The sequence below is a fragment of the Sminthopsis crassicaudata genome, chromosome 4 (genome assembly GCF_048593235.1).
Source record: "Sminthopsis crassicaudata isolate SCR6 chromosome 4, ASM4859323v1, whole genome shotgun sequence".
Taxonomy (NCBI): Eukaryota; Metazoa; Chordata; class Mammalia; order Dasyuromorphia; family Dasyuridae; genus Sminthopsis; species Sminthopsis crassicaudata.
In genome coordinates this window covers 34,682,308-34,964,017 of record NC_133620.1, presented here as the reverse complement: position 1 = coordinate 34,964,017, position 281,710 = coordinate 34,682,308, and the positions used below count along the sequence as shown (strand labels likewise).

At 37.2% G+C, this 281,710-nt stretch overlaps 6 protein-coding genes across 9 annotated transcripts; all 6 read right to left on the bottom strand.

The window, feature by feature from the left end:
- Positions 1 to 13,625: 13,625 nt before the first annotated feature.
- LOC141541805 (guanylate-binding protein 3-like) lies at positions 13,626 to 36,308 on the bottom strand. Of its 2 annotated transcripts, XM_074266294.1 has the most exons (11): positions 36,170 to 36,308; positions 33,509 to 33,704; positions 28,922 to 29,049; positions 25,755 to 25,864; positions 24,709 to 24,905; positions 22,275 to 22,520; positions 20,578 to 20,858; positions 18,835 to 19,047; positions 18,197 to 18,299; positions 17,141 to 17,334; positions 13,626 to 14,843 (listed from the first exon to the last, which is right to left on the bottom strand). In XM_074266294.1, exons 2-11 carry the CDS (start codon positions 33,696 to 33,698, stop codon positions 14,622 to 14,624), a joined length of 1,884 nt encoding a protein of 627 aa, XP_074122395.1. In that variant the 5' UTR covers positions 33,699 to 33,704; positions 36,170 to 36,308; the 3' UTR covers positions 13,626 to 14,621. The 2 variants fall into 2 exon arrangements, with proteins under 2 accessions (XP_074122395.1, XP_074122396.1); XM_074266295.1 differs by lacking the exons at positions 33,509 to 33,704; positions 36,170 to 36,308 and adding an exon at positions 29,187 to 29,403.
- Positions 36,309 to 78,880: 42,572 nt separating this feature from the next.
- On the bottom strand, positions 78,881 to 204,306 carry LOC141541804 (guanylate-binding protein 1-like). Of its 2 annotated transcripts, none has more exons than XM_074266292.1 (11): positions 204,173 to 204,306; positions 196,019 to 196,227; positions 191,282 to 191,409; positions 190,989 to 191,098; positions 190,015 to 190,211; positions 189,459 to 189,683; positions 188,843 to 189,123; positions 187,226 to 187,438; positions 186,918 to 187,020; positions 186,170 to 186,363; positions 78,881 to 79,116 (listed from the first exon to the last, which is right to left on the bottom strand). In XM_074266292.1, the coding sequence occupies exons 2-11, from the start codon at positions 196,206 to 196,208 to the stop codon at positions 78,997 to 78,999; spliced, it is 1,761 nt and encodes a 586-aa protein (XP_074122393.1). In that variant the 5' UTR covers positions 196,209 to 196,227; positions 204,173 to 204,306; the 3' UTR covers positions 78,881 to 78,996. The 2 variants fall into 2 exon arrangements, with proteins under 2 accessions (XP_074122393.1, XP_074122392.1); XM_074266291.1 differs by lacking the exon at positions 78,881 to 79,116 and adding an exon at positions 183,375 to 185,181.
- LOC141566555 (guanylate-binding protein 2-like) lies at positions 84,414 to 95,665 on the bottom strand. Its single transcript, XM_074311245.1, has 4 exons — positions 95,524 to 95,665; positions 89,995 to 90,203; positions 84,640 to 84,766; positions 84,414 to 84,462 (listed from the first exon to the last, which is right to left on the bottom strand). Exons 2-4 carry the CDS (start codon positions 90,182 to 90,184, stop codon positions 84,414 to 84,416), a joined length of 366 nt encoding a protein of 121 aa, XP_074167346.1. The 5' UTR covers positions 90,185 to 90,203; positions 95,524 to 95,665.
- Positions 116,575 to 138,783, bottom strand: LOC141541803 (guanylate-binding protein 7-like). Its single transcript, XM_074266290.1, has 11 exons — positions 138,658 to 138,783; positions 135,743 to 135,932; positions 129,994 to 130,121; positions 129,773 to 129,882; positions 127,036 to 127,232; positions 125,335 to 125,580; positions 123,750 to 124,030; positions 122,735 to 122,947; positions 122,150 to 122,252; positions 120,331 to 120,524; positions 116,575 to 118,397 (listed from the first exon to the last, which is right to left on the bottom strand). The coding sequence occupies exons 2-11, from the start codon at positions 135,924 to 135,926 to the stop codon at positions 118,173 to 118,175; spliced, it is 1,881 nt and encodes a 626-aa protein (XP_074122391.1). The 5' UTR covers positions 135,927 to 135,932; positions 138,658 to 138,783; the 3' UTR covers positions 116,575 to 118,172.
- LOC141541802 (guanylate-binding protein 7-like) lies at positions 147,174 to 164,756 on the bottom strand. Its single transcript, XM_074266289.1, has 11 exons — positions 164,608 to 164,756; positions 163,536 to 163,731; positions 159,372 to 159,499; positions 159,151 to 159,260; positions 157,649 to 157,842; positions 156,155 to 156,400; positions 154,433 to 154,713; positions 153,386 to 153,598; positions 152,776 to 152,878; positions 150,224 to 150,417; positions 147,174 to 148,360 (listed from the first exon to the last, which is right to left on the bottom strand). The coding sequence occupies exons 1-11, from the start codon at positions 164,659 to 164,661 to the stop codon at positions 148,139 to 148,141; spliced, it is 1,941 nt and encodes a 646-aa protein (XP_074122390.1). The 5' UTR covers positions 164,662 to 164,756; the 3' UTR covers positions 147,174 to 148,138.
- A 13,277-nt stretch (positions 204,307 to 217,583) lies between the features above and the next one.
- LOC141541801 (guanylate-binding protein 7-like) lies at positions 217,584 to 239,198 on the bottom strand. 2 transcript variants are annotated; one of them, XM_074266287.1, is made up of 10 exons: positions 238,942 to 239,120; positions 236,076 to 236,271; positions 232,841 to 232,968; positions 232,625 to 232,734; positions 230,260 to 230,453; positions 228,548 to 228,793; positions 227,078 to 227,358; positions 226,058 to 226,270; positions 225,449 to 225,551; positions 217,585 to 222,908 (listed from the first exon to the last, which is right to left on the bottom strand). In XM_074266287.1, exons 1-10 carry the CDS (start codon positions 238,993 to 238,995, stop codon positions 222,871 to 222,873), a joined length of 1,563 nt encoding a protein of 520 aa, XP_074122388.1. In that variant the 5' UTR covers positions 238,996 to 239,120; the 3' UTR covers positions 217,585 to 222,870. The 2 variants fall into 2 exon arrangements, with proteins under 2 accessions (XP_074122389.1, XP_074122388.1); XM_074266288.1 differs by lacking the exon at positions 236,076 to 236,271 and having other exon boundaries at positions 217,584 to 222,908; positions 238,942 to 239,198.
- Positions 239,199 to 281,710: the final 42,512 nt, after the last annotated feature.

Here is a 281,710-nt window from a genome sequence, read left to right as displayed (position 1 = left end):
CATATATAACCCAATCCACTCTCATAGTACATATGAGGAAAATGAGTCCCAGTGAAGCTCACTGATTTATTTAAGGTCATAAAGGTTGTTAGTAATATGGAAGCATATCTATTAAGAATTACTATTTTTTAAAAAGACGAGGAAATAACATTAGGATAGTATCCTGCCTAAATTCCTTAGTCTCATGTGGATAGAAACCCAACTCTATATTTGATCAAATTCTAAGGAGATGAAGTCCTGAGCTGAAATCTTTTTGCTTCATGGCCTGACCTGTTTCTCAAAGAAGGGGCTTGAGTGACTCAAGGAGAAGTCCAGCGTGCCTAAAAGTAATAAGGACACTAATCAAACTCAGAGGAAGAATGTACTGATTAAACTCATGAACAGCAATATCCTTTTTTGTTCACTTTTAACCAGAATGATCTATTTTAGGGAAATGGCTGTTGTTACTGTTATTCTGTTTAAGATTATAGACTCAGAGTAATGCTTTAAAATGCATAAAATAAAACACATAGAATTACAAAGAAAAAACATATTACAATAGAGCATTCAAAATATTAAACAAAAGTGTGGACCCCAGGTAAAGGACTTCTGCTCTAGCAGTTCTGAGAGTACAGCACTAAGAGGTTCCCTTATTATCTCTCATCACCATCCTCTCTAATAGTTAATGAAAATAATTAAGGACACACAATAGGGCCCTTACAGGGAGTTGGTGGGAAAAGATTTACTTTGCATATTGATTTTGCCTTAGTTCTTTCTTTCCTTCATTTTTTCATTCAACAAGTGGCTGGCTGTTACACATGTAATAATGATTGAATTGCTCTGGGAGAAAAAGGATGCCTAAGAAAAAGGGCTGCCTTCTCATTATTAATATCAAAGCACAAAGAGAGATATGTGCTCATTAAAGAATGAGCCTTTATTTAGCCCAGAGTCTAAATCAAGCATTCCTACCTGGGGTCTATGGCCTCCCAAGAGCCTATGAACCTGCATGGGAAAATTATTTCAATAACTATCTCATATAAAAATTGCCTTTTTTTTTTGTAAAAATGTATGTTTATATATTTAAAAACATGAGCTAAGGCTTCATCAGATTGTTACTGAGTCCAGTATGCATAAAAGTGAATCCCTGTTCTCAATGGAAGAAGGATTCCCTGCAGAAGATGAGATCTACCAGACAACCCCTATAGCACTGGAGAGCCGCTCCTACAACTCCTACAGCACAAAAGAGATTGCAGATAAACAGCCAAGAAGGAATAACCAAGTAGACTGGTAGACTAGAGAGTACCTTGAAAGGATGCTCTCCATGATATTGAGATGACTCAGAAATGAACACAAAAAGGAGAACAGTCTGTAATGCTTTAGGGTAGAGGAACTTTTTTCTCCCAAGGGCCATTTGGCTATTTATAATGTCATTTCCCCACTATATAAAATAATAACAAAATAACACTTATAGAACAGCTACTATGTGTCATGCATTGTGCTAAGAATTTGATAAATCTCATTTGTTTTTTGTAGTATCCCTGAAAAAGAAGTAAGAAAGACCTGAGTTCAAATGCAGCTCACATACTTAGTTAACCTGGGCAAGTTGTTTCATCTGTTTGCCTTAGTTGTCCCATCTGTAGAAATGGGGAGAATTAATAGCAGCTACCGCTTAAGAGTTTTTGTAAGGTGTTTTATGAACCCTAAAGTGCCATAATCACTCTAGTTATTTTACAGACATGCTAGTTATTATTCCCCAAAAAAAGTGAACATTCAATTTAAAATGTTCTCACTGCAGTAATCTAAAGCAGCTTTAACATGAGAGAACTGCCGTGGATTTTGGCCACATTTTGTTGCAACATCTTCTCTACTCTCCCCTTCCACCCCTACCAATCTGCTGACACCTTTTCACTGTTTAAAGGTCTTTTTGTGTTTTTGCTCCTTAGCACAGTGCCTGGCATCCAATAGCCCTTAATAGGTAAATTTATTGACTGAGAGAATGGGAGTTCTTAGCCTTTTTTGTGTCATGGACTCCTTGGACAATCTGGGGAAAGCCTACGGAGCCCTTCACATAATGTTTTCTAGTGTGCAAAACAAAATTGAATTTTAAAGGAAACCAATTCTACTGAAATGAAAATTGTTTCCCCATCCAAGATCACAGTACCCCTAAAAGATCCCAGGTTAAGAATCTCTCTTAAGACCCTCTAAGATCCAAGCCTATCCAATAAAGACTTAATTAGGTGAGCAAGAAAATCAGAAGGAAGGAAACAGCTCCTAAATCACTAAAGTTGTAACAAGTCAGGGGATGCGATGGTCCAGTCTAGCTCCTCTGAAGGGCTCAGAATAAGTCCTTAAATGCGAAGGTCCAGGCTAGCTCCTCTGAAGGGCTCAGAATAAGTCCTTGTCAGGATAAGCAAAAGTCCTTGCCCCACGCTGTGGACACCAATATGTAATGTGCTGTTATCTCCAGAAACTGCCAATCCTTCTCTGGTCTAGAGGAGAGACTTCTTCCTCCAGAGAGCCACCTCAAGCCTGGTCCAAACAAGACTCTATCTTTCCAGTGCCGCCCTCTTTTATCCTCCCAGAGAATGGGCTTGGGATAATGCAAGGGCTTCTGGGAAAAATTACTTCAACCAATGAACTTGCTCCTCCTAAGCATGTAAGCTCCTCCCCAGGAATTCAAAGGGGTTGAACTAGTAAAGACCAAAACTAGAGAATTGTTAAGTACCAATTTAGCACTTAGTAAGAACCTAATATCTCATTATCTCATTAGCATTTAGTAAGAACCTAACAAGGGGAGATGAGGGAAGATTATAAAAAGTCCACAAAATATTGGGATCAGACACCTGCAGCAGGCATTTGATACTATCTACCGCCTCCCTTCAAGATGTACACTTGGCTGATCTCTATCATTCTGGATTAGATAATTTTAACTTGGGGCTGGTCATTTATCAACCAACCAACAAGCATCAATTAAGTGCCAACTACCCGGCTAAGAGCGAGGGATCCAGACAGAAGCGAAGACGGCCGGTCCTTAAACATCTGGCCGTTTAGCCGGGATTTACAGCACAGAGGATAAAACCCCAAAGGCGATTTAGGACATAGGCAGTGGCCACTAGGAGAAAAGTACCGGCATGCCGGAGCCCGTGACCCTCGAGCATTAGGGTATCCTCCGCTAGCTGGACGAGAGCGAGGACGCTCTTGCTGCGGAGCCGAGCAGGGCAAAGAAGCTGAGGGGACCCACCGAGCAGCGGAGGAGCCCCGTGCGCCACGGGATCCGGGGAAATCGGCGGAGCCCCGTGCGCCACGGAACCGGGGGTCTGGAACCCCCGTGCGCCGCGGAACACTGGCGAGCGCCACTACAATTGTAAAAGAGCATCCCGGATAAATCCTTACCAGTTCCCGCTTACCTAAGCAGAGAAACTTCGGTTTTCTGGGCTCTCGTTTTCCTCTTCTCCTTCTAGACTGTTGGTTTTTATCCCGATGTCTCTGCTTCGGAGCTTTGGGGATTTCTGAAATTTCACTCTACATCCAAAGCCTAAAAAAGAAAGCTACGCCCCAAACGAAAGCAGAAAAAGAAATGAAACTGAAAGAAAACTAGATTTCCCATAAAATCCTACTTCTGAGAAGTAAAGGGAGTGATAGACTGGTGCAGGGGGAGGGAGGGTGAAGGAGGAGAGTGGCGGCCTTTCTGGGGTCGGACTTTTTACGACTCGCGAAGTTGAAGACTAGTGTAAAAATAAATTCACATGTAGCTTGGAAGGTATTGTATTTCCAAGATTTGTGTTCTGGGGGATTCATTTCCAACACAAGACAACACAAAGGATTGATGGAACCATCTGGATTCCTTGTGGCCGTGCTCGTTTCTGGGACCCTAGTGTCCACTGAGTTGCCATATCTTAGATCTCATAGGGATTTTTATTTTATTTATTTTTGACAGGGATTGTTTTCTAGTACTTTTAATCAGGGTAACTAGGCCGTGATAATATAGGAGTTCAGAGCTGAGGAGAGGGGCAGGGTCACTGCTGAGAGAGGAAAGCTTAGTCCGCGTGATAGGTTGAAGAAGGAGAGGAGATGCCTGGAGAGAGGTTGCCTGCCTCGGTTGAAGATGAGTTTAAGGTGTGACGGGAGGAGAGGGATTTAGATTGAGGGCTCAGTCTAAATCCGGAAGATGTATAACTCGCTTAGGGGGAGCGGAGCACCGGGACTTGAGCCTTGTTAGAGTGGGCCAAGGAAAGGGCAGAATGGACTGCTGGGAAATGTGTCCTAGGGTGGATGGTATAAAAGGAAAAGTGTAAGACTCTCCAAAAAGGAAGAGCTAAAAGGGGCGGGAGAATCAGTCTGATCAAAATTTAAAAGGATCTCAGGAGAACTGAGGCAGATGAGTGGCTCAGTGGATAAAACTCTGGGCTTAGAGTCAAGACATGGGTTCAAATCCAAGCTTGATGCTTACTGGTTGTGTGATCCTGGACAAATCCCATAACCTTGTTTGCCTTAACAACAGAAAAAAATGGATACTCTATTATCTTTGCCAAGAAAACACCATGCAGCATGGTTTCCAGGGTCATGAAGTGTAGGATGTGATTGAACAACAAGAAGGCTAACTAGTCAGTCTCTAATATGATAAAACTCCTCCCCTTCTCCAGCATACTTACAAACCTAGCCTTTGGGGAGAACTTACCAGCTCTGCTAGAAGCAGCTAACTCCACTCTGGGGCCTTCTAAACATTAACATGATTTTTCTTACCTCAGTCCAGAATTTTAGCAACTTCCACACATTTTGTTTTTGCAATTTCACTATCTTCAATCAAGTAGAAAAGATAGATTCCCAAAGATGGGGAGATCAGCCAGAAAACAATTAATCATGTCTCTCCAGTAGCAAATTTGAGCTTACTTCCCAGAGAATCTGGTCAGCATTAGATCCCCAGGAGCCACTAGCAGGTGAGTCCCATAACACCCAGCCCCCCACTAGCAGGTGGCTCCCACAACGTGTATGTACACAAAAAAGTAAGTCCCTGACCTCAAGGAGTTTACATTCTTTTTTATAAAAAATTATTTTTGTTTTAACATTATTATAGTTTCCTTCAGTATTTCTTCTTCTCCTCTTAGAGAATTGCCCATATAAAATTGTATATTTTAATTCCTCCAAAAGAAATAGCATAATTGATTAATATACATTGAAAAAGCTGAACACAACCTGTGACCCTCCCTCTCTGGAGCTTCTGGGAGAACATAGGAAATAGAAGGGAGATGAATGGAAGCAAATTTCACAATCATCACTTGGATGACTATGACTGGCATAGGAACTTTCTCAAAAGGAATATGAGGATGGAATTTCCTGGAGAGTACTAAAGAAGATGGTACTCCTGAAGTGAAAGGAGCCCTGAGGACAAAGCTCCAGAAGGTGGAGCTATAGAATGACAAGTAGGTGACCACAATGCTCTTGAGATGTTTGCCTTAACTGTGTTGGGCAGACACGTTTGGGAACTTTGGGAAAGTGCTAAGGGTCAGATGTTCTATATCTATACTTTAGTCAATACCACAGAGATTAATACTTCAAGTTTCATTAAATTTAAAGTATTTAAATAGATTTGTGATCTCAGTTTTTGGAGAATTTCTCCCAGCCATAAAGATATAGGAGTCCTGTCTAATGAGAGATTGCAACCTCTCAATGTTTACTCATCCTGAGTGATTCTCATTGGTTGTGAGGATAAAATGAGATACTCTTTGTAAAGTGCTTTGCAGAGCTTAAAGCAATATATACAGGCTACTATTATTGTTGTGGTCCTGATGAAGAGCTGGCCAATCAAACTGAAAAAAAGTGGTCAGATAGGTAAGAGGTAAATCAGGAGAGAGCAGTGTCACAAAAACCTAAAGAGAGGATCAAATTAAAGAGGGTACTCTGTAGCTGAAGAAGCCACAAACCCGAAGGAAGAGACAAGACGCCGTATAGATTCAGGGAAGGCAAATCAACCCATTACCCCACTCCCCCATCCCATCTGTCCTCAGACTTCTATGGAACAGGTCCTGACCTGAACCCAGGAGCTTGGTGAATAGCATTTTATCTCAAACCTCCAAAACTGCTTCAGTCTAGGAGCTCTGTCAGCACTAACAGAAGTCATTGTGAAGACAGAGAACTCACCTTCCTCATGAAACAGCAGCAACAACTGCTACCTTGATGCTACCAAGAGTCAGCTTATGATGGGAACACCAGCTATTATTGCATTTAGCTCAGCTCTCATGGCCACCAGGCTAGTTCCTTATGGCAGGGTCCTTTTTTTCTTGTTTGTGTATTCTTCTAGTCTCCTTCCCAAAGGTAAACCTAGCCTCTGTTATCCTTTTAGATGATGGTCTAGGGTGGTCCTGTTGCTTTTGAGTATTGACTATGTATTATTTTAGGCTCTCAGGGACTGGCTGAGAGCTTGCAAGCTTCTAGTGTTCTCAAAGTGATTTGATTCAGAGCTAAGTCTGCTACCTGCTTCCCTGTCTGTTATCTTCCCCAGCCCACCTTTTCCCTCTTGAGATATTTTTCATTTCCAGACCTGTTTATCTGGGTTTATGTCTGTGAAAGAGAAGACTTCTGATGGATTCTGGCTCTTTTAGCCACTGAAAAACTGTTGGTTCAAAGTGGCAGAACTGTAGATTCTCATTTGGGCTAGGACTCCTGCCTTGGTTATTTTTCAGCAGGCGAGGCTAGATGCTGTAAGTGAGACTAAACTTGGAGTCTGAGCCACACCTGAGCTGCTGTGGGCTTCTGACCTTGTTCTCTTTCTATAAAGAGCTCAGTGCTATTCTATGTGGGAATACCATGTCTTCATAGTTCCCTTTCTCAGTCCCCATAAATCTGGGACCCAGAACTTCTTAGCAGATGGCAAAGCTGCCATTTTGTGCCTTGTCCTATTAGAGTTTCCTGGTATGGGTGTGGTGGTACCCTCTGTGCAGCTCAGACCCTTCTTGCCCTGGAACACACTCTTTCCCTGGGTGCTGCAGTGCCCCCATTCCCAATATAGACTAACTCTCTCTCTCCTTATGTTGAGCTAGGCTGGTCAAATGACTGACTCACTGTGACTTTTTTATTCTAAATTTTTTCTTAAGAATTAGGTCTGAACTACACACCTTTCAGATTGGCTAAGATGACAGGAACAAATAATGATGAATGTTGGAGGGGATGTGGGAAAACTGGGACACTGATGCATTGTTGGTAGAGTTATGAAAGAATCTGGCCATTTTGTAAAGCAATCTGGAACTATGCCCAAAAAGTTTTCAAATTGTGCATACACTTTGACCCAGCAGTGCTACTACTAGGCTTATATCCCAAAGAAATACTAAAGAGGGGAAAGGGACCTGTATGTGCCAAAATGTTTGTGGCAGCTCTTCGTAGTGGCCAGAAACTGGAAGTTGAATGGATGTCCATCAATTGCAGAATGGTTGGGTAAATTATGGTATATGAATGTTATGGAATATTATTGCTCTGTAAGAAATGACCAGCAGGATGAATTCAGAAAGGTTTGGAGAGACTTGCATGAACTGATGCTGAGTGAAATGAGCAGAACCAGAAGATCTCTGTACACTTCAATGTTATATGAAGATGTATTCTGATGGAAGTGGGTATCTTCAACATAGAGAAGATCCAACTCATTTCCAGTTGATCAATGATGGACAGAAACAACTACACCCAGAGAAGGAACACTGGGAAGTGAATGTAAATTGTTAGCACTACTGTCTATCTACCCAGGTTACTTATACCTTCAGAATCCAATACTTAACATGCAACAAGAAAATTGGATTTACACGCATGTATTATATCTAGGTTATACTGTAACACATGTAAAATGTATGGGATTGCCTGTCATCTAGGGGAGGGAGTAGAGGGAGGGAGGGGAAATCTGGAAAAATGAATACAAAGGATAATGTTATAAATTTTTTTTAAAATTTTATTTATAATATTTTGACAGTATATATGCATGAGTAATTTTTTTATAACATTATCCCTTGTATTCATTTTTTCCAAATTATCCCCTCCCTCCCTGTACTCCCTCCCCTTGATGGCAGGCAATCCCATACATTTTACATGTGTTACAATATAACCTAGATACGATATATACGTGTAAATACCATTTTCTTGTTGCACATTAAGTATTAGATTCTGAAGATATAAGTAACCTGGGTAGATAGACAGCAGTGCTAATATTTTACATTCACTTCCCAGTGTTCCTTCTCTGGATGTAGTTGTTTCTGTCCATCATTGATCAACTGGAAATGAGTTGGATCTTCTTTATGTTGAAGATATCCACTTCCATCAGAATACATCTTCATACAGCATTGAAGTGTACAGTGATCTTCTGGTTCTATTCATTTCACTCAGCTTCAGTTGATGTAAGTCTCTCCAAGCCTCTCTGTATTCCTCCTGCTGGTTATTTCTTACAGAACAATAATATTCCATAACATTCATATACCATAATTTACCCAACCATTCTCCAACTGATGGACATCCATTCATCTTCCAGTTTCTAGCCACTATGAAAAGAGCTGCCACAAACATTTTGGCACATACACAGGTCCCTTTCCCCTCCTTAGTATTTCTTTGGGATATAATCCCAATAACAGCAATGCTGGGTCAAAGGGTATGCACAGTTTGATAACTTTTTGGGCATAGTTCCAAATTGCTCTCCAGAATGGCTGGATTCTTTCACAACTCCACCAACAATGTATTAGTGTCCCAGTTTTCCCACATCCCCTCCAATATTCATCATTGTTATAAAAAATTACTCATGCATATATACTGTCAAAAATGTATAATTATAAAATTAATTAAAAAAAGAATTAGGTCTGGTACTTTCTTTAGATCTGTTTGGAGGAATCTCACCTCACTGCTTTCTATTGTTCTACCATCTTGGCTATCCCTCTGAATAAGGGAGTTTTTCGTCTTTTTTTGCAGCTAAAATGTTCTACACATATTGTTTCCCCTATTAGTCTATAAGCTCTTTAAGATCAGGAATTGTCTTGGTTTTCTATTTGCATCCCCAATGCTTAGCACATAGCAGACACTTAATAAATGCATTTTTCATTCAAAGACTACACAGAGGACTACATTGTTGAGACCTGACAAAAGGCCGTTTGATTTGTTGATTGAGAGATCTTTGACAACTTTAGAGAGAACAGTTTTATTGAATGAGGAGGCCAGAAGCTAGAATATAGTTAAGAAGAGAATGAAAGGAAAGGAAGTAGAGGCTCTGCTAGTAGAAGGCCTCAGATCTTTTGCAGCACAGAATGGGGCTATCTGTCTATTTTCAGGCCCCAGGAAGCTTCTGTAACTTTGAATTCTGCCTAGTATTTGGCTGAGCAAAGCTCCATAGTCTGGAGCCAGGATCTGCATGGCACTGGAAAGAGGAAAGGAGAATGGGGTGTTGGCTTGTATTTTGTGGTAAGACCCTATGTGGGCTCCTGGAGTCGGCTAGTGCAGTCTCCCTGTTGGCAGCACATCGGGCCATGGGGAGGGGGCTGAGTGAGCTCAGAGTAGGTGTCAGTTCATGAATTTTCCTCTTTACATCTGGATCCCTTTCAACCTCCTCTTCCCCCTTTTATGCTTTAACATCCTCTCCAGAATGGCCCTCTGTACCTCCCCTCCATTTCTTCCTAAAGAAAGACTTGGTGAGTTTTTGAGTTTATATAACTAATTGAACTTCCTGTCAACTCTGAGTCAGATGGTAACTGAAACTGCTTTCTTTGTGGGAAATCAGTCTATATCTGTGCTTTCTTTGCATGCAAGAATGTGTGTGTGTATTTGCCAAAGCTGTGAGGTCCATAATAAAAAAAATTGAGAACCATTCTCTACTAACCATTAAACTTTAAAAGAGTCACTTGAATTGAATTTTAGAATATAATTGTAAAGAAATTGCTTTGAATCTGGAAATACCCCTCTGTCATGGAGTAGGCTCCTTCCCATTGCTGTGTTATTTCTAGAGGCGCCCCCATTTTGGAGATGTCCCTAGAACCCTGCTTTATTCCTCTTTTTGAGGAACTTATTCTCTCTCTTTCTTCCTACTTCCCTGTTTTTTACTGCTCTTTAATGTCTTGTCATCTTCCATGGGAAGGTAAGCTCCTTGAGGGCAGAGACAGTATTCTCAGCACCAAGGAGAGTACCAGGCACATAGAAAGTGCTTAATTATATCCTAATTCTGTTTTAATCCTATATCCTGTTTTCAGATTGAAAATAGCAAGATCTTACATCCTTGTATCACACTCATGGCTTCAACTCACCATTTTCTGTGATTATAAAAATTTGTATGAGAGGAAAAATCAGAGATGTGATTATAATAGTATCAAAACATGTCTTTCAATTTTCAGCCTGAGAGCACATTTATGAGAAGATAAAACATCCTTAGTATTATTTGATTTTAGGTCATAATCACAGTTGGCCACCAATCATGCTGTATAATAATTCCACCTCATAGCCAGACTTAGGAATGATCAGCTGGGAAACAAATAAAGGAACACACCTGGAAAACTGAGTCAGAAGGATCTGACCTTGAGAAGAAGCCAAGGTTGAACTCCCAGCTCTTGCCCAGATAAAATGTCTACCTGTGACAGTTTAGGAAGGCATCCCTCTGAATAACTTATGGAATTTCTCTCAAATGGTAGGTTACTGACTTAATGATTCATCAGACAATCATACCCAAATTCAATACTCAAAAGGATATCAATTGCAGTCCCAAGAGATTTTAATCTCAAGTGGAAATTTCTACTAATTACAATTTAGGACTAGATACATTATTTTTACTCTCATGAAGTTGCAAGAAGCAATAAAAGTTTAGCAGGATGCATACACATAGGAAATTTTCTTTAAGATCTTTTACATATTTTTCTTTTCTTGTTATTGTGTTTAAATTCATTCTCATGCAAGTACCAATCATTAGAAATCATTTCTATATAATAAACAAGCTTATAGATTTTTAGTAAACACATTCCTTGTTTGGGAACTATACATCCCAAACAAACTCATTTTTCAGGGCTGATAACTTGCCTACTCACACTAATAGTTTAAAGAAAACTCACAAGCTTACAAATGAAAGAAATTGACTGAGACCCCAGAGAAAGGACTAAGCTTGCTGTTCCTACCTGCCCATCCCAACTATCGGTTTCTGTGGGCTGTACTGTTTGATACTTCCCCTAGTTGTGTGATGGGTCAAAGGATGCTGCACACCCTCATGAAGTAGAATTAATAAGTCTTTTACCTCATTCATCTTTTTTTTTCAATACAGTAATTATCAGTTGTAGGTTTTTACATAATGACAACCCCAAATAATTAGTTAACAATCTTAGAATTTTCATAAGTAATAACCAAATAATTTTAGCTATAATTTTCTCTTAATTTTTTTAGCATAGGTGAAAATACCTACCCCTAAATTTCATTTACAAATATTATAAATCAGAAGTTAGCAAGCTTGAAGAGATATAGTTTCCATCTTCTTTTAGTTGTTCATTTTATTCTGTCCTCAAGTTGTTGCGGCTTTGGAAGTTCTTAGGGAGGGTCCCACCTTTCCCCTTCCTTTAAATAAATGTCCCTTTTATTTTAGGGAAAAAACAAGACAAGTAATAAAATTCAGATAGAACAGAATCTACCAAAAAATGAATAGAGGTCTCAAAAATGAATAGGAGTCTCATGTAAATTAACATGGTATTTCCAATTTTAGAAATCACATCACTTACAAAAGTTATTTTAAAATTGACTTCATTTTGGTGTATGAGATTCCCTAAATTTTAATTAAATATTCTAATCAAAATGAATTACCACTTGGTTATTTTCCAATTCATACAAACTTTTTCTCTTTTGTGAGCCAGGAAAGGGTTAAGTGTCAATTTTTACTGAGAGGACCCCCAGAAAACTGACCCCCCATAATGCAAAAAAAGACTGCTGCCAGAATTTTAAAAGTAGCATTCAACTGTTTTTATGTTTTCCTAAAGTTCTCCAACTCTTAAATCTTCTGTTAACATTGTCAGTGTGAATAGATCACAATTTATATATTCCTTTAAGAGTTTTTGATTAAAGCTCCTTTAAAACTGCCTTTACTATCATATCTCAAATAACAAATTTCACTGAACTGAATATATTTTTTCTCTTTCTCTCATCACTTCATTCATGTATCCCTGCTTCATTCAAGAAAGGAAAGAAGGGGAAAGAAAAAGAAAGAGACACTCTTTCCACTATGCACTATCCTCCTAGTCCTGGGAAGAATAGGCTGGTGATTTTAATTTAGTTGAATTTGCTTCCAAATTACTTTACACACACACACACACACACACACACACACACACTCACAAATAAAAATCATTTATCTCAACATTGGCATTGTATACTGGTCACATCTAAAACCTACATTAAGTTAACAAATATGAAGTAACTGTATTCAATAAAATAATTATAGGATTAGGACTTTTTTATATAAATAAAACAATTATAGGATTAGGACAGATTTTTATTGACAAAATATACGCATAGGTAATTTTTCAACACTGACCCCTGAAAAACCTTCTGTTCCAACTTTTCCTCTCCTCCTCCCCCCCTCCCCTAGATGGCAGGTAGTTCCATACATGTTAGATATGTTAAAGTATATGTTAAATACAACATAGGTTTACATATTGATACAGTTATCTTGCTGCACAAGAAAAATCGGATTTAGAAAGAAAGTAAAAATAACCTGAGAAGAAAAACAAAAATGTAAGGAAACAATAACAAAAAGAGTGGAAATGTTATGTTGTGGTCCACACTCATTTCCCAGTGTTCTTTCACTGGGTGTAGCTGGTTCTGTTCATTACAGATCAATTGGAACTGATTTGGATTCATTGTTGAAGAGAGCCACTTCCATCAGAATTGATCCTCATATAGTATTATTGTTGAAGTGTATAATTATCTCCTGGTTCTGCTCACTTCACTCAGCATCAGTTCATGTAAGACTATCCAAGCCTCTCTGTATTCATCTTGCTGGTCATTTCTTATAAAACAATAATATTCCATAACATTCATATACCACAATTTATTAAGCCATTTTCCAATTGATGGGCATCCATTCAATTTTCACTTTCTATCCACTATGAAAAGGGCTGCCACAAACATTTTTACACATATGGGTCCTTTTCCCTTCTTTAGTATCTATTTGGCATATAAACCCAGTAGTAACTAGATCAAAGGGTATGCACAGTTTGATAACTTTTTGAGTATAGTTCCAAATTGTTCTCCAGAATGGTTGGATCTGTTCATAGCTCCACCAACAATGCACCAGTTTCCCAGTTTGCCCCCATCCCTTCCAACATTCATCATTATCTTTTCCTATCATCTTAGCCAATCTGAAAGGTGTCTTAATTTGCATTTCTCTGATCAATAATGATTTGGAACACCTTGTCATATGAGTAGAAATAGTTTCAATTTTTTCATCCGAAAATTGTCTGTTCATATCCTTTGACCATTTATCAATTGGAAAATGGCTTGATTTCTTATAAATTAGAGTCAATTCTCTATATATTTTAGAAGTGAGGCTTTTTGGATTAGGAAATGTTGAACATCTTCTGGACAACGGTAGAGAGAGGATTCTGAGACCCCCTAATATTTACCAAAAAGCAATAGGATTTAGAATTGGAAGAGACTTGAGACCATTTAGTTCAGCACGTTTATTTCACAGAGAAGGAAACTGAGGCTGGTTAAATGCTTTATTCTATATCATACAGGTAGTAAGGCATTTGAGTTCAGGTCTTCTGACCATAGAGTGAAAACATATAACATATGATAACACAGAAATATTTCTATTTCAAAATATAATTGGGGGTTTCAAAATAAAACGCTATTCTACTTGCACTTTAAAAAATCTTAAGAAGCATAAGGGACAAATTTTTGTCATCTCTGAAGAGAAGTTGAGACCTGCTTCCATGATTGCCAGATCATGTTTGGAGACAAGAAACCTCAGTACAAGTTCCATCTTATGTGTGACTTTGGAAAAATCACTGTATTTCTGTGCCCTGGAGTTTCATAATATTAAGAGCTAGCATTTACATAGCACTTTGAGTCTTCAAAGTGTTATACTCATTTTATCCTCATGTCAAGTTTGTGAAATAGGTGCTATGATTTTTCCTCATTTTGGGGATGAGGAAGCTAAGGCACAGAGAGGTTTAGTTTTCTTAGGGTCCTCCAGCTTATATACAGCCCTTGCCTGCTGTTAGATTTCAACTCATTCCTCTCCACCTATCGCACCAACAAGAAGCCACAAGTAAAATGAGGAAGTTAGATTTCATGCTTTTCCAGGCTCCTTCTAGCTCTGAAACCTCTGAGCTATTGAACAGAAGGGGAGAAACTGAAGCTTCCTGTCTTCCAGACCATTTACCTAAAGAATAAAAGTCTTTCATTTAGTTGGTTGATGTCTCATCTCACTTACACTGAGGACATGGATGCTTTTAGTATGAATTGACTCCTTTGTCTTTTTATCTTATATAGTGAGCATCTGCTTTATTTTTTAATACTTACACGAATTAAAAGCAGGGAACATAAACCCATTCATATATTAACACACATATTATAAGGTATCAGTGCCATGTTTCATTCATTAGGTGGAACAAATATTTTCTTTAACTTTTTTTGAGAAACTGAAATTCATTTGGTCATTTAAAACATCTGCTCAATGCATTTAACCCCAATCCAATGAGTTTTCCTGCACCCGGTAAGATGATCATCAATCCAGTGCTAAAAGCATCTAAAGCTGTGGCCCACCAGGAGGACTTTTTACTCTCAGCCTCCCTCATCTTTTCTTGTAGATTCTCCATCTGTCTGTTCATCTCTTCAGCTTTCTCATGAAATCCTTCCTCCAACAGCCTTTTTTGTTCCTAAGGGAAGACAATAGGATATCAGCATTGCACTTTGGGTCTCTACGTATTTCTACTGCATGAAGTGTGAGCCCTAAATAGATTAGAAGAAGGGGGAAAGGCAGTAGGGATGTCTCCTCAGGAGACATTCCTGGGTGGTGAGAAAAACCAGCTAGAAGTTAGTTCTTCTCTGTAATGACTTGATACTTCCCCACTACTGGAGACTAGAGTGGAATCTCAATGCTCAAATCTGTAACAGCTGAATAGTGGGCCACTTGTATTGGAATCATGGTCCTAAGTGGAGAGGAGCTTGATGGCACAATGCTGGACTTGGAATGAGGAATATCTGAGTATGAATCCTATCTTTGATCCTTCCTAGCTGTGACTGGAGTCATGTTCTTTAACCTATAATAGCCCCAACTCCCCAGTTTGTTGTGAGATATTTGCTTTTTAAACCTTAGTGACATATAAAAATGCTAGCTCTCATCTTCAGCATTATTCTCAATTGCTATTCAAATGGCCCACATGTTTAAAAAAAAAAAGAGGCACAAAATGCTATCTAGAGAGTGACTCAGTATGGCTTCAGGTCAATTTCAAAGAAGCTTGGCCCTCTGATCAACAATAATGTGTTGAATGTGGATCAATATCTGCTTTATAAGCCTGGCTAGTTATTCCATGTGTTTAGACAGGGCCTCTTCTATCCTGTGGTTCTTTGGGTAGGTCCGCTATTGCATATGTTCTTCCTCCAGGACTCAGCAGTTTGGGTCTCAGGTAGGAAGGTACAATTGACTCAGTCAGTCTGAGATACTTGACGTCATTCTAGCAGCCTAAACTCAGGGTCCTCGGCAATCAGCTTGCATTGTCCATGAAGTCACACACAGTTTGGATTTTTTTTAGGATCTTTTTTGAGGACAGAGAGCCTTTGGTGGGAATCTAAGGGATTCAGTCAGAAGCAGGTAAAGTGTGAAAATCTAATCCAGTTCCCTTTGAGATGTCCCTCTCTGTGTTATGGGCTTAAAAGTCCTTATCACTGGACCATAAAGGTTCATGACGCTTGGTGGTTTTCAAGTCTTTTTTTTTAAATGTTATGGAAACTTTTTGCTATCACAATTATATACAAAATAGTAGGAATATAGTTGTTTGCAGAATAAATGGTCTTGTCCCCTGAGTTTACATTTGCCATTGTACCTTTCTTAGCACTCAGTTGTAAAAAGCAGAGTGACATTGTTAGAGCTTTAGAATCAGGAAGACCTGAATTAAAGTTCTGATATATCATATCCCATCTATGTGGCTGAGGACAAGTCATTTAACCTTTCCATTATCCCCAGGGTTTCTCTGAGCCTGTAGAGTAATGCTGATTGTACTAGTAGACACTAATTAGTAAGTGTCGCTCCAGTTACTTATAGCAGTGAGGTTACTGGACCAGCTCACTCTCTTACATTTGCAGGAAAGAGCCAAAGACACATTATGGGGGGCCTTGAACTTAGCCCTCTACAGTTTTCAGAAAGGTATCCCTTAGCAGATTCTATCTGGGACAAGTTCAGCAATGGAAGTTAAGCCAGGACTTTTTGACTTCAAGACAGAGAGGAACTTGGCAGAGATATTACTGTAGAGTGCTGATCAGGAATAGAATAAGGAATAAATAGAACAAATAAAATAATAAATAATTATTTAAGCCTGAATGCACAAAGTAGTTAGGATGGCCCTGGACCTTTGTCTCAGAGAGTTTGGTCTTTAGGTTCTGGAGTCTTCTACTGAGGGGAAAAGGTCCATTCCAATTAAAGCTCAAAGCTCAGAGGTGATTCATGGGTCTCCTATGGGAGAAAAAGCTCTAAGGGATGTTCTCTGGACTGATGACTGTGTGCTAAGTTGTCAGCCTTGTATAAATGGGAGGCAACAGAAAAGCTTCTGGTGTCTTCTGGTTGACTAGAAAAACATAGGCTTTGGTAGGGCCTTGACAACTTTGAATTTTATGGGATAAGGAGGTGAAGATTTACTTGAGCTTAATTTAAACTTGCCTGGGAGAATTGGGGTTGCTCTATGAGTGACACAAAATTTATTGGATCTGTACAACAATAATGTACACTCAGTAAGGCATATATTAGTGATCCTATATTACAGGTGAGAAAATTAAGGATGGGGAGGAGAAAAGGGCTTAGACCTAGAGCTTCTGACGAAAAGTCCAGGGTCCTTTGCTCTCCATCATGCTGATACACAAGTAGGAAAATTTGCCTTCTCTGTTTATTTGCCCAACTATTTCCAGTCATGGTAGTGTGTTAACCTCCCAAGTATAGCCATTAATCCCAATCTCTCCATACCTTTAGTTTAGCATCCAGGATCCTATTCTGTTCTTCCAGGATCTTATTCCTTTCTTCCTCCATCTTCCTTTTCAATTGGATGATGTTTTCTTCATAACTTTTCTGCTGAGCTTCCATATTTTTCTGCATTTCAATTTGTTGCTGTTTCAACAACAACTTTTCCTTTTCAGCTGCTTCTTTTTTGAACTGTTCAGCTTTTTGATGGGATGGGAAACATTAGAAATTTAAATCAGATATGACTAAATTTCATTTATCAGTCAGCAAGTATTTTTAAGTGCTTCCTAGGGGCCAGGTACTGTGTCAAACATGTAAAATAATTTTTGCTAATGGAGTAACAACAACTCCTATAATAGGGAAGAAAGAGTATCCGAATAATTATTCAGATGAAAGACAGAAAGAGAGATAATGGGAGAAAATATGAATAAAGAATTTGGCTTTAAAAACTGGAGGGATGAGAAAAGGCCTTTTGAAGAAGGTAGAAGGTTAGCTGTGGTATGAGGCAGAGCATTAATTGCATAGGGATAGTTAGTGGAAAGGCCTAGAGATCAGAGATGTATTCCTATGATGGAGGAACTTCAAGTAAGTTGGTGCTGCTGAAAAATGTCATACATGGAGGGCAATAACTTTTCAGAAGCAATAAAGATAAGAACAGGCTAACTTTTGAAGATTCTTAAATATTAGAGAGGAGTTTATATCTGATTCTGGAGTTACCTCCAAGTAGTAGGGACTCATTGAAGGTCACTGAGCAGAAAAGTGGCACATGGATTTTCTCCTGAACTTAGAACCCAAACTGATTATGAAAAATTCCTAAATTCTTTTTTCTATATTAGATTGAGAAAAGTAGAGCTCAGAAAGTCTGAGGGAGCAGCCTCTCTGACCTGCTGATCATAGTCCCAGTTGCTGTTTACAAATCCCACAGAGAATGGAAAAGATAAAAAGAAATCCCAAGTATTTTGGGAAAATGTTCATGTCATAATGAGGCCATTATGCAGAATTTCGTTCCAAACCTCCCCAATCCCCTGCATGACTAGATCATCAAAGCCCTTATCTGTTTACCTTGCAAGGCCTTCTCTTGTTCAGTGAGAGCTTGATCTGTCTGCAGGATGGACTCTTCTGTCACTGCCAATGACTGTAGAAACCTTTGGAGGACCTCATCTGCCTGAACAACCATAAAAGACAGACATACATAATTATCCCCAGATTAAGTCGGATGTTGATAAGAGTAGGAATGATATCTGCTATATAGGTTGGATTCTTCTTCTTCTTCTTTCTTTTGTTTTTAAAAAGATATTGAAAACATCTTTGGAACATGATTATCTCAGGAGAATAAACATAGAAACCTCTGATGTGACCTATTGGTCAGTGAATACCAAAAAGCCAGGCCACAAGGAGGTCCAGCTGTGGATGTCACATTTCATTGCAAGCTTGAACTTGAGGTACTAGGCCAGCCTGCATTGGGCCTGGCCTCTTAGGACCCTCTTATAGCCTAGCTTCCTAAATTGCACAGTTTATTCTCTAGGCAGGAAGAAGAGATTTCTGTCAAGAACTTCTAGTTGAGATGTGAACTAAAAAATCTAAGATGGTCTAGATTTTCTCCTCCTGAGTGTTATTGGTAGAAGACAGTCACTGCTCCAATACCCAGTGGAAACAATGGAATCCTTTTTGTAACTCCTGGCCTCCAGGTTTTTCCTTACCTTTAGCCCTTTCCTTGGCACTTGAAGATAATTGTTTATTATTTCTTCCTTTTCTTTCTTGAAGAGATTGTAACCCCCTGGCACAGAGAAGGTGCCTTTAGAAATGGCTTCTCTCAGGGACTGTGAGAGGTACTCAAGCTGAGTTTGACAACATTTGGTTGATATTTCTTCATTTTGACGTATAAAACCATCCTTCTTGGTTTCTAAGATTTGCTGCCAATGAAGCAGAAAAAAAAAAAACAGAGAAAAGGATGAGATGTTAACAGTAGTAACAATAAGAGAAGATATTGACATGACGCCTCAAAAGTTTTTTTATTCCCTATTTTATTGGGAAGGGAGTGATATTCTCAAGAAACTGTCAAGAAAAGGTCTATCTGCTTTTCTTTTTTGGAAAGCTGTATAGTGAAGGAGAATAAAATTTCAAATTCTGACTCCAGGGAACTAAGATACTTTGGCTCCGGTTTTAAATCTGCTCCTCTTTATCCAGGTCACTATCCTCTTTGGAGCCCAAAGTTCTTAACCTCCAAGTGAGGTGATTACATCCAACATGTCCCTGCTGGTCTTGTATGTTCATAAGAATTGATTTTGCCTTGGGCTAAAGCAAGGGAGAGCTACCAGGCTGAGTAAGACTGAGCAGGTATTTGGACTGGCAAGAGAAGTTCCTGAAAAGAATCTCAGGTTGCTAGGCACGGGGAGGTGTATGTATAGAGATGAGTAAGTCTGTGAATTCAAGAAAAACTCCACTGAGCTTTGAGAGAGCTCTAATGCCATCTATTTAACAAATATATGAGTGGGTGATGTTTTGTTTCCTAAGAATTAATCGATTTCAATGTATCACAAGAGGTAGTATCTTTTCATGGCAAGTGAGATTTGGGCTTTCATGTCTCTAGCTCTTTGGAGAGAACATATTCTTCTGTAATGGACTGGGAATACAGATTAAAAAAAGTGGAAAGTGTCTGATCAGTTTCAGAAAAGCGAAGTAAATTGGGCTTATATCCCAAAGAGATTTTAAAGAAGAGAAAGGGACTATGTTTGTGGCAGCCCTCTTTGTAGTGGCCAGAAACTGGAAACAGAGTGGATGCCCATCAATTGGAGAATGACTGAATAAATTGTGGTATATTAATGTTATGGAATATTATTGTTCTGTAAGAAATTACCAACAGGATGATTTCAGAAAGGCCTGGAGAGATTTCCATGAACTGATTCTGAGTGACATGAACATGACCAGGAGGTCATTATATACTTCAACAACAATACTACATAATGATCAATTCTGATGGACGTGGCCCTCTTCAACAATGAGATCAACCAAATCAGTGCCAATAGAGCAGTAATGAACCAAACCAGCTACACCCAGATACAAAACTCTGGGAGATGACCATGAACCACTACATAGAATTCCCAATCCCTCTATTTTTGTCTGCTTGCATTTTGGATTTCCTTCACAGGCTAATTGGACACTATTTCAAAGTCTGATTCTTTTTGTACAGCAAAATAACTGTTTGGACATGTATACATATATTATATTTAACTTATACTTTTATCATATTTAACATATTTTGGTCAACCTGTCATTTGGGGGAGAGATGGGGAAGGAGGGGAAAAGTTGGAACAAAAAGTTTTGCAATTGTCAATGCCGAAAAAGGATCTATGCATATATCTTGTAAATAAAAAGTTATAATAATAAAAAAAAATTTAAAAAGCGAAGTAAAAGGGGAAGTATAAATAAATGAGAGAACACACCACCAATTCCTTCTGAAACTTCTGGTTCTCATCCTTGAAAGAATGCTTCATGAAAATTGAGATGGCTTCCTTCTCACACTCTGTATGGACGCTTAGCAGGTCCTGGAGGGTTTCTGTGGGGAAGTCCACTTTCAGGGCCATCTGCTCCACATAATGCTTTGCAGCTTTTTGCACAGCAGCTGAATTCTCAATCTGAGCCAAAGACAACACTGCATTCTCCAGGCAGGGAACGTCACCACTAGAGATTGTCCTCACATAGGTCTCTAGCAGCTTTCCCAAACCTGTTATACAAGATGAGGCAAAGAGCAACCTTCATTCAATTTTATCAAAGTGTTACTTAACTAGTAGAACCTATATCTGGGCAAGGATCTCTTTGATAATATTCTTAGCCAGTGGCTTCCAAGAACAATTAATCTTGACTAAAAAGGAGAGCAGGATAACTCAATGTAGCCTCTTCTATTTTTTTAAACAAATAAAATGATTAGGAAATCTCAATTTTTTTTCACACCTAAATATGCCTGTTGGCAAACTCTATGCATTTCTCCTAATTTTGACTTCTGGAATCAAGCAATTGATTGTAAGCCTTCTTCCAAGGGCTTGTTCAGTTCTTTCACTGATTTTAGGTACCTCCTTGAACTGTTTTGGAAATATGTCTTTCCTAAAGCGAGGTACTTAGGACTGATCACAGAATTCCAGATGTGGCCTGACTGGATTTGAATACTTCATTCATTCTTGACAGTGAAGACTTGAATAACTTTGTATTTGAGACTATTGACTGATAGTGAGTAATCAGTGCAATTTTTTTAGATCTTTCCTCCAAGAACTGTTTTCTATCTCTATCTCCCCTATTCTCTAGTTAAAGCAAATGGAAAACTTTGCACTTCTCAATAGGTTTCATCATTCATTTGGAGTCACTATGTGATTCTACCAGGATAACATTGAATCTTGTTTTATTCATTGATTGTATCAGTTATTCTTCTGCACCATCTGCACATTATATTATGATTCTATTGGCATTTTTTATAATTCTGTCAATATTATTGAGGATGTTTTAAAACCTTGAGGGATGGCATTATAGAATTCTCTTTAATTTGACCTCAAGTTATTAAGGGCTGTTTTGAAGAGCTGTTCATTTAATATATTCTGAATCTGCCTAAGAGTATGGCCGTCTATTTTGTATCACTCTCATTATCATAGCACGATACATTGTTATGTATTGCAATCTCACTATCCTAAATTGACACTATTTCTTATGATCTACATCAATCCAGTTACAGTGTCAAACAAGGAAATTTGCTTAATCTGCTGGATTTTAGTGAGCACTGTTTCCTATAATGAGCTCTACAATAGTCTCAAAAATAGAAGTCCAAGTCACTGGTTTATACTCTACTAAATCCATTCACTTTACCTTTGGAGAATTAAAGCAATTACCTTTCTTTCTACTTGTGGCACCTCTCTAATTTAGTTTAATCTAGTTTAATCTCCACCAGATATCATTAGTGTTGTCTCAGAGTACATATTCTTAGGGATTTTAAAACTAAAATTCAGGGAAATAAAAAGGAGATGAAAACAAATATCTTACAGTACCTGTGCACATAGAAAGAAACAAAGAACACATATCCAATCCCCAATAAGTATTCAGTGGAGCAAAAAAAAAAAAAACCCAAAACAAAACCAAAACAAAAAACCCAACTCACGATTCCCATTAACCATGATGCCCCCACTGAGGATCTTGGGTTTTGCATTGGAAAAGATGTATGAGCAGAAGTTGTTTGTTTGACTCTTGAATGCAGGCTCCAGCTGGCTTTCTTGGACATTTTGAAGACAGGTTAAGAGTTTCTTATCATATATTGGACAGTCAAATATAAAACACTTCCGTTTTGGAAAGAATTTTCTGATGCACTCTCGTGGAAGGTTGGCCCTTTGAATTTTGGGATGATTGCCTGAAGGACAGGAAAATAGAAATTATGTAAGGCATAGGCCTGGGATAAGGGAGTGATGAACATGCTTAAGCCTGGCAATTACTATATCCAAGTCTTCATTTATCCAATCCTAAGGCAGAATAGTAGGCACAGAATTTTTAAAACTAGAAGTGATTTAGGGATAGATTATTAGAAATCAAAAACTTTGTATTGACTGATAGTGAGTTGTGTAATTCTTTAGAGCTTTCCCCCAAGAACTTTTTTCTATCTCTGTCTTCCCTATTATCTAGTTAAGGCAGATGGAAAACTTTGCACTTCTCAATAGGTTTCATCATTCATTTGGAGTCAGGATAATAAAGTATTTTGTTATTCAGAGGAGATACCTAAAAACATGGAGAGAAAATAGATTTGCCCCAAATCTGAATGGAATCTCTCCAGATTCATAGTTGAGCTAAGATTAGGAAGAACTTGGCAAATTATTAGACTAATTATAGATAATGTAAAAAGAGAATTGTGGCTTCTTAATATGAACAAGATGCAAAACTTGAAGAGACGCTTTTTGTTTGAAGGTAATAATTCTATCATTATAAACAGAATTAGTCATTGAGATGCAACTCTCTCAGAAGTCATTCTCTACACTTCCTTTCCCTCTCTATATCCAGTGACTTGCTCATTCTACCCTTATAATATCTCTTGCCAATCTGATACTTTAGATGGACAAGTCTGATTATGACATTGTATGGCTCCAGAAGCTAGCCGTAGTGCTCCCTTAGTGCCTCTGAAACCAAATGTAAACATGACTCTTTGCTATTACAATCTAGTTCTAATCCTTCTAGATTGAATTCATATTATTCTCCTTTCATCCTCTAATTCAGTCACACTGGCCTTCCTATTCTCTCTATATGACATTCCATTACTCATTTGCATATTTATGGCCAGGGAGTTTATATGTCTAGACTTTTCTCCCCATCACCTCTTCCCTTGGAACCCACAATTTTCTGTAGCCCTCTGTTTTGACAGTATCTCTTATAGAAGCCTTTGATGATCCCTGTGGTCCTTTAGTCCTTTTTGTCTCCCTAGTTTCCCACATCCATTCTATATATGCTTTTTACCTACTTATTTTTTAACCTTCTAGCATATAATCTTTTTGAGGGTAGGCATTTTTGTCCTAATATGCTGAACACCTAGCCCAATCCCTTGTATAGAGTCGATATTTAACTAATGATTTTTGATGGTAATTGAAGGAGTTTATTGTCAAGCATGATTTAAAGACATTTCCAGTGAGATTAGCATCCCCACCTAAGAGTATATAATTAGAACTTTGTACATTTAGATGTATAACCTATTATAAAATATATTAGAAAAAGAAAAGTTATTAGGCAATGGCAGAGCTGAATTAGACCATCTGTGGTCGGTCAGAAATCTTTAGATAAGTAAGATATATTTGAGAGAAATAAAGCCAGTATTTCTCTAGAATTCTCAAGGGGAACTCCCTCATCCTAATTAGACTGTTTTTGCTTTTATATTCTTAATTATTTATTGTTAATTTTTTTTAAGATCTTGGAGTCCTAATTATTCATTTTGTAGATTAAGAAACTGAGGGTCAGAAGTATGAGGTGACTTGCCCAAAGTCTCCCAGGCAGTCACCAAAGGTATAACTTGAATTCAGGGCTTCTGACTTCAAATGTCATTCTTATTTTGATGTACAACAGGCCTTCTCAAGGACATAACTATCTATTTTTGTTTATGAACAAGATCTATTCTGTTAGTAGAGAGGATGAATTCCTTAAGCTGTGCCCCAGACTAAATAAAATAATCTTTGAAATTCTGTCATTCCCTTTTATGAAATTCCATGTTCACCAACCAACTGCAGGGAATATACAAACATTTTCCTTCTTTTGTAAGTTCATAGGATACCAATCCATCAAGAAGTTGGCAAGAGTTAGTTATGTCAGGGTCTATTCTACCAGAGAAAGGTCATTAGATTATGGAAATTCTGGAACTACAAAAAAAGAGATAAATTGACTCTCAACAAAGCTTGGAGAACTTTTATAGCTTTAAGCCTCCCTTCCAATAATCCTTGAGAATCAAAAAAATAAGCTCTAGGAATCAGCATCTAACCTCCAAAGAAAATGAAACCATTTTGTGTCAGTTATCCTGTACTGCCCAGGGCCACTTATGTGCCCAATCTTGCTTTCTAATAAAATACCTTTGATGAGTTTCAAGCCATTTTCCAGGTACTCATCTGGGGTTATGGGACATCCATTTATCTTAAGCTCCAGGGTGAAATCCCGAACTGCCCACACAAAGTCTGGGAAGAAGCCCACAAACTCTGCTGAGTCTTCTTCTCTAACAGCTTGAGGTGAGGATTTAATCTTGATTAGTTCTGTCAGCTCTGTTACATATCTAAGATTATCAATAAGGAAAAGGACCATTAGTTCTCAGCTCTAATTATGGGATCTTCTCTTACCTCCACCAAATCTTAGAAATTCTCTCCCTCTTCTGACCTTCTGTACTTATGTGAATTCAATCACAAATCAGGTAAGTAAGCTTTTTTGGGAAGTCTCTGATCAATTTGATGCTTCTTTAATTACCTTGGTGAGATCCCAAGTCTCAATTTATTTTCTGTTTGCTATAATAATAGAACATAAAGTCTTGTAATGAACCAGACAATCATGAAGCATTTATTAAATGTTTAGTATGCATCAGAAAGATGTTTAAGTGACAGATATAAAAATTAAGATTAAAAACATGTCTCTGCTTTCAAGGAGCTCATATTCTAATGGAAGAGTTAATATACAAACTATTATACTATATACATGCATAGAGGTCTCTCTCTATATACACATATATATGTGTGTATTTCTATCTATGTTGATAGGTTTGTGAAGATATATGAGTAATGTGAGATGAGGAAGAGTAGAGAAGAAGCTTGGCAATGATGCAGCAGAAGGAAAGATAAAATGATCAGGGCGTTTCACAATTCTTCCATGTGAAAGTGGAAAACTTAAGTATTATTACAAACTTAACTGAGGCCCATCCAAGATTTCAGTTATGAGCTTACTGTCAGACTAGCATCCAAGGATCAGTCATTCTAGTTTGGGGAAATTGGCCAAAGAAAGTTGACTACCTAATGACGATATTTCTGGGCAAATTAACTCATGATGACAGCCCCTAAAGTGTGGGTAGTTTATCATCTATCCTGATGAGAGAGAATTAGGATTGAAAATAGTCAAAGATGTTCTGAAAGGATACTGCATCTGTTCCAAGGCCTGGTGGTTGATGGTGTTCATGCTGTTGTACACAAAAGTGCTGCTGAGCAGGACGGCCAGGGCGAAGATCCATGAGTCATTCGTGGAGTCACCCTACAAAACAGTGAGTCCATTATTGAATCCTTCTGAGTGTGTGTGTGTTTGTGTGTGTGTGTGTGTGTGTGTGTGTGTGTGTGTGTTTGTGCACATGTGCATGTGTCTGTATGTATAAGAGATTGTAGCTCTCAGATGGACAATGTAAAGTCAGTAAAGACTGACTGGCAGCACTTGAGGTGTGTACCCAGTACCAATTAGGGTCTATCTGATTTCTCTTTTTGTATGGGAAAATCTCATGCCTGTTTCTTATTTGTAATGTTCATCCCTCTCTCCCTTTCCCCTCTCTGTAGAGGGTCATTATAAAGTTCTATTGTCTCTCAATTATAATCCTTCTCTGGGATTTTTCTTTTATGTTTATCCTTTTCTCTGTGAACAGGTTTCTTGGGAGGCTTCTGGAGCCTCCAGCCAGAATGAAGATAGAATCTCGAATCCTCTTCTTCCTGAATCCTGCTCTGAATCTCCTTGGGCTTCCCTGAAGTTCTCTTGGGAAGTCATGTCCTTCCCCAATACAGACTGCTTCCTTCCAGACTGCCTTCCAAACTCAATGTCCCGGGAGGCAGCTTTGGTGGCTCCTTATATCCTCCCAGAGAATGGGCTTGTGAGTACTCCCAGGTGCTTATGGGAACTCCTTACTGACCAATGAGCAAGCTCCTTTTCCGAAGTCTAAAGTTGTAAACTCCTTTTACAGGTTTGAACTAAAGGTGTGAACTATGAGCTAGAGAATTGTTTAGACAACCTGAGTTAGCATCTAATAATCTAACAGATCACAGTCAGTGGGGGAACTTCAGCCCAGAAGGAACTTGCTAACAATGTTTTGTTCAGTTCCCCTTCTCTCCTAAGGGCTCTTGCCCTTCCTGAGAAGTCAAGAGGCAGTGAAAACCTGTGTGGAGATTGAAGCAGAGTGACAGCAGGTAGAAGATTGATACCAGGTGGCAAACTACATACAATAGCAAGTTGTTTATGTGCTCCTCTGTGCATGGTGTTGTTTTTGTTACATTACATAAAGGGGAAAGTCCTTGAAATAAAGGGATTCTATTTTCCCACCATCCTTGGGAGCCCTGCCTCATCACTTTTTTCACTAGGAAGGTATATTTTAATCACCCTGGCATGGGGGCTCTAGAAAGCAGGACACAAAACCTCTCCATTTCCATGTACTCTAAAAGCCATGGTAGGCAAGATGAGATAATAGATGTAAGGAAGGATCTCATGATTCCATCTGTCCTTAGGACATGGATTCTGTTAGTTAAAGAACTTTGAGTGGTACCAAAGAACACTTTACTGAGTTATTGTTGAACTTTGGAAACGTGGAGAAATCTTGTAGGCTATGGGTGTGAGGAGAAAGAGTGAAGGTCAAAAAATTGCCATGGGCAACCAGCATGAGAGCTATCTTAGGGTTCTGAGGAGATTTCTTAAATCTTCTAAAGAGCTGTTTTTTCATTGCTAAGGGAAAGGATGTTGACAATAAATCTCTCCATTTTATGCCAGAGGTTTGGACCCCAGGGATTACCATGCTTCCCCCAAAGAAGCTGATCAACTGAAATTTCATCACCATGCTGGTTGACTGAATTTGTGATTCTCCACACTTTCTCAACTGCCTCAGTTGCCTCTCCCCTCTGACTGGAGGACAGTAGTAAGCTCTTCCAAAGCTTTCTTTTAGAGGGACTTAGATTGAAACTATCCAGGGAACTATTCATTTTCTATCAGCAGGTCTACAGGTCAACAGGTTTTGATTCCATGCAATATTCCTGCACAGGAGCTCCCCTTTCCTTCTCTCTTATTTCAGCTTCCTTTTATCTTCCTCCATTAGTTTGTAATATTCTTTTTCTTATTTGTATCCTTAGCACTTGGCATAGTGTATTTGGCACATAGTAGTTGCTTAATAATTTTTTATTGAATTGACTTGGCATTGTCATAATCCTCTTGAGAAGGACCCTAGGACTTTTGCTCATAAGAGATTTTGCCCATGAATATGGACCTTGGTAGGGAGAAGGGAAAATTGGCAAGGAATCAAATGCTAAGGAGTTTGGGGCCTCAGCATGTATAGCTAACTGAGCCACCCATAGAGATGGTTCCATTCATATCCCATACTCTAGCCAACAATTTCAGCTCTTGTAACCTCAGAGGAAGGGTGGAACCCTTTGTACCCTCAGAGGAAGGGTGGAACCCTTGCAAAAACCCATAAAAACAAAAATATACACATAAAATAAAGCAACCAGATGTTATAGAATGCTTATAGAATTCTCAAATAGAATTTGAGATGATCACTTTCCCTGGCTTTTTATACACCCAGCCAATAGCTCACATCTGTTCATTGCTTTGCATTTGTATATTACCTTTGCAAAAGTTTATTTGAGCCTGACAATGACCAAAGAATGTAGGTACTATTATTATCCCCATTTAAAAAATAAGGAAACTGAGTTGCAGAGGGGTCAAGTGACTTTTTCAGGGTCACACAGCACCTGAATATTTGAAGCAGAATTAAACTCAGATCTTTCTGACGCCAAGTCCAGCACTCTAGCCACTAGATCTGCTGGCTGCTTCTTGAATCTGGGGACTGTGTGACTTTAGTATTTTTGTCCTCTGAGCCTAGTAGGAAGTAGATTCTTAGCAAGTACTTGCTATTTGATGGATTGATCTTTTTTATTCACTGGTGAATTTATAGCTTGTAGGAAGAGATTCAGAAGGGGGGTTTCAGAAGCTTAAAAAAGGGAAACCTCCTGCAGAAAATGGGGTTCCCAGACAACCAGTCTAAGCTGAGGTTCAGTGTCAACTTCATTTTGGGATTTTTGGCCAACTTCTTTTGGCCTATTTCTGCAGTTGGAAAAAAAGTTTGGGAAGTCCTCGATATGATGAGAGTGGCAGATCCCTGGGATAGGTCATATATGTTTACATAACATGACTTCTTGCTCAGAGTTTCTCAGCCTCAACCCAGGACCCATCTGGCTCAATCACCCCACAGATACCTTGCACAAGCATTCTTGTGACAACCCATGTAAGAAGTCATTCCTTTTTAGGACACACAGAATTGAGTGCGCAGAATGTCACTGTTTTTACCTTTTCCACATCTCCAAGGCCCTCGGTATCAAGCAGAACTAAGACATGGTCAAGTTTTCTGGGGTGAGGGAGACACCACATCCAGATGCCCTTTGTCTCAGACTGCACAGTAGCGCCCAGGGCGAAACCTGCAACGGAAGGGGAGACATGAGGGCCCAGTGGAGGCAGAAAGTCCAGAGACTGCAACAAACAAACTCTTAAAAGAAACCTTTAAAGAGAGCTCAGGGAAACCTCCTCAATGAGGAAAGAAGAAGAAGAATCATACCTAGCATTTATGTAGCACATTCCATGTGTGTTCTCTCATTCCATCTTCACAGTAATCCTGGGACCTGTGTGTTTCTTTTATCTCCATTTCACAGAGGAAGAAATGGAGACTAAGGGAGGAGGGAGGTTGTAAAATTTGTAGCCCAGGGTGACACAGCCGGGAAGCAGCTTTCACACTCAGGTCTTCCTGCTTCCCAGTCCTGCATTACCCAGTATCAGCAGCTGGGGCCAGAGGACTGCCTGCATTCAGTTCACCCAGAGCTGGGAGATTAGACTTGTGGGGTAAGACTTATGGCAAAATTGGTAAACAAGATCAGTGGCAGCTTCTGCTGTGCAGAGAAACACCATCTTCCTTAACAATATCAGCCACACCCAAGGCTGCAAAAAGTTTAGACCAACTCCGCAAAGCTAAGTATAAAAAATAGAGTAGGTGAGAGAGGCTGTTAGCAAAGAACAAGGAAACAATTGCTTCTAATGGACAAAGGATGCAGGACAGCTGTGGCAGGCTAGGAAGGTCATTGAATTTCTGTGTGCCCTTCCCCCACCCAGCCCTAGGAAACTTTCTAAGCCCTGAAGTGACAGGGGATAGCTTATCTACATGGGAAGTCAAAGCCTCTACCCTGCTGGGAGCACAGGCCAGTTACACCCTCCCCTGCCTCTCAGCACACACACAACCCAGAAATGAGAAGACTTCCCAGAATCCAGCCAGTTTCACTTTCATTCTGAGTTGTTCCTAAAGCTGCCCTGACATGAACCAGCTTTCTCTAAATGGGAGACAGAAGTAGAAGCAGAAGGCATTTATGAAACACCTACAATGTACCAGGCACTGTGCAAAGCAATTCACAAATATTATCTGATTTGATTCTGATTGACAGCTGTGTAACATAAATGCTCTTATTGCATCCATTTTATATTTGGGGAAAAGGAGGCAAACTTAGCATGAGTAACTTGCCCAGAAACACCTGGTGAGTCAATTCCACAGTACAACTTGGGTTCTGACTCTGGATTCAGCATGCTATCTCCTTTGAAGGCTTGCACAATATGCCCTTAAACCGCAAGTTTGCAGAAAGGTGGTACTTCTCCTTAATTCCCTGATAATCCCAAATGCTTTCCTCTTGAGCAAAATATTATTTTCACTATTTTCTGTCATTTAGATTTTGGAATGTATTGGTTTATAGATATTTATTTATCGTATTATTTGTACTATTTTAAATATTGTTGTTATTTGAGTACTATACTTTCTTCAGTCATTAAAAGACCAACTTGAACCTGACCTTTGCCAGTAGCAAAGCAGGATTATTTGTTAGATTTGAGGGTGAGCACTAGAGATACCCAGCTCTTGTAAGTTTGAATCCCTAGAAAAAATGCTGTTGTGGGAACCCTGCTCACTATGTGGAGGCACGACTGAAAGGTCTTTACACACATTTTAGAGGAATGTGAGGGCTTCCTGATAGCAGAGTACCTTGCCAGTTTCCAGAGAGAAATCCAGAAAGGGGAAAGTAGGATGATAAGCCATGATAACATGCTAAAATTTGACGGGACTGTATTTTTATTTGGGGGGGACATCAGTGGTGGCCGCTTATAAAAAGTTAATTCCAGAAAAGTCTGGCAATGATTATCTTCTTGTTTACCTAGGTTGATGAAGAGAGAGATAGAGGACATTTTGGCACTGAAAACATTCAGTGCTAAATAAAATCAAATGATATTTTGTGCATGCTCCTGGCCAGTGGTGTAATTCCCATGAGATGGAAACTTGTTTAAATGTCTTGCAACCCTGAGTGTTTTCTCTTTTTTGTAGGGAGCCTTGGTAGAAAAGGAGTCTCATCAGAGAGGGATACTAATTTTGTGAGAAATGGAGACATATTACAGCATATTATATACCATACATCAATAATTTAAAGTTTTAAATGTTGCATTATAAAAGAGTTAATATGGATGAAAGGTTATATTTTCACAGCTGTTGACAGAAGAAAAGTTCTTTACCAACCATATACAAAATTATGAGACAAAATATAGAAATAATTAAATAAAAATGAAAAGTAATTCCACCCAAGTCAATGAAAATAATTAATGAGATTTTGTAGGGTTCAGAAATACTTGATTTAAACCCAGAATTGCAGTCCCAAATCAAGAATCTTATACACATATATGTGTGTAGCTGTGTATATATACATATATGTATATACAAACATACATATAAGATGAAATGAGCTATTGTCCTAGTTACCACTATCACAACTGCTAACCCTCTGTCACATTAGGGTAAGTAAGCCTGGGAGACTTGTGAACAGCAGTGCACCAGACAATTATCCCTCTTGACAGTCTGGCCCACCAATGCAAATGTGGATTGTAGAGGAATGAAACTCTCATCTTGTGGAAAAGAAGCCTCCAGGTGGGTCAAATTTCTAGCTCCATATTATCATCACCTCTAAGCAGACTTTAAGAGGTAGCTCAAATCCTTTCTCCCAAAACCAGGAGGAAGAGTAAAATTCTTACCCTCTAATCCTAAATCTGATCATTGTTGCCATTATTGTGGGGATTAAATCCTTGGAAATAGGGGTAAACCATCCCTACCACCATTGCCAGCAGCTGACTCACAGCCACTTATTGGTATCACCTATTAGCAGCCGGTAAGTCTTAGAGCCCTGGAAACAACAGCATCCTCTTCCTCCTGGACACCAGTGCTAAATCCAGCCCATCCCAGGCAGCCATGGTCCAGAAGAACAAACCATTAGATCCAACTACTGACTCTGCAGGTGCTGTGGTTTCTATTTCTTCAGTAGGCACATTAGCAATTGAAGACCCCCCAAAACAATCCTTGGTATTGACAAAGAGTTTTCATAAAGGTGGATTTAATCATTAAAGAGACAATAAACAAGATGCAATACCATCTGATTTTCTGCTGATCCCCTAGTTAATGGATGTTTCTGTGACTTCAAGGTGAAACCTTGTGCTTATAATTATAGTATGTGCTTTATTAGAATATTAAGCTCAATTATAATATGCTCTTGAGAACAGGGATTGTTTTGATTTCATATTGTTATCAGCTCTTAGCACAGTACTTGACGTGTGTTGCTTAATAAATATTCATTTATTAACAGGAAGAAAGGGAGAATGAGAAGATTCTAAAAGTAAGCTTGTAGATGTTTTTCAGAGCTCACTTTGAATATAGAAACAAACTAAGTCAATTCCAAAAATATTTTAGAACACAACCCCCAGTGTAGTATAGAGCAGAAAGCCCTCACAGGAGACTAATAGGGTCTGGGTTCAAATCTTGCCTATGTTGTTCCCTACTTATGTGATTCTGGGCAAATATCACTGTGCCTCCCTGGCGTTGAGTTTCTTCAGTTATAAAAAGAGAGGGAAGGTAAGGGTAGCTAGGTGGCACAGTGAATAGAACAACAGCTCTGAAGTCAGGAGGACCTGAGTTCAAGTCTGGTCTTAGACACTTAACACGTCTTTACTGTGTGACCCTGGGCAAGTCACTTAACCCCAATTGTCTCAGCAAAAAAAAATAGAGGGGGGGAGTTAATTAAATGTCCCCTATGGTCTCTTCTCAGCTCCCAGTTGGTGATTCTATGAAAGCAATCAATATGCTGAGAATGCTTCTCCCTTGTGATTTGGCTGCTCTGATTAATAGCAGGAATAACTAACAACCACCTTGTGAGACCAACATAATGCAGAGCAGAAGCCATAACCCTGAGCAGACACAGGGCTGGCAGTAAGTAAGACAGGCAGTTTCTAAGAGAAAAGTCAGCAGGGGACTGCTACAGGGACACTTCTCAGTGTTTTAAGAAATACAGACATTTTCAGTGCCTGAGCAGACTGGTCTCCATGTGTAGTTCTTCTGGGGTAATTTCACAATGAATGAAAAAATGAAAAAAGCATGGTCTAGCTTTTTGGAGGACATTCCACCACCTGGCTCCTTGTCTCCTACCCTGAATATTCCCCCTTTTCCTCACTGCCTTTTGGTTTCCCTGTTTTCCTTCAATTCTGAGCTACAATTAAGTGAGAAGCTTTTCTGGATCCTTTCATGCTAGCACTTTTCCTCTAAGGATTATCTCCTGTGTATCTTGTATAGATTCCATCTGTACTCATTTGTTTGCGAGCTTCTTTGAGAGCAGGGATTAAAATTTCATTTCTTTGTATTCTTGGCACTAGCATAATTTCTAGAACATAGTAGGCACTTAATAAATGCTTGTTGACTGACTGGAAGGCAACAGAGAATGGTACTTACCTTCATTAGGTCTCAGACATGCCTCGTAGCAACTCTAACCCTATGGTATAATATCCTGCAAATACAGACTTCCAGTCTCCACTTACCTGCATTTTTTCCTGCCAGCCTGTTCATCAGGTAGGATTTCCCAGTACGGTACAACCCAACAATAGCTACTACCACCACTGGCTTGGTGATGGAAGTTAGAATTTGGAGGGCTTTGGGGTTTACTGTTAGTTTTCGATCTCGGTTTTCTACCAGACATATGGGGGCCTCCATAGGTACTACTGATGCCATGGTCACCTGTAAATGCAGAGAAACCCCTTAGACAGCAATCAAAATCCAGAATTTACATAATCCTTATCTGAGACAGCCTAGTTAAGTTATAAATTAGCAACAGCAGAAGAGAGACTGTCTTGTATTTGTGAAATTTTATTTTTAGGCATACAGATCTGGTGGTGACAGATAATGATGATATTAATATTGGTGATGATTATAATAATAACCTTTGTGTAGTGCTTTAAGAGATATAAAGCTCTTTATAAATGTAATTTTATCCTTATAACAAGCCTGGGAGATAAGTTCAATGAATATGTCCATTCTTAACCTGAGGAAACTGAGGCAGATCCTTTCTGGGGTTAGACACAGGTCTTCCTGGCTCTTAGCCCAGAACTCTATCCCCTGCACCACTGAACTGCCTTGACCAGTCTTTATTCTTCATCCCTAGAACATTCTTAACACCTAGAGAAAATATTTCCAATCTGAAAGTCCCATGCTAGAAGTTTGTCCGTGGTTGAACAATCATATCCTTTTGCATTATGTTGGCCCCTGTCCACAGTGGCCATGGCCATGAGGTGGTGTGAGGTAGGGAATAATGTAGGACAGTGTTTGGGGCAACTGCTTTGAGATAGTTTTTTATTAGTGCCTGGTGCTAGTCTCTTCTTAGTGTTGCCTGAGTGACTCTGAGGTGATTTCTGTCCATACCTCCCTTCTCCCACCCCACTAGAGAGATCCGATTCAATTTCTATTTTCTGACTCCTGTTTTGTCCTGTGAATTTATGGACACCACAGAGCTCCTTGGTTTGACTGTGGCGTGGATTTGATCACTGGCGTCCTGGAAGAGTGGATAGAATTGGGTTGGGAATCAAAAAGAAATACTTTCTGACAAAAAATTCTGACATAGCCTGGCTATCTAACTATAGATGTCATATAACCTGCCAATGGCCCATGGCTCTTTCTAAGATTGATTACAAATTGCAGAACAGTTGTGGGCCTACATTGGTGGAAGGAGTTTCATCCCTATGAGATAATTATACCCAAGAAACCTTAGCTCCAAACCAAAAAAATCAACAGTGGAAGTTTCCCCTTTTTAAATAGGGAACAAGGACCTAAAATTCTGACCTTAGCACAGGAATGTAGAACCAGTCTCTCAGTGGCTGTTCCAATAAGACCCTAAGTTCCTCCATGTAAGGGAGGCTCTAGGTCCAGAGCCCAGAGTTGAAGCCAGCCTTTACACAAGTTGTCAGATCTGTAAAGCACTTTACTGTCATTTCTGGACACCATGAGTCACTTTCCCTGTCTGTCTCCCAGGATTTCCAGAGATTCCATCTGCCTGGATTGTTGATGTTTCCTCTGAGTTTCTGGTCCAATGTAGATGGTCTGTAAATATTTACTCTTGGGAATATCCCAGAAGTTGGAGCATGGCATCCTCCACTTTATCAAACATAGAGGACAGACTCTCCTCTATATCAATCTTGAACTCATCGTATAATATCGTTCTCATTAGATATTGTGATAAAGTGCAAGAAGACTTTGCTTATTTCTCATGAATTTAAAATGGCCAACACCAGGATATTTTGGGTCAGGAAAAGACAAGGAAAAATGACAAGATGTGTCATCCCCTAACATGGAGCATATCAAGGACATATGGCAAGGTGGATATAGCGCTGGACCTAGAATCAGGAGAAACTAAAACTTATATCCTGTCAGCTACACAGCCCTGTGGGTAACCACAGACCTAATGTTTCTGCACCTCAGGTTCCTCATCTGTGCACTGGGCACAATAGCAAAGTGCTGACTTCACTTAAATAAGATAATTTTTCAGCTGATGTCAACTTAGGTGTCTTTGCAAACTTTGTAGATTCTGTCTTTTTCCAATAAGAATAAATTACCCTGCCAATAAGATTGCCTTGGTGACAGAGAACCAGGCTCTACAGGCTTGAAAAATACAGTTCCAGTGTAGTTTCCACTCCACAAGGCTGAGAATTGATCCCACATCTATAAGAGAGCCCACGAAATGATATGGTCCCATCCCATGCTTGTACTATCATTTCATCTCTACTTTTTCTGATGAGAAAACCATGGCTCCTAGAAGTTAAAAAATTTATCCCGAATCATACAACTAAAGGAGACAGGACTAGGACCAGAAGCCAAGTTTCCCCTCTCTGTCATCTGTCCTTTTTCCTTTAAGCATTTCCCCCCCTCTGTCATCTGAGAAATGGCTGTGGAACAGACTGGTCAACCTCAGCCCTTCGAACTGTTTTTAGAGGAATGAATTTCAGAATGAATCTCTAGAACAAAAATCCAGGCGCCAATGTTAGACTTTTGAATAAGTAGCTAAGGCCAGAGGATACTGTTTACAAAAATCATTATCAAGCAAATATATTTTATTATATTCTCACTGGGTTTGAATCCTTAGACAAACTCAGAAAATCATTCAAGAGAAAAGATGTAAACAAGGTAAGACAAAACTTGGAAGTAACTCATACCTGTTTCCCAGGGCTTCAAGCCAAACTGTTCACGGATGCTTTCCCAAGTTTCTTTTTTCTCTCAGATCCTCTTTTATGTGCTGTTTCTCCTCCTCTCCTCTCTTCTATCTGTTGCTTTTCAAAAAGCTTCTCTCATTTATAGTAAGGAAGGAAAGAGTGGGAAGGACAAGAGAAATTGAAAGCAAAAGCAAATCTTGCTGTCCCTCACTCCCTCAGCCTAGAATAGGGACTAAAGTGGAAGTATCAGTATAGTGTCTGGAAATGCAACTGGAGAAGTAATGTCACACCACCCAAACTGTCTTTATCAAGAAAACCCCTAATTGGATCCAAATGAACTGATTGAACATCAACAACAATACCAGTACAAGTCAATGGATAGAGATTTCTCATTTGAGAAAAACATGGAGATGAGCTAGTGAAGAGGAAAACGTCAGGATTAGATGATATTTTAGGCAATTGATCATTTCAGGAATCTGTTCAGGGTTGCTCAGGAGAGCCTAGTGTACCAGAAAGAATATTTCTCTCCTCTTGAAGGTGAACTTTTCTTTTAATCTCTCTTTGTAGAGTGTGGAAATGACCAGTAATATTTCATTGAGGGTTAAGTACTTATCTGTTGTTTGTCTAGCTGTAGATCCCTTTACATCTCATTGAGTATAAATGCTTATTTCTGCCAGGGGATATCAGAGGCCTCCTTTATATTATTACTTAGATGATTATTTGGAATTTACTAATCATTTACTATGTGCCAGGCACCCATTAAGAAGGATAGAAAGTCTTCTATGCAGATTTGGACAGTCAGAGAAATGGAAGTACACAGAAATGGGAAGAGATTTAGTCTATATCAAAAACTAATACTTCATTCTACAATAAACTAAAAATGTATATGATTAAGAAAAAAAATTGGAAGTCAACCATGAGGGAAACCTTTCACTGCCATATCTACAGAAAACAGTTTTAGCCAAAGAAGGGACACAGTGATTATAAAGGATGAAATACATATTTTTGTCTGAAACTAAAAAGCATTTGCACATTAAAAAAATCAGTGTAACTGATATAATAAGTGAAACAGTTCATTGAGGGAGAAGAAATACTTGCTTCAAATATCTCTGATAAAGTCCTTATATCTAAGATATGTAAGGAACTAAGTAATAGATAAAATTAAGAGATTTTTCCTAATGAATAGTTGTTTATTATCTATAGACAAAAATTATGAATGGTTCTCTTTTAAAAATATTTTAAACATTCAGTTTTTTATATTTTGGGTTCTAAATTCTTTTTCTTTGTAGCTCTTTTTCGCCCATTAAGAAGGCATGCAAAATGATATAAATTATAAACATGAATCATGTAAAACATATTTCCATATTAGCCATATTACCAAAAAAAAGCAAGAAAAAAGTATGCTTCTATCTGCACTTAGATTTCATCAATTCTCTCTTTGTAGATGGATAGCAGTCCTGCTGCTGGTCCTTTAGAATTATCTTGGTTCATTGTCTTGATCAAAGTAGCCAAATCTTTCATGTTTGATCATCATTATAATATTATTATCAATCTATACAATTTTCTTCTGATTCTGCCCACTTCACTTTGGATCAGTTTGTGAAAATATTCCCAGCTTTTTCTTGAAACTATTCTCCTTTTTACTTTTCATAGCACAATAATATTCTATCACATTCATAACTTGTTTAGAACTTCCAACTTTGTTTGACATCTCTTTAATTTCTAATTCTTTATACAATCCATTCTCCAATTGATAAATGGTCAAAGAATATGAATAGACAATTTTCAGATGAAGAAACTGAAACCATTTCTAGTCATATGAAAAATGCTCTAAATTATGATTGATTAGAGAAATGCAAATTAAGACTACTCTGAGATATCCCTACACACCTCTCAGTTTGGCTAAGATGACAGGAAAAGATAATGATGAATGTTGAAGGAGATGTGGCAAAATTGGGACACTACTACATTGTTGGTGGAGTTGTGAATTGATCCAAGCATTCTGGAGAATAATATGGAACTATGCCCAAAGGGCTATCAGACTGTGTATACTCTTTGATCCAGCAGTGTTTCTAATGGACTTGTATCTCAAAGAGATCATAAAAAAGGGCAAATGATATGCAAAAATGTTTGTAGCAGCCCTTTTTGTAGTGGTAAGAAACTGGAAACTGTTAGTGAGTGGATACTCACAACTCAAGAATGACTAAATAAGTTATGGTATATCTATAAGAAATGATCATTAGGAGGATTATAGAGAGATCTGGAGATCTCTCTATTACATGAACTGATACTAAAGTGAGTAGAACCAGAACAGTATAAAGAGCAATAGCAAGATTATATGATGATCAGTTGTGATAGACGTGGCTATTTTCAACAGGGAGACAATTCAGATCTGTTAGGATTACTAAGTGAGAACTGAGGTTTTCTGGACAATTACAAGGTGAGAACTCAGGTTGACTTGATAGAGGGGGCAAGCTCATTGGCTGGGGTGGTTCTTCCCAGAAGCCCTTGCATTATCCCACGCCCATTCTCTGGGAGGATAAAAAGAGACAGCACTGGGCGCAGAGAGCAGATCGGCCTGGAGAAGGATAAGAGCTGGAGGAGATTCAGAGCCAGGATTGAAGAAGAAAGACTCTGCATTGCATCAGGCTTGACGGGGCTCTCTGCAGGAAGGGAAGTCACTTCTAAGGACAAGAGTTAACAGCAACTGCCTGGAGACAACGGTTCACTACAGGAAGAAGAATCGGAGAGATTTGAATAGACACAGCAGATCTCTTCCCAGAGAGCGATCCAGCAGCTTCTGGAGACGACAGCTCGTTACAATTGGCGTCCACACGTGGGGCAAGGACTTTTGCTTATCCTGACAAGAGGAGCTAGACCAGACATTCGCAATTTGGCGCCCGAACAGGGACAGACACGGTCCTGATTCCAGTGGAAAAACCTCCCATCCAGATCTCAGTCTCTCTGACCCAGAACTGTGAGTAACGAGGAAACTTTGTTAAAGATTAAGTGAGTGTTCTAATAGATAAATAAGGAACTTAACTTGTTAAGGGCTAAACCAGGAATCTCTTATAGTGAAATGGGGCAAACACCTTCTGTTCAAGGAAAATGTTTGGAGAGCATCATCAAGGTTATGAAAAGCCAAGGATTGATTATAATTTTAGAGGAGATTACTGAACTTTTAAGAACTGTGAAGGTTATATGTCCTTCTTTTTCTCTGGAAAAAGAATTGGATCCAGATGAGTGGAAATTAGTAGGAGAGCAATTAGGTGAACACTACAATTGCCTTTGTGACATTTTGCCCTTTGGTTCCAGACCAAACTCAGTTTCCAAAGATACAATTCATACCTACAATTTAATCCAAATGGCTTTAAAAAATGTTATTCTAAAGGAAGAGATGAAGGAGCAAAATGGGGAAGTGTCAACTAAACTAGGTGAAAAGGATGAATCAGATAACAATGAAGTTAAGTACAATTCTGAGCAACAGCAACAGGAGCACCTCCCATCTCCTCCCTCAATTAACCCTTCAGGGGTGGAGCAAGAAGGAGGAGAGGAAGAGGCAGAAACACAAACAGAATTGTCTGTTAAGCAGCCTATGACAAGATTAGAAAAAGCATTGGTTAAAGCTAAGAGAGAAGGACAGGATATAAGTGATTTTATACATGCATATCCTGTGATTGAAAATACTGACTCTGTAGGTAAAAAAAGGAGAAGATATGCACCTTTAGATTTGAATACAATTAAGGATTTGAAAAAAGGTTGTACCCTTTATGGGGCTACATCAGCTTATGTCAAAATGTTACTAGATGGTTTGTATTATGAAGTCCTAACCCCGAATGATTGGAAATCCATAGCAAGGACATGTCTGGAACCTGGAGAAAATTTATTATGGCTTGCGGAATTTCATGAATTATGTAAAATTCAAGTCAGATGCAATTTGGAAATAGGAGTTAACACACAATTCACTTTTGAGCACTTAGCTGGTGAAGGTTGGTATGGAGAGAATTCAGAACAGATTAATTATACCATAACAATATATGAACAAATTGCTAAGGCTGCAATAAAAGCTTGGGGTGTCCTTCCTGGACAGAAAGATCGTGGAGAGGCTTTCACTAAAATACAGCAAGGTCCCAATGAACCTTTTGCAGATTTTGTGGGACGTTTGCAAACTGCAGTCAAAAGAACTATTGGAGAAAATTCAGCTACAGAAATAATGACCAGACATCTGGCTAAGGAAAATGCCAATGAGATTTGCAAAAGAATTATATGGGGATTAGACAAAGATGCTCCTTTAGAGGAGATCATAAGACGCTGTGCTACAGTGGGAACAAATGCTTTTTACACCCGGACAATGATGAATGTGGAAAGACAGGGTCCCTCCTGGCAAGGGCCTTCTAGAGAAACTCGGCGATGTTTTCAATGTGGAAAAATTGGACATCTAAGAGCTCAGTGTAGATATGGAGATACAGTGAGAAGACAGAATGAGAGAAGACCTAAAACTCCATGTCCAAAATGTCACAAGGGCCTCCACTGGGCCTCCGAATGTAGATTGACCCAGGGAAATGACAGGTGGGGCCCAGCTTCAGCCCCCCAAGTGGGGCATGATGGCAGCCGAGGTTACATCCAGAGAATTTTAAGACATGATCAATCAGCCAAAAGGCAATCAGATGGAAGAAAGGGATTGAAATTAGGAAAAATAGAGTTGTGTGCAGTAGAGACTACCGAGATACTCCCTGGAGAAGTGAAATCTGTTCCTGTTGAGCCTATGGATCCTTTGCCTCCAGGCACAGTAGGCTTGACCATTTCACCTTCTGAGAGTGCCTACAAAACAGTGTCCATCCATACACTGATGTGGGAGACTGGAGAACGTGTATCTAATATCCCAGTCACTAACACAGGCAGACAACGTGTGATTTATCAACCAGGAGAAGTAGTAGCATCAGGCTTATTGTTACGGACCCCTAATAAGCAACCTAGTGATAGTCGCCTAGATTTTGACTCCAATGAACAAAATCCAGGAATATATTGGACAGCAGCTGTGACAGCTGACCGACCTATGCTTACTATTTATATAAACGGAATACCATTTGAAGGATTGGTAGACACGGGTGCAGATCGTACAGTTATTAGAGGTGTCAATTGGCCCGTTCACTGGCCAAAGATTAAAGCAGACACCTATATGTCTGGGGTGGGAGGATCAATAGCAGCAGAAGTTAGTGCTAGGCCTTTGAGATGGGTATTTGAAGGAGAAACAGGAGCTTTTACTCCTTTTGTGGTTGAAAAAATCCCCATCAATCTGTGGGGAAGAGACATTTTACAGCAGATAGGATTACAAATAAGCACTTCGGCTTTTTAGGCAGGGCTGCTGTTGAAGGCCTACCTGCACTTTCACCAGTTCCTATTCAGTGGAAGACTGATTCACCAGTGTGGGTAGAACAGTGGCCCTTAAGAAGTGATAAAATTCAGGCCTTGTTAGACATAGTGCAAGAACAACTTGACCAAGGACACTTGCGGCCTTCTCTAAGTCCTTGGAATTCCCCAGTATTTGTGGTGAAAAAGAAATCTGGAAAATGGAGGATGATAACTGATCTAAGAAGAGTAAATGAACAGATGGAAACTATGGGAACCCTTCAGCCTGGACTTCCATCTCCTACTCAGTTGCCAAGAGAATGGCCTCTATGGGTTATAGACATTAAGGATTGTTTCTATTCTATTCCTCTAGATAAGGAGGATATGAAAAGATTTGCTTTTTCAGTGCCTAGTGTTAATTTGGCTGAGCCTTATAAAAGATATGAATGGACAGTTTTGCCACAGGGAATGAAAAACAGCCCTACTATGTGCCAAATGTATGTTGCAGCTGCTCTTGCTCCAGTAAGAAAAGCCTTTCCAAAAGTAATATTGTTACATTATATGGATGATATTTTGGGATGTGCACCTGAGGAACAAATGTTAGAGGCATGTCTACAAAGGACCATGGAAACATTAAAGTACTACAAACTGCATATAGCTACAGAAAAAATTCAAAGACATGCTCCTTTTCAATATTTAGGATATGAAGTATATCCTAAGACACTCACAGTACAAAAGCTTTCTTTAAGAACAGAGAAGTTGAACACCTTAAATGACTTTCAAAAATTAATAGGAGATATCCAATGGATGCGTCCAGTGTTAGGCTTAACTACCAATCAACTACAACCACTATATGACATTTTAAGGGGAGACAGTGCTTTAAATTCACCACGCCAGCTTACAAAAGAAGCACAAAAGGCTTTGAGAGAAGTTGAACTGGCTTTATCCAATGTGGTTGAAAGAGTCACTCAAAAACCCTTGGAAATATCAGTTTTTGCTACAAAAGAGGCATCCACAGCAGTCCTTCACCAAGGAGACAGAGTGATTGAGTGGGTGAACCTCCCAGCACAACCAGAACAAAGCCTTACACCTTACCCAGTGCTTGTGGCTAGGATTTTATTAAAGGCTATTAAGAGAGTAACACAATTATCTGGGATAAGTCCTGAAAAAATATACACATTCTATACTAACGCACAGATTAATGTATGCTGTGAGACCATCCCAGAATGGCAAATTTTATTAGCCACCGCTCCAAATTTTGCACATGGATCTCCATTAAAGATTACCCGGCTACTACATAATTGGCGATGGATTTTTGAAGAAAAGGTTTCTAAGGTTCCTCTTAAAGGACCAACAATCTTTACAGATGCCTCCAAAGAAAATATTTGTGCCATATACTCTCATGATTTAACCATAAAGAGAGTAATCAGGACTCCTTTTCAATCCACTCAACAGAATGAATTATTTGCTATCATGCTAGCTCTCACTTATTACCCAGGAGACGTAAATATAATTACTGATTCAGCCTATTCAGTAGGTGTAGTACAAAGAATTGCCACAGCCCAAATAAAATTTGCAGCCTCCAATATTTATCAGCTCTTTAAGGAACTTCAAGAGCAAGTGAGAAAACATCCAGGCAAGATTTATATCTTGCATGTCCACTCACATAGTGGACTTCCAGGTCCCATTTTTGATGGAAATTCAAAGGCAGATAGCCTTCTAACCATGTTAGCCAGTAGTCCTTTATTTCAGGAAGCACAAGAATCTCATTCTAAATATCATCAGGCTGCTCGAGCTTTACGTTTACAATTTGGAATCACAAGAGAGGAAGCTAGGAGCATAGTAAAAAGCTGTACAGCTTGTCTTCCTTTCCACGCTCCTACACTCCCTCCAGGGAAGAATCCTCGTGGTTTGAGACCCAATGAAATCTGGCAAATGGATGTGACCCATTATAAATCTTTTGGTCGTCTATCTTTTATTCATGTTGTGGTAGACACCTTTTCAGGATTCACATTTGCAATGCCAGCAGCAAAAGAGACAGCCCGAGTGGTCACTGAATTCCTTATACAGGCTTTTGCAATTATGGGTGTGCCACAAGCAATAAAAACAGACAATGGACCTGCATATACGTCCAAACATTTTACACACTTTTGTGCACAGTATAAGATTTTACATACCACGGGCATACCCTTTAATCCTCAAGGGCAGGCAATAGTAGAGAGAAGAAACAGAGATATTAAGACACTCCTCTAAAAACAAAAGAAAGGGGGAGCCACAGGTAGCCCTAGGGAACTTCTAAATTTAGTTCTCTATACTATTAATTTTCTAATTTTTGACAAAGATGCACTGGCTCCAGCAGACAGGTTTTATAACCCACCAGAAGGGCAGTGTCCAGTGAGAGCATCTCCACTGTCCTTAGATAATCGCCAGGTGATGTGGAGAGATCCAGAAAGTGGTGAATGGAAGGGACCAGATAGGTTAACTGCCTGGGGGAGAGGGTTTGCTTGTATTTCTTCAGCAGGAGAAGGAATCAGATGGGTGCCAACGAGTCATATTCGCCTTGTCCATCAGAGAGAGACAGAAAAAGAGAAAGGCCTCAAAATAAAGGAGAAGATCTAAGAAACATCTGACACTGAAAGAGCATGGATAATAAGAAGACTGTTAAAGAACTTTAAAAACCAGCAGGAATCATTGGACTTCCTCACACAAGATGAGACTAATGGACAATGGACTTATGGACATTTATAAATTTTCAATTTATGATTATGTTATATACTTCTAGCATGTGTTACGTTACTATGTTACTATGTGCTTATGTAATTTATGTAATTATCTGTAATACTTCCCATATTGATGGATTTATGTTTCAAGGTCATGACTGTCCTATGTTCTAAATCAAAAGAAAGGGGGAGATGTTAGGATTACTAAGTGAGAACTGAGGTTTTCTGGACAATTACAAGGTGAGAACTCAGGTTGACTTGATAGAGGGGGCAAGCTCATTGGCTGGGGTGGTTCTTCCCAGAAGCCCTTGCATTATCCCACGCCCATTCTCTGGGAGGATAAAAAGAGACAGCACTGGGCGCAGAGAGCAGATCGGCCTGGAGAAGGATAAGAGCTGGAGGAGATTCAGAGCCAGGATTGAAGAAGAAAGACTCTGCATTGCATCAGGCTTGACGGGGCTCTCTGCAGGAAGGGAAGTCACTTCTAAGGACAAGAGTTAACAGCAACTGCCTGGAGACAACGGTTCACTACAGGAAGAAGAATCGGAGAGATTTGAGTAGACACAGCAGATCTCTTCCCAGAGAGCGATCCAGCAGCTTCTGGAGACGACAGCTCGTTACACAGATCAATTCCAACGGTTTTGTCATTTGCATCCAAAAAGAGGACTGTGGAGACTGAATGTGAATTACAACATAGTATTCTCATTTTTTGGTTGATATTTGCTTGCATTTTGTTTTCTTTCTCATTTTTTCCCTTTTTGAGATGATTTTTCTTGTGCAGCATGATATTTGTGGAAATATGTAAGGAAGAATCACACATGTTTAACATATATTGGATTATTTGCCATCTGGGGGGGTGGAGTGTAAGGGAGAGAGAAAAAATTGGAACACAAGGTTTTGCAAGGATGAATGTTGAAAATTATCTAAGCATATATTTTGAAAATAAAAAAGCTTTAACCAAAAAAAATTCTAATTCTTTGCCACTACAAAACAGACACTTTATAAATATTTTTCTATATATAAAATTTTTCTTTGATCTCTTAACTATATAGTCTCAGTATTGGTATTGCTGAGTCAAAGTTTACATACTGTTTAAAAAAAGACAAAAGGACCCACATATAAAAATATTTGTAGTAGTCCTTTTTGTAGTGGCAAGGAACTGGAAACTGAGTGGATTCAATTATTTGGAGAGTAGTTGAATAAGTTATGGTATATAGATGTTATGGAATATTTTACTTCTATAAGAAAGGATGAGCAGGATGATTTTGGGCACAGTTCCAAATTGTTCTCCTGAATGATTAGAACAGCACACAACTATACCACCAATGCATGGGTGTAGCTATTTTTTCTCACATTCCTTTCATTTTTCCTTTTTAAAAATAGTTTTCCTTTTCTGTCATATTAGTCAATTTGATAAGTTTAAGATGGTACCTATAAGTTGATTTAATGAATAGTTCTCTAATAGTACAATAGAGAAATTTTAAAAAGTAACTTGGTAGTTTTGATTTCTTCTCAAAAGTTTGTACATTACTTGACACTTATTTTTATAAATTTGATTCAGATCTATACTATTTTTGAGAAATAAGGCCATTGCCAGAGAACTTGTAACAATTTTTTCCTCCAATTTCCTACTTTCTTCTAATTTTGACTGCATTACTTTTATTTGTGCAAACCTTTTAAAATTTCATATAATCAACCTTATACATTTTATTTCCTGTGATCCACTTTATCTCTTGTTTAGTTTCAAACTTTTCATTTATCCATATATCTGACAGGTAAATGTTTCCATGCTCCACTAATTTCTTCTTGATATTACCCTTTATGTAATTTAAGCCTAAGAAAGGCTTCATTTATTATTATGCTTTCTAGCATTTTTAATAGGAAATGGGTGTTACATTTTGTCAAAAGCTTTTTAAAAATTCTATCTCCCTCCAGAAAAAGAACTGGTAAAAATTTGAGTGCAGATTGAAACATCCTTATCTTCCTTTATTTTTGTTGTTTTTGCAAGTATATATTTTCTTTTACAAAATGACTAATATGGGAATATGTTTTTCATGAGTTTACATATCTAATGAATATCATATTGCTTGCTTTCTTAAGGAAGGAGAAAATTTGGAACTCAAAAATTTAAAAATGAATGTCAAAATATTTACATATAATTGTTAAATTAAATAAATAAATAACAAAAGAAATAAAAATATATTAAATTTAAAAATGGAGCCCAGCCACAGCATCAGTCCTTAGAGAAATTATGGGAGAATCTGTAGTGATAAGACTTAGTTCTAGATACAGGATGGGAATGGAGAAGACTGGTGATTTTCTATAGTGTCTCTTTTGGGTCCTCTTTTCACTCTACCCCGACTCTTACTTCCAATATCAGGACTTTCTAAAGGGAAGAAGAATCTCTGCCAGAATCTTTCCACCATGTCCCACAGAGAGGACAAAAACAGGTGAACAACATGCTTGATAAAGGAAGGTGTATTTCCTGATTAGTGACAAGTCCCTGGATAGTGGGTGACTTTTAGAGAGACAAAGAGTGCTTTGACTATGTCAATCTCTTGGGGAGAAGAGAATGGGCTAAATGCCTTGCATATGGTAGATGCCTAAGAAATATTTGGTTGCATTTAATACATTTATTTATTTATAACATTCATTTTGAAAAAATTGAGTTCCAAATTCTCTCCCTCCTTTGTGCTTATCCTATGTGAGTTGAGACTTAATAAGCAGGTAAATAGTTCAATAGCAATTATTTATGGGAAATATTGCAAAATAGATTTCTATATTAATCCTATTGCAAAAAAAGCAAGAAACATAAAGTAAAAATTACAATTATTATTCAATCTTCACCCAAAGTTTAATAGTTCTCTTTCTAGAGGTGGATGGTACTTTTCATCATGGATCCTTTGGGATTGCCTTTGATCATTGTATTAACTAGAGTAGCTAAGTCTTTCACACTTACCCAACCTACCTTTCTAACATTATTACATGTAAATTTCTTCCCCACCCTCTTTAGGGCAGCCAACCTTATCTTCTTGCTTTTCTTTCTTCTCAGTATTTCATCTCCCATCTTCCTGCATTTGCAATGACTATTCCTCCAGTCTTGAAATGCTTTTTTATCTGACTTCTGCTTTGTAGAATCCTTTGTTTCCTTCAAAATATTGCTCAGGTAATGCCTTGGATGTGAAAACTTTTCTTTTCCCCTACCAGCTGATAGTTGCGCTCTCCAAATTTGCCTTATGTTAATTTTGTAAGTAATTATGTATGTGTTATTTCATAGATGGATGGTAGATTCCTTGATGGCAGGAATAGTTTGTAATACCAGAACCTAGTATTGTTCCTGGAAAAAAATAGTTACTTCATGTATGCCTGTGCATTGACTGTAGTGGAAAAAGTCGTAGTGTAAAAGTAGAAAGGCAAGGCCTTCAATCTGGACTCTGGTCTTTCTGAATTAGGTGACTTTGTGCAAATGATTTTATCTCTTCAGCTCTCACTTTTCCCAAACCTAAAATGGGGACATCTACTTTTTCCTTTTGGCAGAACATTTTTGTGAACCAAGGAACTAAAATCTATGGAAATATGCTACAAAAATATAAAATAAGAATATCAATACTTTGTTAGTTTTGATGATTGTTGATATTTTTTTACATGGTCTCATTTTTTTTTGTAGTTTCTTTTTCTTGCTGAGACAATTGGGGTTAAGTGATTTGCCCAGGGTCACACAGCTAGGAAGTGTTAAGTGTCTGAGACCAGAATTAAACTCAGGTCCTCCTAATTTCAGGACTGGCGCTCTAACCACTGCACAACCTAGCTGCCCCTTGTCCTTTCAATATTAGTGTAAGAAGCTTTGGGCTTATTGGACTTGGATATTTTATATTTAATATTTATGAACTTGGGTAGTTTATTTCTTGGATAAGTTTTCTTGACTATAGACATTCTTACCTCTTTCCTGGTTTTCAGAAAATGTAAGCTTCTTGAGGACAGAAACTCTTGTTTTATCTCTATATAAAATTTGGCATTGTACCTGGTCATAGTAGGTGCCTAATAAATGTTAAATGAATGAATGCTATCCTTGCTTGTCTATTTTCTTAAATCCCACTTTATCTAGAATCTTCCTTGATGGAAATTTCCATCTTCTTTTCTTGACACACTAATCAGATGCAATATCCTGCCTTTCCTTATAAAACACATGGCTTCTTCTGCTTTACATTGATATATGGGGTAATACACACCGAACTAGAGGGATATGGAAATGGAGAATAGATAGATGAGTAAGAACTTGACACAATCTGGGGTATAATTTTTTCCCTTTATGTCAAAGTTAATTTTTTTTAGTGAACAAAAATCTGTTTTCCCTTACTCTCATCTTAGGCAGTTAGGTAGCAGTGGTTAGAGCACTGTGCCTAGAATCAGGAAGCCCTGAGCTCAAATCTGGTCACAGACACTTAATAGCTATAAGGTACTGGCCAAATCACTGAAGTTCTGCTTGCTTCAGTTTCTTCCTCTCTAAAGTAATACTAATTTCCCAGGTTGTTTTGAGGACCAAATGAGATAATATTTGTGCTTATCACAGTGCTTGGCACATTGTAGGCACTTAACAAGTGCTTATTTATTTTCTTACCCTACCAGGAAAAAAAAGCAAAACAAATCTATTATAAAAAATGTATATAGTAAAACAAGACAATTCCCACATTAGCCCCATCCAAAATGGTCTACAGTTCTGGAGGGCACCTTTTGTGTTCTCTCTTGCTTCCTCCTTGTCTGGAGTCAAGATAATCTCAAGCATGACATACTGTTCTGCTTGCTGGGAGCAGGAAGGGTGTCTGGAACTGGGGGGGGGGTCAGAAGGCCAGGAACTAATCTACCAGAACCAGTTCTTGTTGGGGGTACAGTGGGGTGTAGATTTTCGTCCTGCCTGGTGGTGATTCCTTAAGAGGAGAGAGATAATATTTTAAAGAAAGAGTCTCAGCCCCTGCCTATAGGAGGCCAATATGTATCTTGTGAATACAGGCCTTGGTTCTTTGCTTTTGTGTGTGTGCTTTTGTCTCAGGTGAAAGAGACTGTAGCTTATGATGTGGTGAATTTCAAAAGGGCAGGAGACTGAGCCACCAGCATATCCAAGTACAGAGCCTATCCTGGGCTTGGAGCCAACTTGTCTAAGCTTCGAGACTCCTAGGAGTGAGGAATGATCTCTAGGACACAGTCCAGAAGTAGCTGAAAGCAGGGTTTATTTGGTAGCCAGGCCATATTTGGACACAAACATGGAAGAACCAATGCTATGTAGAAACTGTTTGAAGGGTGAGCCCACTCTCCAATGACTGGGTTTGTGTAGGGGAAATTGTGGACCTGAAATGTTGGGAGTGAGTGGGAAATGTATTTTGATGTAAATGTCTCCTTGTCAAAGCGAATTTTTAAAATGGTTAGGTGGAATTGGACTGCTGTTCAGTGGTGGCTAGCAGTGGAGGCTACTCCTAGGCTATCCACACCCCCCTAGAATCCTGAGGGGGAGATGCAAGTGGCTTTGTTGTAAGAGGGTGAGGCTATATATTTTTTAAAAGGTTTAAAAAAAGAAGGAAAAATGCAAATCCACAAAACTGATCATTAGAAGGACTGTATCTGACAGCAAGTAAAACATTCTTCACATAGCTAATCTCTCTCCCATCACTTCTCCTGCCTTCTGCAGAGCCAAGCTTGGCTCTCACCCACCTTTTCCTTCCTTCTAATCTATGGGTCTAAACAAAGAGGAGAATCTCTGAACAGAAAGAAGAGAAGAAATGGTTTTGAAAGAGCAAACACAGAAAAGTTCTTACCAGTTCTTCAAAGTGAATGCTTCCAGGTTCCTAATAATTTGGTTTTTGATATGCTTCCTTAATTACTTTACTGCTCAATCAGCTCTGATATTTCTGGCTCTGTTCTTAAGATCTGGACTTTCCCAGAGATCTGATGATTAAAAAAAAACCCCAAACAAAAAACCCAGTCATCAAATGTAAATCAAACAACTTTGTCAAGGAAGTAGGGAAAACCAGAAGTAGAGGAAATTCTTTATTGCATAACTCAGTGATTCACTGAGATATCACTCATAGTGACAACTCAGAAAAATCATAAAAGGAATTGTCTAATGGTAACACTGACAGAATTACTTGGGGGAGAACATTAAGCTGATTCTCAATAATTTGCAATAATGGAGGGGAGCTGATGCCTTGAATCATCCAGAAAATTCTTGGTCCTTCCCATCTTGCATTAAAGAAGAATGTTTCTAGAGAATTTAAAGCTTTTATATACATATACAATATAAACCTTCTCTATTTTAGTTAAGTTATGTATCCACTAGTTATATTTATATTTAGTTAAATATGTATCCACTAACCTGAGTTAATGATTTGAGTGTGGTGAAAAGAAATAATGTCCCCTGTTTGCAGTTTCTGGAAACTAACTCACTAATGATGGCCAGTTAGCCTGCTTGATTCTCTGTGACCTTTGAGAAACCTTAAAGATCTTCCACTCCTTAATACAATGTCCAATGTGTATGCTATACTATAGCACAGAGCACTTAAAGGTAGCTTTCATAATCATAATGTCACATATTTAAAATCGAAAGAGAAATTTGGGGCCATCTTATCCAGGCCCCTTCTTCCCTTCTTCCTTCCTTATGTAAGCTTATGCAGTTATTAAATGGCAGAGATGGGATTGGAATCCAGGCCCTCTATAATTACAAATCTAGCATTCTTTCAACTTTTCTTCTGCTGTCAGGATTTATAAGAGATCTATAAAAGATTGTGGGATTTTCCTTATTATTATTGCTTCTTCATTTTGTTATTTTATGCTATTTATTTTTGAGAGTTTCTTTTGTGCCCTGCAACTCTGTTTAAGTTATTCATTGTCTCAATTAGTATTTTTGTAGATTCTCTTGGCTTTTCCATGCCATCATGTTATCAATAAATGAGATAGTTATATCTTCTTTTCACCTGTCTTTATGTTTTTATTAATTTTTCTTGTCTTATTGCTTTTATTCTCATTTTTAGAATTCTATCAAATTAAAAAAAAAACCACCCACAGTATTTTTTCTTTGGTCATTCATTCATAATTCATTCAATTTCTTTTCCTGAGATTGAGTTAATTAAGATCTTTTTGTTCTTCTGATAGTTTGATTATTTTATTTTTGAAGGTATTCTTTTTATTTTGTATACTCATGTTTGCTGGGATATAACTATACATAATAGGTTCTGATTCTCCTTTTAATTTCTTCTTGTTTTCTTGTGATTTACTATTTTATTGATTTGGCTTTCCACTATTTTTTAAATCAGATTAGTTAAAGACTAGTCTTTTTTTTTTTTTTTTTTTTTTTACTAGTCTTTTCAAAGAATCGGCTTCTGTTTTTCTTTATTATTAATATGTTTTTTCTAATTTGTTTATTTCTTCTATACTTTTAAAATGTCTATTTATTTGTTCTTTATATTATGTTTGTTTATTTGTTGACTTTCTGGTTTTTAAAATGTGGATTCAATTTATTAATAATTTATTTTTAATTTTTTGATGCACATTTAGGAGGAAAGTTTTTTCTTCTAAAGAATATGCTGATTGTTTTTCCAAAATGTTGGTATATTGCTTCTTCATCATCACTTTCTTTCACATAATTATTGTTTGTATGATTTACTCTTTGATACATCCATTATTTAGGATCTCATGGTTGAATCTCCATATAAATCTTTTTGTTTGTTTGTTTATACCCTCTAAATCAATGACAATATTCTTTGCATTATATCCTGTAAAACATGTATTTACTATTTCTGTCATTTTATATTTGTTTGCAATATCCTTAAAACATAGTTATTTTTGCTTAAAGTTCCACATTGTGCTGAGATTGTTTATTTTTTTGTATACCCTGTAGAAGATGCCATAAAAATTTTAATATTAGTTTATTCACAAATTTATTCATTTCCATATTTTCCATATCTTAAATATAGAGAGGAACATTGAAGTCTCTTGTCACTATTGTGTTATTATGTCTTCTTCTAGTTCAGTTCATCTTTACTATTTGAATGTGGATGCTAAGGGTTTTGGAATATATAAATTTATTACTTCTATTAATTTGTTTTTTATGGTTCCTTTCAGCATAATGTTTTATCCATTTTCATTTTTGAAATGTTTGTTTTTGTCTTGTCATGATTGCAATTCTTGCTTTTGGGGATTCACTTGATACACGGTAATTTCTTTGCCTATTCTGTCATTTTTTATTTTATGTATATCTTTATTTTTAAAATATTCAATAAATTACAGGGTTTGTTTTTCTTATCTAATCTGTAATTTCCCCCAATCTTATTGGATTGTTCATGTCTAAAATTATGAGTTAGGTTTATATTTTCATTTTTTTGTCTCCAACATTTAAAAAAATTATTGTTTTCCCCTTTTCTTTTGTAAACAGTACTATTTCTCTTCAATTACTTCAACTTAAACTTTTTCCAGGTGGTCTTATTCCTAATGGCTTTCTTCTATTTCTTTTTGATCCCCCTTCTCTTTGGAATCTTGATCATTCCTTTTCCTTACCTGATTTTATCTGGTTATTTAATTTTCCTCTCTTCTCTCTCTCTCAGTCAAATAGATTCCTCCTTTTCATTCCCTTTAAGTTTGTTATTCAGTCATTTTTCATTTGTGTTCAATTCTTCATGACCCTACTTTTGTTTTTTCAAAGATCCTGGAGTATTTTGCCATTTTCTCCTTCAGCTCATTTTACAGATGAGGAAACTGAGGCAGACAGGGATAAGTGACGAGCCCAGAGTCATATAGCTAATGTGCCACATTTTAACCTGGGAAGATGAGTCTTCTTGTTTCTAGGCCTAGTACTCTTATCCACTGTGCCATCTAGTTGCCCCTTCATTTAAACATGTTCATTAGTTTTAAATTTTTTTCTGTCTTATTTTTGTGCCCCTTTCAGAGACAATTTCTTTCATTCACTGCCTTCATTATCCATCCTTTTTTCTATCTATTCTAGACTCACTTTTCCTGATTCATAACTCTCATATTTTTCTAGTATCTCTTAATATCCTGCATTCCTCATGGAGTCAAAACTTTTGTGTTATCAACTATGGGTTCTTCTCTCTGAACAGTTTCTGCCATTGTCTTATAGAGCCTGCATTGTAAATTCCCTTTACCTGTATCCATTTGCTCCTGGAGCTCCATCACAGACCAATAGGAACATTCATCAGTGGAACTTCTTCCCATCACCACAACAAAATTTTCCTTTTTTATTACCTAATTTCAATCCTTTTCTCCTCTTCTCATTCACTCTTTTATGAATGAGTCTCTTCTTTCTCAGAGACCAGAGGGATCACCTTCCTCCTATTGTTAGCTCTTCTTTTGACTCAGTATCTCCTCTTCTCCTTTCTTTCAAGTGCTATCCCATTCTGTAAGGTAGCCAGTCACATAAAAACATTTATTTATCTCTAGCTGGAAAGTTGCCATGTTCTGTTGATAATGCCAAGACTTATTTTTCCACCATTAAGTCTATCTTCACCCTTGACTTTAGCTATGTAGACTCTTTGTACAGACTTCAATTATCTCTCACTGGTTTCTCTTGTTGCTGTCAATGTCCCTGTCTTTTGTTTTGCTGCATTCATTTTTCCCTCTTGCATTTCAGTCATCTGGATATAGCTGAGGTATTCAAGAGGCAAATAATCTCTTCAGGTCTAATTTTCCTAGAACAATATTAAAAATTATTTTCATTGAATGTCCAACTTTTTGCATTTGTGTTTAAATTCACTTTTTCAAAGTAGGTCATCCTGGGCTAAAACCTGAGTTCCATCTTCAGAACAATACTACTATTCTTTAGAAAAATTCAATCCCTTCTGAATTTTCTGATGGGTATAGAATAGTTTCATGTTATCTGAAATTTCCCTTTTGTTTGTGAAGATCTTTCTCCTGCTCCCTTGCAGAATATATCGTTTCTGATTGGAACTTTAACATTTTACCACCATATGTCTTGGAGTTTACAGCCTTGACCTTTTTTTTCCCCTGGAGTTGATGTATTCATTATTTATTTTTTCTTTTCTGTGCTGACATGTTCTGGGTAATTTCTTTCTATTACTTTTTTCAATTTAGAGTTCAGTTTTATTGTCTTATGTTCTTCTAGAAGCCCTAAAACCCTTCTGTCTTCAAGATCAATATGTTTGGCTTGAAAATTTTCATTTAATGTTAATGCTTTTTGCTTTTCTTTTCTATTTTTCTTGATTTCTGAATGTTTATACTTCAAGCCAATTATTCTTTATTTGTTTCTTTGATGATCCTTGCCACTGATTGAATTTTCTAATCTGCCAATTATTTTTTTGCTATACAGGCTATGGATTCTGCTCCCATCATTCTCATTTCTCTTCTCTGTTCTCAGGAACAGTGTATTGTGTTTCCATGTTCTCTCCAAATTCAACAGGGCCTTCTGTCTTATCAAGCATTGCCATTTTTGCAGATGCCAGAACTTATTTATTTGTTCTGGACAGAACATTCCATTCTGCTCACACTGTTTTCCCTGTTGATTTATCTGCTCATACTTGAGGTCTTTGATTTAGCTTTCTCCTGATATAGTTGGTAATTTAAGTCTTCTTCCTCCCCTTACTTTCTCTAATTGCTTGTTTCTGGCCTTCTCCTCTCACATGGTGGTTTTCCTTGGACTAGATCCCAAAGTCTCCATCTCCTCTCATCTTGGGCAGTTCATGGTTCACCAGCCTAAATTTCTGGTCCAACTGACTTTTATTTCTGGACAGAGTGGGACAGAATTTGCCTAAACTCTTTCCTTTAGTCTACAAATACTATAAATAGTGCTGCCCAATCCACTTTTTAATTACCTCCTAGTGTCCTTTCCCATTCCTTTTGTTCCTCAGTATTCTGGCCCTCTTGTTCAAAGTGCTGCTGTGTTGGTACTGTTGTAGCCCAGTGGAGTTGATTTCTCTCTAGTGGAGTTTGAATCTTTAAGATTCTTGGAGGAGGGAGAGGAGTTGAGATGTGCTTTGAACTTTATTTATTAACTTTATTATCCTCATATAAGTGCCACCTTATTCCATCTGTTCCTTTACTATCTTCTCCTTTCCCTAGAATTTTTTCCGGCATAGAGGCCCAGCAGATTACCATGGCCTGGAGTCTGGATTTCCTTGGAAAAAGAGATGTGGGGACTTTGTTGAATTTGTTACAATTCTGGGGATCGGATCAGCTATTGTATCCTAGGTAAAAGCAAGATGGTGGTCAGTGGAGAACACATGCTGAGTGAACTCAAGGTAGGTGTTAATTCATGGAAGTTTTTGAAAGCCTTTAAAAAAATTCCTGGTTTCCAAGATCTAGGAGACATTTGAAGTTGCTTTATTTTGGCGCATAATTTCTATTTTGGAGAGTTTTTGAGAAGTTATGAGGATTAGAGAAAATGCCTGATACCATATTCATCATGTGACCACAAAAGCAGTTTTTAGGGACAAGTTTCTACCTTTAAATATTTTTATCAGTATAAGAGAGAAAATAAATCAATGAACTGGCACAAAACTAATAACAAACAACCCCACCCCCACCCACAAACTTGAACAAGAACATTTGAAAATGTCTAATTCAACATCAAAACAGAATATTAGAAAATTATAGAAAAAACAGTGAAATTGAAAGAAAAAAATTAATAAAATTTTGTTTGTTGTTCATTTGCTTTGTAATCACTGATTCATTGTGTCCTCATTTGGAATTTACTTGGCAGAGGTACTGGAGTTTGCCATTTTCTTCTCCAGTTCACTTTTCAGATGGGAAAATGAGACAAATAAGGTTAAATGACTTGCCCCGGGTCCCACAACTAGTAAGTGTCTAAGGCTAGCTAGCTTTGAACTCAGGAAGATGAGTCTTCCTGTATCCAGACTAGTACTCTATCTGCTGTAATGTTCTTTTCTCTAAATTGTAATCATTCTCTGGGAGCAGGTTTCTTGGGGAGCTTCTGGAAACAGCCTTCATTTCAGTTCACTTAAATAATCCCAAAAATATCCAGGAGTCCAAATCCTTTACTATCTCTTTCCAAATTTTATCTCCTTCACTTGGGGCTCAGCTAGTTTTCTGGAGGCCTTCTGGATCTTGGTTTCAGTGTTCTCCACAGGATAGCCTGCCACCACTTCTCTGTCTTTCTGAATCCAAAGGTTTGTCCTTCAACCTCCAGCCAGCTTCAGCCTCTTGTCCTCCCAATGGCTCCAGACAGCACAAAGGTAGAAGTTGGAATGACTCTTGACTCCTCCTCCCAGAGAGTGGGCTTCTGGCTTCTCCCTGGGCTTGTGGGAGCTCCTTAAAAGTATGCTCTCTTAAAAGTGTGAATCTTGTGGAATTCTAGTAAGTACATTATTGAACTAGAAAACATTAAGTGCCATTCTAAATTAGATAATTATTGTCTCTATCCATTCCAGTGACGTAGCACCTTGTAAGAATCCTAACAATCCACTACATCACTTAGCTGTCCAAATAAAATTATAATCTGGTTTACAAAAAACAAACTAATGAAATATACACTATTGGCTAATCTGAGAATCAAATTATTTGTATGAAGTAAATAGAAATTGTAAGCAACAATTTTGCCAGTTATATCTAACAAAGCAGAAAAATTAGAAAGAATGAATGCTTAACAAAAATATAAAATATAATGATTAAAAAAGGAAGAAGAAGAGTATTTATATAACCCAAGATTAGAAGAAGTAATTCTCAGAGAAATAAAAATCCAGCCTGCATTTTGGATTTCCTTCACAGGCTAATTGTATACTATTTCAAAGTCCGATTCTTTTTGTACAGCAAAACAACTATTGGGTCATGTATACATACATTGTATTTAATTTATACTCTAGCATATTTGACATATATTGGTCAACCTGCCATCTGGGGGGAGGGAGAAAGGGAAAAATTGGAACAAGGGATTTGGAAATTGTCAATGTTGTAAAATTACCCATGCATATATCTGGTAAATAAAAACTATTGATTTAAAAAAAGAAATAAAAACCCAGGATCAAAATGATTTATAAATGAATTCTATTTTTTATTCAAAGAGCACTTAATTCCAATGCTACACATACTGTTTTAAAAAATAAAAAATAAGAAAGAGAAAATTATCTCTAATCTCTTTATATGACAGATATTATCTTGACACTTAAATTAGGGAGAGACAAAGGAGAGAAAGAAAACTACAAACCATTATCATCAACAAATATGGACACTCACATTTTATTATTTTTAAAAATTTACTTATTTAAATCGTGAGGCATTTGGGATTAAGTGACTTATCTAAAGTCACACAGAAAATTAAGTGTCTAAGACTAGATTTAACTGAGGTCCTCCTGAACTTCAGGGCTGGCACTCTATCCACTGTACCATCTAGCTGCTCCCAATGCAAACATTTTAAATATAATATTATTAAGTAGGTTGCAGTGAGAGATTAGAAATACATTGTATTTGTAACTAAAATATCATCATGAGGAAGATTAACATGATAAATCATGTTGATAATATAAATGCCAAACTATGTGATTATTGGTTTTGAAACCAATATTTATCTGGTTTGACAGAACCAAGCAACTATTTTTATTAAGACCTCTAGAAATTACAGTAGTAAGTGAATCTTTCTTTAATAGAGTAAATACTCTAAAATGAAATCCTAGTACAAACAGATTATTCTTAGAGACCTTCCTAGTAAGATCAGGGGTCAAGCACGTGTTCCCAGTACCTTAACTACTCTTCTTTGACAAGAGCAATAGCTGTAAGACCAAAAAAAGAAGAGAATAAGTGTAGGCAAATAGGTACCAAATGATTACTTTCTACAGATTATATAATGATTTTTCAAACAGAAGATGAATTTAGCTAGGATACAGAGAACAATTATATACTGTATAGACTATAGATGCATATCTGAAGAATGTAACACACTTGAGTCATCTATATTTATAATGACAAAGTTCCATTTAGAGTAACGAATATGTGAAGTGTCCCAATGGATTTTAAATGCATGTAACTTCAATAAGTTTATTAAATAACAAAAGGAAATTCCTTTGGCAGTGATTCTGGATTAGAGTAAGGAATGCTTTGAGGATTCAGAATCTATTAGGGAGTTAATGGAGAATGGAGAATTGTACTAGTGATTCCAAAAAGCACTTTGGAACTATGCCCCCTAAATCATTCAGTCCTGCATATGTTTTCAGCCAGTTATAATTCTACTAGGTTTATGTCCCAAAGAGATCACAGAAAGAGGAAACAGATCCATATGTACAAAAATATTTATAGCAGCTCTTTTTTGTGTGTGTGCTAGTTAAGAATTAGAAACTTAGGAGGATGGCCATCAATTGGGGAATAGCTGACCAAATTATTGTTTGTGAATAAAATTCAATGTTATTCTGCTCTAAGAAATGACAGGAAGAAAGAATACAGAAAAACCTGGGATGATTAGTATAAACTAATACATAGTGAATTGAGCAGAAGTAGGGGGAAATTTATACAATAATAGCAATGTAGAGACAGTTTTGAAATTCTTTTCTTTCTTTCTTTTTTTATTTAAAAAAACAGGATTAGAAAAAAGAAAAACAGAAAAGGAATAGAAAACAAAATAAAACAATACAAAAGAGAATATGCCCAGAATATGTGCCCAGCAGAACATCAGGGAGGATTCAAAACATATTACAACGAATTACTGGTTTAAGAAAGTATGTGTGTGTGTATGTGTGTGTGTATACACACACACACACACACACACACACACACACATATATATATATATATATATATATATATAGTTTTTGTTGAAATTTATCTTTGATGTTGGGCCTTATATGTTAAATTTTCTATAAACTAAAGGTTTGGTTAATAGAAAGCCCTGAAAAGCTGCAAGTTGAATGCCCTTTTTTTCTCATTCAATGTTATGGATAATTTTGCTGGATATGATATTTTGGGCCAAAGGCCTAGTTCTTTTGATTGTTGGTTGATATGATTCCAGGACCCGTGGTCTTTTATTGTGGCTGCTGCTAAGTCCTGTTCAATTCTAATTGTAGTTCCAGCATATTTGAATTGTTTTTTCTAGCTTCTTGTAATTTTTTCTCTTTGATCTGGGGTTTTTGAAATTTGATAGTAATATTTCTATATGTGTGTTTTTTTCAAATGATCTCATTGAAATGGTAATCGGTAGATTTTTTCTATTTCTACTTTACCCTCATGTTCTATCACTCCAGAACAATTTTTTTTTGGATTATTTCTTGCATTATTGTATCAAGGTTCTTTTTTTGGTCACAACTTTAAGGCAATCCAATTAGTCTTATATTTTATCTTCTTCATCTGTTTTCCTGATCTATTGCATTTCTTATAAGATATTTCATATTCTGTTTTGTTTTTTCATTCTTTATACTCTTTGTATTTCTTGATTTCTCATATTTTCACTGGCTTCCCCTTACCCAATTCTAATTTTTAAAGAGTTATTTTCATCTTTGAGACTCTGTGTCTCTTTTCCTAGTTAGTTGTCTTTTTTTCCTAATCTTGTTTTTGTTGGATTTTTAAAAAAAATTTTTTTTCTCAATGTTTCTCACTTGATTTTAAATACTTTTTTTGACTTGGTGTACTTTCTTTACTGATTCATTTTTTAAAAATAAAAGGTATTGTAAGCAATGCTAATGGAAGCCTCAAGCTTCCCTTCAGTTCTCTCCTCTGACCTGGAAACCCAAACAAAAAGCTCCATCCTTCAGTAAGTGCCAATAGCATCCCTGCCCCTCTGCCTTTGCACTCCTGGTGTGCTAGTTCTTTCTCACCCAGGGTCATATCCCTGAAGTACAACTGGGCCTGGTGTTCCTAACCAGCCAAGGTTCCCTCAGTGTTCCTGAACTCAGATCCTGACTCCTCAAGCAGTCCAGGAGGTGAAAGTTTCTGTGGTTCTAGCTGAAGCTCCAGCCAAACCCAGCTTGCTCCAGGGCTCCCCACTTGGTGTTTCTAGGGAACCAGCCCTGTTTGCACTTCATTTTGGGTTAATGCCTGGCCTGGTATCTGTTTTCAGGTCATCTTGGGTTGTACCAGGAGGACCCCTGTTCTGCTCCAAATCTTCTTGAGTTTTTACCAGTGTTCACCCTGAGGTGCAAATTTGTTCTACTTGTGGGGGGAATCTGGAGAGCTTAAATTTACCAACCTTTTCTGCCTTCTTCCCAGAATCCTCCCCCTGAAGTCCTGAAGAACAGAAAAGGGAGAAATATTTAGGAATTCAGATCATTGCGGTCATGAACCAGGATTCAGAGGACTAATTTTGAACCAAGCATCTCACCCTCTGAAAGAGAGGTGATGAACTCAAGGTGTAGCACTAGAAAAAATATTTTTGGATCTATCCAATGTGGGAAATTTTTTTGCATATTAGTTTCATGGGTTTAGCTTTTCTTTCTTTCTTTCTTTCTTTCTTTTTTTTTTTTCAAATGGTGGTAGATGGGAGGGAGAGAAAATAATAATGATAACAATAATCATAATAGTTAACATTTATAGAATACTTGAAAGGTTGTAAAGTTCTTTATAAGTATTATTTCATTTGTCCTTACAATAATGGAAAATAAGTGCTATTATTATACTCACTTATTAATTGAAAAGAAAGAAAATATATAAAAAAAGGATTATTCATTGTTTTCTACTTAGGAAACCAGAAAAAAAAAGCCTGAAATTCCCTTGCTCTGAATAGTCCTTTTGTATTTAGATAAAATCTAAATTCTTTTCCTTCCCTGCTTCCTCTGCTTCCTGAACAGAGCACCACTACTCAGTTCCCCATCTTCTTTAGGAAAATATTTTTGACGTGGAAACTGAAACTAAAACTGATTTTAATTCTAGGAAATCAGCCCATTACTTGCTTGTTTGTGAATGTGTTCCATAACCTCTGGAGATTAAGGAATATGACATGGTCAGATCTGTATTTGAAAAGATCACTTTGATTGCTGGATGTAGGATGGACTGGAGTAAAGAGAGAGATGAGGTCAATAGTGCAGGGATGAGGAGAAGAGGCCATACCACAGGGTAGTATTAATGCCAGAGGAGATACCGTAAATGAGAGATGTTGTAAAATAGAATAAATAGGATTTGGCAATGGTTTGGAAATGGGGAATAAGAGAGAGTGAGGAATTGATGATGACTGTTTTTTTCCTGCTCTGTAATGGGGGAAAGGGTGTTGCACACCTAATGAAGTAGAACTGATAAGGCTTTTACCTCATTCCTCTTGTTTCACATATAGTAATTACTAATTTTAGGTTTTAACATAATGACAATAATTCTAAAATAATTCATTAACACCCTTAGAATTTTCAGATGTAATAGCCAAATAATTTTACTTGTAATTTCTTCTTAATTTTCTAAAGTTAGAAATAGTTAATTAAATTGCATTTAAAAACATTATGAAACAGAGTTAGCAAGGCCAATGAAATAAACTTTCCATCTTCTTTTAGTTGTTTATTTTATCCTGTCCCCAAGCTGTTGCAATTTTGAAAGTCTTCAGACAGGGTTCTGCTTTTCTCCTTCCTTTAAATAAGTATCCTTTTTACTTTAGGGAGAAAACAAGACAATTCATAAAATTCAGATGGCATAGAATCTATTGCAAAAATTGAACAGGAATCTCATATAATTTATAGTCATGTTTCCTATTTTAACATTCATACCACTTAAAGTTACTTTACAATTGACTTTAATTTTAGTTTGTGAGATTTTCTAAATTCTAATGAAATGTTCTAATCAAACTGAACAGCTTTTTGGTTATTTTTCCAATTCACACAAACATTTTCTCTTGTGAATCAGGAAAGGTTAAGTGGTAGTTTTTAATGACAGGACCCCCAGAAGTCCTGAGTCCCCATAATGCAAAACCATGCTGTTTGCTCCCAGGGTTTTTAAAGTAGTAGCCAACTGCTTTTATATTTTCCTAACATTCTCTAATTTTTAAATTTTCTGTTAATAATGTCAGTGCATATACATTATAACTTACATGTTCCTTTAGGGTGCTTTGATTAAAGCTCCTTTAAAATTGCTTTTACTGTTATATCTCAAATAACAAATTTCACTGAACTGAGTATTTTTTCTTTCTCTCTCTCTCTCTCATACTCCTTCATCCATGTATCCCTGCTACAGTCAAGAAAGGAGGGAAGGGGGAGGAAAGAGAAAGAAACTTTCTTTGCACTATGGGCTATCCACCTAGTCCTGGGGAGCCCAGGCTGGTGATCTTAATTTAGTTGAGTTTGCTTCCAAATTACTTTACACACACACACACACACACACACACACACACACACACACACACACACACAATCATTTATCTCAACATTGACACTGTATGTTGGCCGCATCTAAAAACCCATATTAAGTTATCAAATATGAAGGAATTGTATCCATTAAAAGAATTCTGAGGGACACCCATGGTGAGAGGGTGTGATCTGGATGAGAATCTAGAAAAGGAAACAAAAAATAATGATAAGTAATTCAGAGAGTGAATTCTCAGGGAGAACTACTTATTGTTAGGGAGAAGAGAAGAGGTCCTGGGACTTGCAGGAAACCAGGAGTCAGAGATGAAGAAAGAACATATTCTGGGAATGGGAGGAAATCAAAGAAAATGCCCCAAATTGGGAAATGCCATACCTTCTTCGAGGAAGAACAAGGAGTCTACTAATGTCTCTGACCTTAAGATTATGTGCAGGGGAAAAATGATTAAGAAGCCTGGAAAGATGGGGAATAAGACAATGAAGGAATTATTAAATACCTACTGTGTGCCAGACATTGTGACTTACAAATATTCTTGCCACCTCATGCCTGAAATCCTGCAATATATTTTTTATTAGATACTCACAATAACCCTGTGAGGTATGTGCTGTTATATCCCATTTTACAGTTGAAGAAACTGAGGTACACAGAGATTATGATTCGTCCAGGCTCACACAACTAGTATCTAATATTGGATTTGAACTCAGATCTTCTGCATTGTTCTGCCTGAGAACCACTCTTTGACTATTTATCTCACCATTGTTTTTTGTCTCCTTCTCCGGATTCTTCTCCAGATCACAGCCTCTCACCATGGGTGTCCCTCAGAATTCTTTCCCAGGACCTCTTCTCTTCTCCCTAACCCTTCCCATCTCTGACCTTCCCTTTGATTGTAGGTCTTGGAGGACAGACCCTCAAGTTCCCTACCTAGAAATGATCCTGGAGCCCTGTCTCGCCTTCAATGCTAAGAACTGTCCCTTTTACCTTTGCAACATTTCCTGAATATGTCTTCTTCTGACACTCTAGTGCAAGTTCTTGCCACCTCATGCCTGAAATCCTGCAATAGTCTATTTATGGGTCTACTTGCTTCAATCCAATCTATCTTCCATTCAGCCACTGAAATGTACACAGTCTGATCCTGTCATCTCCTACTCAGTAAACACCAGTGGCTCCCTATTGCCTTCAGGAACCAAATACAAAATTCTGTTTAGCCCTTCCTCCCTTTCCAGTCTTTTTATACCATACTTCCTGACATGTACTCTTCCATTCAGTGACAATGGCCTCTTTGCCATTCCATATGCACAATACTCCATCTCTCAGCTGCAGGTATTTCTCCTGACTTAGAATATTATCCTTCTTCCTCTCTGCCTCTAGACTTTTCTAGTTTCCTTTAAATCCCAGCTAATGGCCCTTCTTTTGCTGCAAGTCTTCTCCAACACCTCTTAATTCCATTGCTTTCCCTTTCTTAATTACTTCCCATTAGTCTTGTATATTGCTTGCTTTGTATATCTTTGTTTGCATGTTGTCATCCTCCCAACTCCCATTAGATTGCAAGTTCCTTGCAGGCAAGGACTGTTTTTTGCCTCCCACTTAGCACTGTGCCTGGTACAAAGACGATGCTTAATCAATGTTTACTAATTGATTTGATTGATTGTCTCCAAGCCCAGCTTTTTATTCACTTTCTACCCACTTAGTTGTCTCTACGTAGGCAGGATTTTGCCTACCTAGACATGAAGAACTTTGCCCCCAAAGAGAGGATTTTGGATTTGATCCTCAAGTTGTAGGGAAACATTGGAATTTATTAAGTGAGTGACCTGATCAGACTTGCACTACTTTAGGAAAATCATTGTGACAGATAAATAGAGGATAGAGTGGAGTGGGTGGAGGGGAGGAGACTTGCAGCAGGCACATCCCCTTGCAGGCCACTGCCATGATCAATGCATGAAGTAATGAGGGCCTGAATGAAGGCTTGGGGAAGCGTCAGAAAAGAGAAGGATATGATGGGAGTGGTTACAAAGGCATGTGATACTGAGAACTTTCTAAGTACTTTTAAAGTTCCATTTCTCAGGAAAGTGCTCGTGAACATTTGGAATATTCAACTGCCTCAGAAAACTCTCGCCAGACATTATTTACATTGTTTAGGATGACAACTTCAACCTTAGTGTTTATGAGCTGTGATCTCCAGATTTAGTGATTACAAAGGCAAAGCTATGCCCTACAGTGTCTTGTCACTCATAAGCCAACCCATCCAAATGATTCTTATTAGATGGAGGCTCTCCTACTTATGATTTAGGAGGTTGTCTTTTCTCCATTCTGGGTACTTATGCCCCTCACCCTAGTACTCTGGGAAAATGTATCTATGATTTAAGACCGACATCTCTCGTGTATAATCCATAGTTTGCCATTCTGGTCCAGGAAAACTCAATATCCTAGAAGCATTTAGAGAAACTGAGCAGCTTTTACCTAGATTACATAGAACATATGAATTAAGGAGAATGTTGGTGAGAAGAAGGCTGTGAGAAGATATCAGTAGATGAATAGGAAACATGCAGGAGATGGATTAGAGTGAGAGTGATAGACATGTTAACTTCTCCTGTTCAGTCCCCTGTGCTCTGATCCTTTCCATCAGAACCAACATGCAGATTGTTGTTAGAGATGATGGAAAACAAGAAATTCAGCAATGAACTGGAGGTTGTCAAGTGAGACTACACTGCTGGACTCATTGCTTCTTCCCTCTGCTTCTTAGAGGAATTTTACTCAAAGCCCAGATGAAATATGGGACAATTACTTCCTGATTCCTTTTGTCCAAAGGAGGGGAGGAGAAAAGAAAGGTAAAGAGACAAACTTTTGTTTCTCATGGATTGCTACACTGGTCATTATCTACACTTTGCCATCTTAGTACTTCCCCCTTAAATTAATTTTTCTTTTGATTCTTCTGCTATAAAAGTATCTCTTGAAATCCACTTTTATTAAAGTATTTTGTTTTCTGACTTGAATTGATGGTGAAACAACAGAAAGATTTTCCTTTTGGAGACGTAGGAAACACTGAACCCACTTATCAGAAGGTAAGGTCTGGGGGTGGGAGGGAACCAGAAAAAACATCTGGGAATGATCTTTATTCCTTAGTGTTATGGGCCAGAACTTGAAACAAGGTGGTAAGTAAGTGGAATTAAGGAGACAAATGGTTAAATCTAGTTTAACATCGATTTAATCCTACAACAAATAATGGTTTCCTAGTGAGATAATGATTGATGTATACTCAGTGTGGGGCATGTAAGGATGAGTTGTTAAGGCCAGAAAGGACAAGCACACTAGATGCTTTCTGAGGCTGAGACAGATTTATTCCATCTTCAACCTTTGTTGTGGCTAGAGGCTGAAGTACAAATCTTTGGATTTGGAGACATTCGGAGGGAGCTAGAGGCAGAAGCTGGAAGAGGCAAAGGACTAATGGCAGGAGCTCTTGGAACAAGGAGAGAGAAGGGCCTGTAAGAAAGCTAACCGGGCCCCAGGAAAAGAGACAAGACTTTGAAGGAGACAATAAAGGATTTGGACTTTAATACCTGGCTGCATTTGGGGTGAAATGAAACCTGCTCCCAGAGAACATTATATTTTAGAAAAGAATATTACATCTTAGGTCTAATAAATCCATAGAGGATCCAGAGAGATAAAAGCCCAGGTGAAGTGAAACCTAAGGAACTTAATATTAAGATGGTTGACACTTTTCTGCTGGTTTACTTTTAAGGTCCTGGTACTACAGGGCACTGAGATTGTGGGGCTTTGGGATGATTATGGGGAGTGAGGGGGAGTGTGGTACTTTCAGCTTTTTCCTGGTATCTGAAGGGTTTCTGTCATCAAACCCTATTCCCTGTTTTACCTGGGAAGTAAGGCTTCACCCAGGACCATCATCATCAGTTTACATGAGTTATCCTTTTATACATATGAGCAAATAAGAGGAGGAAAGCATCAATCAAATCATGTTGGAAATATGAATATTCTTTCACTGGAATTTAGATTTAATTAGTACAAGGATCATCAGTATAATGAAATTCCCTTTACAAATGTGGGCCAGTACTTTCTCTGTAATTTATGCTAATAAAGGATTGTTTTTAGGACACTGAGAAGTGAAATGGTCTGCCCAGGGTCACAGTGCTGGTATGGGTAAGACTTGAACTCAGATGTTCTTGGTTCCAAAGCAAGCCCTTTATAATCCATGACACCATGCATGTTCACACTTTTGTCTCTTCAAATACACATGAGAACTCATGTTGATATTTTATGCTTTTTAATTTTGTATTTTATGTTTCTTACATGTTTGAGATATAAAACATGAGAGCTCTATATCTGACTTAGATAAAGACACAGTTCACAATATTACAGGAGGAAGTTTTATTTTGATAAGGAGAAAAATAAAAGAGACCTTGGAATATACAGCCTTTAGTCTGAAATATATAATGAAGGAAATAAGGATGGTTTAGTCTGGATGAGAGGAGCTTCAAGGGGACATTATAGGTGTCTCCAATTGGCTGTAGGGTGTTATGCTGAAAGAGGATTAGATCTTTTCCCATTGGTCCTAGAAGTTGGAATTGGAGGTGATCCTCAAATTATATGTCAAGGTCCTCCAGGGAGCTACAGAGAATTCACAGGGACATTATGTGATGTTTTAACTTTAGGGAACACAGGGCTACTCAGGATCTATTGGACCCCAGATGAACTGCTGCCAAGAGACAGCTCACTGATTCAACATTAGATCATGCTACATTCCTTTCCTTGACATGTTTGAATTTTTGAAATGAGTCTGTTCACTTGTGCTTTTGGTTACCATAGTAAATTTTCATTTATGTTATGATGACTTTGCAAAGCTGGATTTGGGGCAGTTATTGAGTTAGAAAGCCTAAAAGGCACATACATTCCATTAGTAATTGCGGCTATTTAAGAATGAAATAAAAAATATATTTCCTTTCTGTTTATGTATATTAATTTTTTAAATGCTTGTTAAGTTACTAGGACATAAGTCCTTGTTACAGTGTTTAATAAACAAGACTCTTAGTTATTTCTTTTGTGTTTGGGATGCTATGAAAAAACATAGAGTCACTTAGAGTTCTGTGAACAGAGAAAGTTTGGGAACCTCTGAGTTAGAAGTTGCAAAGAGTCATATTTAGGCTGGTCATGAAGTATATACACACTTCACTTATTATTTAAGAGAGAGCTCTCATGATATTTGTGGAAGTATGTGTAGAAGAATTGTACATGTTGAGCATATATTGGATCACTTGCTGTCTAGGAGAAGGGATGGAGGAAAGGGAGGGAAAATTAGAACACAAAGTTTTTTAAGGATGAATGTTAAAAATTATCCATGTATATATTTTGAAAATAAAAAAAATAATTAAAAAAGAAGAGAGAGAGAGACAGAGAGAGAGAGAGAGAGAGAGAGAGAGAGAGAGAGAGAGAGAGAGAGAGAGAGACAGAGAGAGACAGAGAGAGAGAGAGAGAGAGAGAGAATTCTCTTTGCTTGAAGATTCTAAGGACCCAACTTGCAAAATCAGTTTATAGGAGTAAGAAACTCAATATGTTGAACATGTTCTGGACAATAGTAGAGAGAAGATTCTGAGACTCCTAATATTTACCAAAAAGAAATAGGATTTAGAACTGGAACCCAAAAGACCTTTTAGTTCAGTCTGCTTATTTTATAGAGAAGGAAACAGGCTTATGAAGATTAAGTGCTTTATTCTACATTCATACAGGCAGTAAGACTTTTGAGCTCAGGGCTTCTGACTACAGACTGGAAACATAAAACATAAATATTTCTACTTCAGAATATAATTAGGGATTTCAAAATCAAAAACTAATCCATTTGAACTTTTAAAAAGTTTAAGAAACATAAAGACAAATTTATGTTTTCTCATCTCTGAAGAGAAGTTAAGGAAAGAAGTTAAGGAACTTGTCCTCTATGGTTGCTAGAACATTAGGAATCAAGAAGCCTCAGTTTAAGTTCGATCTTCTGTGTGACTTTGGAAAAATCACTGTATTTCTGTGCCCTGGACTTTCATAATATTAATAGCTAGCATTTACATAGCACTTTGAGTCTCTAAAGAATTTTACTCATTTCATCTTCATACCAAGTTTGTGAAACAGGGTGCTATGATCTTCCCCATTTTGGGGATGAGGAAACTAAGGCACAGATAAGTTTGGTTTTCTTAAGGTCCTACAGCTTGTAAATATCTGCTGCCAGACTTAGGTCTTCCAGTCCTCTCCACCTATTGCACTACCAAGGAGCCACAAGTAAAATGAGAGAATTAGATTCCATGATTTTCTAGGCTTCTTCTAGCTCTGAATCCTCTGAGCCATTGAGCAGAAAGGGAGAAACTGAAGCTTCCTGCCTTCCAGACCATTTACCTAAAGAATAAAAATCTTACATTTAGTTGAATGATGTCTCATCTCACTATCACTGAGGAAATGGATGTTTTTAGTGTGAATTTTCTCCCTGGTCCTTTATGTTATAGAGTAAGCATCTGCTTTAGTTTTTAATACTTACACAGATTAAAATACAGGAACACACACCCATTCATACATTAACACACTTTTTTGAGAAACTGAAATTCATTTGGTCATTAAAACAATCTGCTCAATGCATTTAATCCCAAGCCAATGAGGTTCCCTGTCTCAGGTAACAAGATCACCAATCCAGTGCTAAAAACATCTAAAGCTGAGGACCACCAAGAAGACTTTTTACTCTCAGCCTCCCTCATCTTTTCTTGTAGATTCTCCGTTTGTCTGTTTATCTTTTCAGCTTTCTCATGAAATCCTTCCTCCAACAGCTTCTTTTGTTCCTAAGAGAAGAGAATAGGACATTAGCATTGCACTTTGGGTCTCTATGTATTTCTACTGCATAAGGGGTGAGCCCTAAGTAGGTTAGAAGAAGGGAATAAGGCCTTAGGGATTTCTCCTTAGGAAACATTCCTGGGCCATGAGAAAAACCAGCTAGAGATTAGTTCTTCTCTGCAATGACTTGATACTTCCCCACTACTGGAGACTAGAGCTGAATCTCAATGCTTTAAGTCTATAACAGCTGACCACCAGGCCACTTGTATTGGAATCATGGTCCTAAATGGGGAGGGAGCTTGGTACAGTGATAGACTTAGAGTGAGGAATACCTTGAATATGAGTCCTGTCTTTGATCCTTATTAGCTGTGACTAGAGTTTTCAAATGAGCCCTTTCACAGTCTATCATTTTGTGATTCTGTGAAACTTTCAGGAAATTTTTTGATATGGGTACAAGAAGTGTCTAAAATGATAGTAATGAGAAGCATTGCATAGGAACTTGTAAAGTTCTTTTGGCAATTAATAATAACAATAGCCTGTATGTAGTGCTTTAAGTTTTGCAAAGCATTCTACATATCTTATTTGATCTTCAAAATAATACGGTGGTGTAGGTGCTGTTATCCCCATTTTATGTGAGAAAGCTGAAAATTTAAGTGACTTGCTTATTGTCACCCAGGTAATAAGTGTTTATGACAGAATTTGAACTCAGATCTTCTTGACTCCAAGTCCAGTGCTTTTATCCATTGTGCCAGCCAAATACCCAGTTTTTGATAAATGTGACACATGGTTGGTCTAATACCAATAAGAATATGTTGGGTATCAGTGACTACCTTCAATGTGCTTCTTTTTTATACCTCCTCTTCTTTTCCTTTAAAAATAGCAGAAGCAAAGTCCTGTAAGGACAAATAATAAAGAGAAAGTACTCACAGGGCCCAGTGATTGTGATACCTCCTTGGACAGTTTTCACTTTGGAATGTTGGAAGATATAGGAGCGGAAGTTTTCAGTTTGTTCAACAAAGGCAGCCTCTAGTTCACTGTCATGAAGTTTCTCAAGCTGGGCAAACTTCTTCCCATGGGTAGGTTGTTCAAAGATAAAGCATTTCATTTTGGGAAAGAATTGGTGGATACACTGTCGGGGTAGATTGAGCATGCATCTTCATCACTGGTACCTGAAGGAAGGGAAGAGTTAGCACATTGAAGTCCAATTTCAAGTAGTTCCCTGACATTTTGTCCCTTCTCAATTCTTTTACTCAGTACATTCTTAGTAAAGTTATGGATAGTTAAACAAAGAAAGAGACTAAGGAGAAAAACTTATTCTAGGGCTGGATAATCATGTAGCTTCCAACTAAGCACTGAATGACACACCATTGTCTAAATAGCTAACTAGATAACTAATTAACTAGATAAATAAAAATTCAGAACAGAAAATCATTGTTCTACAAAAGGTGGCCCTGTCCTCTTGTCCCCAGATATTAGTCAGCCCTCAATTTCTGAGACCTTCTTTGAGTTTTAGTTCTTTCCCCAGGTACTTAGCAGATGGGGTGTCCATTGATTTTGAGCTCAAAGGTGAAATCATGCACAGTCCACATAAAATTCTGGAAAGAAGTTTACAGAATTAGTTGTGTCTTCCTCCTCCGTTGTTCCAAGGGAGGATTTGATTCTGATTAGCCCTGTCAGCTCTGCCACATAGCTGGATTATGAATTACAGAAAAGTAGTAAGAAAGGAGAAGGAGCTCACCTTCTTTACTTCATTTATTTTCCTCAAATAATTTATTTCCCACCTCGTCCTGAAGCACTATGTGTCAAGTTTTAACTTGGCCCCAAAGTGATCTACCCAGGTACAAAATCTTAGAGAGTTGCTCAAAAACAGATTTTTTTTTATGTCCCTGGAAATTTCATTATTGGAATCACTTTATTCCCAAAGGAGCTTCATTTCTCTACAAGCATTCAGGAAAACAGATTTTTTGAACCTAACATAAATGCAAAAGACTCATACCTAAGTCCCAAACAGTCAAGAAAGTTGAGATCCATTCTTTTCCATCACTTTGGGCAAAGAACTTAGCTTGGCCAGAGAGCTGATTTCCTATTCTGTCCTTTGTAGTTTAGGGATGTAGTTTAATAGTTATCTTCTCCTGTTGGGACCATTTTACTAACAGTGAAAAAGTCACTGGGAAATCAACCTTATCAGCCCAGCCCTTGCATAGTTTGTATTCTTATGCTACTAGGAAAGAGGAAGAAATTCAAATCATCTTTTGAGGGACTATGATTCTCTGTTACACTTAACCTTATCCTCAGTTTCCTAATTAATAGCATCTACCTTGCAGGGCTGTTGTGAAGATTAAAAGAATAAGTATTTGTAAAGTCCTTATTTAGCACAAATGCTTGGTTTAGACTAGACACAATAATAGGTGCTTGTTCCCTTCTTTTCCCTTAGCATAGACAAAATCTATGAGTTGGCATTTTATTGTCATGAATTTGTGCCTTTTCATCACTTCTCAACACAAATGATTTCTGAATTTCCCTCTTTGGGTCAGGGGAAGGTTTGTGCTTCGATAGCCATTTTGGGTTTCTATTTGAGTCAGGCATCTTAATGCATGGGACACTCTGGAGTAGCTTTGTGGATGTTCAAGTCTCTTTTCCAATTTAGCACCCCTTTCAGTGTCTTTCTTCTCTGTCTCCTTTAAAGACAAAGTTCAGGGGCTATAATAATTCCTTAGGAGTCAACTCTTTTTTCCAAATCTTGTTCCATGAATAAGATCCTTTATCTCTACTGGAGGCATTTTTCCTGGCTGTCCCCCAGGTTTGAAATGCTTCCCCTCCTTAACTCCCCTTGCTGACTTTCCTGGCTTCCATTAAGCCCTATCTTCTTCAGAAAGGTTTTCTTAACCCTTCTTAATTCTAGTGTCTTCTTTTTGTTAATTATTTCCTATTTTATTCTGCATATTGTTTGTTCTTATGGATTTGCCTGTTTGCCGGGTTTTTCTCCATTGGATTATGAACTCCTTGAAGGCAGGGATTGTCTTTTACCTCTTTGTATTCACACCACTTAGCACAGTGACTGTTTGTTATATAGTAGGTGCATAATTTTTATTATTTAATATCAATGAATTGATTGGTACTCTCTAATCCTGCTTAACTTGGAAACCATGAACTTGAACTAGTACCTTCCCACTGGGACCAGGAGACTCCAGGACAAGGAAAATTAATACTTTGTCCTGGAACTAGCAGAGAGGGAGGGGAAATTATTCTTCCTGACCATATCTTGGTATGTCTGTAGCTCTCTTTTCTTAATAGCTTGTGAGTTTTTTCTGATACTTTTTTTTTGGTCTCTCACTCTTGCCCTTAATTCCATAGGACATAGATTTTAGAGAGCAATGTCAGTAGAGTTGTCCCCTTTGGACTTGGTTCTTGCTCTGGATCGGAGAAAGGATACTGCAGCAATCCATGGATTGCTGTTTGATGATTCCCATGATGTTGTAGACAAAGGTGCTGCTCAGTAGGCACGGCCAAGGCAAAGATCTACCCACCATTCTTATTGTCACCCTAGAAATCAGAACATACTTCCTAGCTTTGGTTCTTGATACCTTTCTACTTCCAAGATAGCTCTTGAATTAGCATACTTATGTACCAGATGAAAATCCAGCTCCTGGGTTTTTGCAGACCTAAGACCTATAATAATACTAATTCGTTCTCTTTCATTTTCAGTCATGAACAGTGTCTTCCCTTCTTACCTTCTCTATATCACCCAGCCCCTCTTTGTCCAGGAGAATGAGAGTGTGATTTGGCTTCTTGGGATGAGGAAAATGCCACATCCAGATGCCCTTGGCATAAGACTGCATTGTGGACTGTACAAGGGTGTGGAGAGATAAGCATGGAGCAATCTGGGAAATCTCATGTGAATTGATATAGCTGTGTAATTTTTTTAAGGTGTCTTGTAGGTAGGATTTCTATTTATTGTAAATAGTAGTTTATTTTTTCCAATTACACACAAAGATAGTTTACAACATTTATTTTTAAATGAGATTTTGAAAATTTCAAAGTATTCTCTCTTCTCTCTCTCCTTCCCCCTCTCCAAGGCAGTGAGCAATATGATAGAGATTATACATGTATAGTCACATTTCCAAACTAGTTTTGTTGTAGAGAATTTTAAAAAGCTATCTGGTCCAAATCATTTATTTGATCAGTGAGGAGAAAACAGAAGAAAAGGGGAAAACCATAAGAACCCTCCAAAACAAAACAGCTTCCACCCCTTTAAAACCCTAATCCAATCTTGAAGAGAAAGCAATGATAGCACATTTTTCTCTGTGTGACTCTGAATTATTCGGCTCATAAATTTAATTTTAAATCCTCCCTCCCCATTTAACAAGAATTTTCCTTCCCTTTCCTGTCCACCAACTGACAAAAAAACACCATCAAGCAAAACAAATTCTCATATTGCCTGTGTCCCAGAATGTGTCTCATTATACATATTTAGTTCATCACTTATTTGGCAGATTACACATATTACATGATTCTAGAATCAAGGCTAATTTTCTTCAGTCTTTTCAAGTTTTTCCTTTTTATAGTTCACTACTTCTTTGTCAGATATGTGTAGCATTCTTCATTACCAGTCTTCTAGAATCAAGGCTAATCATTGTGTTAATCATAGTTCTTAAGTCTTTTCAAGTTTTTCCTTTTTATAATTTTGTTCTTATAAATTGAACTCCTGATTTCCCTTACATCTCCCTGAATCAGTTTATAAAAGACTCTGAAATTATTCATCATTTCTTACGCCACTATAGTATTTCAGTATATTCTTAGATCATAATAAATTCTTCAGCTATCCCCATTGTTGGGCACTCCCTTAAGTTTCCAGTTCTTGGTTGTTGCAAAAAGAATGGCTACAAACATTTTTGTACATATGGATCCTTTCCCTCTTTCTTTGATTTCTTTGGGGTTTAGATGTAGTGGTAGTATTGCCTGAATCAAAGGGTATGGTTTAGTAACTTTTTTGGGCATACTTGCAAATTGCTTTCCAGAATGACTGGACTGATTCACAGATTCACTAACAGTGGATATGCCTATTTTTCTGTAGTCTCTCTAACCTTTGTCATTTTCCTATTTCATCAGCTTTTCCAATCTGATATTTTTGAGGCAGAACCTAAGAATTGCTTTAGTTTACATCTCTCTAATTGTTAATGACTTGAAACATTTTTTCATGTGATTGCTGGGTAGCTTGGATTTCATCCCTTGAGAATTTTGTCCATATCCTGAGCATTTGTCAGTTGGAAGGTGGTTCTTATTCTTATAAATTTGAATCATTTTCTTATATGTCTTGGAATTGAGGTTTTTATTACAGAAACTTGACATGGGGACACTGAGCTCCCTAAGGAGAATAAACTGGCAAATCGGTCAGGTTAAAATTTCTGACCTGCTCTACAGGAGAAATCAGCGTGTGAACGACCAATTCACTTCCAGCCTAGGCAAGAAAGAGACACCCAGGCTCAAAAAAGCAAATTAAAGCAAGCAAACAAACAAAAATGGAAAAGAAAAAAACATTTCTTTGCACTAATCTGAGGATACCTTCTCTGCTATGGAGGAGGAAAAGACTGGTCATTCATAAATGAGAAGAGATCACTGAAGAAATGCACCAGGCTTCTCTATATAGACTATAGCGAGAATTTTTATAGCTGTAACATATAACTGTAACATTGGGCAGTTGCAGTTAGTTTAACTATTCCTCAGTTAAAGAGTGTCTACTTTGTTTCCACTTCTTAACAATAGCACAACTTATTAGAAACTTAAAATTTATAAATTGCTCAATATGTTACTTTGCTTGACCTACAATTCCCACTCCCCCAAAAGGTATTAAAATATTATTATCTGTATTTTCCAAGCAAGAGTTTGCAGGAATCATAGTATCAGCCATGAAAAGCTTTCCTAGTACAACAGACAAATTGAAGACCTCAAAGGAGGAGGAACATTACATATCTCCATGAAGCCTATTTTCTCTTTGGATTCCTGATATCCAGTCAGAATTTTTCTTCTTGTAACTTGTGTTCAGTAATTGTAATTGTGTCTTTTGGGGCAAACTGAAGAAATCTTATCTGTTTCTCACATGGGCACCTTCTCAGGCTATTGAAGACATCCATAAGGAGCTTCCATCATCTAGGAATGGCTTGTGATACTTGTTGAATTTTTCTTGTGAGCATTTATAATTCACAATTAGGGCTAAATTTATTGTTTTGTTGGTAGTCTAGACTTAAGAAAGTAATAAAGAAAATGATAATAATGTACATTAACCTTAAAAATGTGTGGTGCATACGCCTTTTCACCCTGAATATCCAGTTATTAAACATTTACCAACATTACTATTGAAACAGTTATCATGTCTATCTTAAGTCTTAATTTCCTCAACTTAAACACCCTCATTTCCTTCAAGTAGTCCTTATATGATATGGCCTCCAACTTTCTAGTTTCCCTCCTCTTCCTTTCCCTATGTTAAATTCTTGAAAAATATTTATTTATTTTTTAAAGTAAAACTTTTTAATTTTATAAAGATATGCATGGATAATTTTTCAACATTAACCCTTGCAAAACTTTGTGTTTCAATTTTCACCACCTTTCTCACCACTCCCTCTCCTAGATAGCAAGTAATCCAACATATGTTAAACATGGTAAAAATACATGTTAAATCCAATATATGCATACTATTTATACAATTATCTTGCTGCACAAGAAAAATCAAAAAGAGAAAAATAAGAAGGAAAATAAAATGCAAGCAAACAACAACAAAAAGACTGAAAATGTTATGTTATGAACCACACTCAGTTCCCACAGTCCTCTCTTTGGGTGTAAATCACTCTCTTCATCACAAGAACTGGTCTGAATCATCTCATTGTTGAGAAGAGCCACATCCATCAGAATTGATCATCACAATCTTATTGCTGCATACAATGTTCTCTTGGTACTACTCACTTCACTTAGTTCATGTAATTCTCTCCAGACCTCTCTGAAATCACCCTGCTGATTGTTTCTTACAGAACAATACAGAACAATAATATGTCATAACATTCATATATCATATATCATTTATCATAACTTATTCAGCCATTCTCCAACTGATGGGCATCCATTAATTTTCCAGTTTCTTAACACTACAAAAAGGGCTGCCACAAACATTTTTGTACATGTGGGTCTCTTTCCCACCTTTAAGATCTCTTTGGAATATAAGTCCAATAGAAACACTGCTGTATCAAAGTTTGATAGCCCTTTGGACATAATTCCAAGATGGTCTCCAGAATGGTTGGATCAGTTCACAATTCCACCAACAATGTATTAGTGTTCCAGTTTTCCCACATCTCCTCCAACATTCATCATTATCTTTTCCTGTCATCTCATCCAATCTGAGAGGTGTGGTGGTATATCAGAGTTGTCTTAAATTGCATTTCTGTGATCAATAGTGATTTAGAATACCTTTTCATATGACTAGAATTGGTTTCAGTTTCTCCATCTGAAAATTGTTCATATCCTTTGACCATTTATCAATTGAAGAATGGATTGAACTATTATAAATATGAATTAATTCTCTTTATATTTTGGAAATGAGGCCTTATCAGAACCTTTGAATGTAAAAACATTTTTCCAGTTCATTGCCTTCCTTCTAATCCTGTGTGCATTAGTTTTGGGTGTATAAAAACTATTTAACTTTATATAATCAAAATTACCTATTTTTGTAATCAATAATGATCTCTAGTTTTTTTTTTTTTTGGTCACAAATTCTTTCCTCCTCCACAGATCTGAGAGGTAAACTATCCTATCTATTTCAAATTTATTTATAATCTCATTCTTTCATCATGAACCCATTTTGACCTTATCCTGGTATACAGTGTTAAGTGTGGGTCAATACCTCATTTCTGCCATACTACTTTCCAATTTTCCTAGCAGTTTTTGTCAAATGGTGAGTTTTTATTCCCAAAGCAGGGATCTTTGGGTTTGTCAAACACTAGATTGTTATAGTTATTGATTATTTTGTCCTGTGAATCTAACCTATTCCACTGATCAACTAGTCTATTTCTTAGACAGTACCAAATGGTTTTGATGATTGATGCTTTATAATATAGTTTTCCTTTGAAATTCTTGACCTTTTGTTCTTCCAGATGAATTTTGTTGTTATTTTTTTCTAGATCAGTAAAATAGTTTCTTAGGAGTTTGACTGGTATAGCAGTAAATAAATAGATTAGTTTAGGGAGTATTGTCATCTTTATTATATTTGCTCAACCTGTCCAAGAGCACTTAAGAGCGCTTAATATTTTTCCAATTGTTTAGATCTGACTTTATTTGAGTGGAAAGTGTTTTTTAGTTTTGCTCATATAGTTCCTGATTTTCCCTTGGCAGATAGGTTCCCAAATATTTTATATTATTGACAATTATTCCGTGGAATTGGAATTTCTCTTTGTATCTCTTGCTGTTGGATTTTGTTAGTGATGTATAAAAATGTTAATGATTTATGTGGATTTATTTTGTATCCTGCAACTTTGCTAAACTTGTGGATTATTTCTAATAGCTTTTTAGTAGAGTCTTTGGAGATTAATCTTCTCTGCTATTCATTCATTGTCAAAGTCAGTTCATTGACTTTTAATTTTAAATTTAGTTTTCTTAGTGTAATGTAAAGGGCAAGAACTGAGCAGATGTATTTAATCTAGATGCAAGGTAACCTAGCACTTAGGGCTAATCACCAATTGGACAATTCTCTATTAACATGTTTGGAGGATGACTCTACTCAACTCTATGCTGGCTTGATCTGTGGATGTTGTGAGAAAAGGGAGGAGAGATCATCCGGTGGAGTAGGAGTAGGAGGATCATTCTTTTGGTGGTAGAGAGAGAGGAAGGAGGTGTGGAGATTGCTAGATCCCCTGACAGTGACCCCAAAAGACCAAGAATAAAGACTTTTGCTTATCCTGACTCTGGCTGATTCTAAGATATCCAGGGTCACAACAGTGTAAGTGTTAGTTTTAGTGATCCAACTAATGGGGATAGTTGAAGTTATTTTATTTCTAATGAAAAATTCCTAATTTGGAGAAATTTGAAAAGTTAGGGGGATTGGAGGCAATAACTAGTCTTCCACCCTATGGGTCACATGACATAGAATATGTTTCATTGATATTTTTGAACACCCAGTTAAATCTTCTACAGTAAACTTTCCTTGATACCTCTTCATGCTAATAATTTCTCTCTGTGAGTTAACTCTGATTTTCCTTACTATAAAAAAAGCAACCAAATGTCTCCTTTCTCCTCTTTTTCTTGTTGTCTTTTACATTTTCCTTTTCAAAATGATTGTCTTCAAATGGGAAGGATTGGACAAGATGAGATCATTCACGGGAAGCAGAGTTGGGTATCATTTGTAGGGAAAACTGCCCTGCTAAGGAAAAACCTCTGAACAAAGAGAGCTGACCAAAAGTGGACCAAGATACTTTACCTAAAAAGATAGTGAAGTCTCCATCTTTGGGGAACTTTGAGCAGAGGCTGAAGGACCACTTACTATTCAGGAATATTGTTTGGTTTTTTTTTAAAGGCATATCCTTTGGATCAGGGTTTAACCAATGCTTTCTGAGATACTTCGGTCATTCAGTTATCCAACTTTATTATTATTTCAGCAAGCTGAGTCTCCAGTGAATTATCAACATTTCTCTTGGAAATGACTCTATATCTGTGGATGAGATGATGAAGCTCATATCTTTACGATATCGTACATTCACGTGATCTATGTCTGTGACATTGGTGCTGCAATGCTTGGAGCAGTTGTAACTGTTCAGCTATTGCCCTATTATGCTCTTCCTGGATTTTTCGTGCTTCTTCCTGAGGAGAAATGAGAACAAAAAGGCATCCAACAGGTGAAGCACCTCTCTTAGGTTTAGCAATGCAATTTGAGCCAAGTAAGCTTTGCCATTAGGTCCTAAGTGGTGGGAGACACTGCCAAGGCAAAAGACAAACTACAGTAAGAGCCTCTGGCTTCAGGGAGGTTACATTTTACTGGGTTTCTTGCTGATTGGCAGCCTTGAGTTCTAGCTGCTTATGGACTTTCTTCATTGAACAGATGAGTATACAAGCTCTGTGAAGGATACCAAAAATATATAATACCATCCTTAACTTGGGAGAGTTAGGAACATAAAGAAAACTCACAATACAGGGCAATAGTGTTGAAGGAGTAATGTAGAGGCACTCTGGAAAATCAGAAAAATAAAATAACTCCATAAATTCTCTGAATTTTTCCTTCTTTTCCCTCCTTCCATCCTTCTCTATCTCCTTCTCTCCTTCTTTCCTCCCTTCCTTCCTTCCTCCCTTCCTTCCTTCCTTCCTTCCTTCCTTCCTTCCTTCCTTCCTTCCTTCCTTCCTTCCTTCCTTCCTTCCTTCCTTCCTTCCTATCTATCTATCTCTCCCCACCCAATCTTTCAAGACGACACAATGACTCTACATTGCAGGTGCTTAATAAATGTTTGCAACATGGATTAATAAAAAAAAGAGATGTTGTCCTGAACTATATTAATGTTTTCCTTTAGGGCCAACATTTTTACTCTTCAAGTGTTGTAGCTGAGTAATCTCCATTTAAAGATAAGTGTTGAATTGGGGCAATGTAATACCTCTAGTTTCCTAGTCCTCTCTCTCTCTTGCTCTTCCAACAATCTTCTCTTCTCGGCTTCCATACGTTCCAACATTTGTCTTTGTTCTTCTTGTTGTCTCCTTTGGATTTCCCGGTTGATCTGCTCCTGTCTCCTTAGCTCCATTTCCATCCTTCTTGCAGCCTCTGCTGCAGCTTGTGCTTGCCTCTCTTGCTCTGACAAGGAAGAAGAATTTAAAATTTTAACTGGAAGAAGATAGGACAATCAGGTGGTATAATAAATAGAGTGCCAAGCCTGGAGTCAGAAAGACATGAGTTCAAATCTGGCTACATACACTTACAGATGGGTGACCATGGGCAAATTGCTTATAATCCTATTTGCCTCAATTTCCTCATTTGTAGAATGAAATGGAGAAAGAATTGGAAAACCACTCCAGTATCTTTGCCAAGAGAACCCCAAATGGGGTGCAACAAAGAGCTGGACACAGCTAAAAAGACTAAACAAAAATAAACTCCCCAATCTTTTGTCCCTGTTCTCTATAATAGGAAAAAACAAAAACCAAAAACCAAAAAACTTATTAGCGCTCTTCACTAGAGTACCCAGCGCTTGTTTAGGGACAGTTAAAGATTTAGGAAGCAAAAAAGGAGTCTTTGTGGAATTCAAATGCTCTCAAGGACATCAAGACAGCTTAAATAACATTTCTGAAGGCAGAGGCCACACACAATTCCATGGATTATGCAGGGGAGAGTCTCCTGCATGGATTTCTCACCTCTCCTCTGGTTTTCTTTTTCAGTAAGCCTTTGATCTGCCTGCTTAATTGCATCAGCTACAGTTTCCCTCGACTTTAAGTATTCTTCCAGAGTTTTGTTTGCCTGTAGGATAGGAGGACAATGAATTTGAAATAAGAAATAGTGATGGAAGGGGAAAGCCAAGGCCTGTTCATTCTTGTGAGCAGAGCTGAAGTGTGGATCATTCCAACTGACAGTACTATTTACTATTTATCCTGAGGCTTGGAAAAGACTGAACATTTCTTGGCTTCCCTCACTTTGCAACCCTGAGCCCAAAGGGAAGGTTTACCGGGATCCCCTTCTTAGGCTGCTGGTTGTACTTCTCTTGGAGCTCTCGTCTCTGCTGCAGGTAGATGTTATAGCCCCCTGGTTTGGAGAAGGCACTCTGCTTCACTGCTTCCTCCAGAGGCCTGAAAATATCCTGAAGCAAAGCTGTGCAGCGATCTCGGGACTCTCTTTCATTTTGTTTACAGAACTCATCTAGCTTGGCTTTTAGCCGATTCTTTAGAGTAAATAAAGAGCAAAGAAGAAAACATAAGGACTGCAAAATAACACTTGATTTCAGAATTCAACAGGACCTCAGTAGTCATTAAATCTCACCCATGCTCTGTGCCACCCACCCAACTTGAAGAGTTCTTATGAAGGAGAACCTACGACCTCTCCCTTTTAAGTTATTCCATTTGTTTAGTATATTTTCCTTCAGAAGGTTTTCCTTAAGAAAATGTTAGTTTTGTTGTGTATGATTGTGATACACACTACTCTGCTATAAGAAATGAGGAGCTCAATGATTTTAGAAAAATATTGAAAGACTTACATGTAATAATCAAGAGCAAAATGAGCAGAACCAAGAAAATATTGTAGACAAAAGCAGCAATATTGTTTTAAAAACAACTCTGAGCAAATAAGTCATTTTTTCTTTTATAAATATACACATTAACAATTAGGGACATATGAAGAAATATACTATCTGTATCCAGAGAAAGAACTGATAAATTGAAGTATATTTTGAATCATTTTATGTATCTTTCTTATTTGTGTCTAATGGTAGTTATTTCTAGAGATGGAAGGAGAGGAAAGAAAATAAAGAAAAGAATAATAAATTTACACAATAACAATATATTTAAAAGAAATAAGAAGTTAAATGTAATAGATTTTCAGATTCATGTGCAGTTATCTTTTTTTTTAATCTTCCTATGTTATGGAATGCTTGTGTTATTCCCTAAATTAAAAAAAATAAATAAATGTTTAAAAAGACAATGTTATTCATCTTGCCTATACATTCTTATAAAACCAAAATCTGTTGTTTCTATGCACTTTTAGAGGTAGTCAAAGGAAACTAAATCTCATCTCTGATACATTAACCTGAGGTCAACTCCTATTGGATCCTTATATATGAAGAATACAATATTCTTGACCTGAAATTTCCAGAAAGTCCTTCCTATATCTGTCTTTGCTTTGTACTATGCTATGTAACCTGCATTGCAGACCAACAGTCTCAAGTGGAGCTTTCATGTATAATATTTTACCTTCTCAAGACTTTAAATTAGTTGATCATATTATAGCTATACAAGTATGCAAGAGTCATGGGTCTTTTGGTTACTGGTAATATTGAAAATTGGGTGTCAGGTTACAATACTGAGGGATGAGGTTTTCAAATTTAGTAAGAGAAGTCATTCATAGGCAAAGTCCTAAAACAGGAAAGGTACCTCTAGTTCTTTTTGGAATTTCTGATCCACATCCTTGAAAGAGTCCTTGATGAAGACATTAATGGCTTCCTTCTCACAGCTGTCATGTAAACACAGCAGTTCTTGAATGGTTTCTGTGGGGAAATGGATCCCCTGTTTCATCATCTTTTCATACAGTGTAAAGGCCTTTTGAACTGCAGCTGAATTCTCTAGCTCAGCCAGAGCCAAGACTGCATTCTCCATACAGGGAATATCTCCACTGGTGATGGCCTCCACATAGTTCACGACCAGGTTTCCTAGGCCTATAGAGGGAAGACAAATGGATTGCTTGGAAGAATGGCTAGAGCTACCCTATTTAGGAAGGTATCTTTGTTCTTTGCCAGGGTGGAGAGTGGGGGTTTCATTTTGTTTCTCAGAAAATGAGCTTTCTGAAAGAATAAAGAAGAATAAAAAATACTTAGGAAAAAAGAAAGATGTTTCAGGTAACCAAAGCTTTGATGAATATGGTACATAGAACTGGCCTCGTAGAAGAAGCCAATCATTCTCTTTGTCTATGATTACTCTAGGAAGAAAACTCCTCTCTGTCTCATGCTAGTGTTCCCTACAGTCATAGGAAGTGCTGGAAAAGGAGAGACTCACGAGGTCCATTGACCATGGCACCTCCGGGGAGAGTCTTGGTCTTCGCTTCATTGTAGATATGATTGCTGAAGTTTTCAGCACTTTCCACAAAGTCAGCATCAAGTTCATTATCATGAAGTTGCTCAATTTCCAGGAGCTTCTTTCTAGAAGCAGGTGGGGCAAAGATGATGCATTTCCTGTTTTGAAAGAACTTCTGGATACACATTCCAGCTTCTTCCCTGGTACCTAAAGAAAGGGAAGGAAGAACGATATGGTAAAGAGTGAAAGTTGCCTGGAGGTTGGTCCCCTCAAATCATATCCTGTTAAGAATATCTAATTCACTCCTAACCCTGAAGTCTATAGGCATGAGGTTGGTTAAAGAAAGAAAAAAGGAAAAGGACAAAGAACTTGTTGCATGAATATAATTATTAGTTGAACCTAAACTACTTCTCAGACTTGTAACTCATTTCCTTATTTTCTAAGGAGTCTGGAGACTTTGACTATACTACAGTAAACTGGAGACAAAGAAGAGCAGTATCTGGGATTAACCCCCCACTGCCCAACCCTTAACCAATCAGACCTTTCTTTGGTTTCAGGGCATTCTCCAGGTACTGATCAGGGGTGACGGGCTGTCCATCGATTTCTAGCTCCAAGATAAAATCACGAACAGTCCACACAAAGTCTGGAAAGAGGCTCACAAGTTCCACGGAGTCATCCATCTGCTCAGTTCTGGAGGAGGACTTTGCCTTGATTTTATCTGTCAGTTCTGTTACATAACTGGGGTTTTAATTAAGGAAAAGTGGCAGAAAAAAAGAGTCCAGCAGCCATCATTCCTTAATTTTCCCTATTTCTTAAAGTTCTTTACTTCTCCTTTCTTTGGGTTAACTACATAAGAGATTTTCCTGACAATTAAATTATTGTGTATGTGTGTGTGTGTGTGTGTGTGTGTGTGTGTGTGTGTGTGTGTGTTCAACCAGATCCTTATTTTCATCACTTTCCATCATTCCTAGTGGGGAATTTCCCTTTAACACTTAGTGGTATTTAGAATTGCTAGATTCTAACTGCATTCAATGGTTTGCCCTGTCAAAAGGAGAATTACAACCTAGATCTTCCTGACAGCAATGGGGGTTTGAGGGGTGGGGGGGTAAGGATGAGCTTCTCTATCTCTATGTTGTTATTATTGTTTATATTTTGTTCTCAAAGAGGATCATGGTTTCAGGAGGGAATGCTACGGCTGGGCAAATTACCCAATTTATTTCTTAGGGAGGAGGAAGAGCTGTCTCAGCTGTTCTTCCTTTGAGCAGTAATATCTAGCATTGGGACAGAAATTTGAAATTTGTAAAGTGCTTCCTCAATGTCACCTTATTTTGTACAGAAAGGATACTAAATGTCTTCCAAGGCCTGCTGGTTGATGGTGCCCATGCTGTTGTAGACAAAGGTGCTGCTCAATAGCACAGCCAGGGCAAAGATCCACGTGTCGTTCTTGTTGTCTCCCTAGAAGTCAGATTGGGGATTGAAGCTGTGACTTTTGGCCACTTCTGGGAGATGTCCTAGATTACCATGATTATGCAGTGGGGGAAACCAACTCATTGGCTGTTTGTTATAATCGAAGCCTAGAACAACAATGCTTAGTAACATTTGATTCAGCATGGTGACATCATTCTCCCTTACCTTCTCCACATCGCCCAGGCCCTCGGTGTCCAGGAGAACGAGGGTGTGATTCGGCTTCGTGGGTGAGGTACACACCACATCCAGATGCCCTTGGTGTGAGACTGCACAGTGGAGCCAAGGGAGAAGCCTGCACAAGAGTGTGGAGGGATGAGCCCAGATAGTGGCAAAGTGGGAGTTGTGACATTTGGGCACGTGAAGCACATATCAATCAGGGCCATAGAGGAAAGAGTGCTGGGTGTAGATTGAGAAAGCTGGGTGCAGATCCTATCTCAAACACTTGCCAAGGCAATTGATTTTACCTCTGTCCATGATCCTATCCCTACTAGACTTCTTTGTGATGGAAATAAGAAGAGCAAATAGTCCCATCCTCCCCAATTATTTGACAATCATTATTTAAGTATGAAACTCCCTTTTTAAATGTTTCTCTGTTAAGGGACAGGTCAATTCTCTGAGAGTCTCCACAGCTGTGGATCATAATATCTGAAGGAGTTGCAGGGTGGCCTTTGCTGACACAAGTGTTGTGGACTGGGAATGAGATAAATTGGAGGCAGAGGGAAGAGGAGACAGATCAGACAAAGCAACGCTGTCTCAGTCAGAGAAGTCAGAGAACAGCACCTGCCTCTCAGTCTCCTTGTTATCATCTTCTCACAAGAGGAAAACCATTCTGGGTTGGATCTCCAGCAGCCACTGTCAGGTGGCACCCTATATTCCGACAGTTCTCCTGTGTATTCCACATTTCTCTATTTAGAAATGCTTAAAATGTGATGAAATTTGTATTCTATCCTTATTATTTTGTGAATCAATTATGTCCAGTTACCAATGTTTTCTTAATTTTCATATCCAATAGTCCTTTTTTCAGTCTTCATCCTTCTCTCTGCAACATTCAAAACCTTTAAACATTCTCTGCTACAATACTCATTATTCTTTGCATTTTCATGACTAGACTCTTAATTTTCCTCTTAGATTTCTGACTATTCCTCAATTTCCTTTGCTGTATCAGCACCCCTTTTCTTTCCCATGATTGTGGCTATAACCCAAAGTCCTCTCTTAATACCTTGTACTGATTTTCTGGTGACAGCAGTTTCCCAAAGTTTAAATTATTTGTATGCAGTTTATTTCATGTCTGTCTATTCATTTGTCAGTCAAATTTAAATATAAATGTAATGTACATATATACACATATATTCACTCTCATATATATATACATATATATATGTATATATAGATGTACACATCTATATCTATGTACATAGAAATAGTAGCCCTTTCTGTTTACCTTCTCCTCCAGCCCCTTCATTCCCAATAAGTCACTTGAAAATTGGTATCTTGTAGATACCTAATATGTCTAAAGCAGTGTTCATTAGCTTTCTCTTCACATCTAACCCTCTTCTTAACTTCTTTTCCTTGATTTATTTTAATAAATAACTTTTTGAGGCAGTTGAGGTTAAATGACTTGTCCAGGGTCACACATCCTATAAGAGTTAAGTGTCTGATGCTGGATTCAAACTCAAGGCCTGATATCAGGGTTGGTGCTCTCTATCCACTGCACCATCTAGCTGCCCCTTTTTCTTGATTTCCTCTTTAAGACACCATTATCTGACTCATCGCTTAGCTGTACAATTCATTCACCTTCACCACTCATATATTTTCAATTCCTTAGCCTATTGTTTCATTAGATATTATTGAAAACTTTTGCATCATTGTAAATGATATTTGTCTATAATTCATTGTTTCTTCCTTTTCCTTTACTAATTTATGTATTAGGACAATAATTTTGTCATAAAAGACATTTGGCAATGTTTTTTACTTTCTTAATTTTTGAGAATAATTTTTGTAACACAGGTACTAATTAATTACTCTTTTGATTTGTTAGAAATCTATCTGAACTGGAAAATTTTTTATTTAGTAGCTTTTTAATCATTTGTTATGTTGGAAATGACTATAACTGTGAAGTCCTTTCAGATTTCTTAGTCTCCATTTTGTGAACTTGAGTCCATCTTATGAACTGACTTGTGAGAGAGTTTTAATTTTCTGTGGGAATTTACTATTTAGCTTATTAAACATTCCCTAACTTCCTCCATATCTTGGTCTTTCCTAATTTTGTGTCCTGGTAAGTAGCTATCTCCTTCCCTGTTTCTAATCAAAAAGCCATCATTGACAAGATGGGCCAAAGTCAGAATATTAGGTGAGCCTTTGTTTTTATTCCAAAGGACCATTGTATTGGGAGAGAGGAGAAGAAGAGAAAAAAATCCTTAAAAGAAAATTATAAAATAGTTATAGTTCTAATAGTTATTGAAAACTATAAACCCTGTTTAAATTCCTATATAGCAGAACAATTACTATGAATCATGACTGCTTCCCACACTCAAATTATATCCAAGAATCTTTTCCTCAGATATTATTACTTAGTTCCTTGAGAAGACGCTTCCCCAAACTTCCCCAAATTCTTCTTCTCTCTTGTTTTTGTGGCACTAGCCATTGGATCTTGCTTAGATCCCCTATCCTCTACTAGTCGGAAGAGTCTTGGAATCACCTCCTCCTGACAGAATCTAACCAAAACAGATAGTTGGTAATAAACCAAGTCTGACTCATTGATATCTACCTTCACCTTATAATCAATCCACTGACCAAATCTAAGACTAAATTTCCTGACAGTTGCACTTGCATGGATGGATTGATGGATAGATAGCTTCATTGCCATTATCTTCTTTAGAAAAAGTAGGGTCTGGATCACTAAACCTCATGCTGAAGTGAAAGGGAATTCTTTCTCTCTCAGAGCTATGAATTGCTGACTAATGTTGGGCAGCTAGGTGACCCAATGGATAGAATACTAGACTTAGAGTTAGGAGGTTTTATTTTCATGAGTTTAAATCTGCTCCCAGATTCCTATTATGTGAGACTGAGCAAGTCACTTAACCTTGTTGCTTCAATTTTCTCAACTGTAAAATGAGCTGGAACAGGAAATGGCCAACTATTCCCGTATCTTAGCCAAGAAAATCCCAGATGGGGACAAAAATCAAATATAATTGAATGACCAAGGCATTTTCTATGGTTATATTTTTAAAAATTGTGTAGATCGTTTATGATAATTTCCATCTTTGTATATTTATATATTTTAGATAATTCTTAGCAACCCCAATTTTCCTTGTATATAACTATGTTTGAGTCATTATAATAATTTCTTTTATTTAATTGTTCTTTTTCATCTATATATTTTTAACAAAGATAATTTTTTCTTACATCTTTAAAAAAATAAATATTTCTAAGGTTTCCATGATTTTGCTAGTCTTTAAAACCAACTTAAAAAAATAATTACTACTTTTTTTTTGTTTGTTTTTTATTTTTTGTTTATTTTTTTCATTACATCTGTTTTATTATCTAGACATATCCTAATTTGTGATCATGCAGTGTTGGCTTGTTTGGTTATTGTCTAGATTTTTTAAAATTGCTAACTCAATGTCTTTATTGTTAATATATATATTTAAAGATATATCAATATACACATATATACTTTCCTCTCTGAGGACTATTTGAATCTCAGAAATTTTGATATATTTCTCATTATTAATTTCTTTCATATAGTTATTAAGTATTACTGTTATATATTTTTGATCTGTTCATTATTAAAAATATTGTTATTGAGGGGCGATATTATTATTGAGAGGCAACTAGATGGCGAAGTGGATAGAGCACCAGCCCTCAAGTCAGGAGGACCTGACTTCATATCTGATCTCAGATACTTAACACTTACTAGCTGTGTGGCCCTGGTTAAGTCACTTAAGCCCAGTTATTTCAGAAAAACAAGAGATATTATTATTGAGTCTTCAGCTATGTATTTATCATTTTGAAGTGATCTATAATGATTATTTTAATTACATCATAGCCTGTAAAGAAGTTCTTTTAGAATGCATTTTTCTAAAATTAAAAAAGTCATTTTATGTGCTTTAGACCATAACCTATTTTCGTAAAATTACCATATTGTATTGACAAATATGCATATTCTTTAATGTTCATAGTCACAAGAATTTGTATGTCTTTATAATTTAATTTTCTCCATTATTAAATTCCATATTTAAAACATATTTTTCTTTTAGATGTATCTAGTTTTGAGAAGGGAACATTAAAGTCACCTACAATTTTTATGTTGTTATTATCTATATTTTGTTTTTTTTCTAATTCAGTTAACATTTAAAAAAGAAACATGTTACACCATTTGGTCAATATGTAGTTTGTTTTTTTTTTTAAATCATATGGTCATTTCCCATGTATCTCTTCTTATAATACAAATTTTTATTTTTTTGTTTTGTTTTGTTTTGTATCATCATTCAGCTTCTACTCTTATGGAATCACTCTCAAGCATAATAAATTTAGCTCCTACTATTTTCATTTTAGATGAAAATAGAGTTTTTACTTGTGTTCCTTGCATTGTTGGATTCTGGTTTCTCATCCACTCTGCTACTTTATTTCATTTCATTGGATTATGAACCCAATCCATGTTTGGAATCTGCTACTCTCCTTTTATTTATTTTTTATAGTATTTCTTTCAATCAGTACATGGTACATAAGTTTTTTTCTTTTTCTTTTCTTTTCTTTTCTTTTTTTTTTTTTTTTTTTTGCTAGTATAGCTGACTGCATCAATCCTTATATGTAGCTTATATTGTGTAATCTCCATTCTACTTGGTACCAATGTGTTTTTCTTATTCATTTCTATTCTGGGTGCTAAGAAAATCATGTTTGATATTTCCTTATTAAAGTTATAATGTCTCCCATTAACAAATGAATTAACTCTATGCTTCATCTCACTTTATATATTTCTTATTTAACTAACTGGAGAGACTTTTTTTTTTTCTGCATAAGCATGAATTCACTTCTCTCTCCATAGGAATCCTCCTCTCCAATCCCTAATCCTTCACTTTATAGGCTGAAACACTAAGGTTATAGACCATATTATATGTTATCTTTGTAATCAACAAAGAAACAAAGATATGATTGAATATTTGTAACACATCATCTAAGAAAAAGTCATAACCAAAGTAATTTTCAATGACTGACCACTATGAACTCTGTTTTAGAAATCTAATCCCACCATTCATTTTAGGGTTCCACCCTTATTTTATCTTTTTTGGTGTCTTTTGTGTCCCTTAGGAAAGAAAAACTTGTATAATATCATATTCTAATTCACTTCTCTATTCTCTTTTTTTAAATGACTGTATTTTAAAGGAATGAAGAGAACTAAGGAAGAAACCTTGCCTCCAAAGATCTGTTTATTTATTCTTAGCACTAAAATCCTAATCTGATCCAAATGGATAATATTCTGTATGTGTATACAGAGTGATGACCCATATCCTCACTTACCAGTTCTCTGCCCTGCCAGCTTGTTCATCAGGTAGGATTTTCCAGTGCGATAGAGTCCCACAATGGCCACCACCACTAAAGGCTGGGTAAATGTCCTAAGCACTTGCAGTGCTTCCTGGTTCACCACAAATTGCCCATTACTGTTTTCAATCAGGCAGATTGGGGCTAGCATCAAATGATCATCGGCCATATTGGAGGTAGAGTGTTACCTGCAAATGCAAAGGCAGCTCAAATAGGACCTGGGAAACACCAGTCATTTCTAAATCCTGAGCTAGGAAACCACTTTCTCATAGCCATACTCCTTCTACCACTTGCAACCTTTCCCATTTACCTTGTTTCCAGGCAGAACCAGAGGCCTTCTTGACTCTTTCCCCATTAATTCCCTTACAATTAGATCCTTATTGGATCAAATATTGAATCCCGGGAAGTGATTACATCTCTTTGAATGCCATTATTCAAAGTTAAAATCTGGTCATTGATGTTAGACCAATGGAAATTTGTAGTATGAATCCTAATAATGCAAACATGTCTGGAAATTCATTCTTTGCATTCATTGGAACCTAAATATAATTGCTTATAGGTAGCCTCTATCTCTTCAAATGTAATTTACAATATAAAGTAGTGACAACTACCTCTTCCCTTGTTTTTTTCATTTCAGATAGCAAAATGAAGTGACCTTATAGATCTTCTAAACCAGTTGAAAGGACCTAAAGTATGGAAAGCTTAAGTGACTTCTCAATGTCACACAGCCAGTAAAGAGCGGAAATTGATTTCAAACTCAGGTCTCAATTTTAGAGCTCTTCCAGCCCAGGATCTTAGATTTAAAACTAGGAGGGACCTTAGCTATCTTCTTGTTCAATGATAAAAAACCTGAGGCTTAGAGAGGTTAAGCAATGAGATTTGAAATCAAGTTGTTTGACTGTAAAATTCAGTAGCATAATACACCAATACCATATCTCAGAAATGTGTGATTTTTAGGGGGATTCTTATATTCTTTCCTGTGTGGCATCAGGGGACTGCTAGCTAGCTTTCTCCCAGCTTTCTAATGATTGGCATTTATGTATGCTCATTAAAAGTATGATACGTCAATATTTCAAGGATTCTTCACTCTTATATGAATTGTATGAGATATATGAAATATATATATATATATATATATATATATTATACACACACACACACACACACACACACACACACACACACATATGTGTGTGAGACCTTCTTCATCTCCTGCCTGGACTATTGCAAATCCCCCAATTGGTTTCCCTGTCTTTAATCTCTTTTCCTTCCAAATAATTCTCTTTAAACCTCACAAAAGGAGTTTTCCTAAAATTCTGGTCAGGCCATGCCACTCCCTCATCCCAAATTCCTGTAGCTCTTTATTACAGAATCACCAAAGCATGAAGTTTAAAAGCTAGAAATCCAACCCTTTCCCCAAATCAGCCCATATAAATGACCCCCTATCCATAGAATCTTACATCTCTTTCCTCTGAACTCTTTGAAATGTGTTTTAAAAAAACTGAGGATACAGAATTCCTGTAATTTCTCTTCTCTAACTCTCTAACTTTCAGAGGGAAAAGTCACTTCCTCCCAAGATTCTCATCATTTCTTCCATAGAAGTTAGTTTCTTCCTTTTATTGAGAATCCTTCCGTAATAAAACTCCCTATGAAGGTTGTTGATCCTCCAACTTGACAACTAAAATTATGAGAAATGTATTTATTAGCTAGTCTTTTTGGCAGGGAATTGTCTCCAATGAATATCTGGGAATTCCCCATTATCACCCGGGTTTGTAGTTTATTTCCTATACTCCTTATCCAGTTTCTCTTTCTGTCTGGGTCTACTACCATGATAAATAAGTACTTTTTATTCTTCTTTTGAAAGGAGTGATGCTAAATGGCCCCTTAACAGCTCTTCTGGGAAAATCCTTCTGGGTAGATTTTCTCTGTGTGACTAAGTCAGTAGGCACATGGGGTATTGCACTCTAGGAATGGGTACAGGCTGATGTATCTTTTCCCTCTTTGTGGTTTCCTCTGAGTTTTCTTCAAATTCCTCTTTTTCATTCTCCTCCTAACTGCCTGCTTCTACTCAGTCTCCTTTGCTAGATCTTCATCCAAGCCAGGCTTCCTAAGCATGGGTTTCTTTCAGGCCCTGTCCTGGGGCCTCCTTCCATTTTTTTTGTCTCTCATTCCTGAAATTCTCTCCCTCCCATTCTCTTCCTCCTGGCTTCTCTGGTTTCCTTCAAGTCCTAGTTAAAATTCCCTTTGTATAAGAAACCTTTCCTATGCCCCTTAATGCTAGCAAATTATCTTCTGTCTATCTATTATCTCCAGTTAATCCTACATAAAGGTTATTGCATTTTGAACATAGTTATTTGCATTTTGTCTTCCTCATTAGATTCTGGGCTCCTTATGGACAGGGATTTTTTGGATTCCCAGCACTCAGCACAGTGCTTGGCACATACTAAGTGCTTAATCAATGCTTATTACTTGACTGATTAAGAGAATGGCTCCTTTGTGGGTTCTCAAAAGACTTTGTGTCTCTAGGTAGTAGGATCATAATCTAGAGCTTGAGAGGCCATTTCTTTCAACCTTATTGTTGTACAGATAGGGAAACTGAGGCAAAAAGGTTAAAGGACTTGCCTGAAGACTTGTTCTCAAATAGAAAGTATCAGAGAGAGGACCTGATCTCAAGTCTTCTGACTCTGGAGTTCTTTTCTCTCTTCTAACTTATCTTCATGTGAGTCTGTCACTGAGTATTTAATAAGGGTCTACTATGTACCAAGCATTTTGCAAGTCACTGAGGATACAGACATAGTCCTTCAAGGAGTTTACATTCTCTCCAAGAATCAACATTTCCATGTAGAATTACACAGAAGACATATACAAAATGAGCACAAAACAAATTCAGAAATGAGTCACCAGCAGCAAGAATGATCAAGAAAGGATTCATGTAGAAGCTCATATATGAGCTGAACCTTGAATAAACCTAGGGATTCTTAGGGGAACAAAGACTATTCCAGGCATTGGGTTCAGCTTGTGCAAAAATTCAGAGATTGGAAATGCGTGTCAGAGCAGGAAGGCCTATTTGGCCAGGTTGAATTAATATGATATAAGACCAGAATGATAATTTGAGTTAGGTTGTTAATGACTTTAAATCCTGGTGACAAGTTAGAATAGCTTTCAGGTTTGCAAATCCCTTCATATGCACCATCCAATTTGATTCCAGATTGATTGGTTGAACAAATCTCCACAGGGTTCCTACTATGGAAGCAGATGTGAGAATGAGATTCACTTGCACTAGCACAAAGTACCCAAGTTTAATTTCTAGTGCTTGACCCTTTAAGTTGCTCCATCTGAGTCCCTTCCAAGGAGAAACCATTGCTGAAGACATCATGTCTAGTTGGGCACACACAAGATAGAGAGTTGATTTACACTCTACTTACTTATTACAACTATTTGTATGTAGATGTATATAGATCAGCTACTTAGAATTCAGTAAGGTTAGAGTTTTCTGACTGCTGGACCATCCTTAGGTACAGATAGGACCCCCCACCTGTTCAAGCCTCTGCCAATTTTTTATATCTGGTTAATAAGACCTGGATAGTAGACTAGGTGGACCCATTTCCCTGGATTCTGTGGACTAGCTCTATAGAGATTGCTGGAACCCTTAAGATTAAGAATCAGAAATTGTCAAACTTTGCTTGGTTCCATCAGTATCTGATGAGCCATTTTTGCTCTATACTTTCTATAAATGATCCATCTCAACGTTTCTTAAACCTCCCTTTGGGTTTTAGACACAAAGTTTTAGTTTCAGCTTTTGTTCTTGTACAGCTTTCCCAGATTCTAGCCATGGCCTGGTAGGACCATAGGATCATGTATTTAGTGCTAGAATGGATATTAGAGATCATCTTGATTCAGGACTTCTTAACCTTGTCTCTTAAAACCTGGTGGAGCCTATGAACTCATACTCAGAATAAGATTTATAAAACTTTCCTTTTCCTTGGAGTAAGTGAAAGCTTGCATTCGTCATGGAATCATCCCCTGCTTTTTGTGGATTTCTAGATTTGCCAAAACATTTTCCCCTTAAAAGAATTTTTCTTGCATTGTTCTAATCTCTCCAAATAATAATGTAAGGAATTTGTACCAGCCCTATGCTTTCCTTTTCTCCTGACAGCCCAGGTATATGAGGAAGCTAGAACACTGGGGGGACCTGTGTCAGAAGGTCTCATTCATTCTGCCTTCAGTCACTTATTACTGTGTGACTGTGTTATTTCCTAGTGTTTAGTACCTGGTACCTTGAAGGCACTAATAAAAGCCTGTTGACCTGACTTCTCCCACCTGATTTATCAATTGCTAAATTAAACAGAAAAGTGAATGATTTTACTATTTTAAAAAAAATTAAATTAATTTAATTTCCAATTTATCTAGGTGCCTAGGTGTCCAGACATCCAGAAAACCTTAACTAGTCTTTAGATACTCCCCATACGCAGGAGTTCCAGGAAAAATATAATTCCAGGGCTAAGATCCCAATCTTCCTCTCAGGCATGTCCAGTAGGAGCCAGCAAACATCTCTGGCTATTTTCTCCCTCATAACCTCCCAGAAGGGATATATCTAGTTGGGGAAAATCTGGATCCAATTCACTGATGGTTCCTCTGGCTACTGGTTGCTCAAATTGTGGCTCATCAATGGAATGAGAGGCCCTCTCATAAGAGCCACTATACCCTCTGTGCTATCTGTTTCGTTCTCTGTAGCTGCAGATTCATGCAAAGTCACCTCAGTGATCTGGAGCTGTGTCCCTGCTTGCTCGATCACCCTTTCATTCACAATACTTTCTGCCTTGATTAAATATTTCCTATTTCAATGCTGTGCTTGGCTTTAGTCCATTAGCATTTTTATTACTTGAAAACCTAGGCTTGAGTTCATTTTGAAAGTGAAGTAAAGAATACATAAGCCAAGAGAGGTAAATTGCCATAGAATGAGTACATTATTTGAAACCGAGATGAAGGATCCAGAGGTGACAGTCCCACAATGCCTAATTCTAATCAATAGGCCAACTGGCTGTATGGGATGGAATTCTGGGAAGAGGATTTGGTAACACCAGTGGACTGTAGATTCCTACTTGGGATGTTTCCTATTTCTTTTCTTCTCCTCAACTAAACCTTTAGATTTCCAACATACGATATGGACAGTTTTAGAAATTTGTATCACAGATAATCATAAGATAGTTCAGCTTCCCAGAAGCTTTCTCTCTCAAACAGTTCCCTCTTCCATGCTCCCAGCCCCTCGAGGAATGGTACTCCACATGAAGTGGGCTTGACCAATGTGAAGTGAGCCCTGAGCAGATGAAGATTTAAACTTTGCTGATGTCTGAGGCAGCTGAGGACTAACAATGTACTATTTAAGGGGAAATGACTGGTCCATCCACAACCCCCCCTCAAACTCCAAGCAAAGACTATAAAACAGAAAGTTGCTTTCCTATTTCTGAGGACTCCGTTTGGAGAAAAAAAATACAGAAAAACTCTTACCTCTTTTCCACCTCACAATTTCCAGATCTTTGGTGTTTCATAGGGTTGGGGACCTCCTTGATTCCCCCCTCTCTCTTCCCCACATTAATCCCTCTATTCTAACTTTCTTCTTGTCAGTTTGTTTGTCCAAAGCTCTCTGATCACTGTGCTGTGATGACTTTCACTTTATAAAAGAATTCTGAGAAACAGGAAAAAATGGAAATAAAGTAGAAGAAAGGGAAACTAAAAATAATAGCAAACACTTTATGGGCGTAGCTGAATGAGGAGACAAAAAGAGGAAATACCCAATAAGCATGCTGAGGAACACTGGATGGGGATTTTTCGAGGTGATGTCAGGATGCACTGAATTCCACTGGTGGAAGACAGGCTTTGAGCCATTTAAAATAGAAAATCATCTCTGATTTTTCTTGTGCAGTATGATGACTGTGGAAATATATTTGGAAGAATTGTATATGTTTAATCTCTATTGGATTGCTCTCTGTCTTAGGGAGGAAGGTGGAGGGGAAAGAGTGAGAAAATTTTGGAACACAAAATGTTGCAAAGGTGAAAGTTGAAAACTATCTTTGCATGTGTTTGGAAAAAGAAAATACTATTTAAAAAAGAAAAAGAAATGAAATAGAAGGTCACCCAAAATTTATGACCCTTGCAAGGTTGATTACAATTTTTTTGGATCGATATGTTATTTATTCTGAAAATCAACTTATAAAAAGAGCTGAGATTTCTGTCTCCTGAACCTTTGCTCTACTGATTCCTTTCATTTCTCTCATTTGGGAGTCCCTAGCATCTCACTGAGTAGGGTAAACCCGAAAATCTGAGTTGTCTTCCTTTAACTCTACAACACTGAGATATTTTGGTTTTAAGCAGTCATAAGCTGGCAGATTCAGAGAGCAGACAATTAAGGATACTAAGCTGGTAGATTTAGAGCTGTCAGGAATCTCAGGGATCTTGTATTCCCAAATCTTTTTGTGGATGGAGATACTGTGGCCCCATGTACCATGATATAATAGCAGAGAATGGATTTATATTGAGATCCTTTTTCTAGTGCTTTCAAATAATTATATATTGAGATACAGAGAAGGCAGATTGTCAGTAAGACAGAGATTGAAGGCAGTAGATCCTGTCATTGCATATGCAGCTAGCTTTATTTTTCAATGATTCCTGGTAATAGATTTTGTTGCCAAAAGGAATTGAAAAACTATTGTTAAGAATTACCAAGACCTGAAAGAGAAATTACAGATCTTAGAATCACATGTAGTTCTCTTCACTGCTTCTAATTCAAATCAGGAAGAGATTTAATTATGATAATAATAGCAATAAGAAACAGTTTTGTAATACTTCAAGCATTGCTACAGGTTATACTTTTGCTTCAGCTCTTGGCCTTTAAAGTTTTTTTTTGTTAAATTTTAAGTTACAAACTGTCTCTTTTTCTCCCTCCCCACCCCTCACTAGTAAAGGTTGCCATTTGACAGAGCTATTGATAGATATAGACATATATATCTAAATAAACACACACACACACATATATATGCATACATACACATGTATATAGATATATATATACATTCATATACATGTGTGGAAACACATATATACATATGCATGTGTGTTTGTATGTATATATACATATATATGTATATCTATATAAACACTATATTAAATAGACTTTCTTTTATCTTTTCTTTCTCTGGAGATGTATAGCACTTTTCTTTATGGGTCCCTTGTGGTTGACTTCAGTATAATACTCAGAATAAGTTCTTTGAACAATATTGCTGATACTGTTCAATTTTACCTCTCCCTACCCAATCTTACTTTTCCCCATCATAATCAATTCAATCCCAAATCTTCTTTCTATATATATGCTTTCAAACTAACCATGTAATGATAACATTATTTTCATTTTTCCCTAATTATATGTAAAGCCAATTTTCAACATTCATTTTTGGAAAGATTTCGAGTTTCAGATTTTTCTTCCACCTTTCCCTAAAATGGCCAGGAATCTGATATAGATTATGCATGTGCAAATTGATAGCATTCATTTTTTAAAATAGTTTTTATTTACCAGATGTATGCATGGGTAATTTTACAACATTGACAATTGCCAAACCTTTTGTTCTAATTTTTCCCCTCCTTTCCCCCCCCTCCAGATGGCAGGTTGGCCAATACATGTTAAATATGTTAGCATATAAATTAAATAAAATATATGTATACATGTCCAAACAGTTGTTTTGCTGTACAAAAAGAATTGGACTTTGAAATAGTGTACAATTAGCTTGTGAAGGAAATCAAAATGCAGGCGGACTAAAATAGAGGGATTGGGAATTCTATGTAGTGGTTCATAGTCATCTCCCAGAGTTTTTTTGCTGGGTTTAGCTGGTTCAGTTCATTACTGCTCTACTGGAACTGATCTGGTTCATCTCATTGTTGAAAATGGCCACGTCCATCAGAATTTATCATCATATAGTATTGTTGTTGAAGTATACAATGATCTCTTGGTCCTATTCATTTCACTCAGCATCAGTTGATGTAAGTCTCTCTAGGCCTTTGTGAAAAAAAATAATAGCAGTCTTAAGAGTTACAGATAACATTTACCCATATAAGAAGGAAACAATTTAATCTCATTAAATCCTTTATAATTTGTCTTTAATGTTCACCTTCTTATTTTTCTCCTTACTCTTAAATGTCAAATTTTCTGTTTAGTTTTAGTCATTTCCTCATGAATATTTGAAAGTCCTTTCATTAATTAAATATCCATTTTTCCCTCATAAAGGATTGCACTCAGCTTTGTGGGATATATTATTTTTTGTTGCAAACTCAGCTGTTTTGCTTTTCAGAATTTAATGTTTCATGCTACTCAGTCTTTTATTGTAGAAGCTGCTAAAATTTATGATGTCTTGACCATTGCTCAACAATATTTAATTCCCTACCCCTGTAAGGTGTAAACTCCTTTAGAGGTTTTAACTCCTTTAAAGGTGTGAACCAAGTGCATTACCTTGTCTCAAGTTCTGGCCCATAACATCTGTAAGAATCCTAACACCTAGTTACTTGTAGTTTTTCCTCCATGACTTAGAATCTTCAAAACAGCTATAATTTGCTGTATTTTCTTCTTGGAATTTTTTTAGTTGGTGATCAATGGATTTTTTTTTCAATTTTGAGTTTCCTTTATAATTCTCAAAATTTATGGCAATTTTCCTTAATAGGTTCTTGAAGCATAATATCTAGATCTCTTATGTGATCATTTCTTTCAAGTAGTCCAACAATTCTGTAGTATTATGTTTCAAGACTTTTAATTCTTTAATGTGGAAGCTGCTAAATATTGTGTGATTTGGATTGCGGCTCCATAATATTTAAAATACTTCTTTCTGGTTGCTTGAAATATTTTCTTCTGTTCTGGGAACTCTGAAATTTGAGTGTAATACTCCTTGGAGTTTTCATTTTGTGAATTTTTTCATAAAGTGATTGTTGCACTTTTATTTTGTCCTTTGGTATTAGGATATGTGGCAAGTTTTCCTTGATAAATTTTTTTTGAAAAATGAAATCCAGGCTCTTTTTAAAAAAAAAAATCTTTCAGCTAGCTCAGTACTTCTTATATTGTCTCTTATTATCTCTTTTCCAGGTCAGTTGTTTTTCTTTTGAAATATTTCATATTTTCTTCTATTTTTTCATTCTTTTGATCTTGTTTTGTTTTTTCCTATGCTGTGCTATATTTCTCTCCCTCTCTCTTTCTATCTCTTCTTTGTCTCTCTCTCTCTCTGTGTCTCTGTTTCATAGCAATGGTTTTATCTTGGAAATAGGAAAACTCAAGTTGAAATCCTGCTTCAGACACTTAAACATTCTTCTGGGTTCCTATTGAATCTCTATGGTAAGCTTCTGAAGCCAATCTAGATTTTCTATAACATTTTATTGCTCCTCACTGAGGCCTGTTGTTGTTACCTCACCTGAGACTGGGTTGCTACCAGGGATTTGGTCTTTTGCTGGAGTCCATTCACCTTATCACATTCATATGCATCTATATCCTTGTTTTTCTTCTGTTTTTCTAAAGAAGGATAACATAATCTTCCATAAGTCCAATGTTTTCTATATTTTTCTAAATTCATCAACTCACCATTTTCTACACCACAGCAATGATCTAGCTTTGTATGTCTGGTCATTTTACATAGTTTAAACAAATATTGATATAAAAATGATTGATATATAATATAGTTTCCCTATTTTTTTCTCTTTTGATTAAATCTATTTTAGCTTTCATTTTACCCCTTTACTGGAGATGATTTGAAACTGTGAATTCATTTCAGAGGACCCTTCCTTCATGACCTGGAGATCATCATGACTTGGATCTCATCAAATGTATATGTGTATCTATATGTGTATAGTTATAGATACCTATGCTCAAGTATGTTTATGAATGTGTGAACTTTACTTAATTGTAGGCCTGTAGTGGGAAGTGAGGGGAAGGGGATGGAAAAAAATAAAGTGAAAAATGCACAACAAAGAATGAAGGAAAACCTACAAGGAAGCAAAGAATAGACAACTTTGAACACAATGTATAGTATTTATTATATAGTTTTTGGAAATGGAAATTTATTGTTTCATATTTTGAATCTTCTTGATAGGCCATAGTCTAGAGTCTACTATAAATTGCATGGCTAGCTGATGAATTCAGAGCAATAAAACTACATATTTAGCTAAGTAATGTGGAGGAATTAAAGCATCTTATCTATTACTCCTTATTTGCTCCCTGTAAAACCCCCATCCTAACATATATCTTTCTGTAAACATTCTTACTTGCCTTCCTAAATCATGATCTTTCTTATTTCTTTTTTTTTTCAATTTACAAACATGTAGGCTATTATCTTGTTAATTAGGTATGAACTTTCAGTATTTAAAGCCTAAATTTTCTCTAATTTGCTAGATTTTTAGAAACTAGCTCATTATTTTTGGTGTAATAAAAGTCTTTAGTGACTACAAGAAAATTTCCTTGAATTCTTTCAATCCAAATATGATCTTTGACCCTCATACTTCATTCTCATGTTCTGCTCTGTAGATGGCAATGTTTTCCTTTTATATTTAAATTTCAAATAAATTTAAAACATAAGGATAACTCAGAATATTTGTTTTTCTAAACAAAATCCAATCTTCTAAATGAAATCAGGGATAAAGCTTTATTGAGCACCTATTGTGTAGATAGAATTACGACATCCAATATAGTCATTGCTTACAATTAGCTTGCAACTTATTAGTTATGTGACCCAAGATCTTGTCAGAAAGAATCTGACTGAAAGTCAAGTAACAAAGGAATTTTATCAAGAAAATTGAGAGGAATTGGACATTTCTGGGCAGAAGTGGACTCTCCCCTTCTAATGGAAGAGGGAGTCCTAAATACAAAAAGCAGAGAGGCTTTGTGCTGTTAGTTTGTCTCAGTTCCCTCCCCACAAAGAATGGATTGGTTAGTCCCCCTTAAAGGTACATCATTTCTTATATGTTACTCCTGAAATGTTCCCCCTCCCTCATCATACATCCTATGTTCTGTTAATGACATTCTAATTCTAGGTGGGGCATATCAGTTTATATGAATGAGGCTTATTAAACAAGAACAATACAGGTCCTTGAACCTGGCCAGTTTAAACCAATTCCTAGCCTTGACATCTTTATGAAAAGATTGGTGCCAAGTGAGTTCTTCTGAAAGCTCATTGGTCAGAGATATTCATTACCTTACTTTACATTGAGGCTTACAACATTCTCTAGTAACTTATCTGCTCAAGGTTTTGGAGGAATTAAAATTTATTAGTTCTGTGGAAACAACTTTAGATTGTCTCTCTCATAGTCTGTCATTTGGCCTCCCTCAATCTTACTTTCCTCATCTTTTAAACTGGAATAATAAGAACACCTTGTTCACAGGGATGTTATGAGGGTCAAATAAGACGATCTATAAAAAATGCTTTGCAAATGCATATGAATGTTAGCTATGATGAAGATGAAAACATATATTTGAGATCCAGAGGTGCCCTTTTTCTTCTTTATTTCATAGGGCCAGATTTTGTTTATTCTCAGGGCACCTGACATCTTGTTGATACTGTCTCCAGCAGTGAGCGTTTGGCAGATCTCTTTGTCTGAGTGCTAACAGTTTAGGGTCACCCATAGCCATCTTGTTAGAAAAGCAGGCAAAGTGCTTGAAATCCTTCTTTTGTTCTGTTGAGTCCCTTTGGATCTAGATCCCTTCCAAATTCTCCTTCTACCCTTTGTATTCTCACTGCCAATAAATTGCCCCTTCTCCTCTCTTGTCTAGAGAAATTCTTCTTGAATTTAAGTAAGGGCAATTTTAAAATAACTAAGCTTCCTGCCAACTCTGAGTCAGATAGAAATTGAAAGTCATTCGATTCTAGGAAATCAGCCCATTGCTGTGCTGTGCTATGTTCTCATTCTGTCTCTTTCAAAATCTTTCTTCCTTTTTCTGTGTGTGTGTATGTGTGTGTGTGTGTGTGTGTGTGTGTGTGTGTGTGTGTGTGTGTGTTTGTGTGTATTGTGACAGGATAATGTGTTCAAATAGTAGGAGAATGGGATATGGAAAGAGGGGAAGGGTGATAAAAGAGAGGGCACATTGAGGGAGATAGTGGTCATTAGCTACACTTTTGAGGAGGGTGAAAGGAAAGAGAGAATGAATGGGAGGAAATACAACTAGCAATAGTAAATGTAAAAAAAATTCAAAGCAAGTTTCTCTAATGGAATATTATTTTTTCTCTGGGAAATGATGAACAGAATGCTCTCAGGAAAACAAAACAAAACAAAAAACCCTGCAAAGTCTTCCATGAGCAAAGTGAAGTATATTGTATACAAAGAAACAGCAATGTTCTGCATTGACCAGCTGTAAATGACCTTGTTATTCTCAATAATACAATCACCCACACCTACTCTGGACTTATGATGAAAAATCCTATCTATACCCAGAGAAGGAACTGGTTGTGTCTAAATACATATTGAAGCATTCTCTATTTCTCTATCTCTCTCTTTATTTTTAACTTATGTTTTCTTGAGGGTTTTTTATTTTCATTAAGGTGGGAGATCTATGTTTTCTTTCAAAATTTGACTTTTATGGAATTTTTTTTGTAAAGCTTCACATGTGGTTTTTTAAATTATAGATAGGGATAATGGAGAGAACCTAGAATTAAAAAAATTTTAAAGTCAAATGTAAAAAATTAGTTTTGAATGTAACTGGGAAAATATTAAATAATTAAATAAAAATCTTAAAGAAAAAAAAAAAACTAAAAACTAAAAACATTATTTTTTCCTAGTTATAAAACATTTTAACATCCAAATAAGTTTTTTTGTGTTCCAAATTCTCTTCCTTTTTTCTTCCCATTGACCATCCTTGAGAAGCCAATTTGAAAAAAAAAAATATATATATATATACACACACAGAGAGAGCGAGCAAGCGCTAGCGAAAACATTTTCACATTATCCATGTTTTAAAAGAAATTATAGACTAAATAAACAAAAATAAAAAAGTAAATTTAAAAATTTAGTCTTCATTTATATTCCACCAGTTCATTCTCTAGAAGTGGAGAGTATTTTTTCAAAATAAATCCTTCAAAAATGTCTTGGAGCAATGTATTTCCAGGAATAACTAAATTATTACAGTTGATCAATATAAAGTTATGACTATGTGCACTATTCTCCTGGTTCTTCTTATTTTGCTTTACATCAGTTCATTTAAAGTTTCCCCCCCCCCCAGGTTTAACTGAGAGCACTCTACTCACCATTTCTTATAGTACAGTAGGATTCCAATCCCAATCTTATTCAACTTGCCATTCAACAGTTGATGCGCATTCCCACAATTTTCAATTTTTTGCCACTACTAAAAGAGCTGTCATATTTATGTACAAGATGTAAAGATCTTGTAAAAGATCCCTTTCCTTTTTCTTTGACCTCTTTGTGCTATAGACCTAATAGTGGTACTGCTAGATCAAAGAGTATACACAGTTTTATAACACTTTGAACATAGTTTGAAATTGCACTCCAGAATGTGAATCAGTTTACAACTCTACCAATTTTTCCACATCCTCATCGATATGTTATTTTTCTTTTCTGTTATACTAGTCAGAGTTCTTTTAATTTGCATTTCTCTAATCAATAGTGATTTATAGCACTTTTCATATGAATATAGATAGCTGTGATTTTTTCATGTGAAAATTGCCATTCATATTCTTTTGTTGATTTTTAGAAAGAGCCCCCAAAAGTTTAGGGGTCACAGACCAGTGTTGCGAGGTATCTCAAAAGGCTTGAATGCATATCCAAGTCAAGGAGCAAAGCTTATTGTAATTGTCATATCAGTTGAAGAAGGCTAAATTCCAAAAGAATTTAGCAAAGAACCAAGAGAAAGAAGATAGATTTATAAGACAAAGTTAGACCAAAGCTTCATGTTACCTATTTACTAATTTTATAAGTTACAAGTAGGTTTGAAGGGTAGTCTTTTCACTATTATTTCAGGAACTTGGTTATCACTGACCAACAGATTAAGTATTTGACAGTCAGTTATGCTTGTAGGACTATTCTAAGTCCAGAAGACTTTAGAATCATTGACAGATTGTTAGAACAGAAGCATTCTAAGATCAAGAGACCTTTTCACTGCTATTTTTCTCCTAGAAGCTATAGTCCATCACTTTGACCACTTAAAAACTGGAGAATGACTTATTATAAATTAGGCTCTGTGCTCTACATATTTGAGAGGGCTTTATTAGAAAAAAAACATGCTGTAAAATTTTTTCTCCTAATTTTAGCTACATTGGTTTTGTTTGTGCAAAAATGTTTTAATTTAGTAGTATTGAAATGATTCATGCCCAAATCCTCTCTACCTCTTATTTCCTCATAAACTCTTCTCCATTAAAATCCAATAGGCAAATATTCCATGTTCTCCTATTTTGCTTATGATACCAAAGTTTAATTCTAAATTAGGTACCCATTCTGACCTTATATCAGAATATGGTGTGAGATGTTAGTCTATACTAGTTTCTGTCAAATTGTTTTCTAGTTTTCCCAGAAATTTTGATCATATGATGATTTCTTACTCCAAAATCTTCAATCTTTTGTATTTGTCAAACATTATATTACTATGGTAATTTCCTAGTGTAGACTGTATACTTAAGCTACTCAACTAATCCATTGTTCCATTATTTAGCAAGTACCAGATTGTTTGGATGATTATTATTGCTTTGAAATACACTTAGATAAGTACAGTTAGGTGGGACACTGGATAGAGCACCAAACCTGAAGTCAGGAGAACTTGAGTTCAAATCTGGTCTCAGACACTTAACATTTCCTAAATGTGTGACTGTGAGCAAGTCACTTAACCCCAATTGCCTCTTGACTTTTTGTACTTCCAGCGCTTCTAGATGAACTTTATTACCACTTTTCTAGCTCTATAGAATTATTTTTGGTAGCTTTTCAGAATGACATTGAATAAGTAAAATAATTTAGACAGGTTGTCATTTTTGTTACATTTGTTCTGCCTATCTACCTACAATTAATATTTTTCTAATCATTAACATGTTAATTTATTTTATGAAAAATATTTTGTAATTATGTGTATAGATTGCTTAGGTTTTCCTTGACAGCTAGATTCCCAAGTATTTTATATCATCTGCAATTACTTTATTTTTTTAATATTTTCCCCCAGTAACATTCAAAAGAAAAAAATTACATTTGTTTCTAAAATTTATGTTTTGGGTTCTTTCCCTTATCTCTATCCACAATTAAGAAAACACTTGTAGAGTTATACAAAACACTTCCATAAAAGTCAAATTCTGGGGGAAAATTATTGATTTCTCACCCTAATGAAAATATAAACCCTTAAGAAAAATTAGGTTAAAGAAAAGTAAGAGAGGGGGAATGAGAGAGAGAGGGAGGGGAATGAGAGAGAGAAAAAGAGAGAGAGAGAGAGAGAGAGAGAGAGAGAGAGAGAGAGAGAGAGAGAGAGAGAGAGAGAGAAGAGAGAGAGAGAGAGAGAGAGAGAGAGAGAGAGAGAGAGAGAGAGAGAGAGAGAGAGAGAGAGAGAGAGAATGCTTCAGTCTATATTCAGACATAATCAGTTCCTGGGTATGAATTGGATTTTTCATCTTAAATCCTTCAGAATAGTAATAGTCATCCTAGAACATCACTATTACTTTATATATAATACATTTCTCTTTTTTTGAGTTCAGTGAGGACTGCTACTGAACATAATTTTTGTATATATAAGTTATTTTCTTTTTTTCCCCCCAGAATCTCTTTTGGTATTCAGGCCAAGTAGTGGTATTGTTGGGTCCAAGGATTTGCATGAATTTATGGCCCTTTGGATACAGATAATATGTTTTGATCATTTATCAATTAGAGCATGACTCTTATTTTTTACAAATTTGACTCAGTTTTCTCTATGTTTGAGAAATGAGGCTTTATCACAGAAACTTGCTCCACAATTCCTTTAACAATTATTATGGCTAATTCTATTTGCTCCCCTATTTATTCTCTCCTTTCACCCTGACCCTACTCAAAAGTGTTTTCTACTGATTATTCCCTCCCCCAATGTCCTCTCTTTTTTCACCCTCTCTTTATCCCCCCCAACTCACACCCCCTTCCCACATCCCATTCCCCTCCTATTTTCTTACAAGGTAAAATAGATTTTTATATCCCTATTGAGTATGTATGTTACTTCCTCTTTGAGTCAATTCTGATGAGAATAAGGTTTACTTTCTCCCCCTCTTCTTCCCCTATTTGCTTCCACTGTAAGTAACATCTTTTTCTTGCCCTTTTTATGGCAGATAATTTCTACAATATTTTTAATTGAAATTTCCCTAGCAATTTCTGCTTAATTTTGTTGGCTATACATATATGTGTAGCCAACAAAATTAAGCATATATATATATGCTAATGACATATGGGGGGGTTTATTTTATATGCTGCAACTGCTGAAGTTCTTAATTTTTCAATTAGTTTTTAGTTCATTCTCTAGAATTCTATAAATAAGTGATCTTATCATTTGAAAAGATTGATGAGGTTTTTTTCTCATTACCTGTTGTACATTCTTTTTGTACTTGTAAATTCCCTTTGTTTTCTAATTGTTAAAGCTCCCATTTTTAGAACAATATGGAATAATAGTGTGATAATAGATGTCCTTGCTTTACCTTTCATCTTATTGTAATTATTCTACCTTATCTCCATTTCAGATAATGCTTGCTGAAAGTTTTAGATACATATTTAATTATTATCTCAAAGAAAGTTCCACTATTTCTGTGTTTTTTAGTGTTTTTAAATGTGTCATGTTGTGTGTGTGTGTGTTTTTTTTTTTTTTTTTTTTTGCTTCTATTGAGGACATTATAAGATTTCTGTTGGATTTGCTATTGAAATAATTAATTATATTGATAGTTTTTCCTAATACTGAATGACTCCAGCATTCTTATGTATAAATCTTACCTATGCATAGTATATAACATTTTTAATATTATTTCATTACTAGTATTTTATTTCATTTTATATTAATATTCATTAGGGAAGCTGGTCAGTCTATACTTTTCTTTGTTTTTGTTCTTCCTGGTTTAGGTATCAGTGGCATATATGTGGCATAATAGCTATTTGGTAGGCCTAATTTCTTGATTCCTCCTAATCCCCAGCCCCAGTAGTTTATATAGGTTTGGAATTGATTGGTTTTGTTGTTGTTTTTGGTTGGTAGGATTTACTTACGAATCCATCTGGTTTTAAGGATTTTTTCCTTAGTGAATTCATCAATGGTTTCTTCAATTTTTTCTAAGATAAAACCATTTTAGTGTACAATTTCTTCCTCTGTTCATCTGAGCAATTCATTCATTCATCCATTCATTCATATATTTGTTTATTTATTGGTTTATTTATTTATTTGTTGAGGCAATTGGGGTTAAGTGACTTGCCCAGGGTCACATAGCTAGGAAGTGTTAAGTGTCTGAGACCAGATTTGAACTCAGGTCCTCCTGACTTTAGGACTGGTCCTCTATCCACTGTACCACCTAGCTGTCTTGGGCAATTTATTTTTAAAAACATTCATATATTTTTTCTTAGACTTTCAAATTTATGGGTATTTAATTGGGGAAAAGAGTACTAATAATTGCTTTGATTTCCTCTTCATTGGTGAGGAAGTTAACCTTTTCATTGTTGATAATGGTAATTTTCTTTCTTTTTTCAAAAATAAAATTAAGTAATGGTTTATATCTATATTTATATAGGTATTTAAATAATAAAATCATCTCCTTTTTAATTTCTTAGTTCAATGGTTTACTTACTTTTGCTTTTATAAAATGTTACATTTAATTTTTAGGATGTTCACTTTGATCTTCACTTGGAGATTTTAAATTTTTCTTCTAGCTTTTAAATTTGTTTAATCAAGCCATTGATTTGCTCTTTCTCTACTTTATTGATGCAAGCATTTAGGGCTATAAAATTTCACCTATGTACTGCTCTGTTGCTATCCCATAAATTTTAGTGTATTACCTCATTGTGTCATTTTTTAACTGAAATGAAATTATCGATTGTTTCTATAATGTGTTCTTTGAACCACTCATTATTTAGAATTAGATTACCTAATTTTCACTAAGTTTTAATCTGTATTTTGACAGCACTTAGTTGAATATAATTTCATTATGGTCTTGAAATAATGCATTTAAAATGTCTGCTTTCCTAAATTTAATTGCTTCTGATATTTTTATGCCTCAATAAATGTTCAGTTTTTGTGAAGCTGCCATATACATTTATAAACTATGTGTATTTTCTATTCCCATTTAATTCTCTCTAGAGGGCTTACAGGAAATCTAAATTTCCAAAAGTTTTATTCATTTCCTTAATTTTCTTGTCAACTTTTTGGCTTACATTGATCTAATTCTGAGAAGATTAAGTTTAGTCCCCCCACTAGTATAATTCTACTGTCTTTTTCTTCCTGTAACTCATTTAATTTTTCCTTTAAGACTTTTTATGCTATAATATTTAGTTTATAAATGTTTAGTATTGATATTACTCCATTTTCTATGGTGTCTTTCAAGCAAAATATAATTTCCTTGATTATCTCTTTTAATTAGCCCTAATTTTGCTTTTGCTTTGAGATCATGATTGATATCCCTGTTTTATTTTTTACTTCAGTGGAAACATAATAGATTCTGTTCCAGCCCTTATGTTTACTCTCTATGTCCCTCTGTTTCTAGTGCAGTTCTTGTAAACAACATATTGTTAAAATCTTGATTTTAATACATTCTGCTATACACTTCCATTTTATAGGCAGGTTCATCACAGTTATAGTTATTAACTGTTTCTCTCCATCCTATTTCCCCCCCATTCATCCTTCTCCCTCTTTTTATCTTAAAGCTTTTCAAAAGTGTTTTATTTCTGATTATCAGATTCTGCCTTCCCTTTTATCAGTTCCATTTTCCTCCTCTTATCATTCCCTCCTCCTACTTCCCTATAGGGTAGGATAGATATATTTACCTGAGTGTATATATTATTGTTTCTTTGGGCTGATTCCAAAGAGAGAAAGGCTCATGTGTTGCTTGCCATCCCCATCTTTCCTTCCATTGTAAGATCTCTTCCTTTTATGGCTCTGTTATGTCTCCATTCTTCCTCTCCCCTCCTTCATCTCTTATGCTTTCTCACTTCTTAATTTATTATTTTCATCCCATCATAGCCATTTCCCATCTCCCACCCATTCTCTGTATCTATATATATGCTTTCTACCTGCTCTAATAATGAAGTTTTAAAAGTGAAAATGATTCCAGGTAGGAATATAAACATTTTAACCTTATCAATCCCCTTATGAGTTCTCTTCCATGTTTACCTTCTTATGCTTCTCGAGTCTTGTATTTGAATGTCAAAATTTCCATTTAACTTTGGAATGAAAAATACTTGAAAGTTCTCTCAGATATCATTCTTTCTCTAAAGAATTATACTTGTTATGGCTGTTCTTTATTATTCTTTCTTTCAATTCTGGGTCCTTTTCCTTCCAGACTATTATAATCCTAGTCCTCTGATTCTTTGGAGTAATTACTTCTGAATCTTGTGTGTCCTGACTGTGGTTCCATGATATTTGAATAATTTCTTTCTGGATGTTTATAGTGTTTTTTCATTGGCCTGGGAGATCTGGAATTTGGCTATAATATTTCCTGGAGTTTTCATTTTGGAATTACTTTCAGGAGGTGATTAGTGTATTCTTTCAATTTTCATGTTACTTTCTGATTCTAGGATATCACAGCAGTTTTCCTTGATAATTTCTTGAAAGATAATGTGTAGGCTCTTTTTTCTCATGACTTTCGGAAGTCTAATATTTCTTAAATTCTTTCTCCTAGAGCTATTTCCAGGTCTGTTGTTTTTATTTTTTTATATGTTTCTTTTTTTTAATTATTATAGCTTTTTATGGACAAAACATATGCATGGGAAAATTTTTCAACATTGACCTTTGCAGAAACTTTTGTTCCAACTTTTCCCTTGGTCCACCCTCATTTCCCAATGTTCTTTCACTGTATAGTTGATTCTGTTCATTAGTAATTCATTGAAACTGATTTGGATCCTCTCATTGTTGAAGACAGCCACTTCCATCAGAATTGATCCTCATGTAGTATTGTTGAAGTGTATAATGATTTCCTAGTTCTGTTCATTTTACTTGGCATAAGTTCATGTGAGTCTCTCCAGGCCTTTCTGAAATCCTCCTGCTGGTCATTTCTTACAGAACAATAATTTTCTCAATTTCCACATTCATATACCACAATTTACTCAGCCATTCTCCAATTGATGGTTATCCATTCAATTTTCAGTTTCTAGCCTCTACTAAAAGGGCTGCCACAAACATTTTTGCACATACAGATTGATTTTCCTCCGTTAATCTGGGCAACCTATATTTTTGAAGGTATTTCTCCATTTCATTTAAGTTATCAAATTTATTGGCATAAAGTTGGCTAAAGTAACTCCTAATTATTGCTTTAATTTCTTCTTCATTAGTGGAAAGTTTTATTTTTAAGACTAACAATTTGATTTTCCTTTTTCTAAGCAAATTTAGCAAGGGTTTATCTATTTTGTTGGTTTTTTCATAGAGCCAACTCTTAGTTTTATTTCTTAATTCAATAGTTTTTGTACTTTCAATTTTATTAATCTCTCCTTTTATTATTAGAATTTCAAGTTTAGTGTTTCATTGAGGGTTTTTAATTTGCTCTTTTTTTGAGTTTTTTTTAGTTGCAAGACTAATTTATTGATTTTCTCTTTCTCTGTTTTATGCAAGTAGGCCTCTAGAGATATAAAATTTCCTCTTATTACCTCCTTGGCTTCATCCCACACATTTTGGTATGATGTCTCATTATTGTCATTCTCTTGGGTGAAATTATTAATTGCATTTATGATTTGCTGTTTCACCCATTCTTTATAATGAGATTATTTAGTTTCCAATTATTTTAAATCTATTTTCCCCTGGTTTTTTATTGAATGTAATTTTTATTGCATTTACTATTTCTGCCTTTCTGCATTTGAATTTGAGGTCTTTATGTCCTAATATATGGTCAATTTTTATATAGGTTCCATGAACTATTGAGAAGAAAGTGTACTCCTTTATGTCTCCATTAAGTGTTCTCCAAAGATCTATCATACCTAACTTTTCCAGTGTTCTATTTACCTCTTTAACTTCTTTCTGATTTATTTTGTGGTTTGATTTATCTAGTTCTTAGAGTACAAGGTTGAGATCTCCCACTATTATAATTTTGCTGTCTATTTCTTCTTGCAGCTCTCTTAACTTCTTTAGGAATTTAGATACCAAACCACTTGGTGCATATATGCCTAGTATTGATATTTCTTCATTATCTATGCTGCCCTTTAGCAAGATATAGTGTCCTTCCTTATCTCTTTTAATTAGATCAATTTTTGCTTTTGTTTGATCTGATATCAGGATGGCTACTGCTGCTTTTTTGACTTCACCTGGAAGCATAGTAAATGCTACTCCAGCCTTTTACCTTTACTTTGTATGTATCGCCCTGCTTCAAGTATGTTTCGTGTAAACAACATATTGTAGGATCCAGTCTGCTATCTGCCTCTGCTTTATGGCAGAGTTTACCCCATTCACATTTATGGTTAAAGTGACTAATTGTGCATTTCCTGCCATCTTATTAACCCCAGATTATGCTTTTCTCTTTCCTTTTAACCTTTCCTTCCTCCCCAATATTAAACTTAAGAGCATCACTTGCTTCATGCAGCCTTCCCTCTTGGATCTGTCTCTCCCCCTTAGAGTCCCTTCCCTTTTCTTAAACCTTTCTCTTTCAATTTCTGTATTCCCTTCTATTTCTCCCACCCCTTCCCTTTTTACTTTTCCCTTCCTACTTTTCAATGAGGCGGAAGAAGTTTCTCTGTAAATCGAATATGTCTAATATTTTCTTTTTGAGCCAATTCTGATGAGAGTAAGATGCACACTATCTTCATCCACCTCCCTTCTTTTCTTCAGATCTAATGGGTTTCCTTTGCCTCTTCATGAGATGTAGTACTTCCACTTTTCCCTTTTTCTGGTACAATTTCTTTTCAACCTTTAGATCCTTTTTTATATTATAACAGTAAATCAAATTGTACATGTACTCTTTATGTATATGCATAACAGGAATACAGTTCTCAAAATTTTTCTTTTACCTTTTTAGGCTTCTCTTAAATCCTATATTTGGAGGTCAAACTTTTGTTATAGCTGTTTTTTTTCATCAGAAATAAATAGAATTCACCTATTTCATTGAATATCCATCTTCTTCCCTGGAAGAAAATGCTCAGTTTGGCTGGGTAAGTTATTCTTGGCTCCATACCAAGTTCCTTTGCCTTTCGGAATATCAGACTGTAGGCCCCTTGATCTTTTAATGTGGAAGCTGCTAGATCCTGAGTGATCCTTATTGTGGCTCCCTGGTATTTGAATTTTTTTCTGGCTGCTTGTAGTATTTTTTTCCTTGGTCTGATAGTTCTGGAATTTAGCCACAATATTTCTTGGAGTTTTAATTTTGCAATCTCTTTCTGTAGGTGATCAATGACTTCTTTCAATGTCTATTTTTAACCTTCTGTTTCTATGAGATCTGGGCAGTTCTCTTTTATGATTTCCTCTTTTTTTCATCATGTATTTCAAGGAGTCCAATAATTTTTAGTTTGTCTCTCCTAGATCTATTTTCTAGGTTGGTTGTTTTCCCCAATAGGCATTTTACATTTTTTTCATTTTTTTAGTTTTGTTTGACTGATTCTTGATGCCTTATTGAGTTATTTGTTTCCATTTGTTCAATTCTGAAATTTAGTGTGTTTTCTTCATTTACTTTTTTACTTCTTTTTGTATTTGACCATTGAATTTTTGAATGAGTCATTTTGTTCTATGAAATTTTTTCCATTTCAAAAATTCTGTTTTTTAAGGAGTAATTTGTTTTTCCATTTCACAAATTTTGTTTTTTAAGAAGTTATTTTCTTTTTCTGTTTAACAAATTCTGTTTTTCTGGGAGTTGCTTTCTTTTTCCAGTGCATCAAATCTATTTTTTAATGAGTTATATGCTTTTTCCATTTTACTATGTCTGTTTTGTGTTGCCTTTTCCAAATGCTCTTGTAAGGCTTTCCTTTCCTTTCCCCATTTTTCTTCTAGCTCTCTTTTAAGAACCTTTTAAAGTTCTTCTAGGGAGCCTTGTATGATGGGGACCAGGCTATTTTGCCTTTTGGAGGTTCATCTGAAGACAATCTGCCTTTAGCCTCTTCAGGGTTTGAAATCTGTTCTTCTCTTAGCCATAGAAGCTGTCAATTGTTAAAGTCCTCTTTACTTTTTTACTCATTTTTAAGAAATTAAGGTCTGCCTTTAGGGTGGGAGAGGTTTTCCAAGCAACTGCAGCTGCCCTGGGTCAGTGCTAATTCACTCCTGGTGCTGGGTCTGCCATGTGAAGTCATCAGCAATGCCCTGAATTCTGTGCTGACAGCCTTGGTGTTTGTGGTCAGAGTCTGATCTGCCATCCTGAGGCTGTACTGATCTGGGACACTGACATGTCTGTTCTGGTCAGCTGCACAGGCCTTGCTGTCTCTCTCCCACTTCCAATTGAAACAGATCTTCTCTGTTCCACTTCCTCCTGCAAACTCTCTGCCCCATAGAGGTCACACTGCCATACTGAGACTGCCCTGCCATGGGGCTCTGCTCAGTCTGTGCTGGTGTTTGTAGTCAGCTGTTTGTATTTTGCTGTTTCTCTCTCATTTCTGATTGAAACAGATCTTTTCTGGTCTGTTTCCTCCCATAAATTCTCTACCCTGGGGCTCTGAGCTATCCGCACTGGTGTTTGTACTAGTTGCCCTGGCTGCTTCCCACATTTCCAATTGAAACAGACCTTTTTAGGTCAATCTTTGAAATTATCTTCTGCTGTTAATTTGTTTGCACTCCCAATATTTGTGGGTTGCCCATCCAGAGCTAATTCAGAGGCTGGATTTCATAATTATTGTGAGGTTTGTAAAGAAGATCAGAGAGAAATATGTGTCATCTCTGTCATCTTGGCTCTACCTCCCAATTCTCATGGTCTGTTGTTTTTCATCACTTGTCATGAAATTATTTAATTCTAATTTTAAGGAATTCTTTTATTGAGCATTTCTACCTCTATCCTATCTTCCATATTATTTTAAGGTACTACTTTAATGTCTAAAGACAGAAAGAACAGCAAAATACATTGCTTTCTTTTGAGGAAGAGGTATTGATCTCATTCCTCACTCCTCACATCTCCTAATGGGAATGGGGGAAACATGCAAATAAATAAGCATGAAGAAAGTATGCAAAATAAATAGGAACTAATTATCAGAGGACAGACACCAGAAATAAGAGGGATCAGGGAAGGCTTCCTCTAGAAAGAACTGAAACTTAAAGGAAGCCAGGAGTTAGAGATGAAAAATGAGAACATTCCAGCAATGGGGAAAAATCAAAGAAATAGTCCAGAATCAGGAAATATTATGATTTTGAGGAAGATAAAAGAGGCTAGAGTCTCTAAAATAAAGAGTATATGGAGGAGAAAATAATATTAAGAAGATTTAAAAAAGTGGGGATAAGAGAATAAAGCAAGTTATTAAGCACCTACTATGTGTTAGGCATTATGCTAATTGATGTACCAATACTGTTTCATTGGTTCTTCCCAATATGTTTGTGAGTTATCTTGACAAAATTCTATAATCTCTTTCATATATAATTTTGTATCCCAAAGTCAAATTTGGCTGTTATTCCAATTATTTTTTGGTCTCCTGCTTTGGTCTCCCCATCATGACTGAAACATCTTTGGTGTTATTTCTAGAAAACTTTGTAGATCTTTATTGAACTGAACAACTTTGGCCTCTTTGACATCAGTAGTTGAAGCATAAATTTGTTTTACTGTGATGTTAAATGATTTGCCAGATGTCATTCTGATATTTTTGAGATTATACCCCAGTTCTGCTTCTCTTGACCCTTTTATTGACAATGAGGGCAACATCATATCTCCTAAGGGGTTTTGGCCCAGAGTAGCATATCATAGTAATAATGATTAAATTAAATTTGCCCATTCTCATCCATTTAAGTTCACTGACAATGTTTAATCTTTCTATCTCCTATTTTTACATCTCTCTTAGCTTGTGTCATAGCCAGATTCCTAAGCAATATTGATCTTTACAGCAACAGGTTTTTCCTTCATCACCAGACATATCCATCCGCAGCTGAGTTTTCCTTTTAGCTTTAGCCCTAGCTTCTCCATTCTTGCTGGAACTACTTGTAATCTACTTCTAGTTTTTCTTTGTAATGTTTTGGGCACCTTCCAAGCTGAGGGGTTTATCTTCAGATGACATATCTTTTAATACTGATCATGAGGTTGTATTGGCAAAGATAGTGCAATCACTTGCCATTTCCTTCTTCAGTGGATCGCCTTTAATCAAAATTCTCCATTATGAGCTGCCCATATATGGATAACCTTATATGGTATAGTTCATAGTTTCTACACAAGTCCCTTCACTCCAACAAGAAAAGGATTAAGACCAGATGTCTCTTTCAATGGATATTTATCTTGAAGACACAGCAAGATTGGAAATTCAAATATTTTCCCACAGCAGAAAGGTCACACTTTATCACCTCTTTTTCTGGCAAGAATGGGTTAAAACTTAAAGCAGGTTCTACATAGAATTTGTCCCCCTCCCACAAGTGTGCTTCTGAATTCACCATATCACTGGTTAATTCACTGTGGCTCCCTATTGTATATCTTTATGCTACTCTGAGCCAAACAGGTTGCTCAGGATTTGAGTCCTTGCTGTGGACTCTTTGACTTAACTACAGGATATAATAAATGCAATGAGATAGAAGCTGGATTGTCAAGTAAGGCTATGCTGTTGGTGTGATTGCTTCTTCATCTTCCTCTGAGAGAACTTAACTCAGAGTAAATATATGGGACAATTACTTACCAATTCCTTTTGTCCAAGGGATAGGGAAAGGAAAGATAGAGAGACAGACTTTTGTTTGTCATGGGTTGGAAGACTAACCAAGACCTGTACTTGGTTACCTTATTATTTCCCCTTTATTTTGTCTCGTCATCCTTCTGAAATAAAAGTGCCCCTTGAAATCCAATTTGATTAAAGTATTTTATTTTCTTGCTCAAATTGATAGTGAGAGAACAAAGAGGTTTTCCCTGGTAGGAGAGGGCCCTGAATCCATTTTGACCAGAGAAAAAGTCTGGGGATAATCTTTATCACTTAGGTCTAATAAGTCTATCTATCTATATCTATATCTATCTATATCTATATCTATATCTATATCTATATCTATATCTATATCTATATCTATATCTATATCTATATCTATATCTATCTATATATCTAAATCTGTAAATCTATAGAGATAAACATCCAGATGAAATGAAGCCTATGGAACTTAATATTGAAATACTTGCAACTTTCTGCTAGTTTACATTTGTAGTCCTGGTGCCCCAGAAAGTTTGGAAACTTCTGAGTTAGAAGTTAGTTGATTAGAAGTTGCAAATATTCAATTTCTTTACCAGGCATTTGCCCATATAAACTTCATTTATTAGTCAAGAAAGTTCTCTTTGCTTGGAGATATTAAGGGCACAACTTGCAAAGTCAGTTTATTGATTAGGAAACTTAATATATTGAACATCTTCTGGGTAACAGTAGAGACAGGATTCCTGAGATACCTATCTAATATCAACCAAAAAGAAATAAGATTTCCAGCCAGAAGGGTCACAAGAGATCATCTAGCTCAGCCTCCTTATTTCACAGAGGAGGAAACTGAGCTTGGGGAAAGTTAAGGGATATATCCAAGATCAGTCACCTAGGAAGGAAATATCAGGGTTGTTATTTGATCTCTGATCTTGTGACTACAAACTGTAAGAAAAAAAACTAAGAAGTTTTTTAGCCTTTAAAAGACACAAAGGTAGAATCTAGAGTCTACCCAGAATGGTCTGAGACCCTGATATACAAGAGTCACAATTATTTATAGTTCTCTTGATTTATATAAACTGCCATCTGATTAGTTATATCATATATATTCAGTGTGCTGTTTAATGAAGCAGGATTTTGGCTCACACAGGACCCTTTTCCATCATAAGCGCAAGAGCTCATTACATTTTATTATAAAGATGATTGATATGGTTATATACTTAATAACAGTGGTCCTCAAACTTTTGAAATAGGGGGCCAATTCACTGTCTCTCAGACTGTGGGAGGGCCGGACTAGAGTAAAAACAAAAGCTCACATTCTGTCTCCGCCCCTCATCCCATTTGCCATAACCCGGCGGGTCACATAAACGTCCTCAGCAGCCACATCTGGCTCACAGGCCATAGTTTGAGAACCCCTGCTTTATAATAATTAGAGTTATACTTCTTATGTCCACTAACACAGCAATATGCCTGGGACTACCTCATACTTTGATTACACACAGATTTTCAATGGGTCTATATTCTTCCATTAATCTCACAGAGTTATTTTTTATACAATTAAGATAACTGACAGCTGATAAATGACTATAAAGCAAGGTATTGATTAATTATCTTCCTTATTTCATAACCCAAAACACTTTCTATTGATAACTTCAAAGTATAAGTAGGGGTTTTGAAATCAGGAACTACTCCACTGGACTTTTAAAAATGTTAAGTATCACAGGGAAAATTTATATGTTTTTTCTAAAGAGGGGGATCAAGAGAGTGGTCAGAACATATTTACAATCAAAAGTTCTTGGGGTAAGTCCCTTCTTCAGTGTGAGTTTGGGCAGATCTCTAAAGTAAAGCATTTCCTACTATTAATAGTTAACATTTTTATAGCATATTAAGGTTTCAAAATAACTTTACTCTTCATCCTCACAAAACCTATTAATATATTGTTACCACCATTTTATGATGAGAAATCAAAAACACAGAGTTTCAGTGACTTTCATGGGTCCTAGAAGTAGGCCTATAATTGGCTGATGCCAGATTTAAACTCAGGTCTTCCTGACCTTAAGTACTGTTAGGGACAATGAGGCATTGCTCTTCCTGAGATGTCACATAGCCTATATGTTAAAGGCCACAACTAAGTATGAAGGAGCTGGATGATTCTCCAAAAGCCTCACATTCATACACAAGGAGATCTTAACTTCATTTTTTAAGGTGGTATAGCATTACTGGATAATTTTCTTTTGAGAAACTGAAACTTATTCGGACAAAGAACTGGCTAATGCCTTTAACTGTATTCCAACAAATTTTCCTGCACCAGGTAATGTGTGTATCATTACATTGCCAATTGTATCTAAAGTTTTGGGCAACCAACTAAACTTGTTGTTCTCAGCATCCTCAATCTTTGCTTGTAGGCCTTCAATTGTTTTGTTCATCTCTTCAGCTTTCTTTTGAAAGCCTTCCTCCATCAGCTTCTCTTGTTCCTAAGACAAGACAAAACACCAACATATCAGCATTACACTTCTGGTCATCCCCATTTTATCAAGAATTAATCACCTCATGTATTTCTGCTAGATAAGATGTGAGACTTAAATAGATTAGAGGAAGGGGAAAATGCAGTGAGGATTTCTCCTCAAGGGATGCTCCTGGGCAATGGAAAAAACCATTCAGAATTTTAGGACTTCTCTGCTGTGACTCAGCACTTCCCAACTACCAGAGATAAAAAGCTGGACCTTAGGGCCAATGCTCAAGTCTGTAGCAGCTGAGTACCAGGCCATTTGTGTTAGAATCATGCTCCTAAAGAGTGGGGAGGAGCTCAATAGTACAGTGCTGGACTTGGTGTAAGCATGGCCTGAATTTGAATCCTGCCTCTGACCCTTACTAGCTGTGACTGGACTTATGTTCCCCAATCTATAATAGCCCCCAGCTACTTAGCTTATTGTGAGATAATGTTTACTTTGTAAGCCTTACCTTGATATTTAAATGCTAGCTCTCATCTTCAACATTATTTTCAATTTCTAATCAAGTGGCCCAGATGTTAGAAAAAAAGAGGCATAAAATATTTTCTAGAGTGACTCAGGATGGGCTCAAGTCAACTTCAAAGGGATTTGACCTTTTGCTCAACAGTGAAAGTAATGTGGATGGACATCTAACCTCTCTTGCTGGCCTAGGCTAGTTTCCATGAATTTAGGCAGGGCCTGTTCTAATCCACAGCACTTTAGGTAGGCCCTTATTGATAATGGTTCGAAGGGAACCTGATCAGTCACTGGATATGTTCTTGTTCCATGACCCAGCAGTTTGGGGCTCAGGTAGGAGTCTGGGATACTTGGCTTCATTGTAGCAGCCCCAAACCTCAGGGGGCTCTGGAGGAAACTTGCACTGGCCATGGTCCTTAGTATGGAAATTTTCTTCTCACTGCTACGGGGTTAGAAGTCCTAATCACAGGACCTGAAAAATTCATGTCACTTTTTGAACTCTCAGCCATTTCCGGCAGGGTGGTGCTGATTGTACTGGTAGAAGAAATGTCACTGTAGTCACCTCCATCCTTGAGGCCATAGGGCTAGCTCACTCATTCTTACATTCTTAGAAAAGAGCAAAGGATTTGGGGATTGCCACACTAGGGTGGCAGAGGGACCTGAACTTAGGGCTCTATAGTTTGCATAAGAGATGCAGACTGAGATAACTTTAACAAGGAAAGTTGACAGGACTTTCTGCCTTCAAGACAAAATAAATCCTGATAGGTGTAATGGGGTGATTGTTGGTAAACTTCAAAAATAGTTTTAAAGGGGAATGCATAAAGTAATTGGGATGGCCCTGGATCTTTGTTCCAGAGAGTTTGGTTCCTGGGTTCCAGAATCTCCTACTGGGGAGGAAAGCCCATTCCAATTAAGGCTCACTGAGGGATGTTTTCTGGACTACTGTCTGTGTGCTGAGTTGTCAGTCTTGTATAAAAAGGATGAAGCAGAAAAGCTTCTGGGCATTAGTTCTTAGCTTTGAACTAACTGTGTCTTCTGGGTAACTAGAAAAGCACAGACTTTGGTGGGGGCTTGTGAACTTTGACTTTCAGAGAGTGAAGACTTGAAGAATGACTTGAGCTTGGTAAAGACTTGCTTGGGCAGCTCATTGGGAGAGTTGGAGATGCTTTTTGAGTGACACAAAATCACTGGATCTGTACTACAACAATAATTTGTGAGGTAGATGTTAGTAACACTAAATTACAGGTGATAAAACTGAGGATGAGGAGGAGAAAAGGGGTCAAGCCTAGAACTTCTGATTAAAAGTCCAGGGTCCTTACTCTTCCCTATGCTGAGTCACATGAAGACAACTTTTCCTTCCCTGTTTGTCTGCCCATCCCTTTCCTGCCATGTTAGTGGTGTTACATCCCAAGAATAGCCATTGATCCTACTTTCCCTATACCTTCAGTTTAGAGTCCAGAATCATTTTCTGTTCTTGCAGGATCTTGTGTCTCTCTTCCACCATCTTCCTTTCCAATTGATTTATGTTTTCTTTATAACTTCTCTCCTGAGTTTCCATCTTTTGCTGCATTTCAACTTGCTGCTGTTGCAACAACTTCTTCTCTTTCTCAGCTGCTTCTCTTTTGCTCTGTTCAACTTTTGGAGGGAGTAGAAAGCATGAGATTAAATAAGTAAAATAAGCATTCATCTCCTGTCAGTTAGTGAACAGTCCTTTTTAATAAGTGCTTCCTAGGCCCTGTGCTAACCACTTGCCAGACAAAAAGAAGTAAAAATATTTTTTGCATGGAAGATAATATTCTAATGGAAGAATCCACTTTGAAATCATTATGTAGATTCAAGAACTATAATAATGAAGAGGAGGCAATATGAATGGGGGAGGTGGAAAATTACATTAACAGCTGAAGGGATGAGGAAAGGTTTTTTGAAGGAAGTGGAATTTAACTGATTTCATTGAGGGAGTTAAGATTAGCTAAGAAGCAGTGTTTTTCAGAGCATTAATGACTAGTGGAAAGGCCTGGAGAAGAGAAATGGCTTGGTGTGTCTGGGCACTGCAAGAATAGGAGGTAAGTGGTGCTAAAACAGTAGGCAAAGAGAAGAATGGACTATAAGATAACAAGAGGTAGCAAGGGGTCAATTTGTGTTGGACTTTATATGTGGAGGAATTCATAGATGATCTTAGAGGTAATGGAAAGTCATTGGAAATCCTTGAAAGTCAAGGAAACCGAGGGACTTAGGAGCACAAGGGCTTGGGTGTGGGAATTGAGTGAACCTCACTAACTTGATACTGTGCCCCAGTGCTGGAACCAACTCAGTTAAATTTCTATTCTATTATGGTTCTAGTCCAAATTCTGCCTTGTGAGAAAACTTTATTCATTTGTTGGAATTACTGTATTACTGTCAGTTGCCTGACTATAAAACTGGATCACTTCAAGCTGCAATTTAGAGACATTTAAACAAAGTCATAGTTTCTGCTGACCAGAAACTCCATGAGATCCTAAGACTGATGCAAGGAATTTTCTTACAGTTGTGCATCTCAAGAATCTCAGGATTATTTTTAAAGGTATTTTTTCCACGTTGCTTTGATTGTTCAGAGACATTTAAAGAGTAGTAAGATGTTTTGTTTTCTGATTTCTGGGAATTTCATTGGAAAAATGCCTAATATTTTAAATAATTTGAAACCAGATTACATAATATTGTATTGTTTCCATTTAATTAATTGGTATTATTTGATTATTTTTAATTTTAAAATTTAATTTTAATGTATAGAAGTCTGTCTCTCCTGTATTTTGGATCCAGTGCCAAAGCTGAAGAAGGACCTGATCCCAATGTAGGGGACAGTTGGCGCGCATTGCTTAATATACATCCATTTGTTCAAATGTTTGAATCTTTGTTTCCTTAGTCATTTTGTCTCTCACTTGCCACAAGATCATTGAGCAGAAGGGTGACAGATGTATTTTCTCCTGAACTCAGATTGTAAACTGACTATGAGATAGGGATGGCAATTTTTAAAATTAGTCTTTTTCTTGATTAGACCCAGAGAACAAGAGCTGACAGTGTCTGGGAGAGTAGAATTCTATAACCTGCTGCATTTTACAATCACGATCACAGTTGCTATTAAAAATGGATCTGGAACTGAGAAAGTAGAAAAGAAAGAATCCTGTTTCACAAAAGTCTTCCTGTCCCATTGAAGCCATTGGGGAGGGCCAAACCCATCATAATCTCTACATGATTAGATCATCACACACCACAGCTCCTTATACCTTGCAAGGCCTTCTCTTGTTCAGTGAGAGCTTGATCTGTCTGCAGGATGGAATCTTCTGTCACTGCCAATGACTGTAGAAACTTTTGGAGGACCGCATCTGCCTGGACAAGCATGTAAGCAGAGACACATAATTTTCCTGAGACCACATCAGTTCCTGGGAAGGATATACTTTTTGGGGCAGGAGCAGTGTCTGCTCTTGAGGTTAGAGTATTCTTTTTATTCAAAAAGTATTGAAAACATTTGATTACATGATCTCAAGAGTAACAAAAAGCCAGGCCACAAGGAGGTCCAGCTGTGGACATCACAGTTCATTCTAAGCTGGAACCTGGGCTTCCAGGCCAGTCTGCATTAGGCCTGGCCTCTTAAGACCTCTTATGGCTCAGCTTCCTAAATAGCTTATTCTCTAGGTAGGAAGAAGGGATTTCTATCAAGAATTTCCAGCTGAGATGTGAACTAAAATTCACCAGGGTTCTAGACTTTCTCCTCCTGAAAGTCATTGCTAGGCGACAGTCACTGCTCTAATACCCAGTGCAAACAATGGAACCCTCCTTGTAATGTCATCCTCACCTTGGTCTTTCCTCACCTTTAATCCTTTCCTGGGCATTTGATGATAATTGTTTATTATGTCTTCTTTTTCTTTCCTGAAAAGATTGTAACCCCCTGACACAGAGAAGGTGCCTTTAGAAATGGCTTCTCTCAGGGACTGTGAGAGGTACTCAAGCTGAGCTTGACAGTATTCGGTTGATACTTCTTCATTTTGACATATGAAACCATCCTTCTTGGTTTCTAAGATTTGCTGCCAGTGAAACATGAAGAGAAGCAGAGAAAAGGATGAGATGTTAACAATAGTAATAATAACAAAAAATGATTGACATGATATCTCAAAGGTTAATAAAGTATTTTAAATGCTCTATTTCATTGTGAAGTGCGTGAGACACTAAAGAAACCATTGCGATGTCTACCTGTTCACTTTTTCCAGCAAAATGGGATAGAACAAAAACCAAACCCTGGCCTGGAAGTCTGGAGACCTGGAATCTGGTTTTACTTCTGCTACTCTATAGCTTGGTCACAGTGGACAAGTCACTTGTCTTGTCTGGAATCCAGACCTCATTCTCCACAAGAAGTGATTCCATCAAATGATCCTCCATGTCCCTGCCAGTCCTGAAAGCCTATGCTAATGGTTCTCTCTTTGGATTGGTCCAAATAAGTGCTGCAAACTTAAGTAAGACAGAGCAGACATGTGGGCTGACAGGAGATACTGCTAGAAGGAAGCTGAGGATGATAGGATCGGGAAGGTGTATGGAGATGAGTGAGTCTGCTCTTGAGAAAAACTCTAGTGTGCTCTAAGAGCTCTCTGATGCCAGCTACTCAGCAAATGTGAGAGCGGGGTGGGGGGATTTTACCTTTTAAGAACCTATTTCAGTGAGTCACAAGGAAGGAGCATTTTTTCATAGTGAGCTTTAGGCTGGAGAGAGCAGGCTCTTTTCTCATGATCAAAGGAGACAGGCCCCAAGGTAAAATAATTGGAAAGAGGCTGATTAATTTCTGTGTTTACACAGAAAAGAGAAAAGAAAGGATAAATGATGGAGAGAACGTACCATCAGTTCCTTCTGAAACTTCTGGTTCTCATCCTTGAAAGAATGCTTCATGAAAATTGAGAGGGCTTCCTTCTCACACTCTGTATGGATGCTTAGCAGGTCCTGGAGGGTTTCTGTGGGGAAGTCCACCTTCAGGGCCATCTGCTCCACATAATGCTTTGCCGCTTTTTGCACAGCATCTGGGTTCTCAGTCTGAGCCAAAGACAACACTGCATTCTCCAGGCAGGGAACGTCACCACTAGAGATTGTCCTTACATAGGTCTCCAGCAGCTTTCCCAACCCTGTTATACAAGAAGAAGTAGAAGATGATGGGAAAAGAACCATGATTCAATATGGTGGTAGGAGTACTCATGTCTAGCCAATGATCTCTCTAAACAATCTTAGCAAGTAGGTTTTCATCACAACTAGATCATTTTGCCTAAAGGGGAGAGCATGACAACTCAATTCAGCCTCTTCTAATGTTTTTTAATGATTAAAAAGGTTTGGAAGTATCAATTATTTATCAAGCCTATATATGCCATTTGGCCAATTCTCATTTCTCCTAATTTTGACCTTTGATCAAGGGGAATGGATCCAAGCGTTCTTCCTGGGTTTATTCTTCTGGGAATTTCCATCCTTTCACAGATTCTAGCTCTCTTGCTCTGGCAATGTTTGACCTTGCCTATATGTTTTCTAAAATGTTCTGGGCAGAAATGAATACCAAATACCAGCTGTTGTGTACATGGAGCTAGGTAACATCAGGGGGAGAATTATTTCCTCTATTCTCAACAATAAATTCTTGAATAATTTTGCATTTCAGACTATGTAATTATAATGAACTCATAATTGATGGAATTATCCAGATCTTTTCCCCAAGAACTGTTGTCTATCCATGTCTTTTCTATCTTCTACTTACGGCGGTTTTTATAGCCAAATGGAAACTTTGCACTTCTTTTGGAAGGATTCATTATGCAATAAGCATTATTAGCCTTCTCAGATAGAGTTGATTTCATTTAATGTATTAGTTATTTCTTGGGATCTCCATATGGGATTATTATTCCGTTTGCTTCTTCTATAACTTTGACACTTAGAGAAAGGCCTAAAGCCCTAAACCTTGGCAATATAATCTTCACTTCAATTTGACTTCTCTTAAGGATCATTCAATATATTCTAAATCTACCTCATGGTATCATCATCTGTTATATCTTAATGTTGTTCATATTCATAGCATGACCTATGTTAAATAGTCTCTTGAAATCTAACTATGCTAAATTGGCTCTATTCTTAAGATCTATATCAAACCTGTTACACTTGCAAAGAAATTTGCTTAATCTGATTCCTTTTCTTTGTTCTCACAAACCATCTTTTTAAAAATACACTGTAAAATTTGGTCAGAATTTGGTCTCTCCATCAGAGAACACAGACATAGTCTCAGAGTGCATATTTCTAGAGATTTTTAAACTGGAAAATGAATTAAAAAGAAGAAAGAAACTCATGCTTATATGAGGATTAATACACAAAATTTACAATATTTACACATGAATAAAGAGACAAGGAACCCATATCAAATTTCAATCAGGAATGCAGTGAGGCTAAGGAAACTTACGTCTTCCATTGATCATGATACCCCCACTGAGGGTCTTGGGTTTTGCACTGGAAAAGATGTAAGAACAAAAGCTGTCTGTCTGAGTCCTGAATGAAGGCTCCAGTTCTCGGTCTGGGACATCTTCAAGACAGGCTAAGAGTGACTTATCATTTGTTGGACGATCAAAAGTAAAACACTTCCTTTTTGGAAAGAATTTTCTGATACACTCTCGTGGAAGGTTGGCCACTTCAACTCTGGGGTTCTTGCCTGAGAAATAGGAAAACAATGATCAAGGGAAATGGTGCATGCCTAGGACAAAGAGCTGAAGAACATGTTTAAGCCTGGGAATTGTTTTATTAAAATTTGTATTAATCCATGACACTTCTGGCCTTTTCTTCCTGAAACCCTTAGCTCTCTGCGAACATTTGGTATTAGAGTGCTTATAAGAAAAGGCCTTGCAAATCCCTACAGCTTTTTAAACCATGATCCCACAGTTATTTTATTGGTTTATTTACCTATCTTTTACATGTTTTCTCCCTCTAGCATATAATCTTTTTGAGAGGAACTATTGTATTTTTATCCCTTATGTCCAGCAACTAACATAGTCAGGTAGAATAGATATTTAATCAGTGCTTGTTCAATGGAATAGAAGGAACTCATTGTCAAACATGATTTCAAGATATTTCAGTGGCATTAGTGTCCCTGCCAGTATTCCATCAGGAAGTTATTTCCCAGTCTACAATGAAGATAGGGCACAATAAGAGATTTGTACCTTAAGGGATACAAGGCTTTATGAAGCATGTTAAAGAGAGAGAGGTTACCAGAGTGATCATAGACATTCATGGGAATGTGTGATGGTCAGTCAGAAGTCTTTAGGACAAGTAAGATATGTTTGAGAGAGATATAGCCAATCTTCTTCTAAATATCAAGGTGAGAAACTAGCTTACTACCTAATGGATGCATACTTGGGCTTTTTTTTTTTTTTTTTTTTTTTTGCTGAGGCAACTGGGGTTAAGTGACTTTTCCAGGGTCACACAGCTAGGAAGTAACTTGGGGCATTTTTTAAAAGAGATTTTGGAGTCCAAACTCTTAATTTTATAGATGAGGAATTTGAGACTGGGAGACATTGGCCAAAATTCACCCGGGCAGTAAGAAGCCAGAGCTGAAATTTAGAGCCAGGGCTTTTGATCCCAAATGCCCATTTCCTTTTGGTTACACAATACAGCCTCTGAAGTACATGTCTTTTTCTTTTTATCCAAACGATCTATATTTTTAGTAGAGAGGAAGAATTTCTCAGGCTATGCTTTGAATTGAAGGAAATAATCATTAAAATCAAATCATTCCCTTTTACTGAAATTCCATGCTCACCAACAACTATAGGGCATTCAGAAGCATCACCGTCATTTTAAAAATAGACAAAATACAAAGCCCTAATAAAAGTGGGGAAAGTCAGCTACCTCAGCGAATACTCCTACCCTGAATAAGTCTGTAGAGTACCAAACTCTGGAGCTACAAAAATCATATTAACTGACCCTCACCAAAAATCTTAACAACCTTTATAAGTTAAATCCTTCTTTTCCTTTGTTCATGGGATTCAAAAGATTAAGCCTAAGGAAAAAGCATTTCAGCTTAAAAAGAGGGGGGGGGGGACATTTTGGTGTCAGTTCCCCCTATACTGACCAGGGCAATCCATGTGTTCAATTTTGATTTCTGGGAAATTACCTTTACTGAGCTTCAAGGCATTTTCCAGGTACTGATCTGAGGTAATGGGGCATCCATCTATCTTCAATTCCAGGGTGAAATCGCGCACGGTCCACACAAAGTCTGGGAAGAAGCCCACAAACTCTTCAGACTCCTCTTCTCCAGCAGCATTAGGTGAGGATTTGATCTTGATTAGCTTGGTCAGTTCTGTTACATATCTAAGGTCATGGATAAGGGTTAGCAACCTCTCTCTGCATCATCATTTTTCAGTCCTACTTCTACTTTTACTCTGTTCTTGTCTCTCCACTGAATCTTATAAACATTCTCTCCCCCTCCAGAGGGGCTTCTCTAGTAATGGATTTTAAACATTGATATAAAAGCAGAAAGGAAGAGCTTTTCAGTGAAGTCCCTGAACAACTGGATGCATTCTTCAGACAGTGTGTGAGACATTAGATCTCATCTTGTTTCCTGAATACAAGCTCTTATCCAGAACTGGTCAGTCAAGAAGCAAGTGCTTACTGTGTATAAGGTATTTTTCTAAGTGCTGGGCAGAGAAATAAAATGAAAGATGGTAGCAGGAATAGAGCATCGGACTTGAAATCAGGAAGGTTCATCTTCCTGAGTTCAAATCTGCATCAGAGTCTGAGGTGATACCTGTCCAAACCACTTAATCCTGTTTATATCAGTTTCATCCTTTGCCAAATGATCTAAAGAAGGAAATGGGAAAACCATTCTAGTAATTCTTCCAAGAAAAACCCAACTGGGGTCAAAAATAGTTGGACATGATTGAACACTTGAATGACAGAATATATTCCCTCTACTCAGGGTGGTCACATCCTAATTAATATAATAAGTATAATATAAATATAATCATAAACACTTATTAATACTATGTGCACATTCAGGATTTATGGCTATTTCTGTGTGTATATCATTGTTGGTAGCAACATAAATCCTTAATGTAAAGGTCCGGTAATCCCTGAGGGAAGGCAGGAATATAAGGAAACTTTGTTGAAGGTGAGATTTGAATGAGATTTGGAAGAAAGAAAGGAATAGGAAGTAGGAGGAGGAAGGGAATTCCAGGCATGTAGGACAGTAGGGACAAAGGCACTGAATGAGATGCTACTATCAAGTGAGAAGAACAGCAAGAAGACCAGTGTCCTTTGATGATTGTGTATCAGGAGAATGTAATGTGTAAGTAAGTTTGACAGAAAATTTGATAGTTGGTTCTAAGATAATAGGATTTACTGGTGGCTCTGAAATTGATGATGGGGTAACATTGTCAAATCAGTGCATTATGAAATGTGCTTTTGTAAAAGAATGGACGATGGAGTGGGGTGACAAGAGATTTTGGACAAGACCAATCAGTAGTCTATTGCAATAATCCAGGTATGGGGTGAAGAGGACCTGAATGGGAACACAACTGACGAAAGAAGGGGGTGCAAAGGAGAAATCTTATTAATGTAGCAATGAAAACTCATGATAATTGTTTGGATGTAGATAATGAAAGGCACTGAAGAGCTGAGCATGGCAGCTCGATTGAGAGGTGGGAGACCTGGGGGATGGTTGTGTTCATGACATGAAGTTGTGAAGACAGAAGGGTTTCTCAGAGAAGAAAATGAATTCTGTTTTGGTCAGGTTGCATTTGAAATGTCTATAGGGGGTTTAGTATGAGATGTCTAACAGACAAATTAAACTGAGAAACTGGAGCTCAGCAGAGGGGTTGGGGTTGGATAAATATATGAGAATGTCATCAGTGTAAAAATGATTGGTGATTGAGTCCTTTGGAGCCAATGGGATTTTCAAGCTAGAAATTTCGTAAAATGGGAGAAAACCCTACAAGACATCAAAGATCAGTTGCTGTGACTTGAACATAGATCTAGCATAAGAGAAGAGGAAAGGTCCAGATTAGCAGGAAGAAAAAGAGGAGAAATTGTGTCATGAAGGCAAGAGGGTGAGGTTATCTTGGAGAAGAGTTTGCTCCACAATGGCAAAGACTGCTGACAAGTGAAGAAGGGTGAGGTTTAAAAAAGGACCTGTTGCTATGGTAGTTCAGAAATTATTGGTCACTTGGAAGAGAAGAGGTTCAGTTGTATGAGGAGGTCAGAATGCATGCTGCAGAGGGTTTAGAAGCTTCTTACAGTGTTTCACTGAATGAACAGAGAGAATTGAAGCTTTTGGAGAAATTTCATGGCACCAAGGGAAGATTTTTAAAGCATGTGCAAACATGGCTGATCATTCAGGTGATAAGGAAGCACTAAGAGATAGGGAGGCCTGAAGATTAGTGAAAGAGGAAGGATGAGAGAAAGGATAATTTGTTAGAAAAGATAGGATGACATGGAATCAAGGGTGTAAGAGGTTTGCTTTGGCAAGGGGAAGGGCCATTTTTCCATAGAAGAGAGAATGGGATGTAAAGGAAGACCTATGTGATAAAGAAGAGTAGAGAAGGAGCTTGTCAATGTTAAGGCAGAGGGAATGATGTAATGACCAAAGCATTTCAGAGCTCTTCATTATGGGAATGGAATACTTATGTATAATGGCGATCTGAACTTGTCCCACCCAAGTCTAAGTTTAGTGCCAAACTATCATCCAAGGATCAGCCAATCAGGCTTGGGAACACTGAGCCCCAGAAGGTTGAGCACCCAATGATAGGCAGAGTAACTCATGAGGACAGCTTTTCAACTCTGCAGAGCTTGTCCTGGTGAAGGAGCATCTGCATTAAGGAGGTCATGGATGTTCTGAAGTTCTGAAAGGATACTGCATCTGTTCCAAGGCCTGGTGGTTGATGGTGTTCATGCTGTTGTACACAAAAGTGCTGCTGAGCAGGACGGCCAGGGCGAAGATCCACGAGTCATTCTTGGGGTCACCCTATAAAAAAGATTATGTGAGTGGGGCTCCCGGGGGGGAGGGAAGCTCACTCCTTCTTAGGTCGCAGAGCTAGGGAGGGGAATTGAGGGAGCAGAATGTCACTATTTTTACCTTTTCCACATCTCCAAGGCCCTCAGTGTCAAGCAGAACCAAGATATGGTCCTGTTTGCTGCGATGGGGGACGCACCACATCCATATGCCCTTTGTCTCAGACTGCACAGTAGAGCCCAGGGAGAAGCCTGCAAGGGAAAGGTGAGACATGAAGGCCCAGTGGAGGCAGGAAAGTTTAGAGACTTTAGTAGCCCAACTCCTGGGATCATTTATGTGCATTTATATAGCACAATCCATGTGTGTTCTGTCTTTCTGTCTTCACAATAATCCTGTAAAGTCTGCATTTTTAAAGATTATCAGAATTTTAAAAAAATATTTTAATGGTATATCATTTCCCCAAATATATGCAAAATAGTTTTTCACATTCACTTTTGCAAAACCTTGTATTTCAAAGTTTTCTTCTTCTCTCAGCCCTCCTCCTACCCAAATGGAGCAAGCAATCTGATATATATTAAACGTGTGCAGTTCTTTTAACATATTTTCATTTTCATCACATTTGACAGATTAATAGGGAAAATGGGTGAAAGGAAATAAATGAAGGAAATAAACAACAATAGAAACAAAAAGGTGAAAATGTTATGCTTTTGTCTACAGTCAGTCTTCATAGTTCTCTCTCTGGATGTGGATGGCACTTTGCATCACTAGTCTATTGGAATTTCCTTGAATCACCTTCTTACTGAAAAGAGCCAAGCCCATGGAGCTATGTATTTCTTCTATCTCTGTAATGTCCAGGCTAGTTTTCTGGAGGTCCTCTGGACAGGCCTTGGTCTCAGCAGGATAGTCACCACAGGGATAGTCAAGAACAGAATCTCAAGTCTTTATCGTCACAGCCTCTCTCCTTCACAGTCTGTGTCTGTCACAGTCTGACCCAGTCTTGATCTTAGTGGAGAAGTGCAGGAGGCAGGAGAGCCACCAGGAGGATAGTCAAATATGGAATGTCTCATTTCCAGTCCTCTCAGTTCTTAAATACCCTATTACAGTTACATCATTACGACATACTGAATATGTGTGAACTAGAGAACCATTACATCAATATGCTCAGTACTAAGTAGTAAATGTATGTCAACCAGAAAACCATCATGTCATCAATCACATTAAGTTAACACCCTGCTGTAAGTATCTTTGGTTCAAGAATACTTTTCCAGAGTCCTGGCCCTCTACATATCTCCTCTTGACAGAGGAGGAAACTGAGATTGGAGGGGGAGTGTATAAATTAAAAGCCCAGGGTGACACAGCCAGGAAGCAGCTTTCACACTCAGGTCTTCCTGCTTCCCAGTCCCACATTACCTAGTACCAGCAGCTGGAGCCAGAGGAGTTCTTGCATTCAGCGCACCCAGAGCTTGGAAGTTAGACTTTTGTGGGTTTTTATAATAATATAATATAATATAATATAATATAATATAATATAATATGATATGATATGATATGATATGATATGATATGATATAATATAATACTTTTTATATATTAGAAGTTAGACTTGTGGGTTTTTATAATAATATAATATAATATAATATAATATAATATAATATAATATAATATAATATAATATAATATAATATAATATAATATAATATATTATAATATGATATGATATGATATGATATGATATGATATGATATGATATAATATAATATAATATAATACTATTTATATATGAGAAGTTAGACTTGTGGGTTTTTATAATAATATAATATAATATAATATAATATAATATAATATAATATAATATAATATAATATAATATAATATAATATAATATAATATAATATAATATAATATGATATGATATGATATGATATGATATGATATGATATGATATGATATGATATAATATAATACTTTTTATATATTAGAAGTTAGACTTGTGGGTTTTTATAATAATATAATATAATATAATATATTATAATATAATATAATATGATATGATATGATATGATATGATATGATATGATATAATATAATATAATACTATTTATATATGAGAAGTTAGACTTGTGGGTTTTTATAATAATATATTATAATATAATATAATATAATATGATATGATATGATATGATATGATATGATATGATATAATATAATACTTTTTATATATTAGAAGTTAGACTTGTGGGTTTTTATAATAATATAATATAATATAATATAATATAATATAATATAATATAATATAATATAATATAATATAATATAATATAATATGATATGATATGATATGATATGATATGATATAATATAATACTTTTTATATATTAGAAGTTAGACTTGTGGGTTTTTATTATAATATAATATAATATAATATAATATAATATAATATAATATAATATAATATGATATGATATGATATGATATGATATGATATGATATGATATAATATAATATAATATAATATAATACTATTTATATATGAGAAGTTAGACTTGTGGGTTTTTATAATAATATATTATAATATAATATAATATAATTATAATATAATATAATAATATAATATTATTTATAATAAAACTGGTATACAAAATCAATGAGAGTTTCTGATGTGCATCTTTTTCTTAACAGTATTAGGCACACTGAAAGATGCAAAACTTTTAGACCAACTCCAGAAAGCTGAGTATAGAGAATAAAGTAGTTGAGAGGAAAGCATCATGGGAGTGTTAGCAGAGAACAAGGAAGCAATTGCTCCTAATGGACAAATAGATGCAGGATAGTTATGGAATGCTGGGCAAGTCATTGACTTTCTGTAGGCTCCTCCCCCACCTAGCCCCTAGGAAAATTTCTAAGCCCTGAAGTGACAGGAGATAGCTGATCTACATGGGAAGTCAAAGTCTTTATCTTTCAGGAAGCACAGGCCAATTTCACCCCCCCCCCCTTCTTAGAATACACACAACACCCAGAAATGAGAAGAGTTCCTAGAATTAAGCCAGCTTAAGTTTCATTCTGAGTCAGAAAGTTGGTCCCTTACACCAAGTCTTCCTAATAGGGAGGTGGAAACAAAGGAAATGGGCTGTTATCAAATATTTGGCAGTGCTAAGCTCTTCAAAATAACTTCTCATTTAATCCTCAAAACAAACAGCCTCAGAGCTCCTAATATTAAATCCACATTTCAATTGAGGAAAAGGTGGCAAATCAAGATTAGGTGACTTGCCTAGAATCCCACTGTGAATCAGACTATGAGTCCACATTTGAATTTGGGCTTTGCTGACTGCAAGTTCACTAGTCTAACCCCTTTGATGGCTTGCCTAGAATGCCCCTGGACCAAACATCTATACAAAGTGCTTACTTTTACTTGATTCCCTTATAAGCCAAAATATTTTCTCCTTAAGAAAACTTATCTTTCTTTTCCCTATTTTCTGTCATTTAGATTTTGGTAGGTATTTTTTTGTCAACATTTATTTTGTTATTATTGTTTGCATTCTTTTAAAGTATCCTTGTTATTTGAGTTCTATAATTTCTGTACTCAGTAGTTTGCCAGATTTACCTTATTTTTGCCTATAGCAAAGCACGGGTGACCCTATAGGAGCCTTAGACAATTATTTGCTAGATTTGGGTATGAGCATCAGAGATACCCAGCTCTTGTAGGTTTGAACCTTTACCAAGAATGCTGCTGTGGGAATGCTGGCTCCTATGTAGACACGTGACTGAAAGGTCTTTACAAACAGTTTAGAGGAATGTAACATTCTGGGAGTTTCCTAGAAACAAAACATTTTAGGTGGGGCTCCATGAGAGCTTCCTGACAGCAGAGAACTTTTCCAGATTCCCAGAGAGAAATTTAGGAAGGGGAAAGCAGGCTGGCGTGACCAAGGACATCCTGTTATGATTTCCTGCAAGTTAATTTAGGGGTGGATGGTGGAAGCTTGTAGAGGATTTGTCCAGAAGGAGCCTGGTAATGACTAACTTTGTTACCCAGGGTTGGTGAAGAGCTCCCCGGATAGGCCTGCTTGACCATTAATGCTACTGACAAAATTATTGACCAACTGGCCCTCAACAGACTGGAAATTCGACCTCAGTGAATCCATTAGGCATCCCGAGCTAGGTCCAGATATGCCAGGAGAATCAAAGCACCACCTTGATCTTGGTCATCACCTCCCATCAGACCTTGTAAGAGTAACTCAAAACCTTTTTCCCAAATCCACTAGAATAGGAGCATCCTTGATCTGCAACTCTGAAAGTTAACTTGTTGATGTTGCTCAGGGCTCACTTTGCATAGAGCATTCAATTAATTAGACTATAAATAAATTTTAGAATGCAAGTTCCAATGTGAGATCTTGCAGAAAGCCCTGACCCAGAAGTAGCAGGGTCTGGGTTCAAATATTAAATCTGTTGTTTACTCCCTGGGTAACTCTGGGCAATATCACTATGCTTCTTTGGGACTGTGTTTCTTCAGTTATAAAAAGAGAGGACATGAATTAAGTGTACCCTGTGGTCTCTTCTCACTCCCAGTGGATGAGCCTATCAGAACTATCAATATGCTGAGAATGCTTCTCTCTTGTGATATGCCTGCTCTGATTAGACAGGAGTGGCTGAGAAGCATCTTATGAGACCAACATAATGCAGAGCAGAAGCCATAACCCTGAGCAGACACAGGGCTGGCAGTGGATAAGAGAGGCAGTTTCTAGGAGACAAGCTGCCAGGAGACAGCAACAGGGACACTTGCCAGTTTTTTAAAAATGCAGACATTTTCAGTGCATTTATTCTGGGGAAATTTTATTCACAAATGTCACAGTGCGTGGTCTAGCTCTTTGGTGGACCCTCCACTCCACCACCTGGCCCCTTCTCTCCTGCCTGCAATGCCTCCCTTTTCCTCTGTGCCTTTTAGTTTCTCTATTTTTCTTCAGTTCTCAGCTACAATTAAACTACAATTAAGTGAGAAGCTTTTCTAGATCCTTTCATGCTAGCTCCTTTCCTTTCAGGATTTTTCTCCCAATTACTTTATATGGATCCCATTCATACCTAGTAGTTTGCGTGTTATCTCCCCCATTAGAGTGTCAGCTCTTGGAGGGCAGGGATTGGATTTCCCTTTCTCCATATCCAGGGCTCTTAGCATAGTTTCTAGCATACAAGAGGCATTTACCAAATTCTTGTGGACTAACAGGAAGGCAACAATAAATGAGGGGCCAATTTTTAAGCCTTCATCAAGTCTCAGACTGGCCTCATAGCAACTCTAACCCTGTGGCATACTGGCCTGCCAAAAGTGACTTCCAAGAGCAGGATGATTTCAGAACAGCCTGGGATGACTTAGGTGAACTGAGGCTGAGTGAAGTGGGAAGAAGCAGGGGCCGATTGTGTAGAGTAACAAGATGTTAGATCTACAAGATGTGTGCTGATGATCTGTGATGGACTTGGCTCTTCTCAGCAATGAGTTGATTGAAGACAGTTCTAATACTCTTGAGATGGAAAATGTCAACCACATCCAGAGGGACAACTATGGAGACTAAATGTGAATGAAAGCATACTTCACCATACTTTTTTGGTTGCTTGTTTACCTTTTTGCTCATGGTTTTCCCTTTTGCGCTGATTTTTCTTTCACAACATAACTAATGTGGAAGGAAATAGGTTTAAAATCATTATACATGTATACCCTCTATGAGGCAGCTCTTGATGGGGGAGAAGGTAAGAGAGGGAGGGGAAAATTGGAATTCAAAATCTTACAGAAATGAATGGCAAAAGCTATCTGTATATGAAATTGGAAAAATAAAATACTAGCGAAAAATGATACAAAAATAGATTCTCATAGCCAAGACACTCCACTTACCTGAGTTCGATCCTGCCAGCCGGTTCATCAAATAGGATTTCCCAGTACGGTACAGTCCAGCAATAGCTACCACCACCACTGGCTTGGTGATTGAAGTTAGAATCTGTAGGGCTTTGGGGTTTAACTTCAGCTCTCCATCAATGTTTTCTACCAGACATATGGGGGCTTCCATGAACAATGCCATGGTCACCTGTAATTGCAAAGGAGCAACTTAGACAGCAATCATGTTTCAGAATTTATTTAAAACTCAACTGAGACAGCTTAGATGAGTTAAAGATTAATAACAGCAGAACAGAGGCTGCTGTGTACTTGTGAAATTTTACTTTTAGGAACATAGAGCTGGTAATGACAAATAATAATGATGATAAGGACAATAATGGCAATCATAATAATTTTTCTGTATTGTTTTGAGAGATATAAAGCTCTTTATAAATGTTATTTTATCCCCATGACAAGCCTGGAAGATAAGTACAATGAGTATATCCATTCTCATAGGTGAGGAAACTGAGGCAGAATCTTTCTGGGTTTAAACACGTGTCTTCCTGATTGTTGGCCAGGCACTCTAACCCCTGCACCACTGGGCTGTCTTGACCAAGTCTTTATTCTTGATCCCTAGAGCATTCTTATGCACCTAGAGAAACTATTTCTAACATTTGAAAGTCCTGTGCTGGAAGTTTCCACTTGATGGATCTCTTTGAGTTATGTCAATCCAAGTCCACAATGTCCACGTCCATGAGTTGGAGTCAGACATAGATGTTTGGGGCACTACTTTGAGATAAAGAGCTTTTTATTAGTGCTTGGTGCTACTATCTCCTTAGGGTTGCCTTTGGGGTGATTTTGATCCATCCTTTCCTTCTTCCGCTCCACCATGAGTTGTGTGATTACTCCTTCAATTTCTATTTCCTGACTCCTATTTTGTTTTCTGAATTTATGGACACCACAGAGCTCCTTGGTTTGATGATAGCATGGTCTTGATCACTAGGATCATGGTAGAGTGGATAGAATTGGTTTGGGAATTGAGAAGTCCTAGATTAATGGTATCTCTGACATGGCCTGGCTGTCTAACTCTAGGTATGTCACATAACCTGCCAATGACCCACAGATCTTTGTAAGACTGACTATAAATTGCAGAACTGTGGTAGGCTGCAGTGGTAGTGAGCATTTCATCCCTAGGATATTCTTACACCAAGGAAACTTTAGCTTCATATTACAGAAAGTCATTGGTGGAGGTCGCTTCTTTTCTATATAGTGAACAAGAACCCCAAATTCTAACTTGATTAAAGGAATCTAGAACCAGCCCCTCAGTAACTGCTTAGTTAATGAGTGAGATAATGGCTATTCTCAGTCCCTCAAGGTAAGGGAGGCCCTAGTGCCAGAGGCCCAGTTGAACCCAACCCTTACACAAGTTGTAGATCGGTAAAGCACTTTCTTGTCATTTCCTGGAGTCAAGATATAAAGCCAGGAGTAGGAACAGTCACTTTCCCTGTCTGACTTCTAGGCAAGATTCCTTTTGTCTGGTTTGTCAATGTTTCCCCTGGATTTCTTGTCCAATGTAGACAGTTTATGGATCTTTACTCTTGGGAACTTCCCAGAGCTTGGACCATGGCTTCCTTTATCATGTCAACCATAGAGGGCAGGTGGTCTCTGTATCTACTCTGAGCTCACGTAATATGTTTCCCACTAGATAATGTAGGATAATGCACGGAGACTTTTCTCATTTCTCTTCAGTATGAAATGGCCAACACCTGAACGTTCTGGATCAGGAAAGCACAAGGAAAAGGGACAGGATGGGCCATCCCCTAACATGGAGCTTATTGAGGCCATAAGGCAAGATGATAATAGGGTTAGGTCTGCAATCAGGAGCAGCTGGACTTGTATCCTGTCAGCTACACATCCCTGGGAGTAACCACAGACCTAATGTTTCTGCATATCAGGTTCCTCATCTGTGCACTGGGCAGAACAGCAAAGGGCCGGCTTTACTGGGTTCTTGTGTGGCTTAAATAAGGTAATACTTCTTTAAAGGTAATTTAGATGCATTCTAGTGTTATTTCTCTTTCTGCTTTCTATGCTCATATTTAAAAAGATTTAGTTTGGACTGCCCCTACCGAATTTGCTCAATCTGTTCTTTGCTTCCTGGATCACTGTCTTGTACTGGTGAGCACAGGCTGACAATAGATTATCATTTGGACAAGCAAATGACAGATTACTATAGTGTCTTTGCTAGGAAAACTCTATGGATGCGGGCCCATGGGATCATGAAGAATCAGACATGCATGAACAATTGAAAACAGCTCCTGCTAACAATTTCCCCATGTGAAGTCCAGTCTTTTGTTAGGAACCAATCCCTGGCAATCATCCCAGCATTCTCCCAGCAGCCTGCTGAACAGCAGCGAGCCCACTGAGCTCAAGGAGACCCAGCAGAAGGGCTATTCCTGCTGTCCATACTGCAACCACCACCTAGGAAGGAGCAGGGTCCTCCTGCGAGTCACTCACACAGAATTGGGAGTGAGGATATACTAGAGCTTCATCTACATTTATCTCCTGGCTGTCAGCTACATCCCACCTGGAGTATTCTAGGAATTCGCCCTCCCCTGCTTGTGAGCAGTTCCCTTCCCAGCTGATGTAGACTCTGGGATGCTGGCAAACTTTACAGATTCTTCCTTCTCCCAGCAAGAACAAAGGCCATTGTCCCTAAGATTGACTAGGTGATAGAAGACCAGGCTCAGCAAGCTTGAAATCCAGTTCTAGTGTGGTTTCCCCTTCACGAGCCTGAGAATCATTGATTCTACACTTCTAAGTCACTCAAGAAATCCGGTCGTCCCATTCCCTGTCTGCTCACACATCATTTGATCAATATTTTTACCAATGAAAAAAGATGCATAAATGGTAATAGAAATCTTATTAATTATGCTTACCTGTGTCACGAGGCTCCAAGCCAACTTCTCCCAAAGTTTCCTCTTTCTTTCTCTCAGCTCCTCTCTTCTTTTCTCAACTCTCCTCTCTTCTTTCTGTTGTTTTTCAAAAAGTTTCTCTCATTTATAGTAAGGAAGGAAAGGGTAGGAGGGAAAAGAGAAATTGAAACCAATCTTGCTTTTTCTAATTTCCTCTGCCCAAAACAAAAGACTGTTTTTTTTAGCAGATCTATGGGTGCGGACTTTAAGAAATGAGTTAAATGCCCAAGTACTCCCCAGATAAGAGGACTTGTATAGGAATATTTTGTAATGCCAATCTCAAAGAAATTCTTTCCAGCTTTGTAGCTTCCAGGAGAAAAGAAAAAATATAGCAAATGTAGATCCTCCAGGTCAGTCCTCCAGGTAGATGGAACTTCTCCAGTATTATTTACTCACCAAAGTGAGTAATCCAAAAGTAGATTTCTAGTCTTGCATTCATCAGTTACGGCCCTTGATTTAATTCTTCCTGATTCACTATTTCTTTCTTCATCAAATGTCAGGGCAAAAGGGATCAGTGCACAGGTAACCACTCAGTTCCCAGGCAAAGCAGGTTTGAGAGGGCCGCCTCCCCAGCATCTCCCAAGGTTTGTTTGGGGAATGCGAATCCCTGAGGAATTGGCATAACTACTCTCAGCACATTCCAGGAAATTCCTAGATTTTAGAAGTTTTCATCCTGCTACGAGAGAGAAACTCATTGATCTCTAAAGCTAAAAGAGTACTATAGCTTGGTATAATATTTCCCCCATGAAAGGGATAGCTAGAGGGAAGCACTGCTGTTTTCCCAGGATGGTTATTTTAGGAACTGTACAAATTAACTCTCCTATTTTTTTCTATACTCAAAGGAACGTTCCTATCTGGGAGTGGGGCAATCCACAGTGCAAAAATAGAAATTGCCTTTTATTCAGACTCTTACAGAGGACTTTACCACTTCTAGCCAGGCATTGGTGTCTATTGCTTGCCCGAAGTCCTTGACTTGATTCCAAATCTTCCTGAGAGATCTATCTAAATGTCCCTTGCACTAAACCAAATCTTATTCCAAATAGGCAAGTAGTTCCACAAAATTCCTTCTTTTATCAGTACACAAATCCCTACTGTAACTACTTTTCTGTGTTTAGTCAAACCTCTACATTCAATAATTTGATAAGCATGAACCTGAATTGTTTATGGGGTATTCTTTTTCAATGATATTAACCCAAATCTTTGCCTGATATCCCCAGCCCAAGTCCCACATATTATTGAAGCAAGAGAATAGCATTCATCCTATAAAAACTTCCCTCTTCCCAAGCTGATGGGCTTCTTACAGAGAACTCACTCAGACACTGGGTACTTTAGCGTCCATTTACCAAGCAGTTCAATTTCCTTCCCAAATAAATGGGGCCCAAGTCTTTTGGAATGTGGGGTAACAAGGTCATCTTCTGAAATTATTTCCTGCCAAGAATGGGAGTTGAGCAGGGTCATCCTACAGGGTCCATTTGGAGGGACTTGAGCTGATGGAAGATCCAGTAGAGTTGAGTCAGATCTGTGAAGCTGCTCATTTGAATTTGTATTCCTCAAAGCCTAGAGGAAAAGCAACCTAAGAGAAGTAGAGGGAGATGGTGAGAGAGCACTCAGAGCAGGAGTCTCATTCTTGGGAGATGTGCTTATTCCTTCTCTGAGGATTCTATAGTTAGCTATCATCTCTTTGTAGAGATTACATTCTACCCCCAAAGCAATTTTCAGAAAGGGGGAATCTCAGCAGAATAACAGAGACATTCACAAAATCTCTGTCAAAAACTGTATAGTGAGATAGAGATTAACCAGACTTTTGCAGACTTTATATATATATGTAGTCCCTCTGTCTGTATCTTTTAAAAAAAACATTTTCCCTCTTTTGCAAGGGTTTGTGGTAGATGGATTGTAAAGGCCATTATAGATTGGCCACCTGCTTTTCAATAGAAATTATTAAAAAGAAAAGATGTTTGTGTCACAGGATACACTATACAAATGTTATTCCTAAATTAGTAACAAACTTAAATAAAAGTAACTTTTCCATTGATGTAACAAACTATTCCATAACTTACATCCCTCTAGAAGGAAACTTGAACACACTAAAATCCTCTTCTTTAAACCATAGGAAAGATAGTTCTGCATTAGTTTCAATAATCAATAAAATAACAGGTCCACAGTTGTAATAATTGTTTTTATATATGTATTTAAGGTCTTTTAAGGACCTTATTTCATACAAAAATATACATCTAGCAAGAGCCAGATAACTAGGCCAAACTACTCATTTACCTCGTTGTGAGATATGTGTTTTCAGATTGAAATCAGAAAGATATTACATACTTAAACTGTGCTTATGACTTCTATTGACTGCTTACTCTGATTATGGAAATTTGCTATAAGAAGAAAAAGCAGGGATCTGATTATAGTATTTAAAAATACCACCTTATTGCCAACTCAGAAATCCATTTGAGTAACTTAATTCTATTTCTCTCAAAGGGTGAGTTACTAACTTAAATCATTCTAAAATTCAAAACTCAAAACAGTATCAGTTATCACACCAAGAGATTTCATCTCCACACCAGCTTTCACTAATCAGAGTCTTTAGATCCTAAACTATATATCCCTTGTGTCTACAGATCACAGCCAAAGCTAGATGCAGGCCTGGCAGGTTGAAATCCTACTCTAGGGACTTCAAGAAAACTTAGAGATCCCAGTTGCTCTCATATTCATTAAACAATGAAACATGATGCACTTAATAAATATTAGGTAATTTGCTGAATGGGTTTTGAAATCCATTCTCTTTCAAAAAATTTGCAGTTACCCAGAAATCTAGAAAACTTCTCTGGGAAGTTTCTTGCATTGCTATGTGGCAGAACCTTTGATACAGCATCACAAATAATTTTGCCTTAAAACGACCACAAACTTGAGAAATTAAGCCAAATATTCAGTTATTAATAACATGTAAATAAAAGCTATTCCTTCAAATAATAGACACAATTAATGCTAAAGGAATTTTATTTAAATAGCTGTGGGGGTGAATGGGTTTGTTCTTTTACTTCTAAGGAACAGCCACAGGAAGACTGGACTAATTCCTCATCTTCTCAAGCCAGCAGATCGTGCAAATAACTAGTATGTAGTTTTCATTCCTAAATTTTCAATTAAGTACTAGAAATCTCATTCAAAAATCTCCAGAAACCTAGAGGTTAAAAAGATTGGAATTCTTCACCCAGAATCAGGCTTTTCCAAACCTGGCAAATTCACAAATCAGGGGAATGAACCTCAGAGAAGGGGTTGAGTCCACTGTCTCAGCCTATTCAGGCAGAGAATCAGTTTAGCTCCAAGGTCCCATCACTCTGGGCAGGTGGTCCAGTCTGAGATCCAAGTTATGTCAAACTCCTGAGACCCACAATTTCCCCTTACCATGGTCTGCCAGAAATCTCAGTCATGTCCCTGAGATTAAATTTGCCTATAAAATCTATTTATGGAGCATCCCATGGTTACTGCCTTCTTTTGGTCAGACCAAGAGTGTTAAAGCACTCTGCCTTCTGATGTCTTTCCCTTTCCCCTTCTCCTTTCCTTTCTCCTATGCCACATGGTATCTCTCCCAACTCCACTTTGATTCCCCACCCCACATTGGGGTGCTAAGTGCCTTTCAGGATTTAGCCTGCCAGTTAATGGCATGACCACTTCATAGGGTGTTTCTTTTCTCTTGGCAATGCAAGTTCCACTAAGGAAGGAACTTTCCCTGTCATCATTAATTATCAAAAACCCCTTTCTATGCTCTCCTACTCTATTTCATATATAACACCCCTAGTTTCTGTTGCGTCCCTCCATTTTGTCTGCAACCTCTTCCCTAAAGAAATCTACTTTTTACAAAAGAGAATGGCCAAGGTGAATTCTTCACGCAATTGAGTCCTACTTTTTGGTACCTATCATCTTCTAATATTTACATAACCCACATCTTTTTGGGGAACTCAGCCCATTGCATTTGGTGCCAGCCCAACATCCTGATCATCTCTGTGTTCGTGCCCACCATCCCACTCCTTTTTTTAGCCTGACATAATAATCCAAAACAATAGTACTTATCAAGTTTAGGTTTCCATATTATGACAATAACTCCAGATAACTTAATTAGCAATTTCACAATTTTCAGAAGTGATAGCTAAACAGACACAACCTGGCCTATCACAAAAATGGACAGGAATCTGGTGTAATTTACAATCAGCTTTCCAAATGTAATATATAGACCAACCGGAAAAAAAGTCATTTTATAAATCAATACTTTAGCTTGTGAGATTCTAACCAGATGTTCCATTCAAACTATCAAGTGCTTTTGCAAATCAATTATTCTCATTGCTTGTTTTTAAAACCTACTTTTTTAAACTTTAAGATTCACAATGTAGGTACTATCTAAGTAACTTTGAACCTCGGTAGAGCTGACAAAATTTTAGAAAATGGATTGTTTTCACAAATTTCCCAATATATACTTAGAAAGCAACATATTTCATCTAATAAGGAGGTGCAACCAAAAAAGTGATACCTCTTTTAGGTAAGTTACTAGAAAATTTTGTTTTAATAACCATTTTTTAACTTAAAAGTAAATACAGATTTAAAGTTCTAGTAGCAATAATTCAATATCAATGCATACATATTTCTAACATCTTATTCCCAGATGCATTAATTGAAAGTAATTCTATCTTACACAATTTAATTTTTAAAAAATTTATTTATTTTTAATATATATTGCTTTATAAATAATGTTTAAAGACAATAATCAGAGCAAAAGGGAAAATCCATGAGAGAGAGAGAAAAAAAACATAAAAAAGAAGTAAGCATAGCATGTGTTGATTTACATTCAATCTCCATAGTTCTTTTTAGGTTGAAGATAGTATTTTCTGTCCAAAGTCTTTTGGGATTGCTTCAGATCACTCAATCGCTGAAAATAACCAAGTCTTTTCTAGTTCTATAAATAATTTTTGATAGTTTGATGGTTTGATTGGCACTGAACAAATAGACCAATTTAGGCAGAATTGCCATTTTTATTATATTAATTTAGTCTATCCGTGAGTTATTGACATTTTCCAAATTGTTTTGCTCTGACTATATTTGTGTGAGAAGTGTTTTGTAATTGTGTTCATATAGTTCTTGGATTTGTACTGGCAGGTAGACAGACACCCAAATAATTTATGTTGTCTACAGTTGTTTTAAATAGAATTTCTCTTTCTATCTCTTCCTGATGGGTTTTGTCAGTAACAGAGAAATACTGAAGATTTGTGGGGGTTTGTTTTATATCCAGCAACTTTAATAAAGCTGCTAATTTTTTGAGTAGGTTTTTTGATTTTTCTAGTTCTCTATGTATATCATCGTATCATTTACAAAGAGAGATAGTTTTATTTCCTTATTTCCCATTCTAATTCCTTTAATTTTTTTTCTTTTCTTATACCTAAGCCAACATTTCTATTACAATGTTGAATAATAGTGGTGATGATGGCCTTCCTTGTTTCACCTCTGATCTTATTGGACTTCAACATTCCCCTCTCAGAATCAGGCAAATCTAACCACAAATAAGCAAGAGAGAACCTAGAGTTATTAATAGAATCCTAGAAAACCTAGATATATTAGACCTCTGGAGTAAATTGAATAGAGACAGAAAAGAATATACCTTTTTCGTGGTAGTACATGGCACCTACACAAAAATTGACCATTTATTAGATATAAAAACCTTACAATCAAGTGCAGAAATAGCAAATGCTTCCTTTTCAGACCATAATGCAATAAAATTATATTCAATAAAAGAGCAGGGAAAGATAGACTAAAAGCCAATTGGAAATTAAATAATCTAATTTTTAAAAATAAGTGGATCAAGCAACAAATGACAGATATAATTTAAATTTAAACACCCAGTAATTTAGGTTACATTTTTGAGAGAAAATTCTTCTTCCACCTTAAAAACTCCATTCTCCTAGACTGCCCAAAAACTTTGAAATGGCCTTAAACTAATTGAAACCTGATATGGAGACACAGGCCCTGGGAGCAAAATGGCAATTGCTCCTACCTCTCCCTCCAAGATGACTGAGAGAAACATAGAAATCAAAACACAGACTCACACTCACTCACAAACACAAATTGTTTTTAAATTCCTTTTCTTTCTGTCTAGTACAGAGTTATTTCTTCACTGCTTCCTGGAGAAGAACCTCTTCTCTTTTAGGAACCCACTTTTTTACTTCTTCCCTATAATTTCTTATAACTTTCTGTTGTGCAAATCTTTCCTGCACTCCAGAATGGAGATCTCCTTACCCCAGAGATCCCAGATTTACTCAACTCCAGATTTCCCAGCATCCCCTCTCTTCCAGGACTTTATGAGAATTATGTCCCTAGATGTGTTCCCATACCATAGTGATGCTGTTTGAGTGGTCTAGATTCCTGGTGGTCTAGAAATTAGTGGCTATAAAAGAGTTATTAAGAATCCCCTTTAAATTGGCCTCAGATTTTAGGAGTGAAAGAACTCACTCATTCCCAAATATTAGTTGCAAAATGAAAGTTTATTGTTAGATAGAAATCAGTTTACCAAGAGACTGACTTCTACAGTGGCAGATCTATGGATAATGGAGTTTTGCATTGAGAATGCAACTAGAGAGTTGTCTAGGATGTCAAGAAGTGAAATAATTTGTTCACAGTCACACAGCCAGCATGAGTAGGATGTTAACTCACATCTTCTTGACTCCAAACCAGACCCTCTATTATCCATGACATCTGTCTCTTCAAATACACATGGGAACTCTTGTTCATATTTTATGCTTCTTACATGTTGGATATAGAAAATGTGAGGACTCTATACCTAATATATAAAAACAGAGGTCACAATATTAAAGAAGGAAGTTTTATTTTGAAAAGGAGAAAAATACAGCAGAGACCTTCAAATACACAACCATTAGTTTGAAAGGTATAACAAAGAAAATGAGCATGTTTAGTTTGGAAAAGAATAAAGAGGACTTCAGAGGTGTCTTCAATTAGCTTAAAGAGAATCATGTTGAAAAAAAGACTTGAAGGTGATTCTCAAAATTGTGTATCGAGCCACCCTCAAGGAGTCACAGAGAACTCAAAGGAGCATTGTGTGATGTTTTAATTTTCAAAGAAAACACAGGGCTACTCAATGTTTATCGGACACCAGATGAACTACTGTCTAGAATTTTTGAGATGAGTCTGTTCATTTATGCTTTTGATTAGGATAGTAAATTCTAGTTTTTGTCAAAATGTGTTTGCAAATCTAGGTTTCAGGAAGTTATTGAGTTAAAAAGCAAATAGCGAGCAAAAATCACCTTGGCAAAGGAAATATGGAGGGCTGGGGATAGTGGATGCCAAGGTCTGAGGAGTTGTTCTTGTCTAAAGAGCATATATATCCCATTAGTAATTGTGGCTATTTAAGAACAAAATAGAAGCCATTTTCCTTCCTTTTTATGTATATTAATTTTTCAGCTGACTACTAAGTTGCTAGGATATAAATCCTTGTTACAGAATTTTATAAACAGGACTCAGGTATTTTTTTTTCTGTCCTCAAGATGCTATGAAAAATACCGAGACATCTGGGCTTCTGCAATTAGAAAAAGTTGGGGAATTTCAAAACTAGAATTTGCCACGAGTCATATTCAGTTTTATCATGAAGCATATAGCTACACAGAATTCTTCATTTATTAGTTTAAAAAGAGCTCTCTTTGGAGATTCTAAGAGCACAATTTGTAGTCAGTTTATAGGACTAGGAAACTTACTATGTTGAACATCTTCTGGACAAGAGAGTAGAGACAGGATTTATAGGAATTCTATCTAATGTCAACCAGAAAGCAATAGGACATGGAAGTAGACAGGATCCAGGAAATCATCTAGTTTGGTATGACCAGAGGAGGAAACTGAGGCTGGGAAAATTATAAAGGATTTATCCAAGGTCAACCATGCAGGAACTAAATATCAGGCTGAGCATTTGAGCTCAAGTCTTATGACTCCAAATTATAAGAAAGAAATTGGGAAACATATAAACCAGTCTTGAAGAGAAACAAAGGTGGAGTCTAGTGTCTGCCCAGAGTAATCTAATTCATAGTTCTATTGACTCAGCAGGCTAATTCAATAGATTGTAGATAATTAATGCCCTTTTAATAAAGCAGGATTTTGGCTCAAACAGGACTTTTTTCCATCATAAGCTCAGGGTAGCTCATTACATTTTAATATAAAGATGATTAATATGGACACTCACTTTATAGTGTTTAGAGTTATACTCCTTAGTTCAGCTAACACAGGAATTTCCTTGGGACTACATCATAGGTTTTTCCTGGGTCGATAGTCTTCTTATAAATCACACAGTTACTTCTTATGCTATCAAGAATATTATAGTTGATACAAGATTATAAAGCAAAGCATGCACAGCATTGATTAACAATCTTTCCCATTTCAAAATTCAAAACACTTTCTATTGATAGCATAGATATTTCTACTTTAAAGTGTGATTGTTTTTTTTTTTTTTTTTTTTTGTAAATCAGGAACTATTCCACTTGGACTTTTTAAAATCTGAAGAAGAATGGGGACAAATTTATGTGTTGTCTCTAAAAAGAGGTCAGAGAACTTGTCCTCTGCAGTGGTCAGAACATCCTGTCTTCTGTGGGAGTTTGGGCAAAGCTCTGAGTCAAAGCACTTCATTGTATTAGTAGTTGCCATTTTTATAGATTTTTAACACTTCCAAATAACTTAACTCATTTTATTCTCACAAAACCCTGAAGTAAATGCTATTGTTACCCTTATTTAATAAGGAGGAATCAAAGACAGTTTCAGTGCCGTTCTTCTGATCCTAGAAGTGGGCCTGTAAGTGACTGATGCCAGATTTGAACTCAGATCTTCCTGACTTTAAGTACTGCCCCATCCACTGCACTACCAAGGAGTCACAGGTAAAGTGAGGCAGTTATCAGGACTTCCCAGGCTTCTTCCAGCTCTGAATCCTCTAGGCTGTCTAAAGGAAGAGAACTCAAGTCTTCTTGCCTTCCAGACCATTTGCCTTAAAGAACAGAAACTTTCATTTGATGTAATGAGGTTCATCTCACTAATACCAAGTAAATGAGTATTTTTTGTATGAACTTTCTCCTTTGTTCTTTCTCTTGTAGGGATCATCAGCTTTACTTTGTAATACTTAGGTGAACTGGAAACAGGAAACACACATATATACATATTCACATTCACATATGAGGAAGTCTTAGTTCTATTTTTCTTTTGGGTGAAACATTTTCACTCTATGATTTTTTTTTTTTTGAGGCTGGGGTTAAGTGACTTGCCCAGGGTCACACAGCTAGGAAGTGTTAAGTGTCTGAGACCAGATTTGAACTCGGGTCCTCCTGAATTCAAGGCTGGTGCTCTTTCCACTGTGCCACCTAGCTGCTCTTTCACTCTATGATTTCCTTTTGGGAAATTGAAATGCATTTGATTATGACAATAATTTGCCCAATGACTTTAACCCTAGGCCAACAAATTTTCCGGCACCAGGTAATATGGCCATCAATAGATTGCCCAGCGCATCTAGAAACTCGCAGAACCCGTTGGACTTGTTCTCTTCAGCAACCTTAATCTTGGTTTGTAAGTTTTCCATAGTTTTCTCCATCTCTTCAGCTTTCTTTTGAAAACCTTCCTCCATCAGCTGCTTTTGTTCCTAAGACAAGACACCAACATTTCAGCATTATTGTTCTAGTCATCCCCATTCTACCAAGAATCAGTCACCTCTATGTATTTCAGCTGGATAAGTATTATGGGCCAGAACTCTGAACTTGAAACAAAGGATTCTTACAAGGTACTAAGAGAGTGGAATTGATAGAGACAATAGTTATCTAATTCACCATGGTTCAGTGTGATTGATCTGGTCCTACAAGTTGTTATGGGCCAGAACTTGAAACAAGGTACTAAGTAGAATTGAGGAGACAATGGCTAAATCTTTAGCACTGATTTTATCCTACAACAAATAACGGTTTCCTAATGATATCAGTGTAGAGTATATAAGCTAGGAGCCTCAGCCAGGATTCATTTGGAGAGAAGGCAAAGAAGTGGAAGACAGAGACTGTGGTGGTGATCCTCCTGCCTCCCCCACAAAAACCAAGACACATTCAGGAGGACGTCAAGAAGCTGGCACAGGCAGAGAACACAAAGGAATGGCGGCAGAAGCTCAAGCTCTCAGAACCAAGGACAGGGATAGGTCTCTAAGAAAACTAACCAGGCCCCAGGAACAGAGACACAACTTGGAAAGAGACAATAAAGGATTTGGACTTTAATCTCTGGCTACATTTGGGGTGATTACTGAACTGAAAAGAAGACTGCTCCCAGAGACCCCCCAAAAACCCAAAGAGAACATTACAGATAAGGTGTGAGACTTAGTAGATTAGAGGAAAGAGAAAAGGCAACAGGTAGAAGATCTTCTCTGCAGTAACCAGTACTTCCCTACTACTGGAGACAAGAAGCTGGACCTCAGGACCAATGCTCAAGTCTGTAGCAGTTGAGCACCAGGGAAGTTGGGTTGGAATCACGGTCTTAAAGGAGGGTAGGAGCTCCATGGTACAGTGCTGGACTTAGAGTAAGGAAGACCTGAATTTGAATCCTGGCTCTGACCTTTACTAGCAGTGACTGGAGTCATGTTCCTTAACCTATAATAGTCCCCAGCTACCCAACTTATTGTGAGATAATGTTTACTTTGTAAGCCTTACCTTGATATTTAAATGCTAGTTCTCATCTTCAGCATTATTTTCAACTCCTAGTCAAGTGGTCCAGATATTTAAAAAAAAGAGGCATAAAATATTATCTATTCTAGAGAGTGACTTAGGATGGGCTCAAGTCAACTTCAAAGGGGTTTGACCCTTTTCTCAACAGTGAAACGAATGTGGTTCAAGACCTACTAACCTGGCCAAATTCCATAGTTTATGCAGGTTCTGCTCTATTCCATGGCACTTTGGATAGGGCCTTATTGATAATGGTGCTAAGGGAACCTGATCAATCACTGGATATGTTCTTGTTCCAGCAGAGGCTCAGGTAAAAGGTTACAGTTGATTCAGCCTGGGATAATGATATCATTCTAGAAGCCCCAAACCTCAGGGGGCTCTGGAAAAAAAAAGCTTACACTGTCCTTAGTCCTTTGGATTATAGACAACTGGCCTGAGAACTTTGAATTTCATAGTGTGAAGGGATGAAGAATGATTTAAGCTCGGTAAAAACTTGCCTGGGCAGCTCATTGAGAGAGTTGGGGGTGCTGTATGAGTGACCCAAAACTCACTGGTTCTGCAGAACAATAATGTGCACACAGTATGGCAGACATTAATGTCCCTCTATTTAGAGCTGAAAAAACTGAGGATGAGGAGGAGAAAAGGGCTCAAACCTAGAACTTCTGATAAAAACTCCAGGGTCCTTGCTCTTGACTGTGCTGAGGCACATGAAGACAAATTAGCTTTCCCTATTTGTCTGCCCATCCCTTTTCTGCCATAGTGATGGTGTTACATCCCAGGAATAGCCACTGATCCCAATCTCCCCATACCTTTAGCTTAGATTCCATCATCATATTCTTTTCTTCCAGGAGCTTGTTTGTATCTTCCTCCATCTTCTTTTTTAATTGGTTCATGTTTTCTTCATAACTTCTCTGCTGAGCTTCCATATTTTGCTGCATTTCGACTTGTTCCTGTTCCAACAACTCCTTCTTTTTCTCAGCTGCTTCTCTTTTGATCTGTTCGGCTTTTGGATGGAATGGAAAACAGGAGATTAAATAAGGTAAGGCTAGTTTTTTTTTTAATCTCCTGTCAATTAGTGAACAATTCTTATTGATTCCTAGAATTCAGACACTCTGCTAAAACACTTGAGACAAAAAAAAAAAAAGAAGAAGAAGAAGAAGAATTATTATTATTATTTTTGCCTGGAAGGAGCTGATATTTTAATGGAAGAGACAACAGTGAAATCATTTTGTAGTTTCAAGAAATAAAATAAGAGGAGGCAATATGAATGGGGTAAGGGGAAAGTATTTTAAAATCTGAAAGGATAAGGAAAGGCCTTTTGAAGGAAGTGGGATTTTAACTGAGTCTGTAAGGGAGCTAAGATTTAGGTATGAGGGAGAGCATTATTGGGGAGTTGAAAGGCTCGGATGTCAGAGTTGGCTTGGTATGTCTGGGGCACTACAAGAAAAGAAGGTAAGTTGTTAGGATTCTTACAAGGTACTTATGCACTTAGCTCACACCTTTAAAGGAGTTCAAACCTTTAAAGGAGTTTACACCTTTAAAGAAGTTCGCTCATTGGTCCATACATGAGATAAAGGTCCACACCTTTATAGAAACATACTTTTAAGGAACTCCCACAAGCCCAGGGAGTACCTACAAGCCCATTCTCTGGGAGGATGTAAGAAGCCAGGATTCAGTGGGGAGAGTCAGAGTCTGGATGGAATCAAGGAGAGGACTTCCGGGGAGAACTTCAAGGAAGCTGGAGGAGATTCAGAGAGTGAGGATTTCAGTGGGAAGATTATCAAGTCTAGGAGATTCACAAGTCAAAAGGAAAATCCTGCTCAGGTACTTCCAGGAGATTCACAACTAGGATTGACTTCTGGGAAACCCACAATTCCACACTCTTGGAGGCAGAGTCAGATTCATTTGAACTTCAACCTTCATTCTGGCTGGAGACACTTGGACAAGAGCTCTCGGGAACCAAAGAGAAAGAGAGGTCTCTAAGAAAGCTAGCCGAGTCCCAAGTGAAGGAGACAAGACTTAAAGGAGAAAATAAAGGATCTGGAGATAAGATTTGGAAAGAGACAGTAAAGGACTTTAACCCCTGGATGCACTTTGGGGTGATGAAACTGAACTGAAAGGAAGACTGCCTCCAGAAGCTCCCCAAGAATCCTGCTCCCAGAGAACAATTGAAATTTAGAGAACAGAACACTACAATAAGTGGTGCTGAAACAGCAAGGAAAGGGAAGAAGAAATGATAAGACAACAGGTAGCAAAAGGTCATTTGTGTAGGATTTATATGTTAAACTGAGGAGATCTTACAGGTAATAGGAAGTCATTGGAGGCTGAGGAAACTGAGGGGATTAAGAGCATGTGGGCTTGAGTGTGGGAATTGAATGACCCTCACTAATTGTGCCCCAGTTCTAGAAGCAGTTCAGTTTAATTTCTAATCTATTATGGGTCTAGTCCAAATTCGGTCTTGTGAGAAAACTTTATCCATTTGTGGGAATTATTGTATTATTTGAACCTATCTGGCTGATTTTAAAGCTGGATCATTTCTAGCTGCTATTTCACTTAAGCAAGACAGTTTCTGCTGACCAGAAACCCAACGAGATCCTAAAACAGATACAAAGAATTTACTTACTCAAACTGCCCATATTTTTCACCTAAAAATGCCTCTTCCTTATCGATCAGGTAATATTTCCATTTTGTTTTCATTGTTCACAGACATTTAAGGAATAGTAGGATGTCTACTTTTCTGATTTCTGGGAATTTCATTGTTTACACTCTTTCTCCCCAACTTGGAAAATGTCTAATCTTTCAACTAGAACAAGATTACATAATCTCATGTTGTGTGCTTTTTTAATTAATTGGTCTTATTGGATTATTTTTAATATATAAAAGTCTGGCTCTCCTATATTTGGGATCCAGTGGCAAAGCTGAGGAAGGGACCTGATTCCAGTGTGGGGGGCAGTTGACATGCATTACTCAATCCACTTGGCTAGAACTTTGAATCTTTTTTTTCTTTTATAGTTATTTTGTCTGTCACCTGATGGTAGGTCATTGAGCAGGAGAGTGCAAACTTACTGAGAAAGATTGGAAATTTTAAAATTTCTATTTTTTTTAATAGATCCAGAGAACAAGAGTTGAGACTGTATGAGCAGAAGGGGAAAGGGAGGGTGGTAATACTTTATGACCTGTTGCATTTTATAATCATGATCACTGTTGCTGTTAAAAATTCAGCAGGAACTGAGAAAGTCAAAAAGAAGGAATCCTAAGTGTTTCACAAAAGTCTTCCTGTCCCACAGAAGCCATTGGGGAGAGTCCAAACCCATCATAATCCCTGCATGATTAGATCATCACACACCACAGCTTCTTATACCTTGCAAGGCCTTCTCTTGTTCAGTGAGAGCTTGATCTGCCTGCAGGATGGAATCTTCTGTCACAGCCAATGACTGTAGAAACTTTTGGAGGACCTCATCTGCCTGAACAAGCACATAAGACACAGACCCATAATTCTCCTCAGACCACGTCAATTCCTGGGAAGGATATACTCTCTGGGGCAGGAGCAGTGTCTGGTGTATAGGCTAAAGTATTTTTCTTAAAAAGTATTGAAAACATTTGGCTACATGATGATCTCAAGAGATTAAACACTGGTCAGAAAAACAAAAAGTCAGACCACAAGAAGGTCCAGCTGTGGACATCACAGTTTATTCCCAGCTGGAACCTGAGCTACCAGGGCAGCCTGTATTAGGCCTGGCCTCTTAAGACTTCTTATGGCCCAGCTTCCTAAATAGCTTATTCTCTAGGCTGGAAGAAGGGATTTCTTTCAAAGAACTTCCAGCTGAGATGTGAAATAAAAATCCCCAGGGCTCTAGACTTTCTCCTCTTGAATGTTACTGGGAGGAGACAGTCACTGCTCCTATTCCCAGTGAAAACAATGGAACCCTCCTCATAATGTCATCATTCCTGACCTCCTGGTCTTTCCTCACCTTTAGGCCCTTCCTGGGCACTTGATGATAATTGCTTATTATTTCTTCTCTTTCTTTCCTGTAGATATTGTAACCCCCTGGCACAGAGAACATCCCTTTAGAAATGGCTTCTCTCAGGGACTGTGAGAGGAACTCAAGCTGAGCTTGACAGTATTTGGTTGATACTTCTTCATTTTGACGTCTGAAACCATATTTTTCAGTTTCTAAGATTTGCTGCCAGTGAAATATAAAGAAAGAGAAAAGGATGGGTTATAATAGTAGTAATAATAACAGAAGGTGATTGACACGATGCCTCAGAGTTAGCCAAATACTTTAAATTCCCTATTTCATTATGAAGGGGGAGCTTAAGAAACCATGGAGAACTCTACTGTTTGGTTTTGGGTGTTTTTTTTTTTCAAAATGTCTAGTGGAGTCAAATGAAAACCAAATCCTGTTGTTTTTTTTTTCAAAATGTCTAGTGGAGTCAAATGAAAACCAAATCCTGGCATGGGAGCTTGGAGACATGAAGTCTGATTTTAAATCTCCTACTTCATAGATTGATCACCATGGACAAGTCCTCATTCTCCACAAGAAGCAATTACATCAAATGATCCTCCATGCCCCTGCCAGTCCTGAAAGCCTATGCTAGTGCTTCTCTCTTTGGATTGGTCCAAATAAGTGCTGCAAACTTAAGAAAGACAGAGCAGACATGTGGGCTGACAGGAGATACTGCTAGAAGGAAGGTGAGGATGGTAGGGTTGGAAAGGTGTGTGGAGATGAGTGAGTCTGCTCTTGAGAAAAACTTCAGTGTGCTCTGAGAGCTCTCAGATGCCGGCTACTCAGCAAATGTGGGAGGGGGGGGATTTTTCCTTCTAAGAACGCATTTCAATGAGTCACAAGGAGGGAGCATTTTTTCATAGCAAGTGAGATTTAGGCCACATGTCTCTAGCTCTTTGGAGAGACCAGGCTCTTCTCTCATGAGCAAATAATTGGAAAGAGGCTGACCAGTCTCTTTGTTTACTCAGTAAAGACAGGTAAGAGGAAGGATAAAGGATGGAGAGAACATACCACCAGGTCTTTCTGGTACTTATGTGTGTCATCCTTGAAAGAATGCTTCATGAAAATTGAGAGGGCTTCCTTCTCACACTCTGTATGGATGCTTAGCAGGTCCTGGAGGGTTTCTGTGGGGAAGTCCACCTTCAGGGCCATCTGCTCCACATAATGCTTTGCAGCTGTTTGCACAGCAGCTGAGTTCTCAGTCTGAGCCAAAGACAACACTGCATTCTCCAGGCAGGGAACGTCACCACTAGAGATTGTCCTCACATAGGTCTCCAGCAGCTTTCCCAACCCTGTTATACAAGAAGAAGTAGAATATGATGGGAAAAGAATGATCATTCAATGTGGTACAAGTGTCAATCATCTAGGAGAACACATATCTAGCCAAAGATCTCTTTGACAATAATCTTAGCAAGTAGGTTCTCATCACAATTAGATGATTTCGACTAAAAGGGAGAGGACACTAGGTAATGCAGCCTCTGCTATTTTTAGTGATGTCAATGGTTAGGAAATGTCAATTATTTATCAAGCCTAAATATGCCTTTTTGCAAATTTTTCTTATGTGTCTTAATTTTGACCTGTGTCATCAAGGGGAATGGATCCAAGTGTTCTTCCTTGGGTTTATTCTTATGGGAATATCTATCCTTTCACTGATTCTAGTTTTCTTGCTCTGGCAATGTTTAATATTGTCTATATGCTTCCTAAAATGTTCTGGCCAAAAATGAACACCAAATACCAGTTGTTGTCTACCTGGAGCTAAATAATATCAGGGGGAGAATTATTTGACCTTCTCTCAACAATAAATTCCTGAAAAATATTTCATTTCAGACTTTGTAATCATATTGAATTTAAAATCTATTGAATCAACCAGATCTTTTCCACAAGCACTGTTGTCTATCCATGTCTTTCCTATCCTCTACTTAAGGGATTTTTTTATATCCAAATGGAAAACTTTGCATTTTTCCTTGCAAGGATTCATTATCCATTTAGAGTCATTGACTTAGGCTTCCCAAATAGCTTTCGATTTCATTTAATGTATTAGTTGTTCCTTTGATCTTCAGGCCATTTCCATACTGGATTATCATTCCATTTGCATGTTCTATAACTTTGCCACTTAGAGAAAGACCTAAAACCCTAAACCTTGGCAATATAATCTTCCTTTCAATTTGACTTCCCTTAAGAGTCATTCAATATGTTCTAAATCTATCTCACAGTATTATCATGTTATATCTTGATTTTGTTCATATTTATAGCATGAAACTATAAAATAGTCTCTTGAAATCTAACGATGCTAAACTGACTCTATTCTTATGATCTATATCAAACCTGTAACAGCAACCAGCAAGAATATTTGCCTAATCTGATTCCTTTTCTTTGTGCTCACAAACCATCCTCTTAATGATATGCTTACAATTTGGTCAAAAATGGAAGTCCAACATAAATTTATAAATTACTAACTCCATTTGCTTCTTCTTTGGAAAATGAAGACCACTTCTTTGCTCTACTCCTGTAGCAATTTCTAATGGAGATTCTCTCTCCATCAAAGAACACAAACATGGTCTCAGAGTACATGCTTCTAGGGATTTTTAAACTGACATGGATTTACAAGAACAAAGAAACTCATGCTTATATGAGAATTAATACAAAAATTTTACAATATTTAAACATGAATAAAGAGACAAGGAACCCATCTCAAATCCCAATCAAGTATGCAGTGGGACTAAGGAAACTTACGATTTCCATTGATCATGATACCCCCACTGAGGGTCTTGGGTTTTGCATTGGAAAAGATGTAAGAACAAAAGTTCTCTGTCTGAGTCCTGAATGAAGCCTCCAGCTGGCTTTCTGGGACATCTTCAAGATGGGCTAAGAGTGACTTATCATTTGTTGGACGGTCAAAAGTAAAACACTTCCTTTTTGGAAAGAATTTTCTGATGCACTCTCGTGGAAGGTTGGCCATTTCAACTCTGGGGTTTTTGCCTGAGGAATAGGAAAACAGGGATCAAGGTAAATGATACAGGCCTAGAATAAAGAGCTGAGGAACATGTTTAAGACTAGGAATTGTCTTTTCTTCTTGAAACCCTTAGCTCTTTGCAGGTTTCTGGTATTAGAGTACCTTCAAGAAAAGCACTTGGGAATCCCTGCAACTTTTCAATCATTCCATAGTTATTCTATTTGTTTACTTATCTATCTTTTTCATGTTTTCTCCCACTATCATGTAATCTTTTTAAGAGGAACTATTGCATTTTTATCCCTGTATGTCCAGCAACTAGCATTGTCCCTCAAGTAGAATAGATATTTATTCAATGCTTGTTGATTGAAATAGAGGGAACTCATTGTCAAACATGATTTCAAGATATTTCAGTGGCATTAGTATCCCTGCCAGTATTCCATCAGGAGTTCCCAGACTACAATGAAGATAGGGCACAATAAGAGATTTGTACTTTTAGGAACATAAGGCTTTATGAAGCATATTAAAGGGAGAGAGGTTACTAGAGCAGTGAAGAGGTACATGGTAATGTGATAGTCAGTCAGAAGTCCTTAGGACAATAAGATATGTTTGAGAGCGAAATAGCCAATCTTTTTCAAGACTTCTCCCTGGGAGAAACCCTTGTCCTTATTAACCAATGGATGCATATTTAGGGTATTTTTAGGGATGTTTTGGAATTCAAACTCTTAATTTTATAGCTGAGGAAACTGAGACTGGGAGACATTGGCCAAAGTCACCTGGGCAGTAAGAGGCCAGAGTTGAAATTTGCTTCTGATCCCAAATGCCCATTTCCTTTTTTTTTTTTTTGCATAACATAGCTCTCAAGAATATGCCTTTCTCTTTTTATCAAAAAGAGCTATGATTTTAGTAGAAAAGAAGAATCTATCAGGCTTTGCTTTGGACTGAAGGAAATAATTTTTAAAATCAAATCATTTCCTTTTATTGAAATTCCATGCTCACCAACAACTATAGGGCATTCAGAAGCATCATCCCCATTTTATAAATCCACAAAATACAAACCCCTAAAAAAAGCTTGGAAAAGTCAATTGTCTCAGAGACTTCTCCCAGTAGGATAGGTCATTAGAGTATGGGAATTCTGTAGCTACAAAAAAAGAGATTAACTTAAACTCCAGGAATCAGCATCTAAACTCCAAAGAAAAGGAAACACACTTGTTGTCAGTTCCCCCTGTACTGCCCAGGGCCACCCAGATGCCCAACCTTGATTCCTGGGAAATTACCTTTACTGAGCTTCAAGGCATTTTCCAGGTACTCATCTGAGGTAATGGGGCGTCCATCTATCTTCAGTTCCAGTGTGAAATCCCGCACTACCCACACAAAGTCTGGGAAGAAGCCCACAAATTCTTCAGACTCCTCTTCAACAGCATTAGGTGAGGATTTGATTTTGATTAGCTTGGTCAGCTCTGTCACATATCTGAGGTCATGGATAAGGACAAGGCAACAACCCCAGCACCATCAGTTCCCATTCCTATTTCTACTTTTATGCTATTCTCTTCCCTCCACTGAGTCTTATAAACATTTTCTCTCTCTCTCTCCTGAAGGGACTTCTCTACTAATGGATTTCAGACATCTTGTCTATATGCTATAAGGAGAAAGGAAGAGCTTTTCAGTGGAGCCCCTTGATCAACTTGCTGCATTCTTCAATTAATGTATTGAGACATTACGTTTCATCTTGTTTCCTGATTGGTATAATATTAGAACATAAGATTTTATCCTGAACCAGACACTCAAGAAACATTTACCAAATGCTTACTAGGTATCTGGCACTATTCAAAGTCCTATGATCTAGCAGAAGAAATGAGGAAAGGTCAAACTAGTAGGAAAAGAAAGAGGATTAACTGTGTCATGAAAGTCTAGGGAGGGTATTTAGGAGAAGAGCTTGCTCCCTAGTAGCAAAGGCAACAGAGAAGTCAGGGAGGATGGCATTTGTAAAAGGACCAGCAGATTTGGAACTTTACAGATCATTCGTCACTTTGAATAGAGGAGGTTCAGCTGAATGATGAGGTCAGAATGCAGACTGCAAAAGGTTTAGAAGATAGTGTGAGGAAGGGAAATAGAAGTTTCAATCACAGGCAACCTTTTCAATGAGTTTCAATATAAAGGAAGGTAGAAATAGAGAACTGTAGAATTTTGAGAAACTTGAAAGCATTGAATGATGGTTTTTAAAGGATGAGGGGGAAATAGCTGATTTTGTAGATGACAGGAAAGCAGCCAATTGATAGGGAGGAGTGAAGATTATTGAAAGAGGAAGGATGAAAGAAAGGATAACTTGTTGGAAAAGATAGAATGAGACGGAATCAAGGGAGTTGCTTTGGCAAGGAGAAGGGTCATCTTTTCGTTCAAGAGAGGATGGGATGTAGAGGAAAAGCTTTGAGTGATGTGAGATGAAGAAAAGGAGAGAAGAAGCTTGGCAATGATAAGGCAGAGGGAACAATGCAATGATCAAGGCATTTCAGAGCTCTTCATTGTGGGAATGGAATACTTATGTATAATGGCGATCTGAACTTGGCCCATCAAATTTGAGCTTAGTGCCAACCTATAATCCAAGGATCAGCCAATCAGGCTGGGAAACATTGAGCCCCAGAAAGTTGAGTACTCAATGATGGGTATTTCTGGGCAGAGGAACTCATGAGGAGAGCTCTTCAACTCTGCAGAGCTTGTCCTGGTGAAGGAGCACCTGCATTAAGGAGGCCATGGATGTTCTGAAGTTCTGAAAGGATACTGCATCTGTTCCAAGGCCTGGTGGTTGATGGTGTTCATGCTGTTGTACACAAAAGTGCTGCTGAGCAGGACGGCCAGGGCGAAGATCCACGAGTCATTCTTGAGGTCGCCCTATTAAAAAAGATTATGTGAGTGGGGCTCCCAGGGGGAGGGAAGCTCACTCCTTCTTAGGTCACAGAGCTAGGGAGGGGAATTGAGGGAGCAGAATGTCACTATTTTTACCTTTTCCACATCTCCAAGGCCCTCAGTGTCAAGCAGAACTAAGACATGGTCAAGTTTGCTGGGGTGAGGGAGACACCACATCCAGATGCCCTTTGTCTCGGACTGCACGGTGGAGCCCAGGGAGAAGCCTGCAAGTGGAAGGTGAGACATGAGGCCCAGTAAAGGCAGAAAGTACAGAGGATTCAGTAGCCCAACTCCTGGGATCATATGTAACATTTCTATAGCACAATCTACATGTGTTCTGTCCTTCTGTCTCCATAATAATTCTGCAATCTGTACATATATTTTTAGCTTTATTAGCAGAATATTTTTTATATTTTAGTGTTATTTCATTTTTCCAAATACTTACTAATTTAGTTTTCAATGTTCACCTTTGCAAAACCTTGTGATCCAATTTTTTCTTCTTTTCTCCCTTCAACTCTCATCCATAAGAGAGCAAGCACACTGATATACACTGAACGTGTGCAATTCTTCTAAATATATTCCAATATTTGTTAGTTCAAAAGGGAAAATATAGGAAAAAGACACAAGCAAACAAATAACACCAAAAAAAGGTGAAAATACTATACTAAAATAATATTCTTCATAGTTTTCTCTCTGATGTGGATAGCACCTTCCTTCAAAGTCTATTGGAATTGCCTTGAATTTGATAATATATTTGATTGATATTGTTCAAATATTAATAATATTTGATTATAATTTTGACAGTCTTTAAAATTACACCACAAAAGAATTAATAGTAGGCAGAAGACTATATCTTCATAGCTGTGTACAAAAGAACTTTATTAAACCTATCTAAAAGAAATTATGAAATAAAATATTTTTTCAAAAGAAAAGTAACTCAATCAAAGTCATTGAGGATTCTTTTTATTTTTCAGAGTTCAAAACCACTTTTTTTGGGGGGAAACTGGATCAAGAGTGACCTATATGGCTTAATTTTTATTTCAATTCTTATTGTCCCTTCCCTAATAAATATTGATGCTAAAATCTTAAATAAAATATTAGCAAAAAGACTACAGAAAATGATCCCCAGGATAATACACTATGACCAAGTGGGATTTATACCAGGAATGCAGAGCTGGTTCAATATTAGGAAAACTATTAGCATAATTGACTATATCAATAACCAAATTAACAAAAAACATATGATCATCTCAATAGATGCATAAAATTCTTATTGTCCTTGCTACCACTAGCAGCCATTGTTGACCTATGGCTAAGTAAGGCATTACTTTGGGTAAGTAAGCCCAAGATGCCTGTGAACAGCAGCATGCCCCAGACCAATTTGGTTGACAAATCTTAAGTACATTAATTCAATCCTCTCCCCATAAACAAAAAATCCTTTTCCTTTCTTGTAATTAACAAAACTGTGGACCAACTGGACCTCACAAGACTGGAAATCCAGCCTCAGCAAATTCAGCAATCCAAGTAAGGTCAAGATATACCAAAAGTATCAAAGCATCACGTGGATCTTGATCATCACCTGTCATCAGATCTTTGTAGAGGTAGCTGAAATTTCTTCTCCCAAATCCACTAAAACAGGAGCCTCTTGATCTCTAACTCTGAAGGTTAACTAGTTGATGTTGTTCAGGGCTCACTTTGCATAGAACATCCATTTGATTAGATTATAAATACATTTTAGAACACAAGCCCCAATGTGGTATAGTGTAGAAGGCCCTGACCCAGGAGTAACAGGGACTAGGTTCAAATATTGATTCTGTTGCTTACTACCTGTGTAATTCTGGGAAAATATCACTATACCTCTTTGGGGCTGAGTTTATTCAGCTGTAAAAAGAGAGGGGATGAATTAAATGTCCCCTGTAGTCTTTTCTCAGCTCCCAGTTGATGAGCCAATCAGAACTATCAATATGCTGAGGATGGTTTTTTGTTTTTGTTTTTGTTTTTTTTTCACTTGTGATGTGCCTGCTCTGATTAATCACAAGAGTGGATGACAACACCTTGTCAGACCAACATAATGCAGAGCAGAACCCTGAGCAGACACAGGGCTGGCAGCAGGTATAAAGGCAGTTTCAAGGAGACAAGCTGCAAGGATATAGCAAGAGGAACACTTGTCAGTTTTTTAAGAAATGCAGAAATTTTAGCAGACAGATGTCCATGTTGTGAAGACACTTATTCTGGGGTAATTTCATTCACAAATGCCACAGTGCGTGGTCTAGCTCTTTGGTGGACTCTCCATCACCTGGGCCCCTTCTTTCCTGCCTGGAATGCTCCCCTTTTCATCTCTGCATTTTAGTTCTCTTGTTTTTCTTTTCAATTCTCAGCTACAATTAAGTGAGAAGCTTTTCTGGATCCTTTCATGCTAGGACTTTTCCTCTAAGGAGATAATCCCAGGTACCTCATATATATCCTATTCCTACACAATTGCTGGACTGTTGTCTCCCCCATTAGAGTGTCAGCTCCGGAAGGGCAGGGATTGGATTTTCCTTTCTTTGTATCCAGGGCACTTAGCATAGATTCTAGGATATAGTGGGCATTTAACAAGTTCTTGTTGACTGACTGGAAGGCAACAGTGAATGAAGGATCAATTTTTAACCCTTCAGGACTTGGAGGGAGGGGAGAGGGATCCTAAAAAAAAAAAAAGAGGGAGGGTTGCGCGTCACAAGGGGGGTCTGTAAATTAAATATCGGGGAGGGGGATCAGGGGGGTCAAGGGAAAAAAGCATAATCTGGGGATAATACGATGGCAGGAAATACAGAATTAGTAATTTTAACTGTAAATGTAAATGGGATGAACGATCCCATCAAACGGAGACGGATAGCAGATTGGATCAAAAAGCAGAACCCTACAATTTGTTGCCTACAGGAAACACACTTAAAGCAGGGAGACACATACAGAATAAAGGTAAAAGGTTGGAACAGAGCCTATTATGCTTCAGGTAAAGCCAAAAAAGCAGGGGTAGCTATCCTTATCTCAGATCAAGCAAAAGCAGAAGTAGATCTCGTTAAAAAAGATAAGGAAGGAAACTATATCCTGCTGAAAGGTAGCATAAATAATGAAGCCATATCGATACTAAACATATATGCACCAAGTGGTATAGCATCTAACTTTCTAAAGGAAATTTTTAACCCTTCATTAGATCTCAGATTTGCTTCATAGTGATGCGGGCATAGCCCCCTTTAAGATTCCTTGTCTGATCTACCTTTGGGACAAGATCTGGTCAAAACCACCCTTTTGTATTCCTAGGGGAAAAGATGCGTATCTTAGCCAGTTTGGGGCTTGTATTCAGCCCCCATTCTAATTATCTGCTCAGATAACCCAACCCCCAACTATCTGCTCAGGTTTCCCCAAAACAGTTTCTTCCTTATCTGCAAAGCCCGCCAAAAATCTGGCCTTCCAGGAATCAACCTGAGCTCTGCCCATAGCAGATAAAAACAGCAAAGGTAGAATCGTCCTTTGGTCAGAGAGTTGATAGATGCCAGCAAAGATGTTGCATCAAAGACTCTCTGTCCCGCCACTTTCAGTGTATATCTTCTTCTATCTAATGTCTTTTACTAACCAGACTCTAACCTTGCTTCCAAACCTTGTTTTTACCCATCTAGGTTTTCGGGCCTATAAATTCGTTTTACAGGGGATTCTCACCGCCACTACACCTGATTTAACTTTGTATCATTGTGCTGAATCCTAAAGGGTTGCAGGGGAGCTCCATGTGACTCCCTGTACCCCGAATCCTGCCACTAGACCGTAATTAATCCTGTTGAGGTATATACCTCATCATTAGGTATTTATTTATCTCATCATGTTACCTCATCAGTTCTGATAAACTTGGGATGGAAAATGGCAACCACATTCAAAGGGACATGTATGGGATTGAATGCAGATGGAAACTTACTATTTTCACCTATTTTTTTTTGCTTATTTTTTCACTTTTTTTGCATACCTTTTCCTTTTTGTTTTTATTTATCTTTCACAATATAACTAATGTGGAAAAATGTTTAAAATTAATGTATATCTATCACCTATATCAGATTGCTTGCTTTCTTGGGGAGGGAAAATCTAAGAGAGTGAGGGAGAAAAAAAAGTTAGAACTCAAAATCTTACAAAAATGAATTATGAAAGTGATTTGTATAGGTATTTGGAAAAATAAAATGCTAATGAAAAAGCCCTCATATAAGTAGACTCTCAGAGCCCAGGCACTCCACTTACCTGAGTTCTTTCCTGCCAGCCTGTTCATCAGGTAGGACTTTCCAGTCCGGTACAGTCCAACAACAGCTACCACCACCACTGGCTTGTCGATGGAAGCTAGAATCTGGAGGGCTTTGGGGTTCAACTTCAACTCGTCGTTACTGTTTTCTACCAGACATACGGGGGCTTCCATGAACACTGCTGGGATCACGGTCACCTGTAAGTGCAGAGCAGCACCATAGACAGCAATCAAGATGCAGAATCCACATAATCCTCAAATGAGACAGCCTCAGTGAGTCATAAATGAGCCACAGCAGAAGAGAGGCTGTTCTGTATTTGTGAAATCTTAGGTACACCGATCTGGTGGTGACAGATAATGATGATGTTAATAACGGCAATGATAACAATAGCCTTTATGTAGAGCTTTAAGAGATATAATTCACTTTACAGATGTTGTCTTACCCTCATGACAAGCCTGGGAGGAAAATACAATCATTATTTCCATTCTTACAGATGAGGAAACTGAGGCAGACTTTCTGGGTTAAAACACAGGTCTTTCTGACACCTGTTCCAACACTTTATTCCCTGCACCTTGAACTGCCTTGAAAACAAGTTTTTGTTCTTGATCCCTGGAGCATTCTTGATCGCCTAGGGAATATATTCCCAGTCTTTGAAAGCCCCACTCTGGAAGCTTTTACCTGGCAGAAAAAGCTCTTCGCATTATGTTGATCCAAGGCTACAATAGCCACGGTCCTGAGTTAGTGGGAGGCAGGGGTGAAAGGGGACAGTGTTTGCAGGACAATACTTGAGATAGGTTTGTATTAGTGCTAGTCCCTTCTAGTGTTGCCTGAGCGACGAATCCATTGCCCCTGCCATTGCCTATGACAGAGGGCCAGGCTCCGCCAGCTTGGAATCCAGTTCCAGTGTGGCCCTCCTCCCCTCAGCTGAGGACCCTTGACTCCACATTTATAAGAGACTTCGGGGAACCCCCTCCCCCTCCCATTCCCTGCCTGCAGACACACCCGTTCATCCCCACTTTCAGCAATGAAAAAAGATGCAGAAAAGATGGGAGCGAACTTGCCAGCGCCCTCACCTGCGTCAGGAGGCTCCAGGCCAGAAAGCTCCCAAACGCGCGCCCCGCTCTCATCTTCCTCTCGGCTCTGCTCCGCTCTTCTTCTCTCCCCCTTCTTTCTGGGGAGAAGCCTTCTCTTGCTTAGGGTAGGGAAAAAGGGGCGGGCGGACGCGGGAAACAGAAACCAAAAGCGCATCTCGCGGCTGCTGCTGCTGCTGCTGCTGCTGCCTCCTCCTCGGCCTGAAACGGGAGGCGAGAGCAGCCCTGGGGCTGTAAGCAGTGAGGCGCGGGGGACGAGGCTTCCGCACGGGGACATCTAACGCCAGCCCCCCAAACCTTTGTTCCTGGCAGCAGAAAGGGAGCCCAGGGCCTCGCGGGGCAGATTTTCGCGCAGCTCGCCAGGTCAGGGAAACGTCCCTGGCCGCCCGCTCTTAAATCCATGATAATGGACCACCCACCATCTGTTTGCTGCGGCCATTTAATCTCATGCCATACACAACACACGGAGGGCCACGAGATGGCGCCAGAGCGCGCCGAGTGCCAGCCAGAGAGCGCCGAGTGCCAGTCAGTCAGAGCGCTCCGAGTGCCAGTCAGAGCGCGCTGGGTGCCAGTTAGTCAGAGCGCGCCGAGTGCCAGTCAGAGCGCGCCGAGTGCCAGTCAATCAGAGCGCTCCGAGTGCCAGTCAGAGAGCGCCGGGTGCCAGTCAGAGCGCGCCGGGTGCCAGTTAGTCAGAGCGCGCCTGGTGCCAGTCAGAGCGCGCCGAGTGCCAGTCAATCAGAGCGCTCCGAGTGCCAGGACTGGAGTCAGGTGGATTCGTGTTACTGACTCTCCATCTGGCCTCGGACCTTTACCGGCTGTGGGTCCTGGTCACTTACCCCCGATTGCCTCCAAGGACCTGCAGAAGAAAACTGCAGGACACGCGAGCGTCCTTGCCAAGGCAATCCCAAAGTATCACGAAGAGCCGGACGGAACTGAAAACCCGCACTTTTTTGGACTACGACTCTGAAACTCATCAAATATCTGATCTTTAAAATCAGAGTCTCTGGTCACCAGGATTTTGTGGTCATCACAGTGCGGAAATGGGTTCTGCTGCAAGTGAGAGCTGGCTTTTGTGGCCATGGTAGACACTGGGGGAGCTCAGTCTGAAAGAGTATTTTTTAGAGATTATCCTCCTCTGCTGTTAGTTCATTGATTTTTAGCCTTGTTTAGGTCTGAGTATTCTAGATGAGAGAGCTGAAGTTATTTTGTCTCCAGTCAATAATTCCTAATTTGGAAAAATTTGAAAAATCAGGGGGATTGGAGGGAATAGCTAGTCCTCCATCCTGTGGGTCACATGGCATAAACTATATTTCATTGGTATCTTTGAAGTCCCAATTAAATCCTGCCTTCTACAGTAAACCTTCCTTGATACCTCTGCCCTCTGTAGATTAACTCTAATTTTCCTAGTATAGGAAAAGCAACATATTTCTGATTATAAGCCCTTTCTCTCATATATATTTTTTCTCCCTAAAACTCAGGTCTCACCAATATCACATTGCCTATCCCTCATCCCTTCTGTAAACTCCAGTGTTTCCTTGTTTCTTTCAGGATCAAAGATAAAATCCTCTTTAATTTTTTTTCACGTGTTTGACTTGTTCGTTCCCCAAACAGGTAATCATTCTCTCCACGTAGGCTTGAGCCCCAGCTCATACCAGTCTCCTCACTGGGCATTGCATGAAGGAAAAACAAAGCTGTCAGCTCAAGTTGGGGGATTTGAATATGGTCATCATGTGTGTAGTGGAAGAGAGATGCTTTCTCATAGGACTCTAGATGTAGAATTGTAAAGGATCTCAGAGGCCATGGGCTTCCTATGTTCATTGGAACCTAAATTCCAAATTGTCTTCAGAAATCAGTTTTAACACAAATATGAGGAAGGGGAAAAATTGTAATATTCTATTTTTTTTCATTCAATTAAAAAAATCTCAAAAACATTTGGTTAGTATCAAAGAATGTTATGAGTTCAGGTTAGTGTAGACTAATTTATCCACTTTACCCCACTGGCTACTTAGTCATGAATGTAGTGTTCTGATTTCAACCTGTTACATCTACCGACAGAAACTTGGGGAAATTTGGAGTAGATTTTGCTCTACCCTCAATTTTGAGAGAGACAGACAGACAGACAGAACAGATAGACAGAGACAGAGATAGAGACACACAGATAGAGACAGAGTGAGAGACACACACAGATAGAGACAGAGAGAGAGAGAGAGAGAGAGAGAGAGAGAGAGAGAGAGAGAGAGAGAGAGAGAGAGAGAGAGAGAGAGAGAGAGAGAGAGAGAGAGGTGGGGGGGAGGGAGGGAAGGAGGGAGGAAGGAAAGGAAAAAAGGGGAAGGAAAAAGGGAAAGAGGGAAGAAGAAGAAGAGGAGGATGGGGAAGGAAGAGGAGAAAGAACTAGAAGATAAAGCTTTGGAAGACCATGTCCCACGATATCCCTCTACTTGACATCCCTAAATCATCAAGGACAACTGGCAGCCATGGAAGAGCAGTTGGCAGCTTTCATAGGGAAGGATGGGACAGGATGTGTGGTTCTGGTCCTTACATTAATGAAGCTCAATTTAATCTTTCTCTTCAGGTCTACTTCTAGGTGCCAAGGAGTTTTGCTTTCAGAGGCACCAGCAAGAAGAAAACCAATTCCCAACTCCCACCCTTGCTTAGCCTGCTGCCCTTGGGGTGCAACCCTCTGAGTTAATCCATTGAGTTAGTGAGTTAGAGAGTTAGAGGAGAGAAATTCCAGGAATGCTGTATCTTAGGATTTTTAAAGCATATTTCAAAGACTTCAGAGGAAAGTTATGTAGGATACTATGGAAAGGGGGTAATTTATATGGGGGATGCATCAACCTTACTTTCCTCATCTGTAAAACTGGAATAATAACACCTTGTTCACAGGGATGTTATGAGGGTCAAATAAGACAATCTATAAAAATTACTTTGCAAATGCATATAAATGTTAGCTGTGACGAAGATGAAAGCATAAGTTTGAGATCCAGAGGTGTCCGTTTTCTTCTTCACTTCCTAGGGCCAGATTTTGTTTATCCCCGCCTGACATCTTGTTGATACTGTCTCCAGCAGTGAGCATTTGACAGACCTCTTTGACAGACTGCTGACAGCTTAGGGTCACCCACAGCCATCTTGTTAGAAAAGCAGGCAAAGTGCTTGAAATCCTTTTATAGTTTTGTTGAGTCCCTTTGCAACTAGATCCCTTCCAAACTCTCCTTCTTCCCTTTGTGTCCTCACTGAGTTGGATAGAAACTGAAACTCATTTGATTCTAGAAAATCAGCTCATTGCTGTGCTGTGCTATGTTCTCATTCTCTTGCTTTCTCTCTCTCTCTCTCTCCTTCTTCTCTCTCTCTCTCTCTCTCTCTCTCTCTCTCTCTCTCTCTCTCTCTCTCTCTCTCACTCTCTGTATTGTGACAGGATAGTGTGTTCAAATAGTAGGGGAATGGGTTAGGTCAAGAGGGGAAGAATGATAAAAGAGAGGGCACATTGAGGGAGATAGAGGTCATTCATTAGCCACACTTTAGAGGTGGGTGAAATTAAAGAGAGAATGAATGGGAGGAAATACAACTAGCAATAGTAAATGTAAAAAAAATTCAAAGCAAGTTTCTCTAATGGAATATTATTTTTTCTCTGGGAAATGATGAACAGAATGCTCTCAGGAAAACAAAACAAAACAAAACAAAACAAAACAAACAAAAAAAACTGCAAAGTCTTCCATAAGCAAAGTGAAGTATATTGTGTACAAAGAAACAGCAATGTTCTGCATTGACCAGCTGTAAATGACTTTGTTATTCTCAGTAATACAATCACCCACACCTACTCTGGACTTATGATGAAAAATCCTATCTATACCCAGAGAAGGAACTGGTTGTGTCTAAATACATATTGAAACATTCTCTATTTCTCTATCTCTCTATTTTTAACTTACGTTTTCTTGAGGGATTTTTATTTTCATTAAGGTGGGAGATTTATGTTTTCTTTCACAATTTGACTTTTATGGAAATTTTTTTTATAGCTTCATATGTGATTTTTAAATTATAGATACCTATCTATAATGGAGGAAATCTAGAACTTAAAAATCTTAAAAGCAAATGTAAAAAAATGTATTTTGAATGTAACTGGGAAAATATTAACTAACTAAATAAATAAAAATCTTAAATAAAAAACTGAAAAAACTAAAAACATTTAGTTTTTCCTCAGTTATATGTAAATAAAACATTTTAACATCCAAATAAATTTTTTCTGTTCCAAATTCTCTTCCTCTTTTCTTCCCATTGATCATCATTGAGAAGTCAATTTGAAAAAAAAATATACACACACACACACACACACACACACACACACACACACACACACACACAGCTTTTTCTAGCAGCTTGCAGTATTTTTTCCTTTCATCTGATGGTTCTGGAATTTGGCCACTATATTTCTTAGTGTTTTGATTTTAAGGTCCCTTTCAGTAGGTGATCGATGAATTATTTTAATTTCTATTTTACCCTCTGTTTCTCTAACATCTGGATAGTTTTCTTTGATAATTTCTGGAAAATTGTGTCCAAGCTCCTTTTTTTATTATATTTTTCAGGGAATCCAATAATTCTCAGATTGTTTCTCCTGGATCTATTTTCCAGGTCTGTTGTCTTCTCAAGAAGGTATTTGACATATTTTCCATTGTTTCATTTTTTTGGTTTTGCTTGACTGATTCTTGGTGCTTCCTCGAGTCATTTAATTCCATTTGTTCGATTCTGATTTTCAATGAAGTATTTTCTTCACTCACTTTTTTTTATATCTTTTTCTAATTGTCCAATTGAGTTTTTAAGTGAGTTGTTTTGTTCTATGGAATTTTTTCCCATTTCGCCAATTTTATTTTTTAAAGACCTATTTTCTTTTTCCAACTAACTAATTCTTTTTTTCAAGGATTAGATTTCTTTATCCCTTCTATCTTTAAATGAGTGGGGTGACTTATCCAGATTCTCTTTCCAAGCTTCCCTTTCCTTTTCCCATTTTTCTTCTATCTTTCTTGTAAGAGCCTTTTTAATTTCTTCTATGAGAGTCTTATGCACTGAGGACCAGATGATATCCCTCTTTGGGCATTTATCTGGGGACAGTCTGTTTTTAGTGTCCTCGGGGTTTAAAGTCTGCTCTCTATCCATAAAGAAAGCTATCAATAGTTAGAGTGCACTTTTATTTTTTGCTCATTTTGTTAAAGAAGAATAAAAGAAAACAAACTACCGAGAAAAACAAATGGTCTGCTTTTTTTTGGGGGGGGGGCGCTGGATGGTATTAGTGAGCTTCCTCTACAGACTGTAGGGGGCATCGGCGAGACAGCAATGGCTGCCCTGGGTCTCCCCTCTGAGACTCTGAGAGCTGCTGAGTCACTCTGGGTGGGTGTGGCCAGGTCCCAAGAGACCCTAGCTTTTCTGGATTATAGTCTTCACCCTTTGTGCTTTTAGCTTCTCTGGTTGTCTACTGGCTAATTTCTTCTCTTTTTCTTCCTGTTAATCTGGACCTTTCCTCTTCTCTTATGCTAGATCTACTTTCAAATCACAACATCTGATCATTGATGTCATGTAAGGGTTTTCTCCCATTTTATTTTCTAACTTGAAAATCCCATTGGCTCCAAAGGACTCAATCACCAATCATCTTTACACTGATGACATTCTCATATATTTATCCAACCCCAACCTCTCTGCTGAGCTCCATTTTCTCAGTTTAATTTGTCTGTTAGACATCTCATACTAAATCCCCTATAGACATTTCAAATGCAACCTGACCAAAACAGAATTCATTTTTTTTTCTCTGAGAAACCCTTCTGTCTTCACAACTTCTTGTTCATGTCATGAACACAACCATCCCCCAGGTCTCCCACCTCTCAATCGAGCTGCCATGCTCAACTCTTCATTCCCTTACATTATCTACTTTAGCAAAGTTGCAGGATACAAAATAAATCCACATAAATCCTCATCATTTTTATACATCACCAACAAAATCCAATAGCAAGAGATACAAAGAAAAATTCCATTCAAAATAACTGTTGATAGCATAAAATATTTGGGATTCAATCTACCAAAGAAAAGTCAGGAATTATATGAGCAAAATTACAAAACACTTTCCACACAAATAGAGTCAGATTTAAATAATTGGGAAAATTTTAAGTGTTCTTGGATAGGCCGAGTGAATATAATAAAGATGACAATATTCCCTAAACTAATCTATTTATTTAGTGCCATACCAAGTAGACTCCCAAGAAACTATTCTAATGACCTAGAAAAAATAACAACAAAATTCATAAGGAAGAACAAAAGGTCGAGCATTTCAAGGGAATTAATGAAAAAAAAAAATCAAATGAACAGGGCCTAGCTGTACCTGATCTAAAACTATATTATAAAGCAGCAGTCACCAAAACCATTTGGTATTGGCTAAGAAATAGATTAGTTGATCAATGGAATAGGTTAGGTTCACAAGACATAATAGTCAATAACAATAGCAATCTAGTGTTTGACAAACCCAAAGATCCTAACTTTTGGGATAAGAATTCATTATTTGACAAAAACTGCTGGGAAAACTGGAAATTAGTATGGCAGAAATTAAGCATGGACCCACACTTAACCCCATATACCAAGATAAGATCAAAATGGGTCCAAGATTTAAACATAAAGAACGAGATAATAAACAAATTAGAGGAATAAAGGATAATTTACCTCTCAGACTTGTGGAGGAGGAAGGAATTTATGACCAAAGAAGAACTAGAGATCATTATTGATCACAAAATAGAAAATTTTGATTACATCAAATTAAAAAGTCTTTGTACAAACAAAACTAATGCAAACAAAATTAGAAGGGAAGCAACAAACTGGGAAAACATTTTTACAGTTAAACGTTCTGATAAAGGCCTCATTTTCAAAATATATAGAGAACTGACTCTATAAGAAATGAAGCCATTCTCCAATTGATAAATAGTCAAAGATATGAACAGACAATTTTCAGATGATGAAATTGAAACTATTTCCACTCATATGAAAGAGTGTTCCAAATCACTATTGATCAGAGAAATGCAAATTAAGACAACTCTGAGATACCACTACACACCTCTCAGATTGGCTAAGATAATGATGAATGTTGGAAGGAATGTGGGAAAACTGGGACATTGATGCACTGCTGGTGAAGTTGTGAACAAAGCCAACCATTCTGGAGTGCAATCTGGAATTATGCCCAAAAAGTTATCATTATTTTATCCCCTTTGAGGGCTTGTCTAGAATGCCCCTGGACCAAACATCTACACAAAGAGCTTACTTTTTTTGATTGCCTTATATGCCAAAATATTTTCTCCTTAAGAAAACTTATCTTTCTTTTGCCTATTTTCTGTCATTTAGGTTTGGGTAGGTATTATTTTGTTGATTTTTATTTTGTTGTTATTGTTTGCATTGTTTTAAAGTAGTGTTATCACTTGAATTCTATAATTTCTGTATTTTTAAGTTTGTCAGGTTTACCTTAATTTTGCCAGTAGCAAAGCAGGGGTGACCCTACAGAAGCCTGTATAATTATTTGCTAGGTTTGAGTATGAGCATCAGAGATATCTAACTCATGTAAGTGTGAATTCTTAGCAAGTGATCTGTTTGCTCTAATTAATCACAGGAGTGGCTGACAACCACCTAAAGACACCAAAATAATGCAGAGCAGAAGCCATAACCCTGAGCAGACACAGGGCTGGCAGTAGGTAAGACAGGCAGTTTCTAGGAGACAAGCTGCCAGGAGACAGCAACAGGGACACTGGCCAGTTTCTTAAGAAAGGCAGAAATTTTCACTGCTGGAGCAGATGGCATGGATCTCCATGTCATGAAGATACTTATTCTGCGGTCATTTCATTCACAAATGTCACAGTGTGTGGTCTAGCTCTTTGGTGGACCCTCTACCACCTGGCCCCTTCTCTCTTGCCTGGAATGCCTCCCTTTTCCTCTCTGCCTTTTGGTTTCCCCATTTTTCTTCAATTCTCAGCTACAATTAAGTGAGAAACTTTTCTAGATCCTTTCATGCTAGTTCCTTTCTTTTAAGGATTGTTCCAGATATGGATCCTATTCATACACAGTTGTTTGCAGGTTGTCTCCCCAATTAGAATGTCAGCTCCTGGAGGGCAGAGATTGGATTTCCCTTTCTCCTTATCAAGGGCTCTTAGCATAGTTTCTAGCATACAAGAGGCATTTAACAAATTCTTGTGGACTGACAGGAAGGCAACAATAAATGAGGGGCCAAATTTTAAGCCTTCATCAAGTCTCAGACTTACCTTATAGCAACTCTAATCCTGTGGCATACTAGTCTGCCAAAAGAAACTTCCAAGAGCAGGATGATTTCAGAACAGCCTGGGATGACTTAGGTGAACTGAGGCTGAGTGAAGTGGGCAGAAGCAGGGGCAGATTGTGTAGAGTAACAAGATTGTGTGCTGATGATCTGTGATGGACTTGGCTCTTCTCAGCAATGCATTGATTGAAGACAATCCTACTGCTCTTGAGATGGAAAATGTCAACCACATCCAGAGGGACAACTATGGAGACTAAATGCTAATCAAAGTATGTTATTTGCACCATACTTTTTTGGTTGCTTGTTTACCTTTTTGCTCATGGTTTTCCCTTTTCTGATTTTTCTTTCACAACATAACTAATATAGAAATATGTTTAAAATCATTGTACATGTATAACCTCTATGAAACTGCTCTTGAGGGGTGAGAAGGTAAGAGAGGGAGGGGAAAAATTGGAACTCAAAATCTTATAGAAATGAATGGTGAAAGCTATCTATATATATGAAATTGGGAAAATAAAATACTATTGAAAAATAACACAAAAATAGATTCTCATAGCCACTGATGGATCAAAGGGTATACGCAGTTTGATAACTTTTTGAATATAGTTCCAAATTGCTCTCCAGAGCAATTTGTGGATCCATTCACAACTCCACCAACAATCCATCAGTATCTCAGTTTTCCCACATCCCCTCCAACATTCGTCATCGTCTTTTCCTGTTGTCTTAGGTAATCTGAGAGGTGTGTAGTGGTATCTCAGAGTTGTCTTAATTTGCATTTTTCTGATCACTAATGATTTGGAACCCCTTTTCATATGAGTAGAAATAGTTTCAATTTCATCACCTGAAAATTGTCTGTTTATATCCTTTGACCATTTATCAATTGGAGAATGGCTTGATTTCTTATAAATTAGATTTCATTCTCAATATATTTTGGAAAAGAAGCTCTTATTAGAATCTTTAACTGTAAAAATGTTTTCCCAATTTATTGCTTCCCTTCCAATATTGTTTGCATTAGTTTTGTTTGTACAAAAACTTTTTAACTTGATATAATCAAAATTGTCTATTTTGTGATCAATAATAATCCCTAGTTCTTCTTTGGTCACAAATTCCTTCCTCCTCCATTGGTCTGTGAGGTAAACTATCCTATGTTCTTCTATTTTATTTATAATCTCATTCTTTATGTGTAGATCATGAACCCATTTTGATCTTATCTTGGTGTATGGTGTTGTGTGGGTCAATGCCTAGTTTCTGCCATACTGAGTTCCATTTTCACCACAGGTTTTGTCAAATAGTGCATTCTTATCTCAAAAGTTGGAGTCTTTGGGTTTATCAAATATTAGATTGCTATGATTATTTACTATTTTGTCCTATGAATCTAACCTATTCCACTGATCAGCTAGTCTACTTCTTAGCTAGTACCAAATGGTTTTGGTGAGTGCTGCTTTCTAATATAGGTTTAAATCAGATACAGCTAGACCAGCTTTATTTGATTTTTTTTATTAGTCCCCTTGAAATTATTGACCTTTTATTCTTTCAGATAAATTTTGTTGTTATTTTTCCTTGGTCATTAAAATAATTTCTTGGGAGTCTGGTATAGCACTAAATAGATTAGTTTAGAGAGTATTGTCATCTTTATTAGATTAGCTAGACCTATCCAAGAGCACTTAATATTTTTTTCAATTGTTTAGATCTGACTTTATTTGTGTGGAAAGTGTTTTGTAGTTTTGCTCATATAGTTCCTGACTTTCCCTTGGCAGATAGGTTCCCAAATATTTTATACTATGAACAGTTATTTTATCTTGAATTTCTCTTTGTATCTCTTGCTGTTAGATTTTGTTAGTGATGTATAAAAAATGATGATGATTTATGTGGATTTAGTTTGTATTCTGCAACTTTGCTAAAATTGTGGATTATTTCTAATAGCTTTTTAGAAGAATCTCTGGGATTCTGTAAGTATACCATTATATAATCTGCAAAGAATGATAATTTGGTTTCCTCATTACTTACTCTAATTCCTTTAATCTTTTTTTCATCTCTTATTGCCGAAGCTAGCATTTCTAATACCATATTGAATAGTAATGGTGATAGTGAGCAACCTTGTTTCACTCCTGATTTTGTTGGGAATGGTTCCAGTTTATCACCATTACATATGATGCTTACTGATGGTTTTAAATATATGCTACTATTTTAAGGAAAAGTCCATTTATTCCTATACTCTCTAGTGTTTTTAATGGGAATGGGTGTTGGATTTTATAAAATGCTTTTTTCTACATCTACTGAGATGATCATATGGTTTTTGTTATTTTACTTATTAATATAGTCAATTATTTTTAATATTATTTTTTCATTAATTTTATAATTATAACTTTTTTTGACAGTACATATGCATAGGTAATATTTTACAATATTATCCCTTGCACTCACATCTATTACAAATTTTCCCTCCTTCCCTCCACCTCCTCCCCTAGATGTCAGGCAGTCTCATACATGTTAAATGTGTTATAGAATGATATAGTAAATTATGTTAATGCTTTCCTTAATATGGAACCAGCCCTGAATTCTTGGTATAAATCCTATTTGATCATGTATATTATCCTGGGCATAGTTTTCTATAATCTTTTTGCTAATATTTTATTGAAGATTTTTGCATCAATATCCATTACTTTTTCTGTTTCTGATTCCTGGTTTAGGTATCAGTACCATGTCTGTGCCATAAAAGGAATTTGAAAAAATTGCCTATTTTTTCAAATAGTTCATATGGTATTGGAGTTAATTGTTCTTTAAATGTTTGGTAGAATTCAAATGTAAATCCATGTGGTCCTGGGGATTTTTTCTTAGGGAGTTGATTAATAGCTTATTCTATTTCTTTTTCTAAAAGGGGACTATTTAACTAATATATTTCCTTTTCTGTTAATCTGGGCAATCTATATTTTTGTAGGATTCCTCCATTTCACTTAGATTGTCAAATTTATTGGCATAAAGTTGGGCAAAGTAACTCCTAATAATTGCTCTAATTTCCTCTTCATTGGTGGATAGTTCTTCCTTTTCATTTTTGAAACTAACAATTTGATTTTCCTCTTTCCTTTTTCTAATCAAATTAACTAAAGGTTTATCTATTTTGTTGGTTTTTTTTCATAAAACCAACTCTTAGCTTTATTTATTAAATCAATAGTTTTTTTAGTATCAATTTTTTTGATCGCTCCCTTTATTTTTAGAATTTCAAGTTTGGTATTTGATTGGGTATTTTTAATTTGTTCTTTTTCTAGCTTTTTTAGTTGAAAGCCCAATTTATTGATCATCATATTTCTATTTTATGCAAATAAGCATCTGGAGATATAAAATTTCCCCTTATTTCCACTTTGGCTGCATCCCACAAGTTTTGGTATGTTGTCTCATTATTGTCATTTTCTTGGATGAAATTATTGATTGTGTCTATTATTTGCTGTTTGACCCATTCATTCTTTAGGATGACCAAAGTACTTTTATAGGGAAAATTTAGCCACAGGGACTTAACTTGGATTTCTGATTAGATTAACACCTGAGATTGGGACCATGGAATGAAACTGATCTCAATTATCAGAGCCTTCTTCCTACCTGCCCCAGGGAATAATTTTTATCAATCCTTCAATTTCTCTCTGCCCACCACACCCACCATTCAGGACCTCATATATGGTGCTCATAAGGCTTAACTGGGATCCAAACCCAGGTCCCCTTGCTTTCCATCTCACATTCATTCCACAAAGTCACCCTTACAGCCACAGTATGACACAAGAGAAGAGGAAACAGAATGTGAGTGGAAGTCCAAGGGAGAAAAGCATTTATTAGCTCTAGGTGAGTTGAGGCTTCATAAAGAAGGCAACACTTGAGAGTGACCATTTTATGTCCTTCCTTCTAGGGACCTTTCTGTGCAAGGCTTAGGAGATTCAAAAATGGAACTCCCTACAGAAATAACTATACCCAGAGAAGGAACACTGGGAAGTGAATGTAAATTGTTAGCACTACTGTCTATCTACCCAGGTTACTTATACCTTCGGAAGCTAATAATTAATGTGCAACAAGAAAATGGTATTTACACACATATATTGTATCTAGGTTATATTGTAACACATGTAAAATGTATGGGATTGCCTGCCATCGGGGGGAGGGAGTGGAGGGAGGGAGGGGATAATTTGGAAAAATGAATAAAAAAAAAAAATGGAACTCCCTGAGGTTAAGGGTTGGGAACTAAATAATCTCTGGAGATCCAAATATTGGATAATATGATCCAAGTTAGAGATCTCTTCAAACTATAATATTTTGTGCTTCTGAGGGTGTAGTGAAGGGGTACTCCTGGGTTCAGAGGATTTGATGGTAAGGATGAAACTCAATCACTTTCTCTACTCATTCATTTCAATCATATTATGGCAAAAGTTTCTCCACATTAGTAAATATGTGGTCCACACTAGGCAAGGGAAGGGAAACATTTGGAAGATCTACATGTCTAAAGGAGAATTATTAAAAGACACTCTTTAAGCAGGTTGGAGATAGCAGAGGGAAACTATAAGTTTCCACATCTGCCTTCAGACTTGAGTTATAGTGTGGCTGCCCAAAAAATGGCTTCTCAGCGCTCTCTCTTTTTTTTCCTATGGAAAATTTCCATCCCTGACATATTTTAGGAAGGATGTAGAGAATCCTATTTATGATGCCAGGGTTCCGTAGGACTTTCTAGATCTAAATAGACATTCTAGCTGTGAAGTTATTATTGGAGAAAGGGGGGAGAATTTCTTGGCTTCTTTTAGAGGCAAAATAAAAAAAAATCAAAGACAATAAACACAGAATTGTTCCAATTAGCTAGCAAGTATGAGGAAAATGACCTTGAATTCTCTTTTAAAATTAAGAATCAAAACTGGAAACAATGCTCAAGCCCACCTTCTACTACCCTAGGGATTCTCCTTGTGCAATGTTATTTGACTCCAAAGTGGAGGGAGGAATAGACTTCCAGTACACAAAGTTCCTAAAAAGGGCTTACTTGTTAATATTGTTATATACAAGTATGAGTATACATGTATATTATTTATACACACACACACACACACACACACACACACACACACACACACACACACATATATATATATATATATTTATTTATAGCAAATGACATTGATTCAATTAACATTCCACAAAGGAAAGATAGGAGTTGTAATTATTTAAAAAACCCCAATCAAAGTCATTTCCTTTTATGCATAAAAATAAAAGGCATACAACTGAAGAAAACAGACATCATAGACAGAATAGCAACAGTTTTATTATTGTAGCAGAAGACAGTCTGATAATGGCCTGGGTTTTTTTTTTTCAGTCATACCCCCAAATAAAGATATTTGGAGAACATAGCAGAGGGTTCTGTTTCCTACTTTGGAACATATTAGTCCAGGAATTTTCAAACTACGGCCCACGGGCCAGATGTGGCCCACAGAGGACTTTTATATGGCCTGCTGGATTATGGCAAATGGGCTGAGGGGCAAAGACAGAGTGTGAGTTTTTGTTTTTACTATAGTCTGGCACTCCCACAGTCTGAGGGACAGTGAACTGGCCCCCTATTTTAAAAGTTTGAGGACCACTGTTTAGTCCTTTAGTTCAACAAGCTCTTTTTAAGCACCTAATATGTGCCAGACACTGTGCTAAGTGATAGGAATTCAAAGAAATGCAAAAACACACTCCTGCTTGCTATGAAACAGTAATGTAACTCCAAAATAGATTAAGAAAAAAGAAGAGTTAGTGTCAGAGAGAAAACACTAGCTGGGTGAATATGGAGAGGAGGAAAAACGAGGAAAAACCCTCTAAAGAAGGTAGAATTTTAGATGAGTTTTGAAGCAATCCAGGTCATAATTTGGAGCAATCCAGGTCATACTTAGGAGGTAAAGACAAGAAAATAAAATATTCCAAACACAGGGAAAAACCTGTGAAAAGTATTGACTTAGAAGGTATAACATTACACAGGAGGACCAGCAAGATCAGTGTTGCTGTGTGTAGAGAGGAACTTCCTGGAAAAATGAAAAGGGAACAGATAATCAAGGTCTTTAAAAGTAAGAGGATTTTTTATTTAATACTAGAGAAAACTGGAGTTTGTTGAGTAGGAGAATGGCATGGTCAGATTAGACTTTTGGAAGATTGGTTTGGTAACTGAAAGGAAAATGAACAGGAGAGGAGAAATTTGAACCACCAGGCTATTGAATGATACAGATGAGAGGTAATGAGGTCCTGCACCAGACTGGCCCACAGGGGACACCAGACTGGTATGCATGGAAAGTAGAACATATATAGGAGAGTTATTATGAAGATAAAATCAACAGGCCTTAACAACAAATTAGATATTGAGTTAGTGAGAGTAAAGAGTCCAGGATGACAGCTGTGTAACTGGCAGAATGGTGGCAGCCTCAATAGTAAAAGGAAAGTTTAGAAGAGGCAGGATTTATTGGGAAAGATAATGAGTCTGGTTTTAGATACGTTGAATTTAAGATGTCTTTGGGACATCCTGTTTGAGATAACCATTAATAATCAGTTCATTGCTGAGTGAAACGAGCAGAACCAGAAGACATTATACACTTCAACAATGAACTGTACGAGGATGTATGCTGATGGAAGTGGATTTCTTCAACATAGAGAAGAACTAATCCAATTCCAATTGATTAATGATGGACAGAACCAGCTACATCCAGAAAAGGAACACTGGGAAATGAATGTAAACTGTTATTTTTACCTTCTGAATCCAATTCTTCCTGTGCAACAAAAAATTCGGTTCTACACACATATATTGTATCTAAATTATACTGTAATATATTTAACATATATAAGACTGCTTGCCATCTGGGGGAGGGGGTTGGGGGAGGAAGGGAAAAAATCTGAATAGAAGTAAGTGCAAGAGATAATGTTGTAAAAAATTACCCATGCATATGTACTGTCAAAAAATGTTATAATTATAAAATAAAATAAAAAATTAAAAAAAAAACAAAACAAAAAAAAAAAATCAGTTCATGATGGAATACCAAAGATGCTTTCTCTCCACTTAATGTAAGAAAAAGGAAGCCTTTTTGATTGGATTCTGAGCTGGAAATGAGTGTGATGAAAAAGATGCTAACTGGCTAAATTGAACCATCTCATACCAGTAAAGATAACTAAGTCTCCGAGGAAGAGGAGAGGTTGTGACAAGCAGAGTGGCTGATTCTTCCCACGTGGACCCATAAAAGGCTGTGAATATATGGCACCTTTATTTTTTTCTAGGTGTGGAAGCAATGTTTCTTTATGCTGTTAGCATCTTCTCTTTGGTGTATCTGTTTATATACAAAATCTTTGAGCTTTCTTCATCCTCAGATCTTCGGCAATTTCAGTCTTCCTGCACCCCCTCCTCCCAATATTGTTCACTTTCTGATATCTTTCCTGGTCACAATTTCCATTGAGGATAAGTTTCAAAGTGTTTCAGCCTCTTACCACTTCAGAGGATTCACAGTTTACCATTTTAGCTTAGACATACCAGACTTAAACTGTACTATATAGCAGCACTCATCAAAATCATTTGGGGTTGGCTAAAAAATGAAGTAGTGTATCAGTGTATCACACAAAACACAATAGCCAATAATCATAGTTATCTACTGCTTGATAAACCCAAAGACTACAGTTTTAGGGATAAAAACTCACTATTTGACAAAAACTGCTGGGAAAATTGGAAAAAAACATCCTAGGTTTTTTTAGCAAGTGACTTGGAAAGGGGGACCCAGAAGAATTGACACTGGCTCTTTCCCATAGGCTTATCCAAGTGTCACACAGTTCCATGTGGGGCTTATTCAATATATTTCTCAGTTCATTGAACCATGACTCAGAGCCTGATCAAATACCCACTCTTTTCAATTAGGATCTTTGGACACTGTGACCTTCTGGTCAACAGGTTGTGGAAATGGGTTCTGTGGGAAATATGGGTTGACTTTTGCAGCCTTGATGGGCACTGTAGGAGAGTAGGCTGAATGAGTATTCTTTAAAGATTAACCTTCTCTGCTCTTAGTTCATTGACTTTTAACTTTGATGTCAATGTTCTTAGTGTTAGTGTTAGTGGTCTCACTAATGGAGAGAGCTGAAATTATTTTATCTCTAATGAAAAATTTCTAATTTGGAGAAATTTGAAAAGTCAGGGGGATTAATGGGAAAAGCTAGTCCTGCACCCTGTGGGTCACATGACATAGAATATGTCTCTTTGATATCTTTGAACTCCAGTTAAATCTTGCTTTCGACAATAAACCTTCCTTGATACCTCTTCATGGTAGTACTTTTTCTCTGTGAGTTAACTCTGATTTTCTTTACTATAGCAAAAGCAAAATAGTTCTGATTATTTATTTTTATTTTCCTAAAGCTCAAATTTGACCATGTCACACTACCCATCCCCTACCTCTTCAATAAACTGCAATGGTACATTATTTCCTCTAGGATCAAACATAAAATCTCCTTTAGGCTTGTAAAGCTCTTCATAACCTGTCTCCTCTTCCATTTTTTGGGTGTAAGATGTTTGACTTGTTTATTCCCAAAACAGCTAATCATTCTCTCCACTGGGTAGAGTCTAATGTAAATGTTAGTATGAAGCCCCAAATCACACAAGTCTTATTACTCATGTATGGAATGGAAAGATGGGAGGAACAGCTTACAGGGATGTGTGAATGCTTTTTTTTTTTTTATTTTATTTTCATTATTTCTGTATTTCCCTATGATCTATGTTTAAGTCTCTATTTACTTAAACCAAGGCCAGTTACGGACACATTTACTTAACCTAAACTGGTGGCATTTATCAATGTCTGACATTGTTTAACCTCTTAGTTTAAACACTGTCAACTTCGTTATCTGCTAATTTAAGATTTCATAAAAAGCAGGTAATTTCAGGGAAACTGAAACTTCCATTCCCATTTTTTTTTGACAGCGATATCCCATTAGGAGGCTCCAGACTTCTCAATGATTTCTAATTTGTGGTGTAATCTCTTGTAACAGAACCTATAAAAAGGTATGTCTGTACTAATTCTTTGGGTCTCCGACTGTGAGTCTCTTTATCTCGACACGGGACTGCCCTGGCACTCATGATTTACTATAATAAACAACCCTTTTTACTTTCTACTTTGAGTGAACTGTGAGTAGTCATTTTTGGTAGGGGAGTCTTTTGCATCCCACACACTCATGGAGTATAGCATGAAGGAAAAACAAGGCTGTCAACAAGAGGTTGGGCATGTGGGTAATGGAAGAAAGATTCTTCCTCATAGGACCCTAAATGTAGAATTGTAAAGGATCTCAGAGGCCATGGGTTTACTATGTTCATTTGAATCTAAATTCCAAATTTCCTTCTGAAACCAATTTTAATACAAAGATGATAAAGGGGAAAATTATGACATTTCACTGGGTAAAAAAATCTAGTGGTCCAGAGGAAACATCTCACTAGAGGAGAAAGATGTAGCATTGGATATTTATTTTTTTCATTAAATTAAAAACATTTCATGAATATTTGATATATATATAAGGCTAACTTAAACCCTGAAAATACAAAGGTGTGGGAAAAGGATGTTCTTTTCCCTCATAATTAACACCCTAATCCTTTGGCATCAAAGAAGACTACAAAGTCAGGATAGAGTCAGTCTAATTTGTCCACTTTCCAATCACCTTTAATAATACTGGGCTTAATCTCCAATTGATAAAGGGTCAAAGGATATGAACAGACAATTCTCAGATGAAGAAATTGAAACTATTACCAGTCATATGAAAAGATGCTCCAAGTCATTATTAATCAGAGAAATGCAAATTAAGACAACTCTGAGATACCACTGCATACCTGTCAGATTGGCTAGAATGATAGGGAAAGGTAATGCAGAATGTTGGAGGAGATGTGGGAAAACAGGGACACTGATACATTGTTGGTGGAATTATGAATACATCCAGCCATTCTGGAGAGCACTTTAGAACTATGCTCAAAAAGTTATCAAACTGATGTGGCAGCCCTCTTTGTGGTGGCCAGAAACTGGAAACTACGTGGATGCCCATCAATTGGAGAATGGTTGAATAAATTGTGGTATATGAATATTATGGAATATTATTGTTATGTAAGAAATGACCAACAGGATGATTTCAGAAAGGCCTGGAGAGACTTACATGAACTGATGCTGAGTGAAATGAGCAGGACCAGGAGATCATTATCTACTTCAACAATAATACTATATGATGATCAATTCTGATGGATGTAGCCATTTTCAACAATGAGATGAACCAAATCAGTTCCAATAGAGCAGTAATGAACTGAACCAGCTACAGCCAGCGAAAGAACTCTGGGAGATGATTATGAACCACTACATAGAATTCCCAATCCCTCTAATTTTGTCTGCCTGCATTTTGGATTTCCTTCACAGGCTAACTGTATACTATTTCAAAGTCTGGTTCTTTTTGTACATCAAAACAACTGTTTGGACATGTATATATATATTGTATTTAATTTATACTCTAACATATTTAACATGTATTGGTTAACTTGCCATCTGGGGAGGATGGGAGGAGGGGGAAAATTAGAAAGGTTTGGCAATTGTCAATGTTGTAAAATTACTCATGCATATATCTGGTAAATAAAAACTATTAAAATAAAAAATAATAATACTGGGCTTAAAGGACTCCTTAAATTGGTTCATTTACCCAGGAGGCTTAGCTGCCTCCCTGCCTACTTAGTCATGAATACAATGTTCTGATTTCAACCTGTAATTTCTAATGCTAGAAACTTGGGAAAATCTGAAATAGATTTTGCCCTGCCTTCAATTTTGAGAGAGGAAAGAGGGAGAGGGAGAAGGAGTGAGAGAGGAGTAGGGGGAGGGTAGAGGGAGAGGGAGGTGGGAGGAGAAGAGGAAAGAGGGAATGAGGCAGGAGAAGAGGGAGGGGGAGAGGAGGAGGGGGAAAAGGTTGTGAAAGAGAGAGAAACAGTGTGTCAAAGAGGGAGAGAAAGGGAGAGAGAGGGGGAGAGACAGAGAGTCAGAGAGAAGGAAGACATAGAGGAGGGAAGAAGAGGAGGTAGGAAGAGGACAAAGAAATGGATGAGGGGGAGGGAGAGGAAAAGAAGAAATAGAAGACAAGGCTTGGGGAGACCCCCTCACACAATATCCCTCTCCTTCACATCCCCAAATTTTCAAGGACAACTGGCAGTCCTGGAAAAGCAGTTTTCAAAGGGATGAATGGGACAGGAGAAGAGATGTGTGGCTCTGGTCCCCATATTAATGAAGCCCAATTCAATCTTTCCCTTCAAGTCTGCCTCTAGGTCCCAAGGAATTTTGCTTTCAGAACCATCAACAAGAAGAGAACCATTTCCCAACTTTCATCTTTGCCTAACCGGCTGCTCTTTGTTTGCAAGCCTTTGGGTTAATCCATTGATTGGCCACACATCTTTCACCTCTTGGTCTAGTCAGTTGTTCAGCTTTTTCCTACAGCTCAAAGGCACCTAACGTTATCCTGGGGTGACAGCCCAACTACTAAGGCAAGTAAAATAATATATAGCAAATAGTACTGATTTGTTGTCATTTGTAAGGCTGAGGAAGGAGAGCATTTGTCCAGTTCTGAGCAGTAAACTCATAATCTTAAAAACTTAATGAAAAGAGGCCCTAGAAATAGAGATCCCACATAGGAAAGTGCAGCAGCAGCAAGCTTCTTTGGGGATATGCTTCAAGCCACCAAATGTCCCCTTTCTCTTCTTTTTTCTTATCCTCTTTTTCAGTTTCCATTTCAAAATGGGAAAGATTGGACAAAGTGAGATCATTCACAGGAAGCAGAGTTGGGTGGCATTTGTAGGTAAAGCTCCTGCCCTGCTAAGGAAAAACTTCTGAACAAAGAGAGCTGACCCAAAGTGGACCAAGATACTTTGCCTAAAAAGGCAGTGAAGTCTCCGTCTTTGGGGAACTTTGAGCAGAGGCTGAAGGATCACTTACTAGTCAGGAATATTTTTTTAAAGGCACATCCTTTGGACTAGGGTTTAACTAATGCTTTCTGAGATACCTTTGGTCATTCAGTTATCCAATTCTATTATTACTTCAGCAAGCTGAGTCTCAATGAATTGTCAACATTTCTCTTGGAAATGACTCTGTAGCTTGGGTGAGATGGTGAAGCTTGTATCTTCACATTATAGCACATATATATGAGGTACTGTTATTATATTGCTGCTGCAATTCCTGGAGCCGTCGTTCCTGTTCAGCCATTGCCCTTCTTTGCTCTTCCTGGATTTTTCGCGCTTCTTCCTGAGGAGATCAAAAAGGCATCCAATAAGTGAAACACCTCTCTTAGGTTTAGCAATGCAATTTGAGCCAAGCAAACTCTGCCATTAGGTCTTAAGGGGTGGAAGACATTGCCAAGACAAAAGACAAAATACAATAAGAGCCTCTGGCTTCAGGGAGGTTACATTCTACTGGATTTTTTGCTGATGGGCAGCCTTGAATTCTAGCTGCTCATGGACTTTCTTCATTGAACATGTGAATGTACAAGACATTTTGCCAAGCTCTGTGAAGGATATGAAAAAAATATATAATGCCATCCTTACCTTAGGAAAGTTTGCACGCTAGTTAGGGAGTATAAAGAAAACTAACAATATAGTGCAAGAGTGTTCAAGGAGTAATGTAGAAGCACTCCGGAAAATCAGAAAAATAGAATAACTCCCTTAATTATCAGAATTTTTCTTTCTCTTCCCTCCTTCCTTCCATCCTCTCTCTCTCCTTCTTTCCTCCCTCCATGCCTCCCTTCCTTCCTTCTTACCCTGTTCCACTCTTCCTTCATTTTTCACCCTCCTTTCCATTCTTCCATTTTTCATTTTCTCCTCCCTCTCCTTCACACTTTTTCTCTCTACTTCCCTCCCTTTCTCCCTTTTCCCTTTCTTCTCTCCCTTCCTCCTTAATTCCTCTTTTTCTCACTTCCGTCATTCCTTCTCTTCTTCCTTCCTTCCCTTTCCCTATTTACTTCTATTCTTCCTTCCTTCCTCCCTTCTTTCCCTTATGTCTATGCCTCCTCCAACCAAATCTTCCAAGGCTGACACACTGATTTACACAGCAGGTGCTTAATAAATGTTTGCAAAATGGATTAATAAAAAGATATGTTGTCCTGGACCATATTAATGTTTTCCTTTAGGGCCAACATTTTTACTCTTCAAGTGTTGTAGCTGAGTAATCTCCATTTCTAGAAATCATTAAAGGGAATAGGGAAGAAGACAAATGTTGAATTGGGGCAATGTAATACCTCTAGTTTCCTATTCCTCTCTCTCACTTGTTCTTCCAACAATCTTCTCTTCTCGGCTTCCATGCGTTCCAACATTTGTCTTTGTTCTTCTTGTTGTCTCCTTTGGATTTCCCGGTTGATCTGCTCCTGTCTCCTTAGCTCCATTTCCATCCTTCTTGCAGCCTCTGCTGCAGCTTGTGCTTGCCTCTCTTGCTCTGAGAAGAAAGAAGAATTTAAAATTTTAATTGGAAGAAGATAGGACAATCAGGTGGTATAATAAATAGAGTGCCAAGCCTGGAGTCAGAAAGACATGAGTTCAAATCTGGCTACATACACTTACAGATGGGTGACCATGGGCAAATTGCTTATAATCCTATTTGCCTCAATTTCCTCATTTGTAGAATGAAATGGAGAAAGAATTGGAAAACCACTCCAGTATCTTTGCCAAGAGAACCCCAAATGGGGTGCAACAAAGAGCTGGACACAGCTAAAAAGACTAAACAAAAATAAACTCCCCAATCTTTTGTCCCTGTTCTCTATAATAGGAAAAAACAAAAACCAAAAACCAAAAAACTTATTAGCGCTCTTCACTAGAGTACCCAGCGCTTGTTTAGGGACAGTTAAAGATTTAGGAAGCAAAAAAGGAGTCTTTGTGGAATTCAAATGCTCTCAAGGACATCAAGACAGCTTAAATAACATTTCTGAAGGCAGAGTCCACACACAATTCCCTGGATTATGCAGGGGAGAGTGTCCTGCATGGATTTCTCACCTCTCCTCTGGTTTTCTTTTTCAGTAAGCCTTTGATCTGCCTGCTTAATTGCATCAGCTACAGTTTCCCTCGACTTTAAGTATTCTTCCAGAGTTTTGTTTGCCTGTAGGATAGGAGGACAATGAATTTGAAATAAGAAATAGTGATGGAAGGGGAAAGCCAAGGCCTGTTCATTCTTGTGAGCAGAGCTGAAGTGTGGATCATTCCAACTGACAGTACTATTTACTATTTATCCTGAGGCTTGGAAAAGACTGAACATTTCTTGGCTTCCCTCACTCTGCAACCCTGAGCCCAAAGGGAAGGTTTACCTGGATCCCCTTCTTAGGCTGCTGGTTGTACTTCTCTTGGAGCTCTCGTCTCTGCTGCAGGTAGATGTTATAGCCCCCTGGTTTGGAGAAGGCACTCTGCTTCACTGCTTCCTCCAGAGGCCTGAAAATATCCTGAAGCAAAGCTGTGCAGCGATCTCGGGACTCTCTTTCATTTTGTTTACAGAACTCATCTAGCTTGGCTTTTAGCCGATTCTTTAGAGTAAACAAAGAGCAAAGAAGAAAACATAAGGGCTGCAAAATAACACTTGATTTCAGAATTCAACAGGACCTCAGTCATCATTAAATTTTGCCCATGCTCGGTGCCATCCAATCAATTGTCCAAGCTTTCCTTGAAGAGTTTTGATGAAGGAGAACCCACGATCTCTCCCTTTTAAATTATTCTACATGTTAGTATATTTACCTTCAGAAAACTTTCCTTGAGAAAATGTTAGGTTTATTATATATGATATGATTGTATACATGCATACATATATGTATACATATATATATATATCACTACTCTGTTATAAGAAATGAGGAGCTCAATGACTTTTAAAAAACATAGAAAGACTTATGTGAAATAATCAATACCAAAATGAGCAGAACCAAGAAAATATTGTAGACAGTAGCAGCAAAATTGTTTTAAAAACAACTCTGAGGTGATGCAGTAGATAGAGCACCAGCCCTGAAGTCAGAAGGACCAGAGTTCAAATCTGGTCTCAGACACTTAACACTTCCTAGCAGTGTGACCCTGGGCAAGTCACTTAACTCCAATTGCCTCAAAAAAAACCCCAAAAAACCCAACACTGAGCAAATCAATCATTTTGACTTTTATAAATACACACATTAAAAATAAAGTACATATGAAGAAAAATGCTATCTATAACCAAAGAAAGAACTGATAAAGTATGTATTGAAACACTTTACGTATCTTTTCTATTTGTGTCTAATGGTAGCCATCTCTAGAGATGGAAGGAGAGGAAAGAAAATAAAGTAAAAAGTAAGGAATGTACACAATAGCTTCATATTTAAAAGGAATAAGAAGTTTTACATATATATATATAGTGTGTATATATATTAGATTTTTGGATTCATGTGCAACCATCTTTTTTTATCTTCCTGTGTTATTGAATGCTTGTTTTGTTCCCTAAATTAAAAATAAAAAAATATTTAAAAAGACAATGTTAGGCATCTTGCCTATACATTCTTATAGAACCAAAATCTGTTGTTTCTATGCACTTTTAGAGGTCGTTAAAGGGGACTAAATCTCTTCTCTGATCCATTAACCTGAGAACAACTCTAATTGGATCCTTTAATATATGAAGAATAAAGTTTCTTGATCTGAAATTTCCAGAAAGCCCTTCCCATGTTTGTTTTTGCTTTGTACTATGGTATGTACCTGAACTGTAGACCAACAGTCTCAAGTGGAGCTTTCCTGTAAAACCTTTTACCTTCTCAAGATCATAAATTAATTGATCATATTATACTAGCTGTATAAAGTATGCAAGAGTCATGGATCTTTTAGTTACTGATAATATTGAAAATGCTGATGGATCAGACTTTCAAATTTAGTAAGAGAAGTCATTCATAGGCAAAGTCCTAAAACAGGAAAGGTACCTCTAGTTCTTTTTGGAATTTCTGGTCCACATCCTTGAAAGAGTCCTTGATGAAGACATTAATGGCTTCCCTCTCACAGATGTCATGTAAACACAGCAGTTCTTGAATGGTTTCTGTGGGGAACTGGATCCCCTTTTTCATCATCTTTTCATACACTGTAAAGGCCTTTTGAACTGCAGCTGAATTCTCTTGCTCAGCCAGAGCCAAGACTGCATTCTCCATACAGGGAATATCTCCACTGGTGATGGCCTCCACATAGCTCACGACCAGGTTTCCTAGGCCTAGGAAGACATTGGATTGATCAGAAGAATGGCTAGAGCTACCCAATTTAGGAATGAGGCTGTATCTTTATTTTCTAGCAATGTAGAAAATGGGGGCTCCATTTTGTTTCTCAGAAAATGAGCTTTCTGAAAGAATCAAAAATGCTTAAGAAAAAAGAAAGATGTTTTCAATAACCAAAGCTCTGGGGCATTCATCAGACTGGCACATAGGACTGGCCTCATGCAAGAAGTCGGTCATTCTCTTTGTCTATGATTACCCTAGGAAGAAAACTCCTCTCTGTCTCATGCTAGTGTTCCCTACAGTCATAGGAAGTGCTGGAAAAGGAGAGACTCACGAGGTCCATTGACCATGGCACCTCCAGGGAGAGTCTTGGCCTTTGCTTTATTGTAGATATGATTGGTGAAGTTTTCAGCACTTTCCACAAAGTCAACATCAAGTTCATCATCATGAAGTTGCTCAATCTTTAGGAGCTTCTTTCCATAAGCAGGTGGGGCAAAAATGAAGCAGTTCTTGTTTTGAAAGAACTTCTGGATACACATTCCAGCTTCTTCACTGGTACCTGAAGAAAGGGAAGGAAGAACGATATGGTAAAGAGTGAAAGTTGCCTGGAGGTCAGTCCCCTCAAATCATATCCTGTTTAGAATATCTGACTCACTCCTAAACCCAAAGTCTATAGGCATGAGGTTGGTTAAAGAAAGAAAAAAGGAAAAGGACAAAGAACTTGTTGCATGAATATAATTATTAGTTGAACCTAAACTACTTCTCAGACTTGTACCACATTCTCTTATTTTCACAGGAGTCTGGAGACTGATTATACAATGATAAACTGGAGACAAAGAAGAGCAGTATCTGGGATTAACCCCCCCTGCCCAACCCTTAACCGATCAGACCTTTCTTTGGTTTCAGGGCATTCTCCAGGTACTGATCAGGGGTGACGGGCTGTCCATCGATTTCTAGCTCCAAGATAAAATCACGAACAGTCCACACGAAGTCTGGAAAGAGGCTCAGAAGTTCCACGGAGTCATCCATCTGCTCAGTTCTGGAGGAGGACTTTGCCTTGATTTTATCTGTCAGTTCTGTTACATAACTGGGGTTTTAATTAAGGAAAACTGGCAGAAAAAGAGTCCAGCAGCCATCATTCCTTAATTTTCCCAATTTCTTAAAGTCCTTTATTTCTCCTTTCAGTTAACTTACTGGTATTTTTAGCAACAACATAAGAGATTTTCTTGACAATTAAATTATTTTGTGTGTGTGTGTGTGTGTGTGTGTGTGTGTTCAACCAGATCTTTATTTTCATCAATTTCCATAATTCCTAGTGGGGATTTCCCTTTATTTTTTTTTTTCCCCTGAGGCTGGGGTTAAGTGACTTGCCCAGGGTCACACAGCTAGGAAGTGTTAAGTGTCTGAGATCAGATTTGAACTCGGGTCCTCCTGAATTCAAGGCTGGTGCTCTATCCACTACACCACCAAGCTGCTCCCAGAGATTTCCCTTTGACACTTAGTGGTGTTTAGAATTGTTAGAGGGCCACTGTGGCATTCAATGGTTTGCCCTGTCAAAAGGAGAATTACAACCTACATCTTCCTGACAGCAATGGGGATTTGAGGGGTGAGGAGTGAGGGTGAGTGAGAGTGAGCTTCCCTATCTCCATGTTGTTGTTATTGTTTATATTTTGTTCTCAAATAGGATCATGGTTTCAGGATGTGATGCCATGGCTGGGCAAATTACCCAATTTATTTCTTAGGGAAGAGGAGGAGCTATCCCAGCTATTCTTTTTTTGAGCAGTAAATAGATGGCAATGAGACAGACCTTTGAAGTTTGCAAAGTGCTTCCTCAATGTCACCTTATTTTGTACAGAAAGGATACTAAATGTCTTCCAAGGCCTGCTGGTTGATGGTGCCCATGCTGTTGTAGACAAAGGTGCTGCTCAATAGCACAGCCAGGGCAAAGATCCACGTGTCGTTCTTGTTGTCTCCCTAGAAGTCAGATTACATTATGGGGATTGAAGCTGTGACTTTTGGCTGCTTCTGGGAGATGTCCTAGATTACCATGATTATGCAGTGGGGGAAACCAACTCATTGGCTGTTATTACAATCAAAGCCTAGAACAACAGTGCTTAGTAACATTTGATTCAACATGGCAACATCCTTCTCCCTTACCTTCTCCACATCGCCCAGGCCCTCGGTGTCCAGGAGAACGAGGGTGTGATTCGGCTTCGTGGGGTGAGGTACACACCACATCCAGATGCCCTTGGTGTGAGACTGCACAGTGGAGCCAAGGGAGAAGCCTGCACAAGAGTGTGGAGGGATGAGCCCAGATAGTGACAAGTGGGAGTTGTGACATTTGGGGCACGGATCAGGGCCATAGAGGAAAGAGTGCTGGGTGTAGATTGAGAAAGCTGAGTGCAGATCCTGTCTCAAACACTTGCCAAGGCAACTGATTTTACCTCTGCCCATGATCCTGTTGCTTCTAGACTCCTTTATAATGGAAATAGGAAGAGCAAATAATCCCACCCTCCCCAATTATTTGTCATTCTTTATTTAAAGTGTGAAACTCCTGTTTTAAAATGTATGTCTTGAATCTGTCTTAGTAGAATGGCTCACTGGTGTTTTATGGATTCTATCATTTTTGCTTGGGATTTTTCTTTCTAGCTTTTGTTCCTAGATTTTGTTTCTCTATTTAGAAATGCTTAAACTGTGATGAAATGTGTCTTCTATCCTGATGCTTTCCCGAATCAATTATGTCCAATTGTCAGTGATTTCTTTATTTCCATATCCAATAATATTTTTTCAGTCTTCATCCTTTTCTCTGCAGCATTCAGCACCTTTAATCATTCTCTGCTACAAAACTTACTCCTCTCTGGATTCTCATGACTTGACTCTCTTAGTTTTCCTCTTAGCTTTCTGACTATTCCTCGATTTCCTTTGCTGCATCAGCACTAGTTTTCTTTCCCATAATTCTGGCTATAACCCAAAGTCCTATTCTAATACCTTGTACTATCTCTATAGTGAACTTATTATGGTTTAATTTATCACTTGTATGAAGTAGAATTCATGTCTGTGTCTGTTCGTCTATCAATAAAATTTAAATATACACATAATGTACACATATATTCACTATCACATATATGTATGTATATATACATATATACACAAAAATACCAGCCTTTCTGCTGAACTTCTCCCTGACATCTCTTCTTCCCAATTAGTCATTTTAAAATTGGTATCTTACAGATATCTCAAACCTAACATGTCCAGGTCAGCATTCATTAGCCTTCCCTTCAAACCTAACCCTCTTATTAACTTGTTTTTCTTGATTGATTGATTTTTTTTTTTTTTTGGTGAGTCAATTAGGGTTAAGTGACTTATCCAAGGTCACACAGCTTGTAAGAGTTAAGTGTCTAAGGCCATATTTGAACTCCAGTCCTCCTGATGTCAGGACTGGTGTTCTATCCATTGCATTATCTACCTGATCCTTTTTCTTAACTTCTTGATTGCCTCTTTAAGACACCATTATCTGTCTAATCATTCAGATTCACAATTCATTTTCCTTCACCACTGATCTATTTTCAGTTCCCTAGCTTTTTGTTGTTCCATTAGACATTATTGAAAATTTTTGCATCAATGTAAATTATATTTTTCTATAATTCACTGTCTTTTCTTTATTCTTTCCTAATTTATGTATTAGGACAATAATTTTGTCGTAAAAGGCATTTGGCAATTATTTTCTTAATTTTTGAGATTAATTTTTGTAACACAGCTACTAATTACCTTTGTTGATTTATTAGAAATCCATCTGAACTGGAGTATTTTTAAATTAGTAGCTCTTTTATAATTTGTAATGTTGGAAATGGTTATAACTGTCGGGTACTTTCTTAGTCTCCATTTTGGGACCATGAGTCCATCTTATAAACCTGACTTGTGAGAGAATTTACTATTCACCTTGCTAAACATTGCTACCTTCCCCCATATCTTGGTCTTCCCTAGTTGTGTATTCTGATAATCTCCTTCTCTGTTTCTAATCAAAAGGCCATCATTGACAAGATTATCAACGTCAGAACATTAGGTGGACTTTTCCTTATATTCCAATGGGAGATTTTATGGGGGGGGGGTGAAAATCCTTGAAGAAAACTATAAAATAGTTATAATTCTAATAGTTATAGAAAACTTTAAACACACTGTTTAAATTCCTAGATAGCAGAGCAATTGCTACCAATCATGAATGCTTCCCAATTTCAAATGATATCTAGGGATCTTTCATCCAGATATTATTACTTAATTCCTTGAGAAGAAATTCCCTCCAAACTCTCCTAATTCCTCTTCTCTCCTGTTTTTATGGCACTAGCCATTGGACCTTGTTCAGATTCCCTATCATGAATCTTGGAACCACCTCCTCCTGTCAGAATCTAACCAAAACAGATGGTTGGGTAATAAACTAAGCCTGGCTCACTTATATTTCCCCTTACCTTATAATCAATCCACTGAACAAATCTGAGACTAAATTTCCTGAAAGTTGCATCTTTATAGATGGATAGATAGATAGCTTCATTGCCATTATCTTCTCTAGAAAAAGTAGGGTCTGGATCATGGAATTTCATGCTTGAATGATAGGGAATTTCTTCTATCTTAGAGATATGAATTGTTGATTAATGTTGGGCAGCTAAGTAAATCAATGGATGAAATACTATGCTTAGAGTCAGGAAGTTTCATTTTCATGAGCTCAAATCCACTCCCAGATCCTTATTAGCTGTCTGAGCATGGGGAAATCATTTAACTCTGTTTGCTTCAATTTTCTCAACTGTAAAATGAGCTGGAACGGGAAATGGTCAAGTACTCCAGTATCTTAGCCAAAAAAATCCTAGATAGGGGAAAAAAGTCAGACATGATTGACTGACCAAAACAGTTTCTGTATTATATTTTTTAAACAATTCTCTAAATAATCATTTATGATAATTTCTATATTTGCATATTTATGTATTTTAGGTAATCTTTTTTTAGCAACCTCAATTTTGCTTGTGTACAACTGTTTGATTTATTCTAATAATTCTTTTTGTTTAGTTGTTCATTTTCATCTGTATGTTTTAACAAAGGTCACTTTGTCTTTATGTCTTTAGAAAAATAAATTTTCTAAAATAAAATTTGACTTCTATAATATTTTGGTTTTTATTACATTGATTCTTATTTGGGAGACATCTTTATTTGTGATCATGCAGGGTTTGCTTATTTGTTTATTGTTTAGCTTTTTAAAAAATTGCCAACTCAATATCTTTTTATTTTGTTAATATATGCTTAAAGATATATCTATATATACATTTCTCATTATTATTTTCTTTCATATAGTTATTAACTATTACTATTATTTATTCTTTTAACTGTTCATATTAAAGATATTATTGAGTCTCCAGCTATGTCTTTATCATTTGTTTAAGTGCCCTATAATTATTACTTTAATTACATTATAGCTTATAAAAATTTTTCTTAGAATTCATTTTCACAAAATTTATAAAAATCATTTTATGTGCTTTAGAGTATGATCCATTTTCATAAAATCACCATATTGTACTAACAAATATACATATTGTTTAATGTTCATGTTCAGAAGAATTTGTATGTAATGATAATTGAATTTTCTCACTATTAAATCCTATATTTTTTTAAAAAATCCTTTTCTGTTAGATGTATCTAGTTCAGAAAAAGGAACATTAAAGTAACCTACAGTTTTTGTGTTTTTGTTATCTATGTCTTAATTTTTTCTAATTCAGTTAATATTTTAAAAATGAAACACTATGTCATTTGGTGCATATATTGTTTGTTTTTCTTTAATCATATTGTCATTTCCCATGTATCTCTTCTGGAAATACAAATTTTTATTTTTATTTTTTGTTTTGTTTTGTAGCTTCATTTAGCTTCTGATTTTATGGAATCACTCTCGTGCATAATAAATTTAGCTCCTATTTTCATTTTGGTTGAAAATAAATTTTTACTTAAGTTTCTTGTATTGTTGGATTCTGGTTTCTCATCCACTCTGCTGTTTATTTCATTTCACTGGATTGTACAACCAATACATATCTGGCATCTGGTTCTCTCCTTTTATTTATTTTTTATGGTATCTCTTCAAGTCAGTATTTTGTACATAAGGTTTTTTTTTTTTTAAGTTTAGACTACTTTAATGCTGCCAGAGTCAATCCTTATGTGCAGATTATATTGTATAATCTCCATTCTATCTGGTACCAGTTTGTTTTTCTTATTAATTCCTATTCTGGGTTCTAAGAAAATCATGCTTTTATATTTCCTTATTAAAGCTATAATGTCTCTCATTAATTAATGAATTAAGTCTATGTTCCATTTCAGTTTATATATTTCTTATTTAACTAACTAGAGAGACTTCTTTCTGCATAAGCATTAATTCACTTCTCTCTCCATAGGAATCCTCTTTCTCCCCAATCCCCAATCCTTCACCTCTTAGGCTGAAACACTGAGGTATAGACCATACTATATGGTATCATTGTAATCAACAAAGAAACACAGACATGATTGAAAATTTGTAACATATCATGTAAGAAAAAGTCATAAACAAAGTCATTTTCAATGAGTGACCATGCTGAACTCTATTTTAGAAATCTAGTCCCACCATTCATTTTAGGGGCTCCACCTTTATTTTATTTTATTTTATTTTATTTTGGTGTCTTTTGTGTCCTTTAGGAAAGAAAAACTTGTAAAATATCATATTCTAATTCCCTTCTCTATCCTCTTTTTTTTAAATGACTATTTTAAAGGAATGAGGAGAACTAAGGAAGAAGCCTTGCCTTTAAGTTTTTTTTTTTTATTCTAAGCACTAAAATCCTAATCTGATATTCTGTATGTGTATACGGAGTGATGAGCTATATCCTTACTTACCAGTTCTCTGCCCTGCCAGCTTGTTCATCAGGTAGGATTTTCCAGTGCGATAGAGTCCCACAATGGCCACCACCACTAAAGGCTGGGTAAATGTCTTAAGCACCTGCAGTGCTTCCTGGTTCACCACAAATTGCTCATTACTGTTTTCAATCAGGCAGATTGGGGCTAGCATCAAATGATCATCGGCCATATTGGAGATGGAGTGTTACCTGCAAATGCAAAGGCAGCTCAAATAGGACCTGGGAAACATCAGTCATTTCTAAATCCTGAGCTAGGAAACCACTTTCTCATAGCCATACTCCTTCTACCACTTGCAACCTTTCCCATTTACCTTGTTTCCAGGCAGAACCAGAGGCCTTCTTGACTCTTTCCCCATTAATTCCCTTACAATTAGATCCTTATTGGATCGAATATTGAATCCCGGGAAGTGATTACATCTCTTTGAATGCCATTATTCAAAGTTAAAATCTGGTCATTGATGTTAGACCAATGAAAATTTGTAGTATGAATCCTAATAATGCAAACATGTTTGGAAATTCATTCTTTGCATTCATTGGAACCTAAATATAATTGCTTATAGGTAGTTAGCCTCTATCTCTTCAAATGCAATTTACAGGTAGTGACAGCTACCTCTCCTCATGTTTTTTTTTCATTTCAGATAGCAAAAATGAAGTGACCAAAGCTTAAGTGACTTGCTCAATGTCACACAGCCAGTAAAGAGGCAAGATTGGTTTCAAACTCAGGCACTTTGACCCCAATTTTAGAACTCCTCCTGCCCAGGATCTTAGATTTAAAACTGGGAGGGACTTTAGCATCTTCTTGTTCAATGATAAAGAAACTGAGGCTTAGAGAGGTTAAGCAGTGGGATTTGAACTCAAGTCCTATGTAAAATCCAGGGACATAATTCACCAGTCCCACATTTCAGACTTGTGATTTTTTTGGGGGATTCTTATATTCTTTCCTGTGTGGCATGAGGGGACTGCTAGCTAGCCTTCTCCCAGACTTCTAATTATTGGCATTTATATATGCTGATTAAAATTATGATACTTCCATATTTGAAGGATTATTTACTCTTATTTTACCCCCATATCCAATCTGTTTCTAAATCTTGACATTTGTATCTCCAAAACACTTATCATATGTGTAATGTATGAAATGTATGAGATACATGAAATATATTTATATGTATACATACACACGTGTATGTGTATCCCCTTCTTTCCAGTCACATAACAACCACCCTCATAAAGATCATCATCTCTTGCCTGGACTATTGCAAACCCTAATTGGTTTCCCTGTTTCAAGTCTCTTTTGCTTCCAAATCATTCTCTTTAAACGTGACAAAAGGGGTTTTCCTAAAATGCTGCTCAGGCCATGACACTCCCTCATCCCAAATTCTTGTAGTTCTGTATTAGAGTCACCGAAGCACAAAGTTTAAAAGCTAGAAATCCAACCCTTTTCCCAAAACATCCCCCATATATTATACCAAACAAATGACCCTCTATCCATAGCATCCTACATCTCTTTCCTCTGAACCCTTTGAAATATGCTTTAAAAAACCTAGGTACAAGGGCAGCTAGGTAACCAGTGGATAGAGCATCAGTCAGGAGGACCTGAGTTCAAATCTGCCCTCAGACACTTAACACTTCCTAGCTATGTGACCCTGGGCAAGACACAACCCCAGTTGCCTCAGCCAAAACAAACAAACAAACAAAAATCCCCTAAGTACAACATGCCCTGGAATTTCTCTCCTCTAACTTTCAGAGGGAAAAGTCACTTCCTCTCAAGATTCTTATCATTTCTACCACAGAAGTCAGTTTCTTCCTGATATTGAGAATTGGTTTCAAAATAAAATCCCCCTATGTTGGTTGGTGATCTTTTGGCTTGACAACTAAAATTATGAGAGACGTAATAAGCTAGAATTTTTGGCAGAGAATTGTGTCCAGTGAATATCTCGGAATTCCCCATTATCACTAGCTTGTGTTTCTGTCCCAGGGGTGTAGTTTATTTCCTATAGTCCTTGTCCAGTTTCTCTTTCTGTCTGGGTCTACAGTGGAATACTTCCATGATAAAATAAGTGCTTTGTATCCCTTTTTTTTTTTTGAAATTCATGCAAATTGGTGATGCTGAATGGCTCCTTCACAGCTTTTCTGGGGAGATCCCTCTAGGTGGATTATGTGTCACTAAGGCAGTAGGCTCATGGGGAATGGGTACAGACTGATGTATCTCTTCCCTCTTTTGATCAGTGTGTTTTCCTGAGTTTTCTTCAAAGTGCTCCTTTCTCCTCCTAACTGGCTGCTTCAAAGTGCTCTTTCTTCATTCTCCTCCTAACTGACTCCTTCTACTCAGTCTCCTTTGCTAGAGCATCATTCATGCCAGGCTTCCTAAGCAAGGATTTCTTCCAGGAAATTGTCTTTTTGTCTTTCACTCTTGAAATTCTCTTCCTCCCATCCTCTTCCTCCTGGCTTCTCTGGTTTCCTTCAAGTCCCAGTTAAAATTTCACTTTGTATAGGAAGCCTTTCCTGTGCCCTTTAATGCTAGAAAAGTATCTTCTGTCTATTATCTCCAGTTAATCCTACATATAGGTTATGGCATTTTGAGCATCTTTATTTACATTTTGTCTTCCTCATTAGATTCTGAGCTCCTTGTGGGCAGGGATTTTTTGGATTCCCAGCATTCAGCACAGTGCTTGGCACATACTAAATGCTTAATCAATGCTTGTTGAATTGACTGATTAAGAGAACATGGCTCCCTTGTAGGTTTTCAAAGGACCTAGTCTCTTTAGGTAGTAGAATCATAACCTAGAGCTTGAGTGACCATTCATTCAACCTTTTCATTGTACAGATGAGGCAAAAAAGACTTGTACACAAAGAGTAGGTATCAGCGATAAGACCTGACCTCAAGTCTTCTGAATCTGGAGCTCTTTTCTCTCTTCTAACTTGTCTCCATGTGAATCTGTCACTGAGTATTTAATAAGGGTTTACTATATGCCAAACATTGTGCTAGTCACTGGGGATACAAAGAGGAAGAGGAAATAGTCCTTCGTTCAAGAAGTTTACATTCTCTCCAAGAATCACCTTTTATATGTATAACTACACAGAGAAATATACAAAATGAACACAAAACAAATTCAGCCAACAGCTGGAATGATCAAGAAAAGATTTTATGTAGGAGATCATATATGAGCTGAACCTTGAATGAACTTAGTGATTCTTAGAGGAGCAAAGACTGTATGTATTCCAGGTATTGGGTTTAGCCTGTGCAAAAGTTCAGAGACTAGAAATATACTGTTGTGGGTCAGTCAGAGCAGGAAGGCCTGTTTGGTCAGGTTGAATTAATGTGCTATAAGACCGGAATGGTAATGTGAGCTGGGTTGCAAAGGACTTTAAATCCTGATGACAAGTTAGAATAGTTTTCAGTTTTGCTAATCCCTTCATATGCAATATCCTATTTGATTCCAGGTTGATTGGTTGAACAAATCTTTAAGGAGATTCATTTGTATAAGCATAAAGTACTCAAGTTTAGCTTCTAGTGCTTGATCCTTTCAGTTGTTGCATCTTCCTGAAAGTCCCTTCTATGGAGAAACCGTTGCTGAGGACATCATGACTAGCTGGGCACACACAAGATACAGACACTACTCAGAGTAACTACAACTATTTAGGTGTCACAATTATTTGAGCAGATCGGCTATAGAGGAATCAGTAGGTTTAGAATTCTCTGACTGGTGGACTATTCTTAGGTAGAGATAGCAACCCCCCCCACAACCTGGCCAGGCCGCTTGTATCTGGCTATTGAGACCTGAATGGTGGAGTAGGTATAAATCACCATCCCATTTCACTGGATTCTATGGACTAGCTCCACAAAGACTTCTGGAACACTTAAAGAGAGGAGTCAGACATAAAGAATGATATTATAAGTAAATTAGAAGAACAAAGGATAATTTACTTCTCAGATTTGTGGAGAAGGAAGGAATTTGTGGCCTGAGAAGAACTGGAGTTCACAAAATAGATAATTTTGATTATATTTGCACAAACAAAACTAATGCAGACAAGATTAGAAGGGAAACAATAAACTGGAAAAGATGTTTACTTTCAAAGGCTCTGATAAAGGCCTCATTTCTAAAATATATAGAATTGACTCAAATTTATGAAGAATTCAAGACATTGTCCAATTGATAAATGGTCAAAGGATATAAACAGACAATTTTCAGATGAAAAAATTGAAACCATATCTAGTCATATGAAAAGATACTCTAAATTACTATTGGTTAGAGAAATGCAAGTTAAGGCAACTTTGAGGTACCACTACACACTTGGCTCAGATTGGCTAAGATGACAGGAAAAGATAATGACAAATGTTGGAAGGGATATGGGAAAACTGAGACACTAATACATTGTTGGTGGAATTGTGAATGGGTCCAGCAATTTGGAACTATGCTCAAAAAGGTTATCAAACTGTGCATACTCTTTGATCCAGCAGTGTTTCTATTGGGCTTATATCCCAAAGAGATATTTAAGGAGGGAAAAGGACCCACCTGTGCAAAAAAGGTTTGTGGCAACTCTTTTTGTGGTGGCAAGAAACTGGAAACCAAGTGTATGCTCATCAGTTGGAGAATGACTGAATAAGTTATGGTATATGAATATTATGGAATATTATTGTTTTATAAGAAGTGATCAGTAGGATGGTTTTATAGAGGCCTGGAGAGAGTTACATGAACTGATACTAAGTTAAATGAGCAGAACCAGGATTTCATCGTAATTTTGTGATGATGAGAACCATCTACACCCAGAGAGAAAACTGTGGGAACTGAGTGTGCATCACAACATAGCATTTTCACTTTTTTTGTTGTTGTTTGCTTGAATTTTATTTTGTTTCTCATTTTTTTCTTTTTGATCTGATTCTTCTTGTGTAGCAAGATAATTGTATAAATACATATATGTATGTGTGTATGTGTGTGCACGTGTGCATGTGTCTATATTGGATTTATATACATTTTATCATATTTAACATAAATTATTACTTGCCATCTAGGAGAGGGAGTAAGGGGAAGAGGGAGAATAGAAACACGAGATTTTGCAGGGATCAATGGTGAAAAATTGTCCTTGCATATGTTTTGAAAATAAAAAAGCTTTAATAAAAAAATAGAAGTCAGAAATTCTCAAACTTTGCTTGATTCCATTAGGATCTGATAAGCCATTTTTGTACAACACTTTCTATATATTATCCTACTCAAATTTTCTAAACCTCTCTTTAGGTTTTAGACACAAACTCTTAGTGTCAAGCTTTGTTCTTGTATAGTTTTCCCAGATTCTAACCATGGTGTGGTAGGACCATAGAATCATGTGTTTAGGCTGGAATGGATATTAGAGATCATCCTGATTCAGCACTTCTTAGCCTTGTACATGTCATGAGCCTCTTGAAACCTAGTGGAGCCTATGAACTCATGCTCACAATAAGATTTATAAAACTTTCCTTTTCCTTGGAGTGAGTGAAAGCTTGCATTTGTCATGAAATCATTCCCTGCTTTTTGTGGATTTCTAGATTTGCCAAAACATGTTCCCCTTAAAGGAGTTTTCTCGCATTATTCTGATCTCTCCAAATAATAAATATAATGAATTTGTACTAGGCCCGGGCTTTACTCATTCAAATCTCTCCTCAATCCTTACTAGCTGTGTGATACAAAGCAAGACACTTAACATTACTTTTCTTCAGTTTCAACTGTAAAATATGGTTAATATTAGCATCCACCTCACAGCATTGTCATAAGAACTAATATTTCTGAAAAGTATTAGCATATATATGCTAATATATAGCATAATGTCTGGCACATAGTAGGTATTATATAAATACTTATTCTTTTTTCTTAGTGTCTTCACTTTAAAAGGTAGAAGTGCTAGGACTTCCTTGGTCTTGCCTTGGATCCCTGAGTTCCTGTGCTGAAGTTCCTCTCCTCAGCCTCATCCCCATGCCCTTGGATCTTCAGGTTCAGAGTGTGGGGTCTTCAGGACCCTGCCCAGTGGCTCTGCACAGAATGCTAGGGACTTTGGAGCCTTCATTGTCTGGGCTGTTCCTGGCTGAGTGCTGTGACAGCATGTTGGATGGCACTGTTATGGGCACTGTTTTCTTGTTTCCTATTAACTACTTCTTACCTTTCCAGGCTTTCCAGGGCATTTATCCCGTGGGTTTTTTAAAGCCACTTTCATGTTTTCTTGATATGAGGGAGGGAACATGCATTTCTTAACCATCCATAAGTACAAGACAGTGTGCTAAGCACTTTACAAACATTATCTCATTTGTTCCCACAACAACCCTATGAGATAGTTGCTGTTATTAGCTCTATTTTACAGTTAAGGAATGGGCACTAGACAAATGTTAGGTGGTTTTGTTATTGTCACTGGCTAGTAAGTAAATGCATAAGGCTAGATTTGAACTCCTTCCTGATTATAGGTTCAAAGTTCTAACTGCTGTGCCTCCTTCCATCTTTGGTTGTACCAGAGAAGTGATCTTTCCTGTTACTCATGGGCTTCTGGCTGTTTACACTTCTGAGGTTGAAGTCATTTGCTGTACTTTTTCACTGGATTTCTTCATTATTATTTCCTCTGAGCCTAAGGATTTGCTGGAGTAGATATACAGGGGCTGAATAGTTGGCTTCTTGCTCAGTTATCTATTTCGTCTGGAAGGTTAATCACCTATCTATGTGAGGAGCTGGGGTTTAAAAGGAGGAAAAAGGGTGGGGGATTGTGCTTTGAGAAAGTTATTTTTCAGATCAGAGATCTTCTTTTCAATTTTTAATACAATTAAAAATTATCTCTAATTTATCCCATCTATATCTATTTTTACATAGCTGTTGTATATGGTCTTTCCCATTAGATTGTGAATTCCTGGAGACTTGGGACTTTGGGAAGAGACTTTTATTTGTTTCCTAGTGCTTAGTACCTGACACTTAGTAGGCCCTAAAAAGGCCTGTTGACCTGACATCTCCCACTAGGTCATGCATCAGTAGTTTACCAAGTAAACAGAAAAGTAGAAGATTTTTATTCTTTTTTTAAAAAATTAAATTTATTTGACTTCCAATTTGTCTAGGTTCCTAGAGCTATCAGATAGCCCTTAACTTAGTCTTTAGGTACTCCCTATACGCAGGAGTTCCAGAGATAATATAGTTCCAGGGCCTGGGGCTAAGATCCCAACCTTCCTCTCAGCCATGCCCAGTAGGAGCCAGCAAACATCTCTGGTTATTTTCTCCCTCATAACCTTCCAGAGGGGATATATCTGGTTGGGGAAAATCTGGACCCAAGGCACTGATGGTTCCTCTGGCTACAGGTTCCTTAACAATGGAGTGAAAGGCCCTTCCATAAGAACCACTTCACTTTACTGTGATGTCTGATTGTTTTTTTCTCTGTGGCTGCAAGTTCATGCAAAGTCACCTCACTGAGCTGGAACTGTGTCCCATCCTTGCTCTGTCACCCTTTCATTCACAGTACTTTCTGCCTCAATTAATTATTTACTATTTTAATGCTGTTTTGGGCTTTGGTCCATTAGCATTTTTATTACTTGAAAACCTAGGCTTGAGTTCATTTTGAAAGTGGAGTAAAGAATACATAAACCATGAGAGGTAAATTGCCATGGAAAGAGTCCATGATTTGAAACCGAGATGGAAGATCCCGAGGTGACAGTCCCACAATGCCTAATTCTAATCAATAGGACAATTGGCTGTATGAGATGGAATTCTTGGGAAGAGGATTTGGTAACGTCTGTGGGCTGTGGATTCCTACTCAGGAGGTTTCCTGTTTCCTTTCTACTCCTCAACTAAACTTTCAGATTTCCAACATACGATATGGATGGTTTTAGAAACTTGTATCACAGATAATCATAAGATAGTTCAGCTTCCCAGAAGCTTTCTCTGCCAAACAGTTCCCTCTTCACTGCTCCCACATGAAGGGACCTGACTAATGTGAAGTGAGTCCTGAATAGATGATTTAAACTTCACTGATCCCTGAGGTAGCGGAGGACTAACAGTGTCCTATTTAAGGGGAAATGACTGGTCCATCCACCTCCCCCCTCAAACTTTAAGCAAAGACTATAAAACAGAGAGAACAGTTGCTTTACCATTTCTGAGGAGCCTGTTTGGAGAAGAAAATATAAAAAAGTACTTACCTCTTTCACTTCACTTCTATGTTTCAAAGATGGGTGACTTTCTTGATTTTTTTTTCCTCTTAATATCTTTATTCTGGCTTTTTCTTTGTCAGTTTGCTTGCCCAAAGCTCTCTAATCACTAGCTTGTGATGGCTTTCAGTTTATAAAAGATTTCTGCGAAACAAGAATAAAATGGAAATGCAGCTGGGGGAAAGAGAAACTGAAAATAACAGCAAGCATTTTATGGGCATAGCTGAGTGAGGAGACAAAAAAAGGAAGTATCTAATATAGCTGCTGAGGAGCACTGGATGGGGATTTTTCCAGATGAGGTCAACTTGCACTGAATTGCACTGGTGGAAGACAGGCTTTGGCTTATCTAAATAGATTTCTGATTTCTCTTGTGTAATATAACTGTAGAAATATAGAAGAATGTTTAATTTGTATTGTATTAATTATTTAATTGAAATAATTTATGTATAATTTATATTGGATTGCTCTCTGTTTTAGAGAGGAGGGTGGACTGGAGAAAGGGAGAAAAATTTGGAACACAAAATTTTGCAAAGGTGAATGCTGAAAACTATCTTTGTGTTTAGAAAAAGAAAATGCTATTTAAAAAAGAATAATATATGAAATAAGAGAGCATCCAAAATTCTGTTACAATTGTTTGTATTATTATGTTATTTATTCTGGAAATCATCTTATAAAAAGAGCTGAAATGAATGGAGTTCTCCAATTCCTGTCTCCAGATCCTTTGTTCTATTGATTCCTTTTATTTCTCCCACTTGGGAGTCCATAACATCACAATGACTAGGACAAATCTTGTATAATCTGAGTTGTCTTCCTTTATTTCTACAACACTGAGATGTTTTGGTTTCAAAGGGATCATAAAATGGCAAATTCAGGGAGAGCAGAAACTTAGGGATAAAAAGATGATAGATTTAGAGCAGTCAGGAACCCCTGGGATCCTCTAGTCCAAAACCTTTTTTGTGGATGGAGATACCACGGTCCAATGTAATATGCAGTATGTAATATATAACAGAGGTTGGCTTTCTATTCAGATCTATGCTCTATATACATAAATATTTATTAATACATGATATGTAATTTACATGCTTATGTGATAGAGGAATATATATAAATGTACTATATATAAGTATGTCTTGTATCATAGATATAATGTAATTATAATTTTTTATTTTTAACAAAAAAATTAATGCTGGCATAGTATATAAATTGAAAATTGTGACATTATTAAAAGGATTTTTTTGTTGCAGGAAGTAGTTTAAATAGTATATCAGCTTTGGGTATTGATGGCGGGGCGTAATGCCTTCTTCTTGATGTGTCCTAGGAAGGGGTTTACCTTCATTGCTGGCTTACAAGGCCAGTATTTTAGTTAAATTACTTGGACTCTTCATTTTTTTCTAGTGCTTTCAAATTGTTATGTCTTGAGATACAAACAGGGAAGGCAGATTGCCAGTAAAGCAGGGATTGAAGGTAGTAAATCCTGTCATTGCATATGTAGCTAGTTTTGTTTTCTGTGGAATCCTGTGGTAATAGATTTTGCTGCCAAAAGGAATCCAAAAAGTATTGTTAAGAAATACAAAGCTCTATATGAGAAATTAAAAACCTTAGAAACAAATGTAATGTTTCTTCCCTACTTTTAATTCAAATCTGGGAAAGATTTAATAATGATAATAATAGTAATCAGAAACATTTTTGTAACACTTTCAGCAGTGCTACAGGTTATTCTTTTGCTACAACATCTTTTAATTATTTTGTTACAGTTTAAGTTACAAACTCTCTTTTTCTCCCTCCCCACCCCACATTAGAATATATCGACATTTGACACAGCTATTGATAGATATAGACTTATATATGCAGATATATCTATATTGACACATATATACATAAAATGCATATGTATGTGTATATACATATACATATGTGTACATATATAAATATACATATAGGTGTATCATCTATATAAACACCACATTATACATCCTTTTATCTATCACTTCTTTCTCTGGAGATGTGTAGTATCTTCCTTCATGGATCCCTTATGGGTTGACTTCAGTATTTAAGAACAACTTAGTTGTTCATAGTTGTTCTTTGAATGATATTGCTGATACTGCTCAATTTTACTTCTCCCCATCCAATCTTCATTTTTAAGATTATCCCATCATACTTAACTCAATCCCAAATCTTCTCTCCATGTATACGTGCAGTATTCTTCTCTAAAATATAATATTCTCTTGTTGGGGTTATCTTGGGGTTCTCTGGGAGCAGCCTTCGTTTCAGTTCAGTAATCACCACAGTGCAGCTAGGGATTAAGGTCCAAATCCTTTATTGTCTCCTTCAAAGTCTTGTCTCCTTTCCTGCGGTCCAGTTAGCTTTCTTATAGTCCAGATCCTTTATTATCTCCTTCCTGGGGCTGGGCAACTTTCTGGAGAACTTTTCAGTCTTGCCTTGGTTCTGAGAGCTTGAGCTTCTGAATCTCCCTGACTGAATCCTGGCTTAGATTCTTATATATGCTCTTTCTCATCATAGGGGTGAATCTTGTGGAACTATAGTAAGTACTATGTACATGTACTGAACTAAAGAACTGTTATGCACCATGCTAAATAACCATTGTCTCTATCAATTCTACTGACTTAGTGCCTTGTTTCAAGTTCTGGCCCATAACATACAGGCTTTCAAAATATACAAACAATAATAACATTCTTTTAAAAATGTGCAAAATGATAAAATTCTTATTAGTTACAGATTATATTTTTCCATATAAGAAACAATTTAACCTTCTTAAATCCTTTATAATTTCTCTTTAATGTTCACCTGTTCTTATATTTCTCCTGATTCTTGTATGTCAAATTTTTTGTTTCATTCTAATCATTTCCTAATGAACATTTTTAAATATCCATTTTCCCCCACAAAGGATTACAAACAGCTTTGCTGGGTATATTATTTTTGGTTGCAAACTTGGCTCCTTTGTTCTTCAGAATTTAATATTTCATGTCTTTTAATGTAGAAGCTGCTAAAACCTGTGATATCTTCTATAGCTCTAGAATATTTAATTTTTCTCCCTAGTTATTTGCAGTATTTCCTCCATGACTTCATTGCAATTTTCCTTAAGAGGTTCTTAAAGTATAGTGTCTAGACCTCTTATGTAATCATAGCTTTCATGTAGTCCATCAATTCTGTACTATCATATTTCAAGACCTTTACTTCTTTAATGTGGAAGCTGCTAAATCTTGTGCATTCTAGATTATGATATTTAAATGACTTCTTTCTGGTTGCTTGAAATACTTTATTCTGTTCTGAGATCTCCGGAAATTGGTTGTAATATTCCTGGAAGGTTTCATTTTGTGATTTATTTCAGAAGGTGATTGTCATACTTCTATTTAGCCTTTGGTCTTAGGATATCTGAGAAGTTTTCCTTGATGATTTTTTTTTTGAAAGATGACATCCAAGATCTTTTTTTAAATACCATTTCTTATATTTTCTCTTCTTAACCTCTTTTCCAGGACAACTATTTTTCTATTGAGATATTTCTTTTTGGGCTTTATTTTTTTTTTTGTTATTTTTTCATTCTTTGGATTTTGTTTTATTTTTTCTTGATGCTTTATGAAATCATTAACTTCTCTTTGTCCAGTTGTTTATGATGCTGTACATAAGTCACTATCAATCTCAGTTTCCTCTCCTGCAAAATCGGTTTAACAAGAGGACCTTTTCTAAACTCCCCTTTTACCTTCTGCATCCTCACTGCCAATAAACTGCCCCTGCCCCCACATCCCTTTTAGAAAAAAACAAAAAACAAAAAAAACCAAAGTAATTTAAGTAATGCCAGTTCATAACTAACTGAACTTCCTGTCAACTCTGAGTCAGATCAAAATTGAAGCTTATTTAATTCTAGTATATCTATGCTGTGCTACATTCTCCCCCCCTCTTTCTTTCTCTCTCTCTTTCTCTCTCTCTGTTTCTTTATCTGTCATAAATGCTACCTATTATCATAGTAATAATTATTATGGATCTAATATGTTTAATCTATTCCAGTTATTTACTTGGCTAAAGTAGCAATTTTTAAAGCAGCTCTGTGGCATAGTGATTGCCTCACCTTGGAAACAGGAAGACCCAAGTTTAAATCCTGCTTCAGACACTCAAGTACTCTTCTAGGCTTCTATTGAATCTCTATGATAAATTTCTGAAAACAGTGTAGATTTTTTACACCATTGGATTGCTCCTCACTGGGGCTTGTTCAGAGACTGGGTTGCTACCAGAGATTTGGTCTTTTGCTGGAGTCTATTCAACCTAATACATTCACGTACATCTATATAAGATTGTATTATGCTTGTTTTTCTTCTGTTTCTCTAAGGATAGATAACACCATCTTACATAAGTCCAAGTCTTTCCATATTTTTCAATTTTTTTTCTTTTATTAAACCTTTTTATTTACAAAATATATGTATAGGTAAACCCTTGCAAAACCTTGTGTTCCAAATTTTCCCCTCCTTCCCCTCACTCCCTCCCCTAGATGGCAGGTAATCCAATACATGTTAAACATGTTAAACCATATATTAAATCCAACATATGTATGCATATTTATACAGCTATCATGCTGCACAAAAAATCTTTCCATATTTTTCTAAAGCCACCGACTGATCATTTCCTATACCACAGCAGTTATAATGTCTGGGCTAGCTCTCTGGAGAGCCTCAGGAGCAGTCAGAGTCAGGATCAGTCAAAGTCCTTGGTCTTTAGGAGGAGAAGTGAAGGAGGTAGGCAAGCTGGCATGTTACTTATCAAAGATGGATCCTGGACTCTGGAGTCTGGAGCCTGAAATCTTCCCTGATGAGCACACTGTAGACAGTTGCATCTCTCCCTCAGCTTTCCTACCATAACACATTCAGCAGGTTCCAATCTTGAGGAGAGCCATTACATTACCATTTCCCCTAAGTATATGTTTATAGAACCATTATCTCATGTTGAGTAGGTACTTAGCCCAAAGTACTCTGCAGAGTACTTAGATTCAAGTATGCCTTTTCAGACTTCCAGTCCTCTATAAGCAGTAATCCAGCCTTATACTGATTAGTTATTTTAAATAGTCTAAAACCATACTGATTAAAATGGTTGATATACAGTATAGTTTCTCTATTTTTCCCTTTTGATTAAATCTATTTAGCTTTAACTTTGCTCCTTTTACCTGGAGATGATTTGAAGCTGTAAATTCATTCTGGAGACTCTCTACCTTCATGACTTGGAGCTCATCATGACTTGGACCTTGTTAAATTTATATATGTATATATGGGTATGATTATATATACATATATATATGCATATGTATATTTATGTATATATACACACATGTACATATGAATTAATGTGTATACATATACACATGTATGTATGTATGTATCCTCATTTAATTGGGGAAAGTGGGGGAAAGGAGATAGAAAAAAGATAAAGTAAAAAGTATACAACAGAAGCAAAGAAAAAAAAGATAGACAACTTTGAACACTGTGTGTAGAATTTATTATATAAGTTTTTTGAAATGGAAATTTATTGATTCATATTTTGAATCCTCTTGATGGGTCACAGCCCCTGGGTATATTCTAAATTGTATGACCAGCTGATGAATTCAGAGGAATAAAAATTACAGATCTAGCTAAGCAATGTAGAACAATTAAAATGTCTTATCTGTTATTCCTTATTGGTCCCCTGTAAAACTACCATTCTAACTTATGTCTTCTGTAGTAACTCTTAATTTTCTTCCCTAAATCATGATTTTTCTTATCTCTCTTTTTTCAATTAACAATTTGTAGGCTACTTTTTGTAGTGGCAAGAAACTGGAAACTGAGTGGATGCCCATCAGTTGGTGTATGGCTGCATAAGTTATGGTATATGAATATGATTTCAGAGAGGTCTGGAGACACTTACATGGACTGATGCTAAATGAAATGCACAGAACTACACAGCAATAACAAGATTATACAATGATCAGTTCTAATGGACATGGCTCTCTTCAATGAAATGATTCAGACCAGTTTCAATGATGATGTGATGATAAAAGCCATGTACACCAAGAGAGAGGACTGTGAGAACTGAGTGTGGTTCACAACATAGCATTTTCACTCTTTTTGATGTTGTTTGCTTGCATTTTATTTTCTTTCTCATTTTTTCTTATTTAATTTGATTTTTCTTCTGCAGCAAGATAATTGTATAAATATGTTTGCATATATAGAATTTAACATATCTTTTATCATATTTAATATATATTGGACTACTTGCCATCTAGGGGAGGGGATGGGGGGAGAGAAGGAACAATTGGAATACAGGGTTTTGCAAGGGTTAATATTGAAGAATTATCCATGCATATGTTTTGAAAAATAAAAAGCTTTAATTTAAAAAAAAAAGTAATTTGTAGGCCATTAGCTTGTTAATTGAGCCCCATGCTTTCAGCATATAAAGCGTCTTAAATTTTCTCTAATTTACTAGACTCTTAAGACTAACATTTTTGATGTAATAAAGTCTTTTGTGACTACAAGAGAATTTCCTTGAATTCTTTCAATTCAAATATGATCTGTGATTTTCACATACTTCACTCTCATGTTCTGCTGTTCACATGACAATGTTTTTTTTTCTTTTTTTCTTTTGTATTTAAGCTTCAAAGAAATAAATAAAGATAACTCAATATTTGTTTTCCTAGACAACATCCCATCTTCTAACAAAAGTCAAGGATGAATATTTAGTGAGCACCTATTTTGTAGATAGGATTGTGACATCCAATGTAATCACTACTTATAACTAAGTTGCAACTTATTAACAGTGTGATCTATGGCCTTTTTAGATACAAGCTGACTCAATGTCAGATAATAAAGAAATTTTATTGAGAGAGAGTAAGTTCACAGGAATTGGACATTTCTGGCCAGAAGTTGGCTCCTCCTTTCTAATAAGAAGAAGGAGCCCTAAGTACAGAAGCAGACAAGCTTTTTGTACTTAGTTTATTACCGTTCCCTCTCCCCAAAGAATGTATTGCCTTAGGGTTACATCATTTCTTACATGTTACTCCTGAAATGTTCCCCTTCCCTCATCATATACCCCATGTTCTGTTAATGACATCCTAATTCTATGTAGGATATATTAGTTTATATGCATGAGGCTTATTAAACAAGAACAATACAGAAAAGCCTTTTCCAGGTCCTTGAAATTGGTCAGTTTAAACCAGTTTCTAGCCTTGACAACTTTGTCAAAAGTTTGGATCCAAGTGAGTTCTTCTGAAAGCTCATTGGTCCGAGATATTTATTATCTTACATTACCTTGAGGCTTATAACATTCTGTAGGAACTTATCTGCTCAAGGTTTTGAAGGAATCAAAATGAAATAGTTCTGTGGAAATTTAACTTTAGGTTGTCTCTCTCAATCTGACATTTAGCCATTCAAAATGTCATTTAGCATTACTTTCTTCATCTGAAAAACTGGGATAGCAAGAGCACTTTATTCACAGGAATTGTAATTTGATGTAATATTTTGTGGTCCCCTGACTTTAGGAGGGGCTTCTGTACTAACAATAAATCAGTAAATCTTAAATCTTCTGGTTTTGGAATCTGCCTCAGGAAACTCCCAACCCAATCTGTCTGATTCTAAGTCCTCAATTCATTGCTGACTGATAATCTTGTCAGTGGGAACCAAGTTCCAGCACCACTCCTCAGTTCTCTGCAGACTGTCAGATAGATAATGTCAACACATTATAACCAAATTTTGGAGATCACTCCTCTGGGCCATAGAATTAGCATGTCAATGATAGAATGCTGAATAAAGGAGTCTCCTCTCTCTTAGAACTTCGCTGATTCCTTTTTGGAATTCAATCTGCTTTTTAATGGCATTATAATTATAATAAACTTTGCCCTTGACTAGGAAATAAGTTCAAGCCTGCAAATTCTTTTAAGATACATCACAACACCAGTCTGTGACCCCAAACTTTTGGAGTCCCCTTCTCAACATTATGAGGGTCAAACAAGACAATCTAAAAAAAAAAAAAAAGAAAAAAAAAAGCTTTTGAATGAAATAAATAAATATTTCTCAAAAAGACTGAGATGGAGTGGATCAGACTTTAGGCCTATGTCACATTATCTCTATTCTCAGAGATCCATAAGGCAGTGAAGGTCATACACTAGGACTGAGTCTCAGGAAGTCACAAGACACACAAGAAGCAGACAGCATCACTAACCATTGGCCAATAGTTTGCTTCCTTTCCAGTTTGTTCAATGAATTTAAAAAACAAGAGGAGGGGGGGGGGTACTTCCATCTTCCATCTTTATGCTATACCCTTCTGCCCTCAATACTTGCACACTCTATTCTGAACTGCTCAGATAGTACGTTGGTCCTCTTCTTGCAAGTACTAAATTAAAACTTTCTGTTGTACCTAGAGACTCCTCCGAGCAGTCAAATTGTATAAGAAGGATTTAATATATAACTCTATCTCACACAGTTTGTTGGGGGTTCATGCCAGAATCATGTGACTTTCTGGAGAGATGGCTGGAGCTCTGATAAAAGGGGCAAATGCCCATTGGGAGGGTTTTCTCCAGTGGACCTTGAGATCAGACTCCAGCCTCCCTCTCTATGAAGTATCAACCAGAAAGGAGGAACTCAGTAAAGCAGAAGGTGAAAAGCCTCCCAAGAAGTCAGACCAGTTGGGAGAGAAAAGTTAGATAACTTATGTGCATAACATAGAGATAAGAGGCACTTCTTGTGCCTTTGGACTGTCCTTAGACTGAAAAGGGGACTTTGGGGGCTTAGTGACCGAAGAAAAGGGGTGGCTTCTAGTAAACTAGAAGAAAGTCCTGATAAATGACACAAATGAGGGGCACTCTGGGTAATTGGTAGGCTTATTGATCTGAGTTGAGAAGTGGGCTCTGTGTTTTACAAGATCACAAGTTAGATCAGAGCTGCATTCCAGAAGGGAAGCCTTCAGCAAAATGGGAAAAAACAGTCAAAACCCAAATCTTTGGGGCAAAAATTGAAAATACCACTAGATCATCCACTAGGTAACCACCTACAAAATTGGAATGAAATACCATATTGTAAAGGGAAAGATAAAATATTGCTGTCTTGTCAGTGAATGGTGAATGGTTGCCCTGTCTGTTGAAGGATAAATAAGGCAGCCCAATGCTGTGCTCCAATAAGAGGGAGACTTCCAGGGCTTAAGACCTTTTCAGAGCATCCAGGTAAACTTTACTAATTTGCCAACAATAAGCCATTTCAAATATCTGCTGATCATAGTGGACCACCTGATCTTAAGGGTGGAAGCTGTCCTCTTGCCTCAAGCTACTGCTTCTGCAGCCAGCAAAATCATATTGGAACAGTATGGGATAGTACTATTCCTAAGGGACTCCTTCTGTTCCTCTCCCCAGAAATTGTAATTCCAACATCACATCATGGGAATTCCCTTGGACTGTGTACTGCTCTTTATACCTTTTTGTTCACTTGATTCCAGTCCCTTGACTACTCCAGAGGAATAGTTTTGAGCAGCTGATGGAAACTGTAGCTATATCTCTTAACCTATCTAACTGTTGGATTTGCGGAGGCCTCAAAGTCTATCTCAATGGCCTTGGGTGCTTGTTCCATTAAGCTCAGCTTGGATCCTGAGTAATAGGTCAATTACCTATTGACCTATACTGACCATCAGTACATGATGGAACAGGATTCTGGGAGGATGGAGAGGAACATTCTTGGCCCCTGACAAATGAAAATATTGCCTCAACCAGATGGGAGGGGGAATCAGACTAGTAAATAGTCAATGTCCTTGGACCTATAGAAATGGGTTAGCAAATAGGATTACTAATTCCACAACAAATATGATCTTCCATATAAATAGAACATAACCTCTGATTGGAGTTGGAATCGATCTGACACTTCTCTAAGTCAATATTTTACTTCATTTTGGAGAATGCATAATCTGACTGGGATGAGAGAAGAGGAGGTTGACTTGGAAAATGATTCAGTAGCTGGGGAGATAATAACTTTTCAAAAGAGAGTGGAATAGTGGGAGGACTCCTAGGTTATGAGGAATGATAGTATTACCCAATTGTTAATGGCAGGCATTTACTAACCATTTTTGATGATAAGCAGCTTGCCCTAAAGGGATATTATTGGGTTTGTGGCCTGACTGCCTCCATGCACCTCCCTGTCAATTGGATGGGGTCCTGGTATATAGGATTAATTCAGCCCAAGTTGGGCTGGGATGGGAGGCCATCTAGGTATCCAATTGTATGATGATTTAAAGAGGCGTAAAATGAATATAGATACATCTCTCACTAATATGGGAGATGCAAATGGATGGGGGAGACACCTAGCCACCTGACAGGATAATCCAGACATATGGATCAGCCACTTGGGCCCAGGTTGGAAGTTGGGAGTATAGAACTCCTATATATATTCTGAACTGGTTAATAAAGTTACAAGCTATAGTTGAAATTATCAGTAACCAAACCGCTAATGCTTTGGACCTACTAGCAGATCAAGCCACTCAAACTAAGGAAGCCATATTATAACACAGACTAATATCAGATTATCTCCTAGCAGAAGAAGATGGGGGTCCATGGGAAATTAAATCTGTCAACTTGATGTATGAAAATTGATGATAATGGGAAAGCAGTAAAGGAAATCACCACATATAGTAGAAAAATAGCTCATATTCCTGTATAGATTTGGTCCTCCCCCTTTAATGCATCCTGGTGGTCATTGGTTGGTGGAAGTTTAGTTATTGCTTGTCATCCTAGTGGTCATTGTTGTTCTACCCACTTATTTGCCTTGCATGATACAACTACTCACTAGGGTAGTTAAAAATTCTTTAGCTAAAATGGTCTCAGTAAAGACCTCTGCTGACATAAAGATGCTAGTTCTGAAGGGACAAGGGTGGATTATCATAGGTACTGAAGAAATGAACTGGAAAATGAGGATAACGTAGAAACTTAGCAAAAGAAATGTATCAGGATTGGTACAAGAAATCTTCAGATGAATATTAATAAGAAGTGGGATTGAATGAATAAATGAATATTTCTCTTTTTTATTAATTTTATAATTATAAATTTTTTTGACAGTATATATGCATGAGTAATTTTTTTATAACATTATCCCTTGTATAAATGAGTATTTCTCAAAAAAACTATGAGATGGAGTAGATCAGACCTTAGGCCTAAGTCACTCTCAGAGCTCCATAGGGCAGGAAAGGTAAAACCCTAGGCCTGAGCCTCAGGGAGTCACCGTCTCAGAGGACTCTAGGGCAGAAAGGTAGAACCTTAGGGCTGAGCCTTAGGGAGTCAGTCACCTGACCCACAGTAAGTAGATAGCATATATGGTCATTGGCCAATAGCTGCTTCCTTTCCAGGTTATTCAAAGAATTTTAAAAAACCAACAGTCCAGGGGGTGGATAATACTTCCGTCTTGGTACTAAGTAGGTATCTTTCTGCTCTCAACACTTGCCCACTCTATTCTGAACTGCTCAGATAGTATGTTGGCCCTCTTCTTGCAAGAACTGAATTAAAACTTTCTTTGTACCTAGAGATTCCTCTGAGTAGTCAAATTGGGTAGAGGGATTTAATATAACTCCATCCCACACACTTTGCAAATGCACATAAATGTTACCCATGCTGAAGATGAAATCATATATTTGAGATTCAGAGGTGTCCTTTTTCTTGTTCACTTCTTAGGGCCAGATTTTATTTATCTCCACCTGACATCTTGTTGATACTGTCTCCAGCAGTGAGCATTTGACAGAGTTCTTTTCTCAGAGTGCTAACAGCTCAGGGTCACCCATAGCCATCTTGTTAGAAAAGCAGGCAAAGTCCTTGAAACCCTTCTTTGGTTCTATGAGTCCCTTTGATCTAGATCCCTTCCAAACTCTCCTTCTACCCTTCGTATCCTCACTGCCAGTACCTTGCCCCTTTTCCTCTCTTGCCTAGAAAAAGACATTTTGAATTTAAGTAAGGGCAATTTAAAACTAACTAAACTTCCTGCCAACTCTGAGTCAGATAGAAATTGAAACTCATTTGATTCTAGAAAATCAGCCCATTGCTGTGCTGTGCTATGTTCTCATTCTCTCTCTTTCAAAATCTCTCTTTTTCTGTGTGTGTGTGAGTGTGTAGTTGTATATATGACATGCTTATGTGTTCACTTGCCAAAGTGCTGAAAAAGATGACAAAACAAAAAAGAAAATATTGGGAATGTTTAGCTAATCATTGTTCATTTTGAGCTTAACTTCAAAAAAAAAGACATGAATTGAGTTTAGATTATTATTATTTGTCAAAAAATTGCTTTGAATATTGAAATCTCTCTGCTGTGGAGACCCTTATCATAGATGTAGTCTTTCCAGAGGCCCCATTTTAGGGACATTCCTCTTAATTCCTTAAGATCAGAGACAGTTTTCTGTAGAAACAATCCCAGAACTTAGGAGAGTACCTGGCATATAGGAAGTACTTAATAAATAAAGTTCCACACCTTGATATATTCCCTAGAAACATGAAATTTATTGCTTTGGAGTGGAGCAATTGTGCATCCATCACTGACATTCTTGATTTTTTGATAAAACTTAAAACTTGGGTTTCCTGTATTTCTTCTTGGTCCTTCTTTCCTTCTTCTTTTAGTCCCCAGTGATAGCATCCATGAACCACTTACATTTTAGTAATATTTAATAAAAAATCCCTTGTATATATTTTCTTTTAAAAACACTTGTTTTTTTCCCTCAGTTACATATAAACAAACAGCTTTAATGCCCATTTAAAATTTTTTGAGCTCCAAATTCTCTTCCTCTTTTCTTCCCATTGACCATCTTTGAGAAAACAAACAATTTGAAATAAAGTACACATGTGCATTTATGGAAAACATTTCCACATTAATCATATTTAAAAAGAAAATGGAGACTAAATATACAAGAATAAAAAAGTGTTAAAAGAATGCTTTAATCTGTATTTAAACTCATTTTCTTATTTTTGTTTTTATTAATCTCACCTTCAGTTTTTAAGATTTTTAATTTGATGTTCAGTTGGAGATTTTAAATTTTTTCTAGCTTTTAAAATTGAACTTTATTAATGCAAACATTTAAAGATATAAAATTTCCCTTATATAATGCTCTGTCAGTATCCCATACATTTTAGTATGTTGCCTCATTGTTGTCATTTTATTTAATGAAATTATTGATGTTTCTATAATTTTTCCTTTGAACCACTAATTCTTTAGAATTAGATTACTTAATTTCCAATTAATTTTAATCTGGGTTTCCACAGCACTTAATTGAATACAATTTTCATTGCATTGTGGTCTTGAAAGAATGCATTTAATACTTCTGCTTGCCTACATTTATTTGTGATCTCTTTATGCCCCAATATATGTTCAGGACCCAAGTATGTAGGTATATAAAATAGGTACACAAAACAAACATTTATTGACGACAAATCATAATTTTTCAATCCTTCCATTCACTTGTAGGACCCTATAGTAGGTCATGATCCACAGGTTAAGAAGCTGGGCAGTGATTTTTTATTATAGCTTTTTATTTTCAAAATATATGTGAATAATTTTTATATTCACCCCTACAAAACCTTTGTTTTAATTTTTCCCTCCCTTCCCTCCACCCCCTCCCCCAGTCAGCAAGTGCTCCAATATATGTTAAACATGTACAATTCTTCTATATATATTTTCCCAAATATCCTGCACATGAAAAATCAGATCACAAAGCAAAAAACAAAGCAAAACAAAACAAAACAAAACAAAAAAGAGAACGAAAACAAAATGCAAGTAAACAACAATAAAAAGAGTGAAAACACTATGTTGTGGTTCACATTTAGTTCCCATTGTCTTCTTTCTGGATGCAGATGGCTCTCTTCCTCACAAGACCATTGGAAATAATCTGAATCACCTCATTGTTGAAAAGAGCCTCGTCCATCAGAATTGATCATCATATAATCTTGTAGTTGCTGTGTATAATGAGTTCCTGGTTCTATTCACTTCACTTAGCACCAGTTCATGTAAGTTTCTCCAGGCCTCTTTGAAATGACTAGCAGGTCATTTCTTACAGAACAATAATATTCCATAACATTCATATACCACAACTTATTTAGCCATTCTCCAACTGATGGAGATCCATTCAGTTTCCAGTTTCTGGCCACTACAAAGAGGGCTGCCACAAACATTTTTGCACATGTGGGACCCTTTCTCTTCTTTAAGATCTCTTTGAGATATAAGCCTAGTAGAAAGACTGCTAGGTCAAAGGGTATGCACAGTTTGATAACTTTTTGAGCATAGATCCAAATTGCTCTCCAGAATGGTTGGATTCATTCACAATTCCACCAACAATGTATCAGTGTCCCAGTTTTCCCCCATCCCCTCCAACATTCATCATTATCTTTTCCTATCATTTTAGCCAATTTGAGAGGTGTGTAGTGGTACTTCAGAGTTGTCTTAATTTGCATTTCTCTGATTAATATTTATTTATTTAGAACACCTTTTCATATGACTTAGAAATGGTTTTAATTTCTTTATCTGAAAATGGGCAGTACACATCATAACTCAATATGCACAAAATAGAATTCATATTTCCTCCTAAAATCTCACACTTCCTCCCTTCCTTATAACTATAAAAAACAATTTTCTCAGAGTCCCTCATGCTTACAATTTAGAAGTCATCCTGGATTCCTCATTCTTGCCTCCAAAAGAAAATACAAAATGCTCTGTTTGACATTCCAATACCTTCCTAACATACTGACCTCCTATCTTTCCAGTATTGTCACACTTCCATACAGTGATACTGGTCTCCTTACTATTATACAGACAAAACACCCATCTCTCAATTCTGGATATATTTTTCCTGTTTATTCCCTCATACCTAGAATATTCCCCTCCTCCTCTCTACAAAAAGACCTCCCTAGCTTCTTTTAAATACCAATAAAATTTTTTTTCTTTTATTGAAAGTTTCTCCAACCCCTAATAATTCCAGTGACTTTCCTTTCTTAATTATTTCCTATTTAGTTTGCTATCTATATATTCACTAGCATGCTCCTCCACTAGAAAGAAAGCTCTTTGCAGTCAATGACTGTCTTCTTCCTCTTTTTGTAGCCCTATCACTCAGCACAGTACCTAGCAGACAGTAGGTGCTTAATCAATGTTTATTAGTTGATTTGATTGATAGACTCCAGAACCAGATTTCTATCCACTTTCCATTCACTTAGCTACCTCCAGATAGGAAGGTTCTGATGAGCTTGGAATAACAAAAAGAGATTTACTATTTGATCTTTGAAACTATAGGGGCCCCTTCCCCCCCATGAAACTATTGCAGCAATGTAGCCATGAGCTCATTAAGGATTGTACCGGAATGATGCTAGTGTAGAAGGGAAAAGGGGATGCATGGGAGAAATGTTACGAAGGTAATAGGTAAAATTCCTTGACAGCAGATTGGATTTGAGGGGTGAGAAATAGTGAGGAGTTCATGATGATATCTAGCTTAAGAATCTGCAGAACTGTGAGGGTATTGCTGGGAACATTAAAAGGGCAATTTGGAAGGGGAAGGGTTTGAAGGGAAAAAGAAGAAATTAAGTTTGGAATAGATTCCATGTAATATATCTGTGGGATAGTCAGTCCAAGTTGTATAGCAGACAATTGTGTATTAACAGACCCACAAGTGAGTGTGGAGGTTAGTAGAAAGGTTAGAATTCGATAAATTCATTTGAGAACCATCAGCATAGATATAGTTCATGGAATTGATGAGATAATCAAGGAAAAGAGAGAAGAACTTAGGAGAGAATGGGCTATTCACTTTTAATGGACATGATCTGGGTGATGATTCAGCAAAGGAGATTCAAAGGTGTGTAGTGGTACCTCAAAGTTGTCTTAATTTGCCTTTCTCTGATCAATAACGATTTAGGGCACCTTTTCTTTAATTTCTTTAATTTTTTTGAATCTCTGTAGCTTTATTTGGTTCATTCTTTACTACTTTAAAGTTATAAAGAACTTGATTTAGCCATTAGACAAGTCATTCCACCCAAGCATTTTTGCCAGAAGACCTAATGTCTTTTTTGTTGTTACCTTTCATAAAATATATTAATGAACCTAGAAACTTTTTTCCATTACTTCTTAGATTGCAGCTGAGAAACGAATATGACTTAAAAATCCTTAGAATTAAACCAAGCATCAAATGGATTACCTAGTTTTCTCACTGAATAAGAATGTTAACAGATAGATACTGCTCTTGTAACTTTTGGTATCTCACTCCAACTCATATTAATGAGTCAGGGTCCTCAGCCAGACTATCTCCTCCCTTCTCCATGGTATTTTTAAAAAGCCTAAATCTTCAGATTTCCATGTATATTCCTCAAAGATTGGGATCATTCTCTAATGAAACTGACTCAATCCCCAATTCTGGTATTTTCTTGAATGCTAACCTCTAGTTTTATTCACCTAATTAAGTACCAATGCTGTTGTTGTTATTCAGTCATGTCTGATTCTTTGAGACCTCATGGATCATAGCACACTAGACATGTCTGTACTTTTCTATTTCCTGAACTCTGCCCAAGTTCATGTTCATTTGCTTCCATGATACTATTTATCTATCCCATCCTCTGTTGTCCCCTATTCCTTTGTCCTTCAGCCTTTTCCAAAATCCTGATCTATTCTGATGGGTCCTTTCTTATCATCATGTGGCAAAAATACTCAACTTCTATAAAGTGGATGCAATGAATAGATTTTAAAGTTAAGATCTAAAAGATAAAGTGCCTGAAGAACTATGAATAGTAATTCACAGGAGGAAGCAAAAATAAAAACATCCTAAAGAAAAGGAAGGTTAAGAAATCAAAATGGTTTCCTGATGAGGTTTTATACATAGCTGAGATAATGCGAAGAAATAGAAGAAAATAACAAAATGGGAAAGACAAGAGATCTCTTCAAGAAAATTGGAAATATTAAGGTAACATTCCATGCAAAAATGGGCTTGATAAAAGACAAGAATGGTAGGGATTTAACAAAAACAGGAGAGATTAAAAAGGGTGGCAGGAATATAGAGAAGGACTATACAAGGAAGACCTTAACATTCCCAATAACCATGATCAGTAACTTTGACATTTATTTCTTTGTATTGCTCATTTAAGAAAATCTTTTTATCTCTCCATTCTATTTACTGGATTTTTGCATTCAGTTGGGTAAATTTTTCCCTTTCTCTCTCACATTTCTTTTTCCATCAGCTATTTATATTCATAAAAGATGTTATTTAATTCATATTTATATAGTCTGATGATTTTTCCTACTTTATTCCATTTAAGTCCAAATTTTTTGAATAAGATCAGAATATGAACTCAGTCACCCCCAGTTTTTGTTTTAACCGACTGTATAGAATTTCTCCATCTTTGATAGCAAATTTTTGTAATAAATTCAATTTCAGTTGGGGATATCTACATGTAGAGTCGCCTTTTGTATTGCTTTAAAATAATGTTTTCTATGACTAGTGAGTTATCTTGACAAAATTCTTTTAATCTCTTTCCTGCATAATTTGATACCCCAAGGTCAAATTTGTCTGTTGTTGCAATTATCTTTTGATTTCCTACTTTAATGTTCCAATCCCCCATGATAAATGTGATATCTTCTTTTGGTGTTATTTCTAGAAAGCTTTGTAAATCTTTATTGAACTGATCAACTTTGGTCTCTTTGGCATCAGTGTTTGGAGCATAGACATATTACTGTGATGTTAAATGATTTGCCAGATGTCATTCTGATATTTTTGAGAATATACCCCAATTCTACGTCTCTTACCCCTTTTCTTGACTCTGAGGGCAACTCCTTATCTTCAAGGGGATTTTTGCTCACAGTTGTATATCACAATAATAATGATCACCCAAATTAAATTCACCCATTCCATCCATTTAAGTTCACTGATACTTTAGATATCAATATTTAATCTTTCCATCTCCTATTTTACAACAGCCCTTTAGCTCGGATTGTAGGTCACACATTCCAGATTCCTAAGCAACACTGATGTTTATAGCAAGAGACTTTTCCTTCCTCACCAGACACATCCACAGCTGAGGGTCCTTTTAGCTTTATCCCAGCTACTCCATTCTTGCTGGAGCTACTTGTAGTCTACTTCTAGTTTTTCTTAGTAATGTATTGAGTATCTTCTGATCTAAGGGGTTCATCTTCAGATGATCTATCTTTTAAGCCTGATTGTGAGGTTTTATTGGCAAAAATACTGCAATCACTTGCCATTTCCTTCTCCAGTGGATCATCTTTTGTCAGAACTCTGCACTATGAGCTGTCCATCTTGAGTAACTCAGTATGTCATAGCTCATAGTTTCTACACAAGCCGCTCTTCCACAAGGCAGATACAGAAGGGGATTAAGACCAAGTGTCTCTTTCGGTGGATATTTATCTTAAAGACATAGTAAGATTAGAAGTAGAAACATTTCCCCCCCCCCCCCATGAAGGCCACACCTTCCCTTTTATCACCTCACCTCCTGGCAAGAATAGGTTCACACTTAAAGCGGATTCTACATAGCATTTGCTTCCCAAGTTTGCTTCTGAAATCACTATGCCATTGGTTGATTCACTGTAGCTCCCTACTGGATGCCTTTATGATGGGCTGAGCCAAATAGGTCGTTCAGGATTTGAGTCCTTGCTGTGTGGTTTGTAGCAAATTTCAGCATGTACTCATGTTCCCAGACTTCTGATAGCTTCCTCTCATGACCTTCACAACTCCTCATGTGGCACACCACACATCTCCAGCCCTCCAGAGAGAAAGGGAGAAACGGACAGAGAGAGAATGAGTTCATCAAAATGAGAGAAAACTATGGAATACTTCAGTTAGGAAGATCTGGACTTAAGACCTATCTACCTAGCCTACATCTAAGATGTGAATTGTTTTTCTCTATGCTCCCAAGCATTCTTTAGGTCTCCCCCTGCAGGGTTGGTGCTGATAGTACTGGTAGAGGAAATCCCAGTGTAGTCACCTCCATCAGTGAGGTCATAGAGCAACTCATTCATTCTTACATTTTTAGAAAAGAGCAAGGGATTTGGGGATTGCCACACTAAAGCGGGAGAGGGATCTGAACTTAATGCTTTACAGTTCTCAGAAAGTCTCTCATAAGAGATGCTGCCTGAGACAGGTTTACCAATAGAAGTTTATAGGACTTTCTGACCTCAAGACAAAATGGATCCTGACACAGATTATGACAGTGATTACTGATAAGTTTCAAAAATAGCTCTAAGCCTGAATGTGCAAGTTAACAATTGGGATGGCCCTGGATTTTTGTTCCAAAGACTTGGTCTCTACTAGGACCAAACTCCCCACTGGGAGAAAAAGGCCCATTCCAATTAAGATTCAGAGAAATTCCTGGATCTCCTATGGGAGAAAAACCATTAAAGGATGTTCTCTAGACTGATAACTATGCAAAGTTATCAGTTTTGTATAAAAGGGATGCAGCAGAAAAGCTTCTGGGCATTAGGTCTTTGCTTTGAAGTAATTGTGTCTTCTGATTGACTAGAAACTTTGGTAGGAGCTTGAGAACTTTGAATTTCATAGGGTGAAAATAACTTAAACCTGATACAAACTTGCCTGAGAAGCTCATTGGGAGAGTTGGGGATGCTCTATGAGTGACATAAAACTAATTGGATTGCATAACTATAATATATTCTCAATGAGGCAGATATTAGTAACTCTCTATTACAATTGAGATAGGGTAGGAGAAAAGAGCTCCAACCCAGAGCTTCTGATGAAAAGTTCAGGGTCCTTTGCTTTCCACCATGCTGATTCACATGGAGGCAAATTTGCCTTTCCTGTTTGCCTTTTCTGCCATGGTGGTGGCGTTACCTCCCAAGCATAGCCAATGATCCTAGTCTCCCTGTACCTTTAGCTTAGGCAGACACATCATCATCTGTTTTTTCATGATCTTGGTCCTATCTTCCTTGATCTTTTTTAATTGGTTGATTTTTTTCTTCATAACTTCTCTGCTGAGCTTCTATATTTCGCTGCATTTCAATGAATTTAATGAGTCTCATTGACTCAGTCTTGTGCTTTAATTCTGGAGGCTAGCTCAGTTTAATTTCTATTCAATTATGGGTCTTGACCAAATTCTGTCTTGTGAAAAAACTTTATTCAGTTTTGGGAATAATAATACCAAATCCTTTATTAACTGCTTCCTAGGGGCCAGGCATTTATTTATTTATTTATTTGTTGTATTAAATTATACAATAGTTTTATATAAACCTAGCTTCCTGATTGTAAAGCTGGGTCATCTCTAGTTACTATTTAGAAACCATTAAATAAAGAGATACTTTTCTGCTGACCAGAAACCCAGTGAGATCCTAAGACTGGTAACAAGGAATTTACTTAAAATTATGCATTTTAAACTACCCATATTTTAAATCTGAAAAATGTCTATTGACAATGAAAACAACATGGAAACAGTAACTGATTCATCAGTTACTGTTTCCATGTTGCTTTCATTGTCAATAGACATTTAAAGAATAGTACAAGGCAGCTGGGTGGCACAGTGGATAGAGCACCAGCCTTGAATTTAGGAGGACCCGAGTTCAAATTTGGTCTCAGACACTTAACACTTCCTAGCTGTGTGACCCCGGGCAAGTCACTTAATACCAGCCTCAGGAAAAATAAAAACAACAAAAAAAAAAAATAAAGAATAGTACCATCTCTTCTTTTCAGATTTTTGGGAATTTCATTGTTTAGTCTCTGTCCTTCATTATTCAACTAATTAAAAAACAGATTACATAATATTGCATTGTTTCTTTTTAAATTAATTGGTTTTATTTAATTATTTTTAATGTATAAAAATTTGTCTCTCCTGTATTTTGGATCCAGTGCCAAAGCTGAGGAAGCGGTCTGATCCCAATATAGGGAGCACTTGATATGCATTGCTTAATAAATCCATTTGCTCAGAAGTTTGAATCTTTGTTTCCTAGTTATTTTGTCTGTCACCTATTACAAGGTCATTGAGTAGGAGAGTGACAGATGCTTTTTCTCCTGAACTCAGAGTACAAACTGATTGAGAAAGAGACTGGAAATTTAAAAATTGATCTTTTCTTGATTAGATGCAGAGTATAAGAGCTAAAAATATCTAGGGGAGTAGCATTTTATAACTTGATGCATTTTACAATCATGATCACAGTTACTCTGGGAGACTGGGCAAGTAGAGAAGAAGGAATCTCATGTTTCACAAAAGTCTTCCTGTCCCATCAAGCAAATGGGGAGGGCCCAAACCCATCATAATCCCTGCATGATTAGATCATCACACACCACAGCTTTTTATACCTTCCAAGGCCTTTTTTTGTTCAGTGAGAGCTTGATCTGTCTGCAGGATGGAATCTTCTGTCACTGCCAATGACTGTAGAAACTTTTGGAGGACCTCATCTGCCTGGATAAGCACATAAGACACAGACCCATAATCTTCCTCAGACAACTTCAGTTACTGGGAAGGATATACTCTCTGGGGCAGGAGCAGTGTCTGCTCTTAAGGCTAGAGTATTCTTTTTCTTTAAAAGTTTTGAAAACATTTGGGTACATGATGATCTCAAGAGAATAAGCATGGCTCAGAATAACAAAAAGCCAAGCCACAAGGAGGTCCAGCTGTGGACATCACAATTCATTCCAAGCTGGAATGTGGACTACCAGGCCAGCCTGCATTAGGTCTGGCCTCTTAGGTCCCTCTGATAGCCTAGTTTCCTAAACTGTACAGCTTATTGTTTAGGCAGGAAGAAGGGATTCCTGTCAAGAACTTCCAGCTAATATGTGAACTAAAAATCCCCAGGACTCTAGACTTTCTCCTCCTGAAAGTTATTGGTACAGTCCTCCAATTCCCAATGAAAACAATGGAACCCTCCTCATAATGTCATCTTTCCTGGCCTTCTGGTCTTTCCTCACCTTTAGCCCTTTCCTGGACAGTTGATGATAATTGTTTATTATTTTTTCTCTTTCATTCCTGTAGAGATTGTAACCCCCTGGCACAGAGAAGGTGCCTTTAGAAATGGCTTCTCTCAGGGACTGTGAGAGGAACTCCAGCTGAGCTTGACAGTATTTGGTTGACACTTCTTCATTTTGACGTATGAAACCATCTTTTTCAGTTTCTAAGATTTGCTGCCAATGAAACAGAAAGAAATCAGCAAAAAGGATAAGGTGTTAACAATAGTAATAATAAGAGAAGATGATTGACATGTGCCTCAAAGGTTATCAAAGCATTTTAAATGCTCTTTTTCATTATGAAGGGAGTGAGAACCTAAAGAAGCCATTGAGACGTCTACTTGCTCTTTTCTTTTTTGGCAAGATGTTTAGTCGGGTAGAATAAAAATCATATTCTGTCTTGAGACCTTGGAGACATGAAGTCTGGTTTTAAATCTCCTACTCCATAGATTGATCACCATGGACAAGTCCTCATTCTCCACAAGAAGTGATTACATCAAATGATCCTCCATGCCTCTGCCAATCCTGAAAGCCTATGCTAGTGGTTCTCTCTTTGGATTGGTCCAAATAAGTGCTGCAAACTTAAGTAAGACAGAGCAGACATGTGGGCTGACAGGAGATACTGCTAGAAGGAAGGTGAGGATGGTAGGGTCGGGAAGGTATGTGGAGATAAGTGAGTCTGCTCTTGAGAAAAACTTCAGTGTGCTCTGAGAGCTCTCGGATGCCGGCTACTCAGCAAATGTGGGAGTGGGGGGATTTTTCCTTCTAAGAACGCATTTCAATGAGTCACAAGGAGGGAGCATTTTTTCATAGCAAGTGAGATTTAGGCCACATGTCTCTAGCTCTTTGGAGAGACCAGGCTCTTCTCTCATGAACAAGGGAGACAGGCCCCAAGGTCAAAATAATTGGAAAGAGGCTGACCAATCTCTTTGTTTACTCAGAAAAGACAGGTAAGAGGAAGGATAAATGATAGAGAGAACATACCACCAGGTCTTTCTGGTACTTATGTGTGTCATCCTTGAAAGAATGCTTCATGAAAATTGAGAGGGCTTCCTTTTCACACTCTGTATGGATGCTTAGCAGGTCCTGGAGGGTTTCTGTGGGGAAGTCCACCTTCAGGGCCATCTGCTCCACATAATGCTTTGCAGCTGTTTGCACAGCAGCTGAGTTCTCAGTCTGAGCCAAAGACAACACTGCATTCTCCAGGCAGGGAACGTCACCACTAGAGATTGTCCTCACATAGGTCTCCAACAGCTTTCCCAACCCTGTTATACAAGAAGTAGAAAATGATGGAAAAACAATCATCATTCAAATTGACGCAAGTGTCAGTCATCTAGAAGAATTCATGCCTGATCAAAAATCGCTTTGACAATAAATTTAGAAACTTAGAAAAACACTAGAAACTTAAAGATAAACTTAGACAATAAACTAATCACAATTAGACAGTTTTGACTAATGGGAAGAACAGGACAACTCAATGCTGCCTTTTGTAATTTTTTTTAATGATTTAAATGGTTAGGAAATGTCAATTATTTATCAAGCCTAAATATGCCTTTTTTGCAAATTTTTCACATTTTTCCTAATTTTGACCTATATCATTAAGGGGATAGATCCAAGTATTCTTCCTTGGTTTTATTCTTGTGGGAACTTCTATCCTTTCACTCAGTCTAGTTGTTTTGCTCTGGCAATGTCTGACCTTGTCTATATATTGCTTAAAATGTTTTGCCCAGAATTGAATTCAGACTACCAAATGCTATCTACCTAGAGCTAGATAAATCTAGAACAGTATTACTTCACCTATTCACAATAAGAAATTCTTGAATAATTTTGCATTTGAGGATATGGACTCATATTTAACTTATAATATATGAAATAACCCAGATCTTTTCACCAAGAATTGTTGTCTATCTATCTGTCCTATTTTCTACTTAAGTGGACTTTTATAAACAAATGGAAAACTTTGCATTTCCCCTTGTAAGGTTTCATTATCCATTTAGAGTCATTGACTTATCCTTCCCAGATCTTGAAATCTAACTATGCTAAGTTGACTTAATTCTTATGATCTATGTCAAGCTAGTTATAGTGTCAAACAAGGAAATTTGCTTAATCTGATTCCTTTTCATATCATCCTCTTAACGGTTCTGACAATTTGGTCAGAAATAGAACTCAGAGTCACTGGTTTATATATTACTAACTCCACTGGCTTCTCCTCTGGAAAATGAAGGCCACTGTTATGCTCTACTTCTGTAGCAACTTTCTAATGGAGACTTTCTCTCCATCAGAGAACACGAATATGGTCTCAGGGATTTTTAAACTCAAAGATAGATTAACAAGAAATTCATACTTATATGAGGATTAATGTAAAAAATTTGTAGTATCTATAAATGAAAAAACAAACAAACAAGGAACAATTCAAATCCCAATCAAGTATGCAGCGGGACTAAGGAAACTTACGATTCCCATTTATCATGATACCCCCACTGAGGGTCTTGGGTTTTGCATTAGAGAAGATGTAAGAACAAAAGTTGTCTGTTTGATTCCTGAATGAAGCTTCCAGCTGGCTTTCTTGAACATCTTGAAGATGGGCTAAGAGTGATTTGTCATTTGTTGGACGGTCAAAAGTAAAACACTTCCTCTTTGGAAAGAATTTTCTGATACACTCTCGTGGAAGGTTGATTAGTTCAACTTTGTAGCCATTGCCTGAGAAATAAGAACACAAGGATAATGATAAAGAAAAAAAAAACCTGATGACCTTTAAGACTGGGAATTGCTTTATTGAAGTTTTCATACATCCGGAACTCTTCTGGACTTTTCTTCTTGAAACACTTAGCTTTCTGCAGGCCTCTGGTATTACAGAACCTGCAAAAGAAGGTCTTGCAAGCCCTGCAGCTTTTTATTTATTTTTGTATTTACTTATCTTCTACATGTTTTCTCCCACTAGCATGTAATCTTTTTGAGAGGAACTATTGCATTTTTATTCCTGTATTCCCAGCAACTAGCATTGTCCCTCAGGTAGAATAGACATTTAATCGATGCTTGTTGATTGGAATAGAAGGAAGTCATTGCCAAACATGATTTCAAGATATTTCAGTGGCATTAGTATCCCTGCCAGCATTCCATCAGGAAGTTAGTTCCTAGCCTACAATGAAGATAGGACACAATAAGAGATGTGTACTTTTAGGAATATAAAGCATTATGAAACCTGTTAAAGGAAGAAAGGCTACTAGAGCAATGACAGATGTACATGTGATGGTTAGTCAGAAATCTTTAGCACAAGCAAGATATATTTGAGAGAGACATATCCAATATTTCTCTAGAATTCTCTAAGGGATAAACCATCTGTCCTCACTAGCTATGGATGTCTATTTAGAATACATTTTAGAGATTTTAAAGTGCAAGCTTTTAATTTTATAGATGAGGAAACTGAGGCTGAGAGATATTGGCCAATGTCACCTGGGCAGTAAGAAGCCAGAGCTGAAATTTGCACCCAGGGCCTCTGATCCCAAGTACCTCATTCCCTTTTGTTGTACAACACAGATTCTCAGCTACATGTCTTTTCTCTTTTTATCAAATAGATCTATGCTTTTAGTAGATCAACTGTGGGATGATGACTAAAAAACTGATGGGCTTGCAAGACCCTCTTTGCCAGGTTCTGTAATATCAGAGGCCAGCAAAGAGCTAAGTGTTTCAAGAAGAAAAGTTCAGAAGAGTTCTGGATTATGAAAACTTTAATAAACCAATTCCCAATCTTAATAGTCTAGTTAAGTGTCTCAAGTTGTGCCTTGGACTGAATGAAATAACCCTTAAAATCAAGTCATTCCCCTTTATTGACATCCCATGCTCACCAATAACTATAGGGTATCACCTTCATTTTATAAATTCATAAAATACAAACCCATAACAGAATCTAGCAAAAGTCGATTATCTCATGGACTAGGTCACTAGAGTATGAAAATTCTGGAGCTACAAAAAAAGATATTAACTGACCCTTAGTAAAGCCAGGAAAACCTTTATAGTCTCTCACTCTATAGTTCATGAGATTAAAAAAAAATAAGGCCCAGGAATAAGCATCTAAGCTCCAAAGAAAAGGAAGAACATTTGGTGTCAGTTCCCCCTGTACTGCCCAGGGCCACCCAGATGCCCAACCCTGATTTCTGGGAAATTACCTTTACTGAGCTTCAAGGCATTTTCCAGGTACTCATCTGAGCTAATGGGGCGTCCATCTATCTTCAGTTCCAGTGTGAAATCCCGCACTGTCCACACAAAGTCTGGGAAGAAGTCCACAAACTCTTCAGACTCCTCTTCAACAGCATTAGGTGAGGATTTGATTTTGATTAGCTTGGTCAGCTCTGTCACATATCTGAGGTCATGGATAAGGAAAAGGCAACACTCCCCAGCACCATCAGTTCCCGCTCCTACTTCTATTTCTATAGTAAAGACAAGAAAATCTTCTCTCCACTGAGTCTTATAAATATTCTCTCCTCCTCCTAGGAGAATTTCTCTGCTGATGGGATTTCAAACATTGATCTAAGAGGGGAAAGGAAGAGCTTTTCATGGAGCCCCTGATCAACTTCATGTATTTTTCAATCAATGTGTTGAGACGTTAGGTCTCATCTTGTTTCCTGATTATTATAATATTAAAACATAGAATCTTATCCTCATCTGGCCAGTCAAGAAGTATTTACTAAATGCTTACTATGTATAGATCCGGCACTGTTCTACATGCTGGACATAGAAATAAAAGTGGCAGCAGGAATAGAGCACTAGACTTGAAAATCAGGAAGGTTCACAGACTCTTATGTGATATAATGCCTGACCAAGCCACTTAATCCCATTTGCTTCAGTTTCCTCATCTTCAAAGGGATCTGGAGAAGGAAATGGCACCATTCTAGTATTTCTTCCCAATTTCCACATGTGGAAGAAAAGCCCAATAGGGTAACATATAGTTGGACATGACTGAACAACTACAACCAACAGAATATATTTCCTGTTTTCAAGGAGGTCACATTCTAATGGGGAAGATAACATGTAAACAATTATGAATATTATGCACATATTCATGGATTTATGGCTTTCTCTGTGTGTATATCAATGTTGATAGCAACACAAATCCTTGATGTAAAGGTCAGGTATTTCCCAGGGGAAGGCAGTACTACAGGGAAACTGAGAGAGCCCCTTTGTTGAAGATGAGATTTGTACTGATACTTGGAAGAAAGAAAGGAAAGTAGGAAATGGAAGGGAAGAATTCCAGACATGAAGGACAGTTGGAATAAAGGCACTGAATGAGATGTTACTGTGAAGTGAGAAGAACAGCAAGAACACCAGTGTGCTCTAATGATTGTGTATAAGGATGACATAAGGTGTAAGGAGACTGAAAATGTAGGAAATGAAATGTTGTTCCAAGCTTTAAAGCCAGACAGAAAATGTTATATTTGATCCTGGGATAATAGGATGTACTGGAGCCTATGAAATTGATGATGGAATCATATTGCCAAATCTATGTATTATGAAAACTACATTTGAAATTGAATGGAGGAAGGACTGGAGTGGGGAGAGACTTGGAGCAAGGAGACCAACCAGCAATTTATTGCAATAATCCAAGTGTGAGGTGATGATTAATTCTGTTTTGGTCATGTTGAGTTTGAAATGTCTACGGGCCATTCAGTATGCAATGTCTAATAAACAAGTAGACCTGAGAATCTGGAGCTCAGCAGAAAGGTTGGGTTAGATAAGTAGAAGTGAGAATCATCAGAATAAAGATGTTTGATAATGGAGTCATTTGGAGCCAATGAGATTACCACGCTATACAGGGTAATGCGAGAAGAGAAGACAATTCAGGGACAACTCTACAAAACAGCAATGATCAGTAACTGTAAATGTGGATCCAGCATAAGAGATGAGGAAAGATCGGACTAGTAGTTAGAGAAAGAGGAGAAACCGTAGAATTCTGAGACACTTGAAAGCATTGAATGAAGGTTTTTAAAGGATGTGGGAAACATGGCTGGTCATTCAAATGACAAGGAAGCACCAACAGATAGGGAGGCCTGAAAGAGGAAGGATGAAAGAAAGGATAACTTGTTAGAAAAGATAGAACGAGATGGAATCAAGGAATGTGTAAGGGGGTTGCTTTGGCAAGGAGAAAGGCCATCATTTTGTATAAGAGATTGGATGTAGAAGAAGACCTTTGAGTGATGTGAGATGAGAAAGAGTAGAGAAGAAGCTTGGCAATGACAAGGCAGAGGAAACTATGCAATCATGAAGCATTTCAGAGCTCTTCATTGTGGAAATAGAATACTTATGTATAATGGCGATCTGAACCATGACTCACCCAAGTTTGAGCTTAGTGCCAAACTATCATCCAAGGTTCAGCCAATCTGGCTTGGGAACATTGAGCCCCAGAAGGTTGAGCACCAATGATGGGTATTTCTGGGCAGAGGAATTCATGAAGACAGCGATTTTGAAGAGCTTGTCCTGGTTCGGGAGCACCTGCATTGAGGAGGCCATGGATATTCTGGAGTTCTGAAAGGATACTGCATCTGTTCCAAGGCCTGGTGGTTGATGGTGTTCATGCTGTTGTACACAAAAGTGCTGCTGAGCAGGACGGCCAGGGCGAAGATCCATGAGTCATTCTTGGGGTCACCCTACAAACAGATTATGTCAGTGAGGCTGCAGGGGGGGGAGCTCACTCCTCCTTAGGTCATAGAGCTAGGGAGGGGAATTGAGTGAGCAGAATGTCATTGTTTTTACCTTTTCCACATCTCCAAGGCCCTCAGTGTCAAGCAGAACTAAGACATGGTCAAGTTTACTGGGGTGAGGGAGACACCACATCCAGATGCCCTTTGTCTCGGACTGCACAGTGGAGCCCAAGGAGAAGCCTGCAAGGGAACAGGGAGACATGAAGGCCCAGTGGTGGAGGAAGCCCAGAGGCTCCAGTAGCCCAACTCCTGGGATCATAGCTAGTATTTATATAGGACGATTCATGTGTGTTCTGTCCTTCTGTCTTTACAATAATCCTGTGAACTCTATTTTTTAAAGATTTGTTATCAGAATGCATTTTTAAAAATTGTAATGGTATTTCATTTTTCCATATACATGCAAAAATAGTTTTCAACGTTTACCCTCACAAAACCTTGTGTTGCAAATTTTTCTCCTTCTCTTCTCCCCTCAGCCCATCCCTCCCAAGACAGCAAGGAATCTGATATAGGTTAAATATGTGTGATTCTTCTAACCCAATTAATCATGTTTCAAAAGAAAAATAAGATCAAAAAAAGGAAAAAATGAGAAAGAAAAAAAGCAAACAACAAAAAAAAATTGTAAAAATACTTTTTTCCTTTTTTTTTTTTTTTTTTTTTTTTTTTTTTGAGGCTGGGGTTAAGTGACTTGCCCAGGGTCACACAGCTAGGAAGTGTTAAGTGTCTGAGACCAGATTTGAACTTGGGTCCTCCTGAATTCAGGGCTGGTGCTCTTTCTACTGCACCACCTAGCTGCCCCCCAAATTGTAAAAATACAATGTTGTAATCCCCATTCAGTCCCTATACTCCTCTCTCTAGATGCATATGGCTTTCTCCATCACAAGTCTATGGGAATTGGTCTGAATCATCTCACTGCTGAAAAAACCATGTCCATCAGACTTGATCATCACATAATCTTGTTTTTGCTGTATACCATGTTCTCTTGGTTCTACTCACTTCACTTAGCATCAGTTCATGTTAAGTCTCTCCAGGCCTCTCTGAAATCATTCTGCTAATTGCTTCTTAGAGAACAATTATATTCCATAATATTCCTATACTATAACTTATTCAGCCATTCTCCAACTTATGAGCATCTACTTAGTTTCCAGTTCCTTGACATTACAAAAAGGGCTGCCACAAACATTATTGTACATATGGATTCTTTTCCCCTTTTTTATGATCCCCAAAACATCCTACCACAGAGGTTCTAATATTAAATCCATTTTTCAGTGGAGGAAAATATGGCAAACCAAGATTAAGTGACTTGCCCAGAATACTACTGCAAGTCAGTCTATGAGTCCATATCTGAATTTGGGTCTTCCTGACTCTAAGTCCAGCATTCTATGAGTGCTAGAGGTGCACAATTCTTGAAGGTTTGAACTCTAATCAAGGATGGATTCTGCTGTATACTTATTCAGTGTGTGGAGGCACTACTGAAAGGTCTTTAAACCATTTTAAAGGAATGTAACATCCTGGGAATTTCCTAGAAACAAAACAATTCAGGTGGGGCTCCATGAGAGCTTCCTGACAGCAGGAACTTTGCCAGATTCCCAGAGAGAAAACCAGGAAAGGGAAAGCAAACTTGTGTGACTGATGACATCCTGCTATGATTTCCTAGCACTATGCAAGTTTATTTAGAGGTTGGTGGTGGAATCTTGTAGAGAATCTGCCCAGAAGAAGCCTTGTAAAGATTGACTTCTTGTTACCTAGGTTGATGAAGTGAAAAGTTGAGGCCCTTCTTGAACTGAAAATGTTAAGTGCTATGTCAAATGATTTGAACAGTCTTAAAAATAGCACCAAAAAAAAAAAAAAGAATTAATAGTAAATAGGAGGCTATATTTTCACTGCTGTAGACAAAAGAGCCTGTGAACAGCAATGTGGCCCAAATCATTCTGGTCCACAAATCCTAAATCTCAGCTTCCATTTGATGAGCTTATGAGAACAATCAATCTGATGAGAATTTTTTTCCCTTGTGATTTGTCTGATTAATCAGACCAACATAATGCAAAGCAGAGACCATACCTTGAGCAGACACAGGACTAGCAATAGATAAGATAGGAAGTTTCTAGGAGACAAGTTGCCAGGGGACAGAAAAGGGACACTTTTCAGTTTGTAAAGAAATGCAGACATTTTCAATGCTGGAGCAGACGAGTCTCCATGTCCACTTATTCTGGGGTAATTTCATTCACAAATGTCACAGTGCATGATCTATCTCTTTGGTGGACCCTTTACCACCTTGACCCTTCTCTCTTGCCCGGAACTCTCTTTTCCTCTTTGCCTTTTGCTTTACTTGTTTTCCTTCAATTCTCAGCTTCAATTAAGTGAAAAGCTTTTCTTTATCCTTTGATATTAGTGCTTTTCCTCTAAGGATTATCTCCCAGGTACCTCATATAGATCCCATTTGTACACAGTCATTTGCATGTTGTCTCCCTTGTTAGACTGTGAGCTCTTGGAGAGTAAGGATTGAATTTTCCTTTCTTTGTATCCTTAGCACTTAACATAGTTTCTAGCATACAGTAGGCACTTACTAAATGCTTGTTGACTGACTGGAAGGCAATAATAAATTAGGGAGCAATTTTAAACTTTCATTATTAATTAAACTTTCATTAGGTCTCAGACTTGCCTTGTATTCCAAACCTGTGGCATAATGTCCTCCCAAAATGACTCCCATGAGTAGATTCATATCAGAAAAGTCTAGAAAATCTTAGAAGAACTGATGCATAGTGAAGTGATTCAAGAGAACACTGTATGCAGTAACAGCAAGATTATGTGATGATCAATTAAGATAGACTTGATTCTTCTCAGCAATGTATTGATCCAAGACTTGGGATGGAAAATGTCAATTACCTCTAGAGGAAGAACTATAGAAACAATGCAAATAGTAGCATACTATTTTCACCAGCTTTTTTTTTTTTTTTTTTTTTTTTTGTGCTTATTTGTTTGCTTTTTTCCTCATGGTTTTTCCCTTTTGTTCTGATTTTTCTTTCACAATATGAATGTGAAAATATATTTAAATATTTAATTTAAATTAAGTTAATTTAATGTGGAAATACATTTAAAATTATTGTACATTTAGATCCTCTATCAGACCAATTGTTGTCTTGGAAAGGGAGAAAACAAAAGAGTGAGGGAAATTGGAACTCAAAATCTTACAAAGGAACAGTGGGAGTTATCTGTTTTGTAATTGGAAAAATAAAATACTATTGAAAAAACACAAAAATAGATTCTCATAGCCTAGCAACTCCACTTACCTGAATTCTTTCCTGCCAGTTTGTTCATCAGGTAGGACTTTCCAGTCCGGTACAGTCCAGCAATAGCTACCACCACCACCGGCTTGTCAATGGAAGTTAGAATCTGGAGGGCTTGCGGGTTTACTGTCAACTTTTCATTAGTGTTTTCTACCAGACATATGGGGGCTTCCATGAACACTGCTGAGATCATGGTCACCTGTAAATGTGGAGGAGCCCCTTAGACAGCAATCAAGGTGCAGAATTCACCTGATCCTCAATTGAGACAGACAAGGTGAATTACAGATTAATTATAGCAGAAGGGAGGCTGCTCTGTACTTGTGGAATTTTTTGTTTGGTGATGAGATAACAATGATGATAACAATAATAGCCATAATAATAACCTTTATGTAGTGCTTTAAGGGAGACAAAGCACTTTACACATGTTATCCTTATGACAAGCCTGGAAAATAAGTACAATCATTATTTCCATCCTTCAGATGAGGAAACTGAGGCAGACTGTTTCTGCATTTAAACATAGATCTTCCTGACTCTATCCCCTGCACAACTGAGCTACCTTGACCAATACTTCAGTCTAAATCCCTAAGGCATCCTTGATCACTAGGGGAAATATTTCCCCTCTTTGAAAGTCCCACCCTAGAAATTTCTACTTGGTGGAGTAATCATATCCCTTTGTATTATGTAGGTCCACAATGTCCATGGTCATGAGCTGGTGTGAGGCAGGGATGATATGGGACAGTGTTTGGGACAATACTTTGAGATAGTTAGTTTTTTTATATTATTGTTAGCGTTTGGTGCTAGTCCCTTCGTAGTGTTGCCTGAGTAATGAGTGACTCCTGTCCATTCCTCCCTTCTCCCACCCCACCCTGAGGTTTCTGATTACTCCTTTAATTTCTATTTCTTGACTCCTATTTTGTCCTCTGAATGTATGGACACCACAGAGCTCTTTGGCTGACTGTTGACATGATATTGATTATTGGCATCATGGTAGAGGGGACAAAACTGGTTTGGGAATTGAGAAGACATGGTTTAAATACTATTTCTGATAGTACATAAATACATAGCCTGATTGGGTAACATGTAACTTAACTAATGGCCCATGGATCTTTATCAGAATTATTATAAATTGCAGAATTATTGTAGGTGTTACACTGGTAAAGGAAGATTTGTCCCTAGGAGATTATTAAAGAAACCTTAGCTCCAGATTAAAACAAATCATTGGTGGAAGTTCCCCCTTTTCTAAATAGGGAACAAGGACCCCAAATTCTGACCTTATGACAGGAATCTAGAACCAGCTCCTCAGTGGTTGCTAGGACAATGACTGAGACTCGGGATATCCATAGTCCCTCCAGGTAAGGTGGACTTTAGGCTCAGAGTCCCAGTTGAATCCAACCCTTAAATAAATTGTGGATCTATAAAGCACTTTAGTGTCCTTTCTGGGTGCCAGGAAATAAGGCCAGGAGGGGGGACAATCACCTTCCCTGTCTGCTTCCCAAGGTCCCCAGGGATTCCTTTGTTTGAGTTGTCAATGTTTTCTTTGGGTTTCTGGTCCATTGTACATGATCTATGAATCTTAACTCTTCAGAATATCCCAGAACTTTACCATATCAAACATAATATAGATTTCACTAGTTATTGGGGGGACAGTGCAAGGAGACTTTTCCCATTTCTCTTTAATTTGAAATGACTAACACCTGGATATTATGGGTCAGGAAAGCACAAGGAAAAGGGACAAGATGTGCTATCCCCTAACATGGGGCTCATTGAGGCCATGTGCTAAAGTTGGATATAGGCCTGGACCTGGAATCAAGAGATGGACTTATATCCTGTCAGCTACACAGCCCGTGGGTAACCATGGACTTAATATTTCTGCACCTCAGGTTCCTCATCTCTGCAGTGGGCACAATAACAAAGTGCCAACTTCACTGGGTTCTGTGTGGCTTAAACAATATAATTTTTCTTAAAAGATAATACATATGCTATGTAGTGCTATTTCTTTTCCTGTTGTCTCTATCTTTTTTTTTTTTTTAATTTTAGTTTTAGCTCCGCCTGCTCCTAATGATTTTGCTCAATCTGTTCTTTGCCTCATGGATCACTGCCTTGTGCTGCTGATAATGTGCACCAGCTAACCGATCATCCACTGGAGAACTAAATGACAAACTACTCTGGAATCTTCGCTAAGAAAACTTTGCTAAGAAAACAGCTGGTCTATGGGATCTTGAGGAATCGGACAAGAATGAACAGTTGAAAACAACTACTGCTCAAGTAGCAATTTTCCCATGTAGAGTCCAATCTTTGGTGAGGAACCAAGACCTGGCAATCGTTCCAGCATTCTCCCAGGAGCCTTTTCAACAGCAGGGAGCCCACAGAACCCAGTAGAAGGCCTACCCCTGCTGCCCACGCCCCAAGAACCACCCAAGAAGGAGCAGGGCCCTCCTGGGAGGCACTCACACAGAACGGGGGATGAAGAGGAGGTGCTAGTGCGCCCTCTACATTTATCCCCAGGCTGACAGCTACATCACACCTGGAGTAGTCTGGGAATTCAGCTCCCCTGTTTGTGAGCAGTTCTCTTTCCAGCTGATGTAGACTCGGGATGCTGGCAAACTTTTTTCTTTCTTCTTTCAGCAAAAACAAATGCCATTGCCCCTGCCATTGCCTATGACAGAGGGCCAGGCTCCGCCAGCTTGGAATCCAGTTCCAGTGTGGCCCTCCTCCCCTCAGCTGAGGACCCTTGACTCCACATTTATAAGCGACTTCGGGAATCCCCTCCCCCTCCCATTCCCTGCCTGCACACACACCCTTTCATCCCCACTTTCAGCAATGAAAAAAGATGCAGAAAAGATGGGAGCGAACTTGCCAGCGCCCTCACCTGCGTCAGGAGGCTCCAGGCCAGAAAGCTCCCAAACGCGCGCCCGGCTCTCATCTTCCTCTCGGCTCTGCTCCGCTCTTCTTCTCTCCCCCTTCTTTCTGGGGAGAAGCCTTCTCTTGCTTAGGGTAGGGAAGAAGGGGCGGGCGGACGCGGGAAACAGAAACCAAAAGCGCATCTCGCGGCTGCTGCTGCTGCTGCTGCTGCCTCCTCCTCGGCCTGAAACGGGAGGCGAGAGCAGCCCTGGGGCTGTAAGCAGTGAGGCGCGGGGGACGAGGCTTCCGCACGGGGACATCTAACGCCAGCCCCCCAAACCTTTGTTCTTGGCAGCAGAAAGGGAGTCCAGGGCCTCGCGGGGCAGATTTTCCCGCAGCTCGCCAGGTCAGGGAAAAATCCATAGTAATGGACCACCATCTGTTTGCTGCGGGCATTTAATCTCATGCCATACACAACACACGGAGGGCCACGAGGTGGCGCCAGAGAGCGCCGGGTGCCAGCCAGAGAGCGCCGGGTGCCAGTCAGAGCGCGCCGAGTGCCAGTCAGAGCGCGCCGAGTGCCAGTCAGAGAGCGCCGAGTGCCAGCCAGAGAGCGCCGAGTGCCAGCCAGAGCGTGCCGAGTGCCAGCCAGAGCGTGCCGGGTGCCAGGACTGGAGTCAGGTCGACTCTTATTCCTTTAATATCAGCCTTTCTTTCTTGCATTGACCTAGACAAGAAAACATTTTGCAATGAATTTAAATTAAGGCAAGACTATACCTGCCAGAAAAGAAGTTCTCTTTAATTTTGAGGCTTCAATATCCTCAAAGAACAGAAACAGTCTCTTTATAAAGACTGGGGTAGGAACTTATTTAGAGTGAATATGTATAAGTATTCAGAGGCATTCAGAGCTTCAATGGAGCTCTAGTTGCATAGCTCAGTCAATTGTCTCGCCAGTTTCTACATTGGTTTAACTAGGCAATAATTCAAAAATGAAAGGCTCATGTCCATTCTATTCTTTGGGAATTCTCTTTTAGAAAGAGAATTGCAGCTTCCTAAAATGGAAAAGACCCAAGAGATAAAAGCAAAGATCAGGAAGAAAGGAGGCTGCCAAGTTAATAAAAGGAAATGCTCCTTGTTTGAAGTTAATAAAATTCTACCACTATCAACAAAATTAGCCATGGAGAGGAAACTGTCTCAGAAGTCATTCTCAATACTTCTTTCTCACCCATATCCTCTACAACTAGTCAGTTGCTCATTCTACCTTAACATCTCTTAAATTTATTGCCAATAATAATTGGAGTTCAGGTCCTCATTATCTCTCAACTGGATGCTTGCAGTAGCCTCCTAACTGGTCTTCCAGTCTCTATTTCCTCCTGTCTCCTAGTCATCACATACATGACTAAATTGATATGCCAAATGAACAAGTCTGACTATGTTTTGCTTGCCTCAAGAAACTAGCTACAAAGGGTCTTTAATGCCTCTGAGATCAAATACAAACATGACAAATTTCTGATCTGGTTTTAATCCTTCTAAGTTCAATTCATACTGCTCTCTTTTCATCTTGTTTTTCAGTTTCATTGACCTTCCTGTTGTCTACATATTTTATTCTACCACTTATTTGTATGTTTCTACCCAATCTGCCTGGCCTCTTCTCCCCACCATCTTTTCCTCTTGGATCCCATAGCTCTCTACAGGCCTATGGTTTCACAGTATCTCCTACATAGGTCTTGATGATCCCTGTAGCTCTTTAATCCTTTTTAATCTCCCTTGTTCCACACATTTATTCTTTATATTTTTACCAAATTGGGAAAATATTTTTACAGTTAAAGGTTCTGATAAAGGTCTCATTTCCAAAATATATAGAGAACTGATCCTAATTTATAAGAAATCAAACTATTCTCCAATTGATAAATGGTCAAAGGATATGAACAGACAATTCTCAGATGATGAAACTGAAATTATACCCACTCATATGAAAGTGTTCCAAATCACTATTGATCAGAGAAATGCAAATTAAGACAACTCTGAGATATCATTACACACCTGTCAGATTGGCTAAGATGACAGGAACAAATAATGATGAATGTTAGAGGGGCTGTGGGAAAACTGGGACACTGATACATTGTTGGTGGAGTTGTGAAAGAATCCAGCCACTCTGGAGAACAATTTGCATCTATGCCCAAAAAGTTATCAAACTGTGCATACCCTTTGATCCAGCATTGCTGCTATTGGGTTTATATCCCAAAGAAATACTAAAGAGGGGAAAGGGACCTGTTTGTGCCAAAATGTTTGTGGCAGCTCTTTTTGTAGTGGCTAGAAACTGGAAGATGAATGGATGCCCATCAATTGGAGAATGGTTGGGTAAATTATGGTATATGAAGGTTATGGAATATTATTGCTCTGTAAGAAATGACCAGCAGGAGGAATACAGAGAGGCTTGGAGAGACTTACATCAACTGATGCTGAGTGAAATGAGCAGAACCAGGAGATCACTGTACACTTCAACAACAATGCTGTATGAGGATGTATTCTGATGGAAGTGGAAATCTTCAACATAAAGAAGAGCCAACTCACTTCCACTTGATCAATGATGGACAGAAACAACTACACCCAGAGAAGGAACACTGGGAAGTGAATGTAAATTGTTAGCACTACTGTCTATCTACCCAGGTCACTTATACCTTTGGAATCTAATACTTAACGTGCAACAAGAAAATGGTATTTACACACATATACTGTATCTAGATAATACTATAACAAATGTAAAATGTATGGGATTGCCTGTCACCTAGGGGAGGGAGTAAAGGGAGGGAGGGGAAAATTTGGAAAAATGAATACAAGGGATAATGTTATAAAAAAAATTACTCATGCATATATACTGTCAAAAAATTTTTATAACTTTATATTTTTACCCACTTATCTTTTGTCCCACTAGCATGTAACCTTTTTGAGGTTTGTTCCTTAAGCACTTAATTCAGTTCTTTGGGCAAAGTTGATAATTAATGCCTTTATATTTAATTAATGCCTTTTGATTGGAAGTGAGGGAACTCATTGTCAAACATGATTTAGGGAGATCAGCATCTTTGCCACTCACCAGGGAGTTACCAGCCCATAATGAAAATAGTGTACAATTAAGAGATTTGTACACTTCGATTTATAACCCATTATGAAGTGTCTTAGAAGACAAAAGGTTACTAGAGCAATGGCAGAACTGAATGGGAGCACCTGATGGTCATTCAGAAATCTTTAAGATAAGCAAGATACATTTGAGAGATACATAACCAGTGTTTCTTTAGAATTCTTCAGAGGAGAAACTGTTTCCTCATAAGCTTGTGAATTTAGAGTTAGGGGAACTTTAGAGATTGGAGTTCAAACTTCTCTTTTTGCAGATGAGGAAACTGAGCCCCAAAATCACCTGGTCAGTAAATGCTAATGATATTTGAATCTAGGACTTCTGACTTCAAAATGGCATTCCCATTTTAGGGGTAGAATATGCCTTCTCAAGAACATGGCAATCTATCTCTTGTTATGAACAAGACATATTCTGTTACTAAAGGGGAAGAATTCCTTAGGCTGTGCCCTGAACTAAATGAAATAATCCTTAAAATCAAGTCATTTGTTTTTGTTGAAATTCTATGCTCACCAACCAACTGCAGCAAATACAGCAACATCTTCCTCCTTTTATAAATTCACACAGAAGCTGGCACAAATTGATCTCAGGGACTACACCGTTCTTGGAAATTATCATTAGATTTTGGAAATACTGAAACTGCACAAAAAGAGAGTAATTGGTCCTCAACAAAGTCATGAGAATCTTGATAGCTTTTAGCCTTCTTTTCTATAATCTGTTAGATTAAAAGAATAACCCCCAGGAATAAATAGCTAAGATTCAAAAAATAGGGAAAAAAGCATTTGGTATCAGTCTCTCCAATCCTGATTCCAATAAATTATCTCCCAAAGGATTTTCCAGGTATTTAACCAAGGTAGTGAGGTGTCTATCTAGCAGAAGCTCCAGGGAAATCCCATACAATCCACAGAGAGTCTGGAAAGAAGCCCCCAAATTCTGCTGAGTCTTCTCCAACAGCATTAGTTAAGGATTTGACCTTGATTAGTTCTGTCAGCTATGTTACAAATCTAAGATCATGGATAAGGAAAAGGAAAAGGTAGTACCATCATTTCCCAGTTCTACTTGTGGGATCTTCTCTTCCCTCTGCTGAATCTTACAGATTCTCCTCCCTGCTTTCCCTTCTGTATTCATGGGATTTCAATCACAAAAAGGGGGAAAGAAGAACTTTTCAAGGGAATCACTGATCAATTTGATATGTTCTTCAAACTACTTGGTGAGACTCCAGTTCTTATCATGGTCCCTGATTGCTAGAATAGCAGCTCTTATACAAAACCAGTATGTGTTTAGTGTTTACTATGTATCAGATATTGGTCTAAGAGCTGAGGATACAAATAAAGGCAAATTTCTATAATATTAGAACAGCAGCTCTTGTACAGAACCAATATTTGTTAAGTGTTTACTATGTATCAGACATTGTTCTAAATTCTGGGGATACAAAAAGGCAAAAACATGATCCCTGCTCTCAAGGATGATACATTTTAGCATAGGAGATGATAGAAAAGATAACTTGTTGGAGGGGATGGAATCAAAGATAAAGGGATTTTCCTTAGCAAAGAGAAGAGCCATCTCTTCATATGAAATGGGATGAAGTAAGGGATGACATCTGAGTGATAAGAAAAAAATGAGAAAAAATGTTGTACAGTGTCAAGGCAGTGGGATATATGAAATGATCAAGATGTTTCAAGATGTGGAATATTTATGTCCAATGGAAAGCTCAACTAAGGTCTATTTAAGGCTTAATTTGTGGACCTAGTGCCACACAATTATGTAAGATCATCTATTCTCATTTCAGGACATTGAGTATAAGAAGCTTGGCTAGTGGTGGTATTTCTGGGCAAAGTAACTCATGATGACAGCTTCAAAAGTGTGAAGAACTTATGTATTCTAGTGAGAGAGCAACTGCATTGAGCATATCATGGATGTTATGATATTCTGAAGTTCTGAAAGGATACTTACTATATTTGTTCCAAGGCCTGGTGGTGGATGGTACTAATGCTGTTGTTTACAAAAGTGTTGGTGGGAAAAATGGGAAGGGTAAAGATCCATGAGTCATTCTGGGAGTCATCCTACAAGATAGAGTATGTCAATGGATCTGTGATTTAACCCGCTATATGTGACACCAAATGACCTTTAGAGTCAGTGATCACTTCCACTGGAATCAAGAAAAAGTCGTATGTTTAAGATTTGGTGCTTTAGGGTTGACCCTAGAGGCCTAAATCATTATTTAAATCATTGACTGTCTATGCTAAAAAATTATCTGTCTGTCTGTCTGTCTGTCTATCCTTCTTTGTGTATATTTTACTTGGTCCATTTTCTATGGAAAGTTCTAGACCATTAAAACTGGAACCTATTACTGCATTCAGGTTCACGAAGCAAGACACAAGAGAAAGGAGAAGTAACCTGTTCAAGTCATGACAACTTATCACCAACACTTTGACTCTCAGCTCCCCTGAAACTTGGAAAGAGATAGCCCAGGGTTCTGAGTTCAAGATTGCTCTATCTATTGGATTAACAATGTCACTTGGACAACACAATTCCCTGAATATCTGTGAACATGTTAGTTAGCTCTTTGCTATCTGGACAACATTTTGACCTGAAGTTCCAGATCAGCTAATGAGGAGAGATGAAAGAGGTGGCAACATGGAGTCAAAAACCAAGCAGATCTGCTGATAGAAAATGGAGAGTTACCTGGAAAGTTCTGATATAAGTCCTGTCTAAACTCCTGGAAGGAGTTTACTACTGAACTCTCCAGTCCTCCAGTCAGTGGGAGAGGCCATTAACAATTGCTGACCAATTGCCACATTTTGGCAAGTTAGACCAGGCCTATGAACAACAATATGCCTCAAACCATCATTCTTCCTACCAATCTGGCCCACAAGACCAGAACCAAAGAATCCAATCTGTAGAGAGCAGGCCATTCATTCTTACTGCTACAAAGAAGACTGCTGCTCCTCACAAGACTGGAAATATAATCTTAATGAATCAGTTGGGCATCCTGAGCAGAAGTTAAAATATGCCAGGAAGATAAATTCCATTTTTACCATCCCCTCCCCTCAGACCCTTGATGAAATTAACTCAGATTCCTTCTCTCAATAATCCTAAGAGGAAGAGCACCTTTAAACTCTAAATTTGATCAATAGGCTTGCTTCTAGCTTGGCCACTGCAGCTTTCTTTGTGGAAAGATTCAATGATCCCTGCAACATTACCACCCAAAGTGAAACAATTGGTATTTATTGATACCACCTGTTGGAAACAGGTAAATATAAGATACCTGAAAACAGAAGCATCCCTTCAGCCTGGCCAGCAGTCCTGAATCCAACTTCCTCAGGTAACCATGGTCCAGAAGAAAAATCCCTTAGATCTGGCTACCAACTCTGCAGGTGCTGTAGCGCCCCCCCCTTTTTTTAGTAGCTATAGCAAGTGAATATCTACAAAACAATATTTTTATTATCTAATTCCTTGGAACTGACAAATGATTCTGCATGAGTGATTTTAATCAATGGAAAAGACAAGAAAGAAGGTGTGTTATTCTGTGATTTTCTTCTGGATCTTTAGAATCCAATATGCTGTTCCATATAATTTGAAGCTGAAATATCTCTATATTGTTCATTAGAATGTGAGCTTCTTTAGAGTTGGGTCTATTTTGATTTTGTATTGACACTATCAGTACTTGGAATTTAGTGCCTAATAAATTTATTCATTGTGGCTCAAAGCATGCTATTTTCACCCTTTTTATTGTTGTTTGCTTGTTTTTTTTTCTCATGTTTTTTTCCCTTTTGATGACTTTTTTTTGGCTCAGCATGATGAATATGGAAATAGGTTTACAAAATTGTTCACATTTAATATGTATCAGCTTGCTTGCTGCCTTAGGGAGGAAGAAGGAGACAGAGAGAAATCTGGAATATAAGGTTTTGCAAAGATGAATGTTAAAAACTATCTTTCCATGTATTTGGAAAAATAAAATTTCATTTAAAAAGATAATTGCAAAAAATTCAATCATTCATTAAAGGGAAGAAAGAGAGGGGAGAAGATTCTAAAGTTAAATTTGTTGCTATTGTTCAGGACTCATTTTGCATCATATCATGCTAATTCCAAATATATTTCAATATATAAGCCACAATGTGCAAAAATAATGCAGAAAGCCCTACTTTGAGAGTAACAGGACTTGGGTTCAAATTTTGCTCTGTAGTTTAAATATCTGTGAAGCACTGGTATCTATCTGTGAAGGAGTATAGGGTGTATAGGGAAGATTAGCACTCTGGTGTAAGGGCTTGCCAATGCCTTTTCATGACTGCTCATTCACCTTTGGTTCTATTTCTCACCTAATTCTCACCTGTAAAGGGCTAGAACTGTGCAAATGCACTTGCATGCACATCCAGTAAAACTGTCTCAGTAGATGTGTTAAATCAAGCTGAAGATAACACAGAGGCCTTAACTATGTCACTGAATTGGGGGATATCTAGTCCAAGCATGTGAGGCTTCCCTAGGAGGAATGGGTAAATGAAAACAATTTGTTCCAACAGACACGATGGCAGCTGACACCTATATTGTAGAGCTTTTATTGCTTGGTCAAACATCAAAAACACCAAGGTCTGCTACTACTTTCTAGGCCTTTGCCAATCAAACAGACTTTTATCTTGTCACTGGACACAGATGACTTTGGAAGGGAAAATAAGGCAGATGATTTTGTGCAATTCTGCCTCACTTAAGTCCAATTCATGCCCAAATTAAGAAATCACCACACACTATCATTGATCCTCTTCAAAAGTGAAGGATGTAACACTGTCAATTGTTTCAGCATGAAGAGATGACTGGCTCTGCAAATGATAAACAGCATACATCAAAATAGGAGCAGGATTGAAATGCGTTTGGGGTTGAGTAAAGGTGGAGAGTAGAGTTCTTTGAAAATAGATGCTTTCCTTCAAAAAAACGAGGATGGATATCATTATTGGAGAAAGTCATTGTAACTGGGATAGAAAAGAGTAGGACTAAAAAAACCATTACACCTAGAACATAGATCTCAATATATCATTAAAGAAAGCTTTCAAGAATGCATGAATTTCCTATTGTGAAGGAAAATAACATGAATAAAACAAAAAAGTAAAGGATGAAAAACAAACATCAGCACCTCTCTAGAACTTAGTTATCTCAACTGCAAGAGGTAACTGTAACTGTAAGAAAAGAGGGAGGTTGAATTAAATGTCCCCATGCTCCCTTCCAACTCTCAAGTGATGAGCCTATGAGAACAATGAGAATAATGAAAATCTTTTACTCTTGTGATCTGGATGCTCTGATTAAGTAAATGAGTAAGGGAGAACCATTCTTACACCAACGTAATGTGGAGCAGAAGCTAAATTTCTGAGCAGAAGGGGGCTGGCAGTAGGTTTCTTATCATTAGACTTTCACTAAGAGACAAGCAGCCAGAGAATAGCAACAGGGACAACTTTAAAATAAAATTAGTGACTGGTGCCTGAGTGACTTTGGGGTGATATCTGTCCATCTTTCCCTCCTCCCATCCCACCCTGAGGTTTCTGATCATGGCTTCAATTACTATTTCCTAACTTCTCTTTTGTCCTCTGAATTTGTGGACATCAAGGAGCTTTTATCTGACTGAGCCAATATCTTAATAATTGGCATCCTGGCAGAATGGATAAAGAATTAGTTTGGAAGTCAGGAAGACATAGATTAAATACTATCTTTTAAATAATTTGTATGTATGACCCTAGGCCAGTCATTTAACCTGCCAATGGCCCATGGATCTTGCTAAGATAATAAATTGCAGAATAGCTGTAGCCCTACATTGGTAGAGGGAGTTTTATCACTAGGAGATTATTGTACCAAACAAACATTAGATCCTTAACTTAAATAAAAAGACAATCAGAATAATCTTTTATGGAAGTCACCTTATTTCTTACTAAGGAACTTCCCAATAGGAAACAAAGATTCCAAAGTCTGACCTCCTTACAGGAATCTAGAACCAGCCTCTCAGACAATGACTGAGACTCCAGCCATATTCAGTCCCTCCAGGTTAGGCCCCAGGCCTAGATCTCCAGTTGAACATAACTTTTAACAAAAGTAGATGAAGTGTGAAGAATTTTAGAGGTCTTTCTGAGAACCAGGAAACAAAGTCAGGAATGGGGATAATCATCCTTCCTGCCTCCCAGTGTCACCAGGAATTCTTTTTGCTTGGTTTGTAAATGTTTTCCCAGAGTCTCTGGCCCCTTGTAGATAGCTGGTAAATCTTTATTACTGGGCCAAGTCAGCTTTTATTGTGCTAAACCTGGAAGGCAAACTGCCTTCCATGTCAACTCTAACTTCATAAGATATAGTTCCTATTAGATAATTTAGAGCAGTATAAGGAGACTTGCCACTTTCACCATTCCTCTTGGATTTAGCCAATATTTAAGTATTCTGAATCAGGAAAACACAAGGAAAAGACATGCCATCCCCTAAGATGGGGCTATTGAGGTCATGTGGCAAGTTGGGTATAAGGCAGCAACTGGAGTCAGGAAGAGCTGGATTCATATTTTGTCACCTATACTTCCCAGATGGGTGATCATGGACTTTCTGTACCTCAGGTCCATCATCTGTGCAATGGACACAATGGCAAAGTGCCAATTTCACTGGGTTCTTGTGTGGCTGAAATGAGATAATTTTTCTTAAAGGTTAATTCAGATTCTATCTAATGTTATTCCTCTTCCTGTTTTCCATACTCAATTTTTTAAGGCTTAGCTTTAACTGCTCCTGATGAATTTGTTCAATCTGTTCTTTCCTCATGGATCACTGTCTGGTTGTGGTGATAATGAGCACTGGATGACAATAGATGGTGCACTAAAGAAGGAAATGGTAAACCAACTGTAGTACCTTTGCCAAGGAAAAAAATCCCAAGACCAATTGGTCCTTAGGGTCATGAAGAGTTGGACATGAAAGAATGACTGAACAATAACTCTTGTCCAACTAGTAATTTCCCCAAGTAGAATGCATTACCTTTGGTTAGGAACCAAGTCCTGGCAACCCTCCTGGCATTCTTCTAGCAGCCTGTTGAACAGCAGTGAGCCAGCAAGCCCAAGGGAACCCAGCAGAAAGGCCATCCCTGCTGCCCATGCCCCAAGAACCACCCAGAAAGGAGCAGAGCCATCCTCGGAATGGTCCACACAAAATGGGGGTGAAGAGAATGTGCTAGCCCTCCCTCTACATTTATCCCCAGGTTGGCAACTATACTTTACCTGGAATACTCTGGGAATTCACCCTCCCCTGTTTGTGAGCAGTTCCCCTCTCAGCTGATGCAGGTTATGAAATACTTGCAAACTTTATAGATTCTTTCTTCTCCCAGCAAGAACAAATGCCATTTTCTCTAAGATTGCCTAGGTGACAGAGGACTAGATTCTACATGTTTGAAATTCAATTCTAGTGTGGTTTCCACTTCACTAGGCTGAAAATCATTGATTCCATTTTAATAAAAAAAAAAAAAAAACAACCTAGAAATGATGCGGTCCCATCCCTTGCCTCTATACACACAGCATTTTATCTCTGTTTTTGCTGATGAGAAAATTCATCACAAAGGCTCATGGGATCAAAGCTGGGAATCAAACAATTAAAAACCTTTTTCCTTCAAGCTTGTCTCCCTGTCTTCTGAGGAATGGCACTGATGAAATAGGCTAGTCAGCCTCAGTACTTCCCATTCCTTAAAGGGAATGAGTTTCAGTTTCTCCAGAACATGAAGCCAAGGGCCAGTGTTAGACTTCTGAATAAATAGCTAAGACCAGAAGAAACTGTTTTGGTGTCTTATTCAAGCTTCTCTTTACCCTCTCCCAGTGGATTTTAATCCTCAAACAAATTTTCAGGTTCCAGGGAAAAGATGAAAGGAAGTTAAAACTTGGATATAGCCCATACCCATTTTACTATACTTCAAATCAAACTGTTCACCGATGCTCTCCCAAGTTTCCTCATTTTCTGAGCTCTTCCTTCTTTGTTCTTTTTTCTCCTGCCCTTTCTTCTATTTTTTTCCAAAATGCTTCTGTTATTTATAATAAAAAGAAAGGGATGGGAGGGGTAGGGACAAGAGAAATTGCAATCAAAAGCAACTCTTGCTGTTCCTAACACCCTAAGTCTAGAATGGAGGACTAACTGGATGTAACAGTGTAGTGTTTTAGAAATGAGGCAAATTGTTTGATATATAAGAGCTTCACCAGAAATATTTTCTAATGCCGACCTCAAAAAAATGCCTATATGCCCTTTGCATATCCGAGAATAAATAGCCCAGAATCTCAGAGTGAAAATTCTTTTTTTCCTTTTATTTTTTTAATTTTATAATTATAATTTTTGACAGTATATATGCATGAGTAATTTTTTATAACATTATCCCTTGTATTCATTTTTCCAAATTTTCCCCTCCCTCCCTCTACTCCTTCCCCTAGATGACAGGCAATCCCATACATTTTACATGTGTTACAGTATAACCTAGATACAACATATGTGTGTAAATACCATGTTCTTGTTGCACATTAAGTATTAGATTCCGAAGGTATAAGTAACCTGGGTAGATAGACAGTAGTGCTAACAGTTTACATGCAATTCCCAGTGTTCCTTCTTTGGGTGTAGTTGTTTCTGTCCATCATTGATCAACTGGAAGTGAGCTGGCTCTTCTTTATGTTGAAGATATCAGAGTGAAAATTCTTCAGGTAGGTTTATAGATCACTCCACTGGATCAGTTGCTGCCATTAATGAAGTGTTAACATTTTAAAACCTTTTATCTGTTGCTACTTATTTTAATGTCATGTACAGTGGACCAAAGGTAGCCAGATTGCAAAGTGAATAGAGTACCAGGCCTGGAATCAGAAAGACGCATCATCCTGAGTTCAAATATGGCTTCATGTACTTAACAGCTGTGTGACCTTGGACAAATCACTTGATTCTGTCTGGGGGACGGGTGCTAGATCTCCTTACTCAAATTGACTACTCAGAGACATCTTCAGCTACAAAGAGGAAACATATATTTGGTCCTTGCAAGGAGAGGCCCAAGTACACCTGAGCAGACAGAACTCTCAGTTCCCATCTCCCCAGCATTGTGCCTGGCTTAGCGAGCCAGAAATAGTGAATTTGGCTAAATAGAAAAAGACCCAGGTCTTTTCATTAGATGGACTGAAAAGAAAGTAACCCTTGATCAATAGTCAGCAATGCTGTCTACTTCCTGTGGGTCCTGTAACTTCCTGAAGCTTAGACAACATAGGGCCTGACCTTTTTTGCTCTATAGCCCTCTGAGAATAGGAATCATTGAGGCTTCCTACAACTTAGGCAGAGGGCCTGACCTCCTCCATCTCATAGACTTTTTGAGAAATCTTTACTTGGTCCCATTCACCTGTTTACCTCAGTTTCCTCATCTGTAAATAACAAACAGATGTGACTTATTCTCTTCCCCAGTCAGGAAGAAGCTATTATCAGATAATTCTCAGACTATCTAGGAAGAAACTCTTTTGTAACCTCCATAGCCCAAGCACAATCTCTGGTATCTTCAACTTTCTGAGATAATGATTAGCATATCTTTAGGCAGGTACATTCCATCTGGCTCCAGTCCCCTTCCCACTTCCCACCTTCCCTACTTCCCTTCTCTTCTCTCTCTCACTTCTCTGCTTCCCTGAGAAGTCCCCTATAAAAGATCCATTTATAATGATGATCTTAACTGTATAGATGTGGTTACATATATTGAATTTAACATATATTTTAACATGTATAACATATATTGGATTACCTGCCATCTAGGGGAAGGGATGGGGGGAAGGAGGGGACCATTTGGAACACAAGGTTTTGCAAGGGTCAATGTTGAAAAATTATCCATGTATATGTTTTGAAAATAAAAAGTTTTAATTAAAAAATGATCTTTGCTAAGTTCTCTTTAAAACTAAGTTCACTGTGAGATTACTCTTCTCTTTCCCTTCTCAATGCCTTCCCTCTAATGTCTAACTCTGCTCTGTCTAGTTTGCCACTCAATGGCTTTTTCCCACCTAAGGGAGTATTTCCCTTCTCCTGGATAATTGTGAGTTCCCCTGGAGAATTGGTATTTTTCCTTGATAACGAGATGCTCTCCCAATTCTATTTTGTATTTACCATTCTCACTGTCTATTGTATCCCTTCATTTAGTCTGTGAACCTCTTTCCCTAAATAAATCTACCTTTTGCCAAAGAAAATGGCCATTGAGAATTTGTCCCATGTTTATTTAGAACTGGGAATTGTTATACCTTGACCTCATCAAAACCACTTCAATATCTTCACCAAGAACAACCCAAACAGAGACATGAAGAGTTGGACATGACTGAAATGACTCAACAACAAAAGAAAATTACCAGACCAAATCAATGGACAGAAATTTCTCACCTAAAAGAATCATAGAGAACTACATAGTAAAAAGAAAAAATGTTGGCATTAGCTAGTACCTTGGGCAATTGGTATTTCAGTAATCTGTGCAGGAGAGCTTGCTATACCGAAGAAATATCACCATTCTCTTGATGGATAACTTTTCTTTGAATCTCTGTCTCTCTGAGTTCTCATTGAGGGTTAAGGCTAACTACAGTACATTTTTTTTTCCTTACCCATGTCCACTTTTAAATTATTGGTCTTTTAGACAGTGGATAAATTGACTGCGTATTGAAACTCTCTTTTGTACTATCAATAATTTGAAATTTCTTAATAACTTACTATGGGTCAAGCACCCATAGTATCTTCTGTGGAGATTTGGACAGAGAAAGGGAAGTACAGCAGATTTAGCTTAAATCAACTGACACTGTACTCTACAATAATTTAAAAGTGGATATGAGTAAGAAAAAAAGATACAAGTAAACCATAGTAAGTACTTTTTACCTATGGAGAAATGCTCAGCCAAAGAAGAGATAAAGTGATCACAAAAGATCAAATCAGTAAATTTATTGCCTAAAATTGAAATATTTTTGCACATAAAAAAATCAATACAAAACAAAACAACAATAATAAAATAAAAAACCTCTCTACTGGGGAGATTTCTTACTTGAGCTATCTCTGATAATAGTCTTATTTCCAAGCTATATAGGCAGTTAACACAAACATCAAAGACCAAAGACCATTTCCTAATAGATACAAGTAAACAAAATTTTTGAATAAACTGTTCTTTTTAAAATATTTTTTTATTTTTAACATATACTTTAAAATATTTTGAGTTGTTTTTAATTTTTCCTCTATACCCTCTCTTCTATTATTAAGCAATATGATATGTTAAATGTTTTATGTCAAACATATTTCTAGAATGAATAAGTAGATGGTGCAGTAGGTAGAATGCTGGGCCTGGATTCAGGAAATTTCACCACAGATTCTTATTAGTTGACCCTAAAGGAATCATAATCTTTTTTGGCCTCAGTTCTCTTTGTAAAATGAACTAAAAAATGGCAAACCACTCTAGAATATTTACTAATAAAACTCAGGGAGAGACAAACTAGGGTTCAGTTTCCTCAGAACAGTTAAAATTCAATTCCTCAGAAACCTTGAGCAGACAATGAGAAATATTGAAAAGCTCAATTTCCACAGAATATTGCAAGTCTCAAGGTAATGTAATATAATAAGTATCTTGGACCAATGAGCTTTCAGAAGGAGAAACTTATTTGGCTACAAAATTCTGATTAGGGAGTCTAGGCTAGAAATTGGCTTAAAGCAGAAGGTTTTTTTAAAAATAATTGCCCTTGTTTAAGGAGGCCCAGAGGGGAGCAATAACCCAAATCTAGACACAATGAGGTGGGGAAGAGACTGTCCCTAGGGTGTTCTTAGGGCATCCCAAAAATTATTCCTGTAGCCAATTAAAGGCCAAGGTGAGGAGGGGACTAACAACCTGACTTCTTTCTAACACCCCCAGATGGAGTTATGAAGAGTTGAACAAAAATGAAATAACTAAATAACAATTTACATATTAGTTATGTTATGAAAAAAGGGCAAGAAAAATAAAGGAAGTTTAAAAAGTACACATCTCTTTATACTTTGAGTTTCTCTGTGAAGGTCTGTAGAATTTTTTATCATTGATCCTTTAGAATTGTCTCGGATAAGTATATTGATCAGAGTAGCAAAAATTTTCACAGCTGATCATTGCTACAATATTACTGTTTTTCTTTGCTTTCCTGATTCTGCTCACTTCATTTTGTATCAGTTTATATAAGTTTTCCCAGGTTTTTCTGAAACCATGCCCCTTGTCACTTCTGAAAGCACAATACTATTCCATCACAATCATATATTGTAATGTGTTCAGCCATTCCCCAATTGGACATCCCACAATTTTCAATTTGTTGCCATTACAAAAAGAACTACTCTAAAAATAGGTCAAAAATTTTGATGAGGTACAGCTTCTAGAGGCAACATATCAGTCATGAGGTTCTGTGACCTGTAGAAATGAGGGAAACAGCAATAGCTTCCAAGTCAGGTTGGGGGAGTGGGGATAGAGCGGGGGTCAGGTCCTATAGTCAGCATTCCCTGAGCCTTGGCACCTGAAACTACCATCAAAGGGAGATCCTGGCATCAGTCACCTCAGCCTTCAGCAGGTTCTGTCCAGCAACTCCCTAGAAAGAATCTGGGGTTCTTGGCAGCACCCAGCATGGCAGTGTGAGTTGAGAAAGTTAGTCTGTCTCTGCCTTTGGTAAGCCCACTATTCTGTTTCAGTTGCAGATATGTTTTAGTTATGTAATTTATGACAAATTATTTTATCTCTGCCCAGTTTTCTGATCTGTAAAGAGAGATGATTGTTTTGAAGATCACATGATTGCAAAAGTGCTTATAGCATAAAGCAAATGCTATATGAATGTTAAGTGCTTTATTGGATATGATTGCTTCATATTTGATAACATTATTTTTTAAATATGACCTAAAATGCCAATGTTGAGGTGAATGATTTAATTTGGAAGTAAATTCAACTAAATTAAGGGCTCCCCAGGACTAGAAGAATAGTGCATAGAGGAAAAAAAGAGTTACTTTTTCTTTCCCCTTCCTTCCTTCTCTGATAGCAACAAGGATACATGGTCGAAGGGTTAAGAGGGAGAGAAAGAAAATATATTCAGTTAAGTGAAATTTGTTATTTGAGATATGATAGTAAAAGCAGTTTTAAAGAAGCTCTAGTCAAAGCCTACAAAAGGGCTATATAAATTATAATCTATTTACACTAATAGTGTTAACAGAAGATTTAAAGATTTAAGACTTTGGGAACTTTTAGAAAACAGACAAACAGTTTGCTGCTACTTTAAAAACTCTGGCAATAAACAGCCTACTTTTGCATTATCAGGAGTCAGGTTTCTGGGGGGCCTGTCAGTAAAAACTGGCACCTTAATCCTTTCCTGGCTCACAAAAGAAAAACAGTTTTGTGTGGATTGGAAAATAACCAAAGAGCAATTCAGTTTGTCTGAAACATTTAATTAGAATTTAGGCAATTTCATGAATGAAAGTTAAGTCAATTTTAAAATCTGTTCTACCTCAGTTTTAAGAATTGTCTGGTTTTCTCCCTAAACAAAAGGGAAACTTATTTAAAGAAATAGAAATCCTCCCTGAGAACTTCCAAAGTTAAAACCCAGCTTGGGGACAAAATAAACTGAACAATTAAAAGGACGTGGAAAGTTTATTTAGCCTTGCTAATCCTATTTTTTTGTGATGCATTGTAAATATAATCTAAAGAATTAGGTATTTTCATCTTTGCTAGAAAATTAAGAAGAAATTACATATAAGATTATTTGGCTATTTCTTAGGAAAATTCTAAAATTGTTAACTAAGTTACTTGAAGTTATTGTCATGTTAAACCTAAAATTAGTAATTCCTGTGTGTAGAAAAAGAGGGATGAAGTGAAAGCTTTATCAGTTCATTTTAAAGTATGAGAATGTACAGCACCTTTTCCCCTCTTCACAAAGTGTGGGGAGATATTGAAGAGGTCAAAAGAGATAGCTCAAGACACAATGATTAACAGAGAAACTCCTATCTTAGAAGGGGTCAAAGGAGATAACCTGAGACACAAATGATTAATAGAATTTTACATCCTTCAGAGAAATTCCTGTCTTATTTACAAGTCTCTCAGGAACCTCTTTGATATACAAACATCTCTATATCCAAAGGAAGCAAAAAAGTCCTTTTCAAATACAAACTCTGTTTTATGATCCTGTTTCATGTATAAAATGAATCTCCAAAATTCTATTCCTTGCACTAGGCTTTTCTCTGTCTTGTGCTCGCTGACTTTGTTGTGGTGTCCCCTTTCAGGCAGTCTGGCCTTTCTCCCTGGAGGCCAATTGTCTGCCTATCCCTTTTCTAAGTAATAAAGATTTTGTTTTAACACAGCATTGAGTAGAGAATTCATTGACTAACCAGGCCTTAGTACTTTGGGAAGAAGGAGGGAGAGAAGTAATCAGACAGCCAGCCAGAAAGGAAGGACTAACCCATCTTCTTAGAGCCTCATTTTCATCCTCATCAATATCAACCACCACAGCCCATGAAAACACTAAGAACAGTTGGGGTGGGCAACAGGAAGTTCATCCCCTTCCCTGAGATGTCTGCCAATTCTTCTTAATTTGTAAGTTTGCCAGTTTTCTTGAAATCATCAGGGTAAGCAAGATCATCAGTTCTGAGAAATGAGTCCGTTTAGGATAGAACTATCTATGTCTGAAAGAGGTAATTATGAAATAACGACATAGATTTTAAACCAGAAGCTGCAGTGTTTGTTTTGTTTTTTGCCAATTTTGCCTACCAGAAAAAATGGTCAAATATGGTAATTAAGTCCCCATTAAGTCTCAGGATCACAAATGGTAGTTCCATTTACAAAACTATACTTGCCTTATTAAGTTGCATACTAAGATTCCCTTGAGTAAGTCAGTTCTTGCCAGAAATCTCTTTAAATGAAATTGGACATTTTCATTCACCAAGATTTCACGAAAAAAGTGAAGCTGCTTCTCCTACAAGAAAAAGGGACTTCTGAAACCAGGTCTCCTTTCACTAGATAGCTTGAGCACTCGTTCACTGATGGGCCTTAAACTTGAGCCATTAGGTAGGTGCCTAATAGGGTCATGTATTCAAGATTTTACATGTGCACACTTTAATATCATCAAGGTTTCAGTCTCTAGGCCACCAATCAGTTGGCACCTTTACAACAAAGGAGGCAAGTTAGTTAATTTTTCAGTTTTAAAACAATAAGAGTTTGATGATTTCATGCCCCAATATCTTTACCGCTAGGCCAGGTAGGCACCAGTCAGCTAGGACACCCAGCAAGAGGTCACACAATGCTAGGTCACCCCCAGGCCACCCCCCCAAACTCATCCCAGCCAGGCAGCAGCAGCTTGAGTGTTCCTCAATCAACAGGAAGGTCCATTCGATGCATACATGTCAAGATCAGCTCTGGTCCCTTTAATAAGAGTCATGAATACCAATGTATTCATCATAATAAGCAGGCCCCAGTAGAAAAAAAAAAAAAAACAATCTGGAAAGAGAAAATTCAGTTTTCCTTGTAATGACCATGTTAGTACCTTAGATACCTTAGAATCAGCCAGAGTCAGGATAAGCAAAAGTCTTTATTCTTGGTCTTTTGGGGTTACCATCAGGGGAATAGATATAGGCATCTCCACCCCTCCTTGCTCTCCCTCTACTGCTAAAGAATGATCCTGCTTGTCCTACTCCACCCTCCAACAGCTATGCAGCCAGCACAGGATAGTGGGCCGGGTCATTCTCCAAGCATATGATAATAGAGTATTGTCCAATTGATGATTAGCCTCAAGTGCTTGGGCTCAGTATAACTCAGATTTTCAGCCCTTTACATCTCCCTCTTCCCCCAGTCACAAGGAACAGTCTACAATCAAAGAAAGGGAGGGTTCCCCCAGAAACCTTCTTCCCCAAAGGGTCTTTTCTTGGAGTTCTGAGTCACAAGCTCCCTCCTCTCTTTCTCAGAGCTATTTGTTACAATAGCATATGGAGTCACAAAGAGACTAGTTCAAATCCAGCCTCAGATATGGACTAGCAAGTGACTGCACCCTGCCTGCCTCAGTTTCCTTATCTGAAACAGCCCCTCCCCAAACCCCCAACTCAGTAAGCATCTTGTCAGCATGCCCCCCACAGGTAATTGAAAGATAATGTTTGTCCTTCCTATCTGGGAGATGCCATGATATGCAAATGAATTGGATTTGAACGAGGGCTGGCTGTGCAAAGTCACTAGCCTCTCTTTCCCCTCCAGAGCCATCTGGTCCAGTCCCTTTTCAAAACTTCTTTCTCTGTAGCTCTTGAACTAAGTATATTTCTTTGTTCTGCTCATAGAACTCATTATAACTTTCCTCTTCTTGAGCACACGATCTGAGGACCAGATCTCTGAACTTTGATTCCCCTGATGTAAAGCTCTTTCATTGATCATTTTAAAAAATGTTACTTTTATCTTTATATTTTACATCAACTTCATTTCCCACCACATTTCTTTATTCACCCTTTCCTCATTATGAGATTTTCATAACAGGGAGAAAAATAAAAATTATGGCAAGCTAAGCAAAATATTAGTAAATAATAGAGCCCAGAACTCTGCCCTACCTAATGATCACTTATGAACTATATGGCACTTTGCATAATCTTCCCCCTCCCTTTTTTAAAAACAGGTTCTTTATGTTGAGATCTGGTTAAGTCATTTTTCTGCTCAAAAGTTTTCCATAGATCCCTGTTGTTTGGTGAGCTTTCACACGGCTTGTCTCTGCATGCCTTTTGAAGGCTTTCTATATTCTAGGGCCCCCATTACCTTTCTAACTGTAGCTATTAACCCCCTTCCCCTATATACATATACATCCTACAGATCAATCATAGTCCCTCCTAGATTTTCCACCTCCGTGACTGGTTCTCCATTTTCCATTAAATTCCTTGCCAATCTGTTAAAGCCCAACTCAAATGCTACCTCCTTAAGTCAATTTAATTCAACTAATTATTTAAGTGCCTTCTATTCGCTAGGTATTGTATTTTGTTGTTTTAATCATATCCTACTCTCAATTATCCCACTTGGAGTTGCTTGGCAGAGATAGGGCAATAATTTGCCATTTCCTACTCCAGTTCATTTTAAAGATGAGGAAACTTCAGGTAAACAGGATTGAGTGACTTGCCCAGGGTCATACAACTAGTAAGAATCTCTTTTCAGGGTTTTTCCATTTTACTGGGGATGGGACTGGGGAATAAATCAGATTAAAAAGACAACCATATACTTAATAGTGTGAAAGAGGGAGGAACACTAATGGGGAAAGACTTTGTCCTAGACTAGTGACCCTAGAGCTGAAAAGATCCTCTGAGACCTTTTGGAGGAAGGTCTGTTATAATGCTACATTTTGAATCCAAGTTTATGAAAGTAGCAAGAAATGAGGGAAGTCTCAGTTGACTCACTTTTATTTCCAAGTAGGTTCGGGAAAACTCCTTAATTGTTTACAGAGTATTTGTGGCCAAATAGGTGTCTTTTATTTCAGCATAGAGTTCTTTCTTTTCTTAGTAGATATTAGCAATTTGTTAGCTAGTATTTTTTGCAACAATGGTAAAAAAAAAATCTAGTCCCACTTAACCAGCCCAATTCTCAAGGAGGTCAACAGGGTGTGTTTTCATTCTAACAGACAGAATTTTAATTTCCTGGAATGAAAATATTGTTTCTCTCCCAACTTAACTACTGCTTTGATAAAGGTGCCCACTAGTGCTTAACTTAAAGGCACAGAGAGCCTGATACACATGTAGTAGGAGACATAGGCATCCAATAAAGTTGTGTTGTTTAAAACTACTCACACAAAAGAACAGCTTTTCATTTTTAAAATATATTTTCATTCTATCATTTAGTATGAAGTGATATCAATAAGATTATGAAAATGTCATAAAATTAGTTTTTTTCTGAAATTCAAGTAAAAACAAAATAAAATATAGTACTGTGACTCAGCTTCTTGGAGTTGCAAGACAACATTGAAGAATCAAATTTAATCCACAAGTATAGTTTCATAAGTTAGTTTCTTTTAGCATTTTTATGTCACTTTTATTTACTAAAATGGTCTTATTTCTAAGTTCTATTAATTTAAATTCTGCAAATCCATTTAAATAGAACTATCATTTCTAATCCTATAAAACTGAAGCATGGAGACTTAATTACTATATTTAACCACCATTCTTTCTGACAGGTGAAATTGCCAAAAATCACACTACAGTATCTGACTTGAGAGTTAGGTCATTAGTTCATAATTACCTCTTTCAAATGTTTTTATTAAAACAGAATTTGCATTATTTGCATCCCCATTCCTAGCAAGTTGGATGAACATATCTATCAAATAATTTTTAAAAGGGGAATAGATATAGGAGGGCAAACCATCATTCATACTTCTCTTAAAAATAGGATCTCATAGAAATGACGGGGAATAAGGTTTTCAGATTTTTGATCAGAACCTTTGAAGGTGGCACCTTGATCATAATGGGTCAATGAAAACTGATCTGTAGTTAAATTGGTTTGTGGCTAATTGTACTTAATCAAAGTTTATGTATTTTTGTGGTTTGGTCCAGACTTATGATTTTACATCATATTAAAAACTTGCCTCTTCTGATGCTGAGTCTACCACTGGTGTGAGACTTCTGATGTAATTACAATCTAAAAAGATGCTTGGATTAGGAGAACACATTTCAAATCTACCCTCTCTCTTTTCTTAGACATCACAACTGTCATTTAAAAAGATTTTTAAAGCAGCAATTATTTGATTTGCTTTGGATTGTGATTTGTGTTACTGAACCTGACCTAAAAAGAGCTTTTTCCATTCTTACAAACTAGGCTAAATCCCCTATCTATAAGAACCTTTCCTCCTTTAAATTGCACAAAATCAGGGCCATAATCATGGTTCCTTTATTAAATGGGTAAAATCAAATATATGCCTTACGATTTTAGAAGAAAAAGGCAAAACTATTATTTTAGTGTGCCAAAACATAAAAAGTAATTTTAAAGCTAATAATTTTATATGCATGGGCAATATATATATGTATGTACACATTGTATATATATATATTATGTTACTATGTGTGATAATCACTAGGTAATTAGGTTTGGTTTCCAGACTTTTAAGATAATTTTTTAAATCACTATTACTTATTACCCTTTTCAGGTTTGAATATGAACATGGCCTTCAAAATGAAGGAAAGCAGTCAATGTGGTTCCTTCAGGACCAAAAAAAAAAAAAAAAAAAAAAAAGAGGTAGACTATGAAAGTGATGTTTTTCTATTTTAATATTCCTAGAGGTGTTCAATGCTTCGTTGATGGTGGGAAATTTTAATTCTATTGCTAACATTTACAATTTGTGATTTTAATACTGAACTTTGTAATAGATTCAAACATTAATGAGATATTTTCTGGCTATCATTTTAAAATCTGGAGTTGTTTCTTATACAATAGGTCCTGACTGTATTTAATGGAGAAATAAGTTCAATAAAAAACTTAGAATATGATCCATGCTGCATCAATATAGACAGAATGTTTGCATTTTGAGATTTAAAGAATTTTATAATTTTTATGTATTCTATGAAATTTTGGTGTAGCATTTTTTAAAAACATGAAAAGGGAGGACAATTAAAAATTTAGATTAGTAATTTATATAAAATACAAAAGTTTTTCGTATACAGCAAAGTATTCACCAAAATAATGGTTTTGGCTTTATCATGGGATGTAATAGTATTAGTTCTCCTTAGTTACAACGTGTAAACATTAGCATCCAATTCATGGAGGATACAAACTTGACCCCAAAGTAATGTCAACTCTGGGCCATAGTCATAACGGTTTCCTTGTTCATGTTGGGGAGCTGAGGTGAGAGGGGAGTGTAGCAAAGAGACCAGTAGAATCTTATAAGTTAGAACTAAAACTAAACAGAAAAAAAAATAAATTCCAGTAGTCCTTCCATTTTGGCACTGAGCCAGCTATAAAGACAATGGTAGGATTGGAGGTGAGAGAGGACTTTATATAGGGTGTGTGTGTGTGTGTGTGTGTGTGTGTAGATAGATCTGAATGAACCCAATTTAGCATATAATGTATATATATGCTATATATACCTACGGGGTGGGATTATTGGAGGGGGAAGACAATATTTTTGGAAAGAATTAGGATTTTAATGGGTTTTGATGATCTTCTATGAAGCTTTTTTTGCTAGCCTAGTTGTAAAGCTATACAGGGTCCTCAACAGTATGTATATTTAAATGTTCTGTGTGCATTGTGCCTAATAATAGACCACCTCAGTATAAACAAAAAATTATTTCTTAGGCTTTATGTTTGCAAGAAAACGACTAAATACAGTAGCTTAGAAAATGGGGGAAAGGTAGGTTGTTTTAAAGAATTCATTTATAGATAAGTCTATCTACAATAACAGAGACTGAGGTAAAGTCTGAGCCAATAGCACTTTATTAAAGGGTCCATGGTCCTTCAGATCTTCCCCGTGATCTGAGATGCCACCTCCCCTCAGGGTTACACTTATGCTCACAATAGAGAAAAGCAGTTTCATTGGTTAACATATATAATACATAGGCAAAAATATGAATACTAGCAGGGTCACAAGTTGTCTGATACTTTGATATAGCTATCAGTGTCAGTGACCCACTTGGTCATAAAATGGTCCAGTCGGTCCAGAGGTACAAAAATATTTGGGGGGACTTTCCATGTAGTTTGTAATCTCTGCCACACTGGGTTTAATCATGATCACACAGTAAATAAAGAGTATATATAGGGTCTTTTTACTTAGCTTCCCATATGGAAGAAAGTGAATTTGGAATCTGCAGCTGACAGCTCTGGGGCCTTATATACAGAACTTTGATTGGAATAGTGTAATAAAGGTCCAAATGAATCATTTCTCTTATTCCCCCTCTTCAATTCACAGAAAGATGCCAGTCTTTCTAGGGATCCTTACAATCTAGATGCATGAAGGGCAGTCCTCCATGGGCGACGCAAAACCAGAAGGGGGAAGTCCCCTTACTGAGGCGCAAAGGTAACATTAGAGAAGAGGGAATTGGGTACAACTTACATGCTGATTTTGTTCCATGTGATTAAACATTAACTAAAGTTATCTTAAAATATACAATGAATATCTGAGGTGACTTACTAACCAAGAATCATATAGGAGAACAACCTCCTAGCAAAACACAGCCTATACAATATGAAATTGGGAGTCCACAGGGCATTTGATCAGGTACAACAACACAAAAATTGTCTGACCTACATACAAGTTCTGGAAATCTTTTGAGTTTGTAAAAAAGATTCAAGAAACTTTAACAAATAGTCACTCTGTTATGGTGATATGAGGCCTCTGATATAGTCCTTTGGTCTTCTGGTCCTCTGGCAATCTCTCAGGAACTGTGGAATAAGGGGGGCTTCCTCAGAGCATAGTGGATTTACTTCTCCAATTCAGGTCACTTGCAGAGATCCCCTTCTCCATTAAAAATAGTTGACAAAAATAGATCTTAATACACAACTGAATTTAAAAATTGCCAAAATAACTGCAATTGTCAAAAGGATGAACAAATTTTGAGTCAGTGTACAAACATGTTTGCCTTTCAAGACGTGCTTAACACTCAAGTGGCAATAAATAATATTAACTTTTCCCATTTGGGTTACACAAGGTATTCTATCATTCCTTTATTTAAAATCAAAACTAAAGTTTTTGCTAAATAATTAACATAATAATTAACTGTTCCATCAATACCCAATTATGCTCACATTAAGGACTAAATTATTTTTAAAATAATTATCTTACAATAATTATTTTTTCAAACCTTATACCTGTATCTTATTGTACTAGCTCAGATAGCTCCAGTATTTAAAGATTTAATATTGTCTTTACATTGATATAGAATTGCGCCACAGGAAGAAAATAGGGACATTATACAGGAAGAGAGCTGCCTTACTTCCTTAATTTCATGTCAACTACAGGCTAGAGTATATAGAAAGCCAATTTTATTTTTTTAAACTTCAAATGGGATTTTTTAATAACTTTTTATTGGCAGAACATATGCCTGGGTAATTTTTTACATTATAGCTTGCGCTCACTTCTGTTCTGACTTTTCCCTTCCCTCCCTCCACCCTCTCCCCTAGATGGAAAGCCAATTTTATTATGGCAGATGGACTATTTTCCATTTTAGAGAAAATGTCAAACTGGATAAATCGAGGGAAGCCTATCTTACTTCATGCCAAGAAATTCTCCCAGCATTCCCCATGAGTACTCGACCTATAATTCATGAATGCTAACCCCTTAGGATTAGTGGCATCATGGATCATTTATCTAATAGGATTCCTTGATGATCATACCTAGAATCATATTCAGAATAATATAAAAACAGTCCTATAACGTGTAACAATAAGTTCTAATTTAAGTGGATTCAGTTATTAAAGATCATTATGTTTTTGTTATAGATGAAAAGTATTTTCATTTTTTATTTCTAAAGTAAGCCATGTTCTTAGGTAAGCTCTAAAGGGGTTTCTTTCTAGAGCTATGTCTCAGGTGTCAAAACTCAATATAAAAGACAACTTATAAGAATTGGTATATTAAAATATAAAATATACTAGCCCTTCAGAGAATTAGATGGTTCAAACAATTTCTATATGTAAAATTCTTAATCCAACTTTGGAAATTCTGTCACATCTATTACTAATAATATGATGAAAGAATTATTTTATAGGGTGGTATCTCAAATTAAATAACCCACCAATTGTAAGGCTTTATGGTCTCCATTATCTGTGATTCAAATAATTCAAAATGATCCCCCACTATTGTAACATGTATAATCACTAATGGGAGTTTCTTTTTGTGCTTATCAATGGAATTTGCTATGTGAGGAGAAAGGCAAGGACATAACAGCATTAGGCCTGTTTGATTTCAGCTATGAGTCTTAGCCAATTATATGACAGGATGTCATGGCCAGGTTCAGAATTAGCCAAGTGGAAAATTTTCTTATTTACCAAGATGGGAATGGGTCAAAAGAATCCTACCTTCACCTTTGCAAGGTCGTTCTCTCGACTTTCCCAGAGACAAACATCCACCTGTGACAGTCCTCAGACTGCAGGGGCATGTGGCATTTTCTTTTAATGATGAACCGGCAGCCTTATAGGGTTAAGACACGTAAGTCCCAAAAGACTCTTCCTCAAGCAGCAAATTTACTGATTATAGCTTAGGGATAGATAATTGTTTCATAGAGTAGCCTCGTTTTTAAATATTCACAAATTTCATCTATTAGCAAGCACTGCAATTATCATTCCCCCCCTACCCCATTGGTCCACAGATAAAGCCAAAAAAAAAAAAAAAAAAAAAGACTATTTCGAGAATACATTTTAGATAAGCCTGAGAGTCCCTCAGCAGAATCCATGTAGACAAGTCAGTCACACCTAGGAACCCAATTTCCTTGGTAAAGGCTATGGTATCAGAAGGAGCTATGGCTTTAGAACTGAGGATTAGTCAAGTCTAACTTGTGCACAATAATGATCTTTTATAACTGCTTAAAGAGAGATACAAACTAGTAGTTAATGTGATTAGAAAAGCAAGCTGATAAAAGCTGCAGAAATTGAGCAAGTACCTGTCATGTAAGTTGCCACTGGGGTGGTATCTGAAGTAACTCACTCTTGTTTAATTAAATCTATTATACAACCTCTTAATGAATTAAAAAGTATAATTGGTGGGGGAAATTCTAGGATAAAATCCTCAATCACCCAGACCCAAGAAACCTGGTTAGCATTATACTGCTGTTTCCACTTTTTCACCACAAATTCATACACAATGGAATCATTGATTTAATAATGGCATTAAAAGATACATGAGTTTCCCTATGATCCCAAATGGCATCCATTTTATTATTCAAAAAAAATTTTTTTTTTTACTTTGGATGGGAAAGTCCCTAGTTCTTCAAATAGCAGAGCTGCAGAGTTTCACAATAACACTGTCAGTAGGGGTCATCAAGGAACCTCACAGAAAAAAGGGATTTTACCATGCTTTTCTTCCAATAGTTTAAGTCATTTACTGCTATTATTTTCCAGGTTTTTTTTTTTTTAATATATCCTCTAATATTTATTTAATGGATATTTTATAATGTAACAATATTCAAATTGAAAAAAGAAATTTACTTTAACAATTTCTCTTGGCTTTCTTGCATTTAAAATACCACCAAGCATGTGATAATTTTATTAAATACCTTTAAATTTATCAAATCAAAGAGTCATTTATCTTATCAACCCCTGGCACTTTCATGCTAATCACAGTAGTTTATGCAGTGCTCACCACGTGCTAGACTTTACCTTGAAAGTTGTTTAAGCATGTTTTTTAGTAATACTTTAAAACGTTTGGCCTATATTTTCCCAAATTTGTTAATATTCCATGTGAATTAGAAAGAGTACTGATAAATGCAATAGCTCAATTGTATTCCTAGGTCTGAATAGGATAGCCCTCGTCCTTTACACAAGCCAGGCACTGTGTTAAGCATTTCATAACTATGTGTTTCTCCCAACAACCCTGGGAGATAGGTGTAAATATTTATTATTTCCTTTGTACATACGAGAACTGATTGGATTCTCTAACTTACTATCATTACAATATCTCTAACCCAATTTTGATTTACAATAACCAGGGGCAGTAACTAAACTTCATTTTGTACAAGGTTCCATTATTTTTAGTTGGCTATTAAAAAAATCATGGTGACACAGTCCCCACTTTCCAATACTAATTTTTTGTTTTATCCAAGGAACCAAGGCAATTCCTTTATTTGAAATCAGAGCTCATACATAATCTTTTCTCTATTAATCAATTAGTGTTATAGTTTTGTATTGATTGGGGAATCAATACATGCATTAACTATTAAAGGGGCATTGCTTAAGAATATCCCTAAATCTTTTCTATTTCAGTGTGATCCTCTGAAATTTCCTTTTCAAAACTCCAAAACTCTTTACTTTCAAACCCTGAATTTATATAGAAAAATACAAACTCCAACTTTCTTTACCCATCCATTTATCCTTAACTTTATTTCCTTATGCAATAAGGAAATTAAGTAAACTCCCCACCCCTTTTTTATTCTTTAATAGTAACAAATGCTGTTCCTATTTCTTATCAGATTTTGATATAATCACATAGTTTTTTGTTCATAAGTGACAGGCAAATAACTTCAAAAACAAGTCATTCAGCACAATAATGTAGATTTGAAGAAATCATCTCCAAAAAGTTAACTTCTTTTAAACTGGAAAAAATCATTCATCCAACTATTTTGGCAATCTCTAAGGTATTTGGACAAAGTCAAACCATATATGGCTCAGGAATATAATAGGATTTCACTACTAAAAAACTAATAGAGATTTTTCTGAAGGGATCAGAATGTAATTTATTCTCTATTTCCTTTCAAATCATTCAAAATTAAATTCACTTATTTTGTTCTTTAAATAATTTGCAAGTTCTGCTTTTCCTTCTCAAAATTTCAATATTTTATATCATGATTAACCATATGTTCAATTTAATTTGATTTTTGCTCATCTGAGCACTATTAAGTATGCATGTACTTAATAGAATTTTATATATATTCTTCAATTTTATCTTCAATAATTTTTCCTAACTTACTATATAGCCAACTGATTTCAACACAAGTCTTAATTTATCTAAAGAGTTAAAATTAAATTACAGTAGTATCATTGAATTTCACCTGTTTTTAGTTGCTTTCTAATGACAAAACAAGTTTTGTTTTTCAATCAAAGTCCCAATTAGGACTTATTTAGTACCATCACATTATTTAAAAGCAGCAAAGAAAGCTAAATGTACTCTTAATTCTACCTACTTTTATTCTTTTTTGGAAGATAGTCATAGATCGATACCCCAAAACTTCAGACTTTGAAACTTCTCCAGGCTTAGCAAATGTATTTCCTTAAAAACTCTTGTAAGTTGTGGAATTAAGCTCCCAAGATTTTTAATCTAATTTCTCCTATATTTCCTTAAGTTTTCTTGTAATACTTCCCTGAATTCCTATTTCACTGAAACTCTCCTATATACATACATACATACATATATATATATATATACATATACATACATATGTATACATATCATAACAAGATGCACACTTAAAATGCAGACTTCAGCTTTAAATCAATTCCTAGTCATTTTAAAATGTCCCTTTAAGGAATAACTAGTTTATTATTATTTTCATTAAAAACTAGAGTTTGATAATATCCTATAAGCTCATCAAAATACTTTAAATACTCATCCAAATTATAATATATAAATGAAGGAAATTTGATTTTTTTCACAAATTTGGTATTTTTTTGATATCTTAGTTTTCAATCAATTTCTATATCTCACAAGAAGCTTCAACATGCCAATACTCAAAACAGAAAAAGAGGAGCAACTAGTTGGTGTAGTGGATAGAGCACCAGCCCTGAAGTCAGGAGGACCTGAGTTCAAATGTGGCCTCAAACACTTAACACTTCCTAGCTGTGTGATCCTGGGCAAGTCACTTAACTCCAATTGCTTCAGCAAAAACAAAAGAGAGACCCACTGTAAGCCACTGAAAAGATTCCCCCATTTCATATAATTTCATTACTCTGTTAAAAAAAAATTTAAAGGGAAAAATATTTTAAAAACAGGAAGCCAGATAGCTGGCTGAAAATGAGGAACTAGCAACTCTCTTAAAAATAGAATTTGAGTACTTCAGAACTTATAAATTTAGATAAATTAATCACGAATTCAAAATAGCCCCTTGTAGTCCAATTAGGTACCCTTTTTGATGAAAATGAATTTACAGTAAATCAAGGCAGACTCACCAGTTTTTATTAAAAAGATTTACCTCAGATTCAGACAGTGAGGGGAGTCCAACCTCCCAGTCCAATGGCCATGGGGAGTCACTGGTAAAAATTTAACTCAGTGTGTACTTCCATTTTTGAGTCCCTTGCAGGGACCAGCCAAAAAAAGCTAGGGACCATGAATCGCTGTCCCATCTGGGGTCAACCAACAATGTGGCAAAAAATTATCCCACTCACAATAAGAGACATTGAGGTAGAGGTCTGAACCAATGGCACTTTATTAAAGGGTCCATGGTCCCTCAAATCTTCCCTCCTCCATCTGAGATGCCATCTCCCCTTAGAGCTATAGTTATAGTGTTACACTTATGCTCAACAGAAAACAGCAATTTCACTGCTTAACATATAACACGTAGGCTAAAATATGAATACAAGCAAGGTCACAAGTTAGGTGAAGCTATCACCTAGTCAATGACCCAAGTGATCATAAAATGATCATCTATTCCCATTGAACAAATCATTGGTCTGGAGGTACAAAAATATTTTTGGGACTTAATTTGTTGTGATGTTCTAAGTTTGGAAACACTAAACAACGGTCGAGAAAGTAAATTTAGAATCTGCAGCTTACAGCTCTGGGACCTTATATATAGAATTCTGATATGATTATATCAAATTAATCTTGGTTGGAATAGAGTAGGGGACCTAAATTATCTCCATCAAAAAATAATTGAGGAAAAGCTTTTCATTTTACTTCAAAATATTCCCTTACAAGTAATATTCCAAGAAAATATTTTCAAGTTGTTCTTTGGGTTTTTTTTTTTAATATAGAACAGTGCCAAAGGAGAGAACATTAGCACTATTCTTTCAGAGATATCTCTACAAAATACACTGAAGAATACAAAACCATTCTTACTGATGAGATGTCGATAGGAAATAAATGCACATAGACCTAAAAAGCATGATGATGCTTCAGATAATGTGAAAGAACATCTTAGAGGGAAAGCTCCAACCTTATATAAGAGAACCCAAAGAAAGCACCAGAAATGTCACCAGAAAAAACCTGCTACTGCAGTGGGATGTGTGAGTCCCAATTTCCAAACAAGAATGGAAAGGATAATTTCTATCCTTTTAAGAAACTTTGTGGTCTTATGAAAGTTGAATTAAACACTGCCCCAACAAGGAGGTGATCATAGCTACAGGAAATCAGGGCTGCAAACCCATGTCAGTAAGGATGATAAAGAAGAGGAAACAATCCCTGCACTTGTACCACTCCAAAGCCTCTCAGAGGAGTCAGGAGCAAATGTACCTTGCTACCCTTTGGTGACCTCGAGGAGGGCTGTTGTGCTAAAGAAGAAAAAATTCAGTAGTTCTATTACGAATTCTGCCTTTAACTAGAAACAGACACAACGTTGAGAAGATGTTATTTTTTAGGGAGCTTTAAATATCCTGGGGCACCCATGTCTTCAAATCTATACATCCAAAATCCAGAACCTGTGCAAAGAAAGTCACAAATAAAAGAAGAAAAATTTGGTGCCACCTATATGAATTCTGCCTTTAACTAGAAATAGATACCAAGTTGAGCAGATGATAGTTTCTTAGGGAACTTTAAATATCTTATAGTACCTCTATCTTCAAAGTCTATTAACATTCAAAATCCAGAACTTGTGCAGAGAAAGCCACAGAGAGTTTAAGGATCTTTAAAAATTCAGTGGCACCTTTGGAATTCTGCCTTTAACTAGAAGCAAATATATCTTTGCGATCGAGAGCCAGAAATACGTATCTTAGATGTTTTAGGTTACTGTTTTAGTCTTCCAAGGTTGTACCTGAGAAACTTTACCCAGAGAATAAAAAGAAAATTCAGAAGAACTTAAGTGATAAAACAGAACATGGAGAGCTGGCTTCAAAATCTATGCTTTCAAAATCCAGAACTTGTGAAGAGAGAATCACAGGTAGTTTCTTAGGGATGTTTAAAAATTCAGTGGCATCTGTGTGAAATTCAGCCTTTAGCTGGAAACAGGTTCTTCAAAGTTGATAAAGAGGTGCAAGAAATTCCTACTGTCCTTGATTATTGAGAGATAGACAGGTGAAGCAGATGAAGAAAAGCTTTCACGCCTGGAAAATAAACTGAGATGTAAAACAGAGGATAAAACAAGAGTTCTTTAGAACTGAAATCAGAAATGATGAAGAATTTTATACTTTTCCTTTGCTTAGTGCACCCAACAAAGTTTACATAAGAAAAGGGAGGAAAAACCTTCTGTTAATCTTAGCAAAGTTCACTACTATATAGCAGGAAAAACCACTAAGTTTTAATTTCTCTTTTGACAAAGAATGGGGAAAAATCAGGGACCACCAACATCAAAACAGAGGCAACTGCTATTGAAAACTTTCATATCCCATACATTTACTTTTGAAATTTGCCCAAGTGTGAGATGATATTTGCAAAAAGATTTTTTTTCATCAGCAAAAGAAACCCATTCAGAGCTTAAAAAAACAAAACAGAAGAACTCAGTTTAAAAAAATTTAAACAAACCAGACTTGAGAAAATAATGCTTTATCAGGTAGTAAAATTTGATCCAAAATATTAATAATCAGAATGATCCCAATTCATTGGAAAAAAGCTCAAGTCTAGAAGAAAAGGAACCAGAGCAAATTCAAAACAGGTATGATGTAATAATTTATATGTATTTTAATGGGCATATCAAAGTTTTGCTAAGTTTCTCAAAGGAGAAAAAATTTCTCAGTATTGCATATGATAAATCTGAAAATCATTTATATTGATGACTTAGAGGTTAGTAGTACATGTGTTTACTATATAAGGAAATTTATATAAAATATGCTAAACCTTTCTTCGGTACAATCTTTATCATATTCTTTGCTGGTGACACATATATGGTTAACTTTTTAAATAAGCACTATCAGGAAGCATAGGCAACCTGATTTGCTTTTAGTTATTTTGAAATAAAATTGAAAAATGATCATTTGTTGTGAATGTAAAACATCGATTCTTTTAGGTGTGATATGTCTCATTTATCCAAGTATCATCAGACTTGAATATCAGCTTATTTTCTGAATACCTGAAATCTCAATTCTGACCTGTAAGCACAAACATTTTTAAAAAAATTTTAACCATTTTAGATGTAAACCTTCTTAAAATCTTATTAAAACATGCTTTCACTTTCTAAAACTGAGCATTCAAAAATGGAATTTGAACTTCTTGATAAGTGAATGGTCATTATGAATATCATTTAGACTATAATATCTTTGCAGACTATACAATTACCCCAGATTCTTCTTGTCAGCTTACAGATTTTTCTTACTGTCATTTGCTTTCCTTCTCCCCTTTTTTTCCTTCCTTCTTCCCTCAAATTTGTTGGCAGCTATAGAAAACTACATAAATAACCTGTTAAAATTGTGCATAAAGAGACTACGTGATCTTAATTTCTTTGGTGTTCTCAAACTTGTTCTAAATAGGTAATGGTGCTGTATCAATGAGATGTTTTGCCATAGTCATCAAAACTGATAATTTTAAAGCACTAATCCTGAAAGCACTAAGCATCAATTAAACATTTAATTCATATTTACAATTCCCTTGCTATTCCAAAGGAGCTTCCTTACTTTGTTATTCAGTATCCCAAGAATGTGTTATGGCTGTAAAAAATAGGAATTTTTGGATAATTCCTTAATTTTTGTATGGGGATTTCTTCTACTGATTTGATAACATTTGGTATTTATTTACCTATAGAGAACAAAAAATCATTACTGTGCAATTAAATCTCATGGATTAAAAATGATCCTTAATCCTGAAACTTTATTTGCCTCTGGTCCACAGGCAACCCCCACACACTCTTCATTGAGTCCAGATCAGAGTCTTTGAATTGGGTAAGACCTGGCCTAGTTTGTACCACTGAAATGACTTTCCAAAGCCTCTGGTCATTGCAATAGGATTAAAGCAGATAGAAACCAAACTCTTGAATTGGACCAATGAATATAGGAAAATTTTCAGAATTAGGAATTAGAATAAATGTTGTATTATCTTGAATTTCATGTGTGGATTTTAACATTGTATGAATGTTGACTTTTTCTATATTTATCCTTTTTGACCCAGTATAGTATATTATTAAATTGAAAGGCCAATGTTTCTTAATTTGGCATTTGCTTCAACTTATTTATATAGTTATATAAACTTAAGTTATATAAATCCATTCATCAACAGACAGGTTTATGATATAGTTATATAAACTTAAGTTATATAAATCCATTCATCAACAGACAGGTTTATGAATGTAGGTTATAATTATGATAAAATGTTTTAGCTAACTTGTGATTTGTCTTGCAGATCTTTCCTTTTTATTCACTGATTTGGAAAAAAAACCATTTAAGTATAATCTGAACATGTTCTATGCTTAGGCAAAGACAACTCTAGGATGTGGGGTATAATAGGAAATTGGTTTTAGTTCAGATACTGTGGTTAGCCAATAGGATACTGCTCCAAAGTTTTTAGATGACTTTGCAATTGGAAATACCACTACATCAGTGGTTAATACATATATGCAAAATAGAACAAAAACCACAAGATAGATGTATGTAAATGTTTTAAGTAGAAAAACAACCAGACAACGAAGAGCTCTCAGTGGAAACAGAGAAAAGAATATAAAGATGCTCATTTAGTAAATTGTCAAGCAGGATAGATAACTTATCAAGAAGACTTAGTTAAAAGTGTTAAGTGAAAATATGATAATGGAAGCAGCTAGGTGGCACAGTGATTAAGAGCACCAGCATTGAAGTCAGGAGGACCTGAGTTCAAATTTGACCTCAAGACACCTAACACTTCCTAGCTGTATGACTCTGGGCAAGTCACTTAACCCCAATTGTCTTAGCCAAAAAATTATATTTCAAGTTTTGAACATAGAGCATGCAAAGATTTCCCACCTACATTTCATTTAGTTAATTTTGCCCAGCTAATTCTTAATGTGTTCGTGGCAAGATGCTTTATTTTTAAGGGGAAACTTTCTTCATAACCTGAAAAATTTTTGTGTGAATTGATTGAATTTACTTATACATGCATTTCATTATAGTCCCAAGGAGATGGCACCAGTAGGTACAATGTGTGCCTGGAGTCAGAAGTCAGACACTTCTTAGCTGTGTGACTCTAGGGAAGTCACTTAATCCCAACTGCCTCAGAAAAAAAAAAAGTGATGAGGTCAGAAGACAGTGCTAGGGTTTGATCAGTAATGAGAACCAGAAAGAGGTGGTGTATATAAACTTTTTCAATTTTGTTGAGAAAGGCAGATATATATAGATATATATATATGACTAAAATTTTGAAGAAATGATAGGATAAGATAAAAGATTTGGGTTTTTTCCCCAAACGGAGGAGATGTGGGCATATTTGGAGGCAGTAGGGAAGGAACCAGTTGATACAGAGAGTGAACAGGTAAGAGAACTGAAGATGCAGTCTGCTGGAGAAGACCAGAGGGGATGGGAAGTGAGTAATGTCAAAGTTGGGGTTTATCTCAAATGGCCTATATTTTAATAAAAGATAAACTTTGGTGGGAGTTGGGGGAGTCAGGAGAATTTATGAAAAGACTTCCTAAAGAGTTAGAAGATTTGGGGTGATTGAGATAGGGAAACAATTAGGGAGGAATAGAAGGATTGTCTTGCATGAGATCTAGGACTGGAAAGAACCCTCTTGCGCCATCTGGCCCAACATAATTTTGTAGTCAGAGATTAATAAGCCTAGTGAGGTGAAATGACTTGCCCAAAACTTCACTATTAGCAAACATCACCCAAGATTTGAACCCAAAGCCTTGACTCCAGAGCCTGTGTTCTTTCTGTTGTCTTGCCTCGGTTTTTAATTTGCCATTCCCATCCCCTTGTACATGCCCTGTCTGAATTTGTATGACAATGCTGTAAGTCATGCATTCCTGTGATTCTTGCAACTTGCCTCAATGTACTTGCAGGTACTTGCAGGTGTCTAATATGATAATTCATACCTCCTGTGCATCCTTAAAATGGTTTCCTTAAATTAGTAAGTTAATGCACATTATTTAAAAGTTTAATTTTTAAGTATTTCATTCAATCATCTCAGTCATGTAAAACCAATCCCTGTGTTGGCCATGTCTGAAAATGTGTTTCACTGTGCGTGACTAGTCTATAACCTCTCTTTTGGGAGAAGTGCCATTCTGTTCTAAATTCACCATTGCATTGTTTGGAGTTTCCATCCTCCAAAATACTTGCTTTTTTGCTGCAATTCTTATTGCTGGGGAGGCTGCAGCTTAGGAATTCTGAGCAATGGAGGCTAAATCAATAAGGTCTCCACACTAAGCTATGTGGGACCAATAGGGTAAATGCCTGACTTGGAGGGGCAACCCAGCCTATGTTAGAACCTCAACAGGATTTGGCCCATGAACAATGAGAAAAGGAGATCAAGTCTCAAAAAGAAAAAAATTTAAAGTTAGTCAGTCAATTAGCATGAAGCATCTACTATGTGCCAGGCAATTATACTAAGCACGGGGGATACAAAGAAAGGGAAAAAAGAAATCAGGTCCTGCCCTCAAAGAACTGCAGTCTAAAGAGGGGGACACCTTGTGAACGACCATGTTGATCTGGATAGGACCAGTAGTAGATAATCTGAGAGGAAAAGCACTAAGAAGATGAAGAATTAGCAAAAGGTTTCTTGCAAAAGTTAGGCCCTCAGGAGTCTGGGCATCCAGGATGTGGGGAGAAGGAAGGAGAGCATTCCAGGCTTGGGGGTCAGCCAGCAGGAGAGATGGAAATATTCTGTGGGAGAAATGGCAGAGCATGTGAAGGGATAAAAAGAGTTGGGTGATGAAGAGCTTTAAAAGCAAAATGGGATTGTGACATTTTGTCCTGGAGACAACAGGGAACTATTGAAGAGGATGGCCCAAAGTAGGGAAAAGATCTGAAGCAGGCAGACCCACCTGCAGGTTCAGGTGTGCGAAGTGTCAGAGATATAAAGGGCATATATGAAAAGTGTCTTTGGTGGGCTTAAAAAGGGCTGTTGTACCAAAGAAGAAAAATCAAAACCCATGCGGATGAATAAGGCCCAAATGTACCTCCCTGTATGTGAGCACAAGAATAGCCATGCCAAAGAAGAAAGGTGGTTTGAAGACACCTACAAGAGCTCTTTGGTAAAGTGCCATGGAGAAAAATCCCCAGCAGCCACTGGAAAAATCCAGATTTATTTCATATTGCTGTCCTTCATGTACTCTGTATTCCAGCCAAACTAGATATGTTATTTATGTCTATATATCACATTTACATATAATGCAACATATCTATATACATTTTATCTGGGTAGGTACAGATTTGCATCATCTTACTAAATATGTTAGATATCATTGGCCAGGAAACCTGAGAATTGTTACAAAACAACTAAGGTAATAGTAGATTTTGAATTCTACGTGTTTCATAAAGAAGAATGACTCTCCAGATTGGTGAGGAGAGCATTTTTTTTTGTTTCATAATTACCTGTATTCTGTCATTACAGGAAAGAAACAGCGTACCCACTGCTTGGGATGCAGCACAGAAACTTATTTTCTCCAAACAATTTTTATGCAGCTGTTCCCCAAGAAATGGGCAGGCAAGGGCAGGACATATTATAATTAAAATCTGAAATAGGAAATTATGAAATGATAAATCCGGTATTGATGTACAAGACCATAAAATATTTACATCAACTTCAAAAAGGCTGAAGACTTGTACACCAAAGGAAAATATATAAGAAAAATTAGAAATATAAATTTAGATAGTGAAACAAAGTATAGACCAAAATGTCACCCAGAAATATCAAATTCAAGGCTCAACACTTTACAGGGAGAATAAAACACGGTGAAATAGCAAAGGAGGAGGAAACAAAGGAAATTCAATAGAGAAACACAGGAGCCTAAAAAAATAAAAAAAGCAAAAATGTTAGATCAGTGAGGAATCACAACTTCCTTAAAAATTAGATCAAATAAGGAGCCACCTGTAGCCAACCAACAAGCAGGGATCCCAAAACACAAAAAAACTTCATTGCAAAGTGAAGAGTGCTCTCCAATAGGAGGTAACCAAATGCAAAGTCTGAATATTGTGTGTCCAGATAAGATGGCTGCCACAGGAACTGTAACAAACATCAAACACGAGCTAGCAGTAGGAGGAATGAAGAAGAAAATAATAAGAATCCCAAAGCAAAAAATAAAGTCAACAGTAGAGCCGGATTCAAGGAATTTAGGACAACTCCCACACCAATAGCAGAAGACAAGAAAGCAGCAGATTCTGCTGGGGATGATGAGAAAGTTCAGAAAAATCTCAGGACAAGCCCAAAGCAAGTAGTATGTTCTGCCTCCGATGCCAAAATCCAAAAGAAGCTGATGAGGGCAGTAAAACAGCAAACTGAGGTGGAAGAGCTCACCAATGCTGAAGCTTATTAAGGTTCCCAAATAAAAGGATGGTCAAGAGACTTATGAGGAACCCCTCAGAACAAGGCAGAACCAGAGGAGGTTGCCGTGTGCAATGAAAGATTGCTGAGGATTCCTAAGGCAAAGACCCTCTGGTAACCATAGGAAGGGGTCACAAAAGCAACAGAAATGTCAAGCAGGAGGCTCCAAAGCAAAAAGCTCACTCATCTGAAGATCTGGATCTGGTGGGCCTCAGGAGACTTCTAAGGAAAATCACCCTTCGAATTGGTCAAAGAAAAGAAAGCCATCAAGAATGCCTTCTTGACAAAGTACAAATCAGAAGATCTGACCAGGATCAGGAGATCCATAGAAGATATGAAAGGTGTCAAGCAGTCTCTTTAAAATAGTGAAGCAGAAATGTGTGTTCAGTTGAACATGTGGTGGGTGGGTATCAAGAAGCTTAACAAAACTCCGAAGGCAGAATCAATAGAACATAATATGGCAGGCCTCTTTTGGAGACTTATGAGAAAACTGAAAGAAAAGATAAAACTTTTGAAAATTCCCAAAGACAAATACTAGAAGATCTAAATCTCATGAAGACTCCTAATGAAAAGGGAGAGTCAACAAACAATTTGACAGCTATTACTATATTATTATGGAGAATTATGAAGACATGAATAACACATGAGAAATATCTGATAAGATTCAGAACTCTCCAAAAAATTATTACATGAACTAAAGATGCTGGGAACAAAATCAATAAAATTTAAATTCTTCAGAACAAGAATATCACAAACAAAAAAATTTACTAAAGCCACCATAGGGAACTCAGTTGGTGGTTAGGGATGTTAGGAATAAGTTACAGAAACCAAGAAAGAAATTAGAGATATCTTCGATTTAAAGACACTTTTTCAAGATCAAAAGAATCGAATTGTGAAGCAGACTGTTAAGTCACCAAAGGAAAGCCAAGTAATCATTTGAAGTTATTTAAGTGTAATAATTTGTACATGTATTTCAATAAAAAAAATAAACATGTCCTGTAGAATAGACTTTAGAAATAATAGGAAATGTTGCATTCTGCTAAGCAACTAAATGATTGTTTTGTTATACTTGTATGACGACCATAATAGACGGTTAGAAGAATTAGTTTGAAAAAATTAGGCGATTCAAGGTCAAATTTCAAAATAAAACCCAGGAGTGTTATGGAAAAGAGAAGAGTAAGGAGGTAGATTGTAGATTAAATGTCAGCCTTTTATCAAATATTTTAAGGGATTTTCATGTGGAAGGACGACTAGATTTTTTTTTCTCCAGAAGAAAAATTTTAGACAAAAAAATTATAAAGTTATAAGTTAAACATGTTTGACACAATTCATTAAAATTTTGAATTTTTTTTTCATTGGAGGTTAGTCTAGATGACTGATTAGAGTTAGAATGGGAAGAAACTGCAGTGAGAAATTGTTTACCTTTTATAGATATCTGGATTTTTATTTCTTTCATATATGCATAAGGACTGTAATTATGCTTCAGGACATTAATCTAGGTACTTTTCCCAAAAACTTAGAAGCCAAATCTTCTCATCTTTTGTCAATAACAAGAGGGTATATATCTTTTTATTAGTTCTTACTAGTAGTAAGGTCTATTATATGTGTGTGTGTATGTGTCTGTCAAAGAGAAAAGTCTTTGTAAAACCAGGACTATTAGATTCTGTTTTTTGAATAGCAATGAACTTATGCAGTTAAGCAAACTATTAATAGCATCTTTAAAGATTTCTATGGTATAAATCATAACTACATTAGATATGCTAGAAGTTTGAAAATGTATTTTCTAATCCACTCAAAGTGGACCAATGTCAACTACAAATTTGCTCTAATCCTTTTAAGATGGTAAGTAAAAAGAACTAAAAGGAATATATTTTCAGAGAATGGGCAATTTTATCTCCGTAATATATTTCTCAGTCCTTCTCTGCTTATATTTTGGAGATGGGGAATAAATGTTTGATACTATGTAGCTACAACTTTAAACATCTCAAATAATATTATATCCTACTGATAATGAGTCAACAAGAACTTGATCCAAAAGATCTAAGCAATAACTTTTCACTGGGCTCTAAAAAGGAAATGTGCATTTACATAAACCATCCAACCTGAGATTTTTTTAAACATGGGTTAACTCTGTGTGTTTATAGAGTTTAATTAAATTCTTTTCATACTGATTTATGTTTTTTAAAAAGTGATGGGTCAGGGGCAGCTAGGTGGCACAGTGGATAGAGTACCAGCCCTGAAGTCAGGAGGACCTGAGTTCAAATCCGGCCTCAGACACTTAACACTTCCTAGCTGTGTGACCCTGGGCAAGTCACTTAACCCCAAATGCTTCAGCCAAAAAAAAAAAAAAAGGTGGTAAGTCATTAAACTTGAAAAAGAACATGGTAATTTCCTAGAGAAAGAAGAGAAATCTCTGCTGATATTTCAGGATGAAATAAAAAGTGACTCAGTGAAAGACTCAAGTGAAAGAACCTTATGATCCAAAAGGAAAGCAGCCTAGGAGAGAAATATGAGACGATTGAGGGTCATTCCACGACAACCTTACAATTTAGAGACAGGTTCTATAAAAGTAATAAAAGGGATGGAGGAAGCCAGCCAAAGTTTATCACATTCAGAAAAGGGAAAAAGGAGGAATTTGTGAAGAGTGGGCCCAGCACAAGGTTTTGGGACATGGCTGACAATACAGAGAGCATCAGCATCAATATCATAGAGATCTGTAATGAGATTTTGCCTGCAGAAAATTTAAGAGAAAATTCAGGGATAATACTAAGATTTAGAAATAAAAATGAAGAATTGTCTAGTGAATCAGGATAAATCATACCCAGATGACAAAGAAATATGCAAAAAGACTTGTCAAAGAAACCAAAAGAACGGAAAGCACTAGTAACTGGCCCTAAAAATAGTGGTAATAATAGGGAGGAATTTCTATATAAATGTGATAGTTTTATCTAGTGAGGAGTCACATGCAGAAAATGAACAATCTATGAATTTTTATAAGGGTCCAGAATGGAACCTGGCATAGTATAATGAGGAAGTAGAGAGGTTTTGATGTCTGAGGCACCCGGATGTGATCCCTGCAGCTAGTAGGGACCGCCTCATGAGCAGAAGCTCTGGTCACATTGAGAATGCAACATCAACGGGAGATGTCTCCTTTTATTGGCTGTGCATGTGACCTCACAGACCCAATATTGAGTAGTGGGGACCAGAAAGGAAGAGAAATTCAGTGGAAGTTCAGTAGGAGTGCAGGAGGAGTGCAGGAGTGGTACAGAAGTAGTGCAGGATGTGATCGTTATGGAATAAAGTCTTGAGCTCTCAAGCCACTGTGTCTGGGAGCCCTATTGGACATGAGAACCATTGCTCAAAGAGGCAGTAGCCAGAGATCTCTGAAGACCTTATTGGTAAAGAACCACTGCTCAAAGAGAAAGTGGACCGGGATTTTTGAAGGCCTGGGATTAGGCAATTCTGACAATCAGTACCCTCTGAGGGGGAGGTTACAAATTTTCTTCCAAGGGAAGACACATGTGAATGAAGATGGTATAACCAGAACTCTGAAAACTAGAATCAGAAATAAAACTTCCAAGGAAAAACAAGAGTCACATTCAATATAAACAGGGTGCAGAGACAAAAACAAAAAGTTTACAGACAGAGTGAAAAACTATAGCCAGCCCTGAAAAAAAATGGCATCTTTAAGAAGTAGAAACAGAATTAAGTATGCTATGGAACCACAATAACTTAATAGTTTGCCTGCTGAAATATATAAACTTCAGACAATGAGAAGTCAAAAATTGCAGGTCCAGGTAAATCAGGTAAATCTAGAAGCACAAAGAAAATGGATAAAGAATCTCAAGGATCTACCAAAACAGACCAATTGTACATGAGCTTCCCAGATAAGTTTATCAACATCTTTTAAGTAAAAACCAAGATGGTACAGAAACATTGAGAGATTACATGTTTATGTAGAGGTATTTCAAAAGAAGAAACTCTAAGAGCCTGGTCAACACTATGTTATCTTTGTGATCTAAAAGCAGAAATAGATATCTTAGATTATTGTGTCAGCTCAAAATATCTTTGTGATAGAGATAGAAATACATGTCTTAGATGTTTTACATTATTGCTTCACTCTTGAACTTTACCAAAAGGATAAAAAAAATTCAGAAGAATTTTTAAATGATACAAAAGAAAATGGATCTCCATCTTCAAAATCTAAATTTTCAAAATCCAGAAATCTGTGCAGGAAAAAAGACAGTTTCTTAGGAATCTTTAAAAATTCAGTGGCACCTGTATGAATTCTGCTTTTAATTAGAAACAGAAGCAAAGTTGATAAAGAGCTGCAAGAAATTCCTCCTGTACTTGGTGCAATAGAGATTTGAGACAGCTAAGAAAAGCTTTCAAGCCTGGAAAATAAACTGAGATGTAAAGCAGAGGATAAAACAAGAGTTCTTTAGAACTGAAATCAGAAATGAAGCAGAAGAATTTTATTTTGCTTA

Coding starts and splice junctions, on each gene's coding strand:
- LOC141541805 (XM_074266294.1), bottom strand. CDS start 33,698: ATGGCATCAGTAGTACCTATGGAGGCCCCCATATGTCTGGTAGAAAAC. Junction 20,859..22,274: donor CATCATGGTTAATGGGAATC/GTGAGTTGGGTT, acceptor CTTGTATAACAG/GTTTGGGAAAGCTGCTAGAG. Junction 19,048..20,577: donor AGTTTCAGAAGGAATTGGTG/GTGTGTTCTCTC, acceptor CTTCATTGGCAG/CAAATCTTAGAAACCAAGAA.
- LOC141566555 (XM_074311245.1), bottom strand. CDS start 90,184: ATGGCCGATGATCATTTGATGCTAGCCCCAATCTGCCTGATTGAAAAC. Junction 84,767..89,994: donor GCTGGCAGGGCAGAGAACTG/GTAAGTGAGGAT, acceptor ACTCTTGTGCAG/GCTTCTCCCTTGGCTCCACT. Junction 84,463..84,639: donor GCCTGGGCGATGTGGAGAAG/GTAAGGGAGAAT, acceptor TCTGACTTCTAG/GGAGACAACAAGAACGACAC.
- LOC141541803 (XM_074266290.1), bottom strand. CDS start 135,926: ATGGCATTGTTCATGGAAGCCCCCATATGTCTGGTAGAAAACATTGAT. Junction 129,883..129,993: donor GCCTTGGAGATGTGGAAAAG/GTAAAAATAGTG, acceptor TCTTTTTTATAG/GGTGACCCCAAGAATGACTC. Junction 122,948..123,749: donor AGTTTCAGAAGGAACTGATG/GTACGTTCTCTC, acceptor TTTCACTGGCAG/CAAATCTTAGAAACCAAGAA.
- LOC141541802 (XM_074266289.1), bottom strand. CDS start 164,661: ATGAGAGCGGGGCGCGCGTTTGGGAGCTTTCTGGCCTGGAGCCTCCTG. Junction 157,843..159,150: donor CAGGCCTTGGAACAGATGCA/GTATCCTTTCAG, acceptor CCATGACCTCAG/ATATGTGACAGAGCTGACCA. Junction 153,599..154,432: donor AGTACCAGAAAGACCTGGTG/GTATGTTCTCTC, acceptor TTTCACTGGCAG/CAAATCTTAGAAACTGAAAA.
- LOC141541804 (XM_074266292.1), bottom strand. CDS start 196,208: ATGGCCGATGATCATTTGATGCTAGCCCCAATCTGCCTGATTGAAAAC. Junction 190,212..190,988: donor CAGGCCTTGGAAGACATTTA/GTATCCTTTCTG, acceptor TTAAAACCCCAG/TTATGTAACAGAACTGACAG. Junction 187,021..187,225: donor AGCCTAAGAAGGGGATCCAG/GTAAACCTTCCC, acceptor CCTATCCTACAG/GCAAACAAAACTCTGGAAGA.
- LOC141541801 (XM_074266287.1), bottom strand. CDS start 238,995: ATGAGAGCCGGGCGCGCGTTTGGGAGCTTTCTGGCCTGGAGCCTCCTG. Junction 225,552..226,057: donor TGTCCAGGAAAGGGCTAAAG/GTGAGGAAAGAC, acceptor GTGCTTATCCAG/GCAGATGAGGTCCTCCAAAA. Junction 222,909..225,448: donor ACAAAAAAAGGCCTTGGAAG/GTATAAAAAGCT, acceptor TTCTCTCTGGAG/GGCTGGAGATGTGTGGTGTG.